The sequence below is a fragment of the Pristiophorus japonicus genome, chromosome 11, assembly GCF_044704955.1.
Source record: "Pristiophorus japonicus isolate sPriJap1 chromosome 11, sPriJap1.hap1, whole genome shotgun sequence".
Classification (NCBI taxonomy): domain Eukaryota; kingdom Metazoa; phylum Chordata; class Chondrichthyes; family Pristiophoridae; genus Pristiophorus; species Pristiophorus japonicus.
In genome coordinates, this window is record NC_091987.1 from 104,232,208 (window position 1) to 104,486,607 (window position 254,400).

Sequence of the window (254,400 nt, forward strand, 5' to 3'; positions counted from 1 at the left end):
CTGTGACCCCGAGTTCTAGACTCTCCAGCCAGGGGAAACAGCATCTACCATGAGGCTTCTTAAAACCTACCTCTTTGACCAAGCATTTAGGCACCTGCCCTAATATCTCCTTAGATGGCGCGGTGTCAAATGTTGTCTGATTACATTCCTGTGAATGCCTTGGGACGTTTTAAAAAGTCGCTATATAAATGCAATTGGTTGCTGTTGCTGGAGTATTTTGAGCTGCTCATTTAAAAGTATGACCGATGTTTATGTCAACTCATTTTGAATAGCAGAGGCCAATCCCCATGCTTTATAGAGATTTGCACCAATTCTCTTTTTTGTCCCTTTTGTGTGTGTAACCAAAAAAAACTGAGGAGGAAAATAACTAGAATTCCCTGGAGACATCGCCAGGCGCATGTGCCTGGAGCGCCGCATCGCCCGTTGTCAGGGGGATGGATCTAAATATTTGATACTGCATCCATTCGATTCACGCGAACGATTGTTACGCGGGGCTCTGACATGTCAATGGAACTCACCGATTCCGACTCACAGCGTAATGTTGCCTGTCCCATGGACGTTTGGTGTTTCTTCCAGCGGCGTCTTCCTAACAGTGAATCGGTAAGTCATATTCATCAACAGGTTCTCCCTTCTTAAAGGGGCGAGATGGATTCTACCAGTCTCCTTCAGAGGACCATCCCCACTGAAAATGCTTCTCCCTGAAGCACATCCTGCTGGATGATCCTGAGGCTTTAAAAAAAAAATTGTAAGACTTTATAAGCAGGTTCCTGAGAGGCGCATTTTCCGAATGTTCTTTGTTACACATCTTACTGTCAGCCTTTAAAGAGGGAATCTTATCCTCAGGAAACCCATATATTAAAAAAATATATCAAACACCAAACGTTAAAAAGAATGACCATGAATTTAATTTCTACAGATTATTATCCCCAGTGTTTTAGTTTGAATGGTGAGTGCTGATGACATAATCGAGGAACTGATAGGGAGGAGTTTTACTGTCCAACAGTGTAAAGGAGTGAAATACATGTTGAAAATGGTAAGCTTGTGGTCGGATGGTGGGTTATACATTCCTTGATGTCCATCCCACTATCTGGCATTTTCCAGATGACATCAACATTCAAACAAAAACAATCAACAGAAATGAGCAGAAGGTTGCACTCACCTCAAAAAAGACTAACAGTATGTTTAACGCTAGTCATGATTCATCTCAGCAGTTTCATTTTTAAAAAGGATATATATCAAATGTGGCATTTAACCTTTAATATTTTAATTTATTAGATAATTATGTCCAGCAAAATCCTCTCGACTTCATGTTGATGCATGTATGTAAGATTATATTTGGTAGGAGGGTCGGTAACCAGAGGACACAATTTAAGATAACTAGCAAAGGAACCAGACGGGAGAAGAGGAGACATTTTTTCATGCAGCGAGTTGTTATGATCTGGAATGCACTGCCTGAAAGGGTGGTGAAACAGATTCAAGAGTAACTTTTAAAAGGGAATTGGATATATATTTGAGAGGGGAGTAGAACTAATTGGAGAGCTCTTTCAAAGAGCTGACACAAGCACGATGGGCCGAACGGCCTCCTTCTGTGTTGTATTATTCTACGATTTTTGTGCAGGGTGGTCATGTATTTCAATATATTCACCATTAATAGTAATTATTTTTTCCTCCAGTTTTTGCTCCTGGCCTTCTGAAGGTAGGCATGCACCAGGACATATTTACACAATGACTTTACCTTATCTAAGTCACCATTCTTCATGTATGAGCCTAGAAAGGGAGTGTCGGGCAGAATATTTGACATCAGGGACAGACAACTGTGTCAGATCTGATTCCACAAATGTTCTTCTTACATCAGAGGTCACTTGATAATGTAGAGGAGTGGGAGCCCTACCTAGTACCGCCCCTCCTTAGCCTAGGGACTTTCATGATAATTGCAGCATTCCAACTATTAGCTGGCCTGAGAACAACTAACTCAGTACAGATGACAAGAACAACAATAACTCATATTTATATAGCGCCTTTATCATGGCACTTCAGATCATAACAACTCGCTGCATGAAAAAATGTCTCCTCTTCTCCCATCTGGTTCCTTTGCTAATTATCTTAAATTGTGTAAGACAAAAAAATTGACACCAAGCCACATAAGGAGAAATTAGGGCAGATGACCAAAAGCTTGGTCAAAGAGGTAGGTTTTAAGGAGCATCTTAAAGGAGGGGAGAGCGGTAGAGAGGCAGAGAGGTTTAGGCAGGGAATTCCAGCTTAGGGCCTAAGCAAAAGAAGGCACAGCCACCAATGGTTGAGCAATTATAACCAGGGATGTTTAAGAGGGCAGAATTAGAGGAGCGCAGATATCTCAGGGGGTTGTGTGGCTGAAGGAGATTACAGAGATAGAGAGGGGTGAGGCCATGGAGGGATTTGAAAACAAGAATGAGAATTTTGAAATCCAATCTGAGACATTCTGGCTAAGTATAATACCATTTACTCAATGAGCCATGGGAAGAGCATCACATTAATTGCAAATAATGAATTCTGCCAGGTTTGATCAGGAAACTCATTTTTAATTGGGCCCTGAGTTAAACCTAAGACCATAAAAAAAGGCTTGGGCAAGACAGACCATGAAGGCTCTAGATAAGGTAAATTGTATTACTTTACTTTAAAAGTATGTTCCAAATAAACTACAAGTAACATCCAAAAACTGAAATGTAGTCTTTCACTATTGTAAGAGCCATCGATTTCTGTCAGGTGGCATTTATGTTGACATAATGAGAACATAATTGTCAGTAAATATTTTGTCAATTGGGTAATGGTAAGTATTTGTTAGAGGGACAATTAGCACAATGATCAAACATCTGAGGGCGAAGCCATAAGTAAATAAGGGGCCTAACACTTGTTTTAGGATCCCCACTGCTAAATTGGCCAGCTCTCAGTGGAGCAGGCTCCGCGGAGGCCTACTCCACTCAGCAATCTTCAGCGGCAGCTGCATTTAAGGAACGGCACCAACAAAATCAGTACATCTTTTTTAAAAGTTTGATGTGGAGCTGGGAGAAGCACTCCAGCTCCACAGCACTCCCGAGGGCGGTTGCCGGCACATCATTGTTCCCCTTTTGTTGCCACACACCCAACCCGCCCCATCCTCACCCCCGAACTTACCTAAGGGCTAGGGCTGCTGATGACGAGGCAAGCAAAACAAAACAAATTCTCTTGAATAGGGCAAGTTGCCTCAGGAGGAGCAACAGATGCCGGCAGCTCGATCAAATTGTTGAAGTGAGGCCCATGGCCCAATATTGGGTGAGCCTCGGACCTCTCGGTTGGGTCTGCATGCCTTTGGTTATAGCACCTCAAAACAGTCAGAAGGTTCTGGGTTCAAGCCTCACTCCAGAGACTTGAGCAGCGCTGAGGGAGTGCTGCGCTATCGGAGATGCCGTCTTTCGGATGAGATGTTAAACCGAGGCCCCGTCTGCTCTCTCAGGTGGACGCAAAATATCCCACGGCACTATTGCAAAGAAGAGCAGGGGAATTAGCCTCAGTGTCCTGGCCAATATTTATCCCTCAATCAACATGACAAAAACAGATTATCTGGTCATGATCACATTGCTGTTTGTGGGAGCTTGCTGTGCGCAAATTGGCTGCCGCGTTTCCTAACATTACAACAGTGATGACACTTCAAAAAGGTACTTCATTGGCTGTAAATTGGGACTTCTGGTAGTTGTGAAATTTGCTATAAATGTAAATCTTTCTTTTCTTTCTGTGTTTTCTTCTTTTTATTTATAATTTGTTATTTTTCAGGTTTGCTATTTATCAACTGTATTTTGAAAACCATTTCTCCCATTTCTCCCCAACATATCCCATCAAAAATATTCTCCCCAATCATATAGCAGCAAAAGAAAAGAAAGATAAAATCACCATAAAAATTTCCAATCTATCCTACTATATCCTAAACATTAATAATTCAGCCCTCTTAAAGAGTATAAACAAGATAAAAAATGTCCTTCCTCCAAGTTAACTTCGCTTTTGTATAGTGGAGATATTCAAGCTGGGCTCATTCCAAGTGTCCCTGCTGCCAGGCCCCTGGCCTCCCCAACCACTGCTGGATCTCCAACTTGAATGCTAGCGATTAGCTTTATGATCACCTTTAGTACACAGCCCACTACTATAGTTATTGAGCAGCTGAGGCTATAATCTCCAGTATGCACATAATCCTCTGAAGCAGAACAGGCTCTACAGTTTAGTGAATGATAATAGCAGGGCGTATATCAACATCTGGATCTTAAAGCCAAACCACAGTATGCATCACAAAAGACTGCCAATACAAAGAAAGACATGAAAATCTGGGTCTTTTTTTCATTAGAATAATGCAGATTACTGGGCCACATAATGGGCTCAATTTTGGCCAGGAGTTGCTCTGTTTATTTTTGGAGTAACTTGGTTTTTCTGGCGTAACTTAAAAATCCCCATTTTCCCCAATCAATTTGCACCAGTGTAACTGAGTTAGTTACGATTTTTTTTAGTTCAGTTTTTTTTCTCAAAAGGGAGCGTTACCAGCCACCTACGCGAGTTCTGCCCATTTAGGCAACTTTGGCCAGCTAATAGTTACTCCAAATCTACTTAGGCCAGCTTATGTGGCCACCAGAAAACCCTTGCGGAGAGTCAAAGAAATCGGCGCAGGTAGGTACATTGGAGGCCATTCGGCCTGGGATAGGGGCGGGAAGCGAAGAGGACCTGCCTGCACCTAAAGCACCAAGCCTTACAAACTACCAAACCTTGCAAACAAAAAGTAATAAGAATTCAAAAATAAATAAAAATTGAAATAAGTCCTACCTTCATCTTCAAACTCGGCCTGGGAAGGCAGCGGGCCAGCCAATGCGGGAGGCCACTCAGCCAGGGCTAGGGGCAGGCGGCCAGGAGAACTGATAGAAATAATCCAGGCAGGAGCATTATCAGTTCTCCTGCCCGCCCGCCCCTAGCCCTGGCCGAGTTGCCTCCCGGTGCGATCGATCTCTTATAAACCGCACTGGGAGCCCACTCAGCCAGGGCTAGGGACGGGAGCAATTCCAGTGGCCAGTATCGGGTCCCACAGAACGGCTGCAGCAAAGCACGGAGAGGTTGGGGAGCGAGGAGCTACTGCGCATGTGTGGAAACTCCACTGCGTATGTGCAGATGTCCCAGCAGTTTTCGGCGCAGGACGCTGGCTCCACCCCTGACTCAGCTGGCCACGCTGCGCGACCACAGGGAAGAGGCCGGACAGCGGCCAAAGTGGGAAGGAAATTTTTCGGTGGACTTCTGAACGGAGAAAAGTGGCACAACTCCAGTAAGTGTGCCGAAAAATGGGCTGGGCCAAAATTGAGGCCAATATAAGTGTTTAAACAACAGACTGTTAACAATAGTTGAGGGGTCAGGAACAAGGGGCAAAATATGCAATTTAAATGTAAGAGATTTAAAACAGATCACAGAGAAACCTCTTCACACAGAGAGTTGTGAGGCTATGGATTTCATTTCCAAGGTTAGAGGTTGAGGCAGAAAAGATGTCAACATTCAAGATTAGATTGGATAGGTAGATTAAGGAAAAGGATTTAAGTGATATGGAACAGGATGGGTAAATGTGATCAGAACTATTTGCTCCTGTGGAGGTGTTAGAAATAACTTCTTTACAGCTATCTCTGGTCACTTTAAATAATCAGATTCGAATGCAAACCAATATGGTGGGTAGATTGTGTTTAAGCAGAGTTTAAAATGGAATATAACACATTAGTTATACAGCAAAAACATACAACCATCACAAGTAGCTGATTGGAGAGATGGTTGGCACACGTGAGTAGTTCTATGAGCGACCTCTCTTCCTTTTGTCAGGAGCCTAATGCTCTCTCCTCCACCTCCTGTGAGGACAAACTCTCAGGAGGTTACTTTTGTTCTATTATTAGGGGTGGGCCAAAATGGGATATTGACAAGACCTTTTAACCGATAAAGTACCCAATGGGGATTTGAGTTCTTTGTCTCGATTCTTGAAACAAAGCCCTCCCTAAAGATGATTTTGTTCACATGTCTTTCCTGTTTATACTTTCTCAGAGTTCCATTCTTTGGAATTTGTGTTATCTCCCTGGTCCCTATCCTCTCAGATATAATGAATACAAGGCCTAGCCCTGTACCCTCTCAACCATGAGGCGCAAAGCTTCAATTGGTCGTTACCTGCTTTATGACCTAGCAAATTACTCCATTCTGAGATTGTGTTTATCTTAACTAAATTCCTTTTATCCTAAGTCTTTCTATATTCATTAACTTTTAATTATTTTCGCAAACAGTTCTGTTAAGCTAACTCCAATTCCTACATTAGCATTATAACTTGATTATTAGTAATAATATAGAGCTTAGTTGGTTAAGTTAAAGATACATAAACAAAGTTGAAGTCTGAACTTGAAAACAACAGATAATGACTGTAATAGTGCAGAATGCTATAACATCCACAGGAAACCAAAACATTCACACATTCCAAGCATCTATCTAGCCATCCTAATACCAGCCTGAGGAGACTTTCTTCTCCAGCTCTAACACAATCATGTAAACACAGAATTCGTTGCATCACAGTTTAATTATCGTAACCATATGCTTTTAAGTATCTCCAGTTTCTAACAGTCCCCACCTTGAGAGGTAGAAAACTCTAATTCGACCTTTCATTTTCGACGCTCTACCAACCATGCCAACTCTAATGTATTGATACAATGGTTCAATCAACTTGTCAAGCATCTCAAATAACATGATATACTTAGAACTATTAAGATCAGGCATTGAGCAATTACTAGGGCTGCTGATACCATTCGTACCCAGGGATGCTGACTAGCATTATAGGCTACTTCCCACCACTTGTGGTCCCCTAACTTGCTCATTGCTTTCTCAATTATACAGGGTCTCATGGGTGCGAGTTACTACTGAACCATTATCAGGGCTTTCTATTATTTCGGGACAGTTTCCTCTCCAATTACTGGTTTTAATTTACCATGATCTCTCTTTTTTGTGTTATTACAACTACACCTTCACGACTAGCACACCGTCCTGCGCAGCATCGTGGGTTAGTTCTTGTATTATTTTCTTGCCACTTGGCTTTTCACTGGTATTCATCCTCATGTCTCCGCCAAATAGACGGCCAATTCAAATCATATTTCTTAATGTCCCATTTTTCACTCTTTACTTCATAGGTTATTCCCAACAATCCAGTTTTAACCAATGCTGTGGATGCCTTCTGCTACCAACCTGGGGCTTTGTCTTCCGGGGCCTCTGGGTTGTATCCCTCTGTGCTGCAGTGTAGTTGTACCTGAACTCCATTTCCTTCAGGAACCAAAAGGTGGTGCTTCCAAGTAGTAACCGTCAGTGGATGTACCACACATCCCTCGCATATAAATTTTACGTTGCATATTTCCTTCAAAATTTGACATGATTGGTTTAGCAACGTAGAAACATAGAAAATAAGTGCAGGAGTAGGCCATTCAGCCATTCAAGCCTGCACCGCCATTCAATGAGTTCATGGCTGAACATGCAACTTCAGTACCCCATTCCTGCTTTCTCGCCATATCCCTTGATCCCCCTAGTAGTGAGGACTACATCTAACTCCTTTTTGAATATATTTAGTGAATTAACCTCAACAACTTTCTGTGGTAGAGAATTCCACAGGTTCACCACTCTCTGGGTGAAGAAGTTTCTCCTCACCTCAGTCCTAAATGGCTTACCCTTTATCATTAGACTGTGACCCCTGGTTCTGGACTTCCCCAACATTGGGAACATTCTTCCTGCATCTAACCTGACTAAACCCATCAGAATTTTAAACGTTTCTATGAGATCCCCTCTCATTCTTCTGAACTCCAGTGAATACAAGCCCAGTTGATCCAGTCTTTCTTGATATGTCAGTCCCGCCATCCCGGGAATCAGTCTGGTGAACCTTCGTTGCACTCTCTCAATAGCAAGAATGTCCTTCCTCAAGTTAGGAGACCAAAACTGTGCACAATACTCCAGGTGTGGCCTCACCAAGGCCCTGTACAACAGTAGTAACATCTCCCTGCCCCTGTACTCAAATCCACTCGCTATGAAGGCCAACATGCCATTTGCTTTCCTAACCGCCTACTGTACCTGCATGCCAACCTTCAATGACTGATGTACTATGACACCCAGGTCTCGTTGCACCTCCCCTTTTCCTAATCTGTCACCATTCAGATAATAGTCTGCCTCTCTGTTTTTACCACCAAAGTGGATAACCTCACGTTTATCGACATTATACTTCATCTGCCATGCATTTGCCCACTCACCTAACCAATCCAAGTCACTCTGCAGCCTCATAGCATCTTCCTCGCAGCTCACACTGCCACCCAATTTAGTGTCATCTGCAAATCCCCTCGTCTAAATCATTAATGTACAATGTAAACAGCTGGGGCCCCAGCACAGAACCTTGCGGTACCCCACTAGTCACTGCCTGCCATTCTGAAAAGTCCCCATTTATTCCTACTCTTTGCTTCCTGTCTGCCAACCAGTTCTCAATCCACGTCAGCACACTATCCCCAATCCCATGTGCTTTAACTTTGCACATTAATCTCTTGTGTGGGACCTTGTCGAAAACCTTCTGAAAGTTCAAATACACCACATCAACTGGTTCCCCCTTGTCCACTCTACTGGAAACATCCCCAAAAAATTCCAGAAGATTTGTCAAGCAAGATTTCCCTTTCACAAATCCATGCTGACTTGAACCTATCATGTCACCTCTTTCCAAATGCGCTGCTATGACATCCTTAATAATTGATTCCATCATTTTACCCACTACCGATGTCAGGCTGACCTGTCTATAATTCCCTGTTTTCTCTCTCCCTCCTTTTTTAAAAAGTGGGGTTACATTGGCTACCCTCCACTCCATAGGAACTGATTCAGAGTCTATGGAATGTTGGAAAATGACTGTCAATGCATCCGCTAATTCCAAGGCCACCTCCTTAAGTACTCTGGGATGCAGACCATCAGGCCCTGGGGATTTATCGGCCTTCAATCCCATCAATTTCCCCAACACAATTTCCCGACTAATAAGGACTTCCCTCAGTTCCTCCTTCTTACTAGACCCTCTGACCCCTATCGTAGTATTCCACCCAGTTCGTAGAGATTGGAGAGGCGTTCGAGTGTCTTATGTATATGATGACCCCCAGCAGGAGGCTTCGATAACTGATACATAGAAACATAGACATAAAAAAAAGGAGCAGTAGTAGGCCACTCGGCCCTTCGAGTCTGCACCGCCATTCAATATGATCATGGCTGATCCTCTATCTCAACACCGTATTCACGCTTTTTCCCCATACCCCTCGAAATCTATCTATCTCCCTCTTAAATATATTCAGTGACTTGGCCTCCACAGCCTTCTGTGGTAGAGAATTCCACAGTTTCACCACCCTCTGAGTGAAAAAAATTCTCCTCATCTCGGTCCTAAATTTCCTACCCCATATCCTGAGACTGTGACCCCTTGTTCTTGACTTCCCAGCCAGGGGAAACATCCTCCCCGCATCCAGTCTATCCAACCCAGTCAGAATTGTATATGTTTCAATGAGATTCCCTCTCATTCTTCTAAACTCTAGTGAATACAGGCCTAGTCGACCCAATCCCTCCTCATACGACAGTCCTGCCATCCCAGGAATCAGTGAACCTGGTGAACCTTCGCTGCACTCCCTCTATGGCATGTATATCCTTTCTTAAGTAAGGAGACCAAAACTGTACACACTCCTCCCAATACAGTGTGCTACATGTTTCATTATCATTTTTAACTGGTTCTGTAAGCTAAAATATGCAATATTTATTCTTTCACAGTTTTCAACTGATTGATATGGTACTATTTAGCCACTTTGGTCCTCCCCTTTTTCTCAGGGAATTGTACTAGATAGACCAAAGGACAGGCCCCATCAATAATTGGAAAGGGGCCATTCCACTTTGGTTCAAAGCAATGTTGCCTCTTCCCATAGTTTATTATCATTACAACATCTCCCACTTGATACTCAAATGATCAAACTTTCTTGTCGAAGTATTTCTTTGCCTGGCTTTTTGAATTGCCTGTTTGTGTATTAAGGTGTGGCTGAAGTGGTTAGCAGATGGGCGGGCATTCGCATTATTCACCCAGTCATAGCCTGGTAGGGTGAGATACCCATTGTGCTATGCAGGGAATAGCTATTAGACACATTGGCAACATACTGGACCATTTGATGGGGTAATCTGCACAAAAATTTGTTTAATATAATTTTCAGAGTTCGGTTTCCTCTTTCCACCACTCCAGATGATTGTGGATGATGGGAGATGTGAAGTTTATGCGAGATACCTATTATCTGTTGTAGTTTGGTAAAAATTTGGGCGGTAAGGTGTGATCCTTGATCACTATCAACTTGGATCAGCACTCCCCACCTGCAGATCACCTCACCTCATAACAATCGAGCCGCTGCCAGTGCAGTGTTTGTTTTACATGGAAAAGCCTCCATTCATTTAGTAAATTTATCAACAATAACTAGACAATACCGCAAACCAGAAGATCCTGTAGGTAAACCAAAAGGTCCTATAAAATCAATCTGAAGGTGGGTCCATGGCCCATCAGGAGGGGGGGAACTACGCAACAGTGCTCGATTAGTGTGGGCACTTGGAATGTGCTGCAAACAGGGCAGGCAACGATTCATCCTATGAGTAACATCCGTCACACAATCGGGATACCATGCAAATTTCTGTAGCTTCTGAACGGTTACATAGCTGAATAGTGTCCTTCTACCGGGTGTGAGTGGAGAAGATCAAAAATTTCCGGTGCCATGGATGGGGGAACACAGACAACTGGGAGATCGGACAATAGCCCCGTAAGGGGGCTTGTACATTAACAGGGGGGCAGCTTCCCCAGACTGATCCGGAGCCAATTGTGTGTCTGCAGCCCATGGAGTGGGCTGAGGTAACGGACATCCATTTTGCTGCCATGCAATAACAACTGCATAGAGGGAATAACTGAACTGGAGGGAAGGGAGGTCGATGTCCCCACCTGGGATATTCAAGACTGACCTTAAAGGAGGGGCAGGGGCTAGCCAAAGGTCACCGTTAACAGCGGCGTCTTTAGCAGCACGATCTGCCTGTGTTACCCTGGGTGTGTACGTTACAAGAACGTGAGTGGGACTTCACCTTACCAACATAGTCAGGGGCTGAATGTGAATTTAAAGAGTCCCAACGGGAAGTAAACAGGTCTGCATGGAGAGGTCTTACCATCAACAGTACAAAAATTATTCCAAGCATACAGTGGTAAAGATAACAAAGTGTTAATCGCATAGGCACTATCGGACCGGGGTCAAGCAAGGCTGCGTCATCGCACCAACACTCTTTTCGATCTTACTTGCTGCAATGCTTCATCTCACCCTTAGCAAGCTCCCCGCTGGAGTGGAGCTAAATTATAGAAAAAGGGGAATCTGCTCAACCTCTGTTGTCTCCAGGCCAGATCCAAAGTCGTTCCATCCTCTGTCATTGAACTACAGTACGTAGACGACGCCTGCGTTTGTGCACACTCGCAGGCCGAACTCCAAGCCATCATCAACACCTTCACCGAGGCGTACGAGACCATGGGCCTTACATTAAACATCTGTAAAACAAAGGTCCTCTACCAACCTGACCCCGCCACAGCACTGCCCCCCGATTATCAAAATCCACGACGAGGCCTTGGACAACGTGGACCATTTTCCATACCTCGGGAGCTTACTGTCAGCAAGAGCAGATGACGAGGTCCAACGCCACCTCAGTGCGCCAGCGCAGCCTTCGGTCGCCTGAGGAAGAGAGTGTTTGAAGACCAGAGCCTCAAATCCGGCACCAAGCTTACAGTCTACAGGGCAGTAGTGATACCCACCCTCTTATATGGCTCAGAGACGTGGACTATATTTAGCAGACACCTCAAAACACTGGAGAAGTACTACCAGCGCTGCCTCCGCAAGATCCTGCACATCCATTGGCAGGATAGACGCACCAACGTCAGTGTTCTCGCTCAGGCCAACATCCCCAGCATCGGAGCATTGACCACGTTCGATCAGCTCCGTTGGGCGGGCTACATCGTCCGCATGCCTGACACATGACTCCCAAAACAAACACTCTACGCGGAGCTTCGACAAGGCAAGTGAGCTCCAGGTGGTCAGAGGAAATGCTTCAAGGACACCCTCAAAGCCTCCTTGATAAAGTGCATCATCATCATCATCATTGGCAGTCCCTCAAAATCGAGGAAGACTTGCTTCCACTCTAAAAGTGCAACATCCGCACCGACTCCTCGGAATCTCTGGCCCAAGACCACTCAAAATCGAGGGCTTCCGGGAGGGCGCTGATCACTTCGAGTCCCATCGCTGAGAAACCAAGCGTAGATAGTGGAATGAGAGTGCATCAACCCAGGCTTCCCACCCACCCTTTCCCTTTCCTTCAATCACTGGCTGCCCCACCTGTGACAGAGACTGTAGGTCCCGCATCGGACTGCTCAGTCACCCGAGAATTCGCTTTAAGAGTGGAAGCAAGTCATCCTCGACTCCGAGGGACTGCCTATGAGATGAAAGTGTTAATCTGACCAAACATTAACAGATATATCACGGGTAACTTGCTGTCACCAGGGCTGTAACTTCAGCATATTGAGCGGAGTGGGGAATGCATTTATATTTAAGTTCTCGGTCTGGCATAACTACTGCAAATCCAGTAAGGGGCTTTCCATCCCTGTGATAGGATGATCCATCAATATAGACATCCTGGGCATCAATTAGCAGAGTAGGAGAGACGAGGTGACGGTCGAACTTCTGTGGTGAAAGTGGGCATTTATGGCTTCCCCCTCGTTCAGAAGGAGCTGAGGTAGTAGAGTTGTCTGCTTTGGCATTATCTCCAAATCTCCCTGACTTAACAGAAGAGTCTAATGACTGAGCTGAGCAGAGGAGACCAAAGTGTCCCCTGGTTTGAGTCGAAGATTGAAAGGAGTGTGGGGGCTGTGGATAATTATTTTGTTCAACCTGCTAATGAACGTGAATTGTTTAACCGCCCAAAAGATGGCCAGCAGATGTCGCTCACACGCAGTGTAATTCGTCTCCACACCAGTCAAAATACAAGAGGCTTACGCAATCGTCATGAGTTTATCGTGTACCTCTTGGTACAGAACGACAGCAAGATTCTGCATTGGTTTAAATTGAGAGTCGGGATTAAAAACGTAACATTCAAAACTTGAAAACTTAATTAATTAAATAAAATACATTAGAGATGGCAGGGCAGGCGATGTGTTGCAGTTACATCATGTGGGAGCTGGTGGACGCCAGTGTGATCCACGGTGACCACATTTGCAGTAAGTATTGGTTGCTCGAGGAAATTTGGCTCCGAGTTGATGAGCTGAAGTCCGAGCTTCAAACACTGCGACACATCAGGGAGGGGGAGAGTTCCCTGGACGCTGTGTTCCAGGAGGCAATCACACCCCTTATGTTAAAATAATTCCAAATTTGGTCCGTGGTCAGGGATAGGAGGATGTGACTACAAGCGAGGCAGGAATGGGGACCCAGGAGGTAGTGATGGAGGAGCCTCGGCCCTTGCTCTTGTCCAACAGATACGAGGTTCTTGCTCCCTGTGTGGACGAGGGCAGGGACTGCAAGTAGGATGAGCAAACTGACCACAACACCGTGGTACAGGAGGCCATTCAAATCGGGGGGTGGGGGTAAAAAGAAATGTGGTAGTGGTAGGGGACAGTATAGTTAGGGGGATAGATACTGTTCGCTGCAGCCGAGAGTGCGAGTCCCGAAGGCTGTGTTGCCTGCATAGTGCCAGGGTTAAGGACATCTCCTATGGCCTGAAGAGGAACTTGGAATGTGAGGGGGAGGACCCAAGTAGGTACCAATGACATTGGTTGAACAAAGAAAGAGGTTCTATTGAGGGAGTATGAGCAGCTATGGATTAAATTAAAAAGCAGAACCACAAGGGTAATACGGCTCAATTTTCCCCCAAGCCTGTTTTCTGGCATATTGCCAGAGTTACGCCCATTTTTCTAGGCCAGAAATGCGCCGGAAATAATTTGCCAAAGTTTCCCCGATGCATAATTTGAAATTTGGTGCCGCGCAGCGTGTCCAGTCGCCTCGGGGGGTTGGAGCCTGCAGTCTGCACCGAAAAACCATGTTGCACCTTCTGCGCCTGCGCGGGGAAAAAAAGTTACGTTTCTGATGTCATTGCAATGGACGAGCATGCACAGTACAGCTCCAGATCTGCAATTGGCCATTTTTAAAGAGCCAGTTGTGTGTGTGAGAAGGAGTGCTGTGTGAGAGCATTGGAAAAATCGCAACTGCAGCAGTACAAGATGCAACGCGGTGCATGGACCACGAATTACTAGTTACTGTGATAGAGACCAGATGGCTGAGGTCACATAAAAGTTCCACCCAAAGAAATGAAGAAACGCTGGAACCAAGTTGCAGAAGATTACTGTGCAATGGTGACCACCATGAGATCTGGAGGCCAGTGTAAAAAGAAGTGGCAGGACCTTGGTCAAGTAGTTAGTGTAAGTACTATTTTCATTTATTCAATGCAATTGCAGTTGTAAATGTGACCAAATGTATGTTCCACCCAGCAGAAAGACACCCTCTTTAAAAAGTTAGGTTTTCATCTTCGCAGAGGAAGGTGGCACATAATAAAAGGGAAAGAACTCGAACAGGAGGAGGCCTGGCAAATCTGCACCCACTGACACCCTTGGAAGAGAGGGTCGCTGCTTTGATGGGTCCTGCCTGGAGAAAAGAAACCACCACTGCACAAGCTGGGCCCACACTCGAGGGAGAGGGAAAGCCCTGCAAATTCATCGTGGTCCTTCAAATCAGCCTGCTGCCTGGCCTGTGATATGTGAGCCTACTCATGCCATCCACCCTGCCCTCTCCTCTGCTGCTAACCATTTGACTTCTGTTATATTTTGCAGAACTTGAGGCCAATCCTGATGATGCAGAAGAAGATTCAAACGTGGATGAGCCTGAAGAGGAGAACATCTTCCAATCCAATCCTCCAGCCCAAGAACATGGGGGTGAGGCAGGGGGAGGGGATGGAGCTGGATGAAGCTTCCACTGTGTTGTACTGAGTTTGGAGGAGGTGCCGCTCATTGCGGTGACAGCCCCTTCTGTGACGAGTGGTTTGAGTGCTGGTGGGACATTCCATGCTTTCACACTTTCTGAAGTTGCGAATCCCGGTGGTGGGGTGCAGCGAGGCACACCCAGGGCCCCACCGTCCCAGGCTGTGGGTCCCACTGGTGGGGTGCGAACCACACCCATGGGGAGGAGGGGAAGGAGAGCTCGACCACGCTCTCCTGAGGTGCAGGATCTAACAGTTGTGGTCAGATGATGTCATTGAGTGTGGAGAGCATTGACCTTACCCGATCACTCCTGACGCCATCAGTAGGGTGAGTGATGAGGTAGTGTGACTGTCAGGAGAAGTAACAGCAATAACACAGAAATGGGAACGATATCTGGGACCATCAGTGAGGGAATAGTGGTCATGAGGGAAGGAATGTTGCAGGTATTTGAGACACTGTCGGGCGCATGAGGGACGGCATGTTGGAGTTAGCTGCTGCAATAAGGGAACACAGCCAGACCCCACGGCCATTGGCAGAATCAACTGTCACTCCCACTCCAATCCCCAGACCAGCCTCTGAAGAGCCCAAAGCCACGCTCTCCAACTTGCCGTCTGGGCCCTCCAACTTGCCGCCTGCCACCAACGCCTCCCATAACCCCTCCGCCCCCCCGATAACCCCCCCCCCCCAAGAGGTGCGCAGTAACTTAGATGTTAGAAAGAATAAGCTCATTACCAAGTCCAGAAACACTGCGTAACCGCCTGCGGACAGGGGTGGTGGAGTGTCCAAGCGCAGCGGGCGGTCTTAGAATAAAATGGAGGAGAGATGGGTGGGTGCAGCCTTTCTTTGCTGTTGTAGTTATTCTTATTATTGTTGTTACTGTTATAATTGTTCTCAAATTTAAAAAAAATTTGTAAGTTATGTAAATTTACAAGTTTAAAAGTTTGTAAGTGATCTTAAAGTTTTTAAGTGATCTCAAAGAGTGATGTTAAAGTAAAGTTTCATACAAGAATAATTTTGTTAAAGTTAAGTTAATAACAAAAGAACTGTTTGTTAAACTTCTGAATAAAATATATTTTACATTAAAACTAAATCATTTACATTATTTGTTCCATTAACAACACAACATTACAGAACAGGTCAAACAGTAAACATGGTACATAGTTGCCGCTGAGCCTTCAGGCAGCAAAGCATTCACGGATGAACTGCTGACGCAAGGCTTGAACAATTGTTAAAGGGGCACGACAGCCCGACCTCCTCCGCCTCATGATGGCTAAATTATGCAGCATGCAGCACACAACAGTGAACTGACCAACAATCTCAGGGGAGTACAGCAAGTAGCCTCCGGAATGACCCAGGCATCGGAACCGCTGTTTCAAGATGCCAATTGTGGTGTCCCTGCACCATACTACAAACTCACACGAGGTATGTACTGTAGACACAGTCACTACGTGACCTTAACCTTTATTCCCAGGACCAAGGAGTGCTGACCCTGGGTGGGACCTCCCCTTTTATACCTGGAAACCCAGGTGAGGAGGGTTGCCCACAAGTTCACCCCCTCTGGTCAGGGTGTGCATTTCTAGGGTATAAGTACAGTGTACAGGAGTTGCATGAAGGTTACAGTTACATGAAGATTACCGTTGCATGATGGTTACATACATGACATCACCTCCGCCCTTTCATCTTTTTATGTCAAAGGTTAAGTCTTTCAGGTGGTCGACGCTCTCTCGTGGAGCGCCACAGTTGCTGACCCTCAGCATGCGTCTCTGTCACCTGAGGTGATTCCAGCCTGTCCGGGCTGGCCACAGGGGCTGTGCATGCTGTGGATTGTCCACGTTGCTCGTCCACTGGCAGTGGTGTGGGTGACATCTCATGCTCTTCTTCAGGTTCCTCCGTGTCTATGCTGAACCTTTTCTTTACTTGGTCCAAGTGTTTGTGGCATATCTGCCCATTCTTTAGTCTGACCACTATGACCCTATTCCCTTCTTTGCCAATTACTGTGTCCTCAAGCCACTTGGGTCCCAAAGCATGATTAAGAACAAATACCGGGTCATCCATTTCTATACACCTCCCCCTTGAGTTTCAATCATGGAACTCGGTTTGGGACTGGCGCTTGCCCTCAGCAATGTCTGCCAGGGCTGGGTGAATGAGGGACAGCCGCGTTTTAAGCGTGCGTTTCATGAAGAGTTCCGCTGGCGGGACTCCCGTGAGCGAGTGCAGGTGGGACCTGTAGGCAGCAAGAGGCGCGATAGGCGGTACTGAAGGGAGGGTCCTTGGATGCGTAGCATGCCCTGTTTTATGACTTCGACCTCACGTTCCGCCTGGCCATTGGAAGCCGGCTTGAACGGCGCTGTCTGGACGTGTTTGATACCATTGCCCGACATAAACTCCTGGAATTCATGGCTGGTGAAACATGAGCTATTGTCACTGACCAGGATGTCCGGTAAGCCGTAGGTCGCGAAAACCGTACGCAGACTCTCCACGGTGATGGATGTCGTGCACGAGTTTAATATGATGCACTCGATCCATTTCGAGTATGCATCGACAACGATCAGGAACATTTTCCCCATGAACGGGCCCGCATAGTCTACGTGAATACATGACCATGGCCTGGTGGGCCAGGGCCACGGGCTGAGTGGGGCCTCCCTGGGGGCATTGCCCAGCTGGGCACACGTCGTGCACCTGCGAACCCAGTGTTCCAGGTCTGAGTCAATCCCTGGCCACCATACATGTGACCGGGCAATGGCCTTCATTAACACGATGCCTGGGTGCTCGCTGTGGAGTTCCCTGATGAACGCTTCCCTGCCTTTCTGTGACATGATTAACCAGCTGCCCCATAGCAGGCAGTCGGCTTTGATGGAGAGCTCATCCATCCGTCTCTGAAAATATCTGACCTCCTCGGGTCACGCCCTGTGTGCGGGCGCCCAATCCCCAGTCAAGACACATTTCTTTATCATGGATAGGAGTGGGTCTCTGTTGGTCCAGAGTTTGATCTGGCGGGCTGTGATGGGGGAGCTTGCGGTGTCAAAAGCCTCAACGGCTATGACCATCTCAGCACTTTGCTCCGCTGCCCCCTCGGTGGTGGCTAGTGGGAGCCTGCTGAGCGCATCAGCGCAATTTTCGGTGCCTGGCCGGTGCCGTATGGTGTAGTCAGACACAGCCAGCGTGAGAGCCCATCGCTGTATGCGAGCTGACGCATTGGCATTGACAGCCTTGCTGTCGGACAACAGGGATGTTAACGGCTTGTGGTCCGTTTGTAGCTCGAACCGTCTACCGAAAAGATACTGGTGCATCTTTTTCACACCGTAAACACAAGTGAGTGCTTCCTTTTCGACCATGCCATACAATGCTCTGCCTGAGAGAGTGACCTGGAGGCGTAAGCCACCGGTTGGAGTCGGCCGTCATCATTACGCTACTGCAACTCACACCCAACCCCGTAGGACGATGCATCGCACGTTAAAACCAATTTTTTACAGGGGTCATACAAAGTTAACAGTTTGTTAGAACACAGCAGGTTCCTTGTCTTCTTGAAAGTCCGTTCTTGACAGTACCCCCCAAAGCCATTCACAACCTTTACGCAGGAGCACTTGTAACGGCTCCAACAATGTGCTTAAGTTCGGCAGAAATTTCCCGAAATAGTTCAAAAGTCCCAGGAATGATCGCAACTCCGACGTGTTGCCAGTCCTGGGCGCTCGGCGGATCGCCTCCATTTTTGATTCAGTGGGCCGGATCCCATCTGCGGCATCCCTCCTGCCCAAAAACTTGACCTCTGGGCCAAAAACACACACTTGGCCTTTTTCAGCTGCAAGCCTACCCGGTCCAGTCGGCGTAGCACCTCCTCCAGGTTGTGGAGGTGTTCCTCAGTGTCTCAAACCGTTATAAGAATGTCGTCTTGGAATACGGTTGTTCCAGGAATGGATTTGAGCAAGCTTTCCATGTTCCGCTGAAAGATAGCTGCCGCCGAACAAATGCCAAACGGACACCTGTTGTAGATAAATAATCCCTTGTGCGTCGTGATGGTGGTCAGAAGTTTGGATTCTTCAGCCAGTTCCTGAGTCATGTAGGCCGAAGTGAGGTCCAGCTTTGTGAACAGCTTGCCACCTGCCAGCGTGGCAAAAAGGTCCTCCGCTCTCGGGAGCGGGTATTGGTCTTGCAGCGACACTCGGTTGATGATGGCTTTGTAGTCACCACAAATCCTGACCAAGCCATCTGCTTTAAGGACAGGAACGATCAGACTTGCCCAGTCATTGAATTCAACAGCTGAAATTATGCCCCCTCTGCGCAGCCTGTCCAATTCACTTTCAATTTTCTCACAAATCACATATGGCACTGCTCTGGTTTTGTGGTGCACTGGTCTGGCGTCCGGAGTGATGCGTATCATTACTTTGGTGCCCTTGAACGTTCCAACACCGGGTTGAAACAGTGACCCGAATTTTTGTAGGACCCGTGAGCATGAACTTCGCTCCACAGATGAAATGGCATGCACATCCCCCCATTTGCAATTCATCTCGGCTAGCCAACTCCTCCCCAAGAGCGCAGGGCCATTTCCCGGGACGATCCAGAGTGGCAGCTGGTCCATTATGTGATACCACTAAGTTTGCACTGCCTAGCACTGGGATGATCTCTTTGGTGTACGTCCGTAGCTGCGTGTCAATGCGTTCCAGTTTGGGCCTGCTAGCTCTGTATGGCCATAGTCTCTCAAATTGTTGGGTGCTCATAAGTGACTGGCTAGCTCCCGTATCCAGCTCCATGCACACCGGGATGCCATTTAATAAAATTTTCATCATCATGGGTGGCGTTTTAGTGTATGAGCTGTGGACGTCAGCCACGTGAACCCGCTGAACTTCAGTATCCATGGCTTTTCCCCAGGCATCATCCTGCATTGCAGACCCCTCGTCTGGTTCCTCTGTCTCACAGATTGACCTCACCACAGCCTTTTTGCACATCCTGGCCAAGTGTCCACTGACATTACAAATCCTACAGGTATATTGCTGAAACCTGCAGCTTTTCGCAGTATGTCTACCCCCGCATCTCCAGCATGAGCTGAGATTGTTGTTAACAAAGGGACTGTTACCAGGCATTCCTCTCTAATTGCCCATTTGGTTGTTTCTAAGCACTCTGATGGTGGGTGTTAATGGTCCCATCGCGGGACGTATTGTTCCTCGTGATGGCGTGAATTGCCGATCCCCTTTCCATTGTCCCTGTTGCGGGCCCACCCCAGAGTCTGTTGCTGCCTGGGCGGCTTCAAAATGCCCTTGCCTGCCTGCGGGGTCCCTAGCCGCGTTCACAATGTTAACTCCCTGGTCCATCGCCACGTTGGGACCAGGGCTGCGTGCGTAAATTAGCTTGGTCTCCTCTTCCCCTGCCATGAACATAGAAACATAGAAAATAGGTGCAGGAGCAGGCCATTCAGCCCTTCTAGCCTGCACCGCCATTCAATGAGTTCATGGTCTGAGCTATCAACGCCGCCCCTTCTAAAGTCAAGTCCTTGGCCTCTATGAGCTTCCTGAAAATCCCGGCATGATTAATGCCCTCAATGAAAAAGTCCCTTAACATCTCCCCCCTGCAGGCGTCTGTGAACTTACTGAGACTGGCCAAGCGCCGCAGGTCCGCAATGAAGTCCGAGATGTATTGTCCCTCCCGACGCCGGTGTGTGTAGAACCGATGCTGGGCCATGTGTACGCTACTCGCTGGCTTGAGATGCTCACTGATCAGCTGGCTGAGTTCTTCAAAGGACTTGTCCGCTGGCTTTTGGGGTGCGAGCAGGTCTTTCATCAGCGCATACATCTGTGGTCCGCAGCTGGTCAGTAGATGCGCCCTCCCCTTGTCAGCTGCTGTTGCTCCCAGCCAGCACTTTGTGACAAAGCTCTGCTGGAGTCTTTCCACGATGTCGTCCCAGTCCTCACCCACACAGTAACATTCCCCTGTGCTACCGGTGGCCATCCCCGTGGTTCGGTGATTCCCGTTTCTCATCGCCAAATGTGGTGTCCCTGCACTGTACTATAAACTCACACGAGGCATGTACTGCAGACACAGTCACTACATGGCCTTAACCTTTATTCCCAGGACCAAGGAGTGCTGACCCTGGGTGGGATCTCCTCTTTATACCTGGAAACCCAGGTGAGGAGTGTCTCCCACAAGTTCACCCCCTGTGGTCAGGGTGTGCATTTCTAGGGTATAAGTACAGTGTACAGGAGTTGCATGAAGGTTACAGTTACATGAAGATTACCGTTGCATGATGGGTACATACATGACACCAATGTTCCTCTCTATAATGCTGCGCATCGCAATGTGCGACATTTATTCTCGGTCAGCTTCTATCCGGGTTATGCATAGGGGCGTCATGAGCCAGGTGGTGAGGCCGTACCCTTTGTCTCCCAATAGCCAGTTCTGCCCTTCTGGCTGCTGCTGAAACATGACAGATATAACGCTGTCCCTTAGGATGAACGCATCATGGGTGCTCCCAGGGTATCTTGCATCGACTGGCATGATATGATACATGTTGTCACACACGAGCTGAACATTTATGGAGAGGAAGCCTTTTCTGTTCCTGTCCATCTTAGAATCCTCCAAAGGTGCTCGTAATCCTGGAGAAGCCCACAGCACTGTCATGGATTGCTTGGACGGTCATGGGGAACTTTATGAAGTCATTCCTCCGTGCATATAGTGCAGCCGTCATCTGGCGAATGCAGACATGTGTTGCATGTTGAGAGATGACGCACACATCCTCAGTTGCAGCTTGAAATGAGCCGGAGGCATAGAATGAAAGTGCAGCTGTAACCTTCACTTCAACTGACAAAGCAGTCCTCCTGATGCTGCTAGGTTGTAGGTCTGCTTTGACCAACTCACAGATCTCAATTACAACTTCTTTGTGGAAATGCAGCCTTCTAACACAGTCTGCATCACTCAGGTGGAGGTAAAAACACCTGTCTCAATATACCCGACCCAGCACCCTACGGGCTCTGATGTTCCTGATGCGAAGACGTCAAATCAATCGTCTCCTACGTAGCACCATGATGCAGAAGGCTCGCACAAGGTATGGCATTGTCAGTATTTCCCCCATACTTAAATTTAACCTTTGAAAGAAGCTCAAAACAGCAGGAAAGCAGGCAGGACAGGTTTGTAGTTCTCTCTCTCCCCAAGGTCTGTATGGATGGACCACACTCAAGGTCTTGTGACTTCTCCTCTCTTCCCCCCCCTTAACTAATTACAGTCTTGTGACTTTCCCCCGCCCTTAACTAATTGCAGTCTTGTGACTTCTCCCCTTCTCTTTCCCCCGCCCCCATTCATTGAAGTTTTCAGAAGCCTTCCAATCGCCACCTCGCTCCCCGGGCTCGAAGCCTTCCGATCGGCACCTCGCTCTCTCTCGCTCTCCTCCCCTCAACTCCCTCCCCCCCACCCTCGGCTTGTTTTGTAGCTGAGCTCCTAGCCGCTGTGTCCGGGTGCAGGGCCGATTCTGCTAGCCAAAGCTACAACCCTGCAGCCTGCATTAAGACGTTCCGTGGTGGCGTGTGAGTAAGTAAAAAAATGAGAAAACTTCTGAAATCCAACAAATTTACATTTACTACGTTGACAGGAAAAAAAAGTTGAACTTTATTATTGATTTTGACAGTGTTCTTGACACCCTCCAAAATCTTCGATTTAAAAACAATGGCGTCTTTCAGTGCCGATTTCTCAATGTGCACTGGTTTTCTTAAGTGCCCAGAAGCTTTTTTGGGAGTGACCAGATACCCCGACCGAGGAGGAAAAAATGTTGGCCAAAATGCGAAAAATTATAAAAACCGGTGTAGACATGACGTAAAAGAAACTGGCCTCGAAAAATCGTAACTAAGTCAGTTACTCCAGCGCAGATCGCAGGGGGAAACTTGGAAAAAAATAAATACACCAAAGAAAACGTCGCGCGCCAAAAAAAAGGCGCAAATGACCGGGAAAAATTAAGCCCTTAATTTCTGGATTACCACTTCAGCTACGAGCAAATTTGCATAGGGTAAAAAAGATCAGAGAGACGAACATGTGGCTCGAAGATAGATGTGGGAGAAATGGGTTTCGATTCCTGGTGCAATGGCACCATACTGGGTTAAGAGGGAGCTGTTCCATTGGGATGGGCTTAGGGACCAGTGACTTGGCGAACCGAATAACTAGGGCTGTAGAAAGGGCTTTAGCTAAATAGTGTGGGGGCGGGGGGGAGGATTCAGGTGAGTTAAAATTTAAAAAATCAAGGAGAAAGGAGCAGGGTAGCGACGGGGGAAATGATGATGAACATCATCATCACAGGCAGTCCCTCGAAATCGCGGAAGACTTACTTCCACTCTAAAAGTGAGTTCTCAGGCGACTGTACAGTCCAATCCTGGAATTACAGTCTCTGTAACAGGTGAGGCAGACAGAGATTGAAGGAAAGGGTGAGTGGATAGTTTGGTTTGCCGCACGCTCCTTCTGCTGTCTACGTTTGGTTTCTACATGCTCTTGGCGAGGAGAATCGAGGTGCTCAGTGCCCTCTCAGATGCTCTTCCTCCACTTTGTGCGGTCTTGGGCCAGGGATTCCCAGGTGCCGGTGGGGATGTTACACCTTATAAAGGAGGCTTTGAGGGTGTCCTTGAAGCGTTTCCTCTGCCCACCTGGGGTTCGCTTGCCGTGCAGGAGTTCCGAGTAGAGCACTTGTTTAGGGAGTCTCGTGTCAGGCATGCGGACGATGTGGCCCGCCCAATGGAGCTGGTCGAGTGTGGCCAGTGCTTCGATGCTGGGGATGTTGGCCTGAGCATGGTTTTATAAAAGGGGAAGTCATGTTTGACAAATTTGCTGCAGTTCTTTGAGGATGTAACGAGTAGGGTGGATAAGGGGGAACCAGTGGATGTGGTGTATTTGGATTTCCAGAAGGCATTCGATAAGGTGCCACATAAGTGGTTATTGCACAAGATAAAAGCTCATGGGGTTGGGGGTAATATATTAGCATGGATAGAGGATTGGCTAACCAACAGAAAACAGGGATAAATGGGTCACTTTCAGTTGGCAAACAGTAACTAGTGGAGTGCCACAGGGATTGGTGCTGGGGCCGCAACTATTTACAATCTGTATGTTGTGTATCTGTAAAGCATGCACTCCCATGTTCTGCCACCAGGGAGCGCATCCCCTGAAGTCCCAAGGGATCCCGGCATCCCTTGGGAGCACTGTATATAAGCCGGCCCCGAAGGCCTGTTCCTCACTCTGGAGTGTCTTAATAAAGACTGAGGTCACTGTTACTTTAACCTCCCTGTGTGCAGTCTCACCTGTGTTAGGAACACAATAACTGGCTACAAGTATACGAATCCAACGCAAAGATGCAGCAAACTGTGGACATCCTGGAGAAGTTCTCAGAGGGTGAGGACTGGGAAGCCTATGTCGAACGGCCAGACCAGTACTTAGTAGCCAACGAGCTGGACGGAGGAGGAAGCGCTGCAAAAAGGAGAGCGGTCCTCCTCACAGTCTGTGGGGCACCGACCTACAGCCTCATGAAGAATCTTCTGGCTCTGGTGAAACCCACAGATAAGTCGCATGAGGAGCTGTGTACACTGGTTCGGGAGCATCTTAACCCGAGGGAGAGCGTGCTGATGGCGAGGTATCGGTTCTACACGTGCCAGCGATCTGAAGGTCAGGAAGTGGCGAGCTACGTCGCCAAGCTAAGGCGACTTGCAGGACAATATGAGTTTGATGGCTACCTGGAGCAGATGCTCAGAGACTTTTTTGTACTGGGCATTGGCCACGAGACCATCCTACGAAAACTTTTGACTGTAAAGACACAACCCTCAGTAAGGCCATTGCGATAGCACAGGTGTTTATGTCCACCAGTGATAACATCAAACAAATCTCTCAGCACACAAGCGCTAGCAATGTTCATAAATTAACTGGAACTGTGTTTGCAAGCAGAAACGTACAGGGCAGAAACCACGAGTCTGCGACTGCCAGCAGGCCTCAGGTAACCCAAATGACTCAGAGTCCGCAACAAAGAATTAATGCAAGGCAATTCACACCTTGTTGGCGTTGTGGAGGCTTCCATTCAGCCTATTCATGCCGCTTCAAAGGGCATGTTTGCAAGAGCTGTGGAACAATGGGGCAACTCCAATGAGCTTGCAGATGAGCTGCAAGCTCTGCAAAACCTGCTAACCACCACGTGGCAGAGGAAGATCGGTCCATGGTGGATCAAAGCAATTTCGAGCTTCAGAGAGAGGAGGCAGATGCTGAAGTACACGGCGTGCACACATTTTCAACGAAATGTCCACCTATAATGCTAAATGTAAAATTGAATGGCTTACCTGTAGCCATGGAACTGGACACTGGCGCTAGCCAATCCATCATGAGTAAAAAGATGTTTGAGAGACTGTGGTGCAACAAGGCACTCAGATCAGCCCTGAGCCCCATCCACATGAAAATGAGAACGTACACCAAAGAGCTCATCACTGTCCTTGGCAGCGCCATGGTCAAGGTCACCTACGAGGGCACGGTGCATGAACTGCCACTCTGGGTGGTGCCGGGCGATGGCCCCACACTGCTTGGAAGGAGCTGGCTGGGCAAAATCTGCTGGAACTGGGATGATATCCATGCGCTATCACATGTCGATGAGGCCTCATGTACCCAGGTTCTTAACAAATTTCCTTCCCTTTTAGAGCCAGGTATTGGAAACTTTTCCGGGGCGAAGGTGCGGATCCCAGAGGCACGACCCATTCACCACAAGGCGCGAGCGGTACCTCACATGATGAGGGAGAGAAGTCGAGCTGGACAGGCTGCAACGTGAGGGCATCATCTCCCCAGTGAAATTCAGCGAGTGGGCCAGCCTGATTGTTCCAGTACTCAAAAGTGATGGCATGGTCAGGATTTGCAGCAATTATAAAGTAACTATTAATCGTTTCTCGCTACAGGACCAATACCCGCTACCTAAGGCAGACAACCCATTTGCGACGCTGGCAGGAGGCAAGACGTTCACCAAGCTCGACCTGACTTTGGCCTACATGACGCAGGAGCTGGAGGAGTCTTCGAAGGGCCTCACCTGCATCAACATGCACAAGGGACTGTTCATCTACAACAGATATCCGTTTGGAATTCGGTCAGCTGCAACGATCTTCCAGAGAAACATGGAGAGCCTACTCAAGACGGTACCATGCACGGTGGTTTTTCAGGACGACATATTGGTCACAGTTCGGGACACCGTCGAGCACCTACAAAACCTGGAGGAGGTCCTCCAGCAACAGGATCGCGTAGGGCTGCGGCTGAAGAGGTCGAAATGCGTCTTCATGGCAACAGAAGTGGAGTTTTTGGGGAGAAAGATCACGCGGACAGCATTCGGCCCACAGACGCCAAGACAGAGGCTATCAGGAACGCGCCCAGGCCACAGAACGTCACAGAGCTGCAGTCGTTCCTGGGACTCCTCAACTATTTTGGTAACTTCCTACCGGGGTTAAGCACCCTCTTAGAGCCCCTACATGTGTTATTGCATAAAGTTGAGAAGTGGGAATGGGGAAAAAACCAAGCAATTGCTTTTGAGAAAGCCAGACACATTTTATGCTCCAACAAGCTGCTTGTATTGTATAACCTGTGTAAAAGACTTGTGCTAGCATGTGATGCGTCTCGTATGGAGTCGGGTGTGTATTACAACAAGCTAACATTGCAGGGAAGTTGCAACCTGACGCCTATGCCTCCAGGAGCTTGTCTAAGGCACATAGGGCCTCCAGCATGATTGAGAAAGAGGCATTAGCGTGTGTGTTTGGGGTAAAGAAAATGCATCAGTACCTGTTTGGCCTCAAATTTGAGTTGGAAACCGATCACAAGCCCTTCATATCCCTGTTCGCTGAAAACAAGGGGATAAATACTAATGCCTCAGCCTGCATACAAAGGTATAATTATAGATTATAACTATACCATCTGCCACAGGCCAGGTACCAAGAACTATGCGGATGCTCTCAGTCGGCTACCATTTCCCATCACGGGGGTGAAAATGGTGCAGGCTGCAAACTTGTTGATGGTGGCGCAGCCCGCAGACTTGTTGATGGTCATGGAAGCGTTTGAAAATGATAAATCACCTGTCACGGCCCGCCAGATTAGGACTTGGACCAGCCAAGATCCTCTGCTGTCCCTAATAAAAAACTGTGTACTGCATGGGAGCTGGGCCAGCATCCCCGTTGAAATGCAAGAGCTAATCAAGCCGTTCCAGCAGCGAAAGGACGAGCTTTCCATTCAGGCAGACTGCCTGCTGTGGGGTAACCGCGTAGTGCTACCCAAAAAGGGCAGGGAGACGTTCATCTCGGATCTCCACAGCACACACCCGGGTATAGTAATGATGAAAGCGATAGCCAGATCCCACGTGTGGTGTCCCGGTATCGACTCTGACTTAGAGTCCTGTGTTCGGCAATGCAGCGTGTGTGCTCAGTTGAGCAAAGCGCCCAGAGAGGCGTCACTGAGTTTGTGGTCCTGGCCCTCCAGACCATGGTCGAGGATCCATGTTGACTATGCGGGCCCGTTTCTCGGTAAAATGTTCCTGATGGTGGTGGATGTTTTTTCAAAATGGATTGAATGTGAAATAATGTCGGGAAGCACTGCCATCGCCACCATTGAAAGCCTGAGGGCCATGTTTGCCACCCACGGCCTGCCTGACATACTGGTCAGTGACAACGGGCCATGTTTCACCAGTGCCGAATTTAAAGAATTCATGACCCGCAATGGGATCAAACATGTCACCTCGGTCCTGTTTAAACCAGCCTCCAATGGGCAGGCAGAGCGGGCAGTACAAACAATCAAACAGAGCCTTAACCGAGTCACAGAAGTCTCACTCCAAACCCGCCTGTCCCGAGTACTGCTCAGCTACCGCACGAGACCCCACTCGCTCACAGGGGTGCCCCCGGCTGAGCTATTCATGAAAAGGACACTTAAAACTAGACTTTCGCTGGTTCACCCCAACCTGCATGATCAGGTAGAGAGCAGACGGCAGCAACAAAATGTAAACGATGGTCGCGCCACTGTGTCACGGGAAATTGATCTGAATGACCCTGTGTATGTGCTAAACTATGGACATGGTCCCAAGTGGATCGTGGGCATGGTGATAGCTAAAGAAGGGAATAGGTTGTTTGTCGTCAAACTAGACAATGGACAAATTTGCAGAAAGTACCTGGACCAAACGAGGCTGCGGTTCACAGACTGCCCTGAACAACCCACAGCAGACACCACCTTTTTCGAGCCCATAACACACACCCAAAGGATCAACGACACCACCCCAGACCAGGAAATTGAACCCATCACGCCCAACAGCCCAGCAAGGCCAGGCTCACCCAGCAGCCCTGCAGGGCCAACAACACGCCAGCCCAGCGAGGGCACAGCCAACACATCAGAACAGACATTTGTACCGAGGCGGTGCACCAGGGAAAGAAAGGCTCCCGACCGCCTCACCTTGTAAATAGTTTTCACTTTGACTTTGGGGCGGGGTGAGTGATGTTGTGTATCTGTAAAGCATGCACTCCCACCAGGGAGCGCATCCCCTGAAGTCCCAAGGGACCCAGCATCCCTTGGAAGCACTGTACATAAGCCGGCCCCTAAGGTCTGTTCCTCACTCTGGAGTGTCTTAATAAAGACTGAGGTCACTGTTACTTTAATCTCCCTGTGTGCAGCCTCATCTGTGTTAGAAACACAATACTATATTAATGACTTGGATGAAGGGACCGAATGTAATGTAGCTCAGTTTGCTGATGAAACAAAGATGGGTGGGAAAGCAAGTTATGAGGAGGACAAAAAGAATCTGCAAAGGGATATAGGCAAGCTAAGTGAGTGGGCAAACATTTAGCAGATGGAGTATAATGTGGGAAAATGTGAGGTTATCCACTTTGTCAGGAAAAATAAAAAAGCAAATTATTATTTAAATAGAGAGAGACTACAAAATGTTGCAGTACAGAGGGACCTGGGTGTCCTTGTGCATGAAACACAAAAAGTTAGTATGCAGGTACAGCTAGTAATCAGGAAGGCAAATGGAATGTTGGCCTTTATTGCAAGGGGGATAGAGTATAAAAGCAGAGAAGTCCTGCTACAACTGTACAGGGTATTGGTGAGATCACACCTAGAGTATTGCGTACAGTTTGGTCTCCGTATTTAAGGAGTGATACACTTGCATTGGAGGCAGTTCAGAGAAGGTTCACTAGGTTGATTCCTGAGATGAAGGGGTTGACATATGAAGAAAGGTTGAGCAGGTTGGACCTCTACTCATTGGAGTTTAGAAGAATGAGAGGTGATCTTATTGAAATATATAAGATACTGAGAGGGCTCGACAAGGTAGATGCAGAGAGGATGTTTCCAATCATGGGGGAATCTAGAACTAGGAGGCATAGTTTAAGAATAAGGGGCCACCCATTTAAAACTGAGAAGAGGAGGAATTTCTTCTCTCGGAGCGTCGTAAATCTGTGAAATTCTCTGTCCTAGAGAGCTGTGCAGACAAGGTCATTGATTATATTTAAGGTGAAGATAGAGAGATTTTTGAATGATAAGGGAGTGAAGGATTATGGGGAGCGGGCAGGGAAGTGGAGCTGAGCCCAAGATAAGATCAGCCATGATCTTATTGAATGGAAGAACAGGCTAGAGGGGCCAAATGACCTACTCCTGCTCCTATTTCTTATATTCTTATGTTCTTATGATTGGTGGATCTCACCTCAAGCTGGAAAGGCTTTTCTCGGTCAGGACTTCTCAGACATGTGGCTTGCATAACAGCAGTTTTAAGGAGGGGCACAGCCGTGGTATCTTCAGCTTTCTAATCAGACACCACAGAATCCTCTTTGCCCTTTAATAGTTCATATTGGGGTTTGGCCAGCTCCGCAAATCTGGGAATAAACGAACATTGATATTCCACCAGACTCAAGAAGGAACGAAGTGCGGTTTTGGATGCAGGCAATGGTAAATGCTGAATCACATCAATCCTATGCTGGTCCGGACTGAGATCCTTCGGTCCCACAATAACCCCAAAAATATCACTTCTAGTTGTAATAATTGTGCCTTCTTTGGATTAATTTTTAGTTTAGCCTTCAGAAGAAGGTCCATTAGTTCAATATGAGTCTGTTTTTAGCAAACAAAAGGTCGTCGACATGGACTGGTTGGGCCGAATGACCTGTTTCTGAGTTGTAACTTCTATGTATGTATTTTATAACTATTCATATGCAAAACTGTGAGAGTTTTATTAGTGTAAACAAATACCTTTTTTTCCAATTAATAAAATAATAGAAATTGAGTGATGCAGTATGTTTGTGCACCAATAGGCTTTGCTAACAGAGAGACAGTACAAGCATGTACACTATTGGTCTTTATACACTGAATCCCTGATCACTGCTACACCATCTGAGGAAAATCCATTGTTAATGCTAGCGAGAACAAAAATTAGAGGGTAGGTCTTTCTTTGCCCCTATAATTGGAAGAGGCCTGTGAGCAAGATTGTTGAATTTGGGAAATGGGAGTAAGATTCAAAAGAAGGAGAAAATAATTAGGATTAAAAGTAATTCATTAAAAAAAACAGGCAATGTCAGGCTGGTGCAATGGCTCAGTGTCTGGGAAGAGCGATATGTTGCAGTACACAATGGTAGGATGGGGCTCGCACCTGTGACTCCCCAAAGGCTTGGTCATCAATCTCAGCTGTATTATGGTGGGATGGAGTTGAATTATGACAAGCTTTTCACCACAAGGAAAGTGAGTGAGAGAATCACCCCAGTTCATTCTCACACACCTTTTAGTAGCTGATCACACAGCAGCAGTATTAGAGGCTTGGGATAAGGCTACCTGTCTATCTGTGCTTTGGGCCACGCCCTGTGTGTGGCTTAGAAAGGAGAAAGGGAGAAAAGAGATAAGTAACTTCAATATGCCACATAATAGACGTGTTAGAAAAATTAAAGCACATGGGATTAAAAGGACAGTGGCAGCATGGATACAAAATTGGCTAAGGGACAAAAAGCAGAGAATTGGGGTAAGCAGCTGTTTTTCAGACGAGAGGAAAGTATACAGTGGTATTCTTCAGATGTCGGTATTAGGATCACTGCTATTTTTGATATATATTAATTACCTGGACTTGGGTATACACAGCATCATTTCAAAGTTTGCATGTGACACGAAACTCGCAAATGTAGCAAACAGTGAGGAGGATAGTAACAGACTTCAGGAGGACACAGGCAGACTGGTGAAATGGGCAGACACGACAGATGAAATTCTGCTCAGAGAAGTGTGAAGTGATACATTTTTGTAGGAAGAATGAGGAGAGGCAATATGAACTAAACAGTACAATTTTAAAGGGTGCGCAGGAACAGGGCATCCTGTGGTGTACGTACACAAATCTTTGAAGGTGGCAGGACAAGTTGAGGAGGCTGTTAAAAAGTATATGTGACCCTTGGCTTTATTAATAGAGGAAGATAGTACAAAAACAAGGAAATTATGCTAAATCTTTATAAAACACTGGTTAGGCCTCAGCTGGAGTATTGTGTTCAATTGTAGGCACCACACTTTAGGAAGGATGTGAAGGCCTTGGAGAGGGTGCAGAAGAGATTTACTAGAATGGTACCAGGGATGAGGAATTCCAGTTATGAGGAGAGACTGGAAAAGCTGGGGTTATTCTCCTTAGAGCAGAGAAGGTTAAGAGGAGATTTGATTGAGGCATTCAAAATCCTGAACAGTTTTGATAGAGTAAATAAGAAGAAACTGTTTGCAGTGAGAGGACACAGATTTAAGACGATTGTCAAAAAAACTAGAGCTGACATGAGAAAGCATTTTTTTTAGTTGTTGCGATCTGGAATGCACTGCATGAAAGAGTGGTGGAAGCAGATTCAATAGTAACATTCAAAAGAGAATTGGATAAATACTTGAAGGGCTTTGGGGAAAAGAGTGGTGGAGATTAATTGGATAGCTCTACCAAAAAGCCAGCACAGGCACAATGGGCCGAATAACTTCTTCTGTGCTGTATTATTCTATAATTCTATAACGATATGAACGAATAAATAAATTGAGTGAGACCTAAAAATATAACCAGAAAATGATTAATTATGCCGCAGAGAATGGTGAGTTAACATTTTGAGAAAGATAGTCTAACCTGTTTTACTCTTTCAGATTCTGACTGACCTGCTGTGTTCTTCTAGCATTTTCTACTTTTCTTTCAGATTTCCAACATTTGCAGTTTATCTTTTTTATCTCTACAGATGCTGTATGTGAAACCTTTCAGAACAACACACGTTGTTGGAAGTTTTGCAGTGATTACTTGTCCAATGTGAACACTTTTGGACTTAGGAAGATGCAAAGAAGTTGCACTCCTGATCATGGCCAGTGAAAAGAGTTTGCAGGATAGTTTCTCAGACCATTTCCCAAGACAAGGAAGAGGAGACTCAACTTCAAGCAGCAATATTTCCAGCAACAAGACAAACAACAGCAGCAAGACCAACCAGTCTCAAGGAAACAGTTTATGCACGGAGTACTCTGAGGATTTCGAAGATCAGACCAGCATTGCAGAATCCTTCAAAGAAGAGAGTGTCAAAAAGAAACACTTGCCAATAAAGAAAGAAAGTATTAAGAAAAACAACTACCACGGCAATCAGAAAAGTGGTAAGCTATTTATTCCCAGTTGTTAAATAACATTAATGCGGCAAGATTACTTGCACTACTTATGATATCCTCAGGAGTTATTTAAAAAAACATATCGGGGATGGGGAACAGCGATTTGGCATTTTAACAAATTGGAGCAAAACTCCAGAGATTTCCTGGAATGCAAGTTCCTGATTTTGACTTAGGTCAGCAGGAAGAGGTGCCAGGTTGGGCCAAATGCTTCACAACAGAGAGAGAAAGGAATAAAAATCAAGGATATTAGCAAAGCAAAGAGAGAGCATGAAAAATTCTTGGTGAGTAAAATCAAGAAAACCCCAAAGATGTTTTATAAATATATTAAGAGAAAGAGGATAACTAAAGAAAGGGTAGGGCCTATTAGAGACCATGAGGGTAATCTGTGTGTGGAGGCGGAAGATGTGGGTATGGTTCTTAATGAATACTTGGCATCTATTTTCACAAAAGAGAGGGCAATGTAGACACTGCTATAGAGGAGAAGTGTGAAATATTAGATGAAATAAACATGCTGAGAGAGGAGATATTAAGGGGTTTAGCAGCTTTGAAAGTGGATAAATCCCCAGGCCCGGATGAAATATATTCCGGGCTATTAAGTGAAGCAAAAGTGGAAATAGCAGAGGCTTTGATGATCATTTTCCAATCCTCTCTGGCTTCAGGTGTGGTGCCAGAGGACTGGAGGACTGCTAATGTAGTACCTTTTTTTAAGAAGGGAGAAAAGGATAGACTGAGTAATTACAGGCCAGTCAGCCAAACCTCAGTGGTGGGAAAATTATTGGAAAAAATCCTGAAGGACAGGATAAATCTTCACTTCGAAAGACACGGATTAATCAGGGACAGTCAGCAGGGATTTGTTAAGGGAAGGTCGTGTCTGACTAACTTGATTGAATTTTTTGAGGAGGTAACCAGGAGGGTCGTTGAAGGCAAAATGTATGATGTAGTGTATATGGATTTTAGCAAAGCTTTTGATAAAGTCCCACATTGCAGACTGGTCACAAAAGTAAAAGCCCATGGGATCCAGGGCAAAGTGGTAAGTTGGATCCAAAATTGGCTCAGAGGCAGGAAGCAAAGGGCAATGGTTGATGTGTGTTTTTGCAACTGGAAGGATGTTTCCAGTGGGGTTCCGCAGGGCTCAGTACAAGTGTTTGTGATATACATCAATGATCTAGACTTGAATATAGGGGATATGATTAAGAAGTTTGCAGATGATACTAAAATTGGCTGTGTGATTGATAATGAAGAAGAAAGCTGCGGACTAGAAACATAGAAACATAGAAAATAGGTGCAGGAGTAGGCCATTCAGCCCTTCGAGCCTGCGCCGCCATTCAATAAGTTCATGGCTGAACATGCAACTTCAGTATCCCATTCCTGCTTTCTCACCATACCCCTTGATCCCCCGAATAGTAAGGACTTCATCTAACTCCTTTTTGAATATATTTAGTGAATTGGCCTCAACAACTTTCTGTGGTAGAGAATTCCACAGGTTCTCCACTCTCTGGGTGAAGAAGTTTCTCCTCATCTCGGTCCTAAATGGTTTACCCCTTATCCTTAGACTGTGACCCTTGGCTCTGGACTTCCCCAACATTGGGAACATTCTTCCTGCATCTAACCTGTCTAAACCCATCAGAATTTTAAATGTTTCTATGAGATCTCCTCTCATTCTTCTGAACTCCAGTGAATACAAGCCCAATTGATCCAGTCTTTCTTGATATGTCAGTCCCGCCATCCCGGGAATCAGTCTGGTGAACCTTCGCTGCACTCCCTCAATAGCAAGAATGAACTTCCTCAAGTTAGAAGACCAAAACTGTACACAATACTCCAGGTGTGGCCTCACCAAGATATCAATCAACTGGTCAGGTGGGCAGAACAGTGGCAAATTGAATTTAATCCAGAGAAGTGTGAGGTAATGCATTTGGGGAGGGCTAACAAGAAAGGGAGAACCCATTAAATAGTAAAATACTGAGAAGTGTAAAGGAACAAAAGGACCTTGGAGTGCATGTCCACAGATCCCTGAAAGTAGCAGGCCAGGTAGATAAGGTGGTTAAGAAGGCATGCGGAATGCTTGCCTTTATTAGCCGAGGCATAGAATACAAGAGCAGGAGGATTATGCTTCAACTGTATAAAATACTGGTTAGGCCACAGCTGAGGTACTGCATGCAGTTCTGGTCACCGCATTACAGGAAGGACGTGATTGCACTGGAGAGGGTACAGAGGAGATTTATGAGGATGTTGCCGGGAGTGGAGAATCGAAGCTATGAGGACAGATTAGATAGGCTGGATTTGTTTTCATTGGTACGGAGGAGGGTGAGAGGAGACCTCATTGAGGTGTATAAAATTATGAGGAGCTTAGATATAGTGGATAGAAAGGGCCTATTTTACTTAGCAGCGGGGTCAACAACCAGGGAGCATAAATTTAAAGTAATTGATAGAAGGCTTAGAGGGGATTTGAGGAGAAATTTCTTCACACAGAGGGTTGTGGGGTCTGGAACTCACTGCCAGAGGCAGAAACCCTCACCACATTTTAAAAGTACTTGGATGTGCTCTTGACGTGCCGCAACCTGTAGGGTTATGGACCTGGAGCTGGAAAGTGGGATTAGGCTGGATAGCCTCTTGTTGGCCGGCATGGACATGATGGGCCAAAATGGCCTCCTTCCGTATTGTAAACTTCTATGATTCTATGAGCAAGTGATTGGCTGTTCCAGCACACTTCTAACCCAGCTGGTCCCATCCATGTCAGTCACTATAGCACAGCTGTCTATATAAAAGGGTCAGGTCCATCATCATCATAGGCGGTCCCTCGAAACGAGGATGACTTGCTTCCACACGAAAAAAGGATGAGTTCACAGGTGTTTCAATGAAGGACCTAATATTACAGGTCCTGAACTACATCCTGAAGGGTGGAAGATGCCTGTGCATGGATTTTTTTAATGTATGGTGGCCACCACACGGGCTTGACAGAGCTAGGTCTTGGTCTAGTTATCCAAGACGACTGGAGACCAGCTCTGCTGCACGGACCTAGTGCACACACATATCGCAGTGTGGGCTGGCCCGTGCTGCCCCTGGGCCTCTGGCCCCGAACTCACGCCACTCTTTCGCCCCGATCTCGGCGCTCCTGTTGTATCTGCCCACGCTCCAATCACCAACCTGGACCTTGATGACGTCACTCTTTGCTGCCATCGCCCTCCTGCACCGTGGAGGCCCCGACCTGCGTGAGAACACCAGCGGCAGGTTGGGGCCAAAAAAGGAGCGGCGAGCAGCCTCGGGAGCAGCATGGAGGGCCGTATCAACACAGCTCCTGAAGAAAAAGCTTTCTGTATATCTGGCAGTAACTGGGCAATCTTGCTCAGAGAGACCACAGGAAGGGGTAAGGCGGGTGGGCGCATGCAGTTGCAGTGTACTCAGCCTGTGCATATTGGAAAAAGTTAGCTCTGCCAAGACGATTCTGCTTCAAATGAATAAGAAAGACAATTTGTGCCCCCCCTATTAGCTCAACAGCTAAATGCATTGCTTGATGTGGTACTGAGCCATACAGGTCCCACACCCGGGTCAGCACTGAATTGATCAGTTGATAGCTGATCGAAATTGGGAAGTAGTAGAGACACTATACTTGGCCTCAGTGTGACAAGATTTCCAGGAAAAAGGGGGGTGGCGGAGTAGGAGGGGCAGTGCGGGGGTGGGGGTTGGTGACGGACTCATCAGAGTTTTCATTTATGACCACAATCCAATGACTCTTGGAGGAAGTTACATAAGACATAAGAACATACGAACATAAAAACGTATGTTTGAGATTTTGGCTCTGTCTCATCTTACTAATTAATTGTTCTCATGGTCTAGTGTCAGCAACTCTTAATACTTTATTAAGAAAATACAAATTTAGCCTCTGCCTCATCTTATATTGATAAATCACTTTACTTGCTCATTATGATTGATATATGTCTACATACTTGAAAGTAGACAACACGTTGGCTGAATATCCAGCGCCTTGAGTTTGATCTCCGATGTCTTTGATTCAAGCTGCCCGCAGGCCATAAGAATACACTAACCTTCATACCTCTTCGACAACACACCTACTTTTGGTCACAGGATACTATGTAATCATAGCACCATGTTGTGCTATTCTCTTCATCTGAAGAAAGGTAGAAACGTTTATACTGCTTTTGCAGTACAGACATTGGGCCTCATCCCTTATCTCTGTTCATTACTTTTCATTAGGCCACAACTGGAGCCTGTCTGTCCAAGACAACACTTCAATTGTTTGAATTTAACCCTTTCACTATCAAAGTCTCAGTGCAGCATTCTACTGATCTGTAGCTGTCTTTCCTTCTGGTAATTATCTTAGTCCTTATTAATGCGGTAACCCCAGTTGTGGCATTGCAATTCATCTCAGCAACCCGAGGCTAGGGACAGATAAAACAGCCAAATTCCTGCTCTTGATCATTAGTGACCCTTTCTGGAAAGTGAACAGGTGTGACCTGACAGGAGATATATTTATTTTTATTATTTATTTCCCTGCCATGAAGCGGTGCCTTTCTGAGTGCCTGCTCAAATCCAGTGCTGCTTCAGAGACCAATTGGAGTGACCTGTAAATGCCCTGGAGCAGCTTCATTCACTTACTTGGAAACAGATATTTTGGATAAGGCTTAGGCCGCAGAAAACAGCTGGTGGCAGCTTTTCCCTGCTTGAACACTTCTGGACTGGCCTCCAGAGCAACGGTTCCCATGGCAGCAGGTGTAAATGGAGACAGAAAATATAGGAGATAAAACAAACAACTAGAACAATTATATCTCCTTTCAGATAGCATAACCCCACCTCATTCTTTGCTTTAGATATTACAGCTGGGGAGTACTACAAGTGCTCTCCCTGGGGTTTCCTTTTCTGTTAACCTCTTTCGTACTGGAAAACAATTTGAATAGAAGGTACAAATCTATAACTAGCAGGTGAGGGGTTAATGGATAAACAGGATTAGGTAGTATTGATACCAGCATGGAAATGAATCCAGTGACTAATATCCCTTTTTAAAATTTGTTCCTGGGATGTGGGCCTTGCTGACAAGGCCAGCATTTATTGCCCATCCCTAATTGCCCTTGAGAAGGTGATGGTGAGCCACCTTCTTGGATCGTTGCAGTCCGTGTGGTGATGGTACTTCCACAGTGCTGTTAGGGATGGAGTTCCAGGATTTTGATCCAACAACGATGAACGAATGGCAATATATTTCCAAGTTAGGATGGTTTGTGACTTGGAGGGGTTCTTGGAGGTGATGGTGTTCCCATGCGCGTGTTGCCCTTATCCTTCTAGGTGGTAGAGGTCACGGGTTTTGGAGGTGATGTTGAAGAAGCCTTGGCAAGTTGCTGCAATGCATCTAAACTCATATCTTTTTCTAGTTTCTCTTTGATTTCCCATCATAATCTCTCCAACCTCTTATCCATGAGACCCACTTCCTGCTCTCTTGACCCTATTCCCAATAAACTGCTGACACGCAACTTCCTTTTCTGGCTCCCATTTTAGCCGACATTGTTAACGGTTTTCTGTCCTCAGGTACTGTTCCCCTCTCCTTCAAATCTGCTGTCATCACTCCTCTCCTCAAAAAACCAACCCTTGACCCCACTTAGCTTGCTAGCTATTGCCCCATCGCCAACCTCTCTTTCCTGTCCAAAGTACTTGAACATGTTGTTGCCTCCCAAATCCGTGATCATCTTTCCATGAATTCAATGTTTGAATCCCTTGCCACAGTACCGAAACTGCTTTCATGAAAGTCACAAATTACGTCCTTTGTGACTGTGACAAAGGTAAACTATATCTCCTCATCCTTCTGGACCTGTCTGCAGTCTTTGACACAGTTTACCACTCCATCCTCCTCCAGTGTCTCTCCACCAATGTCCAGCTAGGTGGGACTGCACGCGCCTGGTTCCATTTTTATCTATCTAACCGTAGCCAGAAAATCTCCAGCAACGGCTTCTCTTCCCACTCTCGCATCGTTACCTCTGGTGTCCCCCAAGATCTGTCCTTGGTCCCTTCTTATTTCTCATCTATATGCTGCCCCTTGGCGATATCATCCAAAAACACGGAGTCAGTTTCCACATGTACGCAGACAACACCCAGCTCTACCTCTCCACCACTTCTGTTGACCCCTGCTTGGTATCTAAATTGTCAGACTGCTTGTCCGACACCCAGTACTGGATGAGCAGAAATTTTCTCCAATTAAATATTGGGAAAACCGAAGACATTATCTTTGGTCCCTGCCACAAACTGCGTTCCCTAACCACTGACTCCATCCCTCTTCCTAGCATCAATCTGAGGGTGAACAAGACTGATCGCAACCTCGGTGTCATATTTGACCCTGAAATTAGTTTCCAGCCACATATCCGTGGCATAACTAAATGTACTGTAATATTGCCCGCCTCCGCCCCTACCTCAGCTCTTCTGCTGCTGAAACCCTCATTCATGCCTTTGTTACCTCTACACTTGACTATTCCAATTCACTCCTGGCTGGCCTTCCACATACCACACTACGTAAACTTGAAGTGATCCAAAACTCAGCAGCCTGTGTACTAACCCGCACCAAGTCGAGATCACCCATCACCCCGTGCTTTCTGACCTACATTGGTTCCCAGTTAAACAACGCCTCAATTTCAAAATTCTCATCCTTGTTTACAAATCACTCCATGGCCTTGCCCCTCCCTATCTCTGTAATCTTTTTCAGCCTCACAATCCCACAAGATGTCTGTGCTCCTCAAATTCTGGCCTCTTGAGCATCCCCCATTATAACTGCTTAACCGTTGGGGACATGCCTTCAGCTACCTGGGCCCTCAGCTCTGGAACTCCCTCCCTAAACCTCTCTGCCTCTCTACCTCTCTTTCCTCCTTTGAGACGCTCGTTAAAACCTAGCTCTTTAAACAAGCTTTTGATCGTCTGCCTTAATTTTTTCTGTGGCTCGGTGTCAAATTTATCTGTTTGTCTGTAACACTGTTGTGAAGCGCCTTGGGACATAATACTATGTTAAAGGTGCTAAATTAAAATTATTATTATTATCTTGTAGATGATACACACTGCAGCCACAGTGCGCCGGTGGTGGAGGGAGTGAATGTTTAAGTGGATGGATGGGGAGCCAATCAAGCGGGCAGCTTTGTCCTGCATGGTGTCAAGCTTCTTGAGTGTTGTTGGAGCTGCACTCATCCAGGCAAGTGGAGAGTATTCCCTCACACTCCTGACTTGTGCCTTGTAGATGGTGGAAAGGATTTGGGAAGTCAGGAGATGAGTCATTTGCCACAGACTAACCAGCCTCCGATCATACTCTTCTATGTAGATGTACCTTTATAGTTTGTATCATTTATTGCATATATCATAATTACAGGGCCTAGCTTCTTCTTTTCTTCTCCTCCCTAGCACAAATGAAACCATCATTTAAAATGCTGCAATATTGGAACTACTCCGCATTTCAGAATAAATCACAGAACTATAGTAAAATGAACTCTGGTCGGCAAGATTTTGATCCAGTGACTCGCCACATATTGTCAGCTAGACTGCACAAAAATAAAGAATTGAAGAACGAGGTGTGTGACCTTCAGAGAGAGCTAGATAATGCCAAGCTGGAAAACAGGCTGCTCAGACAGCTTCAGTACCGACACATGAAGGCGCTGGTGAAGTTCGAGAATGAGCACAACAACCTGCCCCAGCTATTAGACAGGCATGAGGGTGAGGTGCAGGTGCTGAAAGATATGCTGCGTAAGTCAAAGGAGCAGGACCGGAGTGTGACAAAGCAACTGAAGGAGGCAGAGTCGGAGCTGTGGAAAACCAAGAGTGCTCTGCAGAAGCTAAAAGTGCTCTGTGACAAGAAGAACTTGGCAGAGCGGGACGATCTGACCTGGAAGCTGACAAATCTCACGAAGAAACTCGAGCTCGATCAGCAAAAGATACAGGTGAGCTGTTAATAATAATTGATTGGCAGGAATAGAAAGGGGGACAAAATATGGATGCTGAAATGAAACCATTGCTGTGCATGATGCCCGCTTACACCTCCCACTTTCCTGCGTTGTCAGTACAGTTCTACACTGGGTGAAATGTCGTTGTCAGCAAATGCAGCCAGCTGTTTGTAACCTTAGTATCCTATTCAACCGCAAGCTGAACTATCGTGTGTCTATATCCTCTCGATCACAGAGACAGACTACTTCATACACTCTGTAACATCGCCCAACTCCAGCCCGCCTCAGCCCATTACTGCCAAACCCCTCATCCATTCCTTGTGACCACCAAATTAGACTCTGCTGCCCATCCTCCCTTCTTCTGCCCTCCGTAAACTCTCCTGCTTGTACCCTATCCTGCACCAATTCCACTCGTCAATCACCCCTGACCTCACTGGCCATCTATTGGCTTCCAATCCTCAGATACCTCAAATTTAAAATTCTTCTCCTGTTTAAATCCCTTCATGGCCTTGATCCTCTCTATCTCTGTAACTTCCTCCAGTGCTACACCCCCCCGCCGGCCCCTGCCCCGCCGAACTCTCCGTCCTTTGACTGGACTGTTGTGTTTCTGCCTCCCTTCATTGATAACCTAGCCTTCTGTAATGCATACACCTGTGAGTATGCTCACAGGTTGGTGAAGTTGTTCAGTTGGGAGTGGCTTAGCCAGTCACATGATGTTCACAAGAGTGAATAAAACCCCAGCCAGCTGGGTTTGGGGGATCCATGATGAGGCAGATGGTTGTGAACCTGGTGGATGAACTGGTAATGTGTAGTGTGATTGTTAAACCTTTTATTAATAAGCCAATTGGTTCTTAATAGCAATGTGTTGCTATGAATTCTTAAGCAATGAACCCATGACGCAAATACATTATACCTTTGGCACCAAACTATGGCATTCCCTCCCTATACCCTTCCACCTCTTCACCTCCCTCTTTTCCTTGAGGACAACCCTGCCCCCTTTAAAACCCACTTCTTTGACTAAGCATTTGATTAACCCTCCTAATATTTCCTTTAGCTCGGCATCTTTTTCTCCCTTCCACCTCTCTGAAGTGCCTTGTGACATTTTTCTATGTTGTAGGAGCTACATGAAAGCAAGTTTTTATTGTTGACATTAAAACAGGGACAGTCGTAGAGACAGATGATGACAATAAAGCTTTTCAAAAGAACTTAATTTGCTCATACACTTGGGCAGACAAATGGCGACTGAAATTGAACACTCTTCAATGTAAGGTATTGCACTCCGGTTAAAAATTGCAGATCCGAAGTATAGAATGAATGGGATTGAATTAGCACACAGAGAGGTGCCTGGAGGGAATAGTCAACTTTCAATGTCCAAATGATATGGGAAAACAATTAAAAGAGATATCAGAATGCTGTCCTTATATGGTTCGGTTTTAACATTTTGTCTTATCACACTCCTGTGAAGCCACTTGTGACATTTTACTACGTGAAAGGCACTGTATAAATACAAGTTGTTGTCGTTGCTATTGCCAGCAGAGAATGTTTAACATTTGTATGGCCCACTCCAGCGGGTGTAATCGATTGCGGGCTGATCAATGCACCGTCTCCCCGCCCCCCACCCCCATCAGATTTGGCCAGGAAGCAAAGAAACTCCACATTTCTGCATCCTGGTTAGCAACCAGTCCCTTTAAGGTGCTATGGTCACCTAACTCCTGCTGCAGGAGCACATTTTTCACTATGACCCCCCCATACGGGCTTTGTGATGTAGGTTGACGCCCGACAGGAAACTTCACCCCCAGCTGGGGTCCTGGGATATCTGGGTCCTGGCAGAGTTTGCAGCTGTTCTGGTTCCTGCCAAAGTTACAGTGGGAGTTCTCTGAAACCGCTGTGCATTTCCAGTACTAAACTACTTTTTGAGTTGAGTTGAGTTTATGAACACTTTAATTGTGAAACATACAAACCACAGGAGAGATGGGCACATAGGTTTCGAGTTCTCTCACCAATAGTGTGGTCTGTGAAAATGGCCGCAGATTGAGCTCGAATCATCATCATAGGCAGTCCCTCGAAATCGAAGAAGACTTGCTTCCACTCTAAAAGTGAGTTCTCAGGTGACAGAACAGTCCAATAGGGGAATTACAGTCTCTGTCACAGGTGGGACAGAAAGTCGTTGAAGGAAAGGGTGGGTGGAGAGTCTGGTTTGCCGCATGCTCCTTCTGCTGTCTGCGCTTGTTTTCTGCACGCTCTCGGCGATGAGATTCGAGGTGCTCAGCGCCCTCCTGGATGCTCTTCCTACAATTAGGGTGGTCTTTGACCAGGAATTCCCTGGTGTCAATGGGGATGTTGCATTTTGTCAAGGAGGCTTTGAGTCCTTGAAACATTTTCTCTGCCCACCTGGGGCTCATTTGCTGTGTAGGAGCAAAGTAGAGCGCTTGCTTTGGGAGTCTTCTGTCGGGCATGCGGACAATGTGGCCTGCCCAATGGAGCTGGTTGAGTGTGGTCAGTACTTCGATGCTGGGGATGTTGGCCTGATCGAGAACACTTACATTGGTGCATCTATCCTCCAGGGGATTTGCAGGATCTTGCAGAGACAGCATTGAGGTGAATTTATAATGGGGAACAAGGAAATGGCAGACCAACTGAACAAATACTTCGGTTCTGTCTTCACGAAGGAAGACACAAATAACCTTCCGAATGTAATAGGGGACAGTGGGTCTAGTGAGAAGGAGGAACTGAAGGATATCCTTATTAGGCGGGAAATTGTGTTAGGGAAATTGATGGGATTGAAGGCCGATAAATCCCCGGGGCCTGATTGGGATGCATCCCAGAGTACTTAAGGAAGTGGCCCTAGAAATAGTGGATGCATTGGTGATCATTTTCCAACAGTCTATCGACTGTGGATCAGTTCCTATGGACTGGAGGGTAGCTAATGTAACACCACTTTTTAAAAAAGGAGGGAGAGAGAAAATGGGTAATTATAGACCGGTTAGCCTGACATCAGTAGAGGGGAGAATGTTGGAATCAATCATTAAGGATGAAATAGCAGCGCATTTGGAAAGCAGTGACAGGATCAGTCCAAGTCAGCATAGATTTATGAAAGGGAAATCATGCCTGACAAATCTTCTGGAATTTTTTGAGGATGTAACTAGCAGAGTGGACAAGGGAGAACCAGTGGATGTGGTGTATTTGGACATTCAAAAGGCTTTTCACAAGGTGTTGCACAAGAGATTGGTGTGCAAAATCAAAGCGCATGGTATTGGGGGTAATATACTGACGTGGATAGAGAACTTGTTGGCAGACAGGAAGCAGAGAGTCGGGATAAACGGGTGCTTTTCAGAATGGCAGGCAGTGACCAGTGGAGTGCCGCAGGGCTCAGTGCTGGGACCCCAGCTCTTTACAATCTACATTAACGATTTAGATGAAGGAATTGAGTGTAATATCTCCAAGTTTGCAGATGACACTAAACTGGGCGGCGGTGTGAGCTGTGAGGTGGATGCTAAGAGGCTGCAGGATGACTTGGACTGGTTAGGTGAGTGGGCAAATGCATGGCAGATGCAGTATAATGTGGATAAATGTGAGGTTATCCATTTTGGGGGCAAAAACATGAAGGCAGAATATTATCTGATTGGCGGCAGATTAGGAAAAGGGGAGGTGCAACGAGACCTGGGTGTCATGGTTCATCAGTCATTGAAAGTTGGCATGCAGGTACAGCTGGAGGTGAAGAAGGCAAATGGTATGTTGGCCTTCATAGCTAGGGGATTTGAGTATAGGAGCAGAGAAGTCTCACTGTAGTTGTACAGGGCCTTGGTGAGGCCTCACCTGGAATATTGTGTTCAGTTTTGGTCTCCTAGTCCGAGGAAGGACGTTCTTGCTATTGAGGGAGTGCAGCGAAGGTTCACCAGACTGATTCCAGGGATGGCTGGGCTGTCATATGAGGAGAGACTGGATCAACTGGGCCTTTATTCACTGGAGTTTAGAAGGATGAGAGGGGATCTCATAGAAACGAATAAGATTCTGATGGAACTGGACAGGTTAGATGCGGGAAGAATGTTCCCGATGTTGGGGAAGTCCGGAACCAGGGGACATAGTCTTAGGATAAGGGGTAGGACTGAGATGAGGAGAAACTTCTTCACTCAGAGCGTTGTTAACCTGTGGAATTCCCTGCCGCAGAGAGTTGTTGATGCCAGTTCATCGATATATTCAAGAGGGAGTTAGATGTGGTTCTTGCGGCTAAAGGGATCAAGGGGTATGGAGAGAAAGCAGGAAAGGGGTACTGAAGGAATGATCAGCCATGATTTTATTGAATGGCGGTGCAGGTTTGAGGGGCCGAATGGACTAATCCTGCACTTATTTTCTATGTTTCTATGTTTCATTAGTGGTCTTTCTCCGACGATTTAAGATGTCTACTGTATATGGTCCACATCTCTGAGCCATATAGGAGGGCAGGTATCACTACAGCCTTGCAGACCAGAAGCTTGGTGCCAGATTAGAGGTCTTGGTCTTCGAACACTCTCTTCCTCAAGCGACCGAAGGCTGCGCGGCACACTGGAGGCAGTGTTGGATCTTGTCGTCGATGTCTGCCCTTGCTGATAGTAGGCTTCCGTGTGCTGTGCACCAATTAAACGAGTAGACTGATAGACACTTACTACATTGAGTGCCTTTGTATTGCTGGATAATGGTTGGCAGTTTTAGTCTGATTTAATAATCCTCATACACACAACTCATCTCTAAAGCCCTGAAAATTCTGCTGTAATGATTTGTTGTGGCAATCAGTGTGATTTTAGTGGCACAAAACAATCTTATTTTCAGTTACTCATTTTTACATGTAACTTTTGTTGTTAATTTGTTTTAGTTCTGTAGATTTAGTTAACAAAAATTACTAACATTTACTGTAGTTAAAACGGCACTGGTACACATGTGTAAATGTACATCATCATCATAGGCGGTCCCTCAAATGAGGATGACTTGCTTTCACCTCAAAAGGGATGAGTTCACAGATGTTTCAATGGAGGTCCCGATATTCCAGTCCTGAACTTCAGGGGTGGAAGATGTCTGCGCGTGGATTTTTTTAACGCGTGGTGACCGTTGCACATCAGCCACTACACGGGCTTGACAGAGTTAGGCCTTTATCCAGCGGCAAGGGTAAACCACGACGACTGGAGACCTGCTCTGCTGCACGGACCTAGTGCGCACACGTATCGCAGTGTGGGCTGGCCGTGCTAGGCTCTTCTGGGCCCCGCACCCTCATTTGCTGCACTTCCGCCACGATCTCTCACCGCGCCTCCACCACGATCTCTCGCCGCTGATCTCTCACGGCTCCTCCTTCACAATCTCTCGCCGCTCCTCCGCCACAAAACACAGAGAGTACAGCTACACACTGAAAGGTCATCATCAACCTTGGGTCGACTGATCTACTGCAGTAGATCCGTCCTAGACCGAGATTTGGTGGTTGGTAGCTTCGATGACGTACTTTACGGAGACCATGGCCCCGATATAAACAGGAGCGGGTTGTGTTGGTTTGGCAGGGTCGGGGGTGGGTGGGGGGGGGGGGGCGGGGTGGCGGGGGGCGCAGAGTTTCGTATGGGAAACCTGGGTTTCCCCACATGTTGTGAACTTTCTTTATGACAGGATCCGCGCCCGGAAGTCAGCCTAATTAACAGGCTTAGCTTCCAGTCATGTGGGGAGCACTCTGGAGCAGGCCGTAGCCTCAGGTCATCATCATCATAGGTAGTCCCTCAAAACAAGGATTACTTGCTTCCACGCCAAAAAAGGTTGAGTTCACACGTGTTTCAATGAAGGATCTAATATTTCAGGTCCCAAACTACATGTTGAAGGGTGGAAGATGCATGGATTTTTTTTTTATGTGTGGTGATGGTTGCACACCAGCCACCACATGGGCTTGACAGAGCTAGGTCTTGGTCCAGTGGCAAGGATTACCCAAGATGACTGGAGACCTGCTCTGCTGCACAGACCTAGTGTGCACACATATCGCTGTGTGGGCTGGCCCGTGCTGCCCCTGGGCCCTCGCCTCTTCACCTCTCTTTCGCCCCTACCTTGCCACTCCTGCTGTACCTGCTTACACTCCAATCACTGACCTGACAGGCCCAGGGAGCTTGCAGCTGCCACTGGGAGCGTGGCGGGGAGGGGTGGGGGTCATTGTGTGGGGGGGAGTCTGATGGGAGGTGGGAGTCCAATCCAAGGGAAGAAGGTATGGTTGGGGGACTCGGGAGAAGCACTCCTGCTCATCCTGGCCCACAAGCAGTGCTGTAAAGGCACTTACCTTCACTCCAAAGCAGTTCTCACCTCCAGGTTTCCTGAGGCCCGGGAAACACGGCCGGCCAGGGTTAAACCTGCATGGCAGGTTAAATCAGAGGCTGCCAGGCTCATTAAAATATATTGCCAACCCGCCTTCAGGGACCAGGTTGCCTGACTGCCCCCTGTACTTTCTCTGTTAAACCCAGAAGTTGGCAGGTTGGAGGCGGGTTGGAGTCGGGCTCAAGATTTAAAAAATGTTGACATCTCACCCAACTCCAACCCACCTGTTTTTCAGGGTTAAAATTTACCCCATGGGCTAGAACTTCCACTTTTGTGGTTAACGCCGAAAAATGGACGATATTTTCGGCGTGGGCGGTAAAAAAGGGGTTTCAGATCACCGGCTTCTCGGCCATTCTCAAACCACCTAGTCTCCACTTTTGAAAATGGGCTTTACCGCGAGTGATATAAAATGGGCGGTAGCGTTAAATTTTTTTGACCTTCTGCCGTACAGTGTGGCCGTTCTTAGCAATGGCATGGCAACGCTCGATACCCGTGATTCTGGAGGTCAAGAGTCACCATGACATGCGCAGAAGAGGAGACAGAGCGAGAGGGAGCTCAGAGGGACTGAATGTGTGGTTGGGTGTGGTGTGGCTGCTTTGGGAGGAGGGAGGGAGACTTTAGAGCTTCACAGCAAGTAGGCAAACTAAAATGAGTTGTTACCAGCCACATATTTGACCAAATTTGGCCTATAATGGAGAGAGAGGAGGAGGCATCACAGCACGCTGTGGAGACTGACGCTGGAGAGAGCAGTGAGGTGGGAGAGGAGCACATTGGAGGCCGCAAAAGAGCCAGGAGGTTCTCGGACGAGGCAAATGCCTCCCTCCTGCAGGAGGTCGAGTCACGCAGGGGTGATTTGACACAGGGAGGGCGTGGGAAGCCCACCCTAAAGGCATACCAGAGATTATGGACCGAGATAGCAGAGGTGGTCTCGTCGGTGACCAACGAGGTGCATGAGGGCAACCAATGCCGCAAACGATGGAATGATCTTGTGGGATCCGCAAGAGCAAGTATTACATTGATTTATATGTACTTATGTATTTATATAATTTGATTTTTAACAGTTATGCATGACTATCAGCAGATGTGAGATCTTGCACTTTTACCGGGAATGTTTTACTCAAAACCTGCGGTCACGGTGTACGTCTTTAGGTAAAGAATGACAATAATCATAATAATCATGATTACATCTGTCGGTTATGTGCTGTATCAGTCTCTGTGACAGTACCTTGCAATGATATCACGCAATGATCTCATGCCATGTCGTCCTGTCACCTTTTACAGAAGAAGCTATCGATGATGAGGTCCATGCAGAGGTGAACAGATGGGGGTCCACCAGTCCCCAGCGACATCACAGAGATGGAGGAGCGAGTGCGAGCACTCGTGGGGAAGCACCCCCAGACAGCCACGGATGCATCTGCAGACCCTGAAATGATGCCAAGTGAGTAAAGCTTATACATTGCATCATGTAACGTCTATAGATGCCACATCCACTCATATCCGAACAATCATATATGATTGACGAATTCTAAAAGTGTCATAAAAATAATGGTGGCCGAATGAAAATCATTGCAATGCACAATGCGTTGATGGTCATGAAATATGCTGCCTGTGATGATTTTGATAGTGGTGGTGCTTTTGTCATGCATATGCTGTGTGTAGCGCTGGACTCACCTGGTCACCCACTTCTCCTCTAATAACCTTATTTGTGTTTTGCAGCTCAGCCCGCAGCGCAGCCCCAGGCAAGACCACAGAGGCCAGAAGATGGTGCTGAGGAGCTCCGATTCTTGCCCGTCAATCCGCTGGATCTGTTCTCCACGGATGAGAGCGCGGACTTCGAAGAACCTGCATCGCCACGCTCCAGAAGCCATTCCACCCCAAAGCCATCTAGTTGTCCTCCGGTCATTCCTGCCTCCACCCTGGAGGTACCAGCCCCAAGCACCTCTCCACAGGGCACCCCATTTGTCCCCAGGATGGTGCCGACCCCACGGAGGCCTCGTGGACATGGCAGATCTGTTCCACAAGCACGACATGACAGCGGAGAGATGGTACGTTGTCCAGGAGGACTGTAGACATTGGTAACCAGCTCATCGAAGCGTTGGGGGGCATATCCCGACAGCTGGCCACCATGACCGAGTACATTCTGCGCATGGCGGAGTCCCTGAATGCGATAGCCAGGAACACTGCTGCCACAGGCCTCCCCATGGTCCCCGAGTGCAGCACCCCACCCCTAGGTCCCGCACCACCACTGCGAATGACAGATGAGAGCAAGGACCAAGATCCTGCTTCAGCATCAGAGAATGTTGCCCCCTCAGCACCCCCTACTCCCGTACCCGTGCAACGACCGCATCTGCCTTCATCCCCCTCAATGAGGCACCGCCTTAGGAGCTACTCGGCCAGGTGCCGTGGAGCGAGGAGGGGAATAAGGCGAGGGGGGAAGGAAAGTGAGGTGCATGTCCGCAGGTGATGGTTGTGTTATATCTCCATCTGGGTGTATGCAATTTGTTGCAATGTACGGGGGCTGGGGACCACGCTCCTGCTTTGCATTTGTATTCTGTGTTGCCGGACATGTTGAACATGTGATCGATGTCAATAGTGGAAAAAATGGGGTGTAGGCAGGGGTTGGGTGTTATTGGCTGTGATACTTATGATTTCAGACCAATGTTGGTATTAAATTTTTGTTATTGAACATAACCTTGTTGTACATTGTCTCAGATAGCTAGATCGTTACATACTGGTGATTCCTTACCATGAAAGAGTTAAATACAACTTACATTAATCAACGTAAACTTTAACTGGCATCAAGGTGATAGAAACATAGAAACATAGAAAATAGGTGCAGGAGCAGGCCATTCAGCCCTTCTAGCCTGCACCGCCATTCAATGAGTTCATGGCTGAACATGAAACTTCAGTACCCCCTTCCTGCTTTCTCGCCATACCCCTTGATACCCCGAGTAGTAAGGACTTCATCTAACTCCCTTTTGAATATATTTAGTGAATTGGCCTCAACTACTTTCTGTGGTAGAGAATTCCACAGGTTCTCCACTCTCTGGGTGAAGAAGTTTCTCCTCATCTCGGTCCTAAATGGCTTACCCCTTATCCTTAGACTGTGACTCCTGGTTCTGGACTTCCCCAACATTGGGAACATTCTTCCTGCATCTAACCTGTCTAAACCCGTCAGAATTTTAAACGTTTCTATGAGGTCCCCTCTCATTCTTCTGAACTCCAGTGAATACAAGCCCAGTTGATCCAGTCTTTCTTGATAGGTCAGTCCCACCATCCCGGGAATCAGTCTGGTGAATCTTCGCTGCACTCCCTCAATAGCAAGAATGTCCTTCCTCAAGTTAGGAGACCAAAACTGTCCACAATACTCCAGGTGTGGCCTCACCAAGGCCCTGTACAACTGTAGCAACACCTCCCTGCCCCTGTACTCAAATCCCCTCGCTATGAAGGCCAACATGCCATTTGCTTTCTTAACCGCCTGCTGTACCTGCATGCCAACCTTCAATGACTGATGTACCATGACACCCAGGTCTCGTTGCACCGTCCCTTTTCCTAATCTGTCACCATTCAGATAATAGTCTGTCTCTCTGTTTTTACCACCAAAGTGGATAACCTCACATTTATCCACATTATACTTCATCTGCCATGCATTTGCCCACTCACCTAACCTATCCAAGTCACTCTGCAGCCTCATAGCATCTTCCTCGCAGCTCACACTGCCACCCAACTTAGTGTCATCCGCAAATTTGGAGATACTACATTTAATCCCCTCGTCTAAATCATTAATGTACAATGTAAACAGCTGGGGCCCCAGCACAGAACTTTGCGGTACCCCACTAGTCACTGCCTGCCATTCTGAAAAGTACCCATTTACTCCTACTCTTTGCTTCCTGTCTGACAACCAGTTCTCAATCCACGTCAGCACACTACCCCCAATCCTTTAACTTTGCACATTAATCTCTTGTGTGGGACCTTGTCGAAAGCCTTCTGAAAGTTCAAATATACCACATCAACTGGTTCTCCTTTGTCCACTTTACTGGAAACATCCTCAAAAAATTCCAGAAGATTTGTCAAGCATGATTTCCCTTTCACAAATCCATGCTGACTTGGACCTATCATGTCACCATTTTCCAAATGCGCTGCTATGACATCCTTAATAATTGATTCCATCATTTTACCCACTACTGAGGTCAGGCTGACTGGTCTATAATTCCCTGTTTTCTCTCTCCCTCCTTTTTTAAAAAGTGGGGTTACATTGGCTACCCTCCACTCCATAGGAACTGATCCAGAGTCAATGGAATGTTGGAAAATGACTGTCAATGCATCCGCTATTTCCAAGGCCACCTCCTTAAGTACTCTGGGATGCAGTCCATCAGGCCCTGGGGATTTATCGGCCTTCAATCCCATCAATTTCCCCAACACAATTTCCCGACTAATAAAGATTTCCCTCAGTTCCTCCTCCTTACTAGACCCTCTGACCCCTTTTATATCCGGAAGGTTGTTTGTGTCCTCCTTCGTGAATACCGAACCAAAGTACTTGTTTAATTGGTCTGCCATTTCTTTGTTCCCCGTTATGACTTCCCCTGATTCTGAATGCAGGGGACCTACGTTTGTCTTTACTAACCTTTTTCTCTTTACATACCTATAGAAACTTTTGCAATCCGCCTTAATGTTCCCTGCAAGCTTCTTCTCATACTCCATTTTCCCTGCCCTAATCAAACCCTTTGTCCTCCTCTGCTGAGTTCTAAATTTCTCCCAGTTCCCGGGTTCGCTGCTATTTCTGGCCAATTTGTATGCCACTTCCTTGGCTTTAATACTATCCCTGATTTCCCTAGATAGCCACGGTTGAGCCACCTTCCCTTTTTTATTTTTACGCCAGACAGGAATGTACAATTGTTGTAATTCATCCATGTAGTCTCTAAATGTCTGCCATTGCCCATCCACAGTCAACCCCTTAAGTATCATTCGCCAATCTATCCTAGCCAATTCACACCTCATACCTTCAAAGTTACCCTTCTTTAAGTTCTGGACCATGGTCTCTGAATTAACTATTTCATTCTCCATCCTAATGCAGAATTCCACCATATTATGGTCACTCTTCCCCAAGGGGCCTCACACAATGAGATTGCTAATTAATCCTCTCTCATTACTCAACACCCAGTCTAAGATGGGCACCATTGATGCCTGAGCTGCACACACACAGCAGTGTGTCAGTGTTGTCACTCACATCAGCGCTCTTTCAGGCAAATCTTTCAGATATCAGCTCCTCACATAAGAGTGGGATTTAACAAATGCCAGCCACACCGCTGGCGTTTGTTCTGGTTAGTTCCACTTTTTGTGGCCGGTTTTTTGAGCGAGCGATATTGTGGGTGATATGTTTGAGAGGTGGTGAAATTGACGATGAGCAATCTCCATGGCCACTAGTTTGAGTAAATATGCTCTTTTCGATAAAAAACAGTGGGCGGGCATTAATATTGAATCTCGGTGTTAAGTCTGGGCGGAAAGCAACATTGGGCGATATGGGCGTTGATTTTGCCCATTCTGCTGATTCCGTCCAAAAAAAATGGGCGGGCGGTAATATTTTTTCCCGGTGTTAAGCACATGGGGAAAGTAACGCTCGGCGATAAGTTTCCTAAAAAAGCCCGTCAGTTTCCATTTTGTGCCAAAATGGGTGATATATGGGCATTAAAAGCCATTTCAGTGGTAAAATGGGCGTTACGTGGGCGTTAATCATGCAAGAAAAGTGGAGGTTCTAGCCCCATATTTTTCCCACCAGATGATGCAGATCAAGGCAGCCCCAGCTTCATAGCCCGGCAGTGATGGAGGGTGCCGTGCCTGTGGATACTTTTAGAACCTGTTGTCAAACCCACTGTGAAGTCTGAGCTGGCACCTGGCCTCAGACATGGATGGCAATGTCTGTCAGCACCGTGCTAGTTGTCTATCCACCATCGCTCGCTGAATCAGCTGTTGGAGCAGGTTTTTTTTATTAGTTCCTTGGATGTGGGTGTTGCTGGCAAATCCAGCATTTATTGCCCATCCCTAATTACCGTTGAGAAGATGGTGGTGAGCCGCCTTCTTGAACTGCTGCAGTCCGTGTGGAGAAGGTATTCCCACAGTGCGGTTATGGAGGGAATTCCAGGATTTTGACGCAGCGACGATGAAGGAACGCGATATACTTCCAAGTTAGGATGGTGTGTGACTTGGAGGGGAACTTGGAGGTGGTGTTGTTCCCATGCGCCTGCTGCTCTTGTCCTTCCAGGTGGTAGAGGTCGTGGCTTTCGCAGTTGCTGCCGAAGAAGCCTTGGCGAGTTGCTGCAGTGCCTCTTGTAGATGGTACACACTGCAGCCATGGCAAGTGGAGAGTATTCCATCACACTTCTGACTTGTGCCTTGTAGATGGTAGAAAGGCTTTGAGGAGTCAGGGGGTGAGACACTCACCGTAGGATACCTAGCCTCTGATCTGCTCTTGTTGCCACAGTATTTACGTGCCTGGTCCAGTTATGTTTCTGGTCAATGGTGAACCCCAGGATGTTGATGGTGAGAGATTTGGTGATGGTAATGTCGTTGAATATCAAGGGCCAGTAGTTGGACTCTCGCTTGTTGGAGATAGTCATTGCCTGGCAATTGTGTGGCGCGAATGTTACTTGCCCCTTATCAGCCCAAGCCTGAATGTTGTCCAGGTCTTGCTGCATGTGAGCATGGACTGCTTCATTATCTGAGGAGTTGCGAATGGAACTGAACACTGTATATACCAGCAGCAAACATCCCCACTTCTGACCTCATGATGGAGGGAAGGTCATTGATGAAGCAGCTGAAGTTGGTTGGGCTGAGGACACTGCCCTGCAGAACTCCTGCAGTGATGTCCTGGGGCTGTGATGATTGACCTCCAACCAACACAGCCATCTTCCTTTGTGCCAGGTATGACTCCAGCCAGTGGAGAGTTTTCCCCTTGATTCCCATTGACTTCAGTTTTACTCGGTCTCCTTGATGCCACACCTGTTGAAATGCTGCCTTGATGTCAAGGACAGTCACTTTCACATCACCTCTGGAATTCAGCTCTTTTGTCCATGTTTAGACCAAGGCTGCAATGAGGTCTGGAGCCGAGTGGTCCTGGCGGAACCCAAACTGAACATCGGTGAGCAGGTTATTGGTGAGCAAGTGTCACTTGATACCACTGTCAATGACACCTTCCATCACTTTGTTGATGATTGAGAATAGACTGATGGGGCAGTAATTGGTATGATTGGAGTATGCCATTGGTACCTCTCTAATACAATTCCAGAATGTGTTCTGTGCTTTTAGTTCCCTGGGGTTGAGAGGGGGACAGCAGTAATTGTTCGGGCATGGACACATTGAGCTGAATGGCCTCCTTCTGTGCTTGTAAAATTCAATGGTTCTATGGTTCCCTATTATTGATCTTTATGAGCATAGCTGTTGTTAAAGAGGTTGATTGTGTGGATAGCAGATGAAGACAGGATTGGGCTTACCTGGCCTATTCAAAAAAGGAGGCAGACAAAAAGCAGGAATCTACAGACCATTTAGCCTAACATCTGTGGTTGGGAAAATGTTGGAGTTCATTATTAAAGAGGCAGTAACAGGACATTTGGAAAAACAAAATTTGATCAGGCAAAGTCAGCATGGATTTATGAAGGGGAAGTCATGTTTGACAAATTTGCTGGAATTCTTTGAGGATGTAACGAACAGGGTGGATAAAAGGGAACCAGTGGATATGGTATATTTGGACTTTCAGAAGGCATTTGACAAGGTGCCACACAAAAGGTTACTGCACAAGATAAAAGTTCACAGGGTTGGGGGTAATATATTAGCATGGATATAAGATTGGCTGACAAACAGAAAACAGAGAGTCGGGATAAATGGTTCATTCTCTGGTTGGCAATCAGTAACGAGTGGAGTGCCGCAGGGATCAGTGCTGGTACCCCAACTATTTACAATCTATATTAATGACTTGGAAGAGGGGACTGACTGTAACATAGCCAAGTTTGCTGATGATACAAAGATGGGAGGAAGGGCAGCATGCGTGAGGAGGACATAAAGAGGCTCCAGGAGGACATAGACAGGCTAAGTGAATGGGCAAGAATTTGGCAGATGGAGAATAATGTTGGAAAGTGCAAGGTCATGCACTTTGGCAGAAAAAAATCAAAGAGCAAGTTATTATTTAAATGGAGAAAGATTGCAAAGTGCTGCAGTACAGTGGGACCTGGGGGTACTTGTGCATGAAACACAAAAGGATAGTATGCAGGTGCAGCAAGTGATCAGGAAGGCCAATGGAATCTTGGCCTTTATTGCAAAGGGGATGGAGTATAAAAGCAGGTGTACTGTTTATTGGTGAGGCCACACCTGGAATATTGCGTGCAGTTTTGGTTTCCATATTTACGAAAGGATATACATGCTGTGGAGGCAGTTCAGAGAAGGTTCACTAGGTTGATCCCGGGGATGAGTGGGTTGACTTATGAGGGAAGGTTGAGTAGGTTGGGCCTCTATTCATTGGAATTCAGAAGAATGAGAGGTGGTCTTATAGAAATGTAAAAGATTATGAGGGGGCTTGACAAGGTGGATGCAGAGAGGGCATGATCTTCGAATAAGGGACCACCCATTTAGAACTGAGATGAGGAGAAATTTCTTCTCTCAGAGGGTTGTGAATCTGTGGAATTCGCTGCCTCGGAGTGTTGTGGAAGCTGTGATATTAAATACATTTAAGACAGAATAGACAGTTTCTTAAACGATAAAGGGATAAGGGGTTATGGGGAGCGGGCAGGGAAATGGAGCTGAGTCCATGATCAGATCAGCCATGATCTTATTGAATGGCGGAGCAGGCTCGAGGGGCCTTATGGCCTACTCCTGCTCCTATTTCTTATGTTCTTATGTTCTTATGTTACTGTAGGAGAGGCTGCTATGCTTAAGAAATAATTAGTTTGCATTTATATAGCGCTTTTCACATTCTCAGATGTTCCAAATTGTTTCACAGTCAATGAGTATCTTTTGAAATGCAGTACATGAGGATGAGAAAGTTGGATCTCAAACCAGTGTCCTAAGCTTAAATAAAGGAGACTACAAAGGTATGAGGGCAGAGTTGGCTAAAGTGGACTGGGAAAATAGATTAAAATATGGGACGGTTGCTGAGCAGTGGCAGACATTTAAGGAGATATTTCATAACTCTTAACAAAAATATATCTCAATGAGAAGGAAAGACTGTAAGAGAAGGGATAACCATCCGTGGCTAACTAAGGACATAAGGGATGGTATCAAATTGAAAACAAGGGCCTACAATGTGGCCAAGACTAGTGGGAGGCCAGAGGATTGGGAAACTTTTAAGAGCCAGCAAAGAACGACTAAAAAAATGATAAAGAGAGGGAAGATAGATTATGAAAGTAAACTAGCACAAAATATAAAAAGAGATAGTAAGAGTTTCTACAGGTACATAAAAAGGAAAAGAGTGGCTAAAGTAAATGTTGGTCCCCTAGAGGATGAGACTGGGGAATTAATAATGGAGAACAGGGAAATGACAGAGATGTTGAACAAATATTTTGTATCGGTCTTCACGGTAGAAGATACTTAACATCCGAATTGTGGATAATCAAGGGGCTATAGGGAAGGAGGAACTTAATACAATCACTATCACTAAGGAAGTAGTACTCGGTAAAATAATGGGACTAAAGGCGGACAAGTCCCCTCACTCTGATGGCTTACAACCTAGGGTCTTAAAATAATTGGATGCATTGGTTGTAATCTACCAAAATTCCCTGGCTTCTGGGACGGTCCCAGCGGATTGGAAAACCGCAAAAGTAACGCCCCTATTTAAAAAAGGAGGCAGAGAAAAAGCAGGAAACTATAGACCAGTTAGCCTAACATCTGTCGTTGGGAAAATGCTGGAGTCCATTATTAAGGAAGCAGTAGCGGGATATTTGGAAAAGCATAATTCAATCAAGCAGAGTCAGCATGGTTTATGAAAGGGAAATCATGTTTGATAAATTTGCTGGACTTCGTTGAGGATGTAATGAGCAGGGTGGATAAGGGGGAACCAATGGATGTGGTGTATTTGGATTTCCAAAGGCATTTGTTAAGGTGCCACATAAGAGGTTACTGCACAAGATCAAAGTTCAAGGGAGGACCTTGAGATAATCACTATCACTAGGGGGGTAGTGCTGGACAGGCTACTGGGACTCAAGGTAGACAAGTCCCCTGGTCCTGATGAAATGCATCCCAGGGTATTAAAAGAGATGGCGGAAGTTATAGCAGATTCATTCGTTATAATCTACCAAAATTCTCTGGACTCTGGGGAGGTGCCAGCGGATTGAAAAGCAGCTAATGTAACGTCTCTGTTTAAAAAAGGGGGCAGACAAAAGGCAGGTAACTATAGGCTGGTTAGTTTAACATCTGTAGTGGGGAAAATGCTTGAAGCTATCATTAAGGAAGAAATAGCGGGACATCTAGATAGGAATAGTGCAATCAAGCAGACGCAACATGGATTCATGAAGGGGAAATCATGTTAAACTAATTCACTGGAATTCTTTGAGGATATAACAAGCATGGTGGATAGAGGTGTACCGATGGATGTGGTGTATTTAGATTTCCAAAAGGCATTCGATAAGGTGCCACACAAAAGGTTACTGCAGAAGATAAAGGTACGCGGAGTCAGAGGAAATGTATTAGCATGGATCAAGAATTGACTGGCGAACAGAAAGCAGAGAGTCGGGATAAATGGGTCTTTTTCAGGTTGGAAATCGGAGGTTTGTGGTGTGTCACAGGGATCGGTGCTGGGACCACAACTGTTTACAATATACATAGATGAACAGGAAGAGGGGACAGAGTGTAGTGTAACAAAATTTGCAGATGACACAAAGATTAATGGGAAAGCGGGTTGTGTAGAGGACACAGAGAGGCTGCAAAGAGATTTAGATAGGTTAAGCGAATGGGCTAAGGTTTGGCAGATGGAATACAATGTCAGAAAATGTGAGGTATCCACCTTGGGAAAAAAAAACAGTAAAAGGGAATATTATTTTAATGGGGAGAAATTACAACATGCTGCGGTGCAGAGGGACCTGGGGGTCCTTGTGCATGAATCCCAAAAAGTTAGTTTGCAGGTGCAGCAGGTAATCAGGAAGGCGAATGGAATGTTGGCCTTCATTGCGAGAGGGATGGAGTACAAAAGCAGGGAGGTCCTGCTGCAACTGTACAGGGTATTGGTGAGGCCGCACCTGCGTGCAGTTTTGGTCACCTTACTTAAGGAAGGATATACTAGCTTTGGAGGGGGTACAGAAACGATTCACTAGGCTGATTCTGGAGATGAGGGGGTTACCTTAAGATGATAGATTGAGTAGACTGGGTCTTTACTCATTGGAGTTCAGAAGGATGAGGGGTGATCTTATAGAAACATTTAAAATAATGAAAGGGATAGACAAGATAGAGGCAGAGAGGTTGTTTCTACTGGTAGGGGAGTCTAGAACTAGGGGGCACAGCCTCAAAATACGGGGGAGCCAATTTAAAACCGAGTTGAGAAGGAATTTCTTCTCCCAGAGGGTTGTGAATCTGTGGAATTCTCTGCCCAAGGAAGCAGTTGAGGCTAGCTCATTGAATGTATTCAAGTCACAGATAGATAGATTTTTAACTAATAAGGGAATTAAGGGTTATGGGGAGCGGGTGGGTAAGTGGAGCTGAGTCCACGGCCAGATCAGCCATGATCTTGTTGAATGGCGGAGCAGGCTCGAGGGGCTAGGTGGCCTACTCCTGTTCCTAATTCTTATGTTCTTACGTTCTGTAATATATTAGCATGGATAGAGGATTGGCTAACTAACAGAAAACAGAGAGTCAGGATAAATGGGTCATTTTCCAGTTGGCAAACGGTAACTAGTGGAGTGCCACAGGGATCGATGCTGGGTCCTCAACTATTTACATTCTATATTAATGACTTGGATGAAGGGACCGAGTGTAATGTAGCCAAGTTTGCTGATGATACAAAGAAGGATGGGAAAGCAAATTATGAGGAGGACACAAAAAATCTGCAAAGGGATATAGACAGGCTAAGTGAGTGGACAAAGATTTGGCAGATGGAGTATAATGTAGGAAAATGTGAGGTTATCCACTTTGGCAGAAAAAATAGGAAAGCAAATTATAATTTAAATGGAAAAAAATTGCAAAGTGCTGCAGTACAGAGAGATCTGGGGGTCCTTGTGCATGAAACACAAAAGTTTAGTATGCAGGTACAGCAAGTAATCAGGAAGGCAAATGGAATGTTGGCTTTTATTGCAAGGGGGATGGAGTATAAAAGCTGAGAAGTCCTGCTACAACGGTACAGGGTATTGGTAAGGCCACATCTAGAGTACTGTGTACAGTTTTGGTCTCCGTATTTAAGAAAGGATATACTTGCATTGGAGGCTATTCAGAGAAGGTTCACTCGGTTGATTCTGAGGGGGTTAACTTAAGAAGATAGGTTGAGTAGGTTGGGCCTATACTCAGTGGAGTTCAGAAGAATGAGAGGTGATCTTATCGAAACATATAAGATAATGAGGGGGCTCAACAAGGTGGATGCAGTGAGGGTATTTCCACTCATAGGGGAAACTAAACCTTGAGGACGTAGTCTCAGAATAAGGGGCCGCCCACTTAAAACTGAGCTGAGCAGGAATTTTTTCTCTGAGGGTTGTAAATCTATGGAATTCTCTGCCCCAGAGAGCTGTGGAGGCTGGATGATTGAATATATAGACATATATTTAAGCAATAATGGAATAAAGGGTTATGGGGAGCGGGCAGGGAAGTGGAGCTGATTCCATGATCACATCAGCCATGATCTTATTAAATGGTGGAGCAGGCTCGAGGGGCCAGGTGGCCTACTCCTGCTTCTATTTCTTATGTTGTTATGACTATATTTGCATATAGGCAAATACGGCAGGCAATGTTCCCCCAGCAAGATTCTACAAACTGCAATAAAATAAATGACCAGTTTGCCTATTTTTTAGTGGAGTTGGTTGAGGGCAGGACACCAGGAGAACACCCCTGTTCTTCTTTAAATAGCGCCATGGGATCTTACAAACCTGCCTGAACAGGCAGCAGATGTGGCCTCAGTTTTAGTGTCTCATCCAAAAGACGGGATGATTTTACAGAAGCGTGCCACTAACCGGGAACTTCACCTGCTGGAAACCGTCGGCATATCACAATTTCCGCATGCATTTCCAATGGACAAGGCTCCATGCCCGTAATCTGCATTCATAACATTGTTCCTTTACTGTATAGTTTGTTACATGAAGAATGGTGATGAGAGATGAGGTACTAATAGAGGAGAGGGCGGAAGCTGAAGAAAAATGTTTGCCTTCATATTTATTTAGTGGAGTTAATTTTGGAATACTTGGGCACAACCAAACACCAGAGTGTGCGGGAGCCTCAGTCTTCTGGTGAAGAACAACAATTTGAAAGGCCTTAAACTGCTCTTGGATTACTGCTCTGGTAAGCTTCCTGAATCTAAATACCTGTGATGGTAATCCCCCACCACTGGGTGGCACTGGCGCCTGCCTTTTTTTTCAGTTATGCCACTATTGTTCACAAGAAGTCAACAGTATCCAACTGTTCAATGAGCTAGTGTGGCTTTTTTTAAGGAATAAACTTTGTGAATTTGAATGATAATTCTGGGAAATGAAACACTTTAAATTTTGTTCATCCAGTGTAACCACCAAGCATTGCTAGGCCAGGTATCACACTGCATCTACAGTCCCACAATGTTCCTCAGCTCCAACTCTTTATCGTACCAATATAATTTTTTTTCCATTTTCCAAACCAACCACGCCAAGAATGAAATCTACAATTTCTCTTTAGCATCAAGATAGGTGCAGTTTTGCTCTGGGGGCCTGAGCCCACCTGGAATTTTATTAAGACTGCCTGAGCAATTATAACAATTATTATGAGAACCCTTTATTTTCCCTAATGCATTCTACAAAAGCTGCTAGGCAGTTGTGCTGCCACCTGTTATTGAGCGGAAATGGGGCAGTATCGAGATGAAAATCACCCCAGTGTTTTTCATTTGCACCCATTCCTTACCTTCAAGTAGTTCACTTCTGACTCTTCTCTCCCCTTTCTGGAATTCTTTCTATCCCTCTCTCGGAATAAGAACATAAGAAATAGGAGCAGGAGTAGGCCATACGGCCCCTTGAGCCTGCTCCACCATTTAATAAGATCATGGCTGATCTGATCATGGACTCAGCTCCACTTTCCTGCCCGCTCCCCATAACCCCTTATTCCCCTATCATTTAAGAAATTATCTATTTTTGTCTTAAATTTATTCAATGTCCCAGCTTCCACAGCTCTCTGAGGCAGCAAATTCCACAGATTTACAACCCTCTGAGAGAAGAAATTTCTCCTCATTTCTGTTTTAAATGGGCGGCCCCTCATTCTAAGATCATGCCCTCTAGTTCTAGTCTCCCCCAGTTGCAGGATCTCGGAGGTTGGACTGCAACTTGTTATGCAGGACGATAAACAGATGTTTCTGGTGAATTTAACATTGCTCCCCCAAATCCATGGTTTATCTCTAGGAATATCTATGAGATGATCTTTCCACTCACCCTTCTTGCTGCAACAACTCCACCCCTTCCCCTCAGTTTCTCAATCACCATTGTATCTACTCTGCACCAGAGCTTCTGAACTTTCCCTTTTCCTCTGCCATGGTTTTCCTCGCCTCTGCTCAAGAAGGCCCTTGATTGCAGCTTTCCCATTTCCCATGCTTCTGCTCCCAATGTTTTATCCCTCTTCACCACAAAAAGGGCAGGGTCCTGAGCTTCCATTCCTGCTAGCCTCCATTTTACTGTTCAGAAATTAACAGAAGAGTGACTGTTATAGGTTGTGTAAGTGGAACTAAATTGGATTTGGGGGAGCAATGTTAAATTCACTAGAAACATCTGTTCATCTTCCTGCGTAACAAGTTGCAGTCCAACCTCCGAGATCCTGCAACTTTCATTTCAAATTAACCTTTGCTTGATAATCAACTAGTATCAATAGCAGAAACACAACTCTCATGCCTATGTTATGCTCTGGCAGCCAATTGGGCTCTGTCTTCAAGCACTTTAGTCGTAAAATTCAGGTGGCAGGAGAAAGAATTTCAAGGTAAGGAAAAGAATATTCTCTATTTGTGATTATAGTTGTAGCCTCCAGTGGGATCAAAGTGGGGTCAAGAGGTTAAAGAACTTTTGGATCAAATGAGCGCTAGGTTACTTGATCGCCCAAAGCAGTGCTGTGCTCGCAGGTAGAATATTCAGACATCACATACTTTGAAAGGTAGAACAAGCAATTAAGTTTGATGGACAGGAAAATTATAAATCAGAGATGATGATGGAAACCGACTGCCTGTTTGCTTTTCAATCTCACTGTGAAGAGCACCTCATCTTCTGATTGATCAGACATCAAATGAAATCAATTTATGGGACATAAAGCGATGTGATCGGAATTGCAAGTAGAGGCAGAAACGAAGATCATAAAGGAACAAAATTCATCCATGATTAACATTAAGTCTGCCGTTTGTGGCATTTCCACCTCTGGTGTGGGCAACGGCAACCGGCTCAAAACACGGCACAATTTTCTGTGCCAGATTTGTAGCGAATGTCATAATCATAGGCAGATAATATTAGCGCCCACCTTTGGATGCGGGATGAAGCATTGGTACTGATACCTTTGCTCTCAGAAAACAACGAAATGAGCGGGCTTGTGATTGGTCTCTAATTCGAACCTCAGACCGAACAGGTATTGATGCATCTTTTTAACACCATACACAGGCGCTAAAACTTCTTTTTCTATCATACTGTAGGCTCTTTCTGCTTTAGACAAACTTTTGGTTGCAGATGCGACAGGTTGAAGTTTCCCCGACTCATTAGCTTGTTGTAACACACAACCAATTCCATATGACGATGCATCACAGGCCAAAACTAAACATTTACATGGGTCTTAATGAACCAGCAGCTTGTTCGAGCAAAGCAGAGTGGTGGCTTTCTCGAAAGCTCTGTCTTGCAATGCGCCCCACACCCAGTTGTTGCCTTTTCTTAATAGCCTGTGTTGTGGTTCAAGTAAGGTGCTCAATTTAGGTAGGAAGTTACCAAAGTAGTTGAGTAGACCCAGGAACGAATGCAGCTCCGTCACGTTCTGCGGCTTAGGTGCATTCTTGATGGCTTTGGTTTTCACGTCAGTAGGTCTGATGCCATAAGCGGCGATTTTCCTCCCAAGGAATTCGACCTCCGGTGCCATGAAGATGCACTTCGAACGTTTAAGTCTGAGTCCCACTCTGTTCAAACGCAGTAGAACCTCTTCCAGGTTGTTCAGCTGTTCCTTGGAGTCACGACCGGTGATCAGGATGTCATCTTGGAACACGATGGTTCTGGGAATGGACTTCAGTAGACTTTCCACATTCCTCTGGAATATTGCTGCAGCTGAGTGAATTGCAAACGGGCACCTGTGGTAAATAAACAGTCCTTTGTGCGTGTTAATGCACGTAAGTCTCTTCGACGTTGTAAAGTCCTGACCCTGCAGTACAGACTTACACGAGGCACATGCTGAAGTCAAGGTCACTCTGGACCTGCACCTTTATTTCACAGCTCTCGAGAGTCACACTTGCCTGAGACCTGCCTTTATATACCTGTGTGGAACAGGTATGCAGTGTCTCCTGCAAGTGCACCCCTGGTGGTAAAGTATGCTTGTGGTTACAGATCATATCTAGTTACAGTCATGTATAGCATGGTAAGATACAGCTATATACAGTAGTGTGAGATACATGACATCATCCTCCCCCAAGGTCATATTGTCTTTTTCGATTCAGTCTCTCAGGTGGTCTACGCTCTCGCATGGAGCGTCTTAGTTGTGGTTCAGTTGTTTGCCTTGGTGCCTGTTTTTCTTTCGGTGTGATTGCTGCTATCTCGCCTGGGCTGTCTGTTTCGTTCAGTATGTTTGCTGATATCTCGCCTGGGCTGTCTGTTGAGACTGCCCTTTCCTCAGGTTGTTCCCTCTGTCTGTCCACCAGGTGTGGTGTGAGTTCCACATTGTAGTCTGCCTCTGGTTCTGCAGTGTTGGTGAATCTACTGTTTACTTGGTCTGCATGCCTCCAGCAGGTTTGGTCATTGTCCGTTTGTACAACCAGTAGCCTGTTTCTTTCCTTGCCTTTTACTGAACCTGCAAGCCATTTGGGACCCCTGCCATAGTTTAGCACAAACACTTTGTCCCCTATCTCATTCCACCTCTCCCTCGAATTTCGGTCATGGTATTCAGTTAGCTTCCGGCGCTTTGCCTCAACAATTTCATGCATGTCTGGGAGGATTAACGAGAACCTAGTCTTTAAGGTCCGTTTCATCAATAGTTGCGCGGGGGGAACCCCAGTCAACGAATGCGGACGAGATCTGTATGCCAGCAGCAGTCGCGACAGGCGGCTCTGCAGTGTGGGACCTTGGATTTTTAGCATGCCTTGTTTAACGATTTGCACTGCTCGCTCCACCTGGCCATTGAAAGCCGGCTTGAACTGTGCCGTCTTAATGTGATTTATGCCGTGGTCAACTATAAAATCTTGAAATTCTGCGCTGGTGAAGCACGGACCATTATCACTGACCAATATGTCAGGAATTCCGTGCATTGCAAACATGGTTCTAAGGCTCTCCACAGTGGTGGAGGTGGTGCTCGAGTTTAAAATGGTGCACTCGATCCACTTTGAAAATGCATCGACGACTACGAGGAACATTTTGCCCATGAATGGGCCCGCATAGTCTACATCCACCTGCGACCAGTGTTTGGTGGGCCAGGGCCAGGGGCTTAGGGGAGCCTCCCTAGGGGCATTACTGAGTTGGGCACAAATGGTGCGCCGCCGGACGCAGAGCTCCAAGTCCGCGTCAATGCCAGGCCACCAGACATGAGATCTGGCTATGGCCTTCATAAGGACGATCCCCGGGTGCTCGCGATGGAGCTCCCGGACAAACGCCTCTTTGCCTCGCAAGGGCATAACTACTCGGCTGCCCCACATCAGGCAGTCTGCCTGCAGTGATAGTTCATGCATGCGCCTATGGAAAGGTTTGATCTCCTCGGGGCAGGCATCGCGAGCCTCTGCCCAGTCACCAGTTAAAACACATCTTTTGACTAAGGATAATGTGGGGTCGCTGGTCGTCCAGGCTCTGATTTGGCGAGCCGTCATGGGCGAACCTGTGGATTCAAAGGCATTGATTGCCATGACCATCTCACAGTCCCGTTCGTCGGACCTGTCCGTGGTTGCCAGAGGTAGCCTGCTAAGTGCGTCGGCACAGTTGTCAGTGCCTGGTCTGTGCCTTATTGTGTAGTCGTAAGATGCCAGCATGAGTGCCCACCACTGAATGCGCACCGAGGCGTTGGCGTTTATTGCCTTGTACTCAGATAGCAGGGACGTGAGGGGCTTGTGGTCGGTTTCTAACGCGAACTTGGCCCCAAAAAGGTATTGGTGCATCTTTTTGACACCGTACACGTACGTGCGCGCCTCCTTCTCAACCATACCGTACCTGCGCTCCGCCCGCGAAAGTGACCTGGAGGCATAAACAATGGGCTGCAATTTACCCGCATCATTGACATGCTGCAAAACGCACCCGACCCCATACGCTGACGCATCACATGTAAGGACTAATTTTTTACCTGGGTCAAAAAAGGCTAAAACACTGTTGGAACATAGAAGGTTGCGTGCCTTATTGAAGGCACATTCTTGGGCGTCCCCCCAAAACCAATCGCACCCCTTTCTGAGTAGCACGTGGAGAGGCTCCAGCAGCATGCTCAAGTTCTGCATAAAGTTCCCAAAGTAATTGAGTAGCGCAGTTCCGAGACATTCCGAGGCCTGGGTGCCAGGCGAATTGCTTCGGTTTTGGATTCAGTTGGGCGGATTCCATCAGCGGCAATCCTTCTGCCCAAAAATTCAACCTCAGATGCGAGAAACAGACACTTGGATTCCTTAACTCTTAGGCCTACCCAATCCAATCGACTTAGTACTTCCTCCAAATTGCAGAGATGGGAGCCGGTGTCCCTGCCCGTGATGAGTATGTCATCTTGAAACACAACCGTCCCTGGGATGGACTTGAGCAGACTCTCCATGTTGCGCTGGAATATAGCAGCTGCCGACCTGATGCCAAATGGGCATCGATTGTACATGAAAAGGCCTCGATGTGTGTTGATGTTGGTGAGTAGCTTGGACTCTTCGGTCAGTTCTTGCGTCATTTACGCAGATGTGAGATCTAGTTTCGAGAAAAGTTTTCCCCCAGCCAATGTGGCAAATAGGTCCTCCACTCTGGGCAGCGGGTATTGGTCCTGTAGGGAGACTCTGATTATGGTAGACTTGTAATCCCCACAGATTCGTACGGATCCATCAGTCTTCATGACGGGGACGATGGGACTTGCCCAGTCGCTAAATTCCACGGGTGAGATAATGCTTTCCTGCAGAAGCCGGTCCAGTTCGTTTTCAATCTTTTCCCTCATCACATCAGGCACAGTTCTAGCCTTGTGATGGACCAGTCTGGCATCCTGTGTGATGTAGATTTTAACTTTAGCCCCTTTGAAGGTGCCCACACCTGACTGAAAGAGATGTTCAAAACGACTTAGAACTGTTGAGCAGGATGTCCATTCCTCTGACGACATGGCATGAACATCATCCCATTTCCAATTTAGTTTTGCCAGCCAGCTTCTCCCCAACAGGGCTGGGAGACCTTCGGGGACAATCCATAGGGGAAGTCGGTTCACCGTCCCTTTGTGTGTGACTGAGAGCATGGCGCTGCCAAGGATTGGGACGATTTCTTTGGTATAGGTCCTTAGTTTGGTGTCGATCCTTGTGAGTTTTGGTCTGTAGCTTTTGTGCAGCCACAGCTGTTCAAATTGTTGGACGCTCATGAGAGATTGACTAGCTCCCATGTCCAGTTCCATGTTGACGGGTATCCCGTTGAGTAGGACCCTCATCATTATTGGAGGCGTTGTAAGAACAGTGGACATTGATCGTGTTGACCCGCTGTCCCCTGGCGTCCCGGGCACTGTCCCCACCGTCTTCTGGTCCGCTTTCCGACCCTTCCGATTCGTATACCAGCCGAGCTGCTGTTTTTCTGCACATGCGAGCCAGATGCCCTGTATAGTTGCAGTTTCTGCAAACAGCATGCTGAAATCGACACCCCCTTGTTGAGTGCCTTCCCCCACATCTCCAGCACAGACCGTTTCCATTGTTTCCGAAGGATGAGCTGCGTCTGGCTGATCTCTCTTGAGCTTCTCTCAGTCTGTAGTTCATTGCTCGCATTGTGGGTTGATGAGGTGTGAACGGCCGTTCCTGTGGCCCTTGATGGCTTCTGGCACCACTGCCTACTTTTGAAGGCCTGCTCTCCTGCCTTTGTCTATGTGTGGGGGTAGCGGCTCGTTTCACGCTGTGAACCCCTTGTTCCAATGTTTCGTTAGTTGTCGTTCCCGCAGTATAGATCAACCTCGTTTCTTCTTCTCCTGCCAAGAATGTTTGTGCGACCAGTGCTGCTGCCATTAGGGTCAAGTTCTTGGTCTCTATAAGCTTTCGGAATATGCCTGCGTGGCCTATTCCTTCAATAAAAAAGTCTCTCAGTACTTCTCTCCTTAGTTCATCGGAGAACTCACATAAACTAGCCAGCCTCCGAAGTTCCGCCACAAAGTTGCGTATGCTCTGGCCCACACAGCGTCTGTCGTTGTAGAACCTGTGTCTGGCCATGTGTAGGCTGCTCGCTGGCTTCAGGTGGTCTCTCACCAGTGTGCTCAACTCCTCAAATGACTTGCTTGCTGGTTTCTCGAGTGCCAGCAGGTCCTTCATTAAGGCATATGTTTTCGAGCACAGCTGGTCAAGAGATGGGCTCTTCTCTTGTCTGCCGTATCGTCGCCCAACCAGTCTTTGGTTACAAAGCTTTGCTGAAACCTTTCTATAAAGTCCTCCCAATTGTCTCCAGCATTGTATTTCTCATCTGAGCCGTTGGTAGCCATTCTGTGGATTCTGTGATCCCATCCTTGTCGCTACTGTAAAGTCCTGACCCTGCAGTACAGACTTACACGAGGCATATGCTGAAGTCAAGGTCACTCTGGACCTACACCTTTATTTCACAGCTCTCGAGTGCCACACTTGCCTGAGACCTGCCTTTATATACCTGTGTGGAACAGGTATGCAGTGTCTCCTGCAAGTGCACCCCTGGTGGTAAAGTATGCTTGTGGTTACAGGTCATATCTGGTTACAGTCATGTATAGCATAGTCAGATACAGTTATATACAGTAGTGTGAGATACATGACAGACGTCTCGACCAACTCCTGTGTCATATAGGCTGACGTCAAGTCCAGTTTTGTGAACGACTTCCCTCCAGCTAACGTCGCAAACAAGTCATCAGCCTTCGGTAATGGGTACTGATCTTGTTTTGAAAGCCTGTTGATCGTAGCCTTGTAGTCCCCACTATGCCATCACTTTTTAGCACAGGAACAATGGGGCTGGCCCATTCATTAAATTCAACAGGTGATATGATCCCTTCACGCTTGAGTCTGTCCAGTTCAATTTTGACCTTCTCCCTCATCATATATGGCACTGCCCGAGCTTTATGATGGACGGGTCTTGCATCTGACTCCATGTGGATCTGCACCTTGGCTCCCGTGAAGTTGCCGATACCCGGTTTGAACAGCGAGGGGAACTTGCTCAATACTTGGGCACATGTATCTTCCTCCGATGACAACACCTTTGTCGTTCCAGTCACATCTGATTTTCTCCAACCAGCTCCTACCGAGCAGCTTTGGGCCATTGCCTGGAACAATCCACAGAGATAACTCGTGAGCCGCACCGTTATGCGACACTTTAATTTGTGCACTGCCAATCACCTTTATCAGTTCTTTGGTGTCATTAACAGGGCCCACCCTGGGCCTCACAGTCTTAGTATCCCACAGCTTATTAAATGCCCTCTCGTTCGTGATCAATTGACTCACCCCTGTGTCCAGTTCCATCGATAGCGGTATCCCGTTAAACTTCACGTTAATCAAAATTGGTTTACTCTTGGTTATGAAAGAGTATAGTCCATACACTTCCACCTCTGGCATCTTGGATTGCGTATCCAGATCCGCGCTAGTCTCATCCTCCATATAGTGTGTCGCAGCTCGCTTGCTCATCTGCGACACTTGCGCTGGAGATGCCCCACTCTCAGACAGCCTTTGCAACTATATGGCTTAAATCGGCGCTGCTGATGCCGATGATTTCCCTCACAACGCCAACACAGAGAAGTCGGATACATTCCCTCTGGCGGACTTTGGGCAGCCACAGGTTTCGCGAACGCAGCCGGATATTCCCTGCCATGTGCCACTCTCCCGAATGCCGAATCAATTGCATTTACAGTACTTGCTGAGGTTCGGTTCTTCACCGATATTTGCTTTAAACTTCTGTCCGTCGTCATACATGATTGAGCGATCTGGATGCCCCTTTTTAAATACAACTCCTCCACCATCAGAAGTTTGCGCAGGATCACCTCGTGGTTGATACCGATAAGAAAGAAGTCCCGCAGCATGTCTGCCAACACCGTACCGAACGTCTCGTCGGCAACGAATTACACCGCGGTCTGGCCCTCAGAGAGCTGTGCAAGTTGAGACATTGAATAAATTTAAGACAGAAATAGACAGTTTCTTAAACGATAAGGGAATAAGGGGTTATGGAGAGTGGACAGGGAAGTGGACCTGAGTCCATGGGCTTAAAATTGCCCAGGAGTTGCTCCGTTTTTTTTTGGAGCAACTGGATTTTTCTGGAGTATCTTAAAAATCCCCATTTTGCACATTCAATTTGCACCAGTGTAAGTTAGTTAGGATTTTTTTAGTTTAGTTTAGTTTTTTTCAAAAGGGGGCATTACCAGCCACCTACGCCCATTTTGGCCATTTAGGCCACTTTGGACAGCTAATAGTTACTCCAAACTAACGTAGGCCAGCGTATGTGACCACTTGTGGCCGCACAGAAAACCCTTGTGGAGAGTTAAGAAATCAGTGCAGGTAGTTACATCGGAGGCCAGAATGACTTGACTAAAGAATGTGAATAGGATTAAACAGCTATACAGGACGTCATATGACAAACGTTGCTAAGTTAATTTACTATACAACAGAAGCATTCATGGAAGCTTAAACTACAAAAATAAAAGAAGTAAAGAGACAAAACATATTTACATAATTTTTTCAAACTATCCAAATAAAAAATAGAAGTACTTCCTGCTCATAATTCTTATGTTCTTATGTTCTCCCAGCCGCCTAAGCTCACCCACCATCAACCCGCCCCTTACAAACAAACCTACCTCCTGGGATCGGGGATCAGACCCTCCAGGATCAGAACAACAATTGGGGTCAGAGATCGGACACGTCTGGGGATCAGATCTTCCCTAGAGGTCGGGGATCGGAACCCCCTACCCCCATGGGGTCGGTGATTGAACCCACCCTGCGGTTCGGAATTCCACTCCACCCCCGGGATCAAAACTCTGCCCCCCCTCCCCCCCCCTGCCCGCTGGGATCAACCCCCACCCCCCCGATCAAAACTTTCCCCCCCCCACCTCCCCCGGATCAAAACTTCCCCTTCCCACCCCTCAACCCCGCCACCCTGGCTTGGGCCCCGCACTAACCTGCTTGTTGTGGCCTTCTAGCCCAGGAAAGCAGCGGGCTGGCCTGTGCGGGAGGCCACTCGGCCTGGGATAGGGGCGGGACGCATCAAGTCCCATGCTGCAGCACGCAACAGAGGCTGGGGTCAGGAGCTACTGTGCATGTGCGCACACTCCAACGCACATGTGGAGAGCTGCCGGCACTGTTTCTGGCGCAGGGCCCGAGCTCCATCCCCCAGTCGACTGGCCACGCCGCGACAAGCCCCGGGAGAGGCAACACAGTGGTCAGAATCGGGAGAGACTTTTTCGGTGCTGTTTTCAGCCCACAAAGTCGGCGCATCTCTGGTGAGTGTGCTGAAAAAGGGGTGCGCCACATTTGAGCCATAATCGTTTTAAATGGCGGAGCAGGCTCGAGGGGCTGAATGGTCTACTCCTGCTCCTATTTCTGATGTTCTTATGTTCTATAGTATACAGTAGCCAGAATCACTAATATACAGAGCAGGAACAGTATTGAGGAGTGAAGGTCCTTGGTCTGGTCTCATAGTAGTCGGACTCACGTCGAGAAATGGGGGCGGGGAGGCGGGTGGGGGCAGTGCATGGATGTCATGGAAGGGGAAACAGATGACAATGAAGGGAAGGGGGAAATGAAGGGATAGGAAATCTGGGAGCAGGTGGGGGAAGAAAAGAGAATAGCAGCCATAATTGAGGGGGAATGAGCAGAGTGAATGCCAGCATTAAGCGGCGAGTGTTAGCATGAACTGGAAGGAAAGATTGCCAACTTGAACTGAGGGGATTGGAGGGGATAAAAAGTGCCAGCTTGAACTAAGGGAGTTAGAGGGACTAAAGAGTAGCAGCTTGAATATGAGTGGTGGGTGGCAGAGTGGCAACTTTAATGGGGGTGAGCTTGAAGTAGTTTAGAGGGGTCAATGCATGTCTGGTTGAATTGAGGTGGGAAATAGAAAACAATACCAATATTAACTGGAAGGTTTGGAGCAAGAGAGATGGGGCTGGATATTAACTCAGAGGCAGGGATGGAGCAGGGGTGTGCTGCTTTGAGGTCGGGAAACCCGGAAGAACGGATTTCCCGCAGGTCCTGCCAAACTTAATGGCGGGCCCAGGTTAGCATTTTTATCTCCGTTTCACGGCCGTGGCCAGCCATATTGAGAGGCTTACTGGCTGTTGGGCGGGTAGGCCTTCAGCACCAGGCCACAGCCAGGGAGCGGAGAGGAGGGAGAGAGGGATCAGAAATACCGGGTGGAGAGGAAAGATCGGGGACTAGAGAGGGGGAAGATCAGAGACAAGCAGCAATATCAGAGGTTGGAGCAGAGGGGAGATCAGAGGCCTTGCAGAGGAGATCAGAAGAGTCAGGAGGAGATTGGAAGTGTTGTGTATCTGTAAAGCATGCACTCCCATGTTCCGGCACCAGGGAGCTCATCCTCTGAAGTCCCAAAGGATCCCAGCATCCCTTGGGAGAACTGTATATATAAGCCAGCCCCAAAGGCCTGTTCCTCACTCTGGAGTGCCTTATTAAAGACTGAGGTCACTGTTACTTTAACTTCCCTGTGTGCAGCCTCATCTGTGTTAGGAACACAATCAAAGGTACCCCTGTCACGGCTGAACACGTTCAAAGCTGGACCAGCCAGGACCCGATATTATCAGTGGTAAAGGGTTGCATCCCAAAAGGGGATTGGTCTGCCATACCTAAGCAAATGTGCGAGGGGGCCAAACTGTACATTCGTCGCAAGGACGAACTGTCTATTCAAGCAGATTGCATATTGTGGGGCAAATGAGTTGTAATGCCTAAGAAAGGGAGAGAGAAGTTTGTGCGTGAGTTACACAGCACACATCCTGGTGTAGTGATGATGAAGGCCATCACCAGGTCCTACATATGGTGGCCAGTAATTGATTCTGAGCTGGAAACACGCATCAGTGCAACACCTGCATGCAGCTCAGCAAAGCACCAGTAGAATCGCCACTGAGTCTGTGGTCATGGCCATCCAAACCTTGGTCCAGGATCGATGTAGATTTTGCAGGTCCCTTCCTGGGCAAGATGTTTTTAGTTGTGGTGGATGCTTATTCGAAGTGGATAGAATGCATAATCATGTCATCCAGTAGGTCCACGGCAACCATAGAGAATCTCAATGTCATGTTTGCGACACATGGTCTGCCTGACATAGTGGTGAGCGACAATGGGTCGTGCTTCTCCAGTCAGGAGTTTCAGGAGTTTGTAAAACTTAATGGCATAAAACATGTAAGGTCAGCACCTTTCAAGCCTGCGTCCAACGGGCAAGCAGAACGTGCAGTACAAATTATCAAGCAAAGCATGAGGAGAGTAACCCAAGGGTCACTGCAGACCCGCTTGTCCTGCATACTGCTGAGTTACAGGACAAGACCCCACACACTCACAGGGATCTCGCCTGCTGAACTCATGATGAAAAGAGGTCTTAAGACCAAGTTATCTCTTGTACACCCGGATTTAAGTAATCATTTTGAATACAGAAGACAGAGTCAACAAAGGTACCATGATTGCGCAATGGTGTCACTCAAGATTTCTGTTAATGATCCTGTATATGTGTTGAACTATGGTCAGGGTCCCAAATGGATCGCTGGTACGGTCATGGCCAAGGAGGGCAACAGAGTATTTGTTATTAAGCTCAAGAATGGGCAAACTTGCAGGAAACACATGGATCAAACAAAGCTGAGGCACACAGACAAAGCCAGCGCAGTCGGACGAAGAAACCGTCGACGACCAACCAACCTACCAGCAGCCTTCAGTGGACTCGAGGGTCATCAGTGAATCCGGAATTTCCATCACGGACTTGTTCAATAAAAATGGACTTGCAATTCCTGACATGGCCACTGCCATCCCCAACAAGTCAGCCATCCAGCCACCAGCCACAAACTCCGCACATTCACCCAAGGCCGGTATCGAACTGAGATGGTCAACCCGGGAGCGTAAAGCACTGGACCGTCTCAATCTGTGAAAGACTGTGATAAGATCTCAGAGGAGGGTATTGTTATGTACGTACATGCTGTTTGTAGCCACCAGATGGTGTCATTGTTGGAGGCCACTGAACAGCACGCACATGGTGCTCCTCTGGTATAAAAGGCCAGCAATTTTGTGAGAGAGACACTTTGGGCCTAAATAAAGCAGAGCCAAGGTTGTACCTTGCTTAGTTAAACAGTACTCAGTTTGAACTTTTATTGCATACTTAACACCTGCACAATTACTTAACGACAGTCCGAAGCAAAACCTTGCTTGAGGACCACTCACGAGTACGACGCTAAGATGCTGCACCAGCGAGTGATGAGGGGCAGGTCTATGCTCACTACGGATGCTGGGTTAGTTAGTTTTTAACAGAGTAATAAATACACTTTCAGACCCATTGGGAGCGATTTTAACCCGACTCATTCAAAAGACACCTGGTGGGTGGACGGTTAAACTTGCCCTGGCTCTTACCTGTCCGAAAGCCACCATGATCGCAACTTCTGCAATTTTAATCTGCTCTCCTGAGCAGGCAGCCCAGAGCCAGCAGCTTCCTTCTTTGCATATAAATGTTGCGGCATCATTGAGACTAGACTGTAATTTTAACTCAGGCCTGAGCGGGGAATCCACCTGGAGTTAAAATCCGAGCCTACGTTTGAACAACTGAGACTGTTACTGTATTGTAAACTAAATCGATGCCTACATTGATGTGTGTGCTGAAGCAATAGAAAATCACATTTGCCATAATAATAATTAGATAACCAGTTTTCTCCACTTTTATTGCACCAGCAATTAAAAAAAAATAAAATAAGGTAAATTTTAGCATTTCTGAAGGTCAGCAATTACAATACTATAGATTTAAATATTTTGTAATTTTATTTTGCCCATATTAATTGTATCAAATAATTTCAGGCCATTATATAGCACGAATTATATGCACAGTAAAGCTGCTTCTACACTACCTCCGACCTCATAAGAACAACTCCATTGTGCCCTAGTGAATTTTTTCATATCCCACATTAGCTGTCCTAATGGCCTTGTTTGGTGCATATATATTCCATTGTTAACTAATTATAATGATAAAGTAGGTTCAAAACTCCTGTCAAAAACAAGAAAATATTCCTGTAAAGTCCTGTCCCCTCAGTACAATTTCACATGAGGCATGTAGTGAAGTCAAGGTCACTCTGGACCTGGACCTTTATTTCACAGCTCTGGAATGCTGCACTTGCCTGAGACCTGCCCTTATATACCTGTCTCTTGCAAGTGCACCCCTGGTGGTAAGGTATGCTGGTGGTTACAGGTCATATCTTATTACAGTCATGTATAGCATGTTAGGATACAGTTATATATAATAATGTAAGATACATGACAATACCTCTCTCAGCAAGGTTGCCAATCGGGTTCGGATTATTTGTTGTGAACTCTTAACATGTTTGAGATTGGCCAAATGCATTTTGTTCAGGACTCATATAGCCTCATAGAGACGTTCATCTCATCAATTTGGGCTGAATTTGGTCCCTGAAGTGAATTTTTACTCCACAATTTTATATTATATAGTAATTTACCTTCCCCTAATAGGGATCAGAGTACAAACCTTTCCATAGCTTCCGGACTGCGGGATGTGGGGATGGATCTTAAGTGTCTACATACTGAAAGATAATAAGGAACATGATTTACATCTTAGGAGTTGAAACCTCCAGATATGAGCATGATTCAGTTTTGTTCAATGTTGATGTAAAGTCCTGTCCCCTCAGTACAGATTCACACGAGGCATTTAGTGAAGTCAAGGTCACTCTGGACCTGCACCTTTTATTTCACAGCTCTGGAATGCTGCACTTGCCTGAGACCTGTGCTTATATCCTGTCTCTTGCAAGTGCACCCCCGGTGGTACGGTATGCTGGTGGTTACAGGTCATATCTTATTACAGTCATGTATAGCATGTTGGGATACAGTTATATATAATAATGTAAGATACATGACATCACCCTCCCCCAAGGTCTTATTGTCTTTATAGGTTCAATCTCTCAGGTGGTCTACGCTCTCGCGTGGAGCGTCTGAGTTGTGGTTCAGTTGTTTGCCTTGGTGTCTGTTTTTCTTTGGGTGTGGTTGCTGGTATCTCGCCGTGACTGTCTGTTTCGATTGGTGTGATTATTGTTGACTCGCCTGGGCTGTCTGTTGGGATTGCCCTTTCCTCAGGTTGTTCCCTCTGTCTGTCCACCAGGTGTGGTGTGAGTTCCATATTGTAGTCTACCTCTGGTTCCGCAGTGCTGTTGGTAAATCTGCTTTTGAGTTGGTCGACATGCCTCCGGCAGGTTTTGCCATTGTCCATTTGTGCTACCAGTAGCCTGTTTCCTTCCTTGCCCGTTACTGTCCCTGCAAGCCATTTGGGACCCCTGCCATTGTTTAGTACAAACACTTTGTCCCCTATCTCATTCCATCTCCCCCTCGAATTTCTGTCATGGTACTCAGTCTGCTTACGGCGCTTTGCCTCAACGATTTCGTGCATGTCTGGGAGGATTAATGAGAGCCTTGTTTTTAAGGTCCTTTTCATCAACAGTTGCGCAGGGGGGATCCCAGTCAGTGAGTGCGGACGAGATCTGTATGCCAACAGCAGTCGCGACAGGGCGACCCTGCAGCGTGGGTCCTTGGATTTTAAGCATGCCTTGTTTAATGATTTGCACTGCTCTCTCCACCTGGCTGTTGGAGGCCGGCTTGAACGGTGCCGTCTTGACGTGATTTATGCCGTGGTCAATTATAAAGTCTTGGAATTTTGCGCTGGTGAAGCACGGACCGTTGTCACTGACCAATATATTAGGGATTCCGTGCGTTGCAAACATGGTTGCAAGGCTCTCCACAGTGGTGGAGGTTGTGCTCGAGTTTAAAATGGTGCATTTGATCCACTTTGAAAATGCATCCAAAACTACGAGGAGCATTTTGCCCATGAATGGGCCCGCATAGTCTACGTGCACCCGCGACCACGGTTTGGTAGGCCAGGGCCACAGTGGAGCCTCCCTGGGGGCATTGCTGAGTTGGGCACAAATGGTGCACCTTCGGACGCAGAGCTCCAAGTCCGCGTCAATACCAGGCCACCAGATGTGGGATCTGGCTATGACCTTCATGAGAACGATCCATGGGAGCTCGCGGTGGAGCTCCCGGACAAATGCCTCTCTGCCTCGCAGAGGCATAACTACTCGGCTGCCCCACATCAGGCAGTCTGCTTGTAGTGATAGCTCAAGCATGCACCAGTGAAAGGGTTTTAATTCCTCGGGGCAAGCATCGCAAGCCTCTGCCCAGTCACCGGTTAGGACACATCTTTTTACTTAGGATAACGTGGGGTCGCTGGCCGTCCAGGCTTTGATTTGGTGAGCCGTCATGGGCGAACCTGTGGACTCAAAGGCCCTGATTGCCATGACTATCTCACAGTCCTGTTCATCAGACTCTTCTGTGGTCGCCAGGGGTAGCCTGCTGAGTGCGTCGGCACAGTTGTCTGTGCCTGGTCTGTGCCTTATGGTATAGAAACATAGAAAATAGGTGCAGGAGCAGGCCATTCAGCCCTTCTAGCCTGCACCGTCATTCAATGAGTTCATGGCTGAACATGAAACCTCAGTACCCCCTTCCTGCTTTCTCGCCATACCCCTTGATCCCCCGAGTAGTAAGGACTTCATCTAACTCGCTTTTGAATATATTTAGTGAATTGGCCCCAACCACTTTCTGTGGCAGAGAATTCCACAGGTTCAGCACTCTCTGGGTGAAGAAGTCTCTCCTCATCTCGGTCCTAAATGGCTTACCCCTTATCCTCAGACTGTGACCCCTGGTTCTGGACTTCCCCAACATTGGGAATATTCTTCCTGCATCTAACCTGTCTAAACCCGTCAGGATTTTAAACGTTTCTATGAGGTCCCCTCTCATTCTTCTGAACTCCAGTGAATATAAGCCCAGTTGATCCAGTCTTTCTTGATAGGTCAGTCCCACCATCCCGGGAATCAGTCTGGTGAATCTTCGCTGCACTCCCTCAATAGCAAGAATGTCCTTCCTCAAGTTAGGAGACCAAAACTTTACACAATACTCCAGGTGTGGCCTCACCAAGGCCCAGTACAACTGTAGCAACACCTCCCTGCCCCTGTACTCAAATCCCCTCGCTATGAAGGCCAACATGCCATTTGCTTTCTTAACCGCCTGCTGTACCTGCATGCCAACCTTCAATGACTGATGTACCATGACACCCAGGTCTCGTTGCACCTTCCCTTTTCTTAATCTGTCACCATTCAGATAATAGTTTGTCGCTCTGTTTTTACCACCAAAGTGGATAACCTCACATTTATCCACATTATACTTCATCTGCCATGCATTTGCCCACTCACCTAACCTATCCAAGTCACTCTGCAGCCTCATAGCATCCTCCTCGCAGCTCACACTGCCACCCAACTTAGTGTCATCCACAAATTTGGAGATACTACATTTAATCCCCTCGTCTAAATCATTAATGTACAATGTAAACAGCTGGGGCCCCAGCACAGAACTTTGCGGTACCCCACTAGTCACTGCCTGCCATTCTGAAAAGTACTCATTTACTCCTACACTTTGCTTCCTGTCTGACAACCAGTTCTCAATCCACGTCAGCACACTACCCCCAATCCCATGTGCTTTAACTTTGCACATTAATCTCTTGTGTGGGACCTTGTCGAAAGCCTTCTGAAAGTCCAAATATACCACATCAACTGGTTCTCCTTTGTCCACTTTACTGGAAACATCCTCAAAAGATTCCAGAAGATTTGTCAAACATGATTTCCCCTTCACAAATCCATGCTGACTTGGACCTATCATGTCACCATTTTCCAAATGCGCTGCTATGACATCCTTAATAATTGATTCCATCACTTTACCCACTACTGAGGTCAGGCTGACCGGTCTATAATTCCCTGTTTTCTCTCTCCCTCCTTTTTTAAAAAGTGGGGTTACATTGGCTACCCTCCACTCGATAGGAACTGATCCAGAGTCAATGGAATGTTGGAAAATGACTGTCAATGCATCCGCTATTTCCAAGGCCACCTCCTTAAGTACTCTGGGATGCAGTCCATCAGGCCCTGGGGATTTATCGGCCTTCAATCCCATCAATTTCCCCAAAACAATTTCCCGACTAATAAAGATTTCCCTCAGTTCCTCCTCCCTACTAGACCCTCTGACCCCTTTTATATCCGGAAGGTTGTTTGTGTCCTCCTTAGTGAATACTGAACCAAAGTACTTGTTCAATTGGTCTGCCATTTCTTTGTTCCCCGTTATGACTTCCCCTGATTCTGACTGCAGGGGACCTACGTTTGTCTTTACTAACCTTTTTCTCTTTACATACCTATAGAAACTTTTGCAATCAGCCTTAATGTTCCCTGCAAGCTTCTTCTCGTACTCCATTTTCCCTGCCCTAATCAAACCCTTTGTCCTCCTCTGCTGAGTTCTAAATTTCTCCCAGTCCCCAGGTTCGCTGCTATTTCTGGCCAATTTGTATGCCACTTCCTTGGCTTTAATACTATCCCTGATTTCCCGAGATAGCCACGGTTGAGCCACCTTCCCTTTTTTATTTTTACGCCAGACAGGAATGTACAATTGTTGTCATTCATCGATGCGGTCTCTAAATGTCTGCCATTGCCCATCCACAGACAACCCCTTAAGTATCATTCGCCAATCTATCCTAGCCAATTCACGCCTCATACCTTCAAAGTTACCCTTCTTTAAGTTCTGGACCATGGTCTCTGAATTAACTGTATCATTCTCCATCCTAATGCAGAATTGCACCATATTATGGTCACTCTTCCCCAAGGGGCCTCGCACAATGAGATTGCTAATTAGTCCTCTCTCATTACATAACACCCAGTCTAAGATGACCTCCCCCCTGTTGGTTCCTCGACATATTGGTCTAGAAAACCATCCCTTATGCACTTCAGGAAATCCTCCTCCACCGTATTGCTTCCAGTTTGGCTAGCCCAATCTATGTGCATATTAAAGTCACCCATTATAACTGCTGCACCTTTATTGCATGCACCCCTAATTTCCTGTTTGATGCCCTCCCCAACATCACTACTACTGTTTGGAGGTCTGTACACAACTCCCACTAACGTTTTTTGCCCTTTGGTGTTCTGCAGCTCTACCCATATAGATTCCACATCATCCAAGCTAATGTCTTTCCTAACTATTGCATTAATCTCCTCTTTAACCAGCAATGCTACCCCACCTCCTTTTCCTTTTATTCTATCCTTCCTGAATGTTGAATACCCCTGGATGTTGAGTTCCCAGCCCTGATCATCCTGGAGCCATGTCTCCATAATCCCAATCACATCATATTTGTTAACATCTATTTGCACAGTTAATTCATCCACCTTATTGCGGATACTCCTTGCATTAAGACACAAAGCCTTCAGGCTTGTTTTTTTAACACCCTTTGTCCTTTTAGAATTCTGCCGCACAGTGGCCCTTCCTGTTCCCCGCCCCGGGCCTCTCCGCCCCCCCACCACCCCCCCATCTCCCCTCCGTCTCCTGCCTCTGCCTCCCTTTTATCTCCCTCTGTCTCCCTGCATTGGTTCCCATCCCCCTGCCATATTAGTTTAACTCCTCCCCAACAGCACTAGCAAACACTCCCCCGAGGACATTGGTTCCGGTCCTGCCCAGGTGCAGACCGTCCGGTTTGTACTGGTCCCACCTCCCCCAGAACCGGTTCCAATGCCCCAGGAATTTGAATCCCTTCCTGCTGCACCACTGCTCAAGCCACGTATTCATCTGCGCTATCCTGCGATTCCTACTCTGACTAGCACGTGGCACTGGTAGCAATCCCGAGATTACTACTTTTGAGGTCCTACTTTTTAATTTAGCTCCTAGCTCCTTAAATTCGTTTCGTAGGACCTCATCCCTTTTTTTACCTATGTCGTTGGTACCAATGTGCACCACGACAACTGGCTGTTCTCCCTCCCATTTCAGAATGTCCTGCACCCGCTCAGAGACATCCTTGACCCTTGCACCAGGGAGGCAACATACCATCCTGGAGTCTCGGTTGCGGCCGCAGAAACGCCTATCTATTCCCATCACAATTGAATCCCCTGTCACTATCGCGCTCCCACTCTTTTTCCTGCCCTCCTGTGCAGCAGCGCCAGCCACGGTGCCATGAACTTGTCTGCTGCTGCACTCCCCCGATGAGTCATCCCCCCCAACAGTACTCAAAACGATGTATCTGTTTTGCAGGGGGATGACCACAGGGGACCCCTGCACTACCTTCCTTGCACTGCTCTTCCTGCTGGTCTTCCATTCCCTATCTGGCTGTGGACCTTTCTCCTGCAGTAAGACCAACTCACTACACGTGATACTCACGTCATTCTCAGCATCGTGGATGCTCCAGAGTGAATCCACCCTCAGCTCCAATTCCGTAACGCGGACTGTCAGGAGCTCGAGGCGGACACACTTCTCACACACGTAGTCGTCAGGGACACCGGAAGTGTCCCTGAGTTCCCACATGGCACAGGAGGAGCATATCATGTATAGTCGTAGGACGCCAGCATGAGTGCCCACCGTTGAATTCGCGCCGAGGCGTTGGCGTTTATTGCCTTGCTCTCGGATAGGAGGGAGGTGAGGGGCTTGTGGTCGGTTTCTAACGCGAACTTGGCCCCGAAAAAGTATTGGTGCATCTTTTTGACACCGTACACACATGCGAGCGCCTCCTTCTCTACCATTCCGTACCCGCGCTCCGCCCGCGAAAGTGACCTGGAGGCATAAGCTATGGGTTGTAATTTGCCCGCACCATTGACATGTTGCAATAGGCACCTGACCCCATACGCTGACGCATCGCATGTGAGAACTAGCTTGTTACCTGGGTCAAAGAAAGTCTAAACACTGCTGGAACACAGAAGGTTGCGTGCCTTATTGAAGGCGCGTTCCTGGGCGTCCCCCCAAAACCAATCGCACCCCTTCCTGAGTAGCACGTGGAGAGGCTCCAGCAGCGTGCTTAAGTTCTGCATAAAGTTCCCAAAGTAATTGAGTAGCCCGAGAAAGGCGCGCAGTTCTGAGACATTCCGGGGCCTGGGTGCCAGGCGAATTGCTTCTGTTTTGGACTCTGTTGGGCGGATTCCATCAGCAGCAATCCTTCTGCCCAAAAATTCAACCTCGGGTGCGAGAAACAGGCACTTGGATTTCTTGAGTCGTAGACCTACCCGATCCAACCGCTTTAGTACTTCCTCCAAATTAAGGAGATGGGAGTCGGTGTCCCTGCCCGTGATAAGTATGTCGTCTTGAAATACAACCATCCCCGGGATGGACTTGAGCAGACTCTCTATGTTGCGCCGGAATAAGGCAGCTGCCGAACTGATGCCGAATGGGCATCGATTGTACATGAAAAGGCCTCGATGTGTGTTGATGGTGGTGAGTAGCTTGGAATCCTCGGTCAATTCTTGCGTCATATAAGCAGATGTGAGGTCTAAATTTGAGAAAAGTTTACCTCCAGCCAATGTGGCAAATAAGTCCTCTGCTCTGGGCAGCGGGTACTGGTCCTGTAGAGAGACTCTGTTTATGGTAGATTTGTAGTCCCCACAGATTCGTACGGATCCATCAGGCTTCATGACTGGGACGATGGGACTTGCCCAGTCGCTAAATTCCACAGGTGATATAATGCCTTCCCGCAGAAGCCTGTCTGGTTCGTGTTCAATCTTTTCCCTCATCACATAGGGTGCAGCTCTGGCCTTGTGATGGACCGGTCTAGCATCCTGTGTGATGTAGATTTTGACTTTGGCCCTTTGAAAGTGCCCACACCTGGCTGAAAGAGATGTTTAAATCACTTTATAACTGTTGAGCAGGAGGTCCGTTCCTCTAATGACATGGCATGGACATCATCCCATTTCCAGTTTAGTTTTGCCAGCCAGCTTCTCCCCAGCAGTGCTGGGGGGTCTCCGGGGACAATCCACAGGGGAAGTCAGTTCACTGTCCCTTTGTGTGTGACAGAGAGCATGGCGCTGCCGAGAACTGGTATGATTTCTTTGGTATAGGTCCTTAGTTTGGTGTCGACCCTTGTGAATTTTGGTCTGTCTCTTTTATGCAGCCACAGTTGTTCAAATTGTTGAGCGCCCATGAGAGATTGACTCGCTCCTGTATCCAGCTCCATGTTGACAGATATCCCGTTGAGTAAGACCCTCATCATTATAGGAGGCGTCCTGGGCAGGACCGGAACCAATGACCTTGGGGGAGTGTTTGCTAGTGCTGTTGGGGAGGAGTTAAACTAATATGGCAGGGGGATGGGAACCAATGCAGGGAGACAGAGGGAAACAAAAAGGAGACAAAAGCAAAAGACAGAAAGGAGATGAGGAAAAGTGGAGGGCAGAGAAACCCAAGGCAAAGAACAAAAAGGGCCACTGTACAGCAAAATTCTAAAAGGACAAAGGGTGTTAAAAAAACAAGCCTGAAGGCTTTGTGTCTTAATGCAAGGAGTATCCGTAATAAGGTGGATGAATTAACTGTGCAAATAGATGTTAACAAATATGATGTGATTGGGATTACAGAGACGTGGCTCCAGGATGATCAGATTAGCTGGGAACTCAACATCCAGGGGTATTCAACATTCAGGAAGGATAGAATCAAAGGAAAAGGAGGTGCGGTAGCATTGCTGGTTAAGGAGGAGATTAATGCAATAGTTAGGAAGGACATTAGCTTGGATGATGTGGAATCTATATGGGTAGAGCTGCAGAACACCAAAGGGCAAAAAACGTTAGTGGGAGTTGTGTACAGACCTCCAAACAGTAGTAGTGATGTTGGGGAGGATATCAAACAGGAAATTAGGGGTGCATGCAATAAAGGTGCAGCAGTTATAATGGGTGACTTTAATATGCACATAGATTGGGCTAACCAAACTGGAAGCAATACGGTGGAGGAGGATTTCCTGGAGTGCATAAGGGATGGTTTTCTCGACCAATATGTCGAGGAACCAACAGGGGGGAGGCCATCTTAGATTGAGTGTTGTGTAATGAGAGAGGATTAATTAGCAATCTCGTTGTGCGAGGCCCCTTGGAGAAGAGTGACGATAATATAGTGGAATTCTGCTTAAAGAAGGGTAACTTTGAAGGTTTGAGGCGTGAATTGGCTAGGATAGATTGGCGAATGATACTTAAGGGGTTGACTGTGGATGGGCAGACATTTAGAGACCGCATGGATGAATGACAACAATTGTACATTCCTGTCTGGCGTAAAAATAAAAAAGGGAAGGTGGCTCAACCGTGGCTATCAAGGGAAATCAGGGATAGTATTAAAGCCAAGGAAGTGGCATACAAATTGGCCAGAAATAGCAGCGAACCCGGGGACTGGGAGAAATTTAGAACTCAGCAGAGGAGGATAAAGGGTTTGATTAGGGCAGGGAAAATGGAGTACGAGAAGAAGCTTGCAGGGAATATTAAGACGGATTGCAAAAGTTTCTATTGATATGTAAAAGGAAAAGGTTAGTAAAGACAAACGTAGGTCCCCTGCAGTCAGAATCAGGGGAAGTCATAACGGGGAACAAAGAAATGGCGGACCAATTGAACAAGTACTTTGGTTCGGTATTCACTAAGGAGGACACAAACAACCTTCCGGATATAAAAGGGGTCAGAGGGTCTAGTAAGGAGGAGGAACTGAGGGAAATCCTTATTAGTCGGGAAATTGTGTTGGGGAAATTGATGGGATTGAAGGCCGATAAATCCCCAGGGCCTGATGGACTGCATCCCAGTGTACTTAAGGAGGTGGCCTTGGAAATAGCGGATGCATTGACAGTCATTTTCCAACATTCCATTGACTCTGGATCAGTTCCGATCGAGTGGAGGGGAGCCAATGTAACCCCACTTTTTAAAAAAGGAGGGAGAGAGAAAACAGGGAATTATAGACCAGTCAGCCTGACATCGGTAGTGGGTAAAATGATGGGATCAATTATTAAGGATGTCATAGCAGTGCATTTGGAAAGAAGTGACATGATAGGTCCAAGTCAGCATGGATTTGTGAAAGGGAAATCATGCTTGACTAAATATTCTAGAATTTTTTGAGGATGTTTCCAATCAAGTGGACAAGGGAGAACCAGTTGATGTGGTATATTTGGACTTTCAGAAGGCTTTCGACAAGGTCCCACACAAGAGATTAATGTGCAAAGTTAAAGCACATGGAATTGGGGGTAGTGTGCTGACATGGATTGAGAACTGGTTGTCAGACAGGAAGCAAAGAGTAGGAGTAAATGGGTACTTTTCGGAATGGCAGGCAGTGACTAGTGGGGTACCGCAGGGTTCTGTGCTGGGGCCCCAGCTGTTTACATTGTACATTAATGATTTAGACGAGGGGATTAAATGTAGTATCTCCAAATTTGCGGATGACACTAAGTTGGGTGGCAGTGTGAGCTGCGAGGAGGATGCTATGAGGCTACAGAGTGACTTGGATAGGTTAGGTGAGTGGGCAAATGCGTGGCAGATGAAGTATAATGTGGATAAATGTGAGGTTATCCACTTTGGTGGTAAAAACAGAGAGACAGACTATTATCTGAATGGTGACAGATTAGGAAAAGGGAAGGTGCAACGAGACCTGGGTGTCATGGTACATCAGTCATTGAAGGTTGGCATGCAGGTACAGCAGGCGGTTAAGAAAGCAAATGGCATGTTGGCCTTCATAGCGAGGGGATTTGAGTACAGGGGCAGGGAGGTGTTGCTACAGTTGTACAGGGCCTTGGTGAGGCCACACATGGAGTATTGTGTAAAGTTTTGGTCTCCTAACTTGAGGAAGGACATACTTGCTGTTGAGGGAGTGCAGCGAAGATTCACCAGACTGATTCCCGGGATGGTGGGACTGACCTATCAAGAAAGACTGAATCAACTGGGCTTGTATTCACTGGAGTTCAGAAGAATGAGAGGGGACCTCATAGAAACGTTTAAAATTCTGACGGGTTTGGACAGGTTGGATGCAGGAAGAATGTTCCCAATGTTGGGGAAGTCCAGAACCAGGGGTCACAGTCTAAGGATAAGGGGTAAGCCATTTAGGACCGAGATAAGGAGAAACTTCTTCACCCAGAGAGTGGTGAACCTGTGGAATTCTCTACCACAGAAAACTGTTGAGGCCAATTCACTAAATATATTCAAAAAGGAGTTAGATGAAGTCCTTACTACTCGGGGGATCAAGGGGTATGGCGTGAAAGCAGGAAGTGGGTACTGAAGTTTCATGTTCAGCCATGAACTCGTTGAATGGCGGTGCAGGCTAGAAGGGCTGAATGGCCTGCTCCTGCACCTATTTTCTATGTTTCTATGTTTCTAACTCCTTGTTCCATTATTTTGTTAGTTGTCGTACCTGCATTGTAAATCAACCTCGTTTCTTCTTCCCCTACCAAGAATGTCTGTGCAACCAGTGCTGCTGCCTCTCAGGTCAGGTTCTTGGTTTCTATGAGTTTTCAGATTATGCCTGCGTGGCCTATTCCTTCAATGAAAAAGTCTCTCAGCATTTCTCTCCTCAGTTCATCGGAGAACTCACATAAACTAGCCAACCTCCGAAGTTCCGCCACAAAGTCAGGTATGCTCTGGCCCATACAGCGTCTGTAGTTGTAGAACCTGTGTCTGGCCATGTGTATGCTGCTCGTTGGCTTCAGGTGGTCTCTTACCAGTGTGCTCAATTCTTCAAACGACTTGCTTGCTGGTTTCTCAGGTGCCAACAGATCCTTCATTAAAGCGTATGTTTTCGAGCCACAGCTGGTCAAGAGATGGGCTCTTCTCTTGTCTGCCTTTTCGTCGCCTAACCAGTCTTTGGTTGCAAAGCTTTGCTGGAGCCTTTCTATAAAGTCCTCCCAATTGTCTCCCGCATTGTACTTTTCATCTGATCCATTGTTCGCCATTCTGTGGATTCTGTAATCCCATAACCCATCGCCACTGTAAAGTCCTGTCCCCTCAGTACAGATTCACACGAGGCATGTAGTGAAGTCAAGGTCACTCTGGACCTGCACCTTTTATTTCACAGCTCTGGAATGCTGCACTTGCCTGAGACCTGTGCTTATATACCTGTCTCTTGCAAGTGCACCCCCGGTGGTAAGGTATGCTGGTGGTTACAGGTCATATCTTATTACAGTCATGTATAGCATGTTGGGAAACACTTATATATAATAATGTAAGATACATGACAGTTGTCACTAAACGCTCCGCCCCCTTTCCTCCTGCCCTTCTCCCACCACATCTAAAATATATCTGATATGTTTCTGAATTTTTTGTTACAAGGCGCTCACCTTAAGAGTCCTGTGTATTTTTTCATTTGTTCCAGGATGTGGGCGGAGGTGACAGGGCCAGCAGTTATTGCCCTTGAGAAGGTGAATCACCTTCTTGAACTGCTGCAGTCTTTGTGGTGAAGATACTCCCACAGTGCTGTTAGGGAGGGTGTTCCAGGATTTTGACCCAGCGACAATGAAGGAACAGTGATATATTACCAACTCAGGATGGTGTGTAACTTGGAGGGAACTTGCAGGTGATGGTGTTCCCATGCGACTGCTGCCCTTGTGGTAAGTGGTAGAGGTCTCGGGTTTGGGATGTGCTGCCGAAGAAGTCATGGTGAAGTTGCTACGGTGCACTGAAGATGGAGGGACTGATAGCAGAAGGTGGTGGATGGGATGCGAATCAAGCGGGCTGCTTTGTCCTGGATGGTGTCGAGCTCTTTGAGTGTTGTTGGAGCTGCACTCATCCAGGCAAGTGAAATGTATTCCATCACAATCATGACTTGTACCTTGTCGATGGTGGAAAGATTTTGGGGAGTCAGGAGATGAGACACTCACCGCAGAATACCCAGCCTCTGACCTACTCTTGTTGCCACAGTATTTATGTGGCTGATCCAGTTAAGTTTCTGGTCAATGATGACCCCCAGGATGTTGATGGTGGGGGATTCAGCGATGGTAATGCCGTTGAATATCAAGGGGAGGTGGTTAGACTCTCGCTTGTTGGAGATAGTCATTGCCTGGCACTTTTGTGGCGCGAATGTTACTTGCCACTTATCAGCCCAAGCCTGGATGTTGTCCAGGTCTTGCTGTATGCGGGCATGGGCTGCATCATTTTCTGAGGGGTTGCGAATGGAACTGAACACTGTGCAATCATCAGCAAACAACCCCACTTCTGACCTTATGATGGAGGGAAGGTCATTGATGACGCAGCTGAAGATGGTTGGACCTAGAACACTGTCCTGAGGAACTCTTGCAGTGATGTCGTGGGGCTGTGATGATTGACCTCCAACAACCACAACCACCTTCTTATGTATTAGGTATGACTCCAGCCAGTGGAGAGTTTCCCCCTGATTCCCACTGACTTCAGTTTTACCTAGGCTCCTTGATGCCACACTTGGTCAAATGCTGCCTTGATGTCAAGGACAGTCACTCTCACCTCACTTCTGGAATTCAGCTCTTTTGTCTATGTTTAGATCAAGGCTGTACTGAGGTCTGGAGCTGAGTGGCCCTGGTAGAATCCAAACTGAGCATCAGTGAGCAGGTTATTGATGAGCAAGTGCCGCTTGATAGCACTTTGCTGATGATTGAGTGTAGCCTGATGGGATGGTAATTGGCCGGATTGGATTTGTCCTGCTTTTTGTGTACAGGACATCCCTGGGCAGTTTTCCACATTGCCGAGTAGATGTTGTTGCTGTACTGGAACAGCTTGGCGAGAGGCACAAGTCTTCAGCATGACAACTGGGATGTTGTTGGGGCCCATAGCTTTTGCTGTATCCAGTGTGCTCAGCCGTTACTTGATATCATGTGAAGTGAATCGGATTGGCTGAAGACTGGTGTCTGTGATGGTGGGGACCTCAGGAGGAGGCCGATATGCAGCATCAACTTGGTACTTCTGGCTGAAGATGGTTGCAAACACTTCAGCCTTGTCTTTTGCACTTGCGTGCTGGGCTGTGCCATCATTGAGGATGGGGATAATCATGGAGCCCCTTCCTCCCGTTAGTTGTTTAATTGTTCATCACCATTCACGACTGGATGTGGCAGGACCGCAGAGCTTTGATCTGATCCGTTGATGGTGGAATCGCTTATTTCTGTTTATAGCATGCTGCTTTCGCTGTTTAGCATACATATTGTCCTATGTTCCAGTTTCCCTAGGTTGGTACTTCATTTTTAGGTATGCCTGGTGCTGCTCCTGGCATGCTCTTCTGCACTGATCCAGGGTTGTTCCCCAGGCTTGATGGTAATGATAGAGTGAGGGATATGCTGGGCCATGAGGTTACAGATTATGGTGGAATACAATTCTGCTGCTGCTGATGGCTCACAGCACCGCATGGATGCCCAGTTTTGAGCTGCTAGATCTGTTCTGAATCTATCCCATTTAGCACGGTGGTAGTGCCACACAACATGATGGAGGACGTCTTCAGTGTGAAGGCGGGACTTCATTTCCACAATGACTGCGCAGTGATCACTGCTATCAATGCTGTCATGGACAGATGCATCTGCGACAGGTAGATTGGTGAGGACGAGGTTATGTAGTTGTTTCCCTTGTGTTGGTTCTCTCACCACCTGCTGCAGGCCCAGTCTGGTAGCTATGTCTTTCAGGACTCGGTCAGCTCAGTCTACAGTGGTGCTACCAAGCCACTCTTGGCGATGGACAGTGAAGTCTCCTACCAGAGTACATTCTGTGCCCTTGCTACTCTCAGTGCTTCTTCCAAGTGGTGTTCAACAGGGAGATGCACTGATTTATCAGCTAAGGGAGGGTGGTCACCAGGTATAGTTCTGAACACTCCCAATTTCAACAGGTAGATAGGTTTCTGTGCTTTTTATTTATATTGTTGTTGGGGTTTATATAGTTGTCCTGTATGTAATTTTGGGATCACTAGCCACTAGATGGTGGCACTGTTGGAGGCCATTGGGCTGCACACACGTGTGTGCAAGGCAAGCCATTTTGTATATTAGTCACTTTCGGCCTTAATAAAGCAGAGCCAAGGTTATACCTCTTGGAGTTAAACAGTACTCAGTCTAACAGTTATTGCATACACAACATTTGGCAACGAGGCAGCAAGAACCTTTGCATGCAAAAATGAGCACAATTGGATTGTTGGAGCGATTTGTGGAAGGAGAAAATTTGGCAGACTTTGTGAGCCATTTGAGTCAGTTCTTCGTGGCCAACAAAATGGAGGAGGATGGCGATGCAGATTGGCGCCGGGCGGTGTTCCTCACCATTTGCAGTCCAAAAATTTATGGTCTGATAAAGGATCTACTCCTGCCTGTGAGTCCAACAGAGAAGACGTATGAAGAATTGGGTACACTGGTACAGGACTACCCTAAGCCAGACGAAGGCATCATCATCTCGAGATACAGATTTTTTTACGCACGTTCACTCAGAGGGCCAGAATGCGGCGGAATTCGTTGCCGACCTGAGACATCTAGCAGGACCGTGTAAGTTCAGGGCTGTGTTGGCAGACATGCTGCGGGATTTCTTTGTAATCGGCATCAACCACGAGGTGATCCTGCGTAAACTACTGGTGGTGGAGACAGTGGACTTGAACAGGGCCATCACGATCGCTCAGTCATGCATGATGACGGATAGAAGTCTAAAGCAGATATCAGTGAAAAATTGAAACTCAGCAAGTTGTGTAAATATGATTGATTCGGCGTTCGGCAGAGCGGCACATGGCAGGGCCTACCCGACTGTGTACGTGAAACCTGTGGCTGCCCAAGGCTGCCAGCAGGAATGCATCCGATTTCTCTGTGTTGGCGTTGTGGGGCAAATCACCGGCACCAGCAGTGCCGATTTAAGCAATATAGTTGCTGTGGTGTCCCTGCACCTTACTACAAATTCACACAAGGCATGTACTGCAGACACAGTCACTACGTGACCTTAACCTTTATTCCCAGAACCAAGGAGAGCTGACCCTGGGTGGGACCTCCCCTTTTATACCTGGAAACCCAGGTGAGGAGTGTCTCCCACAAGTTCACCCCCTGTGGTCAGGGTGTGCATTTCTAGGGTATAAGTACAGTGTACAGGAGTTGCATGAAGGTTACAGTTACAGGAAGAGTACCGTTGCAGGATGGTTACATACATGACATCACCGCCCCCCCCCCCCCCCTTAGGTCTTTTTGTGTCAAAGGTTAAGTCTTTCAGGTGGTCGACGCTCTCTCGTGGAGCGCCACAGTTGTAGTTCTGGTGGCTGAGCCTTAGCATGCGTCTCTGTCACCTGAGGTGATTCCGGCCTGTCCGGGCTGGCCGCAGGGACTGTGCATGCTGTGGATTGTCCGCGTTGCTCATCCACTGGCAGCAGTGTGGGTCTCATCTCATGCTCTTCTTCAGGTTCCTCCATGTCTATGCTGAACCTTTTCTTTACTTGGTCCAAGTATTTGTGGCATATCTGCCCATTGTTTAGTCTGACCACAATGACCCTATTCCCTTCTTTGCCAATTACTGTGCCCTCAAGCCACTTGGGTGCCAAAGCATGGTTAAGAACAAATACCGGGTCATCCATTTCTATACACCTCTCCCTTGAGTTTCGATCATGGAACTCGGTTTGGGATTGGCACTTGCCCTCAACAATGTCTGCCAGGTCTGGGTGAATGAGGGACAGCCGCATTTTAAGCGTGCGTTTCATGAGGAGTTCCGCTGGCGGGACTCCCGTGAGCGAGTGCGGGTGGGACCTGTAGGCCAGCAGGAGGCGCGATAGGCGGTACTGAAGGGAGGGTCCTTGGATGCATAGCATGCTCTGTTTTATGACTTAGACCGGGCGTTCCGCCTGGCCATTGGCAGCCGGCTTGAACGGCGCTGTCTGGACGTGTTTGATACCATTGCCCAACATAAACTCCTGGAGTTCATGGCTGGTGAAACACGGGCCATTGTCACTGGCCAGGATGTCTGGCAAGCCGTGGATCGTGAGAACCGTACGCAGACTCTCCACGGTGATGGATGTCGTGCACGAGTTTAATATGATGCACTCGATCCACTTCGAGTATGCATCGACAACGATCAGGAACATTTTCCCCATGAACGGGCCTGCATAGTCTACGTAAATACGTGATCATGGCCTGGTGGGCCAGGGCCACGGGTTGAGTGGGGCCTCCCTGGGGGCATTGCCCAGCTGGGCACACGTCGTGCACCTGCGAACTCAGTGTTCCAGGTCTGAGTCAATCCCCGGCCACCATACATGTGACCGGGCAATGGCCTTCATTAACATGATGCCGGGGTGCTCGCAGTGGAGTTCCCTGATGAACGCTTCCCTGCCTTTCTGGGGCATGACTACCCGGCTGCCCATAGCAGGCAGTCGGCTTGGATGGAGAGCTCATCCATCCGTCTCTGAAACGGTCTGACCTCCTCGGGGCACGCCCTGTGTGCGGGCGCCCAATCCCCAGTCAGAACACATTTCTTTATCATGGATAGGAGGGGGTCTCTGTTGGTCCAGAGTTTGATCTGGCGGGCTGTGATGGGGGAGCCTGCGGTGTAAAAGCCTCAACGGCCATGACCATCTCAGCGCTCTGTTCTGACGCCCCCTCGGTGGTGGCCAGTGGGAGCCTGCTGAGCGCGTCAGCGCAATTTTCGGTGCCTGGCCGATGCTGTATTGTGTAGTCATATGCAGCCAGCATGAGAGCCCATTGCTGTATGCGGGCTGACGCATTGGCATTGACAGCCTTGCTGTCGGACAACAGGTCCGTTTCTAGCTCGAACAGTCTACCGAAAAGGTACCGGTGCATCTTTTTCACACCGTAAACACAAGCGAGTGCTTCCTTTTCGACCATGCCGTATCCACGCTCTGCCTGGGAGAGTGACCTGGAGGCATAAGCCACCGGTTGGAGTCGGCCGTCATCATTACCCTGCTGCAACACACACCCAACCCCATAGGATGATGCATCGCACGTTAAAACCAGTTTTTTACAAGGGTCATACAAAGTCAACAGTTTGTTCGAACACAGCAGGTTCCTCGCCTTATTAAAAGCCCGTTCTTGACAGTCCCCCCAAAGCCATTCACAATCTTTACGCAGGAGCATGTGTAACGGCTCCAACAATGTGCTTAAGTTCGGCAGAAAGTTCCCGAAATAGTTCAAAAGTCCCAGGAATGATCGCAACTCCGACGTGTTGCCAGGCCTGGGCGCCCAGCGGATTGCCTCCGTTTTAGATTCAGTGGGACGGATCCCGTCTGCGGCAACCCTCCTGCCCAAAAACTCGTCCTCTGGGGCCAAAAACACACACTTGGGCTTTTTCAGCCGCAAGCCTACCCGGTCCAGTCGGCGTAGCACCTCCTCCAGGTTGTGGAGGTGTTCCTCGGTGTCTCGCCCCGTTATAAGAATGTCGTCTTGGAATACGATTGTTCCAGGAATGAATTTGAGCAAGCTTTCCATGATTCTCTGAGAGATAGCTACCGCCGAACGAATTCCAAACGGACATCTGTTGTAGATAAATAATCCCTTGTGCGTTGTGATGGTGGTCAGAAGCTTGGATTCTTCAGCCAAGTCTTGAGTCATGTAGGCTGAAGTGAGGTCCAGCTTTGTGAGCAGCTTGCCACTTGCCAGCGTGGCAAAAAGGTCCTCCACTCACGGGACCGGGTATTGGTCTTGCAGCGACACTCAGTTGATGGTGGCTTTGTAGTCGCCACAAATCCTGACCGAGCCATCTGCTTTAAGGACAGGAACGATGGGACTTGCCCAGTCGCTGAATTCAACGGCCGAAATTATGCCCACTCTGAGCAGCCTGTCCAATTCATTTTCAATTTTCTCATGCATCACATACGGCACTGCTCTCACTTTGTGGTGCACTGGTCTGGCATCTGGAGTGATGCGTATCACTATTTTGGTGCCCTTGAACGTTCCAACACCGGGTTGAAACAGTGACCCGAATTTTTGTAGGACCTGTGAGCATGAACTTCGCTCCACAGATGAAATGGCGTGCACATCCCCCCATTTCCAATTCATCTCGGCTAGCCAACTCCTCCCCAAGAGCGCAGGGCCATTTCCCGGGACGATCCAGAGTGGCTGCCGGTTCTGTGATCCATTATGTGATACCACCAAGTTGTACTGCCTAGCACTGGGATGATCTCTTTGGTGTACGTCCGTAGCTGCGTGTCAATGCGTTTCAGTTTGGGCCTGCTAGCTCTGTGTGGCCATAGTCTCTCAAATTGTTGGGCGCTCATAAATGACTGGCTAGCTCCCGTATCCAGCTCCATGAGCCATTCAATAAAACTTTCATCATCATGAATGGCATTTTAGTGTATGAGCTGTGAACTTCAGCCAAATGAACCTGCTGAACTTCAGCATCCATGGCTTTTCCCCAGGCATCATCCTGCATTGCAGACCCCTCGTCTGGTTCCTCTGTCTCGCAGATTAGCCTCACCACAGCCTTTTTGCATATCCTGGCCAAGTGTCCACTGATATTACAAATATTACAGGTATATTGCTGAAACCTGCAGCTTTTCACAACATGTCTACCCCTTCACCTCCAGCATTGGCTGAGATTGTTGTTAACAAAAGGACTGTTACCAGGCATCCCTCTCTGATTGCCCATTTGGTTGTTTCTAAGCACTCTGATGGTGGGTGTTAATGGTCCCAACGCGGGACGCATTGTTTCTCGTGATGGCGTGAATTGCCGATCCCCTTTCCATTGTCCCTGTTGTGGGCCCACCCTAGAGTCTGTTGCTGCCTGGGTGGTTTCAAAATGCCTTTGCCTGCCTGCGGGGTCCCTAGCCGTGTTCACAATGTTAACTCCCTGGTCCATTGCCACGTTGGGACCAGGGCTGCGCGCGTGAATTAGCTTTGTCTCCTCTTCCCCTGCCATGAAGTTCTGAGATATCAATGCCGCCCGTTCTAAAGTCAAGTCCTTGGCCTCTATGAGCTTCCTGAAAATCCCGGCATGATTAATGCCCTCAATGAAGAAATCCCTTAACATCTCTCCCCTGCAGGCGTCTGTGAACTTACAGAGACTGGCCAAGCGCCGCAGGTCCGCAACGAAGTCCGAGATGTATTGTCCCTCCCGACGCCGGTGTGTGTGGAACCGGTGCCGGGCCATGTGTACGCTACTCGCCGGCTTGAGATGCTCACTGATCAGCTGGCTGAACTTTTCAAAGGACTTGTCCGCTGGCTTTTGGGGTGTGAGCAGGTCTTTCATCAGCGCATACGTCTGTGGTCTGCAGCTGGTCAGTAGATGCGCCCTCCGCTTGTTAGCCGCTCCCAGCCAGTCCTTTGTGACAATGCTCTGCTGGAGTCTCTCCACGAAGTCGTCCCACTCCTCACCCACACAGTAACGTTCCTCTGTGCTACCGGTGGCCATCCTCGTGGTTCGGTGATTCCCGTTTCTCATTGCCAAATGCGGTGTCCCTGCACCTTACTACAAAATCACACGAGGCATGTACTGCAGACACAGTCACTACGTGACCTTAACCTTTATTCCCAAGGCCAAGGAGAGCTGACCTTGGGTGGGACCTCCCCTTTTATACCTGGAAACCCAGGTGAGGAGTGTCTCCCACAAGTTCACCCCCTGTGGTCAGGGTATGCATTTCTAGGGTATAAGTACAGTGTACAGGAGTTGCATGAAGGTTACAGTTACATGAAGAGTACCGTTGCATGATGGTTACATACATGACAGTTGCAAAGGCTGTCTGAGAGTGGGGCATCTCCAGCGCAAGTGTCCGCAGATATGCAAGCGAGCTGCGACACACCACATAGAGGTTGATGGTCAGACTAGCGTGGATCCGGATACGCAATCTGAGATACCAGAGGAGGAAGTGTATGGACTGTACTCGTTCCTAACTAAGAGCAAACCGATAATGATCAACGTGAAATTTAATGGAGTGCTGGTATCGATGGAACTGGACACGGGGGCGAGTCAATAGATAATGAGCCATAGGGCAGGGCATTCGATAAGCTGTGGGATACTAAGGTGGGAGCAATTTTCCTCCCCAGGAAGTCGGCCTCTGGTGCCACGAAGATGCACTTCGAGCGATTCAGTCTGAGTCCTACTTTGTCCAGACAATATAGAACCTCTTCCAGGTTGTTCAGATGTTCCTCGGAGTCACAACCTGTGATCAGGATGTCATCTTGGAACACGATGGTTCTGGGAGCGGACTTCAGTTCCTCTGAAATATTGCTGCAGCCGAGCGAATTCCAAAAGAAACCTGTGATAAATAAACTGTCTTTTATGCGTGTTAATGCACATAAGTCTCTTCGACTTCTCGACCAGCTCCTGTGTCATGTAGGCCGACGTCAAGTCCAGTTTGGTGAACAACTTCCCCCCGGCTAGCATTGCAAACCCTGTTGGTCGTAGCCTTGTAGTCTCCACAGATTCTGACTGTGCCATCACTTTTCAGCACAGGACCAATGAGGCTAGCCCATTCATTAAATTCAACTGGTGATATGATCCCTTCACGCTGGCGTCTGTCCAGTTCGATTTCGACCTTCTCCCTCATCATATACAGAACTGCCCGAGCTTTATGATGGACGGGTCTTGCATCCGTCCACATGGATCTGCACCTTGGCTCCCGTGAAGTTGTCGATGCCTGGTTCGAACAGCGAGGGGAACTTGCTCAGTACTTGGGCACATGTATCTGCCTCCGATGACAATGCCTTGATGTCGTTCCAGTTGCATCTGATTTTTACAAGCCAGTTCCTGCCGAACAGCGTTGGGTCATTGCCTGGGACAATCCATAGTAGTAACTCGTGAACCGCACCGTTATACGACACTTTAATTGTGGCACTGCCAATCACCGTTATGAGTTCTTTGGTGTACATGTGCAACTTGGCATTGACTGGACTCAGCCTTAGTATCCCATCAGGCCCACGGACGCGAAAACCAAGGCCATCAAGAATGCACCCAAGCCGCAGAATGTGATGGAGCTGCGTTCGTTCCTGGGTTTACTCAACTACTTCAGTAACTTCCTACCTAAATTGAGCACCTTATTAGAACCACTGCACATGCTGCTAAGAAAAGGCGACAACTGGGTGTGGTGTGCGTCTCAAGACAGAGCTTTTGAGAAAGCCACTAATCTGTTTTGCTCTAACAAGCTGCTGGTACATTATGACCCATGTAAATGTTTAATATTGGCCTGTGATGCTTCGTTATATGGAATTGGTTGTGTACTCCAACAGGCTAATGAGTTGGGTAAACTTCAACCAGTCGCGTATGCTTCAAAAGGTTTGTCTAAAGCGGAAAGAGCCTACAGCATGGTAGAGAAAGAAGCACTCGCCTGTGTGTATGGGGTTAAAAGATGCATCAGTACCTGTTTGGTCTTTGGTTTGAACTGGGGACAGATCACAAGCCGCTCATTTCGCCGTTCTCTGAAAACAAAGGTATCAATACCAATACTTCATCCCGCATCCAGAGGTGGGCGCTGACATTATCTGCTTATGATTATGTCATTCGCCATAGATCTGACACCGAGAATTGTGCCGATGCTTTGAGCCGTCTGCCGTTGCCCACACTGGAGGTGGAAACGCTACAACCGGCGGACTTATTGTTAGTTATGGATGCTTTTGAGAGTGAATGAACCCCTGTCATAGCTCAACAAGTTAAGACCTGGACCAGCCAGGACCCAATTTTATCGGTGGTGAAGAGTTGCATCCTCAATGGTGATTGGTCTGCCGTACCCAAGCAAATGTGCGAGGAGATCAAACCTTACATTTGTCGCAAAGACGAACTGTCTATTCAGTCGGATTGTATACTGTGTTACAATTGTGTTGTTATGCCCAAGAAAGGGAGAGAGAAATTTGTACATGAGCTACATAGCACACATCCTGGCATTGTAATGATGAAAACCATCGCCAGGTCTCATGTATGGTGGCCGGGAATTGACTGAGCTGGAATCATGTGTGCATCAGTGTAACACTTGCATGCAGCTCAGCAAAGCACCAGTGGAATTGCTGCTGAGTCTGTGGTCGTAACCGTCGAAACCATGGTCCAGGATCTGTAGTGTTTGTAGGCACCTTTAGTAATGACTCCACGAGGCAGGGTATGGTCTTAAACTCTGCAGGCTTGCAGTCTTTTATTAGCAGCTCCTGAGTGCCTGCCAATAAGCTGTGTGTTCCTTTTTATACTGGGTTAGCTGCCGTGTGCTGGTAACCCCTGGGTCTCCAGCAACAGCACCCTCTAGTGTACCGGTAAGGTGTGTACAGTACAAGGGCACATTCAATGTTGCATACAGTGTTACAGACATCACACAGTAAACAGGCATGCACACACAACAATACTCCCCCCTGAGCATTTTTCATATCCTTGTTGTCATGACCAGGGGAGATGATCGGTGGTGGGCTATGGGAGGTTGTGGTGAGGGTTGTGTGGTTGCCAGGTGTGACCCCTGTGCTTGAGGCTGGCCTCGTACGTTTCCCCTCCCTCACACACAAACCAAGTGGGTGTCACTGTTGTGGGATCCCTCAGGAAGGTAGCCACGGCAGCAGTGGGTGGTGTGTATACACTGTGGTGTGGGTAGTTGTGGGGTGGTGGGCAGGGCCACAAGACTGGGTGGGCTCCTTGTCCACCAATGGGGATGAGGGTCAGGTCATCCCAGGGTTTGCCAGGGAAGCTGGAGGGTATTGACCTCATGCTTCTGGTGTTGGCCCTGGTGGCCAGAGGCTGTAGGGCTGGTCTGGTGCCGGTTGCCATTGGTGGTGGCTGGGCTGCCCATTGACCACTGTCCCTGTAGTGGGTCTGCTCCCACTGCCTGTGTGTGTGTCCTGCAAGGGGCATCACATTCGTTCCAAAGGTCCAGGCTACATGGTCAGGTAGCCTGCTGGACCTGGGGGTCTCCCACAGGGGGATTCCATTGGCATTAGCATGGTCCCTGTAGGACCCAATGTCCTTTGGCAGTGTCCGACTGGTATACATGATACCTTGGCTCTGATCACACATAGTTGAGCCTGCATTATACATTCTAGCACTTGCATTACGTTTGGGTGTCCTGGTTTCAACAGACATGGTTACATTACATACATTTTCATACTTGCACCCTTTAATTGCATCTTTAGCTTTAAAATTCATGTACTCAAATAGTTGGAACTTCCCCTTTAAATTTTTTTTGGTTACCAGTCTCAATTAAGGGAGCTTTCAAATCCAATTGGCCGCTCGATGTCACATGATGCTCCTCCATGTTGACTCGTGGCATGGAGGAGGCCATTTTGAATGCAGGTCTGCTGCAGCCATTTTGTGATGTTGTTGCAGGCAGGCTGTGGTGCTCTTTTCTTCCACAGCACCACTTCACCTGATGTGGACCCGGTTCATCCAATTTTTGCCCAGCAGCGTGGGACCGTCGCTGGCTACAATCCACAGGGGGAGTTTGTGCAACACGCCGCCCTGGGAGACCTGGACATTTACACTGCCAACGATTTGGATTTTACCTTTGGTATAGGTGAGCAGCTTTGCCTGGACAGGAGACAGTTTTGGTCGAGTGGCAGGGTTCCTCCAAATTTTTTCAAAGGTCTTTTGGCTCATCACAGACTGGCTCGCCCCTGTGTCAATCTCCATGGAGACTGGAACCCCGTTGATGTCCACTTCCATCATCCATGGAGAACTTCTGGTGGAGCAGGTAAAGATTCTATACTCCTCTCCCAGGGTTAGAGCAGCTACATCTTCATCTGTGTCGGAGCCCCGGTGATTAGCCAACTCATCCGAGACACAGTGAGTACAGCCTTTTCTGCACATTCTCTGAATGTGCCCTTTATCTTTGCAGCCTTTGCATGCATAGTCTTTGTAGCGGCACTGGTGGGTCCTGTGGTTTCCTCCACAGCGGCAGCATGGGGCCATCTGGTTTGCCCCATGTGGCGGACTCAGGGTTGCGAGACTCGGGGCAGCATTTCTGCCTTTAGAAGTATCCATGCGGTGCACTGCGCTCGCCGGTTTAAAGTCTTGGGTCAGTATTCGCCTGGAGTCGCTGGCCGAAACCACGTAGGCCTGGCTCACTTGAATTGCTTTCTGCAGGGTGACCGTAGTGTCAGCCGAGAGCAATTTGTGTAGGAGGCCTTCGTGGCCGATTCCGATGCCAAATATGTCCCTTAGTGCTTCATTAAGGTGGTCGGCAAACTCACACGGTGCAGCTAGTCTTCTTAAGTGTGCAGCATACTTGGCAATTTCTTGGCCCTCAGGTCGCCGGTAAGTGTAGAACCGGTGTCTGGCTGTGAGGATGCTTTCTTTCGGTTTTAGTTGTTCCTGTATGATTGTTACAAGTTGCTCATAGCTCTTGGTGGTTGTCTTCTCCGGGGCTAGTAAGTCCCTGACGAGACCGTAGATGGTGGGCCAACAACTGCTAAGCAAGATGGCCCTGCGTTTGTTTGGTAGTGTAGCCAGTATGTCCCCGTCCAGGTCATTGCCTATGAAGAAGTGTTCCAATCTTTCCACGAAAGCGTCCCTATCCTCCCCCTCTGTAAATTGCTGAAAGTTGCTGAGGTTAGACATATTGAGCGTGTCGTTCGTGATCCCATGCTCGTCGCCAGTTGTAGTGTATGTAGGCACCTTTAGTAATGACTCCACGAGGCAGGGTATGGTCTTAAACTCTGCAGGCTTGCAGTCTTTTATTAGCAGCTCCTGAGTGCCTGCCAACAAGCTGTGTGTTCCTTTTTATACTGGGTTAGCTGCCGTGTGCAGGTAACCCCTGGGTCTCCAGCAACAGCACCATCTAGTGTACTGGTAAGGTGTGTACAGTACAAGGACACATTCAATGTTGCATACAGTGTTACAGACATCACACAGTAAACAGGCATGCATACACAACAGGATCCACATAGACTTTGCAGGTCCCTTCCTCGGGAAGATGTTTTTAGTTGTGGTGGATGCATATTCGAAGTGGATAGCATGTATAATCATGTCATCCAGCACATCCACAGCTACCATTGAGAATCTCAGTGTCATGTTCATGACACATGTTCTGCCTGACATCGTTGTTAGTGACAACGGATCATGCTTCACCAGTCAGGAGTTTCAAGAGTTCATGAAACTCAATGGTATCAAACATGTAAAATGAGCACCGTTCAAACCTCCATCCAATGGGCAAGCAGAACGTGCTGTCCAAATCATAAAGCAGAGTATGAAGCGAGTAACCCAAGGGTCACTGCAGACCCGCCTGTCATGCATACTGCTTAGTTACAGGACAAGACCACACACGCTTACTGGGGTCTCGCCTGCTGAACTAATGACAAAGAGAGGTCTTAAGACCAAGCTATCTCTTGTATACCCTGACTTGAATAATCATATTGAATATAGAAGACAAAGTCAGCAAGGGTATCACGATTGCACAGCTGTGTCACGCGATATTTCTGTAAATGATCCTGTATATGTTCTGAATTATGGTCAGGGTCCCAAGTGGATCACTGGTACTGTCATGGCCAAGGAGGGCAACAGAGTATTTATTGTCAATCTCAAAAATGGGCAAACATGCAGGAAAAATATGGATCAGACAAAGCTGCGGCACACAGACAAACCGGAAGAGTCGGAGGAAGAGACAATCAACAACCAACCAACCAACCCCCAGTCATCAGAAGACTCAGTGGTCATAAGTGAATCGGACTTTTAATCACTATCATGTTCAATGAAAATGGACTTTCAATCCCTGACATGGCCATTGCCACTCCCACCAGATCAGCCACCCAGCCACCAGTCACAACAGACTCTGAACACTCACCCAAGGCTGGAGGTAAACTGAGACGCTCAACCCGAGAGCGTAAAACACCAGACCGTCTCAATTTGTAAAAGACTGTTAATATCTCAGAGGGGGATATTGTCATGTATGTACTTTTGGGATCACTAGCCACTAGATAGCGTCACTGTTGGAGGCCATTGGGCTGCACACACATGTGTGCAAGGCCAGCCATTTTGTATATTAGTCATTTTGGGCCTTAATAAAGCAGCGCTAAGGGTTGTTGTTAAACAGTACTCAGTCTAACAGTTATTGCATACACAACAATAGTAATTTATTTTTTGTAGGAAACATTGCAGGTAACATCAGGGGCCGAAATTGCCCCTTTCTATAAGAGCTGTGACCGCCTCAAAGAGACAGCCATGGGTCGGTAATGACTCACCGATCGGTCAGCGAGGAGGGGCCGCCATTTTGAAAATTGCCCTCCATTATTTTTGGTGCTCTGTACGGGACTGCCCCGGTTGTCTTCCCATGCTGTCGGACACGCGCCGATCCCTTACCAACCGGCGGTGACCCCCTTTTCACCCCCGCATGTGAAATTGCCCCGCGGGAGAAGATCGGCAACTGCCCGGTGCCCCCAGCAGCTTTCCCCGGCGGGAAGCTTCTTGTGGCTGGGCGGCATGTCCGCCCTTAAAGTGGAGGGCGCACTGCCGTGGCTGCCATTTTATTTTAATTGCCAGCATGCTCCAAGGTCGGCACGACAATGGTGGCCACAGATTTGGCCGGACTTCCAACAGGCAGCCCGGCACCCCCTCTTGGGTGCCAGGCCGCTGGTCCGGCCGAATCCCTCCCTGGTGGCCCAGTGGACCTAACTTAAATAAATGCAGAGTTCGCAGCAGCTCTTCCCCTTTAACTGAATGGGAGGGACATTGTGACACGTCAACGTGGCGCCGAGGAGTCGGAGTGGTGGCTAATCCGACACAACGGCACTTCCGCTCCGCTGCCGCCGCCCGGAACACCGATCCGCTGCAAAAAAAAATAAAGAGCTGAATAACACCAGAGTCTCCGCCCTAGGCATTGTGGCAGAGAAAGCACTTAAAAAACGGTTAGTGCAGAGGGCAATTTCGGCCCCTAATTGATCTTACACACACTCAAGCGTGACAATGCATTCTATCCAGCCGTGCCACGCGTAGCACTTCCTACAGTCACTACCTTGCCAATCGGCAGCACCAGAGATAGACGTTGTGAGATTAGAAAGATCCAACTCCAATTCCTGGTCCGTGCTGAGTTGGCCGATCGCCGATGGGACATCGATGTGGGCACTAAAATTGGTCTGGTCACTGGTCTTAGAAAGGAGGAAAAATTTAGCAGGTTTCCAGTTCCTGATTGGTATGTACTAACTGCTACTGGAAAGGGTGCATATATGGACATCAGGTGAAGGTAGGTTTGGGTTCAGTTGAGAGATCTTTGGCTATGATGCCCCCATGGTGGAATAGCCCATCTTTTACACTGTGCTCATGGATAGCTCAATTGGCCATAGGGTTGCTGGTGCCTGTGAAATCATTCCACCTGAAGCGTCTGCATCTTCAGGAAAGGAAGGGATGTATGAACACAAAGTGTTGTCTTTAATGGCAATTATCCCATGATTTTCCTGCAAGTGCTTATTTTTTTCACTGTGTCTTTAGGACTTGGAGAAAATTCTGGAGTTAAAAGGTAAAAGTTTCAATCATCAGCTGGCTGCAGAACACAGAAAAACACGGGAGGCCCTTGAACTGATAAAGAAGCTAGAATTGGAGCAACGCACCTTGAACCAAATGCTGACGGTATTGCTTTAGCTGACCCATTATAACATGATTGGTTTGTTTAAAATTTAAACAGTGCAAAAGTTAAGCACAATATTCAATCAGCAAAATATATTAGACTGGATCGACTAGGCTTATATTCACTGGAAGTTAGAAGAATGAAAGGAGATCTCATAGAAACATATAAAATTCTGACGGGATTGGACAGGTTAGATGCAGGAAGAATGTTCCCAATGTTGGGGAAGTCCAGAACCAGGGATCACAGTCTAAGGATAAGAGGTAAACCATTTAGGACTGAGATGAGGAGAAACTTCTTCACTCAGAGTTGTGAACCTGTGAAATTCTCTACCACAGAAAGTTGTTGAGGCCAATTCATTAGATATATTCAAAAGGGAGTTCGATGTGGCCCTTACGGCTAAAGGGATCAAGGGGTATGGAGAGAAAGCAGGAATGGGGTACTGAAGTTGCATGATCAGCCATGATCATATTGAATGGTGGTGCAGGCTCGAAGGGCCGAATGGCCTACTCCTGCACCTATTTTCTATGTTTCTATGTAAATTGAAGATCTAGACGATCAAAATTAATTCCAGACCAATTAATTTTACAAAAAAAGGAGGCCTGATATTGGTACAGAGGAAAGGGAAATTAGTTCATTTGTGTCTTTCATTTTTCGAAAGAGAAACCAATTGCTTCCCATCCCCACTGACTCAGGAAGTTGGTAGCAGCCTTTCAGTGCCTCGCCTAAGTGAGCATTTTTCACAAGTGAGCCTAGACCCTGAGGGGCTGAAATTGCCCCACCCGATAAAGCTTCTGGCCGCCTGAAAGCAGCTGTCACGGGGCAGCACAGAGTGGCCGCCGACTCTCCGCGGAGTGGCCGCCATTTGGTAAATTGCTCTTCATGAGTTTTGGAGCGGTGCCCGGGATCACTCCGCCCGTTTTCCTGCCACGGCGTGTATGCGCCGACACCTTACCGACTGGGCAGGGTCCCCCTCGTGAAATTACCCCTCGGGAAATTGCCCCTTTCCTGGTATTGCCCCATGGGAGCGGCCCTGTCGCTGGTCGGTGCCCCCGGCAGCTTTTTGTGTGGGTGCACTCTCTGTGGCATGACGGCCCAGTTGCACATAAAGGGGAGGGCGCACTGCCATGGCCGCCATGTTATTTATTTTTGTCGGCCGACTACCAGGTTGGCCCTTCAACTATATCCCCAGGTTCGGCCGGGCCGCCAAAAGGCAGCCTGGCAGCCCCCTCTTGGGTGCCAGGCCCCTGGCCCGGCAGAAACCCTTCCTGGTGGCCCAGTGGACCTAACTTAAAAGCATGCAGAGCTCGCAGCGGCCCTCCCCTTTAACTGAAGGGAAGAGACAATGTGACGTATCAGCGCGGTGCTGAAGACTGGTCGGGGGAGCGGACCCGCTGCAAGTGGCACTTTTTTAAAAACAGAGGTTGCGTCCCGTTTCAGGCGGTTGCCAATTTCAGCCTCCCGAGTGTTGATCGGATGTTTCCCATGTTCGGCATCATAGCCAACCCTGAGCCTGTCCTCACCCAATGAACTTTTATGGAGAAGTCACTGAAAAATGATCAGGAGGAGGAACTCTGCCTGATCTTTCTCTTTTTACGCCCAGTGATGGCAGTGGTGACTTTAGTAATGTGTCCTCGAAATTTTAATCAATGTTAACTGAACACATTAGCAAAGAAAGTCTCAGAATGACCATTCAATTGCATCTTATTTGGATATCCCCTATTGCCCTTCCTGAACTTTAATAACATTAAACCCAATAATGTAGAAATCCCATAAATCATGTTGTACACTATTTAAGTCTAAATCTACCTGTAAGAAATTATCAAATTGTTTAATGGAAACCAGTTGGCAGAGAAAGTAAATTCAGTCCCTGAAGACGAAGAATTTAAATAGCACGCTTCCAAGTTCCCGCAGGATCAGGTGTACAGACAAACGCGGCAACAAACCTATGCCAACTTTCTCTGTTCAATACGGTGTCACGGGAATGGAATTGGCTTGCAGCAAAGCCAGAGTGAAAGGTCACATGTGGCTCATCTAGCAAGTTGAAAGATATCAGACTCGCAGTCGGAGGGGAGGTACTCGTCATTTACTGCCATTTTCCAAAAAGAACAGCATTTTCTAGGGGGATAAAATGGAACCAGATTTATTTTCATATTGTTAGCACTAAGATATACTCTTTTTTGCAATTGGCTCTCCCGAACACACTGTGACCAGGGTGTTTGATCCATGGAAAGCATCACAGGTAAATCCAATCCTGTTCTCAACTGACATCCACACTCATGTATTTTACGCCCAGGTCGCTGGATCGCAGTTGGGAACGGGAACCCCGACTGATTCTTTTCCTCATCCTAGAGATAGTGGAGCTAATTTTAGTATTCCATGACTGTGCTAGCTAACATTGACCAATGCAGCATGGACCAGAGATACAACCTGGGACCTGCTGATCTGTAGGGCTCAGTATCACACTATCAGGGAAGGTAGTGCAGGGGTCCCCTGCGGTCATCCCCCTGCAAAACAGATACACCTCTTTGGGTACTGTTTGGGGGGATGACTCATCAGGGGAGAGCAGCAACAGCCAAGTTCATGGCACCGTGGCTAGCTCTGCTGCACAGGAGGGCAGGAAAAAGAGTGGGAAAGCGATAGTGATAGGGGATTCAATTGTAAGGGGAATAGATAGGCGTTTCTGCAGCCGCAACCAAGATGCCAGGATGGTATGTTGCCTCCATGGTGCAAGGATCAAGGATGTCTCTGAGCGGGTGCAGGACATTCTGAAAAGAGAGGGTGAACAGCCAGTTGTCGTGATGCATATAGGTACTAACGATATAGGAAAAAAATGGGATGAGGTCTTATGAGACGAATTTAGGGAGCTAGGAGTTAAATTAAAAAGTAGGACCTCAAAAGTAGTAATCTCAGGATTGCGACCAGTGCCATGTGCGAGTCAGAGTAGGAATCGCAGGATAGCACAGATGAATACGTGGCTTGAGCAGTGGTGCAGCAGGGAGGGATTCAAATTCCTGGGGCATTGGAACGGGTTCTGGGGGAGGTGGGACCAGTACAAACCGGACGGTCTGCGCCTGGGCAGGATCGGAACCAATGTCCTAGGGGGAGTGTTTACTAGTGCTGTTGGGGAGGAGTTAAACTAATATGGCAGGGGATGGGAACCTATGCAGGGAGACAGAGGGAAATAGAAGGGGGGCAGAAGCAAAAGATAGAAAGGAGAATAGTAAAAGTGGAGGGCAGAGAAACCCAAGGCAAAATGCAAAAAGGGCCACATTACAGCATGATTCAAAAGGGGCAAAGTGTGTTAAAAAGACAAGCCTGAAGGCTCTGTGCCTCAATGCGAGGAGTATTCGGAATAAGGTGGATGAATTAACTGCGCAGATAGCAGTTAACGGATACGATGTGATTGGCATCACGGAGACATGGCTCCAGGGTGACCAAGGCTGGGGACTCAACATCCAAGGGTATTCAGCATTTAGGAAGGATAGACAGAAAGGAAAAGGAGGCGGGGTGGTGTTGCTGGTTAAAGAGGAAATCAATGCAATTGTAAGGAAGGACATTAGCCTGGATGATGTGGAATCGGTATGGGTGGAGCTGCGGAATTCCAAAGGGCAGAAAACGCTAGTGGGAGTTGTGTATAGACCACCAAATAGTAGTAGTGAGGTTGGGGACAGCATCAAACAAGAAATAAGGGATGTGTGCAATAAAGGTACAGTAGTAATTATGGGTGACTAAAATCTACACATTGATTGGTCGAACCTAACTGGTAGCAATGCGGTGGAGGAGGATTTCCTGGAGTGTATTAGGGATGGTTTTCTAGACCAATATGTCGAGGAACCAACCAGGGAGCTGGCCATCCTAGACTGGGTGACGTGTAATGAGAAGGGACTAATTAGCAATCTTGTTGTGCGAGGCCCTTTGGGGAAAAGTGACCACAATATGGTAGAATTCCTTATTAAGATGGAGAGTGACAAGGTTAATTCAGAAACTAGGGTCCTGAACTTAAGGAAAGGTAACTTCGACGGTATGAGGTGTGAATTGGCTAGAATAGACTGGCAGAGGATACTTAAAGGGTTGACGGTGGATAAGCAATGGCAAACATTTAAAGATCACATGGATGAACTTCAGCAATTGTACATTCCTGTCTGGAGTAAAAATAAAACGGAAGGTGGCTCAACCATGGCTAACGAGGGAAATTAAGGATAGTGTTAAAACCAAGGAAGAGGCATATAAATTGGCTAGAAAAAGCAACAAACCTGAGGACTGGGAGAAATTTAGAATTCAACAGAGGAGGACTAAGGGGAAAATAGAGTACGAGAGCAAGCTTGCAGAGAACATAAAAACTGACTGCAAAAGCTTCTATAAATATGTGAAGAGAAAAAGATCAGTAAAGACAAACGTAGGTCCCTTGCAGTCGGATTCAGGTGAATTTATAATGGGGATCAAAGAAATGGCAGACCAATTGAACCAATACTTCGGTTCTGTCTTCACAAAGGAAGATACAAATAACCTTCCAAATGTACTAGGTGACAGTGGGTCTAGTGAGAATGAGGAACTGAAAGATATCCTTATTTGGCGGGAAATTGTGTGAGGGAAATTGATGGGATTAAAGGCCGATAAATCCCCGGATCCTGATAATCTGCATCCCAGAGTACTTAAGGAAGTGGCCCGAGAAATAGTGGATGCATTGGTGATCATTTTCCAACAATCTATCGACTTTGGATCAGTTCCTATGGACTGGAGGGTAGCTAATGTAACGGCACTTTTTAAAAAAGGAGGGAGAGAGAAAGCAGGTAATTATAGACCGGTTAGCCTGACATCAGTAGTGGGGAAAATGTTGGAATCAATCATTAAGGATGAAATAGCCGCCCATTTGGAAAGCAGTGACAGGATCAGACCGAGTCAGCATGGATGTATCAAAGGGAAATCATGCTTGACGAATCTTCTGGAATTTTTTGAGGATGTAACTCGTAGAGTGGACAAGGGAGAACCAGTGGATGTGGTGTATTTGGACTTTCAAAGGATTTTGACAAGGTCCCGCACAAGAGATTGGTGTACAAAATCAAAGCGCATGGTATGTACTGACATGGATAGAGAACTGGTTGGCAGACAGGAAGCAGAGAGTCGGGATAAACGGGTCCTTTTCAGAATGGCAGGCAGTTACTGGTGGGGTGCCGCAGGGCTCAGTGCTGGGACCCCAGCTCTTTACAATACACATTAACGATTTGGATGAAAGAATAGAGTGTAACATCTCCAAGTTTGCGGATGACACTAAGCTGGGTGGCGGTGTGAGCTGTGAGGAGGATGCTAAGAGGCTGCAGGGTGATTTGGACAGGTTAGGTGAGTGGGCAAATGCATGGCAGATGCAGTATAATGTGGATAAATGTGAGGTTATCCATTTTGGGGGCAAAAACACGAAGGCAGAATATTATCTGAATGGCGGCAGACTAGTAAAAAGGGAGGTCCAACGAGACCTGGGTGTCATGGTTCATCAGTCACTGAAAGTGGGCACGCAGGTACAGCAGGCGGTAAAGAAGGCAAATGGTATGTTGGCCTTCATAGCTAGGGGATTTGAATATAGGAGCAGGGAGGTTTTACTGCAGTTGTACAGGGCCTTGGTGAGGCCTCACCTGGAATATTGTGTTCAGTTTTGGTCTCCTAGTCTGAGGAAGGACGTTCTTGCTATTGAGGGAGTGCAGCGAAGGTTCACCAGACTGATTCCAGGGATGGCTGGGCTGTCTTATGAGGAGAGACTGGATTAACTGGTCCTTTATTCACTGACGTTTGGAAGGATGAGAGGGTATCTCATAGAAACATATAAAATTCTGACAGGACTGGAAAGGTTAGATGCAGGAAGAATGTTCTCGATGTTGGGGAAGTCCAGAACCAGGGGGCACAGTCTTAGGATAAGGGGTAGGCCATTTAGGACTGAGATGAGGAGAAACTTCTTCACTCAGAGAGTTGTTGACCTGTGGAATTCCCTGCCGCAGAGAGTTGTTGATGCCAGTTTATTGGATATATTCAAGAGGGAGTTAGATATGGCCCTTACGGTTAAGGGGATCAAGGGGTATGGAGAGAAAGCAGGAAAGGGGTACTGAAGGAATGATCAGCCATGATCTTATTGAATGGCGGTGCAGGCTCGAAGGGCCGAATGGCCTACTCCTGCACCTATTTTCTATGTTTCTAAGCAGTGCAGTTACCCATTGAAGACAATCTACGTGGGCCTTTTTCATGTGTAAACATATACTGTTCAGCATAATCTATCATCCATGCGATCTTTTGAGTTAGATTGAATCCTGGTCAATGGAAAACTTTAGCTGTTAATTTAGCTTCAAGCCATTTACAATCAAATTACCTTATTACTCTCCTATTTCACAACGCCTTGATAGTCGCTACATATTAAACCATCAAACCCCCAGCAACTTAACATTAACAGAACAAGATCATGTATTTATTGAATGGAGAAACATTTAGAAAATGGGAAAGATGGGCATTCTCATTAGTACAATAACACTCAGATGCAGGGTCTAATTCTTGATTTGAACCTCATATTCTAGGCTCCGTGATGGCTCAGTGCAATTATCCATTGAATAGCTGGCGCAGAAAGATCTTTGGTTGATTCCTAGTCTGTGTTGAGTTAGCTGATCTCAGTTGGGTGGCAATGGGAGTACTCCATTTGGCCTCAGCATGCCCAGCTTAGTGTGGACAAAATTAGCCAATGTTCTCACTCTCTACTTCTGGAGGTGTATCTATGCGTGTGTGTATGGATGTTATGTTACGGCAATGTGGAGCTTGGCTGCAATAGGCTCCATGGGCAACTAGTTTGCTTGGCATTCAGGCCCTGAAATTCCACAAAGTTTCCGCCAATCGCCCAGTGCAACTCTGGTGGGAGATTGGCGGAACCCCCCAGGGAAACAGCGGAGAACAAGTGATACGGATTTCCAGCGTTTGCAGGAGTTCCTCATTTACTTTTGTAGGGGGGTGGAGCTTCCATCTGTCCTTGCAGGGCATATGATTGGCCAGGGGAAAGCACTCCCTGTTATGTATGTTAACTGGGTTTTACCTCCCACCGGAGGGCACGATTGTCGGAGTCCTAATCGTCACTGGCAGACACGTGCATGCCGTGTATATAATGTTGGCAGCCATGTTGAATCCTCACTTTGAGAATAAATAAACTGGAGTAAGGTCATGCCTGAACTAGCTCACCATACTTAGCCTCGTGGAGTTATTCGATACTTAACAATTGGCGACGAGTTAAAAATACGAATTTTCACGCAACCATGTCTGTTGGAATTTTGGAGAGATTCATGGAAGGGGAAGACTGGGAGGATTTCACTGATTGTCTCAACCAGTATTTCGTAGCCAACGGATTGGAAGGAACCGATAACGCAATTAAGTGCAGGGCGGTTCTCCTCACCATTTGTGGGTCAAAAATTTATGGGCTTATTAAGAATCTACACTCACCGACTCGACCAACGGATAAGACTTACGATGAATTGTGTACGCTGGTTCGGAACCACTTTAAACCGAAGGAAAGCATCATCATGGTGAGGTATAGTTACTATACGTACAATCGCTCCGAGGGCCAGGACGTGGCGTAATTTGTCGCCGACCTGAGACGTCTCGCTGGGCCGTGCAACTTCACAGCTGCATTGGAGGAAATGCTGCAGGACTTTTTCATGCTAGGCATTGGCCACGAGGTCATCCTTCGAAAGCTGCTGGCTGCTGAATCTCGCGACCTGAGCAGGGCCATCATGATCGTCTAGGCACGCGTGTCCACGGACAAAAACTCGAAAAAGATCTTCCCAGCATCGAAACTCACCAGTAAGTACTGTGCATAAAATAATATCATCGGCAGGCAGAGTTGTACATGGCAGGGCCCACTCGTCCACGTTCGTACGACCTGTAACTGCTCAAAGTCTGCCAGTGGGGGTGAATCAGATATCGCCTTGTTGGCGTTGCGGGGGCTATCATTGGGCCCATCAATGCCGATTCAAGCAATATGTGTGCAAAGGCTGTGCAACAATGGGGCACCTTCAGCGAATGTGTCAGCAACCAAGCAAGCATGCTGCGACATACCACGTGGCTGAGGATGATCGCTGCAGCGTGGATCAAGCGGCAAAGGCAACTCAACCCGAGGTACAGGACGAAGAAGTGTATGGGGTACATTCTTTTCCCAAAAGTCCTCCGATAATGTTGGAAGTTAAATTAAATGTGGTACCAGTATCCATGGAATTGGACACAGGTGCGAATTAGTCAATAATGAGCCAGAGGGCTTTCAAAAAGCTGTGGGACACGAAGACAAAAAGACCCAAACTGATTCCAATCAATGCGAAACTGCGTACCTACACCAAAGAGCTCATACCAGTCATTGGCAGCGCAGCAGTAAAGGTATCGTACGATGGATCTGTGCATGATTTATCGTTGTGGATCGTTCCAGGCAATGGCCCAACACTGTTCGGCAGGAGTTGGCTTGAGAGAATTAAATGGAACTGGAATGATATTAAAGCCTTATCATCAGTGGATAACGCTTCATGTGCTCAAGTGCTGAGCTAATTTCCCTCGTTGTTTGAACCAGGCATCGGCAATTTCACAGGAGCCAAGGTGCAGATCCATCTAGGCCTGGATGCAAGACCCGTCCATCACAAGGCTCGGGCAGTTCCGTACCTGAAGAGGGAGAAGGTCGAGATCGAACTGGACTGACTTCAACGGGAAGGAATCATATCACCAGTCGAGTTCAGCGAATGTGCCAGTCCAATTGTCCCGGTGTTGAAAAGTGATGGCACGGTCAGGATCTGCAGAGACTACAATGTAACGATCAACCGAGTCTCAATACAGGATCAGTACCCGTTACCCAAGGCTGACGACCTGCTTGCAATGCTAGCGGGGGTGAAGTCGTTCACCAAATTGGATCTGATCTCCGCTTACATGACACAGGAGCTGGTTGAATCTTCAAAAAAACTAACGTGCATCAACGCGCACAAAGGACTATTTATATACCACAGATGCCCTTTCCGAATTCGCTCGGCGGCAGCCATATTTCAGAGAAACATGGAGAGTTTGCTGAAGTCCATCCCGAGAACCGTCGTGTTCCAAGATGACATCCTGATCACGGGTTGTGACGTCACCGAACACCTGGAAGAGGTTCTACGTCGTCTGGACAGAGCAGGACTCACGCTAAAACGCTCCAAGTGTGTTTTCATGGCACCAGAAGTTGAATTCCTGGGGAGAAAGATTGCAGCAGACGGCATCAGGCCTATGGACTCGAAGACAAGGCCATCAAGAATGCACCCAGACCCCAGAGTATGATGGAGCTGCGTTTGTTCCTGGGTCTTCTCAACTATTTCGGTAACTTTCTATGATGTATGTAGCACTCAAATCACTGACTCCACACAGTATGGTGTTGTAGTAACTGCTGTGACCTTAGTCCTTTATTGTGTAACTCCAGAGTGCCTCTCAGGTGTGGTGGGCAGCCTTTTATACTCTGTCTTGCAGGTACTTTCGGGCCTCCCACTACAGCGCCCCCTGTGGCGCACCATTGTAACTATACATTAAATGTACCTGGACAATACATAACATCTCACTCCCCCCGCCCAGTTCCAAAAGCACATTGTTGGAAACCTCGGCCTTGTTCGTCCTGATTGATTTGTGAGTGTGAGTCCATGACCATCCACTTTTCTCTTCCCCTCCCCCCCACCCCCCCCATGTAGAGATTATGCTTGCAATCCGATGCAAGCATGTGGTATTTGCAGTCCTTACATGGGTGATGAAGCACACGAGCATAACTTCCAACAGAAAGCAGGTATACATAGACAGTACATTTGTGTGGTACATATAGATGCATTGAAGAGTTATTTCAAAAGGTTGCAGGTACACTGAACAGTTATTTAATCCCAGCTCCACTGGGTGAGGTATGGTGGCAGCATACTGCCCCTTTTTGCCCAAGGTAATAGGCTGCGCTGAGACAGGGTATTGCAACTAGTGCGTTGCCACTGTTCTCAGAAAATAGTTGCCTTTGCGGCTCATCTGCAGCCGCTGAACCATTGCATGAATCACATTAAATTGGAAATCGCATTAATCCATTAGTCATGTTAGTCACAGATCCATTAACCCTTTTACTTGTACCTCGTGATATTAACTCTTTTCGTAAATCATATCCATCATTTTAATCACAGTAATCATTTCAACATCAAAATATTAACTCTTGTCATAAATCACGTCATCATACAAATCACAGTAATCATTTTGACTCACTCTTGCCCTTACAAAAGTCTCTTTGTGGGGACCGCCAACGGTGTAAGGCCCCTTTAAGACTCCCGGGTACATTTCCCTTTTAAGACGCCATTCTGGTTTTTCCACGAGGGCGCCGCCATTTTTGGTGCGCTGCTTGCCTTTCTCTGCAGAACTCTGCTTCCACGAGGCTCGCCACCATCTTGAGCTCGCTGTACTGAAGCCGAAAACGTCCCTGTCCTTGATCACTCGCACCTCGGAGATCTGCCCGTACTTGGAGAGCACTTCTTCCAGGGCCTGCTCGTCTGTGTCGAGATTGAGACCGCCGATGAACAGTTTTCCTCCTCCGGACCTTTTTGCGAGGTTGGTTTGCTGGGTGTTTTCCCTGCTGGACTCTAGCCTGCTGCTGCCTAACGTTTCACTCTCGACTCTCTCTCGGGATCCACCACACTTCGACCGCACCCAGAAGCCGCAACGCACCAGCCCCCGCACTGCCGCATCCTCTGGAGCACCCCACGCAGCTGACCTTTTTGACCGGAACTGGCCTCTGCCTGCGGGTCAACGGTGCCTGCTGGAGCAGCCCGTCGAAGCCCTTCCCTCTCCTCCAGCTCGGTCGGCGCTGCTGCTTGTGGAATGATGAAGTCTTCCCAGCTCCCACGGACCTTCCCCATCCATCTCCTGCTGAGTAGCGTCGACCCATCACCTGCAATGATCCACAAAGGTAAACCGTGCGTCTCACCACCGTGAGATACCTGCACATTCGCTCTGCCAAGAACAGGTATCAGTTCCTTGGTGTAGGTACGCAGCTTCGCCGTGACCGGGACCAGCTTGGGTCGTGCAGCTGGGTTGATCCACAGTTTATCAAAAGTTTCTGACTCATCAGCGACTGACCCGACCCCGTGTCCACTTCCATACTCACTGGGACTCCGTTAATCTTGACTTCCACAATCACTGAGGCCGAATCGTCGGTACAAGTATACAAATGCATGATCTTCTGCTACCTGCTCCTCGCTGGATAGTAGATCATCTACCATCTCCTCAGCCACATGGTGAGTCGTGTTTCTTTTGCACATACACTGAAGATGGCCTTTTGTGTGGCTGGTATCGCACGTATACTCCGCAAACCTGCACCGGTGAGCCCCATGGCTTCCTCCGCAGCGCCAGCATGGTGCTACTTGATTAGCCCCCCTCGGCGGACTCTTGAGTTCCAGGACCCTGAGGTTCGTGCTCTCTGCCCTGGGCAGAGCCACGTTCTGCAGTTTTGTTCGTGATGGGTGCTATCCTGTGGATAGTACCTGCCGGGTTCGAGACTGTGTGAATTATCTGCTTGGTGCTGCAAGTCGAGTTCATAAATGCTTGGCTGATGTTGATGGCCTGCTACAGGCTGACTGTAGGTTCAGTGGATAGCAGCTTGTGAAGGAGACCCTCATGGCCAATCCCCATAACAAAAATGTCTCGCAACGCCTCGTCAAGGTGTGTGCCAAAATTGCACGCGCGGTGAGTCTCCTGATGTCCGCAGCAAATTTGGTGACATCCTGGCCCTCAGGTCTGCAGTGGTGGTAGATTTTGTGCCTGGCCGTGAGGATGCTTTCCTTCGGTTTCAGTTGGTCATGAATGAGTTCAATCAGCTGCTCATATGACTTGTCCTTGGTGCTCGCAGGTGCCAGCAAATCCCTGACGAGACGGTAAACCTCATCGCCACAACTGGACAGCAATATCACCGTACGCTTCTCTATCAGTGAGTTCGTGTTCCCTGTCAGGTCGTTTGCTATAAAGTAGTACTCGAGCCTTTCCGTAAAGGCCTCCCAGTCATTACCCACTGTAAAATCCTTTAGCGAGCCCAGAGTAGCCATGGTTGCAGGAAGCTCGTCCGTGTCCTCGTCACCAATTTGTGATGTATGTAGCACTAAAATCACTGACTCCACACGGTCTGGTGTTGTAGTAACTGCTGTGACCTTAGTCCTTTATTGTGTAACTCCAGAGTGCCTCTCAGGTGTGGTGGGCAGCCTTTTATACTCTGTCTCGCAGGTAATTTCGGGTCTCCCACCATAGCGCCCCCTGTGGCACACCATTGTAACTATACATTAAATGTACCTGGACAATACATAACACTTTCTACTTAGTTTGAGCACATTGCTAGAGCCCTTGCACATGTTGCTGAGAAAGGGTAATGACTGGGTTTGGGGCAAATCTCAAGACAGAGCCTTTGAGAAGGCCAGAAACCTGCTATATTCCAATAAATTACTGGTACACTATGACCCATGTAAGCGGTTAGTGCTGGCTTCCGACGCCTCATCATATGGGGTTGGTTGTGTGCTCCAGCAAGCCAATGTATCAGGCAAACTCCAACCAGTTGCATACGCATCCAGAAGTCTGTCTAAGGCTCACAAAGCCTATAGTATGGTTGAAAAAGAGGCTTTAGCATGCGTATATGGGGTTAGGAAAATGCACCAATATCTGTTTGGGCTTCGGTTTGAGCATGAAACAGACCACAAGCCACTCATTTCATTGTTTTCTGAGAGCAAAGGTATAAACACCAATGCCTCGTCCCGCATCCAAAGGTGGGCACTGACATTATCTGCTTATGATTATGTTATCCGCCACAGACCAGACAATGAAAACTGTGCTGATGTGCTTAGCCGGCTACCATTGCCCACAACCGGAGTGGAAATGCTGCAGCCCGCAGACTTGCTGCTGGTCATGTTTGCCTTCGAGAGCGAGGGATCACCTGTCACGGCTCGCCAAATTAGGATCTGGACCAGCCAGGATCCTGTACTGTCAAGCGTAAAAAGGTGTGTCCTAAATGGAAATTGGTCTGCCATTCCCAGGGAAATGCAAGATGAGATTAAGCCTTATAGACGCCGCAAAGATGAATTGTCCATTCAGTCTGATTGTCTGTTATGGAGTAATCGTGTTATTATGCCAAAAAAAGGCAGGGAAACTATTGTGCAAGATTTACACAGTACCCATCCAGGCATTGTCATGATGAAGGGCATTGCTAGATCTCACGTTTGGTGGTCCGGCATTGACTCGGACTTGGAGTCATGCGTGCATCAGTGCAACACTTGCATGCAACTGAGTAACGCATCTGTGGATGCTCCGCTGAGTCTGTGGTCATGGCCATCCAAACCGTGGTCAAGGATCCATAGAGGCTTTGTCGGCCTCTTTCTTGGCAAAATGTTTTTAGTGGTAGTAGACGCTTACTCCAAATGGATTGAATGCGTAATCATGTCATCCAGGACTTCCACAGCCACTGCAGTATAATGTGGATAAATGTGAGGTTATCCACTTTGGTGACAAAAACAGGAAGGCAGATTATTATCTGAATGGTGACAGATTAGTAAAAGGGGAGGTGCAACGAGACTTGGGTGTCATGGTACATCAATCATTGAAGGTAGGCATGCAGGTACAGCAGGCAGTAAAGAAAGCAAATGGCACGCTGGCCTTCATAGTGAGGGGATTTGAGTATAGGAGCAGGGAGGTCTTGCTGCAGTTGTACAGGGCCTTGGTGAGACCACACCTTGAGTACTGTGTGCAGTTTTTGTAAAGTCCTGTCTCTGCAGTACAGACTCATGCTGAAGTCAAGTTCGCTCAGGACCTGCACCTTTATTACACAGCTCTCGAATGCCACACTTGCCTGAGACCTGTCTTTATATACTTGTGTGGAACAGGTATCCAATGTCTCCTGATGGTAAGGTAAGCTTGTGGTTACAGGTCATCTCTAGTTACAGTCATGTATAGCATGGTAAGATACAGTTATGTACAGTAGTGTGAGATACATGACATCACCCTCCCCCAAGGTCTTATTGTCTTTATAGGTTCAGTCTCTCAGGTGGTCTACGCTCTCGCGTGGAGCGTCTTAGTTGTGGTTCAGTTGTTTGCCTTGGTGCCTGTTTTTCTTCCGGTGTGATTGCTGGTATCTCGCCGGGCTGTCTGTTTCGTTCAGTGTGATTGTTGGTGTCTCGCCTGGGCAGTCTGTTGGGATTGCCCTTTCCTCAGGTGTTCCCTCTGTCTGTCCAGGTGTGGTGTGAGTTCCACATTGTAGTCTGCCTCTGGTTCAGCAGTGTTGTTGGTAAATCTACTTTTGACTTGGTCTACATGCCTCCGGCTGGTTTGGCCACTGTCCATTTGTACCACCAGTAGCCTGTTTCCTTCCTTGCCTGTTACTGTCCCTGCAAGCCATTTGGGACTCCTGCCATAGTTTAGCACAAACACTTTGTCCCCTATCTCATTCCACCTCCCTCTCGAATTTCGGTCATGGTACTCAGTTAGCTTATGGCGCTTTGCCTCAACGATTTCATGCATGTCTGAGAGGATTAGTGAAAGCCTTGTCTTTAAGGTCCGTTTCATCAATAGTTGAGTGGGGGGAACTCCAGTCAATGAATGTGGACGAGATCTGTATGCCAGCAGCAGTCGCGACAGGCGGCTCTGCAGTGTGGGACCTTGGATTTTGAGCATGCCTTGTTTGATGATTTTCACTGCTCGCTCCACCAGACCGTTGGAGGCCGGCTTGAACGGTGCCGTCTTAACGTGATTTATGCCGTGGTCACTTATGAAATCTTGGAATTCTGCGCTGGTGAAGCACGGACCATTGTCACTGACCAATATGTCAGGAATTCTGTGCGTTGCAAACATAGTTCCAAAACTCTCCACAGTGGTGGAGGTGGTGCTCGAGTTTAAAATGGTGCTTTCGATCCACTTTGAAAATGCATCTACAACTATGAGGAACATTTTGACCATGAATGGGCCCTCATAGTCTACGTGCACCTGCAACCACGGTTTGATGGGCCAGGGCCAGGGGCTCAGGGGGGCCTCTCTGGGGGCATTACTGAGTTGGGCACAAGTGGTGCACCGCCGGACGCAGAGCTCCAAGTCCGCGTCAATGCCAGGCCACCAGACGTGGGATCTGGCTATGGCCTTCATGAGAACGATCCCCGAGTGCTTGCGGTGGAGCTCCCGGACAAATGCCTCTCTGCCTCGCAGAGGCATGACTACTCGGCTGCCCCACATCAGGCAGCCTGCTTGTAGTGACAGCTCATGCATGCGCCTATGGAAGGGTTTGATCTCCTCGGGGCAGGCATCGCGAGCCTCTGCCCAGTCACCAGTTAAGACACATCTTTTTACGAAGGATAACGTGGGGTCGCTGGACGTCTAGGCTCTGATTTGGCGAGCTGTCATGGGCGAACCTGTGGACTCAAAGGCATTGATTGCCATGACTATCTCACAGTCCTGTTCATCAGACCCTTCCGTGGTCGCCAGGGGTAGCCTGCTAAGCGCGTCGGCACAGTTGTCTGTGCCTGGTCTGTAAGACGCCAGCATGAGTGCCCACCGTTGAATGCGCGCGGAGGCGTTGGCGTTTATTGCCTTGCTCTCGAATAGTAGGGACGTGAGGGGCTTGTGGTCAGTTTCTAACGTGAACTTGGCCCCGAAAAGGTATTGGACCATCTTTTTGACGCCGTACACGCACGCGAGCGCCTCCTTCTCCACCATTCCGTACCCGCGCTCCACCTGTGAAAGTGACCTGGAGGCATAAGCTATGGGTTGTAATTTACCCGCACCATTGACATGTTGTAAAACGCACCCGACCCCGTACGCTGACGCATCACATGTAAGAACTAGCTTTTTACCTGGATCAAAGAAAGCCAAAACACTGTTGGAACACAGGAGGTTGCGTGCCTTATTGAAGGCACGTTCCTGGGCGTCCCCCCAAAACCAATTGCACCCTTTTCTCAGTAGCACGTGGAGAGGCTCCAGCAGCGTGCTTACGTTCTGCATAAAGTTCCCAAAGTAATTGAGTAGCCCGAGAAAAGCGCGCAGATCCGAGACATTCCGGGGCCTGGGTGCCAGGCGAATTACTTCGGTTTCGGACTCTGTTGGGCGGATTCCATCAGCGGCAATCCTTCTGCCCAAAAATTCAACCTCGGGCGCGAGAAACAGGCACTTGGATTTCTTAACTCTTCGGCCTACCCGATCCAACCGCTTTAGTACTTCCTCCAAATTGCGGAGATGGGAGTCGGTGTCCCTGCCCGTGATAAGTATGTCGTCTTGAAATACAACCGTCCCTGGGATGGACTTGAGCAGTCTCTCCATGTTGCGCTGGAATATAGCAGCTGCTGACCTGATGCCGAATGGGCATCGATTGTACATAAAAAAGCCTCGATGTGTGTTGATGGTGGTGAGTAGCTTAGACTCTTCGGTCAGTTCTTGCGTCATATACGCAGATGTGAGATCTAGTTTTGAGAAAAGTTTTCCTCCAGCCAATGTGGCAAATAGGTCCTCTCTCTGGGCAGCGGGTATTGGTCATGTAGGGAGACTTTGTTTATGGTAGATTTGTAATCCCCACAGATTCGTACGGATCCATCAGGCTTCATGACTGGGACGATGGGACATGCCCAGTTGCTAAATTCCACGGGTGAGATAATGCCTTCCCACAGAAGCCTGTCCAGTTCATGTTCAATCTTTTCCCTCATCACATATGGCACAGCTCTAGCCTTGTGATGGACCGGTCTAGCATCCTGTGTGATTAAGATTTTGACTTTAGCCCCTTTGAAGGTGCCCACACCTAGCTGAAAGAGATGTTCAAATCGACTTAGAACTGTTGAGCAGGAGGTCCGTTCCTCTGACGACATGGCGTGAACATCATCCCATTTCCAATTTAGTTTTGCCAGCCAGCTTCTCCCCAGCATTGCTAGGAGATCTCCGGGGACAATCCACAGGGGAAGTCGGTTCACTGTCCCTTTGTGTGTGACTGAGAGCATGGCGCTGCCAAGGACTGGGACGATTTCTTTGGTATAGGTCCTTAGTTTGGTATCAACCCTTGTGAGTTTTGGTCTGTCTCTTTTGTGCGGCCACAGCTGTTCAAATTGTTGAGCGCTCATGAGAGATTGACTCGCTCCCGTATCCAGCTCCATGTTGACGGGTATCCCGTTGAGTAGGACACTCATCATTATTGGAGGCGTCTTGTTGTAAGAGCAGTGGCCATTGATTGTGTTGACCCCGCTGTACATCGGTGTCCCGGGTACTGTCCCCACCATCTTCTGGTCCGCTTTCCGACCCTTCCGATTCGTATACCAGCCGAGCTGCCATTTTTCTGCATATGCGGGCCAGATGCCCTGTATAGTTGCAGTTTCTGCAAACGGCATGCTGAAATCGACACCCCCTTGATGAGTGCTTTCCCCCACATCTCCAGCACAGACCGCTTCCATTGTTTCCAAAGGATGAGCTGCGTCTGGCTGATCTCTCTTGAGCTTCTCTCAGTTTGATTGCTCGCATTGTGGGTTGATGAGGTATGAACGGCCGTTCATGTGGCCCTTGATGGCTTCTGGTGCCACTGCCTGCTGTTGAGGGCCTGCTCTCCTGTCTTTGTCTGTGTATGGGGGTAGCGACTTGTTTCACGCTGTGAACCCCTTGTGCCGATGTTTCGTTAGTTGTCGTACCCGTAGTGTAGATCAACCTCGTTTCTTCTTCTCCTGCCAAGAATGTCTGTGCAACCAGTGCTGCTGCCTCTAGGGTCAAGTTCTTGGTCTCTATGAGCTTTCAGAATATTCCTGCGTGACCTATTCCTTCAATAAAAAAGTCTCTCAGTACTTCTCTCCTTAGTTCATCAGAGAACTCACATAAGCTAGCCAACCTCCGAAGTTCCGCCACGAAGTCGGGTATGCTCTGGCCCACACAGTGTCTGTAGTTGTAGAACCTGTGTCTGGCCATGTGTAGGCTGCTTGCTGGCTTCAGATGGTCTCTTAACAGCGTGCTCAACTCTTCAAATGACTTGCTTGCTGGTTTCTCGGGTGCCAGCAGGTCTTTCATTAAGGCGTATATTTTCGAGCCACAGCTGGTCAAGAGATGGGCTCTTCTCTTGTCTGCCTTATCATCGCCTAACCAGTCTTTGGTTACAAAGCTTTGCTGGAGCCTTTCTATAAAGTCCTCCCAATTATCTCCAGCATTGTATTTTTCATCTGAGCCGTTGGTCGCCATTCTGTGGATTCTGTAATCCTGTAACTCGTCGCCACTGTAAAGTCCTGTCCCTGCAGTACAGACTCACACGAGGCACATGCTGAAGTCAAGGTCACTCAGGACCTGCACCTTTATTACACAGCTCTTCAATGCCACACTTACCTGAGACTTGTCTTTATATACCTGTGTGGAACAGGTATCCAGTGTCTCCTGCAAGTGCACCCCTGGTGGTAAAGTGTGCTTGTGGTTACAGGTCATCTCTAATTACAGTCATGTATAGCATGGTAAGATACAGTTATGTACAGTAGTGTGAGATACATGACAGTTTTGATCTCCTAATCTGAGGAAGGACATTCTTGCTATTGAGAGAGTGCAGCGAAGGTTCACCAGACTGATTCCCGGGATGGCAGGACTGACATATGAAGAAGGACTGGATCGGCAAGGCTTGTACTCACTGGAATTTAGAAAAATGAGAGGGGATCTCATAGAAACGTATATAATTCTGACGGGACTGTATAGGTTAAATGCAGGAAGAATGTTCCCGATGTTGGGGAAGTCCAGAACCAGGGAACACAGTCTAAGGATAAGGGGTAAGCCATATAGGACCGAGGTGAGAAGAAACCTTTTCATCCAGAGAGTTGTGAATCTGTGAAATTCTCTGCCACAGAAAGTTAGGGAGTCCAGTTTGTTGAACATATTCAAAAGGGAGTTAGATGTGGCCCTTACGACTAAACAGAGCAGGGGGTATGGAGAGAAGGCAGGGGTGGGGTGCTGAGGTTGCATGATCATCGATGATAATATTGAATGGCGGTGCAGGCTCGAGGGGCCAAATGCACTGCTGCTGCACCTATTTTCTATGTTTCTATGTTTCTATTGAAAGCCTCTGGGCCATGTTCGCCACCCATGGCCTGCCCGACGTCCTTGTCAGCAACAACGGACCGTGTTTCACCAGTTCAGAGTTCCACGAGTTTATGATCGTCTCGGAGTGAAAGCTGGTGTTGTTGAATCATTTGTTGGGCCCTCGCTGGGTTGCTGTGTAGCTGGCCTTGCTGGGCTGCCTGGTGTGTTGGGCCCTGCTGGGCTGCTATGGATGATGGGTTCTACTTCATGGTCAAATGTGGTAGCGGTTGCCACTGGTGTGTATGTTGGGGGATCAAAAATGATAGGGTCCAAGGTGGGTTGCTCAGGATAGTCTGCCCCTTTAAAACCCGTGTCTAATGGTCAAGCGGAGCGGGCTGTCCAAACCATTAAGCAGAGCCTAAAATGCGTGACTCACGGTTCTCACAGTCCCGCTTGTCCTCCATTCTGTTCAGTTACCGGACGAGACCCCGCTCGCTCACCTGGGTCTCTCCTGCTAAGCTGTTAATGAAGAGAGACCTCAAAACCAGGCTCTCCCTTGTACACCTGGATCTCAATGATCATGTCGAAACCAGAAGGCAACGGCAGCAATGGTACCACGATCGCGCGGCCGTATCACATGACATTGCTGTTCATGACCCTGTGTTTGTCCTGAATTATGGTCATGGTCCAAAGTGGGTTGCTGGCACAGTTTTGGCTAAGGAGGGGAACAGGGTAGTCAAACTGTTAAATGGCCAAACGTGCAAGAGGCACATCGACCAAACCATACTGCGATTCACAGACAACCCAGAACAAATTGACGATGACATCTTCATCGACCAACCAACACACATCCAACCATCAGTTGGCCCTTTTGTCATTCACGAAGACGAACCTACCATCCCCGACAGTCCTGTCAGACCGACTGCTCTGCAATGCAGCAATGGTCCTACTAACTCACCCAAACTTGGGTTCGAACTGAGAAGATCAACCAGGGAGCGGAAGGCCCCGGACTGTCTCAACTAGTAAATACAACCTGTACCAAGGACTTTCCGGGGAATGATGTTATGTATTTTAACTGGTTTTATCTGCCACCAGAGGGCACGACTGTCGGGATCCTAATGGTCACTGGCAGACACGTGCAAGCCATGTATATAACGTTGGCAGCCATGTTGAATCCTCACTTTGAGAATAAATAAGCTGGAGTAAGGTTGTGCCTGAACTAACTCACCGTACTTAGCCTCGTGGAGTTATTCGATACTTAACACGCCCTAAGCCAGGCGTTTCAGTTGCTGCTTTGCTCCCACAGTCAGGACCCAAAGTAACATTGGTGGTTCGTATGCCCAGTGAGATGAAGCGAACCTACCTCCACAAGGACATGTGTGGGCTCCACCAGTGGGGTCCCACCTCCCCCACCCCACACACACACACACACACACACACACACACACACACACCACACACAAACCCGCGCCCGCATCCCCACCCCACACACACACACACACACACACACACACACCCCACACAAATCCCCGCCCACACACACACACACACACACACACACACACACACACCCCACACAAATTCCCGCCCGCATCCCCACCCCACACACACACACACACCTCACACACACACACACACCTCACACACACACACACACCTCACACACACACACACACACACACACCTCACACAAACCCCCGCCCGCATCCCCACCCCACACACACACACCCCTCCCCACACAAACCTCTGCCCGCATCCCCACCCCACACACACACACACCCCTCCCCACAGAAACCCCCGCCCGCACCCCCCCACAAACACCCCCCCACACACACCCCACCACACAAATCCCCGCCCGCATCCCCCCCACACACACCCCACCACTCCCACCCCCCCACACAAACCTTTGCCAGCACCCCCACACACATACACACACACACAAACACACCCACCACCCCCACCCTGCACACACACCACCCACTGTACACAACCCCCCCACACACACACCCCCTCACAAACCTCCCTCCACCCATACCCCACACACACAAATCCCCCCCACTCCCCACCCCCACACACACCACCCACACACACGCGCGCGCGCACACACACAAACCCAACACATACACCACCCACTGTATACATAAGATCCCCCCCCACACACACACACACCCCACACATACAACACCCACTGTACACATAAGATCCCCCCCCCACACACACACACACACACACACACCCCACACATACACCACCCACTGTACACATAAGATTCCCCCCCCCCACACACACACACACACACACACCCCACACATACACCACCCACTGTACACATAAGATCCTCCCACACACACACACACACACACACACACACACACACACCCCACACATACACCACCCACTGTACACATAAGATCCCCCCCACACACACACACACACACATACACCCCACACATACACCACCCACTGTACACATAAGACCCAACCCCCACAAACACACACACATACACAGATGCAACCCCCTTCCCCAAGAGCTTTCAATCAATATGTCAAAATTCCTGGAGTTCTGAGGGCTTTAAGACATGTGACCCAGTGTTTTTCTTTACACAAATGAACATGGACAGGCAAGTTTATTCGCCCTCGGGCATGGAAGAGCAGCACATCCGTTGTTATCCATTTTGTATCTTGGTGCAGTTATGTGCAATGTTTTGTGGCTGTTTCCTTACACTTAAATCCGTCATGTCTGCAATGTACACGTCACATTTCTGATTTTGGAACAAAAAATATGGTTTAGACACTCAAACAGCCTCAGCCCAGTTGTGATTGCAAGGCTGCAGCTGAAACTCGGAGTCACGGGGGCAATAACAAGAAAGAGTGCTTCTGGAATTCTTCCAACTCTTCTTACAAACCTCTGTTCATTTTAGATCCACCCAAAATACCAGGAATGAGCATGAGACTGGGCTGTAGCACAGACACACTTTGTACAATAATGCTGCAGTATTATTAGCTGGGACCGAAACAAAGAATTTATATCAGCAAAGCTGCTTATGAAGAGTACACATCAAACAATGTTTCAGTTGGTTAAAGGGATCTATCTGTACAGTATTTAAAGATCATTGCAAATACAGAGATATTACAAGGAGGCAGCAGTGTTGTTTTAGTTGACTAAAGTGAGGAAAGCACAGGTTCGCTAAAATTATTGTATTTTTGTCAACTACATTCAAAGTTCTAATAAACTTCATACAAAGGCAAAAGCAGAAATAGAGCTGAGCATCGAAATGAAGAATCAAAACGAAGCTACAAATAACATTTACATTATTTCTGCGACTAAAACAACACTTCTGTAACAGCTGAAGGAAACTGAAATTAACAAATTAAGTCTCATTTCAGTTTTAATTTCAGTCCGAGTAATTTTCTCTCCATAATACTTGTTTCTTTGTGAATTGGATATTGAGTAATCTCTCTTCTTGTTTGGCGGTCGTTCGTATCGAGGATGACTTGCTTCCACACCAAGGGATGAGTTCACAGGTGTTTCAATGAAGGACCGAATATTCCAGATCTCGAACTAAATGTTGATGGGTGGAAGATGCCTTTGCGTGGATTTTTTTATCGTGTGATGGCCGTTGCACACCAGCCACCCCACGGGCTTGGCAGAGCTAGGTCTTGGTCCAGTGGCAAGGATTACCCAAGACTAACTGGAGACCAGCTCTGCTGCATGGTCCGAGTGCGCACACATATCGCAGTGTGGGCTGGACCGTGCTGCCCCTGTGCCCTCGCCTCTTCTGAGCCCCGAACTCACCCCTCTCCTGAGCCCCGATCACATCACTCTATATTCTCTCGCTGCTCCTTTGTCCCGACCTCACCGCTCCTCTGCTGCTTGTCGCCTCTCCTGCTGTACCTACCCACACTCATATATATATCGAGATGGAAGATGCCAGGTTTAGTTCCTGGTACATGCTGAGGAGGGCAGTAGTGAGCTGCAAAAACATTCCTCGGCACTTGTGAGGCAGAGAACGGGGAGGCTCAGCTAGGATTCCCTTCCACACCACTGTCCACTAGCCCTCAGCTGGAAAGGTGCTGGTGTGGATGTCAGGACCTGGCTTAGCTGTGATTCCCCTCACATGCTGAATGGCCCATCACTTTTCAGCCTCATGTGGGAAGATTAGGCATTTGGATGAGATAACGAAGAGTTACTTGTTTATGCAGAACCACTTGCCAGTAAGAATCACTATCTTCAAGAGGAGTAGTAAGGAGGAAAAAAACAGAGAGACAATTGAAGAGGAATAAAAAGAAAGAAATCAGAACATAAAATACCTTGGGTAAATCCAGGCTGTCACTTTAGTGCAGTGCTGAGGGAGTGCTGCACTATCGCAGGTGCCACCTTTTGGATGAGACGTTAAACCGAAGCCCCGTCTGCTCTCTCAAGTGGACGTAAACGATCCCATGGCACTATTTCGAAGAAGAACAGGGGAGTTATCCCTGGGGTTCTGGGTATTTATCCCTCAATCAACATAGCAAAAACAGATTATCTGATCATTATTGTTATGTATGCAACCCTAGGCAACCTGTATCATACCGCCACCAGAGGGCATACCTGTTGGAGTCCCAAGGGATCCCAGCATCCCTTGGGAGCACTGTATTTAAGCTGGCCTCCCATGCTGTACCAACACACTGGAGTTTGAATAAAGGAGCTAAGGTCACACTTACTCATTGTCTACAGTACTCAGTTGCATTACTTTACTATGAGCTTAACAACTGGCGACGAGATAACGAACAACCACACGAAAATGCAAAGAACTGTTGTTATCCTGGAGAAATTCTCAGAAGGGGATGATTGGGAGGCCTTCGTGGAGTGACTTGACCAATACTTCGTGGCCAACAAGCTGGAAGAGAATGAGAACGCTGCCAAACGAAGGGCGATCCTCCTTACCGTCTGTGGGGCAACAACCTGTGGCCTCATGAAGAATCTTCTAGCTCCGGTGAAACCAACAACCAAATCGTATGAAGAACTGCGTACGCTGGTCCGGGAGTACGTAAATCTGAAGGAAAGCATTCTGATGACAAGGTATCGACTCTACACGTGTCAACGGTCTGAAGACCAGGAAGTGGCGAGCTACGTTGCCGAACTAAGGCGCCTTGCAGGACATTGCGAATTCGATGGATTCCTTGAGCAAATGCTAAGAGACTTTTTTGTGCTTAGCAAATTGGCCATGAGGTTATCCTTCACAAACTATTGACTGTTGAAACACCGAATCTGAGCAAAACCATAATGATAACCCGGGCATTTATGTCCACCAGCGATAACACCAAACAAATTTTGCAGCATAAAGAGGTTTCGACAAGTACTGTACACAAAGTAACGTCGTTTTCAGGCAGGAATGCATATGGCAAAACGTACACGCCGGTAGCTCAGATGACCCAGAGTCCTCCATCAATCGTTAACACCTTGCTGGCACTGCAGAGGTGATCATCAAGCCCATCAATGCCGCTTCAAACACTATGTGTGCAAAGGCTGAGGAACAATGGGACACCTCCAGCGAATGTGCAGACGAGCTGCAAACCCTGCAAACCACCACGTTGTAGAGGAGGATCGATCCATGGCGGATCAGGCTGAACTAGAGACTCGAACCGAGGAGGCAGAAGTGTACGGGATACACACCTTCACTATGAAATGGCTACCGATCATGCTAAAAGTCGAACTGGACGGAATTCCAGTATCCATGGAACTGGACATGGATGCGAGTCAGTCTATCATGAGCAAAAAGGCCTTTGACAGGCTGTGGTGCAACAAGGCACACAGGCCCAAGCTTAGCCACATTCATACCAAGCTAAGAACTTACACTGAAGAGCTGATCCCTGTTATTGGCAGCGCAGCAGTAAAAGTCTCCTATGACGGAGCAGTGCATGAACTCCCACTATGGATTGTACCAGGAGATGACCCCACACTGTTCGGCAGAAGCTGGCTGGGAAAAATCCGCTGGAACTGGGACAACATTCGAGCGCTCTCATCCGTCGTCGACGCCTCTTGTACCCAGGTTCTGAGCAAGTTCCGTCATTGTTTGAGCCAGGCATCGGAAGTTTCTCGGGGGCGAAGGTGCAGATCCACTTGGTTCTCAGTACACGACCCATCCACCACAAGAGGACATCATCGCGCCGGTGGAGTTCAACGAGTGGGCCGATCTGATTGTTCCGGTTCTCAAAGGCAATGGTACGGTCAGAATTTGTGGGGACTATAAAGTAATGATTAACCGTTTTTCACTATGGACCAGTTCCCGCTACCCAAGGCAGACGACCTATTTACGACCCTGGCTGGAGGAAAGACGTTCACCAAGTTGGACCTGATCTCGGCCTACATGACGCAAGAGCTGGCAGAATCTTCGAAAGGCCTCACCTGCATCAACATGCACAAAGGTCTGTTCATCTACAATAGATGCCCGTTTGGGATTCAATCGGCCGCGGCAATTTTCCAAAGGAACATGGAAAGCCTGCTAAAGTCGTTTCCGCGCACCGTGGTTTTCCAGGACGACATACTGGTCATAAGTCGAGACACCATCGAACACTTGACGAACCTGGAAGAGATTCTAAGTCGGCTAGATCATGTGGGACTCAGGTTGAAATGATTGAAGTGTGTTTTCCTGGCGCCAGAGGTCGAGTTCTTTGGGAGAAGAATTGCGGCAGATGGAATCAGACCCACCAATGCCAAGACGGAGGCCATCAAGAACGCGCCGAGACCACAGAATATGATGGAGCTGAGGTCGTTCCTGGGACTCCTCAACTATTTCGGTAATTTCCTACCCGGGTTAAGCGCCTTGCTAGAACCCTTACATGTGTTGCTACACAAGGGAGACGACTGGGTATGAGGGAAATCACAAGAGGCTGCTTTTGAGAAAGCCAGAAATCTGTTACTGCTTGTTCTGTATAACCCATGTAAACGTTTAGTGCTAGCTTGCGATGCATCTTCATACGGGGTCAGGTGTGTGTTACAACAAGCTAATGAACCGGGAACTTTGCAACCGGTCGCCTATGCATCCAGGAGTTTGTCCAAGGCCGAAAGGGCCTACAGCATGATTGAAAAAGAAGCTCTGGCATGCATTTACGGGGTGAAAAAAATGTATCGGTATCTGTTTGGTCTCAAGTTTGAGTTAGAAACTGACAATAAACCGCTTATATCGCTATTCTCAGAGAGCAAAGGGATTAATGCCAATGTTTCCGCCCGCATCCAAAGATGGGCGCTCACGCTGTCTGCATACAACTATGTAATTTGCTCTCAGTCAGCTACCATTGCCCACCACCGGGGTGGAAATGGCACAGCCTGCAGACTTGCTCTTGGTGATGGACGCATTCGAAAATGAAAAGTCACCCGTTACGGCCCGCCCGATCAAGACCCGGACCAGCCAGGATCCTTTACTGTCCCTTGTAAAAAACTGTGTCCTCCATGGAAGCTGGTCCAGCATCTCAGCGGAGATGCATGAAGAGATCAAGCCATTCCAGCGGAACAAGACAAAATGTCCATACAGGCAGACTGTCTTTTGTGGGGTAATCGTGTGGTTTTGCCTAAGAAAGGCAGGGAAATGTTCATATGCGACCTACACAGCACTCACCCAGGCATAGTAATGATGAAAGCTAAGGCCAGATCCCATGTGTGGTGGCCCGGCATCGACTCAGACTTAGAGTCATAGGTGCACCAATGCAACACTTGCTCTCAACTGAGCAATGCACCCAGAGAGGCACCGCTAAGTTTGTGCATGGCCCTCCAAACCGTGGTCTAGGATCCATGTTGACTTTGCGGGCCCATTTCTAGGCAAAATGTTTTTGGTTGTTGTGGATGCTTATTCAAAATGGATTGAATGTGTAATAATATCTGTAAGCACGTCCACTGACACCATCGAAAGCCTACGAGCCATGTTCGCCATGTACAGCCTGCCTGATGTCCTTGTCAGCGACAATGGACCGTGCTTCACCAGCGCTGAATTCAAGGAATTCATGACCCGCAATGGGATCAAGCATGTCACAGCTGCCCCATTCAAGCCCGCATCCAATGGCCAGGCAGAACGGGTAGTCCAAACCATCAAGCAAAGCTTGAAATGTGTGTCGGAAGGCTCCTTGCAGACCGGCCTATCCCGAGTCCTGCTCAGCTACCGCACCAGACCCCACTCGCTCAACAGGGTTCCTCCAGCCAAGCTGCTCATGAAAAGGGCACTCAAAACAAGACTCTCTCTTATCCACCCTGATGTCCATGATCATGTTGAGGGCAGACGGCATCAACAAAGCATGCACCATGATCGCGCAAACTTGGCAAGCGATATTGAAGTCAATGACCCTGTATTTGTACTCAACTATGGACATGATCCCAAATGGCTTGCTGCCACTGTCATAGCCAAAGAAGAGAGTAGGGTGTTTCAGGTCAAACTTGCCAATGGACTAACTTGCAGAAAGCATTTGGACCAAGCCAAACTGCAATTCACAGACAGCCACGAGCAACCCGAAAAGGACACCACCAACTTCGACCCTCCAACACATACACAAGTGGCAACTGACATCACGGTTGACCATGAAGCTGAACTCGCCATTCCCAACAGCCCGGCAAGGCCAGCTGCCCAGCAGCCCAGCGAAGAACCAACCAACTCACCCCCACCTGCATTTGTACCGAGACAATCGACAAGGGAGTGAAAAGCCCCAGATCGTCTCACCCTGTAAATAAGTGTACCATTGACTTTGGGAGGGAGTGATGTTATATATGCAACCCAAGGCAACCTGTATCATACCGCCACCAGAGGGTTCACCTGTTGGTGCCCCAAGGGATCCCAGCATCCCTTGGGAGCACTGTATATAAGCAGGTTTCCCATGCTGTACCAAACACTCTGGGGTTTGAATAAAGGAGCTAAGGTCACACTTAATCATTGTCTACAGTACTCAGTTGCATTACTTTACTATGAGCTTAACAATTATTACATTGCTGTTTGTGGTAGTTGCTGTGCGCAAATTGGCTGCCGTGTTTTTCCTACTTTATAACAGTGACCACACTTCAAAACCCTGGCCAACTTTTTCCCTTTATGACATGGGGTACCATTTCCACTTGGGGTGACCACTTCCATACAAAAGAACATAAGAAATAGGAGCAGGAGTAGGCCACACGGTCCCTCAAGCCTGCTCCGCCATTTAATAAGATCATGGCTGATCCGATTATGGACGCAAGTCCATATAACCCCTTATTCCCTTATCAGTTAAGTAACTGTCTATCTCTGTCTTAAATTTATTCAATGACCCAGCTTCCACAGCACTCTGAGGCAGCAAATTCCACAGATTTACAACCCCTTGAGAGAAGAAATTCCTCCTCATCTCAGTTTTAAATAGGCGGCCCCTTATTCTAAGATGATGTCCCCCAGTTCTAGTCTCCCCTATCAGTGGAAATATCCTCTCTGCATCCACCTTGTCAGGCCCCCTCATAATCTTATACATTTAGATAAGATCACCTCTCATTCTTCTGAATTCCAATGAGTAGAGGACCAACCTAAGCGACCTTTCCTCATAAGTCAACCCTCTAATCTCCAAAATCAAATTCGTTACATCCTCAAAGAATTCCAGCAAATTTGTAAAACATGACTTCCCCTTCATAAATCCATGCTGACTCTGCCTGACTGAATTATGCGTTTCCAAATGTCCTGCTACTGGTTCTTTAATAATGGACTCCAACATTTTCACAACCACAGATGTTAGGCTAACTGGTCTATAGTTTCCTGCTTTTTGTCTGCCTCCTTTTTTAAATAGGGGTGTTACATTTGCAGTTTTCCAATGTGCTGGGACCTCCCCAAAATCCAGGGAATTTTGGTAAGTTACAACCAATGGATCCACTATCCCTGCTGCTACTTCTCTTAAGATCCTAGGATGCAAGCCATCAGGTCCAGGGAATTTATCCGCCCTGAGTCCCATTATCTTACTGAGTACCACCTCTTAATGATTGTGTTAAATTCCTCCTCCCAGCCTCTTGACTATCCTCTGTTGGGATATTTTTAATGTCCTCTACCATAAAGACTGATACAAAATATTTGTTCAGAGTTTCTGCCATCTCCATGTTCCCCATTACTAATTCCCTGGTCTCGTCCTCTAAGGGACCATCATTTACTTTAGCCACTCTTTTCCTTTTTATATATACCTATAGAAACTCTTGCTATCTGTTTTTATATTTTGTGCTAGTTTACTTTCATAGTCTATCTTCCCTTTCTTAATCATTTTTTTTAGTCATTCTTTGCTTGCTTTTAAAAGCTTCCCAATCTTCTGTCCTCCCACTAGTTTTAGCCACTTTGCATGCCCTTGTTTTTAATTGGATACCATCCTTTATTTCTTTAGTTAGCCATGGATGGCTATCTTTTCTTTTACACCCTTTCCTCCTTACTGGAATATATTTTTCTTGAGTGTTATGAAAAATCTCCTTAAATGTACACCACTGTTCATCAACCTCCTACACTTTAATCTATTTTCCCAGTCCACTTTAGCCAACTCTGCCCTCATAACTTCACAATCTCCTTTATTTAAGCTTAGTACACTAGTTAGAGATCCAACTTTCTCACTCTCCATCTGAATTTGAAATTCAACCATGCTATGATCATTCATTCCAAGGGGATCCTTTACTAGGAGATTCTTTATTAATCCTGTCTCATTACACAGGACCAGATCTAAGACAGCCTGGTTCTGTTACATACTGCTCAAGGAACCCGCCCCTTTGGAACTCTATGAACTCTTCCTCAAGGCGGCCCAGACAATTTGATTTGTCCAATCAGTATAGTGGTTAAAAACACATGATTATTGCTGTTCCCGAAGGAACAACAACAACAACAACTACTTGTATTTATTTAGCGCCTTTAACATAATAAAATGTCCCATTGCGCTTCACAGGAGTATTATAGACAAAAAATTTGACACCGAACCACATAAGGAGAAATTAGGGCAGGTAGGAGGTAGGTTTGTTTTAAGGAGTGTTTTAAAGGAGGAAGGAGAGATAGAGAGGTGGAGAGGTTTAGGCAGGGAATTCCCAGGTTTAGGCAACAGAAGGCATGGCCACCAATCGTTGAGCGATTATAATCAGGGATGCTCAAGAGGACAGAATTAGAGGAACACAATTATCTCAGGAGGCTGTGGGGCTGGAGGAGATTACAGAGATGGGGAGAGGCGAGGCTATGGAGGGATTTGCAAACATGGATGAGAATTTTGAAATCGAGGTGTTGCTTAACTGGGAGCCAATGTAGGTCAGCAAACACAGGGGTGATGGGTGAGCGGGACTTGGTGTGAGTTAGGACACAGGCAGCCGAGTTTTAGATCACCTCAAGTTTACGTAGGGTAGAATGTGGGAAGCAGGAGTGCATTGGAATAGTCAAGTCTGGAGGTAACAAAGGCATGGATGAGGGTTTCATCAGCGGATGAGTTGAGGCAGGGGCGGAGACGGGCGATGTTATGGAGGTGGAAATATGCGGTCTTAGTTATACTGCGGATATGTGATTGGAAGCTCAGGGTCAAATATGACAGCAAGGTTGTGAAGTGTGATTCTGCCTCAGACAGATGTTAGGGAGAGGGATGGAGTCGGTGGCTAGCGAACGGAGTTTGTGGCGAGGAACAAAAACAATAGCTTTGGTCTTCCTCAATTCCATCTTTTCATCAATGGCCTCTTTTTAGCGCAGAAAAGAATTAAATTCCTTTTGTTTTCTTTATGCAATTATAAGTTGTGAAAGGAAAAATAAATCCACAGCAGACAGTTCATACGATGGGTTTTGCTGAGATTAACTCTAGTATAAGGACTTTGCTCTGGACTGAACGTCATTAGTTTCATTGGGCTTAAGTTTCGGACTCACGCGAGGACAGCGCACATCGGAGAGGCCCGCCTAATTTGTAGAACAAAAATTGTGCCGAGTACTTACCTCGCGGTTCTCCGAAAGCTGTAGGCCCATTTCCAGCTCGGCGCGGCGCAGCAGGAGCTGCTGGGGGCGGAGCGACAGCCCTGCGCCCAAAACAGTGCCAGCAGCGGCGTGCGTGCGCAGTAGCTCCCAGCCCTCCCAGCACGTCCTGTCTCTGGGCGACGACCCTATCCCTGGCCGAAGGGACGTCGCCGCTATGCCCGGCCGAGTGGCCCGCCACCGCTTACCTCATCGTTGGCGGGGCCCGCCCGTCCGGCCTCTCGCTGGGTGTGGGCCCCGCCCAAAGTGTCGGCAGCAGCAGCGGCCCGGCATCAGCTGCATGCAGGCCCCGCCCAAAGTCCTCGGCAGGGCACGTTCAGCTTCTCCCCGTTCATCTTCTCCTTCCCCCCCCCCGTTCATCTTCTCCCCCTCCCGTTCATCTTCTCCCGCCCCGTTCATCTTCTCCCCCCCCCCGTTCATCTTCTCCCCCCCCGTTCATCTTCTCCCCCCCCGTTCATCTTCTCCCCCCCCCCCCGTTCATCTTCTCCCCCCCCGTTCATCTTCTCCCCCCCCGTTCATCTTCTCCCGCCCCGTTCATCTTCTCCCCCCCCCGTTCATCTTCTCCTTCCCCCCCGTTCATCTTCTCCCCACCCCCCATTCATCTTCTCCCCCCCCCGTTCATCTTCTCCCCACCCCCCGTTCATCTTCTCCCCCCCCGTTCATCTTCTTCCCCCCCCCGTTCATCTTCTAACCCCCCCCCGTTCATCTTCTCCCCCCCGTTCATCTTCTCCCCCCCGTTCATCTTCTCCTTCCCCCCCCGTTCATCTTCTCCCCCCCCCGTTCATCTTCTCCCCCCCCGTTCATCTTCTCCCCCCCCGTTCATCATCTCCCCCCCCCCCCGTTCATCTTCTCCCCCCCCCGTTCATCATCTTCTCCCCCCCGTTCATCATCTCCCCCCCCCACCGTTCATCATCTCCCCCCCCCCCCCCCGTTCATCTTCTCCCCCCCCCGTTCATCTTCTCCCCCCCCCCCCGTTCATCTTCTCCTTCCCCCCCCGTTCATCTTCTCCCCCCCCGTTCATTTCTCCCCCCCCCCGTTCATCTTCTCCTTCCCCCCCCGTTCATCTTCTCCTTCCCCCCCCCGTTCATCTTCTCCCCCCCCCCGTTCATCTTCTCCCCCCCCCCCATTCATCTTCTCCCCCCCGGTTCATCTTCTCCCCCCCCGTTCATCTTCTCCACCCCCCCCGTTCATCATCTCCGCCCCCCACCCGTTCATCTTCTCCCCCCCCCCGTTCATCTTCTTCCCCCCCCCCCGTTCATCTTCTCCCCCCCCGTTCATCTTCTCCTTCCCCCCCGTTCATCTTCTCCCCACCCCCCATTCATCTTCTCCCCCCCCCGTTCATCTTCTCTCCCCCCCGTTCATCTCCTCCCCCCCCGTTCATCTTCTCCTTTCCCCCCTGTTCATCTTCTCCCCCCCCACCCCGTTCATCTTCTCCTTCCCCCCCCGTTCATCTTCTCCCCCCCCCCCGTTCATATTCTCCTTCCCTCCCCGTTCATCTTCTCCTTCCCCCCCCCCGTTCATCTTCTCCCCCCCCGTTCATCTTCTCCCCCCCCCCGTTCATCTTCTCCCCACCCCGTTCATCTTCTCCCCCCCCCGTTCATCTTCTCCCCACCCCCCGTTCATCTTCTCCCCACCCCCCGTTCATCTTCTCCACCCCCCCGTTCATCTTCTCCCCCCCCATTCATCTTCTCCCCCCCCGTTCATCTTCTCCTTCCCTCCCCGTTCATCTTCTCCCCCCCCCCATTCATCTCCTCCCCCCCAATCATCTTCTCCCCCCCCCCATTCATCTTCTCCCTCCCCCCATTCATCTTCTCCCCCCCCCGTTCATCTTCTCCCCTCCCCCCCCCGTTCATCTTCTCCCCTCCCCCCCGTTCATCTTCTCCCCTCCCCCCCGTTCATCTTCTCCCCTCCCCCCGTTCATCTTCTCCCCTCCCCCCCCGTTCATCTTCTGCCCGCCCCCCCCCCCGTTCATCTTCTCCCCATCCCGTTCATCTTCTCCTGCCCCCGATCATCTTCCCCCCACCCCATTCATCTTCTCCCCTCCCCCCGTTCATCTTCTCCCCTCCCGTTCATCTTCTCCCCTCCCCCCCGTTCATCTTCTCCCCTCCCCCCCGTTCATCTTCTCCCCCCCCCCGTTCATCTTCTCCCCCCCCCCCGTTCATCTTCTCCCCCCCCGTTCATCTTCTCCCCCCCCGTTCATCTTCTCCCCCCCCCGTTCATCTTCTCCCCCCCCCGTTCATCTTCTCCCCCCCCGTTCATCTTCTCCCCCCCCGTTCATCTTCTCCCCCCCCCGTTCATCTTCTCCCCCCCCCGTTCATCTTCTCCTTCCCCCCCGTTCATCTTCTCCCCACCCCCCATTCATCTTCTCCCCCCCCCGTTCATCTTCTCCCCACCCCCCGTTCATCTTCTCCTTCCCCCCCGTTCATCTTCTCCCCCCCCCGTTCATCTTCTTCCCCCCCGTTCATCTTCTCCTCCCCCCGTTAATCCCATTCATCTTCTCCTTCCCCCGTTCATCTTCTCCTCCCCCCGTTCATCTTTTCCCCCTCCCCCACCTCTCTTCTCTCTCCCCCTCCCCCCCTCTCCCCTCCCCCCCTCTTCTCTTCTCTTCTCCCCATCTCTTCTCTACCCCCCCTTCTCTACCCCCCCTTCTCTTCTCTACCCCCCTTCTCTTCTCCCCCCCACTCTTCTCCCCCCCCCACTTCTCCCCGGTGCTACAGTAAGTGAGTAGAAATAATTTTTTATTTATTGAGTGATTTTTAAAAATTATTTTTTGTATTTTTTAATTGTTTTATTTATCATTTATTATTGATGGTGGCTCTTTATTTGTAAAAGTGAAGTGCTTAATGTTTGTAAACCCCCCTTCCCCGACACCCCCCCATCGCTCGACCCCTATGCCTGATTTCTAAGTGTAGGCAAGGTTTTACTGAGCGTACAAAAATCTACACTTACTCCATTCTAAGTTAGATTGGAGTAAGTTTTCCCTGCCTAAACTTGCAAAACAGACGTAAGTGGCTGGACACGCCCCCTTTTGAAAAAAAACTGTTCGAAAATGAAACTATTCTAACTGACTGGAACTGCAGCAAACTAAATGCCAAGAATTGCAATTTCTAAGATGCTCCATTCTAAACTAGTTGCTCCAAAAAAATATGAGCAACTCAGGCCGAAGCTTGAGCCCATTGGTTCTCGAGACTGTAAAACTTGATGCCAACCTCACATACCTCACAAATAAAACCCAACCAATGGGTACAGAAGCTAATAACTTTGACAGCTTTGCAGCATCAGCAAGTCTAATAAACACGGTTTACACCAACCATATGAGTGTGTTCCCTCAGGCTTTGGACTGCTGTAGCATCTGAGGGAGTCAACTGACTAAACATCTTCTGGCTTGAAGCCACAGAGTCTCAGGCACGGCAAGCTGAATCACCAGCAAGCCACCTCATCACACCACTTCTCAGAGGCTGTTCTGACTAGTAAACCTGCAATGATGTGAATGGAGTAACTAGTTCCTGATATTGCATGTTTTTCGGAAATATATTTCATATGCATTCCAATGCCATTCTATGGTTGGCGCAATAGAAAGTACTCTCGAGCATTGAGGCTGGTAAAAGTTAGCATCTGGGGGAAGTGTACGTGCTTAAGTCAATCAAGATGGATAGTTTTTAAGTTTCTGAGCCAAATTGCAATAGTAAATGCTCACATGTTCCTACCACACCCTTCATTTAAATGATAAAGTTTGTTTCTTATAGTACTTTTATAATGAAGTTGCATGATCAGCCATGATCATATTGAATGGTGGTGCAGGCTCGAAGGGCCGAATGGCCTACTCCTGCACCTATTTTCTATGTTTCTATTCTTCCCCCCCCCCCCCCCCACCAGTCTCTAGGTTCTCCCCATACCACATCTTTTGACTTGGAGGGCAAGTTGACAGCCTGCTCTTGTGTTGAGTTGCAGCCATCCGTTAAGGTAAACCAGAATGGGATATGGGGATTTTGAGAGCAAACCAGCCCTGCATCGCCTGAACTTACTGCCTCCCATGATAACCCATTTAAAGTCAGGAACTCTTTGCCGTAAACCAGAGACATTATCATCCTGCCATTCAGAGGCTTTGGCTCTTTATACTTTTTTTTCAAACTCATTCTCTACAATACAGTGCATGAAGCTTCTATCTAGATAACACTTCATATTGGTGACTGTACTGTGCATCCTTCTTGTTGTGTAGGCATGCCTGTTTACTGTACGATGTCTGTAACACTGTCTTGCAACATTGAATGTATCCATGTACTGTACACACCTTACCGGTACACTAGAGGGTGCTGTTGCTGGAGACCCAGGGGTTGTCTGCACACGGCAGGTAACCCAGTATAAAAAGGAACACACAGCTTGTTGTCAGCACTCAGGAGCTGCTAATAAAAGACTGCAGGTGTCATGTATCTCACATTACTGTATATAACTGTATCTTACCATGCCATACATGATTGTAACTGGATATGACCTGGAACAATAATCATACCTTACCACCAGCGATGCACTTGCAGGAGACACTCCATACCTGTCCCACTGAGGTATATAAAGGGAGATCTCAGGCAAGTGCAGCACTGGAGAGCTGTGAATTAAAGGTGCAGGTCCTGAGTGACCTTGACTTCAGCATGTGTCTCGTGTAAGTCAGTACATTAGAGTCAGGACTTTACAGCAGGTCTGCACAGTTAAAGCACCATACCCTGCCTCGTGGAGTCATTACTAAAGGTGCCTACATACACCACACTTCTGATATTGATTTCTTAATTTTTCTTAGGAGAAAGAAAGGCGGCTAGAAGCTAAAAATATCTACGCTAATCGGAGGCTGCAGGGGATTTCAAAGAATGGCGTGTCATCACTAAGAAAGAAAGGTAGATTAGTCTGGGTGTATTCATGCACTTTTGAACAATGTTATTCAATAACATTCTGTCAATAGCCTCAGATCCTAAACTCTGTTGTTTCAGGGCAATTGTTAACCATATATCAGTAGCAGAGTTGGTGTGGCTCTGTTGGTAGACAGCACTCATGCCTCTATGTCAGAAGTCTGTGGGTTCATATTCCACTCTAGATATTAATCCCTCACGATGGGAGGGAGAGGGTTGGGGGGGGCGATTACAAATTTTAAATCGGGGAACGCGACTCCAACCCACTGCGTACGGACCTGCCGCCATTTCTACAGCGGTGGGTTGCAAGGCGTGCATGTGTCCTGTCTTGGAGAGGCGGAACACTTCACTGTTATATTTAAATCAGCCTCCCACAGTGCAATTGGGAGCTTGATTTAAATTTAACAGATGCTGGCCGTGTTTACCAGGGCTTGGGAAACCCTGCAACGAAAGGGCAGCTAGAGCTGCTGCTTCCAGCAGGCTAATGTTTGTTGGAACATTCCTTGTGGGCCTGGAGGTGCAGGAATGCTCCCCACGGCTCCTCAAGGAAGACTTCGACCTCTCTTCCGACAATCACTGCCTCATCGACCCCACCTACCCCACCAATCCTGAGCTCCGATCTTGAGCCGCCTGCCAGATTCTGATCACATCCCCCCCCCCCCCACCACCAAGCTCCAATCACAAGCTCTGATCTCTCCCGATTTCCGGGGTCCGTCCCTGTCAATCTGGCTGGCTACCGGGCAGGAAGCGAAAAAGAAAATGTTAATGAGGTCCTACCATTATTATCAGCTGGATCTCCGTGTCTCTGAGCTTAAGGAAAAAAAGGGCCTTGTAAATGTCTGGTGTGTCACCCAGGTCGGGTGGCACAGTTTAATGTTTATGTTTTGCAGGTAGACTCTAAAAGAGTTTCGAGGTTTTAGATGCATTACCCTGCTCCCCCACTCCCTCCCTGCCTCCCCGTAAATATTGGGGCCTATGACTCGACCACATAGTCTAGGCAAACACTTCAGTGAGGAATGCCAGATTGTTTGAGGTTTCATCCTCTGAATGCGACGTTAAATCAAGGTTCTGTCTGCCTGGTTCTGTGGTTCCGAGATCCCATAACAATTCATGTCGATTGTCTTGTCAAGATTTTTTGGTCAAGTTCTTTATGTTAACATTTAACATTGAAAATGTAACCAGTTATAATAAGAATTCCCTATTTAAACAAGCTTGAGTGACACTGCACTTTCAGGCTGCATTTGACTAGGTTGATTCCTGATCATAATCCTCTGACATAATGAGCAAAGATCTACTAGTATATGAAGAAAGAAAGAAAGATTTGGATTTATATAGCGCCTTTCACAACCACCGGATGTCTCAAAGCCACTGTTGTAATGAAGGGAGTTCTTCTGGTGTCCTTATTGGTGTGTTCAAAATGGCTGCCACCTTTGCTTGTTGCTGCACTTGAAATTAATCAATTGAGTGTGAAGTGCTTTGAGATGTTTGAGAGAGCACTTTGTTGTATTTGAATTGTTGTGGAAAAATATTTCCGAGACTGTATAATATATATAAAGAGAGGTTTATTAAATCGGAGACAAAGCTTTGGGAGAAGTGTTAAAGACCCCTGTCTTTGAACCATCTTCTCAAATTGGTATCTGCAGTGAAGTTCTTTTATCTTACAAATTACGTCACTTTACAACACATGCTTTAGCACTACAAAGCTTTGACTATCGAAGGCTAAGCTTTTGATATAACCCATCCTGCACTGTGACAGGGCAGTATAAACAAGTGCAGGTTTTTGACACCGGTATAAACAAACATACCCAGTACTTAACTTTCCAGTGTTCATGATCTCACTTCCCTATCTCCATTAACTCAAGGCAAGCATTCCTTAAAGTCTAACTGTTTAAAGCATAATGCATCAGTATTGTCCCTTACAAAATTCATTTAAAGGGGAAAATAAAACAAATGTTTGGTCCCGTATACTAGTCCAGTATATGTCCAAAAATCCGCTCCAACAGAATGCAGAGGTGAAGCAATTGTCTAACCTGCTGTACTATCCAAGCTCCTGTGCTACATATGCAATAACTTATTTTTAGCATCCTTTCTAGGAATAAATTTAATGAAAAATATATACAGGAAAAATAATAGTACACTCACTGAGTTAGTAGATGGAAATGTTAACAGGACGATGTGAGATGACAGCGAAAAAGAAACGGGCAGAAAAAGCAACAAACCCAACTGATCAAGTTTATTTTTTACAGCACGCTCATAAGCGAGTTATATTCAAAGTGATGAAGAATCACTGAGAGCTGCTGCGTCATTTCACTGTGATGCTACAAACTGTGCAGGAGGGTGTGGCTTTGTGCCACCACAAAACAAAGCCACACAGGCAGACGGACAGGGAAAAAATAAGTTTCAATTTAATTCTGTGAATGCAAATGGTTCCAGTCCCACCCATTTCCCTATCTTAGGTGTCCAGGAATATTTGGCAGTGTGGTCAATTATTAAATATTCTGATTTTAATATTTTGATGCTATACATATTTACAAGTGCACAGTGTATCTATCGTATGCAATCAAAAAAAATGCTCATCTGTCTTCATTCTCCTGAGATCATCAAGTCAAGCTTTTCCGCCTAAATAAATGATTTATTTCTCCTGATCAAAATAATGCAGTATCAGTATTCTTCCTATGTGTGAAACTCTGTCTCTCTGCAAGATGCTCTGCTCTAGTGGACCAGCTAAGTATCTAAACTGATTGCAACAGGCAGATTAATATAACTAGTATGACTCAAATATGCAGTCACCTGCAGGAAAACCAAGTATGTATTACTCGCAGCATCTCTGCTTGGTATTGGAATTATTTCAGTAAATATCTTCTTGCAAGTACTCGAGGAAAGCACACAAGAAAGAAGCATTTAATGGAATGCAAAAATGGACACTGCGCAGGAATTGAGAGGTTAGGGGAGGTTGCTGAAACCATGATTGAAGAGAAGATCTTAGAATCATAGAATGGTTATAGCACGAAAGAAGATCATTCGGCTCATCAAGCCTGTGCCGGCTTTCTGCAAGAGCGCCTCAGCTAGTCCCACTCCCCCGCCCTTTTCCTGTAACCCTGCAAATCTTTTTCTTTTTGGTACTGTCATGTATGTACATGCTGTTTATAGCCTCTAGATGGTGTCATTGTTGGAGGCCACTGAGCAGCAGGCACATGATGCTGCTCTGGTATAAAAGGCCAGCCATTTTGTGAGTCAGGCACTTCTGGCTGTAATAAAGCAGGAACAAGGTTGTACCTTGTTCAGTTAAACAGTACTCAGTTTGTGCCTTTATTGCATACATAACATTTGGCGACAAGAATACAAGAACCTTGTCTGCAAAATGAGCACGGTTGGATTTTTAGAGTGATTCGTGGAGGGAAAAGATTGACAGACTTTGTGAGCCGTTTGAACCAGTACTTCGTGGCCAACAAAATGAAGGGGGTCGACGATACAGATCGCGCCGGGCCATGTTCCTCACTGTGTGTGGTTCAAAGATCTACGGTCTGATAAAGAATCTACTCATGCCTAGTGATCCAGCAGAGAAAATGTACGAGCAGTTGTGTACATTGGAAGGGAGCACTTCAAGCCAGACAACGGCATCATCATCTCGAGGTACAGGTTTTATACACACGTTCGATCGGAGGGCCAGAGCGAGGTGGAATTCGTTGCCGACCTGAGACGTCTAGCGGGACCGTGCAAGTTCAGGATGGTATTGGCAGACATGCTGCGGGACTTCTTTGTTATCGGTATCAACCACGAGGTGATCCTGCGCAAACCTCTGGCAGTGGAGGAGTTGGATTTAAAAAGAGCCATCCAGATCGCTCAATCATGTAAGAAGACGGACAGGAGTTTAAACCAAATATTGGTGAAGAACCGAACCTCGGAAAGTACTGTAAATGTGATTGATTCGGCGTTCGGCAGAGCGGTACATGGCAGGGCCTATCCGGCTGCGTTCACGAAACCTGTGGCTGCCCAAAGTTCGCCAGCGGGAATGTATCCAACTTGTCCGTGTTGGCGTTGTGGGGGAAATCATCGGCACCAGCAGTGCCGATTTAAGCAATATACTTGCAAAGGCTGTCTGAGCGTGGGGCATCTCCAGTGCAAGTGTCCGCAGATGAGCAAGCCAGCTGCGACACACCACATAGAGGATGAGAGTCAGACTAGCGCGGATCCGGATACGCAATCCAAGATGCCAGAGGAGGAAGTGTATGGACTGTACTCTTTCGTAACCAAGAGTAAACCAATTTTGATTATGTGAACTTTAATGGGATACCGGTATCAATGGCCCCAAGTTTCCACACGTGGTGAAAAAGGCACACCTCAGAGCTGGGCGCCTGTTTCTCGCGCCGAAAACGGCGCCGGAAAAAAAAAAGCGGTATTCTCGAGCTCCTTGGAGCTCGATGTCTGCTTGGCGCGGCGCACAGGGGGCGGAGCCTACCACTCGCACCGATTTTGTAAGTAGGAGGGGGCGGGTACAATTGAAATGAGGCTTCTTGGTGCCGGCAGCCCTGCGCGTGTGCTTTGGAGCGTTCGCGCACGCGCAGTCTGAAGTAAACATTGGCACTCGGCCATTTTTAAAAGTGCTGCAGAAAAAATGAAGATTTGTTTCTTGGACCCCTGCAAAGGCTTGTATTTTAATTTTCTTGATATTTCTGTGAGTGAGGGAGTGCTTTTAGCAGCACTGCTGAATAAATCACCTGCTGAAATCAGTGAGTTCAGCTTTTCACTGCTAAACTTACAGAACCGGTGCCTGCAAATTAAGGACTGTGTTTGGAGAAATAAAAGTGCCAATTCAACTTTGCAATGGATCAACTGCCACCAAGAACAAAGAATTTCTTGCATGAGGAAGCAAACCATTGCATAATATGTGGTGCACCCATTCTGCAAATTTAAATATAAAGATGTCGATGTGGCTGCCTCTCCCTGTCCAAATGGCCTCAGTCAGTCCCCCTCACAGCTCGAAGGCTGCTGCTGTTCTTTCTTTGGCTCCCGGCCAGCCACTGACGCCGCTGCAATCCCATGGCCAAATGGCCTCACGTCCGCTCCTGATTCTTCGGCTCCCGGCCAGCCACTGACGCCACTGCAATCCCATGGCCAAATGGCCTCAAGTCCGTCCGGGTGCTGCATCTTCGCGGGGAATGAAGGCCTGCCTCAAGCACCGCAGCTCAGCTCGAAGGCTGCTTGCTGCCTGCCGCTGCCGGCGAGACACTGATGCCACACCGCTGCCTGAAAGGCCTGCCTGAAGCACTTTCACACAGGTAGGAACATGGTTTATTTAATCTTTTCTTTGCTTATAAATTTTTATTCAGGTTGGATTTATTTGTATAATATTTGTATCAGTATAACTAAGGATTGATTGTATAAGTTAATGATTTCCCTTCCCCCCCTCCCCCCCCCCCACCTCGTTCCCGACGCCTAATTTGTAACCTGCGCCTGATTTTTTAAAGTGTAGACAAGGCTTTTTCAAGCGTACAAAAATCTTCACTTGCTCCATTCTAAGTTAGTTTGGAGTACGTTTTCACTGTGGAAACTTTCAAATCAGGCGTCAGTGGCCGGACAAGCCCCCTTTTGAAAAAAAAATTCTGTTCCAAAGTGAAACTGTTCTACCTGACTAGAACTGCAAAAAACTAAATGTGGAGAATTCCGATTTCTAAGATACTCCGTTCTGCACCAGTTGCTCCTAAAAATCAGGAGCAAATCATGTGGAAACTTGGGGCCAATGGAACTGGACACAAGGGCGAGTCAGTCGATCATGAACTAGAGGGCATTTAATAAGTTGTGGGATACTAAGACTGTGAGGCCCAGGCTGAGCCCTGGTAACACCAAGCTACGCACGTACATCAAAGAACTGATAAAGGTGATTGGCAATGCACAAATTAACGTGTCGTATAACGGTGCGGTTCACGAGTTACCGCTGTGGATTGTTTAGGCAATGGCCCAACACTGCTCGGCAGGAGCTGGTTGGAGAAAATCAGATGCAACTGGAACAACGTTGGAGGAAGACACATGTGCCCATGTATTGAGCAAGTTCCCCTCGCTGTTCGAACTGGGTATCGGCAACTTCACGGGAGCCAAGGTGCAGATCCACGTGGACTCAGATGTAAGACCCATCCATCATAAAGCTCGGGCAGTGCCGTATATAAGGGAGAAGTTCGAAATTGAACTGGACAGAGTCCAGCATGAAAGGATCGTATCACCGGTCGAATTTAATGAATGGGCCAACCCCATTGTTCCTGTGCTGAAAAGTGATGGCACAGTTGGAATCTGTGGAGACTACAAGGCTATGATCAACAGGATTTCGAAACAAGATCACTACCCTTTAACGAAGGCTGATGACTTGTTTGCGACACTAGCCGAAGGGAAGTCGTTCACAAAAGTGGACTTGATGTCGGCCTATATGACGCAGGAGTTGGTCGAGACGTCGAAGAGACTTACGAGCATTAACACGCACAAAGGACTGTTTATTTACCACAGGTGCCCGTTTAGAATTCGCTCGGCTGCAGCAATATTCCAGAGTGTCATGTATTCAACTATCATTGTAACCCATGTATAAGCTGACCTAAGTTGTACACCTTGAGAACATTGACCACAAGGGGGTGAACTTATGGGAGACACTCCTAACCTGGACTTATTAGGTATAAAAGGGGAAACTCCACCCACCTTCATCATTTGAGGTCTTGGTAATAAAGGTAACTGGTCACAGAGTGACTTTCTCTAAATTATGGGCCTCGTGTGCATTTATACTGTATAGTAAGGACATATCATTGGCGACGAGAAACTGGGATTTAAACCACACGAGCATGGCCACTAGCAGCACAGAAGAGAGGTACTGTGTTGGTGATGATTGGGACGACTTTATTGAGAGACGACAGCAAAGTTTTGTCACTAAGGAATGGTTGGGACAGGATTCGGCCGACAAACGCAAGGCTCATCTCCTGACGGTTTGTGGATCCAGAACGTATTCCCTGATGAAGGACCTTCTAGCGCCAGAGAAGCCGGTGGACAAGACGTTCGAAGAGCTCAGTAAGTTGATCGGGGAACACTTTAAACCGGCGAGCAGCATGCACATGGCGAGACACCTGTTTTACATGCACGGCGGCGAGAAGGGCAAAGCGTTTCAGACTTCGTGGCAGACCTCCGGCGACTGGCGAGCCTATGTAAGTTCCCAGATGCATGCAGAGCGGAGATGCTGCGAGACTTTTTTATTGAGGGCATCGGGCACGCTGGGATTTTCAGGAAACTGATTGAGACCAAAGACTTGACCTTGGAAGCAGCAGCTCTGATAGCCCAGACATTTATCTTAGGGGAGGAAGAGACCAGAATGATGTATGACAAAAATCTTGGCTCAAATGCAGCAAATGACCAGGGAGTCAACATTGTTAATGCGGCACATAGTTCTCTAAGCAGACAAGGGCAATCGGACATGCCCCAGCATGCAGTCGAACCCAAAAGCGGAATTCAACAGAAACAATGGCTAGCTGAACGGCGACTCATGCCATCGCAATGGACAATGCGGCCAGTAATGGGGCCATCAACACCTGTTAATGGTGCGCTTAAGGACAGTTACAGAGACAGTCAGAGACGATCGACTGGTAATGGACCTTGTGCTTCCAACAACGGGGCCTCCAGCTCATGCTGGAGGTGTGGAGGTAAACACCCAGCCAGAGCTTGCAGGTATCAGCAATATACCTGCAGAAACTGCAACGTCAGCGGTCACTTGGCGCGTACGTGCAGGAAGCCTGCAGCCAGGTTGATGTACGAGGAGGATGGGCCCGATGTAAACCCTACGAGGCCAAATGAATACTGGGGGAAATCGCTGGAAGCTGAAGTTCAGCGAGTTCATGTGGAGCACATATACAGTTCATATACCAAGACGCCATCGATAATGATGACAGTGCTCCTCAATGGCATCCCAGTATTAATGCAGCTAGACACGGGGGCCAGCTAGTCCCTGGTGAGTATCAAACAGTTTGAAAGGTTGTGGGTGTCCAAGGTCAGGAGGCCAAAATTATTGCCAATTGACGCACAGCTACTAACATATACAAAGGAGATCATTCTGGTGCTAGCCAGCGCCACGGTAGTCGTGACCCACAAAGATTCGAAGAACAGTTTGCCACTCTGGATTATCCCGGGGAACGTTCCCGCATTACTAGGGAGGAGTTGGCTTGCTGTCATGAACTGGAAATGGGGCGATGTCAATGCAATTTCTTCTGTGGAGCGAGTATCATGCTCACAGATCCTGGACAAATTTGACTCATTATTTCAATCTGACATCGACACTTTCATGGGGGCCAAGGTAGTGATTCACATAAACCCGGACGCCAGGCCAGTACACCGCAAGGCCAGAGCGGTGCCGGACGTTATGCGGGAAAAAAATGAATGCGAATTGGACCGCCTGCTGAGGGAAGGCATCATCTCGCCAGTCGAATTCAATGACTGGGTGAGACCGATCGTGCCGGTGCTCAAGGCGGATGGATCGGTCAGGATATGTGGCGATTACAAGGCCACCATCAATTGGGTGTCACTCCAAGACCAGTACCCGCTACCGAGAGCGGAGGACCTCTTTGCGACGCTATCCGGTGGCAAACTTTTTTCAAAATTGGACCTGACCTCAGCTTACATGACCCAGGAGCTAGCGAGTGAGTCGAAGAAGCTGACACCATCACTACACACAAGGGATGTCCGTTCGGGATTCGTTCGGCCGCCGCGATCTTTCAGCGAAATATGGAAAGCCTCCTCAAGTCGATTCCAAGGACAGTGGTTTTTCAAGACACCATCCTCATCACGGGTCGCGATACTGAAGAACACCTCCACAACCTGGAGGCGGTGCTATGCAGATTGGACCGGGTAGGACTGCGACTGAGAAAGGCGAAGTGCGTCTTCTTAGCTCCAGAGGTAGAATTCCTGGGGAGGAGGGTAGCAGCAGACGGGATCAGACCAACTGCGTCGAAAACGGAAGCGATCTAGAGAGCACCCAGACCCCGTAACACGACGGAGCTGCATTCATTCCTGGGGCTCCTGAACTATTTTGCTAACTTTCTTCCCAAATTGAGCACGCTGTTAGAGCCGCTATACATGTTCCTACGCAAAGGTCGTGATTGGGTCTGGGGGGACAGCCAGGAAAGGGCTTTTGATAGAGCACGCAATTTGTTATGCTCCAACAAACTGTTAACGTTATATGACCCGTGTAAGAAACTTGTTTTAAAGTGCGATGCGTCGTCCTATGGGGTCGGGTGTGTGTTGCAGCATGTGAATGCCAATGGTCAGTTACAGCTTATGCCTCCAGAAGTCTGTCCCAGGCAGAAAGGGGCTATGGGATGGTAGAAAAGGAAGCGTATATGCAGTAAAAAAAATGCACCAGCTCCTGTTTGGCAGGAAATTTGAGCTGGAGACAGATCACAAATCCCTAACGTCCCTTTTGGCCGACAGCAAGGCTATAAATGAGAATGTATCGGCCCGCATACAGAGGTGGGCTCTCACGTTAGCCGCCTATGATTACACAATTTGGCACAGACCGGGCACTGAAAACTGCGCCGATGCACTTAGCAGGCTCCCACTAGCCACCACTGAGGGGGCAACTGAGCATGATGCTGAGATGGTCATGGCTGTTGAAGCTTTCGAAAGCGAAGGTTCACCTGTGACAGCCCGTCAGATTAAAGTCTGGACAAATAAACACCTGCTACTGTCTTTAGTTAAGAAATGTGTCCTGAATGTGCACTGGGCAGCCACGTACGTGGCATGCCCTGAGGAATTTAAACCGTTTCATAGGCGCAAGGATGAACTCTCGATTCAGGTCGATTGCCTACTGTGGGGAAACCGAGTACTCATGTCGCAGATGGGCAGAGAGGTGTTTATCAGAGAACTTCACAATGAGCACCCGGGCATTGTCATGATGAAGGCAATTGCCAGGTCACACGTTTGGTGGCCAGGGATAGATGCAGACCTGGAACTTTGTGTTCGCAGGTGCAACACGTGTGCTCAGCTGGGCAACGCACCCAGGGAAGCCCCCCTTAGCCCCTGGTCCTGGGCCGCCAAGCCATGGTCATGCATCCATGTAGACTACGCAGGTCCTTTCATGGGAAAAATGTTCTTGATTCTAGTAGACGCCTACTCCAAATGGATTGAGTGTGACATTTTAAATTCAAGCACATCCTCTGCCACAGTAGAAAGCCTACGGGCAATGTTCGCCGCCCATGGTCTACCGGATGTCTTGGTCAGCGACAATGGCCCATGCTTCACAAGCACTGAATTCCAGCACTTCATGGCAGGCAATGGAATCAACCATATCAGAACGGCACCGTTTAAGCCGGCCTCAAACGGCCAGGTGGAACAAGCAGTGCAGATAATCAAACAGGGGATGCTCAGAATCCAAGGGGGTTCCCTACAAAGCCGCTTATCACTCCTCCTGTTGGCCAATAGATCCCAACCACACTCGCTCACAGGGGTTCCACCCACAGAGCTGCTAATGAAAAGGATGATCAAAACCAGGTTATCCCTTATACACCCTACTATGAAAGAAATTGTTGGCAGCAGGCGTCAGTCAATGTGACTACCATGACAGGAATGCGAGGGCGCGATGTATTGATGTAAATGACCCTGTTTTTGTCCTTAATTACACTGCAGGGCCCAAATGGCTTGCAGGCACTGTGATTGCCAAAGAGCGGAATAGGGTTTTGGTAGTTACACTTACCAATGGACAAATCTGCCGCAAACACGTGGATCAAACTAAAAGGAGGTTCAGCAACCCCATAGAAGAAGCAGAGGAAGAAGACGACGTAGAGTTTACTCCATCACAGGTGACCGAACACCAGAACCAAGTGGAGGAGAGCCCAGTTCATGTGGGCAGTCTGGACAGGCCTGAGTCCCCGCAAACAGCAGACACTCAGGCCAGTGCCGAACAACCGGAGCCCCAACTCAGGCGCTCTACAAGGGAGCGTAAACCACCAGAGAGACTTAACCTTTGATCCCAATAAGACTTTGGGGGGGAGGTGATGTCATGTATTCAACTATCCTTGTAACCCATGTCTAAGCTGACCTAAGTTGTACACCTTAAGAACATTGATCACAAGGGGGTGAACTTGTGGGAGACACTCCTAGCCTGGACTTTCAGGTATAAAAGGGGAAGTTCCACCCACCTTCATCACGTGACGTCTTGATAATAAAGGTAACTGGTCACAGAGTAACATTCTCTCAATTATGGGCCTCGTGTGCATTTATACTGTATAGTAAGGACATATCACAGAGGAATATGGAAAATCTACTGAAGTCTGTTCCCAGAACCGTCGTGTTCCAAGATGACATCCTGATCACCGGTCGTGACTCCAAGAAACATCTGAGCAACCTGGAAGAGGTTCGACTGCGTTTGGACAGAGTGGGACTCAGACTTAAACGCTCGAAGTGCATCTTCATGGCACCAGAGGTCGAATTCTTTGGGAGGAAAATCACAGCTAATGGCATCAGACCTACTGACGTGAAAACCAAAGCCATCAAGAATGCACTAAAGCTGCAGAACGTGACAGAGCTGCGTTTGTTCCTGGGTCTACTCAACTACTTTGGTAACTTCCTACCTAAATTGAACACCTTACTTGAACCACAGCACATGCTATTGCGAAAAGGCAACAACTGGGTGTAGGGCACATTGCAAGACAGAGCTTTCGAGAAGGCCACCAATCTGCTTTGCTCGAACAAGCTGCTGGTACATTATGACCCATGTAAACGTTTAGGTTTGGCCTGTGGCGCATCGTCATATGGAATTGGTTGCGTATTACAACAAGCCAATAAGTCGGGGAAACTTCAACCTGTCGCGTATGCAACCAAAAGTTTGTCTAAAGCAGAAAGAGCCTACCGTATGGTCGAAAAGGAAGCTTTAGCATGTGTGTACGGTGTTAAAAAGATGCATCAATACCTGTTCGGTCTGAGGTTTGAATTAGAGACTGATCACAAGCCGCTCCTTTCATTGTTTTCCGAGAGCAAAGGTATCACTACCAAGGTTTCATCCCACATCCAAAGGTGGGCGCTGACATCATGTCTATGATTATGTCATTCACCACAGACCTGGCACAGAGAATTGTGCCGATGCTTTGAGCTGGTTGCCGTTGCCCACACTGGAGGTGGAAATGCCACAACCGGCAGATTTAATGTTAATCATGGATGCTTTTGAGAGTGAAGGTACCCCTGTCACGGCTCAACATTTTAAGACCTGGACCAGTCAGGACCCAATATTATCGGCGGTAAAGGGTTGCCTCCTCAAAGGGGATTGGTCTGCCATACCTAAGCAAATGTGCGAGTGGGCCAAACTGTACATTCGTCGCAAGGGCGAACTGTCTATTTAAGCAGATTGCATATTGTGGGGCAAATGCCTAAGAAAGGAAGAGAGAAGTTTGTGCGTGAGTTACACAGCACACATCCTGGTATAATGATGATGAAGGCCATCGCCAGGTCCCACGTATGGTGGCCAGGAATTGATGCTGAGCTGGAAGCATGCGTGCATCAGTGCAATACCTGCATGCAGCTCAGCAAAGCACCAGCAGAATCGCCACTGAGTCTGTGGTCATGGCTATCCAAACCTTGGTCCAGGATCCATGTAGATTTTGCAGGTCCCTTCCTGGGCACGATGTTTTTAGTGGTGGTGGATTCTTATTCGAAGTGGATAGAATGCATAATCATGTGATCCAGTATGTCGACGGCAACCATAGAGAATCTCAATGTCATGTTCGCGACACATGATCTGCCTGACATAGTGGTGAACGACAATGGGTTGTGCTTCACAAGTCAGGAGTTTCATGAGTTTGTAAAACTTAACGGCATAGAACATGTAAGATCAGCACTGTTCAAGCCTGCGTCCAACAGGCAAGCAGAACATGCAGTACAAATTATCAAGCAAAGCATGAGGAGAGTAACCCAAGGGTCACTGCAGATCTGCTTGTCTTGCATACTGCTGAGAAACAGGACAAGACTCCACACACTCACAGAGGTCTCGCCTGCTGAACTCATGATGAAAAGAGGTCTCAAAATCAAGTTATCTCTTGTACACCCGGATTTAAGTAATCATGTTGAATACAGAAGACAGAGTCAACAAGGGTACCATGATCGCGCAACTGTCTCGCGCGATTTCTGTTAATGATCCTGTATATGTGTTGAATTATGGTCAGGGTCCCAAATGGATCGCTGGTACGGTCATGGCCAAGGAGGGCAACAGAGTATTTGTTATTAAGCTCAAGAATGGGCAAACTTGCAGGAAACACATGGATCAAACAAAGCTGAGGCACACAGACGAGCCAGAGCAGTCGGACGAAGAAACCGTCGACAAACGACCAACCAACCTACCAGCAGCCTTCAGTGGACTCAAGGGTCATCAGTGAACCCAGAATTTCCATCATCAAAAATGGACTTGCAATTCCTAACATGGCCACTGCCATCCCCAACAAGCCAGTCATCCAGCCACCAGCCACAACAGACTCCGCACATTCACCCAAGGCTGGGACGAACTGAGATGGTCAACCTGGGGGTGTAAAGCACTGGACTGTCTCAACCTGTGAAAGACTGTGATAAGATCTCAGAGGAGGGTATTGTCATGTATGTACATGCTGTTTGTAGCCACCAGATGGTGTCATTGTTGGAGGCCACTGAGCAGCACGCACATGGTGCTGCTCTGGTATAAAAGGCCAGCCATTTTGTGAGTCAGGCACTTTGGGCCGCAATAAAGCAGGAACAAGGATGTACCTTGTTCAGTTAAACAGTACTCGGTTTGTACCTTTATTGCATACATATCCAACTCCCTTTTGAAAGCTGTGATTAAGTCTGCCTCCTCCACCCTTTCATGCAGTGCATTCCAGATCATAACTACTCGCTGTCTAAAAAAGTTCTTTCTTATGTGGCCTTTGGTTCTTTTGCCAATTACCTTAAATCTGTGTCCTCTGGTTCTTAACCCTTCTGCCAATGGGAACAGTTTCTCTCTATTTACTCTGTTCAGAACCCTCATGATTTTGAACACCTCTATCAAATCTCCCCTCAATCTTCTCTGCTCTGAGAACAACCCCAGCTTCTCCAGTCTCTCCATATAACTAAAGTCCCTCATCCCTGGAATCATTCTTGTAAATCTTTTCTGCACCCTCTCGAAAGCCTTCACATCCTTCCTAAAGTGCGGTGCCAAGAATTGGACACAATACTCCAGTTGAGGCCAGAGTATTGTGCTTTTGGTAAAGCTTTATCGATAAAGAGAGGAGCAGCAAGAGAGAGAGGTTAAGAGAATTCCAGAATGCAGCATTGTGGTCGCCCGAGGCTTTGTCACTGAAGGTGGAATGAAGCGATGCACAGAAGGGTCAGAAGGGTGGCTGCTGTGAGCTACAACACAGAACTGGAGGAGATTGGATGAGGTTACAGAGGGATTTGTAAACCTGGATGAGGAATTTGAAATCAATATGCAGAGGGATCGGGCGCCAGCACTGGGTAGAGGACTGGGGTGGTGTGTCAGCAGGATTTAGTATGGGTAGGGTGCAAACAGTGAAGTTCTGAATAAGTTGCAGTTTGTGAATTGCGTTGGATGAAAATTGAGCCTGAAAGTAACACGAATGTGGACAAGTGTTTCAGTGTTAATGGTGGTGATAGAGATGAAAGTGTGTAGTGCTTTATAGGCGGAAACAGATGGTCCTGTGATGCATTGGATTTGGGGTTGGAAGCTCAGCTGAAGGTCAAGTGGGACACAGAGATTACATACTATTGAATTCAGTGCAAATGTGCAGGACGGAATTCAGCGCAATGGTGCAGAGTTTCTGGCAAGAACTAAACAGCATGGCTCCAGGCTTGTCAAATTTTGTCTGGAGGAAGCTCTGGTTCCTGCATAACTGGATGTCAGACAAACAGCACAACAGAACAGTGGGTTTTAGGGTGGTAGCTGAGAGGTAAAGCTGCTGTGACTTTGGTACATACATGCTTACAAATAATAGTGTATCTCATGGCGAAAGCAGCAAATTGGATTTTTAATTTAAAAAGTCATATTTTTGCACCGCAAATTGCTAGAAATGCAAATTCATAACGGCACAGTGACGTCAACAGGACATCTGGAGCCTCATGAATGTCGGGTCCAGTGGTTCATCTCCTTAACCAATGAGATTTAAGGATAGAAAACAAAACACAGCGAATAACACAGATGGAAATCGGGTGAATTAGAGTCAATACTGAAAGAGAGTGGATTAAAGAGAGAGAATAAAGAGACAGAAAGGAAGAGTAAGAAAAAAAATATTACTTACGGCTATAAAATGCGCATCGCCCCAAACGGGGCCGATAATTCAAGTTAAATGAGTATGCTCTGCCCAAATTCTTGGGGCAGAGAATAAAGGGATTTTGGCCTCAAACTTTGACATTTGTTGTGGCGGTGTTTGGGGCGGCTGAGGGGCGGAAGTATGTTGGGAGTGGGGCGGAAGGCGCCGTGCTGACGTGTAGCAATGTCCCTCCCCTTCAGTTAAAGGGGACGGCCGCTGCGAGCTATGCAACCACTTTGGTGGCACCCTCCGGGCCACCAGGGAGGGCTTCAGCCAAGCCAGCAGTCCGGCATCCAAGAGGGGATGACAAGCAGCCTGTTGGCTGCCTGGCCGAACCAGTGCCCGCCATTGTCGGGCCAACTTCAGAGCTGCCCGACAAATAACATAAAATGGCGGCCACGGCGGAGTGCCCTCCTCTTTAAGGGCGGATGCGACGCCTAGACACTGGCAGCTTTCTGCCGGGAAAAACTGTCGGGGGCATCGACCAGTGGCCACTCCGCTCCCGTGGAGCAATTTCCCTCGCGGGGCAGAACGGGGTTGCCGTTGGGTGGTAAGGGGTCGACGCATGTCCGTCGGGGCGGAAACACGGGGTGCAGCGTTCCGCCACCCCCAATCCGTGGGCAATTTCAGATGGGTTGGCCCATCCACCTTCCCCCGGTCGTAAAGGCCTTACCGCCCCATTTCCGCCTCTCAGAAGCGGTAATGGACCTTAAAGAGCGGGGCAATTTAGGCCCCATAGCATTTAAAATTGTAAAATCTTCTACTCCACAGTTTCATAGTTCTTGTCTGGGCCTCCAAAGTTGAGTGGTATGTCATGACCATAAATTATGTCATTAGCAGGTCCATTTTGGGTCCTTAGTAAACCACGTAGTGCCTGAAAAACGGGTGCTAAGCAGCCTATTGTCTAGGTTCTCGTATCCATTGGGCATCTGGAGGATTACAAGAGCAAACCCATGCCCTATCACGTCAGGTATGCTGAAGCTCCAATGCAATATCCACCATATTGTCACTGGAAGTTTCACAATTTTATATGTAGACCACTACTGAGCTAATTAGACTTGGAACTTTTTCAGCTAAAAAAAATGATTCACATCCTTGGAAGAGTGAGGAAATTATAATTGTCAGACTGTGAAATTATGTGGTCCACTTAAAGGATAATGGATTAATGGATGCATTGGTTGTAATTTACCAAAATTCCCTGGATTCTTGGGAGATCCCACCAGATTGGAAAACTGCAAATGTAACGCCCCTATTTAAAAAAGGAGGCAGGCAAAAAGCAGGAAATTATAGACCAGTTAGCCTAACATCTGTGGTTGGGAAAATGTTGGAGTCCATTATTAAAGAAGCAGTAGCAGGACATTTGGAAGAACATAATTCGGTCAGGCAGAGTCAGCATGGATTTATGAAGGGGAAGTCATGTTTAACAAATTTGCTGGAATCCTTTGAGGATGTAACGAACAGGGTGGATAAAGGGGAACCAATGGATGTGGTGTATTTGGACTTCCAGAAGGCATTTGACAAGGTGCCACGTAAAAGGTTACTATATAAGATAAAAGTTCACGGGGTTGGGGGTAATATATTAGCTTGGATAGAGGATTGACTAATTAACAGAGAGTCAGGATTAATGCTTCATTCTCAGGTTGGCAATCAGTAACTAGTGGGGTGCCGCAGGGATCAGTGCCGAGACCCTATTTACAATCTATATTAACGACTTGAAAGAAAGGACTGAGTGTAACGTAGCCAAGTTTGCTGACGATACAAAGATGGGAGGAAAAGCAATGTGTGAGGAGGACACAAAAAATCTGCAAAAGGACATAGACAGGCTGTGAGTGGGCAAAAATTTGGTAGATGGAGTCTAATGTTGGAAAGTGTGAGGTCATGCACTTTGGCAGAAAAAAAATCAAAGAGCAAGTTATTATTTAAATGGAGAAAAATGCAGTACAGCGGGACCTGGGGGTCCTGGTGCATGAAACACAAAAGGTTAGTATGCAGGTACAGCAAGTGATCAGCAAGGCCAATGTAATCTTGGCCTTTATTGCAAAGGGGATGCAGTATAAAAGCAGGTAAGTCTTGCTACAGTTATACAGGGTATTGGTGAGGCCACACCTGGAATACTGCGTACAGTTTTGGTTTCCATATTTACGAAAGGATATACATGCTTTGGAGGCAGTTCAGAGAAGGTTCACTAGCTTGATTCCGGAAATGAGGGGGTTGACTTATGAGAAAAGGTTGAGTAGGTTGGGCCTCTACTCATTGGAATTCAGAAGAATGAGAGGTGATCTGATCGAAACGTATAAGATTATGAGGGGGCTTGACAAGGTGGATGCAGAAAGGATGTTTCCACTGATGGGGGAGACTAGAACTAGAGGACATAATCTTAGAATAAGGGGCTGCCCATTGAAAACTGAGATGAGGAGGAATTTCTTCTCTCAGAGGGTTGTAAATCTGTGGAATTCGCTGCCTCAGAGTGCTGTTGAAGCCGGGACATTGAATAAATTTAAGACAGAGATAGACAGTTTCTTAACTGATAAGGGATTAAGGGGTTATGGAGAGCGGGCAGGGAAGTGGACCTGAGTCCATGATCGGATCAGCCATAATCATATTAAATGGTGGAGCAGGCTCGAGGGGCTTACTCATGCTCCTATTTCTTATGTTCTTATCTTATGTTCTTATGATAATGGAGCACATATGAGCCCAAATCCAATCTATTGCACAGGTTTTTTGCAATATGTGTAATTTTTTTGATACTTTCTTAAGTATTCAAGAGTAAAACATGTAATTTTGTGATAAGCGCAATTTGATGAATATGTTTATTTTGTTATTATTACAATGTACATATTAAGCTTTGTTTAATTTAAACTTCCATTAAAATATATGAAACACAATAGGTAATGCTTCCTTCCATTCTGTATCACACAAACTATCATCTGGATATCATCAGTGCATCATTTACTGATTCCAAATATACATACTGCTAAAGCAGCCATTACTGACTGGCAGTTCACAAGGACTCAGAAATTCAATGCAAAGTGTTCAAATTTGCTGATGATACCAAATTTGGAGGGGCTGTGAATGAGAGAAAGCAATGCTAAAATTACAGTAAATTGGGGAAAATATGTACGTGGGCGTATCAATAGCAGATAGCAGGCAAATGTGATGTACTGCCCTCAGGATGAAAAAATTAAGTAACATGAGTGGTCATGAAGTAGAAAGAGACCTAGAAGTCTGAATAGACGCAATGCTAAACATGTCTAACATGCAGAACATCAACCAAAAAACCAAAATAGTTAAATATAAGTCAGATGAAGTTGTGATCCAAGTGTACGGTGATCTGACCAGACTACACCTTGCATATTGCATCCAGTTCTGGTTGTGATGACACAGGGACATATTTCAGCAAGGGAGGTACTGCCGAGAAGTCATGAGGGTGATCCTGGTGTCAGGGTTCTGAGTTACGTGGAAAGACTCTGGATTTGTTTTAATTCCAAACTCCCGTTAAATATATATATATATATATATATAACAAAATGGGAAATAATTATTTCCATTCTTTCTTGGAAAGGAGGCATCTGAAAAGTAATCATAAAAGAGGTAGGAAAGAAAACAATTTACAATTATATAGCACCTTTCACAGCCAATGAAGTATTTTTGAAGTGTAGTCACTGCTGTAATGGAGAGAAACACAGCAGCCAATTTGCCTACAGTAAGGTCCCACAAAAAACAATAAGATAAATAACCAGGTCATGTGTTTTAATGATGTTGGTTGAGGGATAGATGTTGGCCAGGACAACTTCCCTGTTCTTCTTTCTATAGTCTTTTGCATCCATCTGAGCTGGGTCTCAGTTTAATGTCTCACCTGAAAGACAGCATCCCCAAGAACGCAGCATTCACTCACTACTGCCCTGAAGTGCCAGGCTAGATTTTGTCCTTGCATCTCTGGAATGGGATGTTTACCCATGATCTGCTGACATCTTGGCTAAGATAGTAAATGGTATGAGAAAGGTAAATCTGGAAGATGGCTTTAAATTAAATTGTGAATAATGGAATTCAAACCAATAAAAGATCATTTTAGTATTGATATCAAGAAATTCTTCTTCACGCAGAGACATCAACACTTGGAATGAACTTTCAAATGGAGTAGAGGCAAAATCCCTTATCCATTAAAAAAACAATGGGATGCTGTAATGGGCAGACTCTATGTTTTTGTGTATGTATGTATGAACTAAGATGGGCCAAATGGTCTTCCCTATCTGTAACTATCTTATGATCTTGTGAAGTAGTATACAACTGTATAGGAGATTCAGCTTCAAGTCAATAAACCTTCACTGCAACACTATATTTTCTGAAGGTCCCTCTACTCTACCAATGTGGTTTAGCCCTTATCCTCAGAAAATATCACTTACAGCATAAACAACAACAACTTATATCAATATAAATGTTTTCTACATCAGGACCTAGAAATTTGATTGAGCCCAAAAACTTGGAATTTATAGGAAATTTTAGAATCAGGAGAACATCTTTGATGCAGCAAGCCGGTTATTATTCAATAGGTAAACTTCACCTATCCGCCATATCCCTCAATTGCCTTCTCTAATCAGGAACACATCTAATTGTTTCCTGAACCCATTTATGCTCTCCACCTGATCCCTGCCCTTGTAATTATCCCAAAACTCTTTTACGGTTTGGCTGAAAAGGTTCTGCCTGACTTACTAGTGAGTAATATACTCCTCCTCAGTTCAAACTTCATTGGGGGAGAAATTCGGTTGTGCCTCATTTGGGGCAGTAACCCAGGCGGAGCTGTAATTTTAGTGCCTTGAAAAACTTTGCGCCCCCTCCCCCGCGCCCAGAAATTTGTCAGAATCAGTCGAAGATCTGACAGGGGCATTAAATCAGCCGTGGCACATTACAGCTAGCGGGGGGGGGGGGGGGACGATAACAAAAGTTTGGTCAGTAATTTTGGTGGACCCATTGCGCATGCACGGATCGCCGAGTCAGACCCGGGAACAGCAGTCTTAAAGGCACAGCAACTCAAGTTCGTGCACGCACAATTCCAGTCGCACAGGGTCTTCAAAGCGTGAAAATGGAGGAGCAAGGAGGGTGCCAGCTATCTGCCTGCTTCTCGCCCACCACCCTTGATGCCTTGCTGGAGGCAGTGGAAAGTCACTGGAGTGCCCTCCAGCCTGCAGGGGGATGAAGGCCAGCGCCATAGGATTTGAGTAGGCTCTGGAGGGAGGTGGCTGAGCACATTACAGCCCAGAGCGTGGTGTCCACAACAGTGACTCAATGTCGCAAGAGATTCACCGACCTTGCTACAGTCATCAGGGTGAGTACCCTTTCCATTCATCTTCCAATGCCTTCATGTGAACCTCATTGTCTCACACAATGTAAAGACTTTGCAGTGCCTATCCCTTCTCTATCATTACCGGGCCATGCTCCTCCTTGCTGAAGCCAGCCTGAGACCTCTCCATCGCCCCACCAGACATGCCCTGCCCATCCAAACATCTCTCACCTTCTAGCTCCTTACTCAGCCTGAGTTAACTTACCAGCCCCTTTCAACTCTTCATATGCGGTCACAGGCCTAAGCCTCATACTTACTGGTAGTTACTTGCGCCCCAGACCCACCGTTCACGTATCCGCTGTGTGATGCCACGTAGGATGAAATGCCGATATGCACACTTCGCCAGATTACTCGCGAGTTCCCTACGGCAGACATATGCAGCACACCAGCACCTACACAGCTACTAACAACTCTTTGCTTTTGTCTTTGCAGGTCAAACTCGCGCACAATATGCGAGAATTTCATCGTTGCGGTGAGGGCCAGCCCCAATATCATGTATCTTACATTATTATATATAACTGTATCCTAACATGCTATACATGACTGTAATAAGATATGACCTGTAACCACCAGCATACCTTACCACCAGGGGTGCACTTGCAAGAGACAGATATATAAGGACAGGTCTCAGGCAAGTGCGGCATTCCAGAGCTGTGAAATAAAGGTGCAGGTCCAGAGTGACCTTGACTTCACTACATGCCTCGTGTGAATCTGTACTGAGGGGACAGGACTTTACACCCACCTCCAGGACCTGACCGATGAGGAGGAGTAAGTGTCCGCCCTCATGGGTGTTGCAGTCGTAGTCGGTGGAGGGCGGGAAGGCAGAGCCCCTGCTTGACAGTGACGGTATGTGAATGAGATGACCATTTTGTGTGAGTCCCCTTAGCCTTGAGACAACATGCCTTGCAAAATGTTGCAACCAAAATAATGAAGCCTCCCCCTCCTTCTTGCCTTCTGGCTCCCTCCCCAGTTGATAACCGCACTTCTGTTGCTTTCTGCTTACAGATGATGAGCCGGAAGAGCGCCAGCCTGCCCGTCAGCCTACATCTTCAGACGACGGGGAAGATGAGGAGGAGGAGGTGGAAAGCAATGTGCTGGGACAGGGTGAGATATTGCATCAAGTGGGGAGAGCACCTCAGTCGAAGAGGCTGTCTTCCAGGATTGGCTTAACCTGTAGCTCCTGGCCCCAGTGACCTGCAGCAACGCCCAGCGTGAGAGGAAGCTCGGGGGCCAGCTCTCCGGAGGATAAGTCGGTCCATTAGCCCTGCTCACAGACAGGCAGATGAGCACCTGGACTTGGAGGCTATGCCCAGGGAGTCAATGCAGATGCACCGCGAGCTCTTGGGTACATTGGTGAAGATCCCGCCGAGCGTGGATGCACTGGCGCTGAATGTGGCGGAGGCCGCCTCAACCTTGGCATTTGCGGGTCCTGGGCCCATTGAGCCCATCCTTGGTCGATTACAAGGGATGCTGGATGCCGCAAGTGACCATGGGGTCCAAGACATTATGGCGCGGGCCGTGGCTGATGTGGCAGTAGCCCTTGAGTGGCAGTCCGAGACCATGCAACACCTGCATTCTGCCATGTCGTCAATGCGTGCTGGCATCACTGCGCTGTGTGATCTGATGCAAGGTCAAATTGATGCCACACAAGCATTGACTGCTGCCATCAAGTCCTGGGCCCCATTAGTCCAACGTGGAGGTAACGGTGCCAAAGTAGGACAACAATCTGCGCTCCAACATATTGCTCCAGATGCTGAGGCTCTGCCCCGGGGGAGTGGCAGGCTGTCGGTCGAGATGGAACTTGATGTCCTCTCTCAGGACATGTGTGCTTCCAGGATAGCGAGCATTGAGTGCGAGGAGGTGCTGCGTGTGGTTGCACACCAGCTGCACATTTAGGGAGTGGTATCCTTTTCTGTTTCTGAATACCTCGGCATTCTGGAATGGTGCTCACAAGGCCATGTGCATGCAGTCAATTGCTCCTTGAATCCTCGGGAAGCCCACCATCCTGGCAAAGCTACATGCGTGCTCATCCTGTTTCTTCCTGTCATCGGGAAGGTAATGAAGTGCATTCAATGGGACGTAGAGAGCCTGTGTGAAGTCACGGATGCAGCGATGTGCTGCAAATTGTAAGACGCTGCATATGTCCCCTGAAGCAGCCTGGAAGGAGCCGGAGGCATAGAAGGTGAGTGCCGGGCCGCGCAGTCCTGGTGCGATGTCAGGTGGCAGGTCTGCCTGCAGGAAATGGCATATCTCTGTAACTACCTTCTTTTGGAAGTGCAGCCTTCTAACACACTGCTCCTCAGGCAGGTCCAGGTATGAGCATTGCCACCGGTAAAGGGTATAAGGCCTCCTGCCCCGAAGTCTAGGGGCTCTCCTCCATCGACCGCTGACATGGCCGACAGCCCTTCTCTCTTCATGGTGCCTTGCTAGAGCATGTAGAATGCGATGCTGGCGAACTAGTAATGCCCTCATTAAAGTTTTAGAATTAAGTTTTTCTCAAGTTGAACTGGTACGTCTGTCTGCCGCTGCAAACTCAGTGGCTCACCACTGTGCTGTGTGTAAATGTAGCCCTGACTGTGACCTCTGATCCCTTTAAGTAGCCACCAGTTAACAACTCTGCAAGCCTGTACCGACTGCTTTTCCAGACTTTGTTCTTGGCTGCCGCTAAATGAGGGGCTGCACCTAATTTACCGACTGGGGCGCAAGCGTGGGCGTTGCACTAGGAATACATCATGATCAGAGTGATCGTCAACAGCCAAGCGCTACTGGTTTGCGCCCCCAGTGAGCCTCCAATTAATTTTCGGTCAGAGCACTAAAAGCTGCACTCCCGGTCAGTAACCTCTTAGTTAATGCCCTCCTCTGGCCACTAACTAAGATGTTAGACAACTGAAAATCCAGCCCATTATTTTTAACTTGCATCCCTGGGTTATCAAGGGTATGCCATCAGAGCATAGGATCAAATTATAATGTTTCATATATCTCCAGTTACAGTTCTCTATTTGAAACCATGTCAATTATTGCCATTTAATTGCCCTTTATTTGTATTCCATATTTTTTTTTAATTTTCTGACTGATTTTAGTAATTACTGTGATATTCAGCCTTCCCCAGCCCACAGTTGTGTTGAATAAAGTGACACAAGTATATATGGCATTGCATGTCTTCCATCGAGCTCAGCTGCACTTCAGGGAAATTTGAAAGAGAGCTAGCAGCACTATTTGAATGCAATGTGATGCAATAAAAGCTAACGCATGCAAATTTCACTTTCATCAGATGTTTGACAAGTTCTACAGAATTTCTGCAGTTGTATTTACTGTTTCCTTTTGTCAAACAGTAGAAAACGTAGCCAAAGCAATACAGACAGAAGAATGTGTTTCTCCTATCAGCTCCTTTTCTCCTCATAATGTTCTACCAAGTTTAGAGAAGAAGACTGGCCACAATGAGGTAAGCTTTCCATTGATTTGCAGTTGCACCCACACTTCAAATATAATATGGTCTGTGGCTTAACTACTGACTAGAGCAAAATGTATTTTCATAATTGTTGCATGAAATACCATACATCCACAAAATCACTTAATGGCCCCAAATTTGCAGTCGGCAGCGTAGCTACAGAGTACGCCGCCAACCTACGGAAATAATACAAACTTACTTTACGTGAGGCCCAGAACCGAGACTTCCTCTTCAGTGCTGCAGAGTTGTGTGCAATGTATTACAGCACGAAGGCCAGAAGTGCAGTGTACACCTTATGCGTAAGGGAAGACACGGCCACAAATGCTGTCAAAACTAAGCCACGCCCACAGAAACTTCTTTCAGTCTCCTCCATTTAAATTACATTTTAAAAACTGTTGAAAACTTCTAAGAACTTTTAAAAACATGTATTTTTTTGTGAAGTGATACCAGAACGGTTAACAATCCTTTCTGACGCACTCAAATGGGTTCCAATGGTTTTCTGCAAGGGCAACTAACAAATTCAACCATTTAATAAGAAGGTTTTAAGAGGACTCTGAACGATCTTAATGAGATTTACATGTCACACCAAAGTTCAATGTGAATTAAAGCTTACATCAAAAATGCAGTGATTTTTCAGCAGATCATTTTTGCTGTACAACGTCGATTAGGTTTTGGAAATAACCCGCATACATAATTTTGAAAGAAAGAAAGAATTGCATTTATATAGTGCCTTTCATGACCACCAGACGTCTCAAAGCGCTTTACAGCCAATGAAGTACTTTTGAAGTGGAGCCACTGTTGTAATGTGGGAAACGGGCAGCCAATTTGCACACAGCAAGCTCCCCCAAACAGCAATGTGATAATGACCAGAAAATCTGCTTTTTTGTTATGTTGGTTGAGGGATAAATATTGGCCAGGACACCAGTGCTATTTAGTGCCACGGGATCTTTTACGTCCACCTCAGAGAGCAGACAGGGCCTCGGTTTAACATCTCATCTGAAAGACAGCATCTCCAACAGTGCAGCACTCTATCAGCACTGCACTGGAGTGTCACTCTAGCTTTATGCGCTCAAGTTCCTTGAACCCACAACCTTCTGACTCAGAGGCAAGTGTGTTACCCATTTAGTCACAGCTGACACTGGACAAATTTGCCTTTTTTTTCATCCAAACTCACAATTTATTAGTCCCCATGTATAACAATTTATTAATTCCAGTTTTTCTGCTCAGTAAAGGTCTAACAATGTTTTATATCTCCTACAAGTAATGTTGTTGAATTTCAGAACGAGATTGCCAGCCATATATTCAATGTTAATTTTCAGGATTAAAATATATTATTCAGACCTCATTTAGACTGGTAATAGATAAATCTATTTTCCTTGTTATCGATGCATTATGTTGTTCATTTTTGAATTGAAAGGACAGAAATTAGTCACTGAAATCTGATAGATGTTCACTTTATTTAACTTTCTTACTCAACTTCCCAAGTAATAAAATGAAACTCGACCAACAAAAAAAGTTCCCTCCACCAAAACGTACACAATGTACATATCTTCTTTTAAGATGTGAAACAGGCTCCTGCAAATTATTTCACAAACTGCAACATTTTAGGAAATAATTGCTGGGCAGTTGGTGGGCAATTAGCCCAACACTGCGCCAGCAATTGGTATTTCCCCGTCGGTGCGGATCATCTGCCAAGGCACACCTTGACAAATTGCAAGTTCGTGGAAATCCCAAACTTGCAGTATATTTCAACGGCAGTATGACACCGTACCCTCAGAGTAGGCCATCGTACCCACCACAAAATCTACCCCATTATTTCCAATAAAAATTTATGATTCTACAACAGGCCATTAGTGATGGCTGAGTTGATAACATAGGATTACATAGGATATGTGACACAGAAACAGGCCATTCGGCCCAACCAGTCCATGCTCCACTCGAGTCTCCTCCTGTCTTTCCTCATCTAACTCTATCAGCATAACCCTCTATTCCCTTCTCCCTCATACGCTTGTCTCGCCTCCCCTTGAATGCATCTATACTATTCGCTTCAACCACTCCCTGTGGTAGTGAGTTCCACATTCCCATCATTCTTTGGGTAAAGAAGTTTCTTCTGAATTCCCTATTGTATTTCTTGGTGATTATCTTATATTGATGGCCTCTAGTTTGCTCAACCCACAAGTATCCGCGCTATCAAAACCTTTCATAATTTTAAAGACCTCTATTAGGTTACCCCTCAGCCTTCTTTTTTCAAGAGAAAAGAGACCCAGCCTGTTCATCCTTTCCTGATATGTATACCCTCGCATTTCTGGTATCATCCTTGTAAATCTTCTCTGCACCCTCTCCAGTGCCTCTATATCCTTTTACTAATATGGCGGCCAGAACAGTATGCCATACTTTAAGTGTGGTCTAACCAAGGATCGATACAGGTTGAGCATAACTTCTCTACTTTTCAATTCTGTGGGGCTGAAATTGTTTGAACAGCTGGTCTGCCCGTTTATCGGCGGTCCGCGGGCTGTGCATCGTATTTTACTGGGGCGGAGTTTGCGGGATTTTCATCAATTTTTTCTCGGTGGTTAGCCGAGCGCGGCGGGCGGGAGCAGAGTGCAGCCAGCGGTGACGGGCGGGAGCGGAATGCAGCGGGCGGAGTGTGGCGGGTGGGAGCGGAGTGCGGCGGGAGCGGAGTGCGGTGGGCAGGAGCGGAGTGCAGCGGGCGGGAGCTGAGTGCGACAGGCGGGAGCGGAGTGAGGCGGGCGGGAGCAGAGTGCGACAGGCGGGAGCGGAGTGCGGCGGGCGGGAGCGGAGTGCGACAGGCGGGAGCAGAGTGCGGCGGGCGGAGTGCGGCGGGCGGAGTGTGACAGGCGGGAGCGGAGTGCGGCGGGCGGAGTGCGGCGGACGGGAGCGGAGTACGGCGGGCGGGAGCGGAGTGCGGCGAGCAGAGTGCAGCGGGCGGGAGCGGAGTGCGGCGGGCGGGAGCGGAGTGCGGCGGGAGAGGAGTGCGGCGGGCGGGAGCGGAGTGCGCCGGGCTTGAGCGGAGTGCGGCGGGCGGGAGTGGAGTGCGGCAGGGGGAGTGTGGCGGGCGGGAGCGGAGTGCGGCGGGCGGAGTGTGGCGGGCGGGAGCGGAGTGCGGCGGGCGGAGTGCGGCGGGCGGGAGTGGAGTGCGGCAGGCGGAGTGCGGCGGGCGGGAGCGGAGTGCGGCGGGCGGGAGCGGAGTGCGGCGGGAGCGGAGTGCGGCGGGCGGTGTGGAGTGCGGCGGGAGCGGAGTGCGGCGAGCGGAGTGCGGCGGGCGGGAGCGGAGTGCGGTGGGAGCGGAGTGCGGCGGGAGCGGAGTGCGGCGGGCGGAGTGCGGCGGGCGGGTGTGGAGTGCGACAGGCGGGAACGGAGTGCGACAGGCAGGTGTGGAGTGCGACAGGCGAGCGGAGTGTGGCGGGCGGGAGCGGAGTGCGACAGGCGGGTGTGGAGTGCGACAGGCGGCAGCGGAGTGCGACAGGCAGGTGTGGAGTGCGACAGGCGAGCGGAGTGCGGCGGGCGGGAGCGGAGTGCCACAGGCGGGTGTGGAGTGCGACAGGCGGGAGCGGAGTGCGACAGGCGGGTGTGGAGTGCGACATGCGGGTGTGGAGTGCGACAGGCAGGCGGAGTGCGGCGGGCGGGAGCGGAGTGCGACGGGCGGGCGGAGTGCGGCGGGCGGAGTGTGACGGGCGGAGTGTGGCGGGCGGGAGCGGAGTGCGGCGGGCGGAGTGCGGCAGGCGGGAGCGGAGTGCGGCGGGCGGAGTGTGGCGGGCGGGAGCGGAGTGCGGCGGGCGGGAGCGGAGTGCGGCGGGCGGTGTGGAGTGCGGCGGGAGCGGAGTGCGGCGAGCGGAGTGCGGCGAGCGGAGTGCGACGGGAGCGGAGTGCGGCGGGCGGAGTGCGGCGGGCGGGAGCGGAGTGCGGCGAGCGGAGTGCGACGGGAGCGGAGTGTGGTGGGCGGAGTGTGGCGGGCGGGTGTGGAGTGCGGCGGGCGGAGTGCGACAGGCGGGTGTGGAGTGCGACAGGCGGGAGCGGAGTGCGGCGGGCGGGAGTGGAGTGTGACGGGCGGGAGCGGAGTGCGACAGGCGGGAGCGGAGTGTGGTGGGCGAGAGCAGAGTGCGGAGTGCGGCGGGCGGGAGCGGAGTGCGGTGGGCGGGAGCGGAGTGCGGCGAGCGGAGTGTGGCGGGCGGCAGTGGAGTGTGACGGGCGGGAGCGGAGTGTGGTGGGCGAGAGCGGAGTGCGACAGGCGGGAGCGGAGTGTGGTGGGCGGGAGTGGAGTGTGACGGGCGGGAGCGGAGTGCAACAGGCGGGAGCGGAGTGTGGTGGGCGAGAGCGGAGTGCGGCAGGCGGAGTGTGGCGGGCGGGAGCGGAGTGCGGCGGGCGGGAGCCGACTGCAGCGAGCGGAGTGCGGCGGGCGGGAGCGGAGTGCGGCGGGCGGAGTGCGGCGGGCGGGAGCGGAGTGCGGCGGGCGGAGTGTGGCGGGCGGGAGCGGAGTGCAGCGAGCGGAGTGGGGCGGGCGGGAGCGGAGTGCGGCGGGCGGGAGCGGAGTGCGGTGGGAACGGAGTGCGGCGGGAGCGGAGTGCGGCGGGCGGAGTGTGGCGGGCGGGTGTGGAGTGCGACAGGCGGGAGCGGAGTGCGACGGGCGGGAGCGGAGTGCGACGGGCAGGTGTGGAGTGCGACAGGCGGGTGTGGAGTGCGACAGGCGGGTGTGGAGTGCGACAGGCAGGTGTGGAGTGCGACAGGCGAGCGGAGTGCGGCGGGCGGGAGCGGAGTGCGACAGGCGGGTGTGGAGTGCGACAGGCGGGAGCGGAGTGCGACAGGCGGGAGCGGAGTGCGACAGGCGGGCGGAGTGTGACGGGCGGAGTGTGGCGGGCGGGAGCGGAGTGCGGCGGGCGGAGTGCGGCAGGCGGGAGCGGAGTGCGGCGGGCGGAGTGTGGCGGGCGGAGTGTGGCGGGCGGGAGCGGAGTGCGGCGGGCGGAGTGCGGCAGGCGGGAGCGGAGTGCGGCGGGCGGAGTGTGGCGGGCGGGAGCGGAGTGCGGCGGGCGGGAGCGGAGTGCGACAGGCGGGAGCGGAGTGCGACAGGCGGGAGCGGAGTGCGACAGGCGGGCGGAGTGCGGCGGGCGGAGTGTGGCGGGCGGGAGCGGAGTGCGACGGGCGGGCGGAGTGCGGCGGGCGGGAGCGGAGTGCGACGGGCGGGCGGAGTGCGGCGGGCGGGCGGAGTGCGGCGGGCGGAGTGTGGCGGGCGGGTGTGGAGTGCGACAGGCGGGTGTGGAGTGCGGCGGGCGGGAGCGGAGTGCGGCGGGAGCGGAGTGCGGCGGGCGGGAGCGGAGTGCGACGGGAGCGGAGTGTGGTGGGCGAGAGCAGAGTGCGGAGTGTGGCGGGCGGGAGCGGAGTGCAGCGAGCGGAGTGGGGCGGGCGGGAGCGGAGTGCGGCGGGCGGGAGCGGAGTGCGGTGGGAACGGAGTGCGGCGGGAGCGGAGTGCGGCGGGCGGAGTGCGGCGGGCGGGTGTGGAGTGCGACGGGCGGGAGCGGAGTGCGACGGGCGGGAGCGGAGTGCGACAGGCGGGAGCGGAGTGTGGTGGGCGAGAGCAGAGTGTGGAGTGTGGCGGGCGGGAGCGGAGTGCGGCGAGCGGAGTGCGGCGGGCGGGAGCGGAGTGCAGCAGGCGGGAGCGGAGTGCGGCGGGAGCGGAGTGCGGCGAGCGGAGTGCGGCGGGCGGGAGCGGAGTGCGGTGGGAGCGGAGTGCGGCGTGAGCGGAGTGTGGCGGGCGGAGTGTGGCGGGCGGGAGCGAAGTGCGACAGGCGGGTGTGGAGTGCGACAGGCGGGAGCGGAGTGCGACAGGCGGGAACGGAGTGCGACAGGCGGGTGTGGAGTGCGACAGGCGGCAGCGGAGTGCGACAGGCAGGTGTGGAGTGCGACAGGCGAGCGGAGTGCGGCGGGCGGGAGCGGAGTGCGGCGGGCGGGAGCGGAGTGCGACAGGCGGGTGTGGAGTGCGACAGGCGGCAGCGGAGTGCGACAGGCAGGTGTGGAGTGCGACAGGCGAGCGGAGTGCGGCGGGCGGGAGCGGAGTGCCACAGGCGGGTGTGGAGTGCGACAGGCGGGAGCGGAGTGCGACAGGCGGGAGCGGAGTGCGACAGGCGGGTGTGGAGTGCGACAGGCGGGCGGAGTGCGGCGGGCGGGAGCGGAGTGCGACGGGCGGGCGGAGTGCGGCGGGCGGGAGCGTAGTGCGACGGGCGGGAGTGGAGTGCGGCGGGAGCGGAGTGCGGCGGGCGGTGTGGAGTGCGGCGGGAGCGGAGTGCGGCGAGCGGAGTGCGGCGAGCGGAGTGCGGCGGGCGGAGTGTGGCGGGCGGGTGTGGAGTGCGGCGGGCGGAGTGCGGCGGGCGGGAGCGGAGTGCGGTGGGAGGGAGCGGAGTGCGGTGGGAGGGAGCGGAGTGCGGCGGGCGGGAGTGGAGTGTGACGGGCGGGAGCGGAGTGCGACAGGCGGGAGCGGAGTGTGGTGGGCGGGAGTGGAGTGTGACGGGCGGGAGCGGAGTGCAACAGGCGGGAGCGGAGTGTGGTGGGCGAGAGCAGAGTGCGGAGTGTGGCGGGCGGAGTGCGGCGAGCGGAGTGCGGCGGGCGGGAGCGGAGTGTGGTGGGCGAGAGCGGAGTGCGACAGGCGGGAGCGGAGTGTGGTGGGCGGGAGTGGAGTGTGACGGGCGGGAGCGGAGTGCAACAGGCGGGAGCGGAGTGTGGTGGGCGAGAGCGGAGTGCGGCAGGCGGAGTGTGGCGGGCGGGAGCGGAGTGCGGCGGGCGGAGTGCGGCGGGCGGGAGCGGAGTGCGGCGGGCGGAGTGCGGCGGGCGGGAGCGGAGTGCGGCGAGCGGAGTGTGGCGGGCGGGAGCGGAGTGCGCCGAGCGGAGTGCGGCGGGCGGGAGCGGAGTGCAGCGGGAGCGGAGTGCAGCGGGAGCGGAGTGCAGCAGGCGGGAGCGGAGTGCGGCGGGCGGGAGCGGAGTGCGGCGGGCAGGAGCGGAGTGCGGCGGGAGCGGAGTGCAGCAGGCGGGAGCGGAGTGCGGCGGGCAGGAGCGGAGTGCGGCGGGAGCGGAGTGCAGCAGGCGGGAGCGGAGTGCGGCGGGCGGGAGCGGAGTGCAGCGAGCGGAGTGCGGCGGGCGGGAGCGGAGTGCGGCGGGCGGGAGCGGAGTGCAGCGAGCGGAGTGCGGCGGGCGGGAGCGGAGTGCGGCGGGCGGAGTGCGGCGGGCGGGAGCGGAGTGCGGCGAGCGGAGTGTGGCGGGCGGGAGCGGAGTGCGCCGAGCGGAGTGTGGCGGGCGGGAGCGGAGTGCTGCGAGCAGAGTGGGGCGGGCGGGAGCGGAGTGCGGCGGGCGGGAGCGGAGTGCGGCGGGCGGAGTGTGGCGGGCGGGAGCGGAGTGCGGCGGGCGGAGTGTGGCGGGTGGGAGCGGAGTGCGGCGAGCGGAGTGTGGCGGGCGGGAATGGAGTGCGGCGGGCGGAGTGTGGCGGGTGGGAGCGGAGTGCGGCGAGTGGAGTGCGGCGGGCGGGAGCGGCGGGCGGGAGTGGAGTGCGGCGGGCGGAGTGCGGCGGGTGGAAGCGGAGTGCGGCGAGTGGAGTGCGGCGGGCGGGAGCGGCGGGCGGGAGTGGAGTGCGGCGGGCGGAGTGCGGCGGGTGGGAGCGGAGTGCGGCGAGTGGAGTGCGGCCGGCGGGAGCGGAGTGCGGCGGGCGGAGTGCGGCGGGTGGGAGCGGAGTGCGGCGAGTGGAGTGTGGCGGGCGGGAGCGGAGTGCGGCGGGCGGAGTGTGGCGGGTGGGAGCGGAGTGCGGCGAGTGGAGTGCGGCCGGCGGGAGCGGAGTGCGGCGGGCGGAGTGTGGCGGGCGGGAGCAGAGTGCGGCGGGCGGGAGCGGAGTGCGGCGGGAGCGGAGTGCAGCAGGCGGGAGCGGAGTGCGGCGGGCGGGAGCGGAGTGCGGCGGGCGGGAGCAGAGTGCGGCGGGCGGGAGCGGAGTGCAGCAGGCGGGAGCGGAGTGCGGCGGGAGCGGAGTGCGGCGAGCGGAGTGCGGCGGGCGGGAGCGGAGTGCGGTGGGAGCGGAGTGCGGCGGGAGCGGAGTGCGGCGTGAGCGGAGTGTGGCGGGCGGAGTGTGGCGGGCGGGTGTGGAGTGCAACAGGCGGGTGTGGAGTGTGACAGGCGGGAGCGGAGTGCGACAGGCGGGAACGGAGTGCGACAGGCGGGAGCGGAGTGCGACAGGCGGGAACGGAGTGCGACAGGCAGGTGTGGAGTGCGACAGGCGAGCGGAGTGTGGCGGGCGGGAGCGGAGTGCGACAGGCGGGTGTGGAGTGCGACAGGCGGCAGCGGAGTGCGACAGGCAGGTGTGGAGTGCGACAGGCGAGCGGAGTGTGGCGGGCGGGAGCGGAGTGCGACAGGCAGGTGTGGAGTGCGACAGGCGAGCGGAGTGTGGCGGGCGGGAGCGGAGTGCGACAGGCGGGTGTGGAGTGCGACGGGCGGGCGGAGTGCGGCGGGCGGGAGCGGAGTGCGGCGGGCGGAGTGTGACGGGCGGGAGCGGAGTGCGGCGGGCGGAATGCAGCGGGCGGGAGCGGAGTGCGGCGGGCGGGAGCGGAGTGCGGCGGGCGGAGTGCGGCGGGCGGGAGCGGAGTGCGGCGGGCGGAGTGTGGCGGGCGGAGTGTGGCGGGCGGGAGCGGAGTGCGGCGGGCGGGAGCGGAGTGCGGCGGGCGGAATGCAGCGGGCGGGAGCGGAGTGCGGCGGGCGGGAGCGGAGTGCGGCGGGCGGAGTGCGGCGGGCGGGAGCGGAGTGCGGCGGGCGGAGTGCGGCGGGCGGAGTGTGGCGGGCGGGAGCGGAGTGCGGCGAGCGGAGTGTGGCGGGCGGGAGCGGAGTGCGCCGAGTGGAGTGTGGCGGGCGGGAGCGGAGTGCGGCGGGCGGAGTGTGGCGGGTGGGAGCGGAGTGCGGCGGGCGGAGTGTGGCGGGTGGGAGCGGAGTGCGGTGAGTGGAGTGCGGCGGGCGGGAGCGGAGTGCGGCGGGCGGAGTGTGGCGGGTGGGAGCGGAGTGCGGCGGGCGGGAGCAGAGTGCGGCGAGTGGAGTGCGGTGGGCGGGAGCGGAGTGCGGCGGGCGGAGTGCGGCGGGCGGGAGCGGAGGGTGGAGTGTGGCGGGCGGGAGCGGAGTGCGGCGGGCGGAGTGCGGCGGGCGGGAGCGGAGTGCGCCGAGTGGAGTGTGGCGGGCGGGAGCGGAGTGCGGCGGGTCGAGCGGAGTGCGACGGGTCGAGCGGAGTGCGGCAGGCTGAGCGGAGTGCGACAGGCCGGAGCGGAGTGCGACAGGCCGGAGCGGAGTGCGACAGGCGGATGTGGAGTTCGGCGGGCGGGAGCGGAGTGCGGCGGGCAGGAGCGGAGTGCGGCGGGAGCGGAGTGCAGCAGGCGGGAGCGGAGTGCGGCGGGCAGGAGCGGAGTGCGGCGGGAGCGGAGTGCAGCAGGCGGGAGCGGAGTGCGGCGGGCGGGATCGGAGTGCGACAGGCGGGTGTGGAGTGCGACAGGCGGGCGGAGTGCGGCGGGCGGGAGCGGAGTGCGACGGGCGGGCGGAGTGCGGCGGGCGGGAGCGTAGTGCGACGGGCGGGCGGAGTGCGGCGGGCGGAGTGTGACGGGCGGAGTGTGGCGGGCGGGAGCGGAGTGCGGCGGGCGGAGTGCGGCAGGCGGGAGCGGAGTGCGGCGGGCGGAGTGTGGCGGGCGGGAGCGGAGTGCGGTGGGCGGGAGCGGAGTGCGGCGGGCGGGAGTGGAGTGTGACGGGCGGGAGCGGAGTGCGGCGGGAGCGGAGTGCGGCGGGCGGGAGTGGAGTGTGGCGGGCGGGAGCGGAGTGCGGTGGGCGGGAGCGGAGTGCGGCGGGCGGGAGTGGAGTGTGGCGGGCGGGAGCGGAGTGCGGTGGGCGGGAGCGGAGTGCGGCGGGCGGGAGTGGAGTGCGGCGGGAGCGGAGTGCGGCGGGCGGTGTGGAGTGCGGCGGGAGCGGAGTGCGGCGAGCGGAGTGCGACGGGAGCGGAGTGCGGCGGGCGGAGTGTGGCGGGCGGGTGTGGAGTGCGGCGGGCGGAGTGCGGCGGGCGGGAGCGGAGTGCGGTGGGCGGGAGCGGAGTGCGGCGGGCGGGAGTGGAGTGTGACGGGCGGGAGCGGAGTGCGACAGGCGGGAGTGGAGTGTGGCGGGCGGGAGCGGAGTGCGGTGGGCGGGAGCGGAGTGCGCCGAGTGGAGTGTGGCGGGCGGGAGCGGAGTGCGGCGGGTCGAGCGGAGTGCGACGGGTCGAGCGGAGTGCGGCAGGCTGAGCGGAGTGCGACAGGGCCGGAGCGGAGTGCGACAGGCGGATGTGGAGTTCGGCGGGCGGGAGCGGAGTGCGGCGGGCAGGAGCGGAGTGCGGCGGGAGCGGAGTGCAGCAGGCGGGAGCGGAGTGCGGCGGGCAGGAGCGGAGTGCGGCGGGCGGGAGCGGAGTGCGACAGGCGGGTGTGGAGTGCGACAGGCGGGAGCGGAGTGCGGCGGGCGGGAGCGGAGTGCGACGGGCGGGCGGAGTGCGGCGGGCAGGAGCGGAGTGCGGCGGGCGGGAGCGGAGTGCGACAGGCGGGTGTGGAGTGCAGCAGGCGGGAGCGGAGTGCGGCGGGCGGGAGCGGAGTGCGACAGGCGGGTGTGGAGTGCGACAGGCGGGCGGAGTGCGGCGGGCGGGAGCGGAGTGCGACGGGCGGGCGGAGTGCGGCGGGCGGGAGCGTAGTGCGACGGGCGGGCGGAGTGCGGCGGGCGGAGTGTGGCGGGCGGGAGCGGAGTGCGGCGGGCGGAGTGCGGCAGGCGGGAGCGGAGTGCGGCGGGCGGAGTGTGGCGGGCGGGAGCGGAGTGCGGTGGGCGGGAGCGGAGTGCGGCGGGCGGGAGTGGAGTGTGACGGGCGGGAGCGGAGTGCGGCGGGAGCGGAGTGCGGCGGGCGGGAGTGGAGTGTGGCGGGCGGGAGCGGAGTGCGGTGGGCGGGAGCGGAGTGCGGCGGGCGGGAGTGGAGTGCGGTGGGCGGGAGCGGAGTGCGGCGGGCGGGAGTGGAGTGCGGCGGGCGGTGTGGAGTGCGGCGGGAGCGGAGTGCGGCGAGCGGAGTGCGGCGAGCGGAGTGCGACGGGAGCGGAGTGCGGCGGGCGGAGTGTGGCGGGCGGGTGTGGAGTGCGGCGGGCGGAGTGTGGCGGGCGGGAGCGGAGTGCGGCGGGCGGAGTGCGACAGGCCGGAGCGGAGTGCGACAGGTGGGTGTGGAGTGCGACGGGCGGGAGCGGAGTGTGACGGGCAGAGTGTGGCGGGCGGGAGCGGAGTGCGGCGGGCGGGAGCGGAGTGCGGCGGGCGGGAGCGGAGTGCGGCGGGCGGAGTGCGGCGGGCGGGAGCGGAGTGCGGCGGGCGGAGTGCTGCGGGCGGGAGCGGAGTGCGGCGGGCGGAGTGCTGCGGGCGGGAGCGGAGTGCGGCGGGCGGAGTGCGGCGGGCGGAGTGCGGCGGGCGGGAGCGGAGTGCGGCGAGCGGAGTGTGGCGGGCGGGAGCGGAGTGCGGCGAGCGGAGTGTGGCGGGCGGGAGCGGAGTGCGCCGTGTGGAGTGTGGCGGGCGGGAGAGGAGTGCGGCGGGCGAAGTGTGGCGGGTGGGAGCGGAGTGCGGCGGGCGGAGTGCGGCGGGCGGGAGCGGAGTGCGGCGGGCGGAGTGTGGCGGGTGGGAGCGGAGTGCGGCGAGTGGAGTGCGGCGGGCGGGAGCGGAGTGCGGCGGGCGGAGTGTGGCGGGTGGGAGCGGAGTGCGGCGGGCGGGAGCAGAATGCGGCGAGTGGAGTGCGGTGGGCGGGAGCGGAGTGCGGCGGGCGGAGTGCGGCGGGCGGGAGCGGAGTTCGGCGGGCGGAGTGCGGCGGGCGGGAGCGGAGTGCGGCGAGCGGAGTGCGGCGGGCGGGAGCGGAGTGCGGCGGGCGGGAGCGGAGTGCAGCGAGCGGAGTGCGGCGGGCGAGAGCGGAGTGCAGCGGGCGGAGTGCGGCGGGCGGGAGCGGAGTGCGCCGAGCGGAGTGGGGCGGGCGGGAGTGGAGTGCGGCAGGCGGAGTGCGGCGGGCGGGAGCGGAGTGCGGCGGGCGGAGTGCGGCGGGCGGGAGCGGAGTGCGGCGAGCGGAGTGCGGCGGGCGGGCGGGAGCGGAGTGCGGCGGGCGGAGTGCGGCGGGCGGGAGCGGAGTGCGGCGGGCGGAGTGCGGCGGGCGGGAGCGGAGTGTGGCGGGCGGAGTGCGGAGTGCGGCGGGCGGGAGCGGAGTGCGGCGGGCGGAGTGCGGCAGGCGGGAGCGGAGTGCGGCGGGCGGAGTGTGGCGGGCGGGAGCGGCGGGCGGAGTGTGAAGGGCGGGAGCGGAGTGCGGCGGGCGGGAGCGGAGTGCGGCGGGCGGAGTGCGGCAGGCGGGAGCGGAGTGCGGCGGGCGGAGTGTGGCGGGCGGGAGCGGCGGGCGGAGTGCGGCGGGCGGGAGCGGAGTGCGGCGGGCGGAGTGCGGCGGGCGGGAGCGGAGTGCGGCGGGCGGAGTGCGGCGGGCGGGAGCGGAGTGCGGCGGACGGGAGCGGAGTGCGGCGAGCGGAGTGTGGCGGGCGGGAGCGGAGTGCGGCGAGTGGAGTGCGGCGGGCGGGAGCGGAGTGCGGCGGGCGGAGTGTGGCGGGTGGGAGCGGAGTGCGGCGGGCGGGAGCAGAGTGCGGCGAGTGGAGTGCGGTGGGCGGGAGCGGAGTGCGGCGGGCGGAGTGTGGCGGGCGGGCGGAGTGCGGCGGGCGGGAGCGGAGTGCGGCGGGCGGAATGCAGCGGGCGGGAGCGGAGTGCGGCGGGCGGAGTGCGGCGGGCGGGAGCGGAGTGCGGCGGGCGGAGTGTGGCGGGCGGGAGCGGAGTGCGGCGAGCGGAGTGTGGCGGGCGGGAGCGGAGTGCGCCGAGTGGAGTGTGGCGGGCGGGAGCGGAGTGCGGCGGGCGGAGTGTGGCGGGTGGGAGCGGAGTGCGGCGGGCGGGAGCAGAGTGCGGCGAGTGGAGTGCGGTGGGCGGGAGCGGAGTGCGGCGGGCGGAGTGCGGCGGGCGGGAGCGGAGGGCGGAGTGTGGCGGGCGGGAGCGGAGTGCGGCGGGCGGAGTGCGGCGGGTGGGAGCGGAGTGCGGCGAGTGGAGTGCGGCGGGCGGGAGCGGAGTGCGCCGAGTGGAGTGTGGCGGGCGGGAGCGGAGTGCGACGGGTCGAGCGGAGTGCGACGGGTCGAGCGGAGTGCGGCAGGCTGAGCGGAGTGCGACAGGCGGGAGCGGAGTGCGACAGGCGGATGTGGAGTTCGGCGGGCGGGAGCGGAGTGCGGCGGGCGGAGTGTGGCGGGCGGGAGCGGAGTGCGGCGAGCGGAGTGTGGCGGGCGGGAGCGGAGTGCGGCGGGCGGAGTGTGGCGGGCGGGAGCGGAGTGCGACAGGCCGGAGCGGAGAGCGACAGGCGGTAGCGGAGTGCGACAGGTGGGTGTGGAGTGCGACGGGCGGGAGCGGAGTGTGACGGGCAGAGTGTGGCGGGCGGGAGCGGAGTGTGAAGGGCGGAGTGCGGCGGGCGGGAGCGGAGTGTGAAGGGCGGAGTGCGGCGGGCGGGAGCGGAGGGCGGCGGGCGGGAGCGGAGTGCGACAGGCCGGAGCGGAGTGCGACAGGTGGGTGTGGAGTGCGACAGGTGGGTGTGGAGTGCGACAGGCCGGAGCGGAGTGCGACAGGCCGGAGCGGAGTGCGACAGGTGGGTGTGGAGTGCGACGGGCGGGAGCGGAGTGTGACGGGCAGAGTGTGGCGGGCGGGAGCGGAGTGTGAAGGGCGGAGTGCGGCGGGCGGGAGCGGAGGGCGGCGGGCGGGAGCGGAGTGCGGCGGGCGGAGTGCGGCGGGCGGGAGCGGAGTGCGGCGGGCGGAGTGCTGCGGGCGGAGTGCGGCGGGCGGAGTGCGGCGGGCGGAGTGCTGCGGGTGGGAGCGGAGTGCGGCGGGTGGAGTGCTGCGGGCGGGAGTGGAGTGCGGCGGGCGGAGTGCGGCGGGCGGAGTGCGGCGGGCGGAGTGCGGCGGGCGGGAGCGGAGTGCGGCGGGCGGGAGCGGAGTGCGGCGAGCGGAGTGTGGCGGGCGGGAGCGGAGTGCGGCGGGCGGAATGCGGCGGGTGGGAGCGGAGTGCGGCGGGCGGGAGCGGAGTGCAGCGAGCGGAGTGCGGCGGGCGGGATCGGAGTGCGGCGGGCGGAGTGCGGCGGGCGGGAGCGGAGTGCAGCGAGCGGAGTGCGGCGGGCGGGAGCGGAGTGCGGCGGGCGGAGTGCGGCGGGCGGAGTGCGGCGGGCGGGAGCGGAGTGCGGCGGGCGGAGTGCGGCGGGCGGAGTGTGGCGGGCGGGAGCGGAGTGCGGCGAGCGGAGTGTGGCGGGCGGGAGCGGAGTGCGGCGAGCGGAGTGCGGCGGGCGGGAGCGGAGTGCGGCGGGCGGAGTGTGGCGGGTGGGAGCGGAGTGCGGCGGGCGGAGTGTGGCGGGCGGGAGCGGAGTGCGGCGGGCGGAGTGTGGCGGGTGGGAGCGGAGTGCGCCGAGTGGAGTGTGGCGGGCGGGAGCGGAGTGCGGCGGGCGGAGTGTGGCGGGTGGGAGCGGAGTGCGGTGAGTGGAGTGCGGCGGGCGGGAGCGGAGTGCGGCGGGCGGAGTGTGGCGGGTGGGAGCGGAGTGCGGCGGGCGGGAGCAGAGTGCGGCGAGTGGAGTGCGGTGGGCGGGAGCGGAGTGCGGCGGGCGGAGTGCGGCGGGCGGGAGCGGAGTGCGGCGGGCGGAGTACTGCGGGCGGGAGCGGAGTGCGGCGGGCGGAGTGCTGCGGGCGGGAGCGGAGTGCGGCGGGCGGAGTGCGGCGGGCGGAGTGCGGCGGGCGGGAGCGGAGTGCGGCGGGCGGGAGCGGAGTGCGGCGGGCGGAGTGTGGCGGGCGGGAGCGGAGTGCGGCGAGCGGAGTGTGGCGGGCGGGAGCGGAGTGCGCCGTGTGGAGTGTGGCGGGCGGGAGAGGAGTGCGGCGGGCGAAGTGTGGCGGGTGGGAGCGGAGTGCGGCGGGCGGAGTGCGGCGGGCGGGAGCGGAGTGCGGCGGGCGGAGTGTGGCGGGTGGGAGCGGAGTGCGGCGAGTGGAGTGCGGCGGGCGGGAGCGGAGTGCGGCGGGCGGAGTGTGGCGGGTGGGAGCGGAGTGCGGCGGGCGGGAGCAGAATGCGGCGAGTGGAGTGCGGTGGGCGGGAGCGGAGTGCGGCGGGCGGAGTGCGGCGGGCGGGAGCGGAGTTCGGCGGGCGGAGTGCGGCGGGCGGGAGCGGAGTGCGGCGAGCGGAGTGCGGCGGGCGGGAGCGGAGTGCGGCGGGCGGGAGCGGAGTGCAGCGAGCAGAGTGCGGCGGGCGAGAGCGGAGTGCAGCGGGCGGAGTGCGGCGGGCGGGAGCGGAGTGCGCCGAGCGGAGTGGGGCGGGCGGGAGTGGAGTGCGGCAGGCGGAGTGCGGCGGGCGGGAGCGGAGTGCGGCGGGCGGAGTGCGGCGGGCGGGAGCGGAGTGCGGCGAGCGGAGTGCGGCGGGCGGGCGGGAGCGGAGTGCGGCGGGCGGAGTGCGGCGGGCGGGAGCGGAGTGCGGCGGGCGGAGTGCGGCGGGCGGGAGCGGAGTGTGGCGGGCGGAGTGCGGAGTGCGGCGGGCGGGAGCGGAGTGCGGCGGGCGGAGTGCGGCAGGCGGGAGCGGAGTGCGGCGGGCGGAGTGTGGCGGGCGGGAGCGGCGGGCGGAGTGTGAAGGGCGGGAGCGGAGTGCGGCGGGCGGGAGCGGAGTGCGGCGGGCGGAGTGCGGCAGGCGGGAGCGGAGTGCGGCGGGCGGAGTGTGGCGGGCGGGAGCGGCGGGCGGAGTGCGGCGGGCGGGAGCGGAGTGCGGCGGGCGGAGTGCGGCGGGCGGGAGCGGAGTGCGGCGGGCGGAGTGCGGCGGGCGGGAGCGGAGTGCGGCGGACGGGAGCGGAGTGCGGCGAGCGGAGTGTGGCGGGCGGGAGCGGAGTGCGGCGAGTGGAGTGCGGCGGGCGGGAGCGGAGTGCGGCGGGCGGAGTGTGGCGGGTGGGAGCGGAGTGCGGCGGGCGGGAGCAGAGTGCGGCGAGTGGAGTGCGGTGGGCGGGAGCGGAGTGCGGCGGGCGGAGTGTGGCGGGCGGGCGGAGTGCGGCGGGCGGGAGCGGAGTGCGGCGGGCGGAATGCAGCGGGCGGGAGCGGAGTGCGGCGGGCGGAGTGCGGCGGGCGGGAGCGGAGTGCGGCGGGCGGAGTGTGGCGGGCGGGAGCGGAGTGCGGCGAGCGGAGTGTGGCGGGCGGGAGCGGAGTGCGCCGAGTGGAGTGTGGCGGGCGGGAGCGGAGTGCGGCGGGCGGAGTGTGGCGGGTGGGAGCGGAGTGCGGCGGGCGGGAGCAGAGTGCGGCGAGTGGAGTGCGGTGGGCGGGAGCGGAGTGCGGCGGGCGGAGTGCGGCGGGCGGGAGCGGAGGGCGGAGTGTGGCGGGCGGGAGCGGAGTGCGGCGGGCGGAGTGCGGCGGGTGGGAGCGGAGTGCGGCGAGTGGAGTGCGGCGGGCGGGAGCGGAGTGCGCCGAGTGGAGTGTGGCGGGCGGGAGCGGAGTGCGACGGGTCGAGCGGAGTGCGGCGGGTCGAGCGGAGTGCGGCAGGCGGGAGCGGAGTGCGACAGGCGGATGTGGAGTTCGGCGGGCGGGAGCGGAGTGCGGCGGGCGGAGTGTGGCGGGCGGGAGCGGAGTGCGGCGAGCGGAGTGTGGCGGGCGGGAGCGGAGTGCGGCGGGCGGAGTGTGGCGGGCGGGAGCGGAGTGCGACAGGCCGGAGCGGAGAGCGACAGGCGGTAGCGGAGTGCGACAGGTGGGTGTGGAGTGCGACGGGCGGGAGCGGAGTGTGACGGGCAGAGTGTGGCGGGCGGGAGCGGAGTGTGAAGGGCGGAGTGCGGCGGGCGGGAGCGGAGTGTGAAGGGCGGAGTGCGGCGGGCGGGAGCGGAGGGCGGCGGGCGGGAGCGGAGTGCGACAGGCCGGAGCGGAGTGCGACAGGTGGGTGTGGAGTGCGACAGGTGGGTGTGGAGTGCGACAGGCCGGAGCGGAGTGCGACAGGCCGGAGCGGAGTGCGACAGGTGGGTGTGGAGTGCGACAGGTGGGTGTGGAGTGCGACGGGCGGGAGCGGAGTGTGACGGGCAGAGTGTGGCGGGCGGGAGCGGAGTGTGAAGGGCGGAGTGCGGCGGGCGGGAGCGGAGGGCGGCGGGCGGGAGCGGAGTGCGGCGGGCGGAGTGCGGCGGGCGGGAGCGGAGTGCGGCGGGCGGAGTGCTGCGGGCGGAGTGCGGCGGGCGGAGTGCGGCGGGCGGAGTGCTGCGGGTGGGAGCGGAGTGCGGCGGGTGGAGTGCTGCGGGCGGGAGTGGAGTGCGGCGGGCGGAGTGCGGCGGGCGGAGTGCGGCGGGCGGAGTGCGGCGGGCGGGAGCGGAGTGCGGCGGGCGGGAGCGGAGTGCGGCGAGCGGAGTGTGGCGGGCGGGAGCGGAGTGCGGCGGGCGGAATGCGGCGGGTGGGAGCGGAGTGCGGCGGGCGGGAGCGGAGTGCAGCGAGCGGAGTGCGGCGGGCGGGATCGGAGTGCGGCGGGCGGAGTGCGGCGGGCGGGAGCGGAGTGCAGCGAGCGGAGTGCGGCGGGCGGGAGCGGAGTGCGGCGGGCGGAGTGCGGCGGGCGGAGTGCGGCGGGCGGGAGCGGAGTGCGGCGGGCGGAGTGCGGCGGGCGGAGTGTGGCGGGCGGGAGCGGAGTGCGGCGAGCGGAGTGTGGCGGGCGGGAGCGGAGTGCGGCGAGCGGAGTGCGGCGGGCGGGAGCGGAGTGCGGCGGGCGGAGTGTGGCGGGTGGGAGCGGAGTGCGGCGGGCGGAGTGTGGCGGGCGGGAGCGGAGTGCGGCGGGCGGAGTGTGGCGGGTGGGAGCGGAGTGCGCCGAGTGGAGTGTGGCGGGCGGGAGCGGAGTGCGGCGGGCGGAGTGTGGCGGGTGGGAGCGGAGTGCGGTGAGTGGAGTGCGGCGGGCGGGAGCGGAGTGCGGCGGGCGGAGTGTGGCGGGTGGGAGCGGAGTGCGGCGGGCGGGAGCAGAGTGCGGCGAGTGGAGTGCGGTGGGCGGGAGCGGAGTGCGGCGGGCGGAGTGCGGCGGGCGGGAGCGGAGGGCGGAGTGTGGCGGGCGGGAGCGGAGTGCGGCGGGCGGGAGCGGAGTGCGGCGAGTGGAGTGCGGCGGGCGGGAGCGTAGTGCGGCGGGCGGGAGCAGAGTGTGGCGGGTGGGAGCGGAGTGCGGCGAGCGGAGTGCGGCGGGCGGGAGCGGAGTGCGGCGGGTGGGAGCGGAGTGCGACGGGTCGAGCGGAGTGCGACGGGTCGAGCGGAGTGCGGCAGGCTGAGCGGAGTGCGACAGGCGGGAGCGGAGTGCGACAGGCGGGAGCGGAGTGCGGCGGGCGGGAGCGGAGTGCGGCGGGTCGAGCGGAGTACGGCAGGCTGAGCGGAGTGCGGCGGGTCGAGCGGAATGCGGCGGGCTGAGCGGAGTGCGGCGGGTCGAGCGGAGTGCGGCGGGCGGGAGCGGAGTGCGGCGGGTCGAGCGGAGTACGGCAGGCTGAGCGGAGTGCGGCGGGTCGAGCGGAATGCGGCGGGTCGAGCGGAGTGCGGCGGGCGGGAGCGGAGTACGGCGGGAGCGGAGTGCGGCGGGTCGAGCGGAGTGCGGCGGGCGGGAGCGGAGTACGGCGGGAGCGGAGTGCGGCGGGAGCGGAGTGCGGCGAGCGGAGTGTGGCGGGCGGGAGCGGAGTGCGCCGAGCGGAGTGTGGCGGGCGGGAGCGGACTGCGGCGGGCGGAGTGTGGCGGGCGGGAGCGGAGTGCGCCGAGTGGAGTGTGGCGGGCGGGAGCGGAGTGCGCCGAGTGGAGTGTGGCGGGCGGGAGCGGAGTGCGGCGGGCGGAGTGTGGCGGGCGGGAGCGGAGTGCGGCGGGCGGAGTGTGGCGGGCGGGAGCGGAGTGCGCCGAGTGGAGTGTGGCGGGCGGGAGCGGAGTGCGGCGGGCGGAGTGTGGCGGGCGGGAGCGGAGTGCGGCGGGCTGAGCGGAGTGCGGCGGGTCGAGCGGAGTGCGACGGGTCGAGCGGAGTGCGGCAGGCTGAGCGGAGTGCGACAGGCCGGAGCGGAGTGTGACAGGCGGGAGCGGAGTGCGACAGGCGGGAGCAGAGTGCGACAGGCGGGTGTGGAGTGTGACGGGCAGAGTGTGGCGGGCGGGAGCGGAGTGTGAAGGGCGGAGTGTGGCGGGCGGGAGCGGAGTGCGGCGGGTCGAGCGGAGTACGGCAGGCTGAGCGGAGTGCGGCGGGTCGAGCGGAATGCGGCGGGTCGAGCGGAGTGCGGCGGGCGGGAGCGGAGTACGGCGGGAGCGGAGTGCGGCGGGTCGAGCGGAGTGCGGCGGGCGGGAGCGGAGTACGGCGGGAGCGGAGTGCGGCGGGAGCGGAGTGCGGCGGGCGGGAGCGGAGTACGGCGGTAGCGGAGTGCGGCAGGCGGGAGCGGAGTGCGGCGGACGGGAGCGGAGTACGGCGGGAGCGGAGTGCGGCGGGCGGGAGCGGAGTGCGGCGGGCGGGAGCGGAGTACGGCGGGAGCGGAGTACGGCGGGTCGAGCGGAGTGCGGCGGGCGGGAGCGGAGTACGGCGGGAGCGGTGTGCGGCGGGTCGAGCGGAGTGCGGCGGGCGGGAGCGGAGTACGGCGGGTCGAGCGGAGTGCGGCGGGTCGAGCGGAGTGCGGCGGGCGGGAGCGGAGTACGGCGGGAGCGGAGTGCGGCGGGTCGAGCAGAGTGCGGCGGGCGGGAGCGAAGTACGGCGGGTCGAGCGGAGTGCGGCGGGTCGAGCGGAGTGCGGCGGGCGGGAGCGGAGTGCGGCAGGCTGAGCGGAGTACAGCGGGTCGAGCGGAGTGCGTCGGGCGGGAGCGGAGTACGGCGGGAGCGGAGTGCGGCGGGCAGGAGCGGAGTACGGCGGGAGCGGAGTGCGGTGGGCGGGAGCGGAGTGCGGCGGGCGGGAGCGGAGTGCGGCAGGCTGAGCGGAGTGCGGCGGGTCGAGCGGAGTGCGGCGGGCGGGAGGGGAGTATGGCGGGAGCGGAGTGCGGCGGGTCGAGCGGAGTGCTGCGGGCGGGAGCGGAGTGCGGCGGGCGAGAGGGGAGTACGGCGGGAGCGGAGTGCGGCGGGCGGGAGCCGAGTGCGGCGGGCGGGAGCGGAGTACGGCGGGAGCGGAGTGCGGCGGGCCGAGCGGAGTGCGGCGGGCGGGAGCGGAGTACGGCGGGAGCGGAGTGCGGCGGGCCGAGCGGAGTGCAGCGGGCGGGAGCGGAGTACGGCGGGCGGGAGCGGAGTGCAGCGTGTCGAGCGGAGTGCGGCGGAGAGTCCTTTTCACTCGGGAATCTTCGGATCCCGAGTTGTGCGCACGCACATGCTGCTGTGAAGCCCTGCCCCCCTGAGAGGCTCCGACGAGAGGCCAGAGACTGTTTGGGGTTCCTGAGCCAGGTATGAGTTTAACCTTAAATGTATTTTTTAATGTAGTTCTCCAAATTATTACTTATTTTAATAGTGAATGTGCTTTCAATGCGTGGAGGACTGTATGTTGGTGTCTGATCCCATGCTGTATAACGTAATGTCCATAGTTAATACTTTTAATTGTGTGTCCATTATTTGTATATTTCCTATTCACCAGACAATCCTCTGAAAGGTGCATCAATGTTTCTCTACTCTCCCTGCCAATCATGACATTGTGGGACAGCCTGAGATCGTTGTGTGTGTGGGGGGGTGGGGGGGAGATAGGTGTGGAAGTGTAATCACTGCGGGTGGGGTGATCGCTGCGGGGGATCGCTCCAGGAGGTAGATTGATCCGGGGGGGTGGGGGGTGGTGAGAGAGACTGAGGTGTAGGAGAGACTGGGGGGTGAGAGACAACATTTTTATTAAAGTTAAAGATGATCTGTCAGCTCTGTCTACATACCGCCCACTGAAGATCGATTTAAAACTACCTTTTCCAGGACGGTCGACAGCTCCAGTGGTATGTTGATGGTAAGTCATGAATTTTGTAACTTTCGGCGGTATGTTGGCGGTCTGCATTGGCAGACGGTGTGCATACCGCCCGGCAGTATGTCTCTGATGAATTTTCCGCTGGGCGGTATATGGGCAGCATGTAGGTGTTTTTTTATGAATTTAGTAATTTTGGCTGGTATGCCGGTGGTACGCAGGCAGTATGTTGACCAATTTCAGCCACTATACCTCTAGAAATAATCCCTAGGTTTGCTATTTTATGGCCTTGCTAACCTGTGTCACAACTTTTAGTGATTTGTGTATTTGTACTCAGAGATCCCTTTGTTCCTCTTTACCACCTGGACTCTCACCCACCAAGTAATAAGTGACCTCCTTATTCTTCCTACCAAAATGTAATACCTCACATTTATCTGTGTTGAACTTCATTTGCCAATTATATGCCCATTCTGTAAGTTTATTAATGTCCTCCGGTAATTTGTTGCAGGACTCCTCAGTTTTGACTATCCCCCTCAATTTGGTGTCATCCGCAAATTTAGAAATTGTGATTTTGATTCCAAAGTTTAAATCGTTAATATAAATTTAGTAAGTTCACCTTCAGTGGGCAACTGAGCTATACAGAACTGGAAGAACCCTGGTTTGATCCCTGGTTTGTGCTGAGTTCGCTGATCTTAGTCAGGATGGCACTACAGCCCCAACAATTGGGCTAAAAGGGATGGAATCAACTAGGGTTATTAGAACATCAGAACATGAGAACATAAGAAATAGGAGCAGGAGTAGGCCATACAGCCCCTCGGGCCTGCTCCGCCATTTAATAAGATCAAGGCTGACCCGATCATGGACTCAGCTCCACTTCCCTGCCCGCTCCCCAAAATCCCTTTATTCCCTTATTGCTTAAGAAACTGTCTATCTCTGTCTTAAATCTACTCAATGACCCAGCTTCCACAGCTCTCAGAGGCAGTGAATTCCACAGATTCACAACCCTCTGAGAGAAGAAATTCCTCCTCATCTCAGTTTTAAATGGGCGGCCCCTTATTCTAAGATGATGTCTCCCAGTTCTCTCTGGATCCACCTTGTCAAGCCCCCTCATAATCTTATACATTTCAATAAGATCACCTCTCATTCTTCTGAATTCCAATGAGTAGAGGCCCAACCTAATCAATCTTTCCTCGTAAGTCAACCCACTCATCTCAGGAATCAACCTAGTGAACCTTCTCTGAACTGCCTCCAAAGCAAGTATATCCTTTCGTAAATATGGAAACTAAAACTGCACGCAGTATTCCAGGTGTGGCCTCACCAATACCCCGTATAACTGTAGCAAGACTTCCTTGCTTTTATACTCCATCCCCTTTGCAATAAATGCCAAGATTCCATTGACCTTCCTGATCAATTGCAGTATCTGCATACTAACCTTTTGTGTTTCATGCACAAGTACCCCCCAGGTCCCGCTGTACTGCAGAACTTTGCAATTTTTCTCCATTTAAATAATAACTTGCTCTTTGATTTTTTTTCTGCCAAAGTGCATAACCTCACAGTTTCCAACATTATACTCCATTTGCCAAATGTTTACCCATTCACTTAGCCTGTCTACTTGCTTTGGAGGCAGTTCAGAGAAGGTTCACTAGGTTGATTCCGGGTTGAGGGGGTTGACTTCTGAAGAAAGGTTGAGTAGGTTGGGCCTCTACTCATTGGAGTTCAGAAGAATGAGAAGTGATCTTATCGAAATGTATAAGATTATTAGGGGGCTTGACAAGGTGGATGCAGAGAGGATGTTTCCACTGATAGGGGAGACTAGAACAAGAGGGCATGATCTTAGAATAAGGGGCCGCCCATTTAAAACAGAGATGCAGAGGAATTTCTTCTCTCAGAGGGTTGTAAATTTGTGGAATTCACTGCCTCAGAGAGCTGTGGAAGCTGGAACATTGAATAAATTTAAGACAGAAATAGAGAGTTTCTTGAGCGATAAGGGGATAAGGGGTTATGGGAAGCGGACGGGGAAGTGGAGCTGAGTCCAGGAGCAGATCAGCCATGATCTTATTGAATGGCGGAGCAGGCTCGAGGGGCAGTATGGCCTACTCCTGTTCCTATTTCTTATGTTCTTACGTCTATGTCCTTTTGCAAATTTTTTGTGTCCTCCTCACACATTGTTTTTCTTCCCATCTTTGTATCGTCAGCAAACTTGGCTACGTTACACTCGGTCCCTTCTTCCAAGTCATTAATATAGATTGTAAATAGTTGGGGTCCCGGCACTGATCCCTGCGGCACCCCAATAGTTACTGATTGCCAACCCAAGAATGAACCATTTATCCCGACTTTCCGTTTTCTGTTTGTTAGCCAATCCTCTATCCATGCTAATATATTACCCCCAACCTCGTGAACTTTTATCTTGTGCAGTAACCTTTTATGTGGCACCTTGTCAAATGCCTTCTGGAAGTCCAAATACACTACATCCACTGGTTCCCCTTCATCCACCCTGTTCGTTACATCCTCAAAGAATTCCAGAAAATTTGTCAAACATGACTTCCCCTTCATAAATCCATATTGACTCTGCCTGACCGAATTATGTTTTTCTAAATGTCCTTCTACTGCTTCTTTAATAATGGACTCCAACATTTTCCCAACCACAGATGTTAGGCTAACTGGTCTATAGTTTCCTGCTTTTTGTCTGCCTCCTTTTTAAAATAGGGGCATTACATTTGCGGTTTTCCAATCTGTTGGGACCTCCCCAGAATCCAGAGAAAGTTGGTAAATTACAACCAATGCATCCACAATCCCTGCCGCTACTTCTCTTAAGACCCTAGGATGCAAGCCATCTGGTCCAGGGGATTTATTTGCCTTTAGTCCCATTATCTTACTGAGTACCGCCTCCTTAGTGATTGTGATTGTGTTAAGTTCCTCGCCCCCCCATAGCCCCTTGACTATCAACTGTTGGGATATTGTTAATGTCCTCTACGTAAAGACTGATACAAATTATTTGTTCAGAGTTTCTGCCATCTCCATGTTCCCCATTACTAATTCCCTGGTCTCATCCTCTAACGGACCAACATTTACTTTAGCCATTCTTTTCCTATTTATATACCTATAGAAACTCATGCTATTTGTTTTTATATTTCGTGCTAGTTTGCTTTCATAGTCTATCTTCCCTTTCTTAATCATTTTTTTAATCATTCTTTGCTGGCTTTTAAAAGTTTCCCAATCTTCTGTCCTCCCACTAGTTTTGCCCACTTTGTATGCCCTTGTTTTTAATTGAATACCGTCCTTTATTTCTTTAGTTAGCCATAGATGGCTATCTTTTCTTTTACACCCTTTCCTCCTCACTGGAATATATTTTTCTTGAGTTGTGAAATACCTCCTTAAATGTACGCCATTGTTCATCAACTGTCCTACACTTTAATCTATTTTCCCAGTCGACTTTAGCCAACTCTGCCCTCATACCTTTGTAGTCTCCTTTCGCACCTGAATTTGAAATTCAACCATGCTATGATCACTCATTCCAAGAGATCCTTTACTAGAAGATTGTTTATTAATCCTGTCTCATTACACAGGACCAGATCTAAGATAGCCTGCCCCTTGGTTGGTTCCATTACATACTGCTCAAGGAACCCATCCCTTATGCACACTATGAACTCTTCCTCAAGGCTACCCATACCCAATTTGATTTGTCCAATCAATATGGAGGTTAAAAACACCCATGATTATTGCTGTTCCCTTTTTACAAGCCCCCACTATTTCTTGGTTTATACTCCGACCAACAGAGTTGCTACTGTTAGGAGGCCTATAGACTACGCCCACCAGTGACTTTTTCCCCTTATTATTCCTTATCTCCACCCAAACTGATTCAACATCCTGATCATTTGAGCCAATATCATTTCTCACTATTGCAGTGATTCCATCCTTTATCAACAGAGCTACCCCACCTCCTTTTCCTGACTATCTGTCCTTTCAGATTATCATGTACCCCTGAATGTTTAGTTCCCAGTCCTGGTCACCTTGCAACCACTTCTCTGTAATTGCTATCAAATCATACTGATTTGTATCTATTTATGCCATTAACTCATCTATGTTGTTACGAATGCTATGTGCATTTAGACAAAGAGCCTTTAAATTTGTTTTTTTACCCTTTTTTCCTGCTTGTTTCTTCTCTCGTTCAAACTCATTTTCTTTATTTTTGCTTTCTAATTTCAGCTTTACTCCCCTTCCTACTGAATCTATTTTCAGGTTCCCATCCCCCTGCCAAGCTAGTTTAAACCCTCCCCAACAGGACTAGTAAAGCCCCCCCGCAAGGATATTGGTCCTGGCTCTGTTGAGGTGCAACCCGTCCGGTTTGTACTGGTCTCACCTCCCCTAGAAGCGGTCCCAATGCCTCAGGAAACTAAAGCCCTCCCGCCTGCACCACCTCTCCAGCCATGCATTCATCTGCTCTATCCTTTTGTTTCTGTACTCACTAGCTCGTGGCACTGGGAGTAATCCGGAGATTTGAAGTCCTGCTTTTTCATTTCTCTCCTAGCTCCCTAAACTCTACCTGAAGGACCTCATCCTTATTTCTACCTATGTCTTTGGACCAGATATGGACCATGACCTCTGGCTATTCATCCTCTCTCCCCAGAATGCCCTGCAGCTGCTCGGTGACATCCTTGCCCCTGGCACCATGGAGGCAACGTACCATCCTGGAGTCACGTCTGCCGCCGTAGAAACGCCTGTCTGCTCCCCTAACTATTGAATCCCCTGCCACTATAGCTCTTCCATTCTTCTTCCTCCGCACCCCCCCCCCCCACTCCCCGTGCAGCTGAGCCACACGTGATACTGTAGATTTGGCTCTGGCTGCACTCTCCAGAGCCACTGTCACCCTCACCAGTACTCAGAACAGAGTACTGGTTGGAGAGTGAGATGGACTCAGGGGATTCCTACACTACCCGCCTAGTCCTCCTCTTCTGCTCCTATTGCTGCTGATTGCTATCTGTTGACTCCTGCAGGCAAGTGTGTGCGTGTGTATACATGCGCATGGGCACCAATTGTGGATAGAATAAGCCCCCTCCCCACTGACAGGTTGAATAACCCGTTGACATGCACTGCCTAGGCTTATACATGAAGACTACGCAGGGATGAGGTACCAGAGGGTGATGAGATTCCCGGCATGAACCAATGTCTTTACAAAAAGAACTTGTTCAAGTCAAGTTAAATGATGCACTGATGTGGAGTAGTACTTCCTGTTCATTTTGTACTATTACTTGTTTGAATTAAGTGAGTGCTCTTCGAACAGCTTTTCTTACTGTTCACCTTACTGTTAAATAAAGCAGTTTAACACTTTGAACCTCGCCTCATCTCACCAAGTGTTTGCTCAGTCTACCTTCGATGCGATTGAAAATGTACACTCGCAAAAAACACAAATATTCAGTCCAGCTCACAAGGAGATCTAAAAGCTAACAAAGTAGAAATACCAAATCTAAAAATGTTGACCAGATCAAAAGAGGCAGAGGCAGAAATGATGAGCTAGAAATTGCATAGCGCATCGTTTGGGGAGATAACTTTTCAGGGAACGCAAAAGTAGCACCAGGCAGAAAAGATTTTTTGATCCCGGGAACTTCTACTTCAGCACTCCAAGAGGGAAGTGGGGAGCTAAATCAAGCACTATCACTTCCCTTAGAGCGCTAAAGTCAGTGATGGGGCGGTATCAGCAGAGCACTGAACAATGTTCCGTGCAGTGCTGCCCTCTTTGGAGGCTTCTTCCCTTGCTTAAAGGGAAGGGCCAATGTTGGTGTGAATCAATCTTCATCTTATCTCTGTGGGCCATGTTACCTGTGCTAGGTGCATGCCAGCCCCAAGCACTCTAAAGCTGACGAATTGTGGGGTCCAAAAAAAGCAAACAACACCAGACTGGGGAGATTTATCAATTTTGGCCTACCTGACTACCACTGCCTTTAAATATCGCTGGGCAGTAAAAAACAGTTTTCAGATCGCCAGCTTCTCGCCCATGCTCAAACTGTTATATATGTGGACTTGTATTTACACTGTACAGTCACCAGAGGGCTCATCCCTGGAGTCCCAAGGGATCCCATAATTCCTTGGTAGCACAGGTATTTAAGGAGGCTTTGCAGGTTGGAGAGGCACTCTGGAGACCTGCAATAAAAGACTACGGTCACACTTTACTTTGCGCTCACAGAGTTCAGTCTGACTCTTTCTCCATACACTTGGACAGGTTAGGTGAGTGGACAAACGCGTGGCAGATGCAGTATAATGTGGATAAATGTGAGGTTATCCACTTTGGTGGCAAAAACACGAAGGCAGAATATTATCTGAATGGCGGCAGATTAGGAAAAGGGGAGGTGCAACGAGACCTGGGTGTCATGGTACATCAGTCATTGAAAGTTGGCATGCAGGTACAGCAGGCGGTGAAGAAGGCAAATGGTATGTTGGCCTTCATAGTTAGGGGATTTGAGCATAGGAGCAGGGAAGTCTTACTGCAGTTGTACAGGGCCTTAGTGAGGCCTCACCTGGAATATTGTGTTCAGTTTTGGTCTCCTAATCTGAGGAAGGGCGTTCTTACTATTGAGGGAGTGCAGCGAAGGTTCACCAGACTGATTCCCGGGTTGGCAGGACTGACATATGAGGAGAATTGGATCGACTGGGCCTGTATTCACTGGAAGTTAGAAGAATGAAAGGGGATCTCATAGAAACATATAAAATTCTGACGGGACTGGACAGGTTAGATGCAGGAAGAATGTTCCTGATGTTGGGGAAGTCCAGAACCAGGGGACATAATCTAAGGATAAGGGGTAAGCCATTTAGGAGATGAGGAGAAACTTCTTCACTCAGAGAGTTGTTAACCTGTGGAATTCCCTGCCGCAGAGAGTTGTTGATGCCAGTTCATTGGATATATTCAAGAAGGAGTTAGACATGGCCCTTACGGCTAAATGGATCAAGGAGTATGAAGAGAAAGCGGGAAAGGGGTACTAAGGTGAATGATCAGCCATGATCTTATTGAATGGTGGTGCAGGCTCGGAGGGCCGAATGGCCTTCTCCTGCACCTATTTTCTATGTTTCTATGTTTCTATGTTTCTACAACAACTGGTGACGAGATACAGATAGTGAACCCAAAGATGCAGAGAACAGTGGGCATCCTGGAGACATTTTCGGAGGGAGATGATTGGGAAATTTTTGTGGAGCGACTCGACCAATACTCCGTGGCCAACAAGCTAGATGGGGAAGAGAGCGCTGCCAAATGAAGGGCAATCCTCCTCACCATCTGTGGGGCACCAACATATGGCCTCATGAAGAGTCTGCGCACTACAGCGAAACCCATGGAGAAATCGTACGATGATTTGTGCACACTGGTCCGAGAGCATTTGAACCCGAAGGAAAGCGTTCTGATTGCGAGGTACCGGTTCTACACCTACATAAAGTCTGAAGGCCAGGAAGTGGCGAGTTATGTCACCGAGCTAAGACGCCTTGCAGGACATTGCGAATTTGAAGGACATTTGGAGCACATGCTCAGAGACTTTTTCGTACTTGCCATTGGCCACGAAACCATACTTCGCAAACTTTTAACTGTAGAGAGACCCCAACCTTGAGTAAGGCCATAGCGATAGCCCAGGCATTCATTGCCACCAGTGACAATACGAAGCAAATCTCTCAGCACACAAGTGCTGCGACAAGTACTGTGAACAAAGTGATGATGTTTTCAAATCGTAACGTACAGGGCAGGTCACACATACCTGCAGCTGCACATCCGCAGATGACTCAGAGTCAACCATCAAGGGTGATGAATACAAGGCCATTTACACCTTGTTGGCACTGCAGGGGTGATCATCGTTTCCATTCATGCTGATTCAAGGAGTACGTTTGCAAGGGCTGTGGAACAATGGGACACCTCCAACGAGTGTGCAGGCGAGGTACAAAGCCTCTTAAACCTGCAAGCCACCATGTTGCAGAGGACAGATCCACGGAGGATCACGATGAACCAGAGCCTCCGATCGAGGAAGCAGAGATACATGGGGTGCACACATTCACCATGAATTGTCCCCCGATAATGCTGAATGTTGAACTAAATGGACTCCCGGTGTCAATGGAGCTGGACACAGGCGCGAGCCAGTCCATCATGGGCAAAAAGACTTTCGAAAGGTTGTGGTGAAACAAGGCCTCAAGGCCAGTCTTAACACCAGTTCGCATGAAACTAAGAGCTTCCATGAAAGAACTGATTCCTGTAATCGGAAGTGCTACTGTAAAGGTCTCCTACGATGGAGCGGTGCACAAGCTACCACTCTAGGTGGTACCGGGCGATGGTCCCACGCTGCTCGGCATGAGCTGGCTGGGAAAAATACGCTGGAACTGGGACGATGTCCGAGCGCTATCGCCCGCTGACGACACTTCGTGTGCCCAGATCTTAAATCAATTTCCTTCGCTGTTTGAACCAGGTAACGGGAAATTCCATGGAGATCCATCTAATTCCGGGGGCGTGACCCATCCATCACAAGGCGAGAGCAGTACCGTACATGATGAGAGAGAGAAAGGGTAGAGATCGAGCTAGACCAGCTGCAAAGAGAGGGCATCATTTCCCCGATCGAGTTCAACGAGTGGGCCAATCCTATCGTCCCAGTCCTCAAGGGAGACGGCACCGTCAGAATCTGTGGCGATTACAAAGTAACTATCAATCGTTTCTCCCTGCAGGACCAATACCCACTACCAAAGGCCGACGACCTCTTTGCAACACTGGTGGGAGGAAAGACGTTCACGAAGCTGGATCTGACTTCAGCCTACATGACGCAGGAACTGGAGGAATCATCAAAGGCCCTCACCTGCATCAACACGCACAAAGGTCTTTTTGTTTATAACAGATGCCCATTTGGAATCTGATCAGCGGTAGCGATATTCCAGAGAAACATGGAAAGTTTACTGAAGTTGGTCCCGCACACCGTGGTCTTCCAGGACGACATCTTGGTCACAGGTCAGAACACAGTCGAACACCTGCAGAACCTGGAGGAGGTTCTTAGTCGACTCAACCGCATGGGGCTCAGGTTAAAACGTTCGAAGTGCGTTTTCCTGGCACCTGAAGTGGAGTTCTTGGGAAGGAGTATTGCGGCGGACGGCATCAGGCCCACCAATGCGAAGACGGAGGCAATCGAGAATGCACCGAGGCCACAGAACGTGACGGAGCTGCGGTCGTTTCTGGGACTCTTGACCTACTTTGGTAACTTCTTACCGGGTCTCAGCACACAGCTAGAACCACTACATGTTTTACTACGAAAAGGGGGTGAATGGGTTTGGGGCAAAAGCCAAGAAAATGCGAGAAAATTGTTATGCTCAAACAAATTGCTTGTGTTGTATGATCCATGGAAGCGTTAGGTACTAGCATGTGATGCGTCATCAGATGGCGTCGGGTGTGTATTGCAACAAGCTAATGATTTTGGGAAACTGCAACCGGTTACTTATGCATCCAGGAATCTGTCTAAGGCTGAGAGAGCCTACAGCATGATTGAAAAAGAAGTGTTAGCGTGTGTCTATGGGGTAAATAAAATGCATCAATACCTGTTTGGGCTAAAATTCAAATTGGAAACTGACAATAAGCCACTTATATCCCTGTTTTCCGAGAGTAAAGGGATAAATACCAACGAATCGGCCCGCATCCAGAGATGGGCGTTCACGTTGTCCGCATACAACTACGCCATCCGCCACAGGCCAGGCACAGAAAACTGCGCCAATGCTCTCAGTAGGTTACTATTATCCACCACGGGGGTGGAAATGGCGCAGCCCGCAGATCTAGCCATGGTTATGGAAGCATTTGAGAGTGAGCAATCACCCGTCACTGCCCGACAGATCAAAATCTGGTGCTTCACGGTCCCAGTGGAAATACAGGAAGAGATAAAGCCATTCCAGCGGTGCAAAGATGAAATGTCTATACAGACACACTGCCTTCTGTGGGGCAATCGAGTAGTGGTTCCCAAGAAGGGCAGAGACACCTTCATCAATGACTTCCACAACATCCACCCAGGCATCATAAAGATGAAAGCGAAAGCCAGATCCCATGTGTGGTGGCCCAGTATCGGTGCGGATTTAGAGTCCTGCGTTCACAGATGTAATACATGCTCGCAGTTAAGCAATGTACCCAGGGAGGCGCCGCTAAGTTTATGGTCTTGGCCCTCCAAACCGTGGTCTAGGCTACACGTCGACTATGCAGGACAGTTCTTGGGTAAAATGTTCCTTGTGGTTGTCGACGCGTGCTCCAAGTGGATTGAATGTGAGATAATGTCGGCTAGCACGTCCGCTGTCACTACTGAAAGCCTGCGGGCCATGCTTGCCACACACGGCTTACCCGATGTCCTGGTGAGCGACAATGGGCCATGTTTTACCAGTACTGAGTTCAAAGGATTCAGGATCCGTAATGGGATTAAACGTGTCACATCTGCCCCATTTAAACCAGCGTCCAATGGTCAGGCAGAGAGAGCAGTGCAAACCATCAAGCAAGGCTTGAAGAGGGTAACTGAAAGCTCACTGCAAATTCGCCTATCCCGAGTCCTGCTTAGCTACCGCATGAGACCCCACTCACTCACTGGGATCCCACCTGTTGAACTGCTCATGAAAAGAGCACTTAAGACAAGGCTCTCGTTAGTTCACCCTGATCTACATGAACAGGTAGAGAGCAGGTGGTTTCAACAAAGTGCATAACATGATAGTGCAAATGTGTCACACGAGATTGAAATCAATGATCCTGTATTTGTATTAAATTATGGACAAGGTCCCAAATGGCTTCCCGGCACTGTCGTGGCCAAAGAGGGGAGCAGGGTGTTTCGGGTCAAACTTTCAAATGGACTCATTCACCGGAAACACTTGGACCAAATCAAACTCAGATTCACAGACTATCCTGAGCAACCCACCTTGGATCCTACCTTTTTTGATCCCCCAACATACACACCAGTGGCAACCGGCTCCACAGTTGACCACGAAGCAGAACCCATCATCCACAGCATCCCAGCAGGGCCCAACACACCAGGCAGCCCAGCAAGGCCAGTTGCACAGCAGCCCAGTGAGAGCCCAACAAATGATTCAACAACACCAGCTTTCACACCGAGACGATCAATCAGGGCAAGAAGGGCCCCAGATCGACTCACATTGTAATAGTTATACTATTGACTTTTGGGCGGTGGGGGGAGGGGGGGGCGGACTGTTGTTATTTATGTGGACTTGTATTTACACTGTACAGTCACCAGAGGGCTCATCCCCTGGAGTCCCAAGGGATCCCATAATCCCTTAGGAGCACAGGTATTTAAGGAAGCCTCACAGGTTGGAGAGGCACTCTGGAGACCTGCAATAAAAGATTAAGGTCACACTTTACTTTGAGCTCACAGTGTTCAGTCTGACTCTTTCTCCATACACAACACAAACCACCTAGTCTCCACTTTTGAAAATGGGCGTTACCGCAAGCAATATAAAATGGGCAGTAGCGTTAAATTTTTTAGACCTTCTGCCGTAAAGTTTGGCCGTCCTTAGCAACAACATGGCAACGCTCGATTCCTGTGATTCTAGAGGTCAAGGGTCACCATGTCATGCGCAGAAGAAGAGACAGAGAGAGAGGGTGCTCAGAGGGACTGAAGGCGTGGCTGGGTGTGGTGTGGCTGCTTTGGGAGGAAGGAGGGAGACTTTGGGGCTTCACAGCAAGTAGGCAAACAAAAAGTAGCTGTTACCAGCCACATATTTGACCGAATTTGGCCTATAATAGAGAGAGAGGAGGAGGCATCACAGCACGCTGTGGAGACTGACGCTGGAAAGAGCAGTGAGGTGGGAGAGGAGCACATTGGAGGCCGCAAAAGAGCCAGAAGGTTCTCGGACGAGGCAAATACCTCCCTCCTGCAGGAGGGCGAGTTACGCTGGGGTGATTTGACACAGGGAGGGCATGGGAAGCCCACCCCAAAGGCCAGCCAGAGGATATGGACCGAGATAGCAGAGCTGGTCTCGTCGACGACCAACGAGATATGTGAGGGCAACCGATGCCGCAAACGATGGAACGATCTTGTGGGATCTGCAAGCGTAAGTATTACATTTATTTACATGTACTTATGTATTTATATAATTTGATTTGTAAAAGTCATGAGTGACTTGGGAAAGAGTGACCATAATATGGTTAATACAGAGACTAGGATCCTGAACTTAAGGAAAGGTAACTTCGATGGTATGAGACATCAATTGGCTAGAATAGACTGGCAAATGATACTTAAAGGGTTGATGGTGGATAGGCAATGGCAAACATTTAAAGATCTACAACAATTGCACATCGCTGTCTGGAGTAAAAATAAAACGGGGAAGGTGGCTCAACCGTGGCTAACAAGAGAAATTAAGGATAGTGTTAAATCCAAGGAAGAGGCATATAAATTGGCCAGAAAAAGCAGCAAACTTGAGCACTGGGAGAATTTTATAATTCAGCAGAGGCGTACAAAGGTTTTAAGTGGGAGGGGGAAAATAGAGTGTGAGAGGAAGCTTGCGGGAACATAAAAACTGACTGCAAAAGCTTCTATAGATATGTGAAGAGAAAAAGATTAGTGAAGACAAACGTAGGTCCCTTGAAGTCAGATTCAGGTGAATTTATAATGGGGAACAAAGAAATGGCGGACCAGTTAAACAAATACTTTGGTTCTATCTTCACGAAGGAAGACACAAATAACCTTCTGGAAATACTAAGGGACTGAGAGTACAGTGAGAAGGAGGAACGGAAGGAAATCCTTATTAGGCGTTAGGGAAATTGATGGGATTGAAGGCCGATAAATCCCCGGGGTCTGATAGTCTGCATCCCAGAGTAATTAAGGAAGTGGCCCTAGAAATAGTCGATGCATTGGTAATCATTTTCCAACAGTCTATCGACGCTGGATCACTTCCTATGGACTGGAGGGCAGCTAATGAAACACCAATTTTTAAGAAAGGTGGGAGAGAGAAAATGGGTAATTATAGACCGGTTAGCCTGACATCAGTACTGGGGAAAATGTTGGAATCAATTATTAAAGATGAAATAGCAGCGCATTTGGAAAGCAGTGACAGGATCGGTCCAAGTCAGCATGGATTTATGAAAGGGAAATCATGCTTGACAAATCTTCTAGAATTCTTTGAGGATGTGACTAGTAGAGTGGACAAGGGAGAACCAGTGGATGTGGTGTATTTGGACTTTAAAAAGGCTTTTGACAAAGTCACACACAAGAGATTGGTGTGCAAAATTAAGGCACATGGTATTGGGGGAATTGTACTGACTTGAATAGAGAATTGGTTGGCAGACAGGAAACAGAGGGTCGGGATAAAGGGGTCCTTTTCAGAATGACAGGCAGTGACTAGTGGGGTGCCGCAGGGCTCAGTACTGGGACCCCAGCTATTTACAATATACATTAATGATTTGGATGAAGGAATTGAGTGCAATATCTCCAAGTTTGCAGATGACACTAAGCTGGGTGGCAGTGTGAGTTGTGACGGGGACGCTAAGAGGCTGCAGGGTGACTTGGACAAGTTAGACGAGTGGGCAAACGCATGGCAGATGCAGTATAATGTGGATAAATGTGAGGTTATCCACTTTGGTGGCAAAAGCACAAAGGCAGAATATTATCTGAATGGCGGCAAATTAGGAAAAGTGGAGCTGCAACGAGACCTGGGTGTCATGGTACATCAGTCATTGAAAGTTGACATGCAGGTACAGCAGGCGGTGAAGAAGGCAAATGGTATGTTGGCCTTCATAGCTCGGGGATTTGAATATAGGAGCAGGGAGGTCTTACTGCAGTTGTACAGGGCCTTAGTGAGGCCTCACCTGTAATATTGTGTTCAGTTTTGGTCTCCTAATCTGAGGAAGGAGGTTCATGCTATTGAGGGAGTGCAGCGAAGGTTCACCAGACTGATTCCCGGAATGGCAGGAGTGACATATGAGGAGATACTGGATCGACTGGGCCTGTATTCACTGGAGTTTAGAAGGACGAGAGGGGATCTCACAGAAACATATAAAATTCTGACGGGACTGGACTGGTTAGATGCGGGTAGAAAGTTCCCGATGTTGGGGAAGTCCAGAACGAGGGGACGTAGTCAAAGGATAAGGGGTAATCCATTTAGGACTGAGATGAGGAGAAACTTCTTCACTCAGAGAGTTGTTAACCTGTGGAATTCTCTACTGCAGAGAGTTGTTGATGCCAGTTCGTTGGATATATTCAAGAGGGAGTTAGATATGGCCCTTATGGCTAAAGGGATCAAGGGGTATGGAGAGAAAGCAGGAAAGGGGTACTGAGGTGAATGATCAGCCATGATCTTATTGAATGATGGTACAGGCTCAAAGTTCCGTATGGCCTACTCCTGCACCTATTTTCTATGTTTCTAGCTTATGTGAGGTCTTGCACTTTTACCGGGAATGTTTTATTCAAAGCCTGCGATCACGGTGTATGTCTTTAGGTAAAGAATGATAATAATCATAATAATCATGATTACATCTGTCGGTTATGTGTTGTATCAGTGTCTGCTACAGCACCTAGCAATGATATCACGCAATGATCTCATGCCATGTCGTCCTGTCACCTTTTACAGAAGCTATTGATGATGAGGTCCATGCAGAGGTGAACGGGTAGGGGCCACCAGTCCCCAGCGACATCACAGAGATGGAGGAGCGAGTGCTCGCACTCCTGGGGAAGCACCCCTGGACAGCCACAGACGCATCTGCAGAGCCTGAAGTGATGCCACGTGAGTAAAGCTTACACCATTGCATCATGTAAAATCTATAGATGCCACACCCACTCATATCCGAACAATCATATATGATAGATGATTTCTAAAAGTGTCATAGAAATAATGCTGGCCTAATGAAAATCATTGCAATGCACATTGTGTTGATGGTCATGAAATGTGATGTCTGCGATGATTTTGATAGCGGTGGTGCTTTTGTCGTGCATATGCTGTGTGTCGTGGACTCACCTTGTCACCCTTCTCCTCTAATAACCTCATTTGTGTTTTTCAGCTCAGCCAGCAGCATGGCCCCAGACAAGACCACAGATGCCAGAAGGTGGGGGCGCGGGGCCGGACTCGCCAGACGATCCTACGTCTGGTGCTGAGGAGCTCCGATTCTCGCCCGTCAATCCACTGGGTCTGTTCTCCATGGATGAGAGCGCGGACTTCGAAGAATCTGCATCGCCACGCTCCAGAAGCCATTCCACCCCAAGGCCATTTAATGGTCCTCTGGTCATTCCCGCCTCCACTCTGGAGGTACCAGCCCCAAGCACCTCTCCACTGGGCACCCCATTTGTCCTCAGGACGCGCCGACCCCGCGGAGGCCTCGTGGACATGGCAGGTCTGTTCCACGAGCGCGACATGACAGTGGAGTGATGGTACAGTTGTCCAGCAGGTCTGTAGACATTGGTGACCAGCTCATCGAAGCATTGGGGAGCATATCCCAACAGCTGGCCACGATGACTGAGTACATTCTGCGCATGGCGGTGTCCCTGGATGCGATAGTCAGGAACACTGCTGCCACAGGCCTCCCAGTGGTCGCTGAGCGCGGCACTCCACCCCTAGGTTCCGCACCACAACTGCGAACGACATATGAGAGCAAGGATCAAGATCCTGCTTCTGCATCAGAGAATGTTGCCCCCTCGGCACCCCCCGTTCCCATATCCATGCAACGACTGCATCTGCTTTCATTACCCCCCATGTCATTTCAGCGGTAAAATGGGCGTTAAGTGGGCATTAAGCATGCAAAAAAAGTGGCGATTCTAGCCCATAGTCTTAGAATAAGGGGCTGCCAATTCAAAACTGAGATGAGGAGAAATTTATTCTCTCAGAGGGTTGTAAACCTATGGAATTCTCTGCCCCAGAGAGCTGTGGAGGTTGGGTCATTGAATATATTTAAGGCAGATACAGATTTTGGAGTGATAAGGGAGTAAAGGTTTATGGGGAGCGGGCAGGAAAGTGTAGCTGAGTCCATGATCAGTTCAGCCATGATCTTATTGAATGGCGGAGCAGTCTCAAGGGGCCGTATGGTCTACTCCTGCTCCTGTTCCTTATGTTCTTATATGCAATTTTCAGAATAGATCATTGGATAGATATCAGGAGCAGAGAATGCTGTTAAATTTTCCTGTTCCTCACCTGAGCGACACTGAAGCTAACTGTAGCGTCCACTACAACTACTCCCAGTTGAGATCTGCTAACTTAACACAGACCAGAGATGGGACTGAGAATCTTCCTGGTCTACATTTGCCCACTCACCCATCAGGCAACCCCTACTTTTAATGTTTTATTAAATTGCTATCATTGCAGTGTTTGGATAGGTTTACACTGAATAAAATGCTTCAGTATGGAGCTTTGTATTTTTATTTTTATTTTCTCTCATATGTTTAATTGAAGTGGGACTCCAGAGGAGAATGGCAGTGGCTGTGTGAAGCCTAGTCACATGACACAGCTTAGGACAGTTGAAAGTAATCCCACGATAAATGTGGTGCCACAGTGCTGTTATCACGTTGCCCCAGAGGCCACATTCTTCATAGGTATAAAAAAAGTTCTAAAATAAATTACTATTTTCAATGCAATAACAGGAAACACCAAAAGAAGTTGACGATGAAGATTACAAAGCAGCAAAAGGACAACTCGGAAAGGAAGACAGTGAAATGGAATGCGAGGCAGAGAGATTAAGAAAAGGTAAGCCTTCGGTTTATTTTAGAATTGAGTGGTGCTAACTCACATAGACTGTACGCAATCAGTCATATGAGATGGCTTGAGAGTCAATTACATCTAATAGTTTTTAAAAATGTGAGCTCTAAAATGCTGCACCACAGAAAGTGCTTGTTTCTAAAGATCTCTACACAGGATTTCTACTGGTGGACTGGGGAGAGAGAGACGCTGAACTGATGCAAGATTCTTCACCACAGGAAGGTAGGTGAAGTCGGGGGTGGGAGTGGCAGGGAGGGGGAAGAGAGTAACTGTCATGTATTCAACCAGCATTGTAACCCATGTATAGTCTGACCCAAGTTGTACACTGTGAGAACAATGACCACAAGGTGGTAAACTTGTGGGAGACACTCCTAACCTGGACCTTCAGACAAAAAAGTGCTAAGGAATAAAGGACAGGTCACAGACTGACCTTCTCTCAAGCATGAGCCTCGTGTGCATTTATACTGTATAGTAAGGACGTATCAATGGCGACGAGAAACTGGGATTTAAACCATGTGAGCATGGCCACTAGAAGAACAGACAAGAGGTACTGTGTTAAGGAATGGTTGGGACAGAGATTCAACATTGTTAAAGCAGCACACAGTTCTCCAGGCAGACAAGGGCAATCGGACATGCCCCAACAGGTAGTCGAACCCAGAGGGGGAGTTCGACAGAGACAATGGCAAGCTGAACGGAGATTCACGCCATTGCAAGGGACAATGCGGCCAGTAATGGGGCCATCAACACCTGTTAATGGTGCACTCAAGGACAATCACAGGGGCAGTCAGAGATGATCGACTGGCAAGAGACCTTTTGTTTTCAACAGCAGCTCATGTTGGAGGCGTGGAGGCACACACTCAGCCGGAGTTTGCAGAGCTGAGCAAAATACCTGCAGAAATTGCAGAAATAAACGCTGGGGGAAATCGCTGGAAGCTGAAGTTCAGCGATTTCATGTGGAGCACGTATACAGTTCATACACCAGGGCGCCACCGATAATGATGAAAGTGCTCCTCAATGGCATCCCAGTATTAATGGAGCTAGACACAGGGGCCAGCCAGTCCCTGATGGGTATCAAACGCTTCGTAAATTTGTGGGCGTCCAAGGCCAAGAGGCCAAAATTATCGCCGAATGACGCACAGCTACAAACATACACAAAGGAGATCATTCCGGTGTTAGGCAGCGCCACGGTAGTCATGACCCACAAAGATTCGGAGAACAGGTTGCCACTCTGGGTTGTCCTGCACTACTGGGGAGGAGTTGGCTTGCTGTCATGAGCAGGAAATGGGGCGATGTCAATGCAATTTCCTCTGTGGAGCGAGTATCATGCTCACAGATCCTGGACAAATTTGACTCATAGGGCCCAAGTTTCCACAAGAAAAAAAACGGGCGCCCCTCCGAGCTGGGCGCCCGTTTTTCGCGCCTAAAACAGCGCCTAAAAAAATCCTCGGTATTCTCCACCGACTTACAGGTCCTGTGGCACTCGGCGCAGCCGGCACGAGCTGTGGGGGGGGCGGAGCCAGGTCCCTGCGCTGAAAACAGTGCCGGGACCTCTGCACATGCGCGCTATAGTCGGCACGCAAGTGCAGTAGCTCCAGGCGCTGAACTGTGTGGGAGGGGCCCGAAGCACGCAGCCCCTAGCCCTGGCCCAATGGCCTCACTGGGGCTGCGTGAATGAGGCTCCTCCCATGGCCAGCTCCTGCTCCCCCCCCCGACCAGACCCGACACTCGCTCCCCCCCCCCCGGTGACCAGACCCGACACCCGCTCTCCACCCCCCCGCCCCGACACGACACCTGCTCTTCCCCCCCCCCCGCCCCGACCCGACACCCGAGACCCGCTCCCCCCCGCCCCGACCGAGACCCGAGACCCGCTCTTCCACCCCCCCCACCGCCCCGACCCGAGGCCCGCTCCCCCTCGACCCCGACCCGCTCCCCCCCCCCGACCCGAGGCCCGCTCCCCCCCCCACGACCCGACACCCGCTCCCCACCCCCCCACGACCCGACACCCGCTCCCCACCCCCTCACGACCCGACACCCGCTCCCCCCGACCCGACACCCGCTCCCCCCCCCGACCCGACACCCGCTCCCTCGACCTGACCCCCCCCTCTCCCTCCCTCCCTCCCTCTCTCTCCTTCCTCCTTCCCTCCCTCTCTCTCCTTCTCTCCCTCCCTCCCTCTCTCTCTCTCCCTCCCTCCCTCGCTCAGCGGCACGAACAGCTGCAGAATTCTCCCTGGCTGAAGCACTTTCACACAGGTAGGAAGATGGTTTATTTAATCTTTTCTTGGCTTATAATTGTTTATTCAGGTTGGATTTATTTGTATAATATTTGTAGAAGTATAAATAAGGATTTATTGTCGAATTTAATGAGTTCTCTTCCCCCCCACCTCGTTCTGGACGCCTAATTTGTAACCTGCGCCTGATTTTTTAATGTGTAGAACAGGTTTTTTCAGTTCTACAAAAATCTTCACTGGCGCCATTCTACTTTAGTTTGGAGTACATTTTCACTGTGGAAACTTTCAAATCAGGCGTCAGTGGCCGGACACGCCCCCTTTTGAAGAAACAATTCTGTTCTAAACTAGAACTGTTCTACCTGACTAGAACTGCAGAAAAAAAAATGTGGAGAATTGCGATTTCTAAAATAGTCCGTTCTCCACCAGTTGCTCCTAAAAATCAGGCGTGATTCATGTGGAAACTTGGGCCCATTATTTCAACGCGGCATTGGCACTTTCATGGGGGCCAAGGTAGTGATTCACATAAACCCGGACGCCAGGCCAGTACACCACAAGGCCAAAGCGGTGCCGTACGTAATGCGGGAAAAGATAGAAGGTGAATTGGACCGCCTGCTGAGGGAAGGCATCATCTCGCCAGTCGAATTCAGTGACTGGGCGAGCCCGATTGTGCCAGTGCTCAAGGCGGATGGGTCGGTCAGGATATGTGGTGATTACAAGGCCACCATCAATCAGGTGTCACTCCAAGACCAGTACCCGCTACCGAGAGCAGAGGACCTCTTTGCGACGATATCCGGTGGCAAGCTTTTTTCAAAATTGGACCTGACCTCAGCTTACATGACCCAGGAGCTGGCGAGTGAGTTGAAGAAGCTGACCACCATCACGACACACAAGGGGTTGTTTGAGTATAACAGATGTCCGTTTGGGATTCGCTCGGCCGCTGCGATCTTCCAATGAAATATGGAAAGCCTCCTCAAGTCGATTCCAGGGACAGTGGTTTTTCAGGACGACATCCTCATCACGGGTTACAATACTGAAGAACACCTCCACAACCTGGAGGAGGTGCTACGCAGACTGGACCGGGTAGGGCTGCGACTGAAAAAGGCGAAGTGCGTCTTCCTAGCTCCAGAGGTAGAATTCCTGGGGATGAGGGTAGCAGCAGACGGGATCAGACCTACTGCGTCCAAGACGGAAGCGATCCAGAGAGCACCCAGACCCCGTAACACGACGGAGCTGCATTCGTTCCTGGGGCTCCTGAACTATTTTGGTAACTTTCTTCCCAAATTGAGCACGCTGCTAGAGCCACTACAAGTGCTCCTATGCAAAGGTCGCGAATGGGCCTGGGGGGACAGCCAGGAAAGGGCTTTTAATAGAGCACGCAATTTGTTATGTTCCAACAATCTGTTAACGCTATATGACCCATGTAAGAAACTTGTGTTAACGTGCGATGCGTCGTCCTATGGTGTCGGGTGTGTTTTGCAGCATGTCAATGCCAAGGGTCAGTTACAGCCGGTAGCTTATGCCTCCAGAAGTCTGTCCCAGGCAGAAAGGGGCTACGGGATGGTAGAAAAGGAGGTGCTAGCACGTGTATATATGTGGTAAAGAAAATGCACCAGTACCTGTTTGGCAGGAAATTTGAGTTGGAGACAGATCACAAACCCCTAACGTCCCTTTTGGCCGACAACAAGGCCATAAATGCAAACGTATCGGCCCGCATACAGAGGTGAGCACTCACATTAGCCGCCTACACAATTCGGCACAGACCGGGCACCAAAAACTGCGCCGATGCACTCAGCAGGCTCCCACTAGCCACCACTGAGGGGGCTACCGAGCATGGTGCTGAGATGGTCATGGCTGTTGAAGCTTTCGGAAGCGAAGGCTCACCCATGACAGCCCGTCAGATTAAAGCCTGGACAAATAGAGACCCGCTATTGTCTCTAGTCAGGAAATGTGTCCTGAATGGGGACTGGGCAGCCACGTATAGGGCATGCCCTGAGGAATTTAAACCATTTCACAGGTGCAGGGATGAACTCTCGATTCAGGCCGATTGCCCACTGTGGGGAAACCGTGTAGTCATCCCAGATGGGCAGAGAGGTGTTCATCAGAGAACTCCACAATGAGTACCCTGGCATTGTCATGATGAAGGCAATTGCCAGGTCACACGTTTGGTGGCCAGGGATAGACGCAGATCTGGAACTTTGTGTTCGGAGGTGCAACACATGTGCCCAGCTGGGCAATGCGCCCAGGGAAGCCCCCCTTAGCCCCTGGTCCTGGCCCGCCAAGCCATGGTCACGCATCCATGTGGACAACGCAGGTCCTTTCATGGGAAAAATGTTTTTGGTTGTAGTAGACGCCTACTCCAAATGGATCGAGTGTGACATTTTAAATTCAAGCACATACTCTGCCACGGTAGAAAGTCTACGGGCAATGTTCGCCGCCCATGGTCTATCGGACATCTTGGTCAGCGACAATGGCCCGTGCTTCACAAGCACTGAATTCCAGGACTTCATGGCAGGCAATGGAATTAACCATGTCAGAACGGCATCGTTCAAGCCGGCCTCAAACGGCCAGGCAGAACGAGCAGTGCAGATAATCAAAGAGGGGATGCTCAGAATCCAAAGGGGTTCCCTACAAAGACGCTTATCACGCCTCCTGTTGGCCTACAGATCCCGACCACACTCGCTCACAGGGGTTCCACCCGCAGAGCTGCTAATGAAAAGGACGCTCAAAACCCGGTTATCCCTTATACACCCCACCATGAAAGAAATTGTCGAGAGCAGGCGCCAGTCACAATATGACTACCATGACAGGAATGCGAGAGGGCGATGTATTGATGTAAATGACCCTGTTTCTGTCCTCAACTGCGCTGCAGGGCCCAAATGGCTCACAGGCACTGTGATTGCCAAAGAGAGAAATAGGATTCTGGTAGTTAAACTTACCAATGGACAAATCTGCCGCAAACATGTGGATCAAACAAAAAGGAGGTTCAGCAACCCCATAGAAGAAGCAGAGGAAGAACACGATATAGAGTTCACTCTTCCACAGGTGACCGAACACAGGAACCAAGTGGAGGAGAGCCCAGTCACTGTGGACAGTCCAGACAAGCCTGAGGCACCGCAAACAGCAGACACTCAGGCCAGCACCCAACAACCGGAGCCTCAACTCAGGCGCTCTACAAGAAAGCGTAAACCACCAGAGAGACTCAACCTGTGATCCCAATAAGACCTTGGGGGGGGAGGTGATGTCATGTATTCAACCAGCATTGTAACCCATGTATAATCTGACCTAAGTTGTACACTGTGAGAACAATGACCACAAGGTGGTGAACTTGTGGGAGACACTCCTAACCTGGACCTTCAGATATAAAAGGGGAAGCTCCAACCACTTCCATCACTTGAGTGCTAAGGAATAAAGGACAGGTCACAGACTGACCTTCTCTCAAGCATGGGCCTCGTGTGCATTTATACTGTATAGTAAGGACGTATCAGTAACATCGGGGTTCTCTTGTACATTCTGGGGAAAGATCCACCTGTCCATCTGACCAATTGGCCAGGGACAGTGTACAACAGGAAGAAACTGGAAGAGGAGAACACTCTCATTGAGGGGGAAAAAAGCTGCAGTGAGGATTATTAAGTTGCTCCTTTTGAACTATTGAGAATTCAGATCTTGTATTAGTTTAATTATTACTCACATTTAATACTGATCATGTGAATAATTAAAAACAGATATTAGTGGGATTACCAACTTTTGTGTTCTGAGGTTTGCTTTATTGATGATGAAAATTCATCCAAAGCCTCAATAGTTAGTGAATCCACATTGTCAGTCAGAGGTAAGCGAAGAAAATGGGTTTTCTAAAGTTAGATTGCCCTATCAAAAACCGCAAGGACGGCACCCTAGGCACTAATTACTGTTCTTCAGTACATTACTCATATTCAGCTGCACTTATTACTATTAATCAGTTTACTGTAAGAAAGGATAAGAAATGGGTGATGTAGTGATTCAGCATAACAGTCCTTCAACTCTGATATCTGGGCTCAAATCTGTCTCAGACTGGTGGCATAAAGGCCTTATCTTCTTGCCATTTGGGCAGCATGAATACAGTTACTTGTAGGCTTGGCCTCATAGCCACAAAAAAAAAAATCCTAATTTGGCACTAATTGTTAATCTTACTCCGAGGAGCCACAAGAATGAGTATTGTGGGAAATGGAAATGTCAGTGTGGGCTGCTGTTCAGATGTTGGACAGAGGGAAGAAGGGAGGGAGGGAGGAGAGAAAGTTCATTCGTTTGGCACTTTATCACTTCTTTTGAACATCCCGAAGCAATTTAAAATTGACAAAGTGCATTTTGATGCGCAGTTACCATAGTTATGTAGGTGAATGACAATCTGATCACAGCAAAGGGCAAATCCATGAATGAGCAGATAATCTGTTTTTTTTCTTTTCGGTGACGTTCTCCAAGGGGGGAATGTTGGCCAGGACAGCTTCCTGCTCTTCTTTACCCACAAAAGAAATAGTGCTTTGTTGACTGTGAAATGCTTTAGGATGTCCTGAGGACATGGAAGGTGCTATTCAAGTTTTAGTCTTCCTGTATCACCTCCACCAATGCAGCAACTCTCCCCAACCCAGAACTGCAGTGAAGTATCAGATTAGAGTATGTGCTCAAATCAGTAGTGGGCTTGAACCCATAACCTTCTGATTTATATGCAAAAGTGCTACTAACTGAGCCAGGAACAGCAGGAGCTTTATTCTGCATGTAGCCTGCGGTATACCTGACCTGGACAAGCTTGATTTTAACTTTGAGTCTCGAAAATGGGAAAGTGTCTATTCTCCCAGTGTGATATCCTTCCTTGTTAAGCAGAAAATTACTCTGAAGTAAGTTAATGTGATGCATGTGATTTGGCGCTTGTTTGTTATTCTGAATGTCAGCACTGAGAATGCTGGATGGATGAAGACCATCGGACAATATTCTTTTGATTACAATTTGACAGAAAGCTTTTTTATTGGGTGACATGGATGAGCTGGCAAGCCTCATTGGTTGGATTAGCACCTGACTTTTACAGGTAAACATAGAAACATAGAAACATAGAAAATAGGTGCAGGAGTAGGCCATTCGGCCCTTCTAGCCTGCACCACCATTCAATGAGTTCATGGCTGAACATGCAACTTCAGTACCTCATTCCTGCTTTCTCGCCATACCCCTTGATCCCCCTAGTAGTAAGGACTTCATCTATTTTGGACCCAATTTGGACAAAGACTTTGGTGAACTCAGCATTCTCCAATTAATTGTGGGCAAAACATGACAACTAACATGTCCTCTTGCTCAAAATGTATTAGCCTCTGCATGTTGCCAATATATGTGGGTAAACCAAAATGAAAACAAAAATCAGAGATAGGGTGCCCAGCTGTGTGCTTACAAGGGAGAAAATGCAAAATAACATCAATGCTTCAAATTCTGTATGTCTGAAAAAACAGGCAGGTTTCTTCATTAACTCGATATATTTTCTGTTTTAAAAAAAATCCCTTCAGATGGCTCTGAAAGTGCACGAGCCATACTGATCAGCAAGGTATCTGGTGTGCGTCGAATTAACTGAAACAGAAGGGAATAACATCAGCCACTATTCAGTAACCTCGACTGGAACATTTATGTGAATGTTAGGTGAGAAGGGGAATGGTTCAGCAGTGATGCTCTTCATGATTTAAGAGCCTGGGCTCACATTGGTGTTTCACCAAAACAACCACACCTCTAAAGAGATTCCAACACCTGGCTGGTTATCTCCAATAACCGGAAAATGAGGCAGCATCTTCAGGAGAGGAAGGGAAAACATTAGAAAGCAAAGGTTTTAAAAGAAATTTGTTAAAAATACAGGGGGCTGGATTTTCGGTTGTCTAACGCATCAGTTAGCAACCAGAGGGGGCGTTAATGGGAGTGTGAGAGGTTCGCGATCGGGAGCACAGCGTTTAGCGCCCTGACTGAAAATTCATTTGAGGCTCACCGGGGGCGCAGACTAGTTGCGCCTGACTGCTGACGATCAATGCGATCCTGATGTCAGTCCTGGTGCAATGCCCACACTTATGCCCCGGTCAGAAAATGAGGTGTGGCCGCCTCATTTAGTGGCCGCCAGGAATGAATGACTGGAACAACAGTCAGTACAGGCTGACAGCGTTGTTAACTGGTGGTTACTTAAAGGGATGAGGAAGTGCTTCTCTCAGAGCTCACATCATCATAGGCAGTCCCTCGGAATCAAGGAACACTTGCTTCCATTCTTAAAATGAGTCCTTAGGTGGTTGAACAGTCCAATACGAGAGCCACAGACTCTGTCACGGGTGGGACAGATAGTCGTTGAGGGAAAGGATGGGTGGGACTGGTTTGCCGCACGCTCTTTCTGCTGCCTGCGCTTGATTTCTGCATGCTATCGGCAATGAGACTCGAGGTGCTCAGCGTCCTCCAAGATGCACTTCCTCCACTTAGGGCGATCTTTGGCCAGGGACTCCCAGGTGTCAGTGTGGATGTTGCACTGTATCAGGGAGACTTTGAGGGTGTCCTTGTAACGTTTCCTCTGCCCACCTTTGGCTCGTTTGCTGTGGACGAGTTCCGAGTAGAGCGCTTGCTTTGGGAGTTTCGTGTCTGGCATACGAACAACGTGGCCTGCCCAGTGGAGCTGATCAAGTGTGGTAAGCGCTTCAATGCTGGGGATGTTGGCCTGGTCGAGGACGCTAATGTTGGTGCATCTGTCGTCCCAGGGGATTTGTAGGATCTTGCGGAGACATCATTGGTGGTATTTCTCCAGCGACTTGAGGTGTCTACTGTACACGGTCCATGTCTTTGAGCCATACAGGAGGGTGGGTATTACTACAGCCCTGTAGACCATGAGCTTGGTGGCAGTTTTGAGGGCCTGGTCTTCAAACACTCTTTTCCTCAGACGGCCGAAGGCTGCACTGGAGGCGGTGTTGAATCTCATCGTCAATGTCTGCTCGTGTTGATAAGAGGCTCCCGAGGTATGGGAAGTGGTCCACGGTGTCCAGGACCACGCCATGGATCCTGATGACTGGTGGTGAGGACAGGCTGGTGGAGGACCTTTGTCTTACGGATGTTTAGCATACGCCTCAGTAAATACGTCGACTATGTCCTGGAGTTCAGCCTTTGTATGTGCACAGGTGCAGGTGTTGTCCGCGTACTGTAGCTCGACGACAGAGGTTGGGGTGGTCTTAGACCTGGCCTGGAGATGGCAAAGGTTCCCACTGGTCCTGTAGTTTAGTTCCACTCCAGCGGGGAGCTTGTTGACTTGTTGTCCCAGTCAATGCAATGTTTACACACAGCACAGTGGAGAGCCTCTGAGTTTGTTGCGGCAGACAGAAATAAGAGTTCAGCTTGAGAAAAAATGATTTTGAAAACCTTAATGGGCGCATTACTATGCCATGCCTTTAAGACTCAGCTTTTCCCGGGATCTCAATCAGAGTTCGGCGCATGCGCAATGACTCGGTTAAATTTAGCATTGGCATTTTCATTAGCGTCCCCCCAGCTCTGGTGTCCAATGGCTGATTTAGTGCCCCTGTCAGCTCTTCGACTGCTGACGAAATTCTGAGCAGGAGGTGCAAACATTTTCAAGGAGCTAAAAGTACCGCTCCACCTTGATTAACGCCACAACAGAGGATTTCTCCCCCATGATGTAATGATACGGCTCAGACAGTGATAGGCACTGAAGAAAGATTCCCTTTATGTCTTGTGTGTATTCATTAGTGACAGAATTTGAGGCATCAACCACTGAGAGCCTCATGTATTACTCTGGATGCGATGCAGGGATATCAAGTGATGTTCGAAAAATTGACATCCACGACTAGCCACCATTTATCAAATTCTCATTTTTAAACGTAAGTTTTAGTCTGCACATGATTGGGCTAGACAACCACAAGAGTCACTTTTATTGAATAGACCAACACTGGCAGACAGTCTTAATGGCTTTGTGTAAAAAGCCTAAACATGCATAAAGCAGACAGAGGAGGTAGTAATGAGCAGACAAAGAGACAATTCATTCAGAGTAAAAAAAAATGAGGAAAGTTAGTCCTAGTACGGCGCATTGGAAACATTTACAACTTCATATTTGTTACATCAAATGCTATAGCAGACAGTTTTACAGAACATCTTGAAATAACTATGGTTATTTTTTTATCATCATCATCATCATAGGCAGTCCCTCGAAATCGAGGAAGATTTGCATCCACTCTAAAAGTGAGTTCTCAGGTGACTGTACAGTCCAATGCAGGAATTACAGTCTCAACCAGGTGGGGCAGACAGTGGTTGGAGGAAAGGGTGGGTGGGACTGGCTTGCCGCATGCTCCTTCCGCTGTCTGCACTTGTTTTCTGCATGCTCTCGGCGATGAGACTCGAGGTGCTCAGCAACCTCCCGGATGCTTTTCCTCCACTTAGTGCAGTCTTGAGCCAGGGATTCCCAGGTGCCGGTGGGGATGTTGCACTTTATCAAGGAGGCTTTGACGATGTGGCCCGCCCAGCAGAGCTGGAGGAGTGTGGTCAGTGCTTCGATGCTAGGGATGTTCGCCTGAGCGAGAACTCGGAGGTTGGTGCATCTATCCTCCCAGTGGAGGATTTTTATCAGCAATACATACGGAAGCACATAACACACTATCAACACTCATTTTCTGTTGCTTTGTACAAGTGAGGGAGTAATTGGATCCCAGCAAATTACTGTTTATTTCCAAGTCCAAACTAGTAATTCTGGTATTAATGCAAATTCCCATCCCATATTTGAATCTTATTTTCATGACCGTGTCTCATCAATCTCTAAACATGACAGGAAATTATAAATAACCCTCGGGCCTTAACATACAAATTTCTGGGCTAGAATTTCCAATCGGCCAGCACCCAATTGCCGCCCAAAAGTGTAGAGGAACAAAGGGACCTTGGAGTGCTTGTCCACAGATCCCTGAAAGTATCAGGCCAGGTGGAAAAGGTGGTTAAGAAGGCATATGGAATGCTTGCCTTTACTGGCTGGGGCATAGAATACAAGAGCAGGGAGGTTATGCTTAAATTGTATAATACTCTGGTTAGGCCACATAGAAACATAGAAAGTAGGTGCAGGAGTAGGCCATTTGGCCCATCGAGCCTACACCACCATTCAATAAGATCATGGCTAATCATTCACCTCAGTACCCCTTTCCTGCTTTCTCTCCAAACCCCTTGATCCCTTTAGCTGTAAGGGTCATATCTAACTCCCTCTTGAATATATCCAACGAACTGGCATCAACAACTCTCTGCGGGAGGGAATTCCACAGGTTAACAACTCTGAGTGAAGAAGTTTCTCCTCATCTCAGTCCTAAATGGCTAACCCCTTATCCTTAAGACTGTGTCCCATGATTCTGGACTTCCCCAACATCGGGAACATTCTTCCTGCATCTAACCTGTCCAGTCCCGTCAGAATTGTATATGTTTCTGTGATGTATGTAGCACTCAAATCACTGACTCCACATGGTCTGGTGTTGTAGTAACTGCTGTGACCTTAGTCCTTTATTGTGTAACTCCAGAGTGCCTCTCAGGTATGGTGGGCAGCCTTTTATACTCTGTCTTGCAGATACTTTCAGGTCTCCCACCACAGCACCCTCTGTGGCGCACCATTGTACTTATACATTTGATGTACCTGGACAATACATAACATCTCACTCCCCATTCCCCCACCCCCCCCCCGCCAGTTTCAAAGCCATTGCCGGTAACCTCGGCCTTGTTCGTCCTGGTTGATTTGTGAGTGTGAGTCCATGACCATCCACTTCCCTCTTCCCCCACCCATGTAGAGATTATGCTTGCGATCCGGTGCAAGCATGTGGTATTAGCAGTCCTTACATGGGTGATGAAGTCACAAGTATAACCTCCAACAGAAAGCAGGTATACATAGACAGTACATTTGTATGGTACATATATTATGTGGTACAGATTTTATGTCAAAAGGTTGCAGGTGCAATGAACAGTTATTTAATCCCAGCTCCACAGGGTGAGGTACGGTGGCAGTATACTGCCCCTTTTTGCCCGAGGTGATGGCTGTGCTGAGACAGGGTATCGCAACTAGTGCGATGCCTTTGTTCTCAGTAGTCGCCTTAGCGGCTCATCTGCAGCCGCTGAACCATTGCATGAATCACATAAAATCAAAAATCACATGTTAGTCACAGACCCATTTACCTTTTTACTTGTTCCTCGTGGTATTAACTCTTTTTGAAAATCATTTATATCCATCATTTTAAACACAGTGACCATTCAACATCAAAATATCGACTCTTATCCTAAATCACTTCATCATACAAATCATATTACACATTTAGACTCGCTCTTGCCTTACAAAAATCTTTTTGTGGGGACCGCCAACGGTGTAAGGCTCTTTTAAGGCTCCCGGGTGCATTTCCCTTTTAAGACGCCACCTTGTGGTTCCCACGAGGCTTCCCTTGGGCGCCGACATTTTAGTTTTTTTTGTACTGCTTGCCTTTGTTCTTTGCAGCCACGAGGCTCGCCACCATCTTGAGCTCGCTGGCCTGACATTTTTGCTGCAGTTAAGAAGGGATAGAGGGGATAAAGAAGAGGAAAAAAAAGAAAAACGGCCACGAACATGACTGATACTGCAGCCGTATGCTGCGCCGCTCAAACCCAGGCTCCCAGCAAGAAGAGGAATGTGATGAATGGCTCCCCGGAGCAGATCAAGGGCACGGGCGCCTCGGGCTCATCCAACCCCCCACGACGGATCCCCAGGGGAAAATGGGAAAGAAGGTGAAGAAGCCAGCAGCCAAGAAATCTCCAGAGTTATGTCTCTTGATATCACCGTCACTCAAAATCAGCGCTCCGTTTTTAAATCTTCCCACCTGCCCAGTATGGAGTATTTCAGACCTCTTGTAATTTACGTACTCACGTTTTAGGGGCCTAGCACCAAGCATAACAGCTCGTTCTTGTTCAAACACTCTTTGCTGTTCTTTTCTGTATCCTGTGATACCGAATCTGTGCACTTTCAGGCGAGCCCTCTCCAAATTAAATACTTTTTGTTTCATCTTGTTCTGTTCACCAGATTCTTCCATCATACTGGTAGAGCCGGTTGAGGATGGTGTGGAGCAGCCACCCCTTACACTCGCTCTCGCTGAGCCCGCTCTCGCCCATCGCACAACTCGCTGCGCCGGCGCTCCTCTGCCTCCATGGCCTCCTCTGCCTCCATAACCTCCTCTGCCGCTGTGGCCTCCTCTGCCTCCGTAACCTCCTCTACCGCTGTGGCCTCCTCTGCCTCCATAACCTCCTCTGCCTCCGTGGCCTCCTCTGCCTCCGTGGCCTCCTCTGCCTCCGTGGCCTCCTCTGCCTCCGTAACCTCCTCTGCCTCTGTAACCTCCGTGGCCTCCTCTGCCTCCGTAACCTCCTCTGCCTCTGTAACCTCCGTGGCCTCCTCTGCCTCCGTAACCTCCTCTGCCTCTGTAACCTCCGTGGCCTCCTCTGCCTCCGTAACCTCCTCTGCCTCCGTAACCTCCGTGGCCTCCTCTGCCTCCGTAACCTCCTCTGCCTCCGTAACCTCCGTGGCCTCCTCTGCCTCCGTAACCTCCTCTGCCTCTGTAACCTCCGTGGCCTCCTCTGCCTCCATAACCTCCTCTGCCGCCACGTCCGCCACCATCACCGCCCGACTTTTTCTCCGCACGGCTCCCCCCGGTTTGTCGCCTGCTCTTCCAGGGTCTGCTCGTCTGTGTGTGGCTTCTTTCTCCTCCAGCTCGGTCGGTGCTGCTCTTTGGGAACCCGGGGGATAGCGGTCTGTGGAGGAATGAAGTCTTCCCAGCTCCCACAGACCTTCCCATCCATCTCCTGCCGAGCAGCATCGGCCCAATGCTTGCAATGACCCACAAAGGTAAACCGTGCGTCTCGCCCTCGTGAGATACCTGCACATCCGCTCTGTCGAGGACGGGTATCAGTTCCCTGGTGTAGGTACGCAGCTTCGCCGTGACCGGGACCAGCTTGGGTCGTGCAGCTGGGTTAATCCACGTTTTATCAAAAGTTCTCTGACTCATCAACGACGGACCCGATCCAGTGTCCACTTCCATACTCACTGGGACTCCGTTAATCTTGACCTCCATAATCACTGGAGCCGAATCGTCGGTGCATATATACAGTCCAAGCACCTCATCTTCTTCTGCCTGCTCCTCGCTGGATAGTAGATCATCTACCATCTCCTCAGCCACATGGTGAGTCAGGTTTCTTTTGCACATACGCTGAAGGTGGCTTTTCATGTGGCAGGTATTGCATGTAGACTCCGTAAACCTGCACCGGTGAGCCTCATGGCTTCCTCCGCAGCATCAGCATGGTGCTGCTCGATTAGCCCCCCTCAGCGGACTCTGAGTTCCAGGACCCCGAGGTCCGTGCTCTCTGCCCTGGGCAGAGCCACGTTCTGCAGTTTTGTCCATGGTGGGCGCTATCCTGTGGACAGTGCCTGCCGGGTTCGAGACTGTGTGGATCATCTACCTGGTGCTGTAAGTTGAGGTCATATATGCCCGGCTGATGGTGATGGCTTTTGTCAGGGTGACTGTAGGTTCAGTGGATAGCAGCTTGTGAAGGAGATCCTCATGGCCAATCCCCATAACGAAAACGTCTCGCAACGCCTCGTCAATGTGTGTGCCAAAATCACACGGCGCCGCGAGTCTCCTGAGGTCCGCAGCATATTTGGTGACATCCTGGCCCTCAGGTCTGCAGTGGTGGTAGAATTTGTGCCTGGCCGTGAGGATGCTCTCCTTCGGTTTCAGTTGGTCACGAATGAGTGCGATCAGCTCCTCATATGACTTGTCCCTGGCGCTCCCGGGTGCCAGCAAATCCCTGACGAGACAGTAAACCTCATCGCCACAACTGGACAGCAATATCGCCTTACGCTTCGCTATCATTGCGTCCGTGTCCGCCATCAGGTCGTTTGCTGTGAAGTAGTACTCGAGCCTTTCCGTAAAGGCCTCCCAATCATTGCCCACCGTAAAAGCCTTTAGCGAGCCCAGAGTAGCCATGGTTGCATGAAGTTCGTCCGTGTCCTTGTCACCAATGTGATGTATATAGCACTCAAATCACTGACACCACACGGTCTGGTGTTGTAGTAACTGCTGTGACCTTAGTCCTTTATTGTGTAACTCCAGAGTGCCTATCAGGTGTGGTGGGCAGCCTTTTATACTCTGTCTTGCAGGTACTTTTGGGTCTCCCACCACAGCGCCCTCTGTGGTGCACCATTGTACTTATACATTTGATGTATCTTGACAATACATAACAGTTTCTATGAGATTCTATGAGATCCCCTCTCATCCCTCTAAACTCCAGTGAATATAGGCCCAATCGATCCAGTCTCTCCTCATATGTCAGTCCTGCCATCCCGGGAATCAATCTGGTGAACCTTCGCTGCACTCCCTCAATAGCAAGAATGTCCTTCCTCAGATTAGGAGACCAAAACTGAACACAATATTCCAGGTGAGGCCTCACCAAGGCCCTGTACAACTGCAGTAAGACTTAGCTCTTATACTCAAATCCCCTAGCTATGAAGGCCAACATACCATTTGTCTTCTTCACCGCCTGCTGTACCTGCATGCCAACTTTCAATGACTGATGTACCATGACACCTAGGTCCCGTTGCACCTCCCCTTTTCCTAATCTGCCGCCATTCAGATAATATTCTGCCTTCGTGTTTTTGCCACCAAAGTGGATAACCTCACATTTATCCACATTATACTGCATCTGCCATGCATTTGCCCACTCACCTAACCTGTCCAAATCACCCTGCAGCCTCTTAGCATCCTCCTCACAGCTCACACCGCCACCCAGCTTAGTGTCATCTGCAAACTTGGGAGATATTACTATTAATTCCTTCATCTAAATCATTGATGTATATTGTAAAGAGCTGGGGTCCCAGCAATGAGCCCTGCGGCACCCCACTAGTCACTGCCTGCCATTCTAAAAAGGACCTGTTTATCCCGACTCTCTGCTTCCTGTCTGCCAACCAGTTCTCTATCCACGTCAGTACATTACCCCCAATACCATGTGCTTTAATTTTGCACACCCATCTCTTGTGTGGGACCTTGTCAAAAGCCTTTTGAAATTCCAAATACACCACATCCACTGGTTCTCCCTTTTCCACTCTACTAGTTACATCCTCAAACAATTCTAGAAGATTTGTCAAGCATGATTTCCCATTCATAAATCCATGCTGACTTGGACCGATCCCATCACTGCTTTCCAAATGCACTGCTATTTCATCTTTAATAATTGATTCCAACATTTTCCCCACTACTGATGTCAGGCTAACCAGTCTATAATTACCCGTTTTCTCTCTCCCTCCTTTAACACTATCCTTAATTTCCCTTGTTAGCCACGGTTGAGTCACCTTCTCCATTTTATTTTTACTCCAGACAGGGATGTACAATTGTTGAAGTGCATCCATGTGATCTTTAAGTGATTGTCATTGCCTATCCACCGTCAACCCTTTAAGTATCATTCGCCAGTCTATTCTAGCCAATTTACGTCTCAAACCATCGAAGTTACCCTTCCTTAAGTTCAGGACCCTAGTCCCTGAATTAATTGTGTCACTCTCTATCTTAATAAGGAATTCTACCATATTATGGTCACTCTTCCCTAAGGGGCCTCACACAACAAGATTGCTAATCAGTCCTTTCTCATTACACATCACCCAGTCTAGGATGGCCAGCCCTCTAGTTGGTTCCTCGACATATTGGTCTAGAAAACCATCCTGAATACACTCCAGGAAATCCTCCTGCACCGTATTGCTACCAGTTTGGTTAGCCCAATCTATGTGTAGATTAAAGTCAACCATGATAACTGCTGCACCTTTATTGCACGCATCCCTAATTCCCTCATTTCTTGTTTGATGCTGTCCCCAACCTCACTACTACTGTTTGGTGTTCTGTACACAACTCCCACTAGAGTTTTCTGCCCTTTGGTATTCCGCAGCTCCACCCATACAGATTCCACATCCTCCAAGCTAATGCCCTTCCTTACTATTCCGTTAGTTTCCTCTTTAACCAGCAACGCTACCCCACCTCCTTTTCCTTTCTGTGTATCCTTCCTGAATGTTCAATACCCCTGGATGTTGAGTTCCCAGCCTTGGTCACCCTGGAGCCATGTCTCCATGATGCCAATTATATCATATTCGTTAATTGCTGCCTGCACAGTTAATTCGTTCACCTTATTACGAATACGCCTCGCGTTGAGGCACAGAGCCTTCAGGCTTGTCTTTTTAACACACTTTGCCCTTTTAGAATTTGGCTGTAATGTGGCCCTTTTTGATTTTTGCCTTGGGTTTCTCTGCCCTCCACTTTTACTTTTCTTCTTTCTATCTTTTGCTTCTGCCCCCATTCTACTTCCCTCTGTCTCCCTGCATAGGTTCCCATCCCCCTGCCATATTAGTTTAACCCCTCCCCAACTGCACTAGCAAACACTTCCCTCGGACATTGGTTCCGGTCCTGCCTAGGTGCAGACCGCCTGGTTTGTACTGGTCCCACCTCCCCCAGAACCGGTTCCAATATCCCAGGAATTTGAATCCCTCCCTTCTGCACCACTCCTCAAGCCACGTATTCATTTTAGCTATTCCTACGCTGACTTGCACGTGGCACTGGTAGCAATCCTGAGATTACTACCGTTGAGGTCCTACTTTTTAATTTAACTCCTAGCTGGAATATTGCGTGCAGTTCTGGTCAACATATTATAGGAAGGACGTGATTGCAATAGAGAGGGTGCAGAGGAGATTTATTAGGATGCTGTCTGGAATGGAGAATCTTAGCTATGAGGACAGATTGGATAGGCTGGGTTTGCCCTCATTGGAACAGAGGAGGCTTAGAGCAGACCTCATTGAGGTATACAAAATTTTGAGGGGCCTGGATATAGTGGATAGCAAGGGCTTATTTCCCTTGGTGGAGGAGTCAATTACGAGGGGGCATAGTTTTAAGGTGGTTGGTGGAAGGCTCAGAGGGGATTTGAGGGGAGGCTTCTTCAGGCAGAGGGTTGTGGGGATCTGGAACTCGCTGCCTGGAAGGGTGGTGGATGCAGAAACCCTCACAACATTTGAAAGATGCTTGGATGGGCACTTAAAGTGCCGTAACCTGCAGGGTTACGGACTGAGAGCTGGTAAGTGGGATTAGACTGGATAACCTCTTGTTAGCTGATGCAGATACGATGGTAAGTACTACAGCGAATCGAATACAGCCAGGGTGATTTCCAGGACTAGTTTCGATCGCCTGGATGGGTTGGAGAGGAATTTTCCCAGATTTCTTTTTCCAATTGGCCTGGGTTTTTATCTGGTTTTAGCCTCTCCCAGGAGATCACATGGCTCCGGGTGGGGTGGAGTGTAAAATGTTGCAATACATTGGGTATCGTAGTTGTGTGGGATGGACTCGTTGGACTGGGTACTCTTTACCTTTCCGCCATTGTTCATTGGTTTATATGTCATCATAGGCTGTAGTGCCTCGAAGCGAGGATGACTTGCTTCCACGCCAAAAAGGGATGAGTTCACTGATAATTTCAATGAAGGACCTAATATTCCAGATCCCGAACTCCATCTTGGAGGGTAGAAGATGTCTGTGCTTGGATTTTGTTAATGTGTGGTGGCCGTTGCACACCAGCCACCACACGGGCTTGACAGAGCTAGGTCTTGGTCCAGTGGCAAGGATTACCCCAGACGATTGGAGACCAGCTCTGCTGCACGGAGGGAGCACGCACACATATAGCTCATGCTGCCCCAGGGCCATCGTCTCTTCTGGGCCCCAGACTCACGCCTCTCCTGGGCCCCGATCACTTCCTTCTACAAACTCTTGCTGCTCCTTCGCCCCCCCCCCTGCTGTGCCTGCCCGCACTGCAATCAGCGACCGGACTTCGCAGCCGTCGCCCTCCTGCTGTGGTATGCTGCCACCGCACGCTGCTCCCTCTGATGGCCCTGGCCTGCTGATGGTCTTGCAGGCTGGGACCGTGCTTATTTCCGGGCTGGGCCGGGCCACCGCACGCTGCTCCCTCTAGTGCAGCCTTTCAATTACAGTAAATCTTCTTCAATTAGGGTTTATATGTAACCTTCAGGGCTGCTGACCGAGAATCGTGTAGCTCTTTGTCGGCCAGGACGGATACCGATGGGCTGAAATGACCTCCTTCTGCACTGTAAATTTCTATGTTTCTAAGACCACTAACATTGGGAAGATTATCATCAGCAAAAACTTCCCCCCAAAAAATGTTTAAATCTGCCGAGTGAAAAATATGGGCATTGCACCCCCATTCTGGGCGAAAAAGTGCAATTTAGGGTTGATTGGGCAGTTCCTAAAGAAACTGGGTGATAAATTTAAAAATCAATAAAAAATTTACCTACCCAGAGGCTGTGGGTTGGGCCTAGCAGCAGAAAAACAATAAAAATAATTTTTCAAAAAACATCATACAAAAAAAAATCTAAACAAATTCTCAAGGCCCTTTTAAACTAAATAACCACAACACATTTTTAAAATACTTGTTTAAAAAAAAACAATTACTAACCTTTGCTTTCAAAGGTGCTCACCTACCGTCCAGCTCCACTGATTCTTGTGGTCGTTTTTTTCACACTTACCTACGGGTCACCACTCAGCCAAATATTGCGCCATACCGATCTGTGGACGGTGCATGCCGGCAGTCTGCTCCCCAGCGGTACCTCGAAACCACCGGCGTAACTCAGGCAGGGAATTTTCCGCTTACCTGATTAGCGCCCACAATGGCCAATACCATCCAGAAACTGGGCGGTAAGCCATTGGAAATTCCAGTCCTTTGCAAATTACTATTACAGACAAGTTGTTTTTGTCTACACGCATAACTAACTTCTCATCTTGAGCAACCAAAAACATGAAAGTAAAGATAGCAACCTGCACTTTTTCCCCACACTACCTTGTAACAAGAGCTGAATGTTAAAAGAAAGAACTTACATTAATATAGAGCGTATCATGACCTCAGGACATGTAGTCACTGTTGTAATGTAGGAAATGTGGCAGCCAATTTGCACCCAGTTAGATCCCACCAACAGCAATTTGTTAAAGACCAGATAGTCTGTTTTAGGTGTTGGCTAAGGGATAAATGTAGACCAAAACACTGGGGATAATTTCCCTGCTCTTCAAAATAATGCCATGGGTTGTTTACATCCACCTGTGAGGGCAGATGGGACCTCATTTTAACATCTCATCCGAAAGATGACTATCAATCTTTGAAAGGTATTTGAAGTCATCTCCAGTCTTCATATCTCAAATGAAATTTTAAATTGTTGCCAAGTTTTGATTTTTTTTTGACCTATTTGGGCCAGAGGGGATTTTCAATTAATTTGGATTACAGAGAAAGGAAGCTTGCCTTGGGGCTACCCGAATTTGGGTCGTCAGTGTATCTTTGTAGGTAAGGCGCCCCAAAAAATGCTATGGTAACTTTTACAGTGTAAAACCGTATCATATTTCAACAAGATATTTATCATGCAACATGCACATTCCTGTTTAATGCCGAAGGAAATTGCTGTCAAATTTTGAAGTCAGGCTGCAGATTACTGGGATTCTGCCGAAAATTTACATATTTGTCGATTTATGTAATTAGAAGGTGTATAACTGAAAATGAAGAGTTTTTTAAATTAAAAAAGTGCTGTCTCATTTGCTGTTGTTTGTTAATGCCAGGAGCTAAAAATAAGCTGCAGTTAATAGGTCTATGCCAACCATCGGCATTTTAAGATGTCACTTAACTTTTCAACCCATGTGCAGATTGCTGTCATTACTTTCATGTTCCTGGCTGCTCAAGTTGAGGTTAAAAGTTATTGATGTAAAAAAAAATCTTGTCTGAGATAGTAATTGTGACATATCGAAACTTGTCAGTGTCCACAGTCATCCTTTTCACTGGAATTAGAAGTCATATTTGATGAACTTCCAACCCCATATCCGCTCCATTTCCTGAGACCGCCTATTTCCACATCCGTAACTTTGTCCCTCTGCGTCCCTGCCTCAGCTCATCTGCTGCTGAAACTCTCATCCATGCCTTTGTTACCCCTAGACTTGACTACTCCAATGCTCTCCTGCTCGGCCTCTCACCTTGCACCTTCCATAAACGTGAGATGCTCTAAAACTCTGCAGTCCGTATCCTAACTTGCATCCAGTCCCATTCAGCCATCACCCCTGTGCTCCCGGTCCAGCAGTGCCTCGATTTTAAAATTCTCATCCTTCTATTTAAATCTCTCTGTGGCCTCACCCCTGCCTATGTCTGTAATCTCCTCCAGCACCACAACCAGAGATGTCTGCGCTCCTCCAATTCTGGTCTCTTGAGCATCCCCGATTTTAATCACTCAACTATTGGTGGCCGTGCCTTCAGCTGCCAAAGCCCTAAGCTTCGGAATTCCCTCCCTAAACCTCTCCGCCTCTCTTTCCTCCTTTAAGATGCTCCTTAAAACCGACCTCGTTAACCAAGCTTTTGCTCACTTGTCCTAATAGCTCCTTATGGAGCTCGGTGACAGACTGTGTTTAATAACGCTCCTGTGAATCGCCTTGGGATATTTTATTGCATTATTGAGCATTAAATGCAAGTTATTTTTGTTGACATCATTGTCATCCACTCAGATCATTTGGAAGGCGGGGCTGGAGCCAGTCAGGACCAACCAGATTGGTTGAAGGGCAGGACAGAAGGTTATTAGAACCAATCAGATCAGTTGCAGAGAAGGGCTAGATGCTACGACTACAAAATAGTTTGGAGGACATGATTAGAACCTACAGCCCCGATTTTTCTCCCAACCACCTGGCGGGAACAGGTCGATTGAGCGGTTAAAATCAGAGAAATCCACTTACCTTTTCCTCTCTTAGGCAGTCCCCCGGAGTCGAGGATGACTTGCGTCCACACTAAAATGAGTTCTAAGGTGACTGATGAGACCAATGCGGGATCTACAGTCTCTGTCACAGGTGAGGCAAATGGTAATTGGTGGGACGGGCAGGTGGGGTGCTTGATTTGTCGTACGCTCATTCCACTGTTTGTGCTTGGCTTCCGCGTGCTCCCGGCGAAGAGACTCAAAGTGTTCGGCGCCTTCTCGAATGCTTCTCCTCCACTTTGATAGATCTTGGGCCAGGGATTCACAAGAGTCGGTGGGGATGTTCCATTTTTTCAAGGAAGCTTTGAGGGTGCCTTTGACGCATTTGCTCTGCCCTCCTGAGGCTCACCTGCCGGGATGTAGCTCGGAGTAGAGTGCTTGTTTCAGGAATCTAGTATCGGGCATGCGGACAATGTGGCCCATCCGTCGGAGCTGATCAAGTGCAGTCAATGCCTCGATGCTGGGGATCAGCGTGATAAATGGGATAAATTCAGAACAGACCTAGCAGCTCAAAACTGGATATATATGAGGTGCCATGGGCCATCAGCAGCAGCAAAATTGTATTCCATTCCAATCTGTAACCTCATGGCCAGGCAAATTCCTCATTCTACCATTACCATCCAGCCAGGGGGAACAGCCCTGGTTCAATGAGGAGCACAAAAGCGCATGCCAGGAACAGCACCAAGCATTTACAACCATCTTCAGCCAGAAGTGCCGAGTGGATGATCCATCTTGGCCTACTGATGACATCCCCACCATCGCAGAAGCCAGTCTTCAGCCAATTCGATTCACTCCAAGTAATATCAAGAAAGGGTTGAGCGCATTGGATACAGCACAGGCTATGGGCCCCGACAACATCCCGGCTCTCCTACTGAAGACTTGTGCTCCAGAACAAGCCGCATCTCTGGCCAAGCTTTTCCAGTACATCGGCAACACTGGCATCCAACTGACAATATGGAAAACTGCCTAGGTATGTCCTGTCTACAAAAAACAGGACCAATCCAATCTGGGCAATTACCGCCCCATCAGTTCTACCCTCAATCAACAATAAAGTGATGGAAGATGTTGTCAACAATGCTATCATCAATAACTTGCATACTGATGCTCAATTTGGGTTCTGCCAGGACCACTCAGCTCCATATGGAAACATAGACACATAGAAAATAGGTGCAGGAGTAGGCCATTCGGCCCTTTGAACCTGCACCACCATTCAATATGATCATGGCTGATCATGCAACTTCAGTATCCCATTCCTGCTTTCTCTTTGATCCCTTTAGCCGTAAGGGCCACATCTAACTTCCTTTTGAATATATCTAACGAACTGACCTCAACAACTTTCTGTGGTAGAGAATTCCACAGGTTCACAATTCTCCGAGTGAAGAAGTTTCTCCTCATCTCGGTCCCAAATGGCTTACCCCTTATCCTTAGACTGTGACCCCTGGTTCTGGACTTCCCCAACATCGGGAACATTCTTCCTGCATCTAACCTGTCCAATCCCGTCAGAATTTTATATGTTTCTATGAGATCCCCTCTCATTCTTCTAAATTCCAGTGAATATAAGCCTAGTCGATCCAGTCTTTCTTCATATGTCAGTCTTGCCATCCCGGGAATCAGTCTGGTGAACCTTCGCTGCACTCCCTCAATAGCAAGAATGTCCTTCCTCAGATTAGGAGACTAAAACTGTACACAATATTCAAGGTGTGGCCTCACCAAGGCCCTGTACAACTGCAGTAAGACCTCCCTGCTCCTATTCTCAAATCCTCTCACTATGAAGGCAAACATGCCATTTGCCTTCTTCACCACCTGCTGTATCTGCATGCCAATTTTCAATTACTGATGTACTATGACACCCAGTTCTTGTTGCACCTGTCCTTTTCCTAATCTGTAACCATTCAGATAATATTCTGCCTTCCTGTTTTTGCCACCAAAGTGGATAACCTCACATTTATCTACATTATATGGCATCTGCCATACATTTGCCCACTCACCCAATCTGTCCAAGTCACCCTGCAGCCTCTTAGCATCCTCCTCACAGCTTACACTGCCACCCCCAACTTAGTGTCATCTGCAAACTTGGAGATATTACATTCAATTCCTTTGTCTAAATCATTAATGTATATTGTAAATAGCTGGGGTCCCAGCACTGAACCTTGCGGTACCCCACTAGTCACTGCCTGCCATTCTGAAAAGGACCCGTTTATTCCTACTCTTTGCTTCCTGTCTGCCAACCAGTTCTCTATCCACGTCAATACATTACCCCCAATACCATGTGCTTTAATTTTGCACACTAATCTCTTGTGTGGGACCTTTCAAAAGCCTTTTGAAAGTCCAAATACACCACATCCACTGCTTCTCCCTTGTCCACTCTAGTAGTTATATCCTCAAAAAATTCTAGAAGATTTGTCAAGCATGATTTCCCTTTCATAAATCCATGCTGACTTGGACTGATCCTGTCACTGCTTTCCAAATGCGCTGCTCTTACATCTTTAATAATTGATTCCAACATTTTCCCCACTACCGACATCTATAATTCCCTGTTTTCTCTCTCCCTCCTTTTTTAAAAAGTGGTGTTACATTAGCTACCCTCCAATCCATAGGAACTGATCCAGAGTCTGTAGAATGTTGGAAAATTACCATCAATGCATCCACTATTTCTGAGGTCACTTCCTTAAGTACTCTGGGATGCAAACTATCAGGCCCTGGGGATTTATCGGCGTTCAATCCCATCAATTTCCCAAACACAATTTCCTGACCAATAAGGATTTCCTTCAGTTCCTCCTTCGCGCTAGATCCTCGGTCCCCTAGTATTTACAGAAGGTTATTTATGTCTTCCTTAGTGAAGGCAAAACCAAAGTATTTGTTCAATTGGTCTGCCATTTCTTTGTTCCCCATTATAAATTCACCTGATTCTGACTGCAAGGGACCTATATTTGTCTTCACTAATCGTTTTCTCTTCACATATCTATAGAAGCTTTTGCAGTCAGTTTCTATGTTCCCTGCAAGCTTACTCTTATACTCTATTCTCCCCCTCCTAATTAAACCCTTTGTCATCCTCTGCTGAATTCTAAATTTCTCCCAGTCCTCAGGTTTGTTGCTTTTTCTGGCCAATTTATTTGCCTCTTCCTTAGATTTAGCACTATCCCTAATTTCCCTTGTTAGCCACGGTTGAGCCACCTTCCCTGTTTTATTTTTGCGCAAACAGGGATGTATAATTGTTGAAGTTCATCCATGTGATCTTTAAATGTCTGCCATTGCCTATCCACCGTCAACTCTTTTAGTGTCATTTGCCAGTCTATCCTAGCCAATTCACGTCTCATACCATCAAAGTTACCTTTCTTTAAGTTCAGGACCCTAGTCTCTGAATTAACTGTGTCACTCTCCATCTTAATGAAGAATTCTACCATATTATGGTCACTCTTCCCCAAGGGGCCTCGCACAACAAGATTGCCAATTAATTATTTCTCATTACACAAGACCCAGTCTAGATGGCCTGCTCTCTAGTTGGTTCCTCGACATATTGGGCTAGAAAATCATCCCTTATACACTCCAGGAAATCTTCCTCCACCGTATTGTTACCAGTTTGGTTAGCCCAATCTATATGTAGATTAAAGTCACCCATGGTAACTGCTGTACCTTTATTGCATGCATCCCTACTTTCCTGTTTGATGCCATCCCCAACCTCACTACCACTGTTTGGTGGTCTGTACACAACTCCCACTTTCGTTTTCTGCCCCTCTCATTACAACCTTGATCCAAACATCGAAAAAAAGAGCTAAATTCCAGAGGTGAAGTGAGAGTGACTGCCTCTGACATCAAGGTAGCATTTGACCCAGTGTGGCATCAAGGAGCCCTAGTATAATTGAACTCAATGGGAATCAGGAGGAAAACACTCCACAAAAGAAGATGCTTTTTTAATTCATTTAAGAGATGTGTGCATCACTGGCAAGGCCAGCATTTATTGTCCATTCCTAATTACCCTTGAAAAACTGAGTGACTTGCTGCTCCATTTCAGAGGGCAGTAAAGAGTCAACCACATTGCTGTGGGTCTGGTGTCATATATATGCCAGACCAGATAAGGACAGCAGATTTCCTTCCCTAAAGGATATTAGTGGACCACATGGGTTTTTACAGCAATCCGGTAGCTTCATGGTCAACATTATTGATACTTGCTTTTTTAAATTCCAGACTTATTTAATTGAAATTAAATTCCCCAGCTACAAAGGTGGGGTCTGAACTCACATCCCCAGATCATTAGTCCAGCCTCTGAATCATTAGTCCAGTAACATAACCACTATGCTAGCCTTCCGTTATTGTGATTGTGTTTGGAGGTCAATCATCTCAGCCCCAGGTCATTGCTGCATGATTCCTCAGGGCAGTGTCCTCGGCCAAACCAGCTTCCCTCCATTGCAAGGTTAGAAGTGGGGATGTTCGCTGATGATTGCAGTGTTCAGTTCCATTCGCAACTCCCCAGATAATGAAACAGTCCATACCCGCATCAGAAAGACCTGGACAACATTCAGGCTTGGGCTGATAAGTGGCAAGTAACATTTGCACCACACAACTGCCAAGCAAAGACGATCTCCAACAAGAAAGAGGCTACCCACCACCCCATGACATTCAACGGCATTACCATCAACAAATCTCCGACCATCAGCAGCCAGGGGATCAGCATTGACCAGAAACTTAACTGGACCAGCCACATAAATACTGTGGCTGCAAGAGCAGATCAGAGGCTGGGTATTCTGTGGCAAGTATCTCACTTCCTGACTCCCTAAAGCCTTTCCACCATCTACAAGGCACGTCAGGAGTGTGATGGAATACTCTTCCACTTGCCTGGATGAGTGCAGCTCCAACAACACTCAAGAGGCTCAATACCATCCAGGACAAAGCAGCCCGCTTGATTGGCACCCCATCGACCACCTTAAACATTCACTCCCTCCATCACCAGCACACCGTGGCTGCAATGTTTGCCATCTACAACATGCACAACAAACTTCTTCGGCAGCACCTCCCAAACCCGCGACCTCTACCACCTAGAAGGACGAGGGCAGCAGGTGCATGGGAACAGCATCACCTGCAAGTTCCCTTCCAAGGTATACACCATCCTGACTTGAAAATATATCGCTGTTCCTTCATCATCGCTGGGTCAAAATGTTAGTTTCTTTATTCTGGATGGACAAACAGTAGGGGGAAGAGCAGCCGCAACAGCAGCAACCTCATCAGCCTCAGCAACCAGGACGAGCAGCAGCTGAACTTGTTAGAGTACAGCAGGTGAGAGGGGCTGCTCATAGAAGACCTTAGCCAGCCCATAAGATCTATAGGCCAAGATATCACTTTCCTGGACATCGCAGAGGCACGTTGTGTCAGGCTGAGCTTCACCAGGCAGGTTGTTGCAGATCTGTGCAGCCTCCTGTAGCAGGACACCACCACCGGTGAAAGTCACCACCGCCCTGAACCTTTTCACCTCAGGCTCCTTCCAGGCTGCTACATGACCCTTATCTCCCAGCCTGCAATGCCCAGCTGCATTAAGTAGGTCATCGATGCCCTCCTAACCAGAGCCAATCAGTACAGTGGATACGAAATCAAGATGAGACCCTCTGGGATTTGCAGCAGTGGCTGGATTCCCTTGTGTATGGGGCATCATTGACTGTCCACATGTTGCTATCAGGACACCAGCAGACGAGTCAAGAGCTTTTCTTAACAAGGACTTTCATTCCATCAACATTCAACTGGTGTGTGATCACCACCGAAGGATCATGTAAGACTATGTCAGTTTTGTTGACAGCTGCCGCAATGCTTTTATCCTGAGCCACTCATCCATCCCCCCCACTATTCCACCTTTCAGGAATGTCAGGACATAAGAACATAAGAATTAGGAGCAGGAGTAGGCCATTTGGCCCCTTGAGCCTGTTCCGCCATTCAATGAGATCATGGCTGATCTTTTACCTCAACTCCACTTTCCTGCACTATCCCCATATCCCTTGATTCCATTAATATCCAAAAATCTATCATTATCCACCTTGAATATAAAAGACTGAGCATCCACAGCCTTCTGGGGTAGAGAATTCCAGAGATTTACCACTCTCTGAGCGAATACGTTTCTCCTCATCGCAGTCCTAAATGGCTGACCCCTTATTCTGAGACTGTGACCCCTGGTTCTAGACTCCTCAGCCAGAGGAAACATCCTCCCTGTAAAAATTTTGTACATTCCAATGAGATCACCTCTCATTCTTCTAAACTCTAGAGAATATAGGCCTAGTCTACTCAATCTCTCCTCATAAGACAATCCCCCATCCCAGGAATCAGTCTGATATCTATATTAATGACTTGGATGAAGGGATCAAGTGTAATGTAGCCAAGTTTGCTGATGGTACAAAGGTGAGTGGGAAAGCAAATTGTAAGAACACAAAAAATCTGCAAGGGATATAGAGAGGCTAAGTGAGTGGGCAAAGATTTGGCAGATGGAGTATAATGTGGGAAAGTGTGAGGTTATCAACTTTGGCAGGAAAAATAAAAAAGCAAATTTGTATTTAAATGGAGAGAAATTACAAAATGCTGCAGTAGAGAGGGACCTGGGGGTCCTTGTACGTGAAACACAAAAAGTTAGTATGCAGGTACAGCAAGTAATCAGGAAGGCAAATGGAATGTTGGCCTTCATTGCAAGGGGTTAGAGTATAAAAGCAGAGAAGTCCTGCTACAACTGTACAGGGTATTGGTGAGGCCACACCTAGAGTACTACGTACAGTTTTGGTCTCCTTATTTAAGGAGGGATATACTTGCATTGGAGGCAGTTCAGAGAAGGTTCACTAGGTTGATTCCTGAGATGAAGGGGTTGACTTATGAAGAAAGATTGAGTAGGTTGTGCCTATACTCATTGGAGTTTAGAAGAATGACAGGAGATCTTATTGAAACATGTAAGATACTGAGGGGGCTCGACAAGGTAGATGCAGAGAAGATGTTTCCCCTCGTGGGGGAATCTTGAACTAGGGGACATAGTTTCAGAATAAGGGGCCGCTTTTTGAGCAATAAAGGAGTGAAGGGTTATGGGGAGTGGATGGGGAATTGGAGCTGAGTCCATGATCAGATCAGCCATGAACTTATTGAATGACAGAGCAGGCTCGAGGGGGCCAAATGGTCTACTCCTGCTCCTATTTCTTATGTTCTTATGAACCTTCATTGCACTCCCTCAATGGCAAGTATATCCTTCCTTAGGTAAGAAGATCAAAACTGTACACAATCCTCCAGATGGGATCTCACCAGGGCCCTATATAATTGCAGCAAGACTCCTTGGGGCCGAAAATCAGCCTCCCGATAAAGCCTGTTACCGCCGGAAAGCGGTGGCCATGCGGCGGAGTTGAATGGCTGCCGATTTTCTGTCGAATGGTCGGCGCTTGCAAAATTCTCCTCGGTGGTTTTTCCGGTGGTTCCCACTTCTGTTCCACTGCTGCCAAACACTCCTACGTGCATCATCAAAGCACGCATTGCCGATCTCCCGTCCCACAAGCTAAATTCATGTTAAATAATCTTGCGGCCGCCACGCGGTGTCCCCGACAGTTTTTTCTGTCAGTGCAGTGTGTGCAAAATAGTGGTGCAGCCGCCAATAAAGGGGAGGGAGCACTGCTGCAGCTGCCATCTTATTTTTTTTGTCGGTCAACTGTCAGGTTGGCCCGACAATTATGCCCCCGGGATCGACCAGGTCGCCAACAGGCAGCCTGGCACCCCTTTGGCTCGGCTGAAACCCTCCCTGATGGACTAGTGGACCTGACTAAGATAAAAGAAACATAGAAATTTACAGCGCAGAAGGAGGCCATTTCGGCTCATCGTGTCTGCGCCAGCCGACAAAGAGCCGCAAGGCCCTTGGTCAGCAGCCATGGAGGTTACATATAAACGTATGAACAATGACGGAAATGCAAAGAGCACCCAGCCCAACCAGTCCGCCTCACACAACTGCGACACCCCTTATACTGAAAACATTTTACACTCCACCCCAACCGGAGCCATGTGATCTCCTGGGAGAGGCAAAAAACCAGATAAAAACCAGGCCAATTTAGGGAGAAAAAATCTGGGAAAATTCCTCTCCGACCCATCCAGGCGATCAAAACTAGTCCAGAAGATCACCCTGGCCGTATTCTATTCCCTGCAGTACTTACCATTATCCAACAAAAGGTCATCCAGTCTAATCCCAATTACCAGCTCTAGGTCCGTGCAGGTTACTGCACTTTAAGTGACCGTCCAACCATCTCTTAAAAGTGGTGAGGATTTCTGCATCCACCACTCTTCCAGGCAGCAAGTTCCAGATCCCCACAACCCTCTGCGCAAAGAAGCCCCCCCTCAAATCCCCTCTAAACCTTCTACCAACCACCTTAAAACTATGCCCCCTCGTAATAGACCCCTCCACCAATGAAAATAGATCCTTACTATCCTCTATGTCCAGGCCCCTCAATATTTTGTACACCTCAATGAGGTCTCCTCTCAACCTCCTATGTTCTGATGAGAACAAACCCAGCCTATCCAATCTGTTCTCAAAAGTAATATTTTCCAAATCCAGGCAGCATCCTCGTAAATCTCCTCTGCACCCTCTCTAGTGCAATCATGTCCTTCCTATAATACGGCGACCAGAACTGCACGCAGTACTCCAGCTGTGGCCTAACCAAAGTATTATATAATTTGAGCATTACCTCCCTGCTCTTATATACTATGCCTCAGCCAATAAAGGCAAGCATTCCGTATGCCTTCTTAACCACCTTATCCACCTGGCCTGCTACTTTCAGGGATCTGTTGACAAGCACTCCAAGGTCCCTTTGTTCATTTACATTATTCAGTGGCCTACTGCTTAATCGCAGAGCTCACAGCAGCTCTCCCCTTTAAGTGAAGAGGAGAGACTTGATGACACGCTGATGATTGACAGCAACGGAGACTCCATCCGGCCTCCATTTCCACCCCTCTTAGGACTGATCTTCTGCTCCCCTCCCCACTTCCACCCCCATTATAACCGACTTGCCCTCTGCTTGAAAAAAAAGCCAAAGGGCTGAATTTCACGCAACAGGCCACCTCATCCACTGCGGTGGTGAAAACACAAGAAAGACACTAGGTACAACCCGTATTCGGCAGAGATTAATTTCTACCCCTTTTACTCTTATACTCAAATCCTCTTGAAATAAAGACCAACATACCATTTGCTTTCTTAATTGCTTGTTGTACCTGCATGTTAACTTTCAGTGATTCGTGTGACGGACACCCAGGTCCCTTTGAACACCAACACTTCCCAATCTCTCACCATTTAAAAAATACTCTGCTTTTCTATTTTTTCTACCGAAGTGGATAACTTCACATTTCTCCACATTATATTCCATTTGCCATGTTCAGAAGATGGTTGCTAAGAGACAAAGGACTCCCCTCCGCAAATCCAGCATGCCCAATCAGTACAGATACATTAATAGCCATGGCGCAACCAAGAACATCAATGAACACTCTGCTGGCCTCTTGAAGCTACGATTCCAGTGCCTTGATCGGTCTGGGATTCCCTGCAATATGCCTCAGACAAAGTGGGTCATACCACGGCAGTGAGCTGCATTCTGCACAACATGGCTATGTAACGAGGATTGAAGTTGGAGGGGGCACAGAAGCAAGAGGCATCATCCTACATGGAAGAGTTGGGCAAAGGTGAGGAAGAACTGGAAGGAGGCAGCCAGAGGGGTCAGGGAGCAGTTGATCACTCAGTGCTTTCATTGATCTGCTCAATCAACACATCTGAAAAATGACAAGAAGCCCCTCTGCATTAAATGTCCTTCACCACATCCTTCATTCTGAATTAAAGGTCAGTCAAACTATTCAGACATCCTCCAGATCACTGACATTCTGTCAATGTAGACTAACTAGCTGCAATGAAAATAAACCATACACTAAACTCCTAAATATTAAAAAGGTACTGAATTTATTTACAAACAGGTGTTGTAGAGCGAGGGATAAATGAGTACCCATGCTACTCTAGTGAGGTCATCGAAGCGCTTCCTGCACTGCACCTGGGTCCTGAGGTGACACTCCTGGAGCTGACGACCTCTGAACTCTCTCTCCATGTCTGGTGAACAGAGTGTTTAGCAACTCTCCTGCCATTTCTGGGGAACAGGAGTTACCTCCTCAGCTTCACCTCTTCCACATGCACCTCCAGGGAGGCATCTAAAAACCTGCGACTCATGCCTCAGACGATCCTTCTTCCAACATTCTGGAAGTGAAAGAAGCCAGAAGGAATGCAACCTCCCTTTAATAGGTGCATTTCCCACTTTAAATAGTCCTCTGGCTGACCAGCCAGAAATTGCTCCTTGGAAGTGGGCAGGTTTTCAGTCGGGTCACCCAATTCAGTGGGAAACTGACTGGTGAGATTATCAAGATAACCGGGAATCTGTTTTTGGCTGAAGCGGGTGAGTTTTAAACTGTAACAAAAACTCACCTGCCCAAAACAGACCACGAGTTAAAATCGGGGCCCATCAATCAGTCCTTACTTTTGCCTGTTGTTGGGCAGAAACTTGGTGATGATGATGCATCCTTCTCAACCCATCTGCAGCCTTTGATCACATCATCCTCCTCCAACATCTGTCCTCCACTGTCCAGTTGAGTGGGACAGCCCTCGCCTGGAACAAATTCTTATCTATCGAGTTCTAGTTAGAGAATCTCCTTCAATGGCTTCCCTTCATGTTTCCACTCTGTCTCCCGCACCATTACCTCTGGAGTCCCCCAAAGATCTATCCTTGGCCCCTTCCTATTTTTCAACTACATACCACCCTTTGACGACATCATCGGAAAACACAACGACAGAATCCACATGTACACTGACGCACTTAGCTCTACCTCACCGCCACCTCTCTCAACCTCTCCACTGCAGCTGATTTGTTATGCTGCTTATCCAATATGAGCAGAAATTTCCTCCAATTAAATATTGGGAAGACTGAAGCCATCGTCTTCAGTCCCTGTCACAAACTCCGTTCTCTAGCCACTCATTCCATCCCCTTCCTGGCCACTTTCTGAGGCTGAACTAGACTATTCGCAACATTTGACCCTGAACTAGCTTCCGACCCCATATCCTCTTCATTACCAAGACTGCCAACTTCCATCTCCATAACTTAAGCCGACAGTTAACTTTTCAACCCATGTGCAGAGTGCTGTCATTACTTTTATGTTCCTGGCTGCTCAAGATGAGAAGTTATGCATGTAGAAAAAAATCTTTTCTGATATAATAATTGAGACATTAAGAAACTTGTCAGTGTCTCTCAGTCATCTTTTTCACTGGAGTTGGAGTTCATATTTGACCCCAACTTGAGCTTCCAACATCATATCCACTCGTCATCAAGACCGCCTACTTAAACCCTTCTCCATGATTTTGTTACCTCAAGACTTGACTATTCCAATGCACTCCTAGCCAGCCTCCTACCTTGCATCTTCCATAAGCTTCAGCTCATACAAAGCTCTGGTACCTGTATCCTTACTCGCACCAAGTCCCGTTCGTCCATCACCCTTGTGCTTGCTGACCTACATTGACTCCCAGCCCAGCAACGTCTCAAATTTAAAATTCTCGTCCTTGTGTTCAAATCCTATTAGGGCCTCTGTAACTTCCTCCTGCCCTATAACTCTCTGAGAACTCTACGTTCCTCCAACTCTGGCCTCTTGTGCATCCCACCATTGGTGGCCGTGCCTTCAGCTGTCTGTGCCATAAGCTCTGGAATTACCTGAACCTCTCCGCCTCTCTCTCCTCCTTTAAGACACTCCTTAAAACCTATCTCTTTAACCAAGCTTTTGGTCATCTGTCCAAATATCACCTTATGTGGTTTGGTGTTAAATATTTCCAATAGTGCTTATGTCAAGCACCTTGGGACATTTCACTATGTGAAAGGTGTTATATAAATGCAAATTGTCATTGCTTAAGTTTCACATTGTTCAACACCATCCTTGATTCAGTTCAAAACGTATCTAGTTTTAATGCAAATGTGCTTACATAGTAGAAGCTCCATTTTGTTAGTTACTTTCTCCTGCATCTCTAGGTCAGCTCCATATTATTCCTTGACTACATGTACAAGTATGCACTCTATTCTTGCATCTCAATTAATAGCATTCTGTAAGTGGAAATTGGGACCAGTGTGCTGTGGACCTGTTTGACTTGTCCTCCCAGCCTTTCCCTCTCCCTTTGAAAAACTATCTGCTTGTTTTTGCCACAATAAGGCCTACCTAATCTCCTTTGTATACTACTATTTTCTTCCATTGCTAATCGCCTTATTTCTTCCTCCTAGCTTCTGCTGTCCAATTTTAGAGGTGGGAGCAACTTAAAACAAAAAGTTTTGATTGAATAAAAACCATCGCCAAAGCATATAGGAAACGAGCAAAGGAATGGGACTGAGCTTTGAGAGAGCTAACACAGGAGCAACGGCCTCTTTCTGTGTTATAAAATTATATGAATCTGCAGAGGCCTTTTTTTTAAAATGATGAAAAGTCAGATGAATGAAGACTGACGAAAATGGGCTACCAACAAACAAATATACTCGGCAGCCCAATAGGAAGAACACATCTAGACAAACTAACTCTTCCATGGCAGACTAAAGAGGGATCCAGTTTGAGCAGTAAATGTTGAGTCTTGTGGGGAGGGGATAGCAGTTATTTATTTATTTATTAAGAACGGTAAGTAAACTTACTTTATTTAGTTTTTCTTCCATTTTCATTCCTGAAGGCATTGACTTATGCTGTGGTACAGTTCCGTTGGCATTGGCAGCTGCTCAGTACCTAGCCAAAGGAAGGCCAATTGAGTGTTAGCAGGCTGAGCTCTATCCCATCAGTAAGCAACTCCCACACAATAGGCCGGAATTTTCTAATTGCCGAGCGTGCGGATCTGGGAGCGGGTCAGCAGGAAGAATCTCTGAAATAGGGAGCACGTTGGGAACCCACCGTCATACCGTCGCCTCACACATTTAATTCGGGCGGCTTTGAAGGACCCGATCGGCAGAGGCAGGCGACCTGATTGAAATCATTGTGACTTTAACTGCAGGAGCACGGGATTCACGGATGTCGGGTAACTTGCCTGTGAAGGGGAGGCAGAAGCTCAGTGACCATTGGCAAGTTCATTCATTGAGAGCTGGGAAAAGCACATCAATTCTGTAAGATTATACCTCATTACTTGTCTCATGGAAAGGCTCTTGCTCACTCCATTTTGTCCACAGATTTGAGTGCCTGCAGCTTGCAGGTCATTTTTGAAACCACAGAAGCCACTCTCACCACATTGCTACTCAGTAACGCAACATTGAAAGATTGGACCTCTGATTTCCACTTTACCTGCCATTTACTACATCAGCATGGGTGCCACTTACACTGTCTCACCTTGGTTTTTAGAATCGGAGCAAATTGAGCTCCTCCACCAGCTGCAGCCACAACAGCAGCCTTCTCCTCAATGACCTGATGCTCCACAGGAGAGAAGGCATCAAGCACAGAGCTGCACCGCATCAGAGGCGATATCCCCAACACGGTATACAAGGAGAGGATGAGCTTCCTCAACATGACTGAGTAGCAGTGCTTCAGGAGGCTCAGGCTATCACGCCAGTTCATCGTAGACATTTGTAGCTTGTTGGAACAAGACCTGCTACCCAGAGGACATGGTGGACATGCCTTACCAGTGGCTGTCATAGTCACCACTGTCTTCAACTACTTCACCTCGGGTTCCTTCTGGGGATCTACAGCAGACACTTGTGGGATCTTGCAGTCGGCTGCCCACAGATGCATTACCCAGGTGACCTATGACATGTTTCACAAGTCGGCCAATTATATCAACTCTCCACTGATGAAGCGCGGCCGACTTTCCACAGGTGCAGGGCATCATCGACTGCACACATGTAGCTTCAGGGCACCCCATCATCATCCAGGACGGTTTGTGAACCGCAAGGGCTTCCACTCCCTCAATGTGCAGTTTGCCTGCAACCATAAAAAGATGATTATGCATGCGTGTGCCAGATTCCCTGGCAGCTGTCATGACTTTTGTTCTGTGCCAGTCCACTCGCTCAGCACTTCGCACCTCCAAACAGACTTACCGACTGGCTGCTTGGAATCAGGGCTATCCACTGAAAACATGGCTCACCATGTACTGAGGCCGAGAAGCGTTATAATAAGAGCCCCATCCTCCACCAGTTGTGTCATAGAGCAAACAATAGGCATGCTGAAGATGCTCTTCCGATGCCTTGACACATCTGGAGGAGCCCTTCAGTACGCACCAGCCAGGGTCTCCAGAATCGTCATGCTCTGCTGCGCCCTGCACAACAGAGCACAGCAGCGAGGATGGGAGCTGCAGCAGGAGCAAGGCACACAGCCTCTTCAGAGCAGGCGGAGGAACATGTGGAAGATGAGGAGGAGGAGGAGGAACCTGAGCTGGATATGGCACCAGCAGCTGCACACATTGCTGTCCGGGAGGCCCGGTATGACCTCAACAATTATACATCCCTGTCTGGCGTAAAAATAAAACGGGGAAGGTAGCTCAACCGTGGTTAACAAGGGAAATTAGGGATAGTGTTAAATCCAAGGAAGAGGCATATAAATTGGCCAGACAAAGCAGCAAACCTGAGGACTGGGAGAAATTTAGAATTCAGCAGAGGAGTACAAAGGGTTTAATTAGGAGGGGGAAAATAGAGTCGGAGAGTAAGCTTGCAGGGAACATAAAAGCTGACTGCAGAAGCTTCTATAGATATGTGAAGAGAAAAAGATTAGTGAAGACAAATGTAGGTCCCTTGCAGTCAGAATCAGATGAATTTATAATAGGGAACAAAGAAATGGCAGACCAATTGAACAAATACTAAGGAAGATACAAATAACCTTCTGGAAATACCAGGGGACCAGGAACTGAAGGAAATCCTTATTAGTCAGGAAATTGTGTGAGGGAAGTTGATGGGATTGAAGCCAATGAATCCCCAGGGCCTGATAAGTACTCTGGGATGCAGACTAAGGAAGTAGCCCTAGAAATAGTGGATTCATTGGTGGTCATTTTCCAACATTCTATAGACTCTGGATCAGTTCCTATGGATTGGAGGTTAGCTAATGTAACCCCACTTTTTAAAAAAGGAGGGAGAGAGAAAACAAGGAATTATAGACCAGTTAGCCTGACATCGTTAGTGGGGAAAAGGAATCAATTATTAAAGATGTAACAGCAGTGCATTTGGAAAGCAGTGACAGGATCGGTCCAAGTCAGCATGTATTTATGAAAGGGAAATCATGCTTGACAAATCTTCTAGAATTTTTTGAGGATGTAACTAGTTGAGTGGACAAGGGAGAACCAGTGTATGTAGTGTATTTTGACTTTCAAAAGGCTTTTGACAAGGTCCCACACAAGAGATTAGTGTGCAAAATTAAAGCACATGGTATTGGGGTAATGTATTGACATGGATAGAGAACTGGTTGGCAGACAGGAAGCAAAGAGTAGGAATAAACAGGTCAGAATGGGAGGCAGTGGCTAGTGGGGTACCGCAAGGTTCAGTGCTGGGACCCCAGCTATTTACAATATATATTAATGATCTAGACGAAGGAATTGAATGTAATATCTCCAAGTTTGTAGATGACACTAAGCTGGGTGGCAGTGTGAACTGTGAGGAGGATGCTAAGAGGCTGCAGGGTGACTTGGACAGATTAGGTGAGTGGGCAAATGCATGGCAGATGCAGTATAATGTAGATAAATGTGAGGTTATCCACTTTGGTGGCAAAAACAGGAAGGCAGAATATTATCTGAATGGTGACAGATTAGGAAAAGGGGAGGTGCAACGAGACCTGGGTGTCATGGTACATCAGTCATTGAAAGTAGGCATGCAGCTACAGCAGGCGTGAAGAAGGCAAATAGCATGTTGGCCTTCATAGCGAGAGGATTTGAGTACAGGAGCAGGGAGGTCTTACTGCAGTTGTATGCCTTGGTGAGGCCACACCTTGAATATTGTGTACAGTTTTGGTCTCCTAATCTGAGGAAGGACATTCTTGCTATTGAGGGAGTGCAGCAAAGGTTCAAGGTTCACCAGACTGATTCCCGGGTTGGCAGGACTGACATGTGAAGAAAGACTGGATCGACTAGGCTTATATTCACTGTAATTTAGAAGAATGAGAGGGGATTCACAGAAACATATAAAATTATGACGGGATTGGACAGGTTAGATGCAGGAAGAATGTTTCTGATGTTGGGGAAGTCCAGAACCAGGGGTCACAGTCTAAGGATAAGGGGTAAGCCATTTGGGACCGAGATGAGGAGAAACTTCTTCACTCGGAGAATTGTGAACCTGTGGAATTCTCTACCACAGAAAGTTGTTGAGGCCAGTTTGTTAGATATATTCAAAAGGGAGTTAGATGTGGCCCTTCCGACTAAAGGGATCAAGGGGTATGGAGAGAAAGCAGGAATGGGATACTGAAATTGCATGATCAGCCATGATCATATTGAATGGTGGTGCAGGCTCGAAGGGCCAAATGGCCTACTCCTGCACCTATTTTCTATGTTTCTAGCATAGCCAGATTTACAATACTTGCTCCAATGCAGCCACTTCCCTGCCATATGCTGTAATAAGTCCCCCATCCCCCAACACCATCAAGCAGTCCTACAATGACTAATCCATTCCTCTCACCCAAAGCCCCAATGCTCGAGGTTAAGTAATGTCATACCATTCACTCCAAGTGACAAAACCACTTCCAAGGTTTGAGGCAAAAATGGACAAGACCAGAAAGTGGTGCAAAGAAAAACAAAATAACTGAAACTTAACACTAACATTTTTGATACACCTGTGTGCATCTACTTTTGAGTCATTTTTCTTTTCCAAGCAGAGGTAGAGGCAAGCTGCTCACTTCCCTGCTGCAACTTATTAGAAACTTTTGGCGGAAGTCCTCTGGGTGTTGGAGCCTGTGATGGCCCCGCCGAAGACTGCTCCTCCTGTGACTGTGCAGGGGCAGACTCGGCCAATGCGATCCGAGGAAGCATCTGGGGCTCTGACTGAGGGGGAGGCAATGGGAGAGAAGTGGGAGCACTTCGAGAGGAGCCCCCACTTCTATGTACCCTCTCACCATCATCCCTCTCATGGCACCCGCACTTCCCTGCGAGCAAGGAGATGGAGGTCAGCTTGCTGCACAGCATTGGGGCCATGAGGACCCAACTTTACATTTAGATCCCTCCTAGAGAGGAGGTCCATGAGCGCCTGCCATCTGTTGTCCACAGCTACCGTGTGCTTATGTGATTGGCTCATTTGCTGCTCCAGGCAGGTGGCCATCCTCTCCATGGGACACCATATCATCGCCATCGCCTGCGGCATGGTGGTGCTGATGTTGGAGATGGACTCCTCCATTCTCTGAACATTTGCAGACATTGCAGCTGCAAAAGATACTAGAGCCTCATGCAATTGTTGTTGCCCCACCAAGATCACCCTCTTTCTCGATGGTCCCCGAGGCTCAGTGTCTGCATTCAGCTCAGCAGAGCTGGGAGCATCCTGTGCCCTCTGGTGAGGAGTCTCCACTGCTGTCCCTGTCAACACCATCTGCTGTTGCTCACTTGTGACTTGAGACACCAGGTGATAACTCTACTCTATAGTACAAAAGACCCACCGAGTTGCGTATATCTGCGCCAGTGCTGGAGACTCCTCTGGAGAATTGTCTTCCTCCTCCAACTGGACACTGGGGGGGGGGGGGGAAGAGAGAAGGACATAAGAATTAGGAACAGGAGTAGGCCATCTAGCCCCTCGAGCCTGCTCCGCCATTCAACAAGATCATGGCTGATCTGGCCGTGGATTCAGCTCCACTTACCCGCCCGCTCCCCATAACCCTTTATTCCCTTATTGGTTAAAAATGTATCTATCTGTGATTTGAATACATTCAATGAGCTAGCCTGAACTGCTTCCTTGGGCAGAGAATTTCACAGACTCACAACCCTCTGGGAGAAGAAATTCCTTCTCAACTCGGTTTTAAATTGGCTCCCCCATATTTTGAGGCTGTGCCCCCTAGTTCTAGTCTCCCCGACCAGTGGAAATAACCTCTCTGCCTCTATCTTGTCTATCCCTTTCATTATTTTAAATGTTTCTATAAGATCACCCCTCATCCTTCTGAACTCCAACGAGTAAAAACCCAGTTGATGTACCTGTGGGAGAGTAAAGAGATGAATAAGAATGGGTAACCTTACCATCATGCACATGATGACATTTCACTGGTTGCTGACATCAGTTGCCATATGAGTGACTGTTGCATGCCATGTGGCTGTATATCTGATGCTGTTACCAGGTTGCTGGGATGTTCCCCTCACTCCGTCTCCCACCGCCAGCAGCTCTCCGACGCCAGATATCTCCAGAGCCCCCTCTTCTGCTGGTGTCAGTTGTACAAAGACTGAAGGGGCACTTCCAGTTCTCTGCCTCTCCCTGTTGTTCTGAGTTCTTTTCTCCTGCAAGGAGGGAAAGAAGAGAAGTTTGATTGAACATGATGGAATGTGTGGTTTACATCTGTAGAGGGTGACTATGAGGGAGTGGGATGCCAATGCCAAATTATTGCACTAGGATGAGGGTGAGTGTGAGGGAAGGTTGGTCTGATGGGGATGTATGTACTTAGAGAGAAAGGGATGAGTGAACATGCAAGGTATGTTAGTATGAGGAATGAAGTGCAGGAGTAGGCTTGGGAAGGCAGAATGATGAGGATGTGTTGACAGGCACCTCAGGATGAAGGTGAATGTTATATTGCACTCACCTTTCCTGACCTCATGAAATCATTGAATCGTTTCCTGCACTAGATCCAGGTCCTCCTCACCACATCCCTGCTGCTGACCTCCTCTGCTACATCCAGGCAGGCTCTTTTGGTCTCTTGTGGAGGTCTCCTTCGCATATCAGAGTCTCCAGCGATGAGTCTAAAAAGCGTGGTGCAGCCCTCTGCCTTTGGCTATCCATCTTTGCTACTTTTTAACAGTACTCAGACGTTTGTTTGTCAGGTTCCACCCTCCTCCAGCAACCTTCAAGTGAGTTAAGTGCACGCCTGCTTTAAATATCGGTGCTGGAAACGAGTCATTTAATAGGGCCAGGAAATGTGCATGAGTATTTCAATTGGGGCCATTGAGTTCAAGTAGCTCTGAACAATGCGCTGCTCAGAACATCGTGGCCCGCACGCACACGACCTGACTCCAAGGTAAAAATTGTGCTCAGAATTTCCGGCAAGGGTCATGATCAGGTAGATGAAAATAGGATTTTTTTTAAAAAGCAGCGGAAATCTTTCTAAATACGCCTTTCATCTCAAGGGGTTTGGAATACAAAAGTTTGGTTTAGGCACTGCCCCTCAGGAAAGATACATTGGAGTGGGTACAGCGAGGATTTACCAGAATGAGACCAGGGCTTAAAGGACTAAATTATGAGGAAGGTTGCATAAACTTGATTTGTATTGCCTGGAGTTTAGAAGGTTGAGGGGCAATCTAATTGTGGTCCTTAAAATGATAAAGGGATTTGATAGGGTAGATATAGATAATCTATTTCCTCTGTTAGGGAAAATCCAGAACAAGGGGAAACAATCTTAAAATTAGAGATGGCCATTTATGGTGGAATCAGGAAGTACTTTTTCACACCAAGGATAGTGGATATCTGGAACCCTCCTCAACCACCTCCCCTCTTCTGCCCTCCAAAAAGGCTGTGGAGACTAGATCAATTGAAATTTTCAAGACTGAGATCGATAGACTTTTGTTAGGTCAGTGTCAGGTATGTACATTCTGTTTGTAGCCACCAGATGGCATCATTGTTGGATGCCACTGAGCAGAACACACATAGTGCTGCTCAGGTATACAAGGCCAGCCATTTCGAGAGTCATCCACTTTGGGCCCAAATAAAGCAGAGCCAAGGTTGTACCTTGCTTAATTAAATAGTACTCAGTTTGAACCTTTATTGCATACATAACAGTCAGGATATCAAGGAATATGGAGTAAAGGCAGGTAAATAAAGTTGAGGTACAGATCAATGAAGCTGATGTAATGATCTAATTGAACATTGGTACAGGCTCAAGGGGTTGAAGGGCTTACACCTTTTCTTATGTTCTATAAAAAGTAAAAATCAACTATCATTGGGGTCAAAAATGTCTCCATAAAATTACAGGTCACTTTCTTCGTGTTGTTAGATGTCTTACACTAACTGGCCTATGCAATTTGTATGTTATAGGTGACACAGAAGACTTAGTTCATTCACCTCTATTTATAAAATCTGCATGGTTATGTTTTTTTTCCCTGTTAGAATATGAGCAGGCCGAGAGAAGATGGAAGGAGATGGAGGAGAAAGATATCTTGGAAAACCTGGAAAGGGAAAAAAGAGAAAAACAGGAGAAAGAAAGAGCTGCTCAATTTTTGAGGGAAGCCATCGAAAGGAAAGAGGCAGAAGATCAAGAGCAAGACACCAAGCATGTGAAGGAACGAGAGCAGCAAAAAGTTTCTGAGGAGGAGAAAGATGTAAATGAATCACTACTGGATGATGTCAAGGAAATAGGTGAAATACTTGCATTGAGTGACGGCCTCAATAAAGCTCCTTCTAGACTCAGAAGGCGCTACAGGTTCACAGAACAAATTGAAAATCTTCATCAAGGGCTTCCTGTTTGCAAATTATCTTATGCGACCAATATTAGCAGCAAAAAAAGACAAGATAGGCAAGAAAGTAAGGATTTCCTGGACTTAGGCTCTTCATTCAATGGTTATGAGCCATCTTTTGGGAAGCAATGCAATCGTCCAAATGAACTGAGGCACCAAGTTGGGAATGGACCTAGTGAAAAATCCGAAAATTGTCTTCCGTCACCTTCAAGAAACGATAAGAAAAACAGCCTCATGGAAACATTATTTAGATCAGGCGCTACTTTAGAAAATAATCCCTCCAAGGACAGTGAAGCTAAAGCCACTGAGAAACTAAAACAGTTGCAGAGAAATAAACAGACAAGTCGAATTCAGGTTACTAACAAAAGCAGAATAAATGTTCTGGATCCTGACTTGCTGCCTGTGAGGGTTTTGGAATCATCCACAGATGAAAGTGAAAAACTGGTTTTGCAATCATTAAATAAATAAAAATTAAAATATCAACTTTTGTTTGTGAAGTTTTATTAAGTTGAAGGTTGTTGAAACTCACTTATCTCTCCAGAAGCTAAGATAAATGAAAATAATTGCCAAACTGCAGTTTTTCCAATGAGAAAGCACAAGGAATGAATGGCAGTTGGTCATTAATATTAAATTCAGATATCTGAATTTTTCCAAGCAGTAAACAAGCACTGAAATGTTTTACAACTTGTGTGCACACATTTAACATTGTTTTCTCATAAACACATTTGAACTAGTGACGCTGTTATACTCCAGGTAATGATTAGAGATGAGTACCTTGTGTAGCTGGCAAGCCTGAGTTATACTACGAGCTCTGCATCACTCTTTAGCCATACAATGCCAGTTAAATGATTCAAGATCAACGAAGAAACTGACAAAAAGGTTGGTTCTTTGCCAACATTAAACAGTTTAAAAGTAAAGTTTATAAAAGTTTACCTGGCAGTTAAACTGATCACCTGGTAAACTTTTAAAAGTTTGCTTTGCATCAGCTTCAAGCCTGATTCACTATGCAAGTTGATTTCATACTGTTCTAGAGATTTGATTTGGCTGACTCCATTCTTGAGTTATGGCATGCAGTTTGCGTCAATGAGAAGCCGACATCCTCTGAATGAACATAAACTGCACAGTATAACTGGTGTGTTCATTGCATCCTTAAACATTTACCGGGAAGCACTTAAAATGGTGCAGGCAATAAAATATCAAAGTGCTGCGCCACGTATTACATCCCAGAGTGAAAGCAAGTAGGTTGACAATTGTGAGTCCTCAAACAGCAAACTCTGAGCTCAGCCATGTTGCCATGAGGAGACGCTGCGGCCAACACATCCTCACGGGGAAAGAGAAGTCAGAGAGTTAACCATCACAGGATTCTCTTGCCTCCCTCCCAGTATCCAGCTAAAGACTGATGTTTGCCTGCCCTCTTGACAGGGGAAGATGTATGGTGTAGGGACACTCTAGGAATAGCAGATAGAGATTTAAATTAATTACTCCCTGAAAGGTGATAAATGCAGGATATTACATAGGACTACCTAGGACATATGACGCAGAACAGACTATTCGGTTCAACCAGCCCATGCCGGCGTTTATGCTCCACTCGAGCCACCTCCCGTCTTTCCTCATCTAAATCTATCAGCATAACCCTCTATTCCCTTCTCCCTCATATACTTATCTAGCCTCCCCTTAAATGCATCTATACTATTCACTTCAACCACTCCCTGTGGTAGCGAGTTCCACATTCTCACCACTCTTTGAGTAAAGAAGTTTCTTCTGAATTTTCTATTCGATTTCTTGATGACTATCTTATATTGATGGTCTCTAGTTATGCTCTTCCCCACAAGTGGATATGCAATGCCCAGCCATGGGATATGGTATATATCTTATATTAGTTAGATATCTTATAAAATCTCATTCTCAGCTCCCTCTCAAACTCACTCTCTAACTCACAACTTCCTTAAGATTGGTCCTCTGCCACTGTGGAATTGCTTAACTGCTTCTTCATGTCTGTGTTCGACAAACTCTGCCCAGTCAAATCAATCCCTATCCCTGTCATTCCCCTGGTATAGCCCCCATCACTGATCCTTCTAGTCAGGAGGGCACAAACACAGGCATTGCATAACTGGCCTTGTTATCAAATACCAGATCTCATTTGACTGTAACAAGTGTTTAGCTCTCTTCAGCCAATAACACACACTTTTCCAATATTCTGGGGGAAAGGGCAATCCCAGCCTATTTTTTGCCTTACTATCTTAAACTACCCCCGCTCCCCCCACTCTACTAGCACCCCTTTTACCCTTATGTCAAACAGCATGGATCTCTTTTTCTAAGACCAAGACAATTGGAACAGCTGCCTCTACCACTTCTCCCTCGCATTCTCAGTCCCCTACTCAACCTCTCCCCAGTCCCCTACTCAATATAAACCTTGAGCCTCATATTTTTACTCACCTATCTCCCTCCCCGCCCTCTTAAAGCTGATCTAATCCATTGGACCCACCTCCTGCTCTTCTCAAGATCATTTTCCCATGCAGCTTCTGACCACTCTACACCTCTTCCTAGCCCTCATGCTAGCTGATATTGTCAGCCAATATTTATTTCCACAGGCACTACGACTCTTACCTTAAAAACTACCATCATCAACCCCTCCTCTTAAAAACACAGCCTCAACCCGTATGTTTTCTCCAACTACCACTCCATCTCCAACCTCCCTTTCCTTTTTAAGGTCCTTAAATACCTCCCTGCTCTATACTTATCTCTTCCAATCCAAACCCCTTAAGGGCAGATTCTGCTGCTCTCACAGCACCAAAACAGCCCTGGCCAAGAATTATATCCTGTGTGATATCCATAGTGTTTCATTCATCTTTAGCTAACTGCAGCATTTGATGTGGTTGATCACTTGATCTTTGTTGAATGCCACTCAACAGGTTCTGTGCGACTGCCCTTGCACAGTTCCATTCCTATCCATCTGATCATATCTGTGTATCTCCAGCAATCTCTTTTATTCCCTTGCCACACTGCACAGAGTTTTCCAAAGATCTAGCCTTGGCTGCACCTTCTTCCTGATTAACACACTGCCACCTAGAAACATCACCTGCAAGCACGAGGTTAACTTCCACACTAACACCAATGATAAAATCGTCATCCATAAATCCCCTCACAGCCTTGTTCTGTCCTACTGAGGGAGTGCAGCACTGTCAGAGGTGCTGTCTTTCAGATGAGACATTAAACCAAGGCCGAATCCACTCTCGCAGGTGGACGTAACTATTTCGAAGAAGAGCAGGGAGTTATTCTGGTGTCCTGGCCAATATTTATCCCTCAATCAACATCACAATAGCAGATTATCTGGCCATTGTCACATCGCTATTTGTGGGAGCTTGATGTGCACAAATTGGCTGCCGTGTTTCCTACATTGCAACAGTGACTACTGTAAAGTCCTTACTCTACAGTATGAAACCACACGAGGCACATTCTGGGGACAAGGTCACTCTGTGACCTTAACTCTTTATTCACAGGACTCCAAAAACGATGACCCTGCGTGGGACCTCCCTTTTTATACCTGTGTGATCAGGTAAGGAATGTGTCCCACATGTTCATCCCTTGTGGTCAAGGTGTGCATCTAGGTTGAGTGTATACAGTAATACAATGCTGTTACATTGTGGTTACATACATGATACATGATATCACCTCCCCCCTGCCCCCCCCCCAAAAAATCTTATTGGGATCATAGGTTTAGTCTTTCAGGTGGTCTACGCTCCCTCGTGCAGCGCCGCAGTTGGGGCTCTGGTTGTTGGACACTGACGTGAGTGTCTATCACCTGTGGTGATTCCGGCCTGTCCGGGCTGACTGCAGTGACTGTGCATTCTTCCAATTGCTCTTGTTGCTCGTTCACTGGTGGTGTTGTGATCTCCATCTCATGGTCTTCTTCAGGTTCCTCCGTGTCGATGCTGAACCTTTTTTTTTCTTTACTTGGTCCAGATGCTTACGGCATATCTGACCATTGTTGAGTTTTACCACGATGACACTATTCCCCTCTTTGTCAATTACAGTGCCCTCAAGCCATTTTGGCCCCATGGCGTGATTGAGGACGAATACAGGATAATTTATTTCTATACATCTCCCCCTCGAATTATGGTCATGGTACTCGTTTTATGATTTGCGCTTGCCCTCAACTATGTCGGTCAGGACTGGGTGAATGAGGGACAACCGAGTTTTGAGTGCCCATTTCATTAGTAGCTCTGCGGGCGAGATCCCCGTGAGCGAGTGCAGTCGGGATCTATAGGCCAGAAGACGCGATAGGCAGCATTGTAGGGAGGGCCCTTGAATCCTGAGCATACCTTGCTTAATGATTTGGACTGAACGTTCCGCCTGGCCATTGGAGGCTGCCTTGAACGGCGCAGTCCTGATGTGGTTGATGCCATTGCCTGACATACACTCTCGGAATTTGTAGCTTGTGAAACATGGGCCATTATCACTAACCAGGATGTCCGGTTGCAAAGATCGCACGTAGGCTTTCCACGGTGGTGGATGACGTGCATGAATTCAGAATGATGCACTCGATCCATTTCGACTACGCATCTACCACAATTAGGAACATCTTATCCATGAACGAGCCCGCGTAGTCAACATGAATGCGTGACCATGACCTGGTGGGCCAGGGCCACAGGCTGAGCGGGGCCTCCCTGGAGGCATTACCCAGCTGGGCACACGTTGTGCACCTGCAAACACAATGTTCCAGGTCTGAATCAATTCCAGGCCACCAAACGTGTGACTGGGCAATGGCCTTCATCAGCACAATGCCTGGATGCTCGCTGTGGAGTTCCCTAATGAATGCCTCCCTGCCCTTCTGGGGCATAACTACCCGACTGCGCCATAGTAGGCAGTCGGCTTGGATGGAGAGCTCATCCATCCATCAGTGGAATGGTCTGACCTCCTCAGGGCATGCTCCGTGTGCGGGCGCCCAATCCCCAGTCAGGCCACATTTCTTAACCAGGGATAGGAGGGGATCTCTATTAGTCCAGATTTTGATCTGGCGGGCTATGATGGGGGAGCCTGCACTGTCAAAGGCATCGACAGCCATGACCATCTCAGCGCTTTGCTCCACTGCCCCCTCAGTGGTGGCCAGTGGAAGCCTGCTGAGCGCGTCAGCGCAATTTTCAGTGCCGGGCCGGTGCCGGATGGAGTAGTCATAAGCAGCCAGCATGAGAGTCCATCACTGTATGCGGGCTGATGCATTGTCATTGATAACATCCCTGTTGTTAGACAGCAAGGCTAATGGCTTGTGGTCCATCTCTAATTCAAACTTCCTACCAAAGAGGTACTGATGCATTTTTTTTTACACCATGGACGCATGCAAGTGCTTCCTTCTCGACCATCCCATATCCCTGTTCTGCTTGAGAGCACGACCTGGAGGCATAAGCCACAGGTTGTAGTTGACCCTCAGCATTGCCCTGCGGTAACACGCACCCAACCCTATAGGACGATGCATCACATGTCAGAACCAATTTTTTACAGGGATCGTACAGGGTCAACAACTTGTTTGAACAAAGTAGGTTTCGCGCCCGATCAAAAGCCCGTTCCTGACAGTCCCCCCAAAACCAATCGCAACCCTTATCCAGGAGCATGTTTAGCGGCTCCAACAACGTGCTCAAGTTCGGCAGAAAGTTCCCGAAATAGTTCAACAGTCCCAGGAATGAACGCAATTCCGATGTGTTGCAGGGCCTGGGTGCTCGTCGAATCGCCTCTGTTTTGGATTCGGTGGGCCGAATCCCACCTGCAGCAACCCTCCTGCCCAGAAACTCAACCTCAGGAGCTAAGAGCACTCATTTTGACTTCTTGAGTCGCAGGCCTACCCGGTCCAGTCGGCGTAGCACCTCCTCCAGGTTGTGGAGGTGTTCCTCGGTGTCTCGACCCGTGATGAGGATGTCGTCCTGGAATACGATTGTTCCAGGCTTTCCTTGTTACGTTGAAAAATCGCGGCCGCTGATCAAATGCCAAACGGGCACCTGTTATAAACGAACAGTTCCTTGTGCGTGGTGATGGTGGTCTGTAGTTAGATTCATCGGCCAGTTCCTGGGTCATATAGGCTGAAGTGAGATCCAACTTGGTGAACAGCTTGCTGCCTGCCAGCGTGGCGAAGAGGTCCTCTGCTCTCAGGAGCGGGTATTGATCTTGTAGGGACACTCGATTGATGGTGTCCTTGTAGTCACCACAGATCCTGACAGAGCCATCCGCTTTTAGGATAGGAACGATGGGGCTCGCCCAGTCGCTGAATTCAACAGAAAAGATGATGCCCTCTCTCAACAGCCGGTCCAATTCGCTCTTGACCTTTTCCCGCATCACATACGGCACCGCTCTGGCTTTGTGTTGCACTGGCCTGGCGTCCGGGGTGATGTGTATCACTACTTTAGTGCCTTTGAAAGTCCCGAGCCAGGTTGGAATAGTGAATCGAATTGTTGTAGGACTTGTGAGCATGAACTTCGCTCCACAGATGACATTGCGTGAACATCCCCCCATTTCCAGTTCATCTCGGCTAACCAGCTCCTCCCCAACAGTGCGGGACCATTACCCGGGACAATCCAGAGCGGTAGCCAATTCACTAACCCTATTGTGTGCGACAGCAACATTGCACTTCCTAGCACCGGAATGATTTCTTTAGTGTAAGTCAGTAATTGTATCTCAATACGTGCTAATTTGGGTCTACTGGCTTTAAGTGACCATAGCTTCTCAAATTGCTGAATGCCCATGAATGACTGGCTGGCCCCAGTGTCCAGCTCCATGCGTACTGGGATACCGTTTAATAAAACCCTCATCATCATTGGTGGCGTTTTGGTGTATGAACTGTGAATATTCACCACATGGACCCGGTGAACCTCTGCATCCATTGATTTGCCCCAAAAGTCATCCTGCCTCAAAAAACCCTCTTCTGGTCCATCCGCCTCATATATTAGTCTGGTTGCAGACTTCCTGCACATTCGAGCTAAGTGGCCACTGAGATTGCAGTTCCTGCAGACAAACTGTTGAAATCTGCAAGATCTAGCTGAGTGTTTTCCCCCACACCTCCAGCATGAGTTAAAGTTTCCATCGTTGGGAACAAAGGGACGATGGCCAGGCATTCCGCGCTGACTGTCCCTTTGACTGCTCTTAAGTACCCTATTGGTGGGTGTCAATGGCCCCATCCCGGGCCGCATTGTCCACTGTGATGGCGTGAATGTCCGTTCAGCCTGCCATTGTCTCTGTTGAAGTCCTACTCTGGGGTCTATTGCTGCCTGGGGAGTGTCGGACTGCCCCTGCCTGCCTGCGGGGCTCTGAGTCGTATTGATGATGTTGACTCTCTGATCCATCGCAGCGTTAGAGGCAGAATTGCATGCGTATATTATTTTCGTCACTTCCTCCCCCGCCATGAAAGTTTGTGCTATCAACGCCGCTGCTTCCAAGATCAAATCCTTGATCTCAATTAATTTGCGGAAAATTCCCGCATGACCGATGCCCTCGATAAAGAAGTCCCTTAACATCTCCCCCCTGCAGGCATCTGTGAACTTAGAGGCTGGCCAAACGCCGGAGGTCCGCTATGAAGTCCGGTATGCTCTGTCCTTCACGATGTCGGTGGGTGTAGAATCTGTGTCGGGCCATATGTATGCGACTCGCCGGTTTGAGGTGCTCCCCGATCAATTTGCTAAGTTCTTCAAAGGTTTTGTCCGCTGGCTTTTCGGGTGCTAGTAAGTCCTTCATGAGCGTGTAAGTCTTTGGTCTGCAGCTGGTCAAAAGATGAGCCCTTCGCTTGTCGGCCGCTGCATCCCCCAGCCAATCTTTCGTAACGAAGCTTTGCTGAAGCCTCTCGACAAAATCGTCCCAGTCTTCCCCAACACAGTACTGTTCCTCTGTGCTACCGGTGGCCATTCTTATGGGTCATGAATTCCCGTTTCTCGTCGCCAATGTAAAGTCCTTACTCTGCAGCATGAAACCACATGAGGCACATTCTGGGGACAAGGTCACTCTGTGACTTTAACTCTTTATTCACAGGACTCCAAAAACGATGACCCTTCATGGGACCTCCCTTTTTATACTTGTGTGATCAGGTAAGGAGTATCTCCCACAAGTTCACCCCTTGTGGTCAAGGTGTGCATCTAGGTTGAGTGTATTCAGTAATACAGTGATGTTACATTGTGGTTACATACATGACAACTACACTTGCAAAAGTGCTTCATTGGCTGTAAAGCGCTTTGGGACGTCCAGTGGTTGCGAAAGGTGCTATACAAATGCAAGTCTTTCTTTCTTTACTTCTACAACTGCTCCAGCCTTACAGCCTCTCCAAAATATTTTGTTCCTCTGACTCTACCCTTCTATACACCATTCCTCACCTCCCCCACACTGATAGAGGAGCTTTCAGCTGCCTGGGTCCTACTCTCTGGAAATCATTCCCTAAATCTTACCTCTGCTCCACTTCATACTCCACTTTTAAAAACATTCAAAATTGGTGTCTTCAATCAAACTTGCAGTCACCCTTCCTAAGCTCTCCAGCTCTCTACGTCTCACTCTTCCTTTAAGAAGCTCTTTAAAAGCTACCTTTTACCAAGCCTTTCGTTACCTGTTCTAATATCTCCTTATGTGACATGATGTCAACTTTTGTTTGATAACGCTCCTGTGAAGCACCTTGGGATGTATTACTATGTTGAAGGCGCTGTATAAATACAAGTTCTTGTTGATGGCGTTCCCATAATCTTGCTCCTATTGCCCTTCTTGATGGCAGGTGTCATGTATGTAGACCATGTATGCTAACTGTATAGTCACATAAGGTGTACCAGTGGGCACTGCGGTGGGAGACCTGAGGGTCACCTGCATAGGTGTGCAGGGCCCACCATAAAAGGCTGCCCACCATGTTTGTGCCTCACTCTGGAGTTATAATAAATGGGACTAAGGTCACACAGCTCAAGTACAATACTTGACTTCATGGAGTCATTCATAAGTGTATTAAAGACATAACAACACGGGTATTGGTGGCAAGGGTCATGAGACTGCGAAGTGCTCTTGAAGTAAGGTTGATGAGTTGTTGCAGTGCATCCTGTAGATAGTACATACTGCAGCCTTAGTCCAGCACTGCTGGAGGGGTAGCGGATATAGAGTTCAGTCCAAGCAGACTGCTTCGAGCTGGATGGTGCTCAACTTCTTGGACTAAAAATTCAGAAGCTTTACACCAGATGCTGCTTGACCTGCTGAGTATTTCCAGCATTTTATGCTGTCATTTCATATTTACAACATTTTATGCTGTCATTTCATATTTACAACATCCGCTCGCAGAGGGAGGAGGAAGATGCAGAAGAGTAAGAGGTAGAAGAGAAAGAAACAGAAGAGGAGGAAGCCAAAGTGGAGGAAGCAGAAGGAAGAATGCAACCCAGACAGCCTCTTTCTGGCCGGGATATCCGGGATGGAATCATGCTCCTGCATCCTCTTGGTCACGATACTGAAATAAATATAACTTTATAAATCTATCCATCCAATATATCAAGAAATCAACTCATCACCCTTATGCATTCTCTTCGTGATTGTCTTGGGTGTGTCTTTGCCTAGCTTACTGATGTCATGCAGTGCTACCCCGGTGGCTGCAGCAGGGCGGGTGGAAGGCTGCTGACTTTCAGTGGGGGACACTGTAGGTGGCCTTTGTTGGCCAACCTTGAGGAGCTGGTGACTGAAAATGTCCAATAAAGTGACGGTGTTTCTTCTTCGTCATTGTCCTCTCCCTACTCTTGGCCAATCATTGGCTGAGCAAGCTGCATTTCCTGGGTGTGTGAAATGAGGAAGACACAAAGGGTGGAGTTGTGGTGAGGGGAGAACGGGAAAGCATGCGAGAAGGAGGATAACGCATGAGGATACCAGCACCTCGTATCCTTTCAGATCCACCACTGGCCAAGGGCGCAGCTATGCCCCTGCCAAGAATGACTGGGACCATCTCCTCCAAGGGGGTGAGGTGAGGCTAGGAATGGGAGATGTGCCTCATAATTGGTACAGATTGTTGGTGGGTGAGTGATTGGGGAGGGGGGGGGGCGGGTGGTGTCATGCATTGAGCAGTTTTTGAAGCAAGTGGTACAGTTGGTAAGCGATGGCTTTTGAACATGCATTCACTGACCTTGACCGGTGGTCTGAGGCCATGAAACCAGGTGGTGGGGGCGATACTGCTGGCAATGACGGCCTCGGTGATCTGGTCCCACATCTTTCTTTCTGGAGGGCCTCCTGGGCCCCTGTGGGTAGAGGACCTCTCCTGCATTGTTCAGCCCCTGCACAAAGCTGGAGTGCTGCGTGAGACCCTGGGTGCCTCTTCCTGGCTTGCTGAGCCATTTGTGTTGGTGCTTTTCCTATTTGTTGCGGTTCGGAAGGGAATTCAGCATTAAATGCTGGACTCCTATTTGGGATGACTTTTTTGCAAATTTTTTTTTTAATTAAAAGGGCAGTAAGTGCTGCAAGTTGCATTTTTTCCACTTCATTTTAATTAGTTGTGAACTCATTGCCCTTTTAATTCATAGTCCTTTAATTACCCACAATTCCTTGAAAACTCCATAGCTTCGCTTCCAGAGGTTGTTAGAAGCTGGAATGCAACTTCAGGAGGGGAACTTCGACTCCCATGCCTGAACTAACGCCACCAGGAAGGTGTTACACAATAAAAAATCTTAAGCCCCCAGTGTGAATTTATCTCCAGTAATGCTGTCTATTTTCAGCAGCCGTTAACCAGAGTTGCCGGTGACACCAGCAACTCTTGTGGTGGCCACACATTTCTTCCCCCCCCGCCCCTTGCTTATTGTTGCAACTGCACCCACACAGTTGAGTAGTGAGTATTCCATCACACTGCTGATTTAAACCTTTAAGATTGTGGAGAGGTTTGGAGGGGTCAGTACCCCCAGCCTCTGTCCTACTAATGTAGTCACATTGTTGAGAATGCTGGTGCAGTTAAGCTTCTGGACAGTGGTAACGCGTTTGGGTATTGATAACCGGGTACTAGGCCCTGGTGGTACAGTTGAAATTTAGAGATCTGGTTGAGCCTGTTCTTGCTGGATTAGTCTATATGGCTTACTGCTATATTGTACTGGATAGTGCCTTTACCTTCTAAAATCTTTGGATGAAAGAAAGATAAATTAACCTATCCTTTTTTCAGGCACTTAGGGATGGGCAATAAATGCTGACCTTCACCCCAGGAACCAATAATAAAAAGTGGAAATAATCAACCAGAGCTTTAGAAAATATCCTTCAAGCTAACCACTTTAAAGATTGTGCAGTGATATTTGATTTACAGTCCGTGATTATTCAGGTCCAATTTCTATGCTTTTTTAAAAACATTGCTCATTTTCAGGCAAATTGGTCTAACCACCTCTGCTGTGCCCCAGCCTGAACCACTGTCGCTGCAAAGATGTACATTAGTGCATGCTTGGTGCCTTCCCACTAACTGCAGCTCACAGCAACTGATCAGAGCATGGGCCTCTATGCTGACTTTTTT

General features: G+C 49.5%; 1 protein-coding gene across 3 annotated transcripts; it reads left to right on the forward strand.

Moving 5' to 3' along the window:
- Positions 1-513: 513 nt before the first annotated feature.
- LOC139276207 (lebercilin-like protein) lies at positions 514-243,416 on the forward strand. Of its 3 annotated transcripts, XM_070893834.1 has the most exons (8): positions 514-600; positions 32,239-32,638; positions 40,034-40,566; positions 102,634-102,771; positions 138,524-138,617; positions 162,581-162,690; positions 200,194-200,296; positions 242,587-243,416. In XM_070893834.1, exons 2-8 carry the CDS (start codon positions 32,356-32,358, stop codon positions 243,399-243,401), a joined length of 2,076 nt encoding a protein of 691 aa, XP_070749935.1. In that variant the 5' UTR covers positions 514-600; positions 32,239-32,355; the 3' UTR covers positions 243,402-243,416. The 3 variants fall into 3 exon arrangements, 2 of the variants coding, with proteins under 2 accessions (XP_070749935.1, XP_070749936.1); XM_070893835.1 differs by lacking the exon at positions 102,634-102,771; XR_011595870.1 differs by lacking the exons at positions 514-600; positions 32,239-32,638; positions 40,034-40,566; ... (2 more) ...; positions 162,581-162,690; positions 200,194-200,296 and adding an exon at positions 213,033-214,736 and having other exon boundaries at positions 242,587-242,658.
- The last annotated feature ends 10,984 nt before the right edge of the window (positions 243,417-254,400 follow it).

Bases quoted from the DNA above. Each gene is read 5' to 3' on its own strand.
- LOC139276207 (XM_070893834.1), top strand. From the start codon at position 32,356: ATGGCCAGTGAAAAGAGTTTGCAGGATAGTTTCTCAGACCATTTCCCA. The intron at 32,639-40,033 runs GTAAGCTATTTA...TCTCCTCCCTAG, and splicing joins CCACGGCAATCAGAAAAGTG to CACAAATGAAACCATCATTT. The intron at 138,618-162,580 runs GTAGATTAGTCT...TTTGTCAAACAG, and splicing joins GTCATCACTAAGAAAGAAAG to TAGAAAACGTAGCCAAAGCA.